Source organism: Thrips palmi, unplaced genomic scaffold (assembly GCF_012932325.1).
Source record: "Thrips palmi isolate BJ-2018 unplaced genomic scaffold, TpBJ-2018v1 HiC_scaffold_11, whole genome shotgun sequence".
Classification (NCBI taxonomy): domain Eukaryota; kingdom Metazoa; phylum Arthropoda; class Insecta; order Thysanoptera; family Thripidae; genus Thrips; species Thrips palmi.
The window spans coordinates 4,495,399-4,756,657 of record NW_023144622.1 but is presented as its reverse complement, the minus strand read 5'-3'; the positions used below and the strand labels follow the sequence as shown (position 1 = coordinate 4,756,657).

General features: G+C 57.8%; 10 protein-coding genes across 15 annotated transcripts; 5 read left to right on the top strand and 5 right to left on the bottom strand.

The window, feature by feature from the left end:
* The first annotated feature begins 4,277 nt into the window (after window positions 1-4,277).
* LOC117639478 (long-chain fatty acid transport protein 4-like) lies at window positions 4,278-18,875 on the top strand. Of its 2 annotated transcripts, none has more exons than XM_034375182.1 (13): window positions 4,278-4,394; window positions 10,910-11,196; window positions 14,603-14,753; window positions 15,071-15,308; window positions 15,401-15,635; window positions 15,710-15,911; window positions 16,020-16,212; window positions 16,291-16,434; window positions 16,530-16,664; window positions 16,750-16,816; window positions 16,900-16,990; window positions 17,078-17,231; window positions 17,325-18,875. In XM_034375182.1, the coding sequence occupies exons 1-13, from the start codon at window positions 4,302-4,304 to the stop codon at window positions 17,477-17,479; spliced, it is 2,145 nt and encodes a 714-aa protein (XP_034231073.1). In that variant the 5' UTR covers window positions 4,278-4,301; the 3' UTR covers window positions 17,480-18,875. The 2 variants fall into 2 exon arrangements, with proteins under 2 accessions (XP_034231073.1, XP_034231074.1); XM_034375183.1 differs by lacking the exon at window positions 4,278-4,394 and adding an exon at window positions 4,731-4,851.
* A 69-nt stretch (window positions 18,876-18,944) lies between these two features.
* Window positions 18,945-58,587, bottom strand: LOC117639693. The gene is made up of 8 exons (XM_034375568.1): window positions 58,299-58,587; window positions 31,534-31,771; window positions 23,796-24,087; window positions 23,314-23,472; window positions 22,865-23,023; window positions 21,717-21,971; window positions 21,169-21,627; window positions 18,945-18,992 (listed from the first exon to the last, which is right to left on the bottom strand). Exons 1-8 carry the CDS (start codon window positions 58,585-58,587, stop codon window positions 18,945-18,947), a joined length of 1,899 nt encoding a protein of 632 aa, XP_034231459.1.
* A 13,210-nt stretch (window positions 58,588-71,797) lies between these two features.
* On the bottom strand, window positions 71,798-76,120 carry LOC117639161 (protein DENND6A). Its single transcript, XM_034374551.1, has 8 exons — window positions 75,881-76,120; window positions 75,426-75,698; window positions 75,158-75,343; window positions 74,763-75,079; window positions 74,459-74,655; window positions 74,105-74,376; window positions 73,793-74,005; window positions 71,798-73,711 (listed from the first exon to the last, which is right to left on the bottom strand). Exons 1-8 carry the CDS (start codon window positions 76,043-76,045, stop codon window positions 73,514-73,516), a joined length of 1,821 nt encoding a protein of 606 aa, XP_034230442.1. The 5' UTR covers window positions 76,046-76,120; the 3' UTR covers window positions 71,798-73,513.
* A 12-nt stretch (window positions 76,121-76,132) lies between these two features.
* Window positions 76,133-81,734, top strand: LOC117639160 (run domain Beclin-1-interacting and cysteine-rich domain-containing protein). Of its 2 annotated transcripts, none has more exons than XM_034374549.1 (12): window positions 76,133-76,360; window positions 76,969-77,181; window positions 77,270-77,424; window positions 77,506-77,689; window positions 77,785-78,737; window positions 78,813-79,095; window positions 79,177-79,695; window positions 79,776-79,915; window positions 80,001-80,183; window positions 80,268-80,450; window positions 80,537-80,690; window positions 80,777-81,734. In XM_034374549.1, the coding sequence occupies exons 2-12, from the start codon at window positions 77,014-77,016 to the stop codon at window positions 80,999-81,001; spliced, it is 3,147 nt and encodes a 1,048-aa protein (XP_034230440.1). In that variant the 5' UTR covers window positions 76,133-76,360; window positions 76,969-77,013; the 3' UTR covers window positions 81,002-81,734. The 2 variants fall into 2 exon arrangements, with proteins under 2 accessions (XP_034230440.1, XP_034230439.1); XM_034374548.1 differs by having other exon boundaries at window positions 76,134-76,360; window positions 78,810-79,095.
* A 53-nt stretch (window positions 81,735-81,787) lies between these two features.
* LOC117639162 (zinc finger and BTB domain-containing protein 24-like) lies at window positions 81,788-88,560 on the bottom strand. 3 transcript variants are annotated; one of them, XM_034374553.1, is made up of 6 exons: window positions 88,448-88,560; window positions 87,933-88,052; window positions 85,597-85,737; window positions 85,165-85,518; window positions 84,895-85,074; window positions 81,788-84,814 (listed from the first exon to the last, which is right to left on the bottom strand). In XM_034374553.1, exons 2-6 carry the CDS (start codon window positions 87,939-87,941, stop codon window positions 84,347-84,349), a joined length of 1,152 nt encoding a protein of 383 aa, XP_034230444.1. In that variant the 5' UTR covers window positions 87,942-88,052; window positions 88,448-88,560; the 3' UTR covers window positions 81,788-84,346. The 3 variants fall into 3 exon arrangements, with proteins under 3 accessions (XP_034230444.1, XP_034230443.1, XP_034230445.1); XM_034374552.1 differs by lacking the exon at window positions 88,448-88,560 and having other exon boundaries at window positions 87,933-88,115; XM_034374554.1 differs by lacking the exons at window positions 87,933-88,052; window positions 88,448-88,560 and adding an exon at window positions 87,724-87,907.
* A 5,755-nt stretch (window positions 88,561-94,315) lies between these two features.
* On the top strand, window positions 94,316-102,013 carry LOC117639692. The gene is given in 3 exon segments (XM_034375567.1): window positions 94,316-94,432; window positions 98,151-98,675; window positions 98,678-102,013. Coding segments are annotated over 3 exon segments (3,138 nt in total). The 3' UTR covers window positions 101,174-102,013.
* Window positions 102,014-107,396: 5,383 nt separating this feature from the next.
* On the top strand, window positions 107,397-153,491 carry LOC117639256 (proteoglycan 4-like). Its single transcript, XM_034374744.1, has 7 exons — window positions 107,397-107,754; window positions 142,118-145,124; window positions 145,550-145,665; window positions 147,183-147,320; window positions 147,546-147,747; window positions 149,941-150,156; window positions 153,270-153,491. Exons 1-7 carry the CDS (start codon window positions 107,584-107,586, stop codon window positions 153,356-153,358), a joined length of 3,939 nt encoding a protein of 1,312 aa, XP_034230635.1. The 5' UTR covers window positions 107,397-107,583; the 3' UTR covers window positions 153,359-153,491.
* A 1,207-nt stretch (window positions 153,492-154,698) lies between these two features.
* Window positions 154,699-221,715, bottom strand: LOC117639690 (beta-1,3-galactosyltransferase 5-like). Its single transcript, XM_034375566.1, has 9 exons — window positions 221,527-221,715; window positions 182,021-182,068; window positions 170,578-170,618; window positions 164,405-164,482; window positions 158,762-158,933; window positions 158,582-158,674; window positions 158,271-158,410; window positions 157,902-158,120; window positions 154,699-157,821 (listed from the first exon to the last, which is right to left on the bottom strand). The coding sequence occupies exons 5-9, from the start codon at window positions 158,928-158,930 to the stop codon at window positions 157,084-157,086; spliced, it is 1,359 nt and encodes a 452-aa protein (XP_034231457.1). The 5' UTR covers window positions 158,931-158,933; window positions 164,405-164,482; window positions 170,578-170,618; window positions 182,021-182,068; window positions 221,527-221,715; the 3' UTR covers window positions 154,699-157,083.
* LOC117639257 (alpha-tocopherol transfer protein-like) lies at window positions 186,678-188,577 on the bottom strand. Its single transcript, XM_034374746.1, has 6 exons — window positions 188,362-188,577; window positions 188,080-188,236; window positions 187,316-187,568; window positions 187,095-187,205; window positions 186,915-187,023; window positions 186,678-186,781 (listed from the first exon to the last, which is right to left on the bottom strand). The coding sequence occupies exons 1-6, from the start codon at window positions 188,537-188,539 to the stop codon at window positions 186,723-186,725; spliced, it is 867 nt and encodes a 288-aa protein (XP_034230637.1). The 5' UTR covers window positions 188,540-188,577; the 3' UTR covers window positions 186,678-186,722.
* Window positions 221,716-236,039: 14,324 nt separating the features above from the next.
* LOC117639433 (UDP-sugar transporter UST74c) lies at window positions 236,040-239,587 on the top strand. 2 transcript variants are annotated; one of them, XM_034375076.1, is made up of 9 exons: window positions 236,040-236,138; window positions 237,286-237,466; window positions 237,805-237,925; window positions 238,012-238,079; window positions 238,164-238,235; window positions 238,311-238,379; window positions 238,466-238,661; window positions 238,743-238,972; window positions 239,059-239,587. In XM_034375076.1, exons 1-9 carry the CDS (start codon window positions 236,078-236,080, stop codon window positions 239,159-239,161), a joined length of 1,101 nt encoding a protein of 366 aa, XP_034230967.1. In that variant the 5' UTR covers window positions 236,040-236,077; the 3' UTR covers window positions 239,162-239,587. The 2 variants fall into 2 exon arrangements, with proteins under 2 accessions (XP_034230967.1, XP_034230969.1); XM_034375078.1 differs by having other exon boundaries at window positions 236,050-236,134; window positions 237,282-237,466.
* Window positions 239,588-261,259: the final 21,672 nt, after the last annotated feature.

Here is a 261,259-nt window from a genome sequence, read left to right as displayed (position 1 = left end):
TCCAGGCAGGGGAAACAGTTTTCCATTGCCTTCGGATCCAGGGGCTTAACCGTTCAGGAGAAAAGCGGGGGAAATTTCCCGACAAGACGGGAATTCTGGGAGTGAATACCGGAGGGAAGTCCAGAGGGAAGCCCGATAGGGGCGGGGCTGAGTTCTCATCGAAATGCGGGAAAATTTGAACCGACCAAAACGGGTGCATATCTTTTTTTTTTTTCGGAGTGTAGATGGATTAGTTTAGTGCCGCCTTCAACAACCTGCTCAGGCCCTGCGCCGGGCTTGGTCCTGGCTTGGTCTAGCGCTGGCTGGCGCGCTGGCGCGGCGCCTGGACTCTAATGGGTGCGGGGAGGACGGAGGATGACGGCGAGGTGCCTTTGCCTTTCACTCAGTGCAGTGCATTGACCGAGGTAGGGCACTACGGGCGCACTGGCAGACTGGCACACTGCAGGCCGGTGGAGGGGGCAGGCCGGCCAACCGCGAACCAGGGAAACCAGGGCAGGTTGGCAATGCCTCGTCTTAGCGCGGCCGGCACGGCCTCGCCGCGGCCTACGACGTCCTTCGGCATGTCGCCGGCTGAGTGCCGCTGGCCGTCGCCGAGGCAAACGACGCACGTGTTTGACTTGGCCCGCCGCAATTTCTCAATTTCTCCCAGTCATGTCCTCGTTCCTCGTTTGAGAGGCTGGTGCACCTTGCGGTGCGCGGTGTGGTGGGACGCCGCCGTGCGGCTAGGAGAAAAGGGAGCGCGACGCGATACGGCACGCGGCACGCGGCGGACAACAGTGCTTTCGTCGCTCTGTCTCTCTCCCACTCGCGGGGCGTCCCGTACGCGTGCGAGAGAGACGGAGCGACGGAGCGTCGCGGCGAGTGTCTCTTTTCATGCGATCGTAACAACATCCCGGCGATCAGCGGAACTGGCACTCGATCCCTTCCTTTAGCACCTTTCGCTCCGCCGAGCTGTTAGTGCCCGCCGGGCGCGGCCGCGCAGGCTGGGCAGGCCGGGGCACAGTGGGCCAGAAGACCGGTGGAGGTGGCCACAAGACGCGTTTTGCGCTCTAGCGTTGCTAAATGGGACTCGAACCGAACGTGTGACCCCACCGATGGATTCCTCGTTCGAAGAGCAATCCATTGATGGGGTCACACGTTCGATTCGAGTCTCATTAAGCGACTCTGGAGCTCAAAACGCGTTGAGAGTTTTGGCCGCCTCCACCGGTCTTCTGGCCCACTGTGCGGGGTCCCCGGGACTCCCTACACTCCCCGGGGAGGTCCTCCAGGTCTCGGGAGCGACGAGTCGACGAGCCCCGTGAAAGTTGTGGAGCGGAGGAGTAGAGACGGCGGGGCGCGCGGGGCGTGCGGGGCGGCTAGGCTGGTCCTCTGGTCCTTCCCTCGGCCCTGCAGGCCCTGCTCGGCCGCAGCCTGCAGCGCGCCACGCACCGCCACTGCAGGACCAAAACAACAACAAACCGGACGGACGGACGGGAGGTTTGTTCCGGACGGGACGCGGAAACGAAACCTGTTGGGAATCCATGAATGGTGAACTGGCGCGGCCCGTCGGGAGGGGGCCCTGCTGCAGGGCGGTTTACAGGTGCGTCACCAGGCCGCAGTGCTTCTCTCTCGCACCTCTTCGGCTCGCCTCGTGAGTGCGAGAGAGAGAGCAGTTTAGACTAATTGCGAAGGATGGTTTCGCCGCTCTGTCTCTGTCGCACTCGCACAGGACGCCGCACGGAGACAGAGCGACGAAACGGTCGTTCGGAATGGGGCTAGGCAGGCCAGGCAGGCTAGGTGTGGCTAGGAGGCCCTTGACGTAACGCCCGGACGTTATCGGCCGAATCAGGCAATCAGCGCGGCTGGACGCTGGACCGGGCGTCCATTCCCGGCGCTGGAATCCTGGAATCCTGGAAAGTCTCCCTGGTCCTGGCATCGCGGGGGAAGGGGGGCACCGCTCCCGCGCTCGTGTGTGACTGCGGGAGGGACGCGCGGGAGGGCCTTTCCAGTGTGCCTCCGCGCGCTAGGTGGACGGCGCTGTCGGCGCCAGGCTGCTGGGTCTCTAAGCGTCCGGTCCTAGCCTCGCCTAGAGAGCCTCTAGCCTCGCCGGCAGGGCCCTGCCCCTCGTGGGGCTCGCCGAGCGCTTTCTAGCCGCCTCGCCAGGCAAGCGTCAAGCCCCGCCGTGGTCCCGTCGCCTAGCTCGCCGGCGCTGCGCTATCCTCCATTCCGGCATCGCCTGCCCGGCCGCCCCGCCCCGCCCCGGCCGCCGATCCACTGGGATCGACTACCAGAGCCGCCACAAGGTCGCCGGCTATGTACGGCCGCTAGGGCACGCACGCGCACCGCGTAGCACCGCGTAGCACCGCGTACCCGCCACTCCAGCAGGCTCATTTGCTGTCTCTCTCGCTCGGACGCGCGCCTTGACCGCGGGAGTGACAGAGCGAGACAGACGAAAGCGGTGCCGAGAAGCAGGTCATGAGTGGCGTCCGCTCGTCCGCGTTTCCCCCGCCTTTCCGCGTCGCGCCGCGGTCGCGGTCAAACGGCCGCCATTGTCAATGCGACGCGACACGCTAAAAAGAGAGACGGATATTTTAACTTCGAGGTGCGGATATCGACTGCGACGTCAGGACGGGCCTTGCTCGCAGACGACGCTCTATCTCTCTGGCACTGCCCGCGAGGGGGCCTGGTCCTTCCCTGCGCCACGCCATGGCGGCAGCCGCGCGCTCCAGGGCCGCGCATTTGAGTCTCTCGCAGTCCTTGGCGGCCGCGCCGCGCAGCAGGGTGATGTCGCTCTGTCTCCCTCGCACTCACGGGGCGCGCCGCGGTGCCGCGGGGGTGCGAGAGAGACAGAGCACGGCTGACCACCGGCTCCTCGTTGCAAATGTGATTGTGGTCGGGACGACACGGAGACCAAGGCGCTGCCGACCGCGGCGACGGCCTTTCCATTTCGTTTCAAACGGGACGGAAACACGACGGTAAAAGTAAGAATTTCGAGTGTTTTTCTACTGCTGCTGCGTGGTGGGGATGCGGCTGGGCGCGCGTGCTGTACAGTGCGCAGTGTACAGTGCACGTTCCCACAGCCCTCCATCAGTGTGTCGGCCGTCGCGTCAGGCCGACGCCGCCGACAGACGGAGGCAGACGACGCGGCAGGACGGGACACGACGGTCACCTCAGAACGGTGCCAGGGCTGTGGGGTCCATTCTTCTGCGGGTGCCACGGACCGGCTCGCGGCGCCATCGCGTGTTGCGCGTCGGCCCCTCGGTTTTACGGCCTTTTACTATGCCACCACACTGCAAGGCCTTGCGCAGTTCGAACCCGGGGGGCGGAAGGCGTAAGTGGGGCGGCCTCGCACTCCACCAACCACCATCCGGAGACTTTTCTCTAATTAGCAGTGTAGCGACCGGAACACTAGACCAGCGGCCAGTCGGTTCGTTTTGCGTGTGGAGTGTGCACGCTCATTCCGGACAGTGTCTCTCTCGCACTCGCGGGGCGTTTGGTACGGGTGCGAGAGAGAGACGCACAGTGGGCCAGACGACAGGTGGAGGCGGACAAAACTCTAGACGCGTTTTGAGCTCCAGAGTCGCTAAACAGGCCTCGAACCGAACGTGTGACCCCATCAATGGATTCCTCGTTCGGAGAGCAATCCATTGGTGGGGTCACACGTTCGGTTCGAGTCCCATTCAGCGACTCTGGAGCTCGAAACGCGTCAAGAGTTTTGTCCGCCTCCACCGGTCGTCTGGCCCACTGTGAGACGGCGCGACGAAAACATGAGGTCTAATCACTCGTTGTGATTAATCATCGTCACCACGCGTGTACGGGGACTGCTGCAGGGGGATTCTGAACTGTGCCTCTCTCGCACTCGCGGGGCGCCTCGCGGCGGTGCGAGAGAGACAGAGCGACGGAAGCATTGTTCGGGATCGCTCTGCAGTAGGTTTTTCGGGTGGGGAAACCGGTTGGAGTACGTCATCGTGGCAATCACGCGGCAGGGAGTACACGCCGAACATCACGCGCGGTGCGCCGCGGCGGCGAGATGCACCCGAAATCGGAATCCCGACGGGTTCCCGTCCGCTGCCCGTCGCTGTACTGTCTTTGTTTGCTCGCAGGAAGCCTCCCCCGCGGTGCGCGGCGCGGCGCGGGCGTCCAGGGTGGGCGTCGCGGGCGTCGCGGGCGTCGCGGTGCGGCCCTAGCCGGCGGCGCGTGGCGGGGACGGGGACGGTGACTCTAGGCGGCGCCGTCCGGAGAGACGCCGCGGAGAGAGTCATTCTGTGAGTCGGTGCGACGTGCGGCGCCACGGCCTGGCGCCAGGACCCTCCAGGATCGCCATGCTCATCGAGAACGCGGCGCCCGCCGACGACAAGATGAAGGACGTCGCGCTGCCGCCGCCCCCGCCGGAGGTCAACGGCAACCGCGCCAAGGTGAGTCCCGGTGGCGCCCCTGGCGGCGGAGTGCGCCTGCACTGTCTGCGAGCCCTCGCGTCGTCGGCCGGTGCATGTGCACGGCCTGCACGGCCTCTGATTTGAATGTTTGGCGCGCTTCGGGCTTCGGGGACGGGTTACCCGGCGTGCCGGTCTTGGCGTCCTGGCGGTGGGGGACCGGCAAAACTCGTCCTGCCTGCTCGCGGCCGGGTCGGGCCGGGCCGGGCACCGCCGTTGCGTGAGGGAACCGAGGGAACACCCAAAGACCCAAAGCCGAAGCAGCCGAGCCGAGCACTGCGCGCGTCGCTTCGCCTCGCGTCGCCTCGCGTCGCCAACGCCGAGCCTTGACCCTTGCGCCCCAGTGCCCGGGGCCGCGACGCACTTCGAACCGATGCACGACGCAGCTAATTAAAAGCCAGTGAGAGTCGCCACCATGAGCGATCCGATCGACGACCAGGTGAGTGTGGCGTCGGCGCTGCCTGCGCGTCCAGGCCTGCGGCCCAGGCTGTTTCCATTGGTTTCCATTCCGATCGCTGCCTGCCTGGCAGCCCGCGCCGCGCCAGGCCGCCGAGGTGGCCGCGTCGATCGGCCGCTGCTTTGAGGTTAGGTCGGCCGCGCGATGACTGAGTCCGATCCACTGCGAAGCGGACTGCGGGGAGCGATCGCGCGTTCGGCCGGTGGCTGGGCTGGGCTGGGCTGGGAGGCGGCGGGCTGATTCCGTATGCAGTGCCGTCTCCCTCGCACTCGTACGGCGAGTGCGAAGGCACAGCCGCCGTTCGCACTCGGCCTGCAGCGCGTCGAGGGCTGCGTCCTGGACGCGGTGTTCGCCATGTTCGCCGTGGACCTGGACTCCACCACGCGGGCGTCGCTATCGTCCGGGAATCGGCGAAAGTACGCGAGCGAGGCTAGCGAGGCTCGCAGCCGCTGGCAGGCTGGGCGCAGCGGATACTTAGCTATTAGGGAGCGCGGTGCGCGGTGCGCGGTGCGTGTGCCAGGCGGGCAGCCGAGCTGGCAGCCCGGGCGCAGCGCGCAGCGCACTGTGCCACTTGGAGACCGCGGATCAAATTGATCCCTTTTGCCGGGAATCAGAGCGGGTCCTCGTTATGGGCCCCGCCTGGCCCTGCCTCGCGGCCCGGACGCCCGGACGATTGGAAGGGGGGGGGAAACCTAGTGCAGCCTAGTGCAGCCTTGCCAGCGAAAGGAAAGTCCGGACCGACGGGCATTTTTGACCTGTCACTGCACCTGGCCTGCCTGGCCAACGATTCCGATGAACCACTTCGTCGCTCTGTCTCTCTCGCACCCGGCGGAACCAGTCCGCGGGGCCAAGCTGGCCGCGGTCCCGCCGCGCGCCGCTGTGCGACGTGGCTGCCTACCCCGCCTCCCGCGGGCGCTCTGCCTGACACAACGTCGCTCTGTCTCTCTCGCACCCATGCGGGACGCTCCGTGCGTGTGTGACGAGGAAAGAGAGAATCTCGGTGTCTGCCTGCAATCGCCGCGGATTGTTATTGCAGGTATTAGCAGGCGTGCCGTGCGGGGCCGTTCTGAAATCCCCTTCGTAAACCCCAGAAAAACTCGTGTTCTTGCAGTGGGCTGGCGCTTTGAGATAGAGAGGTGTCCACATCGAAGATCGAAGATCGACCTCTCGCAATAGCGCGGCCGAAATTAGTCCCCACTTTCCGAGCGCCCCGCGCGCTGAGCCCGCGGAGACCCGACCGGGAGGCTTGGCGGTTTGTGCGCGCGCCCCTCGCGGGCCGACTCCGACGAGTCGCTCTGTCTCTGTCGCCCCAGGGGCTCGCCGCCGCGGTGCGAAGAGACGACCCTTTGCGTCCGCTCTGCGTGCCGACCTTGCAAGTGCGGAGGAAATGCACACCCACGTGCACTTCACGTGATGCACGTGACGCGGCCATTTTTCTCAAGTGTGGGTGTATTTGTGTGTGTGTATGTGTGTAAGTGTGTGAGTGTGTGTGTGGGGTGCAGTAATGAACGCGACAGCAGAATCAAGCAATCCTCTCACCTCCAGTGACACCGTCCCGTCTTCGCGTGATGCCTCTGGGCGAGCGCTTTGTGGTGTGTGTGTGTGTGTGTGTGTGTGTGTGTGTGTGTGCGTGAGAGAGAGAGAGAGAGAGAGAGAGAGAGAGAGAGAGAGAGAGAGAGAGAGAGAGAGAGAGAGAGAGAGCGGCAGAGGCGTGATGTGTTTGTTTGTGTGTGTGACAGAGACAGAGAGAGAGACGACCACAACAATACGGTGCTCTGTGACGCAAGACGAGCAACAACCAACGCGCGCATAGAAAGTTCACCGCGCGTCGGATTGACGCCTCGGGTCAGCACCTACCTCCGCCGTCCTCCGCACACACACACACACACACAGCGCGCGCGGTGCTGGTTGCGCCACCACCATCATGCACTGGGCGATGATGAACCGGGATGAACCCCGAGGGGGCTCTCCCGGTGTGAGGCTAGGCCCCGCCATAAAGGCGGCATGGGAGACGCGAACTAATCCCTGCCTGGTGGGGTCAGGCCGATCGGGCGGTGACGGAAGGGCCCTAAAAGCGGAAGTGGAGAGCTCGGTAGAAACAGGAAGCAGTCTCGTCGTCGCCAACGTGATCCCCGAAGCCTGCTCGCCACCGCCGTCGGCTCCCGATCGGGCGGGCCCGTCACTGCCTGGCTGGATGCTGGCTGGGTAATTGGGGAGAAAAATCAGAACCACTCCGCAACCGGGGTAATAGTAGGTGCGTGTATTTGTGGCGCGGTTCCACTCCAACCCACGAGTGGGCTGAGAGAGAGAGAGAGAGAGCGCGCGAGCTGTAGTCAGCGGGCGCCACCCCGAGGCGCCGTGCCGTCACCGTCAGCCAGCTGATTCCGAGCAGTCTCTCTCTGTCCTCTGCGCGACGCCCCGTGAGTGCGAGAGAGACAGCGACGCTCATCCTACAGTGCCGTGCCGTCCTGCACTGCGAGGCAGGCGCCGCGGTGACTCTACACGCGGCCCGGGGCGCCGGAACGCCGGAACGCAATTTCATTGTTGGCCGCTTGGGACCGGAAAGGCCGGAAAGCGACTTTCGTTCTTTGTCAGGCAATGAGGACTCTGCCATTGTTGTCATTGTGGCTGCCCCGCCAGCGCGTCAGCCGCGTCAGCCTCCCGTGCACTCGGCTGCACTTCGGCTACACTTCGGGCCGCGTCGTCGGCGTCGCCTCCGCCCTTTGACTCGCCACCGTTAAACCTCCCCGGTCCGCTCGTCCCTGCAGTGAAGCACTTGGAGCCCCTGCGCGTTGGGCCGCCCGGCTGCGCGCGAGTGCGGCGGGTCTGCCTACCCCGACGTCCGCAGGCGCTACAGCCCCTGCGCGGCGGGCCGGCCCGGCGGACACGGCTGTGCTGCGGGACGGCCTACCCTCGCCTCCGCAGGCGCTTTTTAAACCTGAATCAACGCTGTCTCTCTCGCACCCACAGGGGACGCCCCATGAGTGCGAGAGGGACGGAGCGACCCTGGTCGAATCAGCCTTGCTGCTGCGGGGGCGTGTTGCTGATGGAGGGCGTGGGGGCGCTCATCGAAATGGGGCACTTCCGCGACGTCCTGGGAGTCGTCCTTTGGCGGGCACAGCGGAGGACAGTGGCTCGTCGCTCTGTCTCTCCCGCACCCCGACGGGACGCCCCGTGAGTGCGACAGAGACAGAGCGCTGGTGGGCGCGACCGCGGCCCGCCAGAATCGACTCGTTTGACTCGGCCGCCGCGACCCGCAAAGTGGCACACTAATGACCTTTTATTTCCAGCCGCGTTTCGTGGACATTCTTTCTTCCGGACGAGCGCGGCCGCTTTGATAACGCGAACGCGTCTCGCTCGCGGCGAGGGGCTTCCGGACAGGTTGACGCGACTAGACCAGCTTCGCCACTTCGGCAGCCCGCGGCCCCAACGAAGGCGAGACGCATCCCGCACCGCGAGCAGAAAGCAGAACTCATTAGGGTGTGTGTCGGTGTGAGTGGCTGTGTGTGTTAGTGCCCGTGCGAGTCTGGGAGTTCGGGCTGCCGACGTCGACGTCACGGAGTCGCGGGCCGTGCATACAGGTCGTCCTTGGAGGCGGCGGGAGACGATGCACTTGGTCTTCCTTTGACGTCACGAGCGGCGGTGGTGGGGGGCCTGGAAGGCATGGAAAGATCCGGCCGTGGACCATCTTCGGCGGGGCCGTCCGTCCGTCGCGGGCGTGGAGACCTACCGGCTGAACTCCCAGCGCCGTGCAATCGGCACGAAAAAAAAATATTTAAAAAATGATAGGCAGCTTGCCTTGCCGCGCCCCAGCCGACCATATAGCCATAACCCACTTCTTCTCCTGGAGCACCCCGCGCGGAACTGAGACTCGCCGGAGCGTGGCCGGCTAGGAAAAGTACCTGGCCAACTAGCCGGACATAATTTTGAGCTCTCTTATATTTTTTCCCCCGATGGGCTGTCTTGCTGGAGCACCGCTCGAGACCCGAGGCCCGCCGCGCCCCGGGGGCCTCCTGAGTATCATGGGAGCGTTCTTGCGGTGCTCTGAGTGGAGTAGCGCTCGCTATAAATGGACCATTTTGTCGGCTAATGTGCCGCCTGTTGCTGTCGGGCACGCCAACAAGAGCAGAACAGTGGCCCTCCTCCAATGAAAAGACGACTTTGTTACACCGTTAAAAAAATAAAATCAACTTCGCGGGAGCAGCGCATTCGGTTTTGCATTGCAAATAAACTTCTTCGGGCCGAATAATCTGTCAGGAATGCGAATAATCGCGTGTCCGCTGGCGAATTAAAAGCGCTTCCGCAATTGCTTTGTATTGCGGAGATTGTTCTTTGCCCCATGCACCGACTTCCCAGACTTGCCTCGCCGTTTTTATTGATCAGGTTTCAAAGTTGGGTTCACGGCCGTGTGATAGTCCGATGTGCTAATGGCTTCAATCACCCCGAGAGCTGCGAGCCGGCGCTAAATCTGTACAATTTTTTTTTTTTTTTTGCTGGGTATCCGTGTGCAGAGTAATATGGCAGGCGAACGGGGAGTCGTATCTATGCATAAAACGCGGGAAAGCGGCCAGCCGGGCTGGGCGGCCTGGCTATGCATATGGACATTACAGCCCTGACATCGTAGTCGTAGAGCAGCCCGGAGCTGCACTCGGAAATCAGGTCGACGCCATTCCACAGAACGCCCGATTACGTGTATCACCCAGTGCACCAGGGCTCCGCGCGCTCCACCTCAACCTCGACCAACCCAAAAAGTATTAACGAAGGGGGAAATCAGTATGTGAGGCGATACTGCGCGTGTGGATCTGACAAACGGAAATCTTTTGACCGCCCGGCCTCTGAACCCAACACGCGTTTGACCGCCTGTCCAAAGTCTCCGCGCGTCGTTCATTCATCCATCACGGTGCTGCTGGGGTGCATGAACCTTCTCACACTCACTCACACACACACAAGCGCGCTCCCACACGCACCCACACGCTCACGGTTATTTATTTTGGTGTATTCTCGCCTCGTATTGACGCAGCCGGTTAGCTCGTCCATATTTTCGCTACTGCTCCGGCAAACGTCGCGTTTTCCTGTGCATCCACCGCGCCCTTGGGTGCACACTGCAATCGCAGCCACCGCCTCAATTTACCAGTGTGCTCAGCCAATTGCCGGCCAGTTTGGCTGATTATCCGAACGCCGCCGTCGTCGTCGCTCTGTCTCTCTCGCACGTGTATGAGGCGCCCCGTGAGTGCGAGAGAGACGGAGCGACGGCGTTGGCTCTGCTCCACGTGCTGCACGTCCTTCTGTGGGCCGGCTATGCAAATGCAGCGGCGTGCAATACATGCTGTAACGCGCCAGCCGCCTTGCAAATATCCAGCAGACCCCATCCATTCGGCGCATGAAATCATAGCTAGCTGTCAAGTACAGTACAGCGGTGCTGTGCGCGGCTGTGCAGTGCTAGGCTGGATCCACTTTCTCTTGCGTTCAAGTGGGGCGGACAGGCAGGCAGGCAGGCATTCCGAACTTACATCGAACTGAGACTGTCGGGAGCAAAGCGAGCAGAGGCACACCGCGGCAAATCCGTCGCGCTGGCCCCAAACCGCGGATTGCGGGCAGTTAGTCCGCGCCGCGGTCGGGTTGCCAGCGCCGTGCCGCCAGGCGCCAGAGGGCGAATTGCAAACAAAAATTGCAAAAAAGCATTTTTTTTTTAAATTTTACCACTTGTGGACAACGGGACCCTTTTGGAAGTGTACTCTCCAGGTCTAGGCGGCATGGTGTCGTTCCGGCCTCGCGATCACCGGCCCGTTCTATCCACATTTTCGCGTTAGTCTTGGCCGGCTTCTTTATGCCACGCGCGCGGCCCGGTTCGAAGTTGGCGCGCTACGCGGGACGGGGGGAGTGACCGCGCTCTCCGCGCTCCGCGGCGTGGTGCGACCGCGGCCGCCAGGGGGGCGCCACTGTCCGCGCGCGAGGCGCTCTCGTTGCGTCCGCGGCCGCTAGATGTCACCCGGCGCCATTGTCTAAAGGCCGTTGTTTTGGTTTGTGTTTCCCCCTCTAGAGCGATGACGTCGAAGGCGGTCTGCTTGGCCAGCCCCAGCCGCAGCCCCTGCAGTGCGCGGCCAGCGCCAACCCGAGTCGGAGGCCCTCCCTGGAGCTGTGTCGCCGCGTGGCGCTGTTCATCACCATGCTGGTGGTGGTCGCCGTCCTCGCGGCCGTGTTCGCCTACTTCCTGGGCTGGGCGTCGCTCGTGCAGGTGGTGGTGGTGGCCGCGGCCGTGTACCTGTGCACGGGGCGGCGCTACCGCTGGTTCTACGTCGCGGCCAAGACAGCGCCCCGAGACCTCAGGTGAGCACCTTGTTGTTGTCGTCCGCGGTCCCGGTGGCGTGACTGACTCTCCGCGACGGCGATGTGAGTCACGCTCGCGGTCGCCGAACCCAGGGCCGGGGTGCAGCGCGCTGGCGGGCTGGCGGGGCGACGGGGTGCAAGCGAGCGCGCTGTCAAAGAGTGAGGTTAGGGCGGCCGCGCGCGTCGTCTGCTGGCGTCTGCTGGCCAGGCCCTGCCCCTGGAGGCGTGCTGCCCAGCAGACGCCGCGCGCAGGGCCGATCAGCTGATCGTGGCGGCACTGGGACTCGCCGCTGCATCGGCTGCCCTGGCCATGCCGACGGGTTCAATTCACGAATTTGACCCGGGGAGTCCTTAGCCCTCGGCCCTGCACTGCGGGGAGTGAGGTTAAGCAGACGTCTGCTCGCAGTGTATCAGCGGTGTCATCGTCCACCCCGCTGCTCAGGTCTTGACAGTCCCTTATTCGGGTTCTAGGACTACTTCAGGACAAGTCGCCGTTACAATGGAGAGTTTGTTTCTGTTGGATCATATGAAAACTACTCTCTGGGCTTTGCCCCTCCCCCCACCCCCCAGTCCTTCCGCCTCGGTGCCTTAAGCACACATTAAGCGCAACCCTCAAAGTGCCATAAAGCCGCGACATTGCCAGCAGAATGAACCATGAACCATTCGTATTCCCACCCATCCACGCAAAAAAATTATTTCAGTGCAAAATTTAATAAAAACGACAAATATCAAGGGTTTTAAAAAATTATTTTTGCAAAGCAGCTTGTGGACAAAACTGTCCCAAAACGCGGTTATCTACGTAAAGTAACTTTGTCCAAACTTCAGACGCCCCCCCCCCCTTCCCCTCCCCTTTTTCGGGGGCTCCCTATCGTTTGGCGTGTACACTGTACACTCGAAAAACTTCCCTCTGCTGGTCCGCAGCGCGCTATTTACTTGGCGAGTTTGCCTTACTCGTTGACGCCCGACCGCAAAGCGTTGGCGAGAGGAGGGGGGGGGGGCACTGCGAGGCCACCAGGTTGGTTCAAAGGTGAAAAATGAAGCGCCGTTTGCTGTCGCTGAAATTGAACAGGGATGAAAGTGGCGGGGCTACGCGGGGGGTCGCCCACATGTTGCGCAATAGCACGCCGATTCGGCGCTCTGTCTCTCTCGCACTTGTTGGGCGTCCCGCCCCGGTTGTGAGAGAGAGCGACAAAACGCTGGTCAGCTGGGGAAGACCATATACCCACCGGAGCGGAGGTAGTGTTTAACTGTTACGTAGTTCGGGTGACGGGCTGGGCGAGGGTTGGACGCGACGTCTGTCTCTCTCGCGCCCCGCGGCCCCGCTGGGGAGGGACAGAGACGGGGGCCAGGTCGCCCGGCCTGACCGGGTAGGCGCCATCGGCGCATAGCACACTGCTAGCGCAGCCACGGGCACGCGCCAAGGCCAGGGCGGGGTGGGGCGGGCCGGGCTCGAGTTTCGAGTGGCGGGGTGCGAAAGCTGCGCGCGCCACGCTGCTGCTGGCGGAGGCCCTCCTGGACGAGATGGAGGCCGACACGTGTCAGCACTGTCACCAGGCGGCTTTGTCAAACGGCCCGGCCCGGGCGCCTCCAAGACCGCGACCACCGCGACGGCGAAGACGGGCGCGGCGGCGCAGTGCGCAGCGGGCCACGTCGCGCATTCCCGGTGCGTCAACAGCGAGAGCAACAGTGACGTGGCGGGGCGGGGCGGGGCGGGGCGGGGTGTGAACGGACTTTGAGCCAGAGGAGTACCGGAAGCCTACACGGTGACACAGAGTGCTTTCCTTTTCCTCTCCATACGGCGACGGCGAAAACCGTCGCGATTCGAAACGAGTGGGCGCCAGGCGGGCTGTGCTCTGTGGGGCTGCGGGGGCGCCCTGCGCGTGGCGCGCGTGGGGGGCTAGGGGGGCCCCCGCCAGATCGATGTCAAATGTGGCAACGGCGAGGGGCGGGGCAGGCGGGGCGGGGCGGGTAAGGCTCAGCGTGCATCCAGCATCCAGCGTCCGTCGTGCACTACGGCCCGTGCTGGCGCCGCGGTTCCCAAGGCCCCTCTCCTGCCCCCCCCCCCCCCCCGGCCTTCGCTAGCCTCCGCTAATTCGAGGCGCAGCGCTGCCCGAGTGCCCCCGAACCCTCTGCAGTGCAATTCTGCCCCCGAAAGCAATCAATGCTGGGCACGGCGCTGCGGCAGCTGCAGCACGCCGCTGATTGACTGACGAGCCCGTGGCCGTCTCCGTCTTTAGTCGCTTTGGGCGGCGTTTGCCTGCACTCTGGCTGTACCAGTGGCGTGCCGTAAAAAAAATGGGACTCTTTTCGCTCTTGACAAGCGCCTGCTGGGAAGGCAAATCGCGATGTGCTCCGCCTGAATGCAGGCGAAAAGCCTGGCGCTCCCCCTTTTGCGAAATTTCTGGACACGCCACTGGACTGCTGCACTTTGGCTTTCTATTTGCCGCCATGGCGCGCCACCCGGCCGATCCATCTCGCCCCGAAACCGCGACAGTGCCGCCGTTGTTCCACGTTGTGTACACTGGTGTACCACCACTTAGTGCGCACGTGGTTCGGCCGGTCCTCGGCGGCGGCCCAGAGCTCGTGCCTCCTAATGACCTCCAGCACGGCACGCGGTCCGGTCCGGTCCGGTCCCTCCTCTAGGACGTCCTCGTCGACGTCGTCGCATCGCCGGGTCTCGGGTTTGGATCCCGACGTAGGATGACATGGCCTCGCCCCGCCCACCTGCACCAGATCTCCGAGTTGCTCTTCGCCTGCCGCCGCGATCACCTGGCCGGTAACGACAGTGGCGAAAGGTCTGTTCGGAATCAGGCTGCTGGCACACGCGCGAAACGGGCAACGGCCAGGACGTGCGGTGACATGGCGGTGGCACTTGGGATGGCCATGCCGCCGTCCGCAGCCTCTGGCCGCGGCGCGGCGCGGCGTGGCGTGTGAGGAGGTTGGTAATTGTAAACGGCCAGTGGGAGGGGGAGGTGGGGGAAGTGGGGCACAAGGGTGACACGCCGCGTGCGGCGTGGCGGCGTGCACCGCGAGGCTGTCAGGGCCGCGAGGACGCGCCGCACGCGGTGGGTGGAGCCGCGCGTCCTTGGTCCTTCCCCACGGCGCGGAGGCTGGCGGAGGCTGGCGGAGGCCCACTGGCCTGCATTCTGCATTGGCGGTGCCGGCTGCGTCCGCGGCGCGTCGCGTGTGCGTGCCGTGGCCTCTGGCCGCCCTGCCTTCGCACGCAGCACGCCGTGCCATGCACATCGCGGACGTCACGTCCCTGTCCCTCGCAGTGTCGCGGACTGCGGACGGAAGCCGTTCGTTTACCGGGCTTGCCTATCCATTCATTGGCCGGCCCCGGTTCGAATCCCGGTCCGGAAGCTCCACCCAAAAACAAGCCTGATGAACTGTGTGCTTGTTGCAGGGCCTTCACGCGCTTCCTGCGCGTCCAGTGGATGATCCACGGCCTCGCCAAGCGCAATGCCTCCGTCCCGGACATGTTCCGCGACATGGCCGCCAAGTACCCGGACAAGGTGTGCCTCATGTGCGAGGAGTCGCAGATGACGTTCGCCGAGGTAAGCAGCAGCAGCAGGCGCACCGTGGGCCAGAAGACTGGTGGAGGCGGCGGCCAAGACGCGTTTTGAGCTCCAGAGTCGCTTACCAGGACGCGAATCGAACGTGTGACCCCACCAATCGATTCCTCGTGCGGAGAGCAATCCATTGGTGGGGTCACACGTTCGGTTCGAGTCCCATTTAGCGACTCTGGAGCTTAAAACGCGTCCGGTATTCCGACCGCCTCCACCGGCCCTCTAGCCCACTGTGAGGCAGCCAGCACAGCAGCGGGGGTTGTTCGGCCTCAGGGCACGGATTTTCATCCGCGACGTGCTTGCAGGTGGACGCCTACTCCAACAAGGTGGCCAACGTGTTCCTGGAGCACGGCTACCGCAAGGGCGACGTGGTGGCGCTGTTCATGGACAACCGGCCCGAGTTCGTGTGCCTGTGGCTGGGCCTGGCCAAGCTGGGCGTCGTGGTGCCCCTCATCAACTACAACCTGAGGCTCAACTCCCTGCTGCACTCGGTCACCGTGGCGGACTCGCAGGCCCTCATCTACTCCAGTGAGCTGTCGGACGGTAAGAGCGGGAAACAAGAGGCATCTCCCAAGCACTCGCACAGTTTGTCGGCAAAATATTGATTTAAAATTCTTTTTTATTTACTGTTGCAGCCATGAAAGACATTTCCAAACAACTGCCCTCTAAAGTAGCTCTCTACAGCTGGAGCAGCACACCAAACAATTTCTCTCATGGGTTGGCAGAAAAAAATCTGACTGCCCTTCTTCACAATGCTCCGAGCACTGAGCCCAGTGTGCCCGAGAAACCGTCATTCAATGACCGTTTGGTGTACATATACACATCTGGAACCACTGGCTTACCAAAGGCAGCTGTTATTACAAATGCTAAGTAAGTTCTTCAATCTTCCTGCTCATAGAAGGTAAATACTTGATTTTGAAGTGTACTAATTTATAATTTCTTAGGTTCATATTCATCACTGCTGCAATCAGGAGACTCTCGGGATTCCGAAACAGTGACAGGTTTTACTGCCCGCTACCTCTGTATCACACTGCAGGCGGTTGCATGAGTGTAGGTCAGGCCTTATTATTTGGATCGACTTTGGTTATTCGTAAGAAGTTCTCTGCATCTGCCTATTTTTCCGACTGCCTCAAATTTGAGTGTACGGTATGTGAAACCATTTGAAAACCTGTCCTGTTGTGTTAAAATATTCTCTTCTCTGTATTTTTGTCTGATCAAAATACAATTTGATTAAAAGATTGCTTTACCTCATAGGTGGCCCAATACATTGGCGAAATGTGCCGCTACATTCTTTCAACACCGGCAAAGCCTGAAGATACTCAACATAAGATACGACTTATGTTTGGAAATGGTCTTCGTCCTCAAATCTGGAAAGAATTTGTAGATCGTTTCAACATCCCTGCCGTAGCTGAATTTTATGGTGCAACTGAAGGCAATGCCAATATTGGTAAGATTATTCTGTAAAGCTTAAGATTTTGTTTTAACCTAAATTTGAAATTTCTTAATTATATGCTCTTATTTCCAGTTAACATTGACAATACAGTGGGTGCTATTGGATTTGTCTCTCGGATTATTCCAGCTGTTTATCCTATCTCAATTATAAAAGTAGATCCCTTTTCTGGGGAGCCTATTCGTGACAAAAATGGCTTGTGTATCCCCTGTGCACCAGGTAATTATTTATCGCACTTTTCTCGTGTATCTTTTTGCTCTTCATTTCTATGTTTCTTCATTTCTCATTGGTCTTTTATATTTTCAACTTTCCAGATGAACCTGGGGTTTTTATTGGAAAGATAACAAGCAATCCATCAAGAGCCTTCCTTGGATATGTGAACAAAAAAGATTCGGAAAAGAAAGTGGTGCATGATGTTTTCACCAAAGGAGACATGGCATTTTTATCAGGTAATGAAATTATTCATGACTATTTTGACTAAGATTTTCAATTAGTGGGGATGTGCTGTGTTTCATGGTAACCTTTGTCCTCCAGGCGATTTACTGGTTGCTGATGAATTTGGATATCTTTATTTCAAAGATAGAACTGGAGACACTTTCAGGTATTTTAAATAAACTCCATGCAGAATTTGAGTGTTTGAACCCTTTTATTTTGTGAGTGATTGACTTACTTTTAAAATTACAGATGGAAAGGTGAAAATGTATCTACCTCAGAAGTTGAAGCAGTCGTGAGCAATGCAGCTGGTTATCGTGATGCAGTGGTGTATGGAGTTGAGGTATATCCTCTTTTTTTTTTTTTTTGGAAACAATGCTCTTTGTTTAGACATTGGACAGTTTTCATAATCTGTATTTATAATCTGCAGGTCTTTGGAAATGAAGGGCGCGCTGGCATGGCAGCAATTCTTGACCAGGAAGATAATTTGGATCTCCAGGCGATTGCAGAGGGAGTTCGAAGAGCTCTACCAGCGTACGCAAGACCCCAGTTTATCCGTGCGTTGCGACAAGTTGAAATGACAGGTACAATGTTGCCGATGAATACATTCCAATGAACAAGAAACTTTTGATGCAAGGCTTTGCTCTCATTGTTAATTTTAATTTTTATTTTTTTAGGAACTTTCAAGTTGAAGAAAAAGGATCTTCAGGCAGAGGGCTTCAATCCCTCTTCAGTGAAGGACAAGATTTACTACTTCACTTCCAAAGGGGAATACCAACTCCTCACTGATGCTGCCTATCAAGAGATTGTTGCTGGAAAGATCCGGTTTTAAGAAACATTATTACTACGTATTATCATTATTATTATTGTTATTAATGAGTACAAAATTCAAAGAATTGAAGACTTGTTGAAGGGCGGTCGATCTTACCGTCTGTTTTTAAAGCTCACAAATGTGACCTTTTTACTCAAACGGAAAGATGCTTAACATTGCATTTTTTTATGTCTTAAAGATTTGTTGTTAAAGTTTTTTGTGTGACCAAAAACGTAACGAATGAAACAAGGTAACTCTTTCTTGTTCCTGCATATGACTTCAAACTAAGAAAGAGAAATTTAATGTTTTCTTTCTGTTGTCCTTTTGAATATGTGACATAGTGATAAATTCATTTTAGGTTAAGGTGTAGCTATATAAACATTGACTGTTGAAATACTTGCCAATTGCAAACATCGAAACTTTATTAGGTCCTAATGAACCACATTACTGTAAATAATGAGTCCTTCAGTTGAAGATCAAATACTTCTGGTATTGCAGCGGTGTTTTATGTAAGTTTTCTTTTATTGGCTTCTTGTTTGCTTATGCATTTGAATTGCCTCATGTTTTTCTTCCTGCATATAGTTCATGTTTTATTATTTTAAAACTACTTAATCATGATACAATACTGGAACTTTGATTTATTGTATGAGTTTTTGTTGCTCAAATCAAAATTTTGCTGAAGGTATTTCAAGTAGAGTAGCTTTTTAACTCTTAGTGAATGATTTGAGACTGTAAAGACACATTAGAAGTCCATGATTGCCCACGTCATTGTCATTTAGAAAACAATTTTTGTATTCCTATAGTTGTTATAGTGTTAGTGCTTATTTGCTTCCTCAGTTTCTGCCACCCTGTGGGGTGTGACCATCATGGTTTAAATTTTTAATTTTTGTGTAAAAGAAAATTAGTATTTTTTTTTGTTTTACCGTTAATTTACCATGCCACTTTCTTGGCATTTCTGGATTGCAAAGAACTGACTTATGAGCACAAATATGCCAATATGGGATGGAAGGGTTGCTGTTCTGCTGGCAGGGCACTTTTAAAATGTGGCTGCTTCCATAAACATTTATTTTTACCTTTCCTCTTTACAAATATTTTTTTCTGACTGATGATTTTACAAAATTACCAAATGCACATCTTGCAAATTGCGAAAGGGTATTGTTTTATGGTTTCACTGTTACAAGCTAACTGTGATAAAGATTTTGTAATTCTATTCATTGTATTTTAGAATCCAACTTAACTTAATCCTTCTATATTTTTTTATAAATTTCCCATTGCTATGGTAAATGCATGTACGTTTAGCATCTTAAATTTGGAAGATATGCTAATCTTGTGTATTACTGTACTCTCTTGTGTTTTGTTATCTGTTCACCTGAACAACGCATGGTTTTGATCAATCATTCATTTTCATATGACTGGGTTTTGAGAAATATGCTAACAAGTTATTGTAAATAGAGTTTAAAATAAAAATATATAATTTATACTAAGATTAATGAGTTGTAGTTCTTTCCCCAAGAGAATCGGTGATTTCTCTCACCTGAGTACACAGAAGTATGGAGAAGTATTCTATTGAGTGTGAAAATGACATTTCCCGTGACCTCAGTTGAACTCTGGTACGGTGAAGTAGCTGTGGATGATGGGTTGCCTACCTTTCCGGTGCCTGTTCAAATGGTTTCCGTTTAGGGACAAACTCAATCAAAAAGTTTTATCTTTTTCTGTTATATGGCCAGTGCCATTTATTGCAAGTCGGACATGAGAGCTCTTTACGTGACTTCAAACAGTACATGTTTATAATTTCCATGTTGACAAATTTTAACAAAATTGGTCAGTTCAATCAATGCCACTACAATAGTTTACCGGAATCTGAATGAAGTAAAGGAGTGCGAAGAAATCCTGCAGCCTTATCGCTATCGCTTCGATCGACATACACTCGGTGCAATGCACGACGGTCAGTCATATGAATCACTTGGGGAAGCCCCGGCATCGAGGGACCGAGGCGCGTGCCACGTTCACTTCACACACTCACACACTTACTGCACGTGCTTCCAATTTATCACACATACATATTACTTCGCGCCCACGAAACAATAACATTAAAAACAACGACACAACATTCATTAACAAAATCTACAGTACATTAAGAAAACAATAAATAAAGGATTTGTTTTTAATAAATTAAGGAATAAATAAATAAATAAACAATGGAAATGAAGAGGAGGGCTGTACAAAAGGGGGCGGCCCGGTGTCCGAGCGCGGGGATGGCCTTCTCTCAGCATTCCCACGGTCGAATACCGGGCGCTGCCGGTGTAGTGGCGCAGCACAGCGCAGCACAGTGCAGCACAGCGCAGCGCGCGGCGTAGCGTCCCCACCGTCGCGGAGTAGCGCCGCGCCGCCGCGCCGAGGCCCGCGTCAGCGCCGCCGCCTGCATTCACTTTCCTCGCGCTTAATTGCGCAAATCTCATTTATCATTGATGGGATCGGCGTGGAGGCGCCGCGCGGAGGCCGGAAGCGCGCCGCCAAATCGTGGGCAGCGGCGGCGGCACCACGGCGGCACCACGGCGTCGCAGCGTGGTGGAACTCGCGGCCGCGGGAAGGGTTGAGTTCGGTGACAATAAGGTTCGCGCTCCGTCCCATCCCGTCCGCCCCGCCGTCTCCGTGGTGCCCAGTGGGGCCCTGCCTCTCATTTGGCTTGCTAATGGTTGCGGAGCAGGCGGGGCAAGGGAGGGGCAAGGGAGGGGGCAGAAAGAGACATACAAGCACGGGACATGTTTCCTGGATGCCTGCATGCTGCCCGCGTGGCGCACGCTGGCGTTCCGCGCCGTGCCCATGAGGCCCCCGTTCCAGGCCGCACCGCGGCACTGCGGGGCACCGCGCTCCCTGCCGTCCCCACGGCCGCCGTGCCGCCGGCGTCAACTAGGACTCTAGTGTCAACCAGGCAGTGCCTAGCAGGGCCATAGCAGGGCCGGGGCGCACCGGGGCACCGATTGTATCGGAGCGACGCATCGCATCGGCGACATCCGGGAGGAGGCGGCGGGGGGAGCTTCAAGCACCTCGCCGACGGGCCGGAGGCAGTGGCGGTGGCGGCAGTCCCTCGCGTGGCCTGGAAGGGCTCACCATAGCGGGCTGCTGTCCCGGGTGACGCGAGGGGAGGGGGAGGGCCGATGCGCGGCCCAGTGCCACGCCACCGTAAATGGACGGAGCACGGTGGCAGTTTGAGATGAAAACACGTTGATATCGGCGCGCCGGCCCGCACCGCCCGATCGTGTCCGCTGCCGCCGGCCGCCTAGTTGTTCACCACGTTGGAGGCGGGAGGCTCAGGGCGCGTGGTAGAACCTCTGCCAGTGCTGTCCGGGCGGGTGCGAGTGGTAGGCGAGCACGGACCGGCAGCTCGACCTGCTGCTGGCGAGGGAGGACGTCCTGGAAGTCCGGCGCCCCACGCCGGTGTGGCCCACCGCCACCGTGCTCATGCCGCCCCCCATGCCCCCGCCGTGGTCCCGCGGCCGCCACAGGTACACCCAGCCCGCGGCCAGCAGAACCTGCAGCCCCAGGAACACGGCGGCGGACAGCAGCAGCGAGGACGCCGTCACACACGACCGGTGCACGCTGGGCCCGGCCCGCACCTGGGGGTGCGCGTCGTCGCCTCGCAGCGCGTTCTGCCGCCGGCCGCTGGGGCTGGTGCTGGCCGCGCTGGCCGCGCTGAGGCCGCCGCCAGCCAGGCTGCCGCGGGGCTGCGCCTCGAACTGGAACTTGTCGGCGATGCGGATGCTCTGCATGAGGATGACGTCGTCGTCCTTGCCCTTGGAGGACACCTCGCGCCGCCGCCGCCGGCCGTACGAGTCGACGCGCCGCACCATGCCGTAGTAGTCCTCCACGTCGCACACCACGGGCTCGCACTTGGGCAGGCACGGCGTGACGAGCGCCTTGAACTGCACCACGTCCGACGTGGGGAACTTGAAGGCGTCGAACGGCGCCTGCAGCACCTGCGAGCCGTCCACCGTGTCCACGGTCGAGATGGCCCCCATGATGGTGGGGTCCGTCGGGCAGCCCAGGCTGTCGATGAGCAGGATCTCGGACGAGTCCACGCCGTCCAGCGCGATCAGCTCGCGCACGAAGATCTGGTAGGGCGTGTGCTGGTCCAGGATGTAGAAGCGGAGGCTGAGCGCGTCGCCGACCTGCGCAGTGAGAATCGATGGGTGAGCGCGAACAACAAACGAACCGACGGCAAAAACTCGTAAATCAACACCGGTATTCGAACCCTGACCTGCGCCGTGTGGATGTCCTCGCCACGCCGGTCCGTGATGCGCATGGTGACGGTGGGCGAGACGACGTACGTGGTCTCCTGGGACTGCACCGCGCCCCCGCTGCCCGCCGCCCCCGCGTTGGCCCCCGCGCCGCCGCCGCCGGGCTCGCCGGCCACCTCGAGGCGCACGCCGTGGCCCACCGTGCTGTTCTCCAGGGAGTACGAGCAGCGCGCCGACAGCCCCACGTCCTGGCCCGTCACAATCTGGTCGTGGTGCTGCAACAGTCGAGTCAAACACGCTTTAGGCGACTCATTTCAATGAGAAGGGACACTAATTCCGTGACGGCGCACTCTCTGTCTTCGTCGCACCGCAGCGGGACGCCCGCCGAGTGCGACAGAGACAGAGTGACGAGAGCACCGCTCGGAATCAGCCCACTGTAAGTGCGGGGCGTGGCGGCGTAACCGAAACACCGCGCCCAGCGCTTAGCTCAGCCCGGAGCGCGGCCCTCAGGTATTCCAAGTCACTGTTCGGCGGAGGGCACGGGATCGCATTGCGTCGGTCATGAACAGGCCAGCCCGGCCCGTAACGGTGCGCGCCTTTACAAATTAGAATAGAATTAAAGTGAAAAATACTCGAGCGAGAGGGAGAGAGAGGGAGAGATGCAGCCAGTCCTAATCCCGGGCAGGCGGCGTGGTGGTGGTGACATCACGGCGACGGCGTTCTCAGGTCCTCGACGGCGAGGAGGGCGGGGCGAGTCCCAGACCAGCGCAGCGAGCGCAGCGCCTCTAATGACTTCATAAGCCTCCGTTATTGTTTGCGGCGAAAGAGAGAGGGGGAGAGGGAGGGAGACAGACAAGCGCCGTTTCGTTGGTCACTGTCCGGTATCCACCCTAATTGAAGCAACGACTGGTACACTGGTACGGACTGCGGAGCGCATAGATAGCGAGTCCCGCGAGCCCTGCGCTGTCATGCCGTCACTGTCCTCCAGGCATCCAGCATCAGGCGGCTCGGCTCGGTCGCCCCAAACGCCCGGATTACGGAAAGCCACCGCAATTTCGGCCCAGTTTCTTGTTTTGTTTTTGTTTGTCTTCCAGTGGCGCCGCCGCCGCCGCGCCGCCTGGTGTGAAAACGGGCGGGACGTGCGTTCGATTCCATTTCTCATACTCACTTGAATGATGATATCGGCCGAGAACTTGCCCGGCGCGTCCTGCTTCACGTCGCAGTTGAGATCGTGATAGCCCAGCTTGAGCTGGAAGTCGAGGCTGTTCACCACGTCCGACACGCACGAGTTGGGCCTGCTCTTGGCGTACACCTTGCCGTTGAACACCTGGCGACACGGAACAGCACGTAGGACAACCCAAATTTGCGGCTCCGAAAGTGAAGTGAAATGGCCACGCACGGTGGGCCAGAAGACCGGTGGAGGTGGCCAAAATTCTGGACGCGCTTTGAGCTCCAGTCACTAAATGGGCCTCGAACCGAACGTCTGACCCCACCAATGGATTGCTCTCCGAACGAGGAACCCATCGGTGGGGGTCACACGCTCGCTTCGAGCCCCATTTAGCGACTCTGGAGCTCAAAACGCGTCTGGAGTTTTGGCCGACACGGTCTGTCGCGCACCTTGTTGGTCTGCACGCGCGCCACCATGTCCGTGCCCCTGCAGTCGATGGTGACGTTGTAGCACGCCGTCAGCTGGTAGGTGATGGCCTTGTCCAGCTCCAGGTACGGCTCCTCGATGTGCTGCAGGCTGGGCGCCGCGTGGTGCGACAGCCGGCACACCTGAAACACGCAGAGCCGTCCATAAACCACGTAACACGCCCCGGAATGCGCGGAACCCAGACGCGCGGCATTCCCTCGGGAACTGGGCTATTTCTATTTATTCTATCCAGCGGGATTCCGGGATTCCCAAACGCCAGACGCGCCCGGCGAAGTCGCCAGTCAGTCACTCAGTCTCCCACAAGAAAAATTACGTTAAGCCCCGGTGCGTAATGGGCAGTATCCGGGCGGCGATTCCGGACACCGCTTTGTCGCGCCGTCTCCCTCGCACCCCCGCGGCCCTGCGAGACGCGCCGCGAGTGCGAGAGAGACGGAGCGCCGCCTACCTTGGGGCCGGTGTCTTCGTAGTCGAAACTGTGACAACGGAACTCGGTGCTCTGCAGGCACAGCTTCCTGCAGTCGGCCAGCGAGGCCACGTCCTGGTGCACCGAGTCCACCGTCTTGAGGATGCGGCCCGGCTGCTCCGTGAAGTCACACATCTTGATGGGGTCGCTCACGCAGTTGGACTCGAGGTAGTCGACGCGCTCCTCGGCTGTGAGGCTGCTCATGCCGGACACGGTGAAGCGGTCCATGTCGCTCATGGAGCAGTCGCCCGAGTCGTGGTGGAAGTTGGCGGACCTGCGCAGAGCGAAATCACACAAGGCGAATGAAATGAAATGCCCGGACACGTGCTGACAAGTTGCTCCCTACAAAGCGAGCGCGCTGAAAAAAAAAGTCGCACTAGAGCAATTCCACTAACGTCCTCGCCCCGCCGTCCAGCAGTGCCCTGCACGGCCCTGCACTGATTCCGTTTAATCGAACCACCTGCCAAGTTCTTCCGACGAAAGTCGTTCAGTTACTTTCTTTTTCCCTCTCCTTTTCCTTTTTGTTTTCTTTCTCCCTCTCTCTCTTTTTATTTATTTTTTTCGCGCGCCGCGGTCGCCGCGTGCTATACACAGGCGGCGCGCACGTCGGGGCATATAAGCGGTGCCGTTCCCGGTAGCCCTTTGAAGTCGCAGGCTGCATCCGAAATGGAGGCGGGCGCGTGCTGGGCCTGCAGACGCGCGGACGGACAGACAGACAGACAGACAGACAGACAGACAGACAGACAGACAGACCGACAGACAGGCAGACAGGCAGACAGACAGACAGACAGGCCGCGCGCTTTTGAAGGTGTGCTGGCCGCGACCGCGTGCGGTATGCACTGCCCCGCGCCTCGCAACAAATGGCTTTTAATTGAGTAAGGCGCCAGTGAGGAGAGGAGAGAGAGAGAGAGAGAGAGAGAGAGAGAGAGAGAGAGAGAGAAAGAAAAAAGAGAGAGGAAGAAAAAGTGGCGCGGAACAGAGCGGTGCCAAGTGCTGTCAATGGGGCGCTTCCTGTCAAGGCACTCGCAGTGGATGCTCCCCTCAAATGGCAATGGCGCGCTCCATTCCAATCATTCGAATCCTCTTTTTTTACAAGGCGGCGCCTCTCCGCCCCTCGCGTGTCGCTCTCCTTGCACTGTGCCCTGCACTGGAAACCAAAAGGTCTGCGTGACATTTGGCGAGGCGGAAACGGAGACGCTCCGCCGGACTCGAGCACGCCGACGACGACCTGGACGACGGCGACGACGGCCTCGCCGGGCGTAAATGAGTCCCGGGGGCGTGGCGGCAGGATCAAGCAGGATTAACGCGTAAAACGCGGGGCATTACGAGAGGAGCCGCACGGTGCTGTCGCTCTGTCTCTCTCGCACTCACGGCGCGTCCCGTAGGGGTGCGAGAGAGACAGAGCGACGAAGGACTTGTTCAGGATGAGACGGTTCCTATCCACCGCGACGCACTGTGAACAACAACAACAACAACCAGCTTGTTGTTTGGCTTCTTACGGCGGGCCGACTTTGTCATGGTCGAGAGCGGCGCTCCGCGGAGCAGCGAAAAATTGGAACGCCGCAGCGGACTGAGCATTTAACGCATTCAACGGTAACTTTACGAGAACGGACTTTACGCATGACGCGCGCGGGGCAGGGCAAGGCTCACGCAAAAATTAGATGCAAGTCACCGGGACCTTTATAGAGAGGCACGCGGGCTGAAGCGGCACGCCGCGAGGCTAGAGCTGGAGGCTGGCCCGCGCGCCCCCTCGGCCTTGCCTCGCCTTGGAATGGAGGAATGCCAATTCCAGTGCGCTGTAAAACCTCGCGGGGAATTTCGCCGCATTGTGTCACAACCCGGAACCACTGTAAAAAATAAAATAAAGAAGTAAAAAATTGGAGTGTACAGAAACTGCCACTCTCGGCCACTCAAAAAAAAAATTTGAACTGTCGGGAGTCGATCGCCGGACCTTACTGATGGAATCCGGTGCCTCTGTGCTCTCGGCCAACACAGCTGCTGGGAGCAAACATGGCCAACAGCGCCACAGCATGAACTCTCGAATTCTCCCCGCACGCGGTGTGTGAAAATGCCACGTCCTCGATACCGCCTTTTCAATTTACTAAACACGCCTGCTTTGACACTTTGACGTGCAATCTGAGGTACGGCCCTCTGCAGCAGCAGCCGCAGCTCTCTGCCGGGCCGCGTCCACTCCACTGGAAATGCCTGCACGCCCACCGTGAGGAGTCCGGGGAGGAGTCCGGAGGCACCGCGATGACATATTGCAGCCAATTTCACCGGGAAGCAGCGCGAAGCTGCACAAACCGCAAAGCTTAATTTTTTTTTAAAAAAAGAAAGGAACGTGTTGGTGGGCCGAAAATGCGGCGAGATTTACACAGCCTGCTCCTGCAGGAATCCGGCAGGCACCACCACACCGCAAACGCGGACACGCGGGCCGGGCACGCAAAAACGAGTACGAGTTCGAGTAATCGAAAAACGAAAAACCCTCGCCTCCGTTACACCGTCCGACTTGTGTTTGCAACTGCAGTCCGGAGGCTGGGACATCGCACGCTGATTGCGCGTAACGAGGAAACGGCAACCGAAAAAAGAAGAAGAGGCAGCGAGTTCGGGACGGCGGCGACCGTCTGCTTCGAGTTCTCGACTCTCCAGTCGATGACGTCGATGACGTCACGACGACAGCCCGACGGCGGGCGATATAGATGTCATTTTTACTCAGCGACTCCGCGCGTCAGCCGGCCCTTTTTTCGGCCGGCGGACAGGCAGCCGGCGGTAAGTGGTGTTATTTGTGGAGCCAGGAATGCGTCAAGTGGACGAAGAGAGGCAGGCAAGCCACTGTCCTAGCGCGGCGACGCGGCGTAGCGAGTAGCCTAGCGTCGACCACGGCCTCGACCACGGCCTCGGCCTCGACCACGGCCTCGGCCACGGCCTCGACCACGGCCTCGACCACGGCCTCGACCACGGCCTCGGCCACGGCCAGGGATCGCCCCGGCCCGGGTAACGGCCCTGGCTATCACAGGGCGGTCCGACTTGACGGCGACGACGACATCGAAACACTTGAGCGACTCCGTTGATTCCGCGAGCACCGACGACGCCAAGCCTACGGGGAGGGGAGGGGAGGGGCCAGCCGGCGATAGGGTGGTCGTCGGCCACCACGTCAAAAACATTTTTCATCACTGGGCTCTCCGCGCCCCGCCATTGTCCCAGGCCGCGCGGAGCCGCGCGGCAGCGCAGCCCACCGTCAAACCGCGCCGCGTTCTTACGAACTTCCGCGGCGAACGGACCAGCCAGCCGGCCCGCCAAACCACGTCGAATTCAAATTTCAGGCAAGACTTGGTTTCAAAATCCGATTTCCAAGTATTTTAACTCTACACTCAAAGCTGCGGTTATTGAGACTTTCGTACTTTTCTTCCGCAGCCCGGATCATTTTCCCGCCAAAAGCAGCCGCGGCCGGCGCGCCCCGCCGCTGCGTGGAGCTTATTAAAATCGTGGCACCGCCAGTGACCCCTTAGCGGGACTCCGGGTGGTCCGGCCGAGGGCCCGGCGCCTCCACTGCAAGTCCGGCCGCGCGGTATTTCGCTAACCAGCCAATCAGCGATCGGCACGGACGGAGCGGCGATTCTCGCTCCGTCGCTCTCGCGGGGCTCGCCGTCGGGGTGCGAGAGAGACAGAGGCGCGGTCGCGGGGATCGATCCGTAATCGAGTAATGTTCGAGCGGCGCCGTAACTCATCGAGTCGTCCGCCGGACCATCTCGGTCGCCATCCATTACACCGTAGCACCGCCGCGGAACGCCGCGGAACACCCCGGCCTTGTCATTGTTATTATTGTTGTTTATCTTTTTTTTTCGCGCCGCCCACCCCCACCGTGGCGATGAATGGTGGGAAGATGGAGATACCGCCCCGCCTCGTCAGATGCCGTGCCGCGCCGTGCCGTGCCGAGCCGTGCCGTGCCGCGCCGTTTGAGGGAGGGGTATATAAATTAGCGACCAGGGTGCTTCGCGGTCCGCGGACAGAGCACGCTAGATCCTCACCACCGGACAGACCGATGGACAGACGGAGATACACGCCGCCAGTCACAGGCAGGCCGGCGACAGGGCAGACGGACAGACAGACAGACAGACAGACAGACAGACGGGCGCCGAAGCGCCTGCCAAGCGGGAGATGGGCCGCGCTGCGCGACGCGGGTGTTCGGCGGGCCAGCCTACCCCGCACTTCGCAGGCGCTCCGACGGTGCCCGAAGGTTCCCGAAGTCCGAAGAGTGATTCACGCCGGAATGTCCTCTCCACTCGACGCCCGGACGGAACTAACTTACACTGCAGGGCCGGCGTGGCCCGGCGTGGCCTGGTTAGCAGGCTGCCAGCACTACTTGGCGAGGCGGCGCGGCGGCGTGGCGGCGAGGACGGCGTCGTGCTGGAAAGCGCGGAGGAAGGCCCTCTCCTCTCCGCCGGTCGAGGGGCGCATCGGACTAATCAACACATTCTCCTTCTCTTGGCCCGGGCCGAGGCAGACCGATTCCGAGAGTCGCGCTGTCTCTCTCGCACTCACGGGGCGCCCCGTATCGGAGCGAGAGAGACGGCTCTCGGTCTACTGGACCACCACGCCCCTGTCGTGTCGTGATTCGCGGATCAGTGACGACGCCGTCCACGCCGGCAGCGCCGAACAATCGCTCCGTCGCTCTCGCACCCCTGCGGCGCGCCCCGCGGGTGCGAGAGAGACGGAGCGACGTGCTGGCGGCGTGCGTGGCGGCACCGCGGCCCTTGAAACAAAGCCCGTATCAGGGTCAAGGAAATCACGCCACGCCGCGCGCCTTCCCGTTCAGTGTGTAGCACGTTCTCTCTCTCCATCTCTCTCGCACTCACGGGGCGTCAAGCCGGCGTGCGAGAGAGACGCGAGACCCGCAGCAAAAGTCGAGCAGGGCGGCCAAACGCGCGCCGGGCGAGAGAGATATGCAGAGGTGTCACATTTCTGAGGTGTTAGCCGTCCGAGGTATACCAGTGTACCAGTGCGAAGCTCGCGTGCTGCAGACTCGGACAGCTCCGTTTCGAATTATAGTTTTCCACGAAGGGATCGCACTCTGTTAAATTTTAGGCGATCAGAAGTGCTGCTTTTACGACAAAAATTGTGCACGTGATCGAATCTTCGAAAGCAGCCGTTTTTGCTGACTTTGGGCGGCCACTGCGTCCAATCTATTTGCGGTCAAAGGTCTCCCTCAACGCTCTAGTATTCTTAAGACCCTAGTCTTTCATGCCCCGCCTCGGGAAGGCTTTGACCGCAGCTAGTTTGGGAGCAGTGACCTCGCAAAAATGGTCAAAATGTAAATATATCTCCGAAAGTAACCGTTTTTGCTGACTTTGGGCGGCTACTGCGTCCAATCTATTTGTGGTCAAAGGTCTCCCTCAACGCCCTAGTATTCTTAAGACCCTAGTCTTTCATGCCCCGCCTCGGGAAGGCTTTGACCGCAGCTAGTTTGGGAGCAGTGACCTCGCAAAAATGGTCAAAAAGTAAATAAATCTCCGAAAGTAACCGTTTTTGCTGACTTTGGGCGGCCACTGCGTCCAATCTATTTGCGGTCAAAGGTCTCCCTCAACGCCCTAGTATTCTTAAGACCCTAGTCTTTCATGCGCCGCCTCGGGAAGGCTTTGACCGCAGCTAGTTTGGGAGCAGTGACCTCGCAAAAATGGTCAAAATGTAAATAAATCTCCGAAAGTAACCGTTTTTGCTGACTTTGGGCGGCCACTGCGTCCAATCTATTTGCGGTCAAAGGTCTCCCTCAACGCCCTAGTATTCTTAAGACCCTAGTCTTTCATGCCCCGCCTCGGGAAGGCTTTGACCGCAGCTAGTTTGGGAGCAGTGACCTCGCAAAAATGGTCAAAATGTAAATAAATCTCCGAAAGTAACCGTTTTTGCTGACTTTGGGCGGCCACTGCGTCCAATCTATTTGCGGTCAAAGGTCTCCCTCAACGCCCTAGTATTCTTAAGACCCTAGTCTTTCATGCCCCGCCTCGGGAAGGCTTTGACCGCAGCTAGTTTGGGAGCAGTGACCTCGCAAAAATGGTCAAAAAGTGATTGAAGTGATTTCACTGAACTATACGCACACTGATAATGTCGAGCCTGGACCACGACAAGGGATGTCTTGGGTTTCCCTGCGTGTCGGATGCAGGCTATGCAGGCCATGGAGGCCATGCAGGCCAACGCGGAACGCAGCGCGAACGCTCTACTCGCATCGCATGGGTAATTGAACGGAACAACCTCCGCGTGTGGAGCCCCCGCGTCTCAAGCCTCACGCCGCGCCTCGCGATGGCATGGCGCTCACACCGATTTCGCACTGTCTCTCTCTCACACCACGCGGCGCCCCGCGGGGCCGCAGCGTGCGAGCGAGACAGAGCGACGGAAGCGCTTGTTCTGCATCGGCAGTACCATGCGCTTCGAACCTCCGGCACGCGGTCCAGCACACTGTCCTTCTCGCAGCCACAAGACACGCCCCATGAGTGGGAGAGAGACAGACTCTCGGTGTGCCGTGCCTGGAGGACCCCCACGGAGCGGCGCGGCGTGGCGGCGACGCAGCCCAGCCCAGCGATCCGAGTCAGGTCCGCTCGGCGATTAAGCCTGGCGATAACTAGATGACGTTAATGCCCTGTCGCCACGCCCCGCCCCGCCCCGTTTGCCTAGGTCCATTCACACCGCCGTCGGCGCGGCGAGCAGGCAGCAAGCGGTCGGCACGAGGAGCAGCACCGCCGGCATCAAAAAGCCTCCTAAAAGGACGTTTCCAATTTAGTTGCGTTCGCACCTGCAGTCCTACAGTGCAGTGCGCGGAGCAGCGCGGAGCGGCGTGACGCCGATTCGGATCTGGCGGCGGTTCCAGCCGTTTTCATGCCTCGCCTACCGACGTGCCAAGTAAAGTGCGAAAGCACACACACGCACACACACACATGCCGGTACTAGGGCGGCGGAGTGTTGGTTGACGCGCGCCCCGACAACCCCACCTTGTCTCCCTATCTAGCCAGCGACTAGCGACTCTCTAGACTGTAGGGCCGAGCCAGGCCGAGGGAACCGGCAACAGGCGCGGTGCGGCCGCAGAGGAGGGCATGCTGGTGATAGAAAAGAAGGCAATGGACTCTCCAGAGAGACAAAGAACGGAACCTGCGACCAACAGACCGACCAGCTGCGACCGCGCGGCGGCGACGACCGACGCGACCGATGACCGTCGTCGCCTGTCAACGACAATTTAAAGAGATAATAGAAGGCTGGGCCAAAAGCCAAATCGAACCTGGCGTGGCGGAGAGGGGGGGGGGGCACGGCGCAGTCTGCCAGTGGCCAGGCAGCCAGGCGCGCTGAGTGCGGATTGCACTTTGCTGCCGGGTTGGATTAGCTGCTCGCCTATCGTGTCGAGAACATCAGCTCGTCAAGACGTCTTTTCCATTCGTTTTTATTGTGTTTTATTTTTTTCAGCGAGATAAACGGAGCGGATTGATGATATCAGGTGCAGCGGCAGCAACAACAACAACAGTTTTACGCCCCGACAACAACAACAACAAGCCGCGGAGACACTTTTGCTAGCAGCAGCGGGTGGCCGGGGAACTGACTCGACAAGGCGTTGGCGCCCATCGGCGCCTACCGGGCCATCCTCGCGTCCACGCCGGGGCACTTCTCGTCCATCTCGGCGGACGGGAGAAAAGAATTAATTTAGCCACCGCGGCGGGGGTCCACGCGACATTCCACTCACCTGCAGACGAAGTCCCGCTGGTCCAGGCACAGCTGCATGCAGTCCCTGCGCGAGGCGACGCGGTGGTGGCGGCGCACGGAGGTCCTGAGGACGTGCCCCCGCACCGTCTCGAAGGCCCAGTTCCTGGCCGGCGCCCCCGTCTTGGCCGCGCCGCCCGCCGCGCCGGCCTTGGCGCCGCGCAGACACGTCTTCTGCGCGAACAGGGTGAACACGGGGAACTGCGACTTGGCCAGGCCACCTGCAACACAAGCGTTTCTCCCTTTTAATCTGCTGCGTGGAATTTGGCGCGCTGCCCACCCAGACCGCCACACTGTGTGAGTCGGCCGCGCACGTGACCTGGATGCACGCGAATCGCGACGCGAATGCAGGCAGTGCGGGCGGCGACGGTGGGCGGCGGCGCGACTCATACACTGTCTCTCTCGCGCTCATGGAGCGTCGCGTGTAGGTGCGAGAGAGACAGAGCGACGATACCGACTCTCGGAATGAGTCTGCTGACCGCGGCTCGAGACACTGACCCGGCCAGCTCGGCGCGCCGACGCCGCGGCCTGCGACACCTGCTCTGGGACTTCCCCCGCGAATACCGACACCGAGGCGACTCCGCGGCGACACCAGGGACATGGACCCAGTGACCCGCTCGCGTTTCCGGGCGGTCCTGCCTGCAGCATTGTAGTGGCTCGGCGGGCTGCAGCTGGACCTACCTGCCCTCGGCCTGCAGGGCTGCATCATGGTCTGCCCGCTCGGAACGGGACGCCTCGAGGGGCGGGGCGGGCGGGGGGGGCGGGGCGGGGCGCGGTGTGGCGCTAGTTCGTAATAAATGGCCACAATTTGCAAGCGGGAAGAGCGTCACGGAACAGCGCACTGCGCCGCGCCGGTCCCGCCGACTCGACGCGACAGACTGAGTCTGCCCCGCCCCGCCCCCGCCCCGCGCAGCCCAGAGGGATTTTCGACAGCCTGCGTCCCGTCGCCCCGGCGCGGCGCAGCGAACGTGCACTTGCGGTATTTACCGTCTGGCAATGAGAGTTTGCTTGTTTCAGTCTCGGAATGAGTCATTTCGTCGTCCCCCTGCTTCCCGTCTCCGCGTCTTCGCCCAACGAGCGAGTAACCCGAACGTCCTTCCCGGGCCCCGTCCTCGGAACGTATTAGCCCGACCGATTTTCCGGTGACGTTTGCCTCATTGCTCCGAGGGAGAGAGAGAGAGAGAAAGTCACAACGAGTCACTGTTTGGGAGCCTCCTTTCGGGCCCCCCGTTGGGCCCCCCGCGGGACCCTCCGCAGGGCTCCGCAGGGCCCCCCGTAGGGCCACCTCTAGGGCTGCAGGGTCACAGACTGACATTCTTTTTCAGGACCTTGCGGCTGCACCTGTACTGGAGCACTGCAGCGCTGGCCACCCTGCGGGCGCGCGTGTAGCGCCGCGCGCGTTCCACGTTGTTCATGTTATTGTTGTTATTCTTGTTGTTGTTGTGCCCTGGATTCACTTAAGAAGCATCAATGTCATTTTGAGCAGCGAGTTTTTCTTTTTTTGTCCACCCCTTTCCGAAGGCTGTAATCCGGAACATGCACACGCGTGTTCGACATTGATGCATCACACCTGCAAGGGCAAAAAAAAAGGAAAAAGTAAATGCCTTGCAGCGAGATCAGACGGGGGGTCCAGGGGCCCCCCTCCAGTCGGATCTCATTATTCGGGCATCAAGCCCCGCTTCAAGGCCTGATGGCCTGATGGCCCCGCCGGTTGGTCGTTGCCTTTGCAGGTGTCGTCCGAACGGGAGCATTTCCGTGATACGGTTCGTCCGCCCCGCCCCGCGCCTGGCCCCGCCGTTTACACCAGACTTCCCGGCTTCCGGTTCGTCCGCGTTAAACTACCAAATCGGGCGGCCGTGGTGACAGCGCCACAGCGGGCTTCATTTCATGGTCATCACACTGCGCGCTGGGGCAGTTGGTCAGCAGGTCTGCCATGCCAGCGCGCTGAGGTTCACGTTGAGGTTGGCACCCTTTCAATACCGGCGCGTAATGGGAATTTTTGCCAAAATACCGAAGCGACTCTGGAGCTCGAAACGTCTCTAGAACTTTGGCCACCTCCACCGGTCTTCTGGCCCACTGTGCGGCGACTTCTTGACCTGCTGCACGCTTTCTACGAGCGTATGCGCCTCACATTCAAAGAGTTAACGTTAGATGGAATGTGCTCTCCGATGGACCATTCACAGCTTAAGGTCGTTACACGTCCATTCAGATTACAGCTGGGCGATATACGCACACACACAGTCACACACACAGACAGAGTAACGGGAGCAAACGTCATTCATCAATGGAGCAGAAAAGAACGAAACTCCCGCTTCCCGGAGACTCCCTCTTTTTCTTCTTACCTCTTACTCCCGTCTTTCCCTCCCTTTTTTTATTTCGTTACAAAATAACAGTTGTAAATTTATAGCGCACTTGCGCCCCTGAAAGTTACGAGTCATAAACTCGCGACTCATCGCATCATAAAGCCGGCGCGGTCCCCGTGCAACAGAGTTTTCCCCAAGAATTCGAGCGACAGACACAGAGAGCGGGGAGAGAGACAGATAATGACGATGATGATTGCCGCTCAATTTTTCGAGTCTGACTTTTTTTTTGCTTCGTTTTGCTTTGCGCGCGGCGCCACGCGTATCGGCGTTCTCGGGAATGTAGGTCAGTTTTCCGCCACGGCGATTGATTCATCGGCGTGTGTGTACGTACCGCACTTTGCAGTGGGCTGGCCGCAGATTCAGATTTGCATGGGGATTCGCTGGCGCGGCCCCGCCACGCCACGCCCCGCACACGCACTGCACTAGTCCGCCATTGTATGCAGAAATTATTGTTCAATATGTCGATGACTTGCGGGTCACGGCGTCGCTGCCAGGGTGGATGCAGGCCGGCAATACATTAATAAATTGCCAGTTATTGTCCCGGCGGGGCTCGTTACTTCATTACTTAACGACTCCCATAACGTCGCCTCGTTGCCGCCGCGGCACGCGGCCGAGTTCGATAGCTCGAAAGGCGAGTTCGATATATCGAAAGGCGAGTTTGATATCTCGAAAGGCTAACTTGACCATCTCGAAATTCAAGTTCGATATCTCGAAAGGTGAGTTTGATATCTGAAGGCTAACTTGATAAGCTCGAAAGGCAAGATCGATAGCTCGAAAGGCGAGTTCGATAGCTCGAAAGGCTCCCGCGCTACTTTCTGACCGCACCATTCAATTCTCGCATTCCCCGGGGCTGTGGACTTGACGCCAAAAAGATGGACACAAATGAGGACCTGGAGGGGGGGGGGGCGCTTTAGATGGGGTCGTTTGACTAGACGCCGTTCCGGCTGCCGGGCCTGCCGGCCCTGCTGGCACAAGCACACATACTTCGTGCACCGTGATTCTTTATCTCCGCGAGATTAAACGTTCGGCTGCTATATTTAGGCATGTGCATTTGATCATCAGGCGCAGCGAGCAGCAACAACTAACAGCATCCCCTAGGCGCCTGCACTGCCTGCAGCGCGCCGCCACTAGCTGTTACTCGATCGATATCTCGACGCCGCCTTCGATCTTCGATATGCGAGGCGTGGCGACGCGAACTACTAACTTTTACGCGCCTGACGGCGTTGACAGGGGCCCGGCCCGTGTTTACTCGCTGGTGCCTTGCAGTGCCTTGGCGGTGCCCGCGGCTAACAGCGGGCTTACAGTGTGCGAACACGCCTTCGGTCTTACGCCCTCCGCCGGGCCTCCGCCGGGCGAGCGCCAACCTTACGAGGCACTCCGTGATCCGGACGCGCGTGGCACGCGGCGGTCTGGACCTGCGGAGCGAAATGAATGCTCGCCACGGGATTCCTATCGGCAGTAAGGTACATCAGGGGGAAAAAATTATTTAACGAGTGAAAAAAAATTCTAAGTTCTAAACGTATTGCACAGTTTTTCTGGTTTTGAAATCGTCCAGACTGTTTAAAAAATAAACGGTTAAGGCCAAAAAAAACAAACTTTAAAATAAAATTTACACATTACTCCAAAAGGGACCTTTTTGGACTCTGCCAGCAAAACGGACTCTTTTCCAGGTCCACCCTAACGGTCCACATGTCCGGGGCCCGATTTCGCACCCGCGGTAGCTAGCTCGACCTGAGGGTGTGATCACTGCGGAATGCCGGCCGGGCGTTTGTTTTACGGCCTTTGGACTCGCAGTGGCGTGGTCTGCCGGACGACCAGAGAAGTGGCAGTGGTGCACCTTTTGTTGCACTGCTGGGATAGACTACCGCGTGTCATAACCGCCACCCTTAAAACCGGCAGGATTCCGCCGGAAAGCCTCAGGAAAGTACACGCTAGCCACCCCCTGGTCATCACACTCTAAGCCCCTCCCCCTCCCAGTGGGCCCCATGGATTACGGGGCCTCAGTCTGCAACGTGCCACGGCTCCTAATGGCGCCTAGGACGATGCCATTGTATTAATTAGCTGATCCGTTACGTGTTGTTTGAACGTGTTCGGCGTGCAGTCGACCGGCCGTGTGTGTGTGTGTGTGTGCCTGTGTCTGTTCCAGATGTAATACATCCCCACACGGCCCCTAATCGTCTTAATTCCGGCGTTGCTGTGCATAGGTTACTCTTGGGCGCGCGGCGAGGTGCTGGCTTCGGTCTGGGTCGTGATACCTTGCTTCGCCTGCTCCGCCTGCTTGGTGCTCGACCTCTTCTTCACAGAATTTGAAAAGCGAAGCGCACACCGACCAATGTTCACCGCGAAACACGGCAAAAAAAGAGGAGCATTCGGCAAAAAGGGAGAAAAGAAATACCAGTAATTAGGGAGATTGATCCCAAGGATATTTGATCACACCCTGATAACGATTCCTCGTTGTGAGACCTTAAGAGGGCTTCTTTGTTACGGCGCCGGTTTTGTTGGATGTTCCCTGGGGTCAAAAACCAGGAAAAAGCGTTCAAAAACGCTTTACAAAAAAATGCAACCGGGCGAGTTGAACCCCGCGCTCTATGTCGTCGCCATTAGACGCCCGTTCATAATCCGAGGCACTGGAAGGCTGGAACTCCGGGACGGCGTGCCGGGCCAGATCCACGACACCCGATACAGTGTGGCACCGCACCAGGCGGGCCTCCCTGAGTTCGACAAAGCCACCCAGTACCAAAGTAATTCAAACTAGAGTCCTAAAGTCCTCACTTTAAGCCTCCACGTCGCCTTTTCCTCACGTGTTACCCACTTACAGTGTCGTCGTCTTACTTCTCAGCGCGGTAAGCGTTACACTGTGGCGTGCCCGGCCAAGTGCGTGTCTCGGCGTGACTTGGCGTGACTCGGCGTGACGACCGCCGCGTGCCGTGGGACGATACTTGGCGCGCCTGATGCATACGTAAAGCCCTTCGGGTCTCTCTCCCTCTCTCTCTCTCTCTCTCCTCTCTCTCTCTCTCTCTCTCTCTCTCTCTCTCTCTCTCTCGACCCGCGGCGACGCTTCCAGCGTAGCCTCGTCGTCAGCCAGCTTGTCTTGTCCGCCTTCCCCAGAGCACGTGGGACTATGAGTTAATTATTGCATTGCGGGTTCAATCTGAATCTGTGTCCGCGAGGAGTGACGTACCCGCTAAGGTTCTTCTTCTTCTCCTGCTCCCCGAGGCGCCGTCGTCGCGTTGCGGTGCCGCGGTGCGGCGGTGCCCGAGTGGCGATGCGAGCCACGCGCCTTCCCCCCTCTCTGCGGCTTCTGGATCGCACCCTGCCCCGGCCACACCGCAGCTCAGCTCAGCTCGCCTGGCGCGCTAGTTCGCATTCAAAAGTGGTCAGTAACAATGACGTGCCAAAGCGCCGTGCGTTCGCCGAGGCAGGCGGCGTCGGCGTCGGCGTCGGCTTGGCCCTGGCAGTGCTGGCGCCACCGTCTCCGTCCCGCGTTGAGGTCCCTTCTGGCAAGTCCACTGTGGGGTGGCGTATGAGCCTTTCGCCTTTCCAAAACGGTTTGCAGAGTTCCCTAACTGTTTCGGTGGGCCCGGCCAGCCGGCGGCCGGCAGGGCAGCCATGGCATACTCAACGATGGAAAATTGGCAGTCGCCTAGCAATGGCCATGGGCTCGGCACGGCGCGGCACGGCTATGGGGAGACGGTCATTGTCCTTTCGGCCGGAAACCGAGCCACCGAGCCAACCACGCCAGCCAACCCAACGGCCGAACGGCCAAACGGGGTGAGGCGGTGTTACCTCGCGCGGGCGGCCCGGGGCTCTCGTCCAGGAGACGAAGTGACGCTTTTACTTCGAACCGAACGTGTGACCCCACCAATGGATTCCTCGTTCCGAGAGCAATCCATTGGTGGGGTCACACGTTCGGTTCGAGTCCCATTTAGCGACTTAGGAGCTCAAAACGCGTCCGCGATTTCGTCCCCCTCCACCGGTCTTCTGGCCCACTGTAAGGCGAGGCACGCCGCGTTTCCAATAAGTCTGGCCGCGACGTGCGTCCGTGCCGGCGTGTCGCGGCCGCCGGTTCTCATGTCGGAATCGCTGAAAGTGATACCATCACCGTCGCGCTGATGCTGCGGCGCGCTGCCGGCCGATGCTCCGTGTACAGTGTAGTGCTTTCTCTTTCCGGGGACGCGGTCGCCGAGAGTAAACGCCGGTCGAATTTCACGTTCCCGTCCGTCCGTCAGCCCGCCGGGCCGGGCCGCGCTGCAGTCCCATTGGCGGTAGCGATGTATGAGAGCAGCACGGCCCGCCACGGCGTACAGCATCAACCTTCACGTTTCGACTCTCGTTCGGCACGACAGGGATCGTGGCGCACGGAGCGCCGAGTCGTCCCGTCGCTCCGTCTCTGTCGCACTCGTGCGGCTCCCCGTGAGGGTGCGAGAGAGACGGAGCGACAAAGGGCTCCTCTGAATCGCTCGGCAGACAGCCCGTCCCGGTGGGCCTGTTTGGCCAGCAGGCCGATTCCGCACAGTGCCTCCGTCTCTCTCGCACACTGCCGCGACGCCCCGTGAGTGCGAGAGAGACGGAGCACGGCGTGCACGCTGCCGCAGTCAGTCAGTCAGTGGGGTCCAGGAGTAGCCTGATGGCCTGATGGTGCCTGATAGGCCCGTGTACAGTGTACGCGCTCAAGTGGGTCAGGTCCGTCAGGACTCCGTCAGGAGGGACTCGTTTTGTTCGTCGTCATCCCCATAACGCTGTGATGCGATACCCGGGCCCCCTCGTCTCGCCCGTCACCTGCACTCTCCCTCCCCCCCCCTCTCCCTCTCTCTCTCTCTCTCTCTCTCTCTCTCGCACCGCCCATCACGCTGTCACCTCTCTCGCGAGCCGCGCATGCTCGAGAAAAACCTTTCTTGTTTGACGCGCATCGTCGTTTTCACGCCCTCGTCGTCGTCGTCGTTTTTCGAGCCGAAAAAAAGCAACAACAACAACAACAACAACAAATGGGAGCAGAGCGCGGGCATGTCACCCCGTCACACATACTAAAGCCTCCTCGAGGCAGAGCAGAAGAAAACGAAAATGAGTTCGCCGGGCGCCTGCCGACAGCACGGTAGGCAACCCACGCTCCGCTGTGTGGCGGGACTGCCTACGCGCCAGGCGATTGCGAGGCCCGAACGGCACCAGTCCTGTTGCCTGTTGCGTCGCGCCTGTTGCCCGCCAATTTACAAATAGCACACAGACAGGGCGGGGCGGGGCGGGGCGGGCGTGGCGCCGCGGGCCTTTACACTTGAGCGAGCAAGGCGAGGCTCCCATCCCTGTCCGAGAAGAGACAAAAAAAGGAGGGAAAAAAGAAAGGTCTGAAAGAGAGGCGAGCGCGACCGCGGAATCCTCGGCCCGGCCGCCTTGGCCGCCTTGGCCGCCTTGGCCCCGACGGCGATCACCGCTAGCCAAAAGGCGCGGGGCTCCGCGGGGCTCCGCGGGGCGGGGAGGGGGTGCAAACTGCTGCCTATCTGCAGGGACTTACTCGGAACGCGGCGAAACGCAGAGGCGTCTGCTCGGTTCGCTCTCCCTCCGCACGCCGCGCCGCCACGCACTGACCCCGGCACCCCGGTGCAACCGACACACTCTGAATAATCGGCCAGGCGTAACGGTCACGGGTTCGAGTCCCGACACTTCTATTTTTCCGCGCTCCGGGCCCTGGGGCCTTCGGGGCTGGTGCTGGGCCGCCGCGACGCCGCCGCCTCTCGGTTGCTCACAACGGAACCTGACCCGGCCTAACCTACCGGCCGACGGCCCCGACGGTCCGCCGCCGACGCCGTGGTGCAGAGCAAGCAGAGCCGCAGCGCCGCAGACCCGCAGCCGGCCAGATATCGTGTGCACCTTGGCGCGGATAGGGAACCCGATCTGATCAAGATCCTCTCCAAGGTGTGCATGCGTGTGGCTGTGCCGGACGCTCCCCCCCCCCCCCCCGCCACGACGCCCCCGCGCCGCCCCGCCCGGCCCGTAGTAGCGGTGGTTGGACACATGGCGACTCCCGTCCGGCAGTCCCGCGGCACGGCGCGGCACTGCCACGACACTGGACTGGACCAGGCCGGGCGGGCCGGGCCGCCACCGCTATGCTCTCAATTAGGAACGATGATATTTCCGATTGGCCGCAGCAGGCCCGGGCCGCCGCCCCCGCCCCGCCCCGCCCCGCCACCCTGGCCGCCGACGCTGGCCGAGGCCAAGCCGGACAGCGGCACCGCTATGTGGCCAGCACTTCCGAGTCAATGGGCTTGGGGCGGGGCGGGGCGCGGCGGGGGCAGCCCGATCGACGAGCACGACGACGCCTTCCAAAAGTCATGAGTGGCACACATTACTGGAGGCGGCGCGGGGGCGGGGCGGGGCGGAGCGGGGCGGAGCGAGGGAGAAGAGGCAGCAATTATCATTCTATCCGGAAGGCAGGCCCCGTACCCACGCCCCCGGTACCCGACCGTGCCGCGTGCTTCGTGCTCCGCGCTGTGATCGTCGAGGATTTGCTATTCGACCACTGTGCGGCCCTGCAGCCCTGCAGCCCTGCAGGCCGCCAGCACAAATAGGTTAGGTGTTGCGGGCCGCCGCGCCGCGCCGCGCCACGCCGAAAGCGCCTTCGGGACTTGAATGCACGAGCGCCGCGCATGTCAGCTCACTCAGCTCGGAGCAGTAATGCCGCTGAGATTAGCGCCCTCCAGCAGGGCGAAGCCGACGCCCTGTCTCTCTCGCACCCCTGCGGCACGCCCCGCGAGTGCGAGAGAGACAGAGCGGCGATGCCCACACTGCTCGGAATCGGCCTGCGGGTGGCTTCCTCACGGTGGCGTGCCCTGGCAGTGCCCTGGTGCGACTCACGCCTCCCACAGCCTATAACCCATCACCTGGGGGGCCCGGCCGACGCCCTGCGCGGCGGTTCGGCCCCGATAGCTTAATTTTCCCCATCGCCCCAATCGAGCGCGGGGGTCACTCTGTTATTTATGGGCGCCTTTACACGCTGCTCCGGACTGTCGGTACCCTCGGTGCAGCGAGTACTTACACCGCCGTCGGAAAAAAAAGGTCGACTTTGAGATCCAAGTAGTGGCAGCGATAGGCATCGACAATAACTTCCGCCTGTCCGACCCGGCCGTCGCTCCGTCTCTCTCGCACCCATACGGGGCGCCCCACGAGTGCGAGAGAGACAGAGCGACTCCCGGGTGCCGTCGAAAACGGAGCACCGCTGCACTGGAAACTGAAGGACTCGCCCCGTCACGAGGCAGACACACATTAGGCTAATAGTTGACGCGTCAATTGGGGTGCTTGCATTCCGAGGACTGTCGACTCCATCTAGTGGAAGGACGCGGTGCTTCACGGGACCTCACACCAGCCGTCGCTCCGTCTCTCTCGCACCCTTACGGGACGCCCCGCGAGTGCGAGAGAGACACACCTGTTCCTTTCCATAGAGCACCTGTGGAGGATCTGGAGCAGCGACCTTTGTAGCGAGCGTTCTCCGAAGTTCGGTCGCGCTGTCTCTCTCTCACCTTCACGTTGGACGGTCCACTGTGCGAGAGAGATGGGGTTCGACACCAGCCTGCCGCGCACTTCGGGCGGTAGTCTTCGGCACCGTTCTCAGCCAGCCCGGCGCCATCCCGTGTCATGTCATACACGATTCACGACCCGACCGGCGCCGTGGTTTCGTTTCGTCTCAAAGTAAATAATGCACCCTCCGCGCTCTCCGCGGCCACGGCGGCCAAGTCTGAGGTCGCCGCCGTGGCCGCGGGACACAGTGGGCCACGGTGGCCTTTGCTGCCTTCGACTCGGTCAGGGTTAGGGGGCCAACCGTCGCGCCTCACTGGCCGGCCAGCAGACGGATTCCCAACGCTTGTTTCGGCGCTCTGTCTCTCTCGCACTCGCGGGTCGGCCCGTAGGGGCGCGTGGGAGAGACAGAGACGGAGCGATTGCTAGCCGAGCGAGTCCGTGCAGTCGGGTCGCGCCTTTTGGCGAAGGACCGCCCGCACGCCGGGCATCCTCCAGCAGGCCGAGCAGGCCCTCTCCATGACCGATATGGGCCGGCCTGGCTGGCCTGGCTGGTCCGTACCGGGAAGAGCAAAGGGCAGTCATCGGCCGAATTATGATTCCGTTTTCGGGGCCGCCGCCTCCCCCACCACCCCACTACATAAACCCACCGTGAGATTGGACGATATTTCTGCGTTATGGAAGGACATTTTCTTTCCAGGAACACAGTTTGTGCCTCCACACTGGAAGCCCCCCCCCCTTTCCCCCCTGGCCTAATGCACTGCGCAGGCCGGTAAGAAACCGGCGCGGCCTGCCTGCGCCTGCCAGTAGTTTGTGTCAGAATAGAATTAGTTATTTCGTGGAGGAAGCTGCTACTGTCGTTTGGGGCGTGCGAACTGCAATAACCGTGGTCTCAACGGGCGCGCGGCGCGCAGCGAGCGGCCGGGCCGCCAACCGCAATGTGTTGTTTTTTCGCGTCCTTGTCTGGTGCCGCCGGGAGCCGGGCCCCGCCAGCGAGAGTGAGCGAGAGGGGAAAACCGAAGTGTTGCCGAACGCGTTTCCGTGTCGGCCCGTCGGCCCGACGCCCCAATGCAACGCGGGGCGGACCGCAACGGAAATCCGATCCACGTTACGGCCAGGAAGGCCGAGACGAAGACGAACTAGACGGAGAAGAACAGGGCTGATTCCGAGAGTCGTCGCTCTGTCTCTCTCGCACTCATGGGGCGTCCCGTAGGTGCGAGAAAGACAGAGCGACGTAAACGACTCTCGGAATCAGTCTGCAGGACCCACGAAGAAGCAGAACGTCCCGGGCGGGGAAGAAAAAGAAACATCACACACAAAAATCAAGCGTCTGAGCTCTAAAAAAGAAGAAGGAGGAAATGGAAGCATTGAAAAATTGACATAGCACTAAACCAGATGATGTCTAATGACTCAATTTCCTGCGTAGTTAATGAAGCAGATCCATCGTAGGCTCTATTTTTTTTACAGAGCTGTATACTTTTTGGTATCAGAGGCGATATTTTTCCTCTCAATACTCGTGCCCTATGGACGGTTCCAGCCATTTTTGCGGCCGATGACTGGTGCGACACACGCGACTTTCCGACAGCCCCATCCATCCTGCACCGCGCCGCCACATCACTGCTAAAATTTATGGCCAATTGTCGAACCAACGACAGCATAGAGCAGGCAGAGAGCACATGCGGCACGTTTATTCCATTTTGTGAACCAGAAGACGCCTGCACTGCAAAAGGCAACAGTGAAAGCAGTACGTCCGTCAGCGAGCGAGACAGGTGCAGGAGCGCGATCCGCAAGGGGAGGAGAGAGAGAGAGAGAGAGAGGAGAGAGAGAGAGAGAGAGAGAGAGAGAGACGGACAGACGGACTGTCCAGGAAAGCTGCATAGTCACACAGAGCGAGCCGAAATGTCGACCACCGATCCCTTCCTGCGTCACTCCTTGGTCCGATTCGTGCCCCGCCGCTATCTCCCTCCCACACCGTGAGCGCCCCGCGCGCCCCGGCCCAAACCTTTCTCTTATTGGTGAGAATTCTCGACCTTTCAGTCGCGGTGCTCGCATGTGGCGTGGCGTGGCGTGCCGTGGCGTGCCGTGCCGCGTGCGGGTCGTATAAGGAAACGGGGAGAATCGCGGAGACAGGTGCTGAATCAAAGGCTCAAAGGCAAACGGCAGAATGGGACCGCGAGGCACCTAGAGCACTGTCTGTCTGTCCGTCTGTCCGCCCACCTGTCTGTCTGTCTGTCTGTCTGTCTGTCCGTCCGTCTGTGTGCGAGGGAGGGCAATGATGCTACTGACCCACCGCTCGTTGCCGACCAGCCACAATCGAAGAAGCCACTACCAGTGTGGCGGACCCATAGCAGCCGAGCCACTGATAAATCACTCCCTGAACGTCGGGAGCGGGACCCTCTCCCAGTAATAATGTTTGTATAAAATAAATTCGAATCAAACGAACAGGTTTTCATTTTTACGAAGGGATGTGATTTCCACGTCGAGTGAGCATTAGGGTCGTTTAGATTCATTAAACGACAGTCAGAAAAATGCAGTTGGTGGGTAAGCCTCGACCAAGCTTGGATGGAAGCCACGGGCCAGACACCGTGGCCAAACTTATTTTTTCCAGATGAATAGTTGTTTACCAAAAAAATTGGAACAAAGCGAAGCCGTAGATTGGGCGAAAAGAGGTTAAATTCCGGTTGTTTCGGCAGCGCTGCGCGGGCGGCAGTGGTGTGCGTGCCCCACGCCCCGCCACGCCGAGGCACGGCACGGCCAGCACGGCGTGCTGCTTCGCACCGTTTATGTCCTGCAGGAATCGTGATTCACTTTCCCAAAAATTGGAATTCAAATTAAACGGAGAAAGGGCGGCGGTGGATTGGCAGCCCGCAGCAGCCCACGTGGAAAGGAGAGGGGGGGGGGGGAGCAAATAAAAAGCACGGATGACAGTGGCGGCGCATCAAGCCGAAACACCGGCAAGGCAAGACTCCCACGCCTCGTTATTAAATTACTTCACTTCTTTCCTGTTTATTTTTTTTCCTCTCTCTGTCTCTGTGTTTTATTTTTTTGCACCGTAACAATGGACCCCACTTTGCCCAACTTTTCTGCAATTGAATCTGAAAGTGAGGGGGAGTTTCTGGGTGAAGTGTGGACAAGACTCGACCAACTTCTTAATTATTTCCGTGGTCTCAACATGTGAAATTTTGTGACAATCCGTTCAAGGGTATTTTTTCGGTTCGTTATTTTTTTTTTCATTTTTAATTTAGAAATCGATACTCTGATCACACACACTCTAGCTTTTTTTTCACTCTCCTACACTCCACCGTTCTTCCGTCGAAGTCCGTCCGTTCCGGTGATCCGCGTGCGGTCCGTAGCCCACAGCCTCGGGTACTTTTCGCCCGGGGTTCCGTCGGGTTCCTTCGGGTTCCGTCGGGTTTCCCTTCGGGTTCCCCTTCCTCGAGGTGCTGCAGGCTGTACTTGCGTGATGAGGACGGATCAGGGCGGGGCGGGACGGACAGTCCTTTAATTCCAGTGCCCCGCCCCGCCCCGCCCCGCCCCGCCCCTGACCGTTCCTCACATTAACGCACGTACCAATCAAACACCTTTTCTTTCGGTTAGGGGCCGCTCGGCCTTACACACGCCTTAGTCACGACTGACTTAGAGTCCGTCCCTTCGGAAACTAACTGTGTCTGTAAACAGTCCGATCGGTGCGCGGCAAGCCAGCAACGGGACTTGCACCAAACGCACTCGAATCCATTTTCAATTTTTCATTCATTTTTCCTAATTTTTTTTGTGGTATTGTTGTTGTCACGCGCATCACCCGCGCGGACGACGCGTTGGACGACATAAATTGAGCCGCCGCGTGTGGGCTTTGAACCCGGGGCGGTGCCGGCGACGGCCGAGGCGACGGCGCTCGCCGCGGGGCGCTGACACGGCGCTGGGGCACTGTAACGCGCCGCTCCACCACACCGTACGGCACGGCCATGGGCACTGCACTGCTACGGTACAGAGAGCGGCACGTCGTCGGCTGCTCGCGCTCCGCGGGGCGCTCCGCGGGGACCCCGCACCCAATCCGCGCCTATCTGCATAAAGACCTCCTTCTCCTTCTCTGTCGTCGGCCCGGTCGGGACGACGGGCGGAGGAGTGCGAGAGGGAGAGAGAGAGACTGCGCCGGGGCGCGCCTTCACTGCCGTCGCATGCTCGCGTATTGTACCACCACACTTTACTAAACGGCTTTGTGCTGCGGCTGCGGCGAGCAGCCTGCGGCCGTGTGTGTGAGTGTGTCTGTGTGCGCGGGCCAGTGTGTGTGTACGTACATCCTATCCCCGTACCGCGTGCATAGATCAACTTGCGCACTCGGTGAGAATGAGCCTCGATTTCCCCCTCCCCCCTTTTCCCTTCAGCCTCTTTGATTCTCGAGAGAGCGAACACGCAGAGCCCTTCGGCTAGCCTTCCCGTTTCCCCGGGCCCTTCCCCGGGCCGTAGTTTGCCCTTCAGCCGTCCGTGCACCCTTCTTGGCCTCCTTGGCCACCTTCGGACGGTCTTCGGCACTCTTCGGGCGCCTTTGGACTGCCCTCGGACACCCTTTGGACTGCCCTCGGACACTCTTGGACTTCCCTTGGACACCCTATGGACTGCCCTTGGACACCCTATGGACTGCCCTTGGACACCCTATGGACTGCCCTTGGACACCCTTCCGTCTAGTAAAGCCAGGCCCCGGCTCACTATGGAGGCGTCTCCCTCGGACACGACCAGCACACTGTAAGTAAGCACACTACAAGCAGTTAGCCGAGCCCAGACCGCGCCGTGGCGTTTAACTATCGCAAGGCCGAACGGCTTTTTACAGTGCTGCAACTCTGCACCGCCTTCCTCGGGCCACCCCGCCCCGCCCCGCCCCGCCCGCAGCGATGAAGCGGCGTTTCGGGATGACTGGGTCAGGTGCATGTGGCTAATGAAAAACGCACTGGGTCAAAGGTGGGAGGGAGGCACACTGTACACAGTACACCGAAAGCGCGCGTGATTGGGACTGGTAGAATGCCTCGCCGCGGGGGGTTCGGGTTCACCGACTTGCCGGCCGGAGGAGAGTAAAACTCGGGGCCGATTATAAAGCATCGCAGGAGTGGGTGTCGTACCGACGCGTCATTAAAATGGAAGTCGGGCCAATCAACGCTGCGCTGGCTATGGAAATCGGCCAAAGTCGTCGATTTTTTTCTCCCTTTTTTTTAACTCTGAAAAGATAAGTCTGAAGTGTATTCTTAAATATGTATAGCTTTTTAAAAGGGTTCTTTAAGCTTTTATAAGCTTTTTAAAAATCTTTTTAAAGCTTTTTTAATCTTTTGTTTAGCTCTTTTAGTTTATTACCGTTCTTGGCGTTAATTTATCTTTTCTGCCTTTTTCTCAGCTTTTTAAAAAGTTTCTCAGTTTTTTTTTACATTTTTTGCTTTTTTTTTTAAGACTAAGCACTTACAGCCTGCAAGCGCTAAGTTGGCTGGTGCCCCCTTCGTGGGTCGCGCGGCCGCGCCCTCATCAGGGACCCCTTTTGCTTTCCGCGGAGGATTTCCCTTGCGATGCCTCCGATAGCCCGGCCAGGCCACTGTAAGCCAGGCCACTGCAAGGCACGGCAGGGCAGGCGACTGCATAGCAGGCCGCGGAAGCGACGCGAGGACGCAAGGACAGCGGGAGAAAGCCGAAAGACACGCGGCGATCCGGAGGAATTGGGGCAAGTGAACCGCGGTAAAGCGAGCCCAACAAGTGCAGGCCGTGGCGCGGCACGGCACGGCACGGCAGCGCCGCGACTCCCACCTCGGCGGACAGGAGATGAACGAGCTGCTGCCGGGGAAATATTCAATCAAGCAGTCAGGGGCCTGGCTTACAGTGGCCTGGCTCGCTCTGGCTCGGCGCGGCCTGGCTCCGCTCGGCTACATGCAAAGCCAAGGATCTCGCCTCGTTACAGCGCCGTGTTTTGGCGCCAAAGCGGCGGCAGTGGCGCGCCGCACAGTGGGCCAGAAGACCGGTGGAGGCGGTCAAAATCCCGGACGCGTTTTGAGCTCCAGCGTCGCTAAATGGGACTCGCACCGAACGTGCGACCCCACCAATGGATTGCTCTCCGAACGAGGAATCCATTGGTGGGGTCACACGTTCGCTTCGAGTCCTGTTTAGCGACTCTGGAGCTCAAAACGCGTCTGGAGTTTTGGCCGCCTCCACTGGTCTTCTGGCCCACTGTGCGGCGCGCCGCCGCCAGATGTCGCCGCCTGGCGCCACAGATTCCGAGAGTCGCTCTGTCTCTCTCGCACTTACGGGGCGGCCCGCGCAGGTGCGAGAGAGACAGAGCGACGAAAACATCTCAGTCCGCAGCAAGCGACCAGCGGAATGCAAATGCGGATCGAGTGTTAACAGATTTTTTACGACCGCCGCGGGGAAAATGGGAATCTTCATGGACGTTTTTGTTTTTGGTGGTGGTGTTGTTTTTGATAGTGGTCGTAGACTCCCTGTCGGCACATAGCGAAAAGTGACAGTTTTGTGTCCGGCCAGTCGTAAAAACGTCCACAGGCAGCAGAGAAATGTTCACGGAGATTTAGAATGAAGAGAATAACAATAACAATAATTGAAAAATCTTATGGCAAAAGTTATGACAAATTTACAGGACAAAAAAACGCTTTAAAACACAAAAATTGTAAAAAAAAAAAAAAGTTTAGACGAAATTTTGCACTCATTATTTATTGAAATGCGTTGATTCCGGTGCGAAAAGACGGCCGGGCGAAACAACGCGATGCGCTGCTGCACTGCGAAAGCAAGTCGTAAAGGGAATGCGGGCGGCGACGCGGAGAGGCGACGCCCGATGAGCCGGAACGCCGCAAGCCTTGCTGCAAGCGGGCTGAATCGGACAACAGGATCTCCTTGTCGTGGCGCGCCGCTGCTCCTCTCGGTGGTCTCGTATAAATCGAATCGCGCTACCGGCGGGGGATCACATTGAGTGTCATGGCCGTATTGAAGACGATCCGCTGCAGGGCTGCAGGGCCCGCTCGCTCACTGTAAGTAGTTTAAGTGATTTGCAAAGCGGTAGCGCGGCCGTGGCGCGGCCGTGGCGTAGCCTTGTGGTGAGATGATTTCAACCACCGGTCGAGCCTGGCTGGCCGACTGGCGGACGACTGGCGGCACGGCTGAACCTCATTACCAGTGAGTGAGCAGAACCCCTGTCAGAGCGTCCGTCCGTCCGGTCAGCGCCTGTCAGCCCACTGCCCCAGTGCCGCAACCCCGCCGCGCAGACAGCAGACAGGCAGACAGGCAGCTCGGTGCAGCCCGTGCAACCTCTCACCCACGCATGCGCCGGGATGCGCCGCGATGCGCACGCAGCGGCCCGCTCGCTCTGTCTCTCTCGCACTCTTGATGCGGCCCGCGGCAGTGCGAGAGAGACAGAGCGAGGCCTGCCAATCTGCGCGGCCTTTGGAAAGCGGTGGCGGGTGTGATAGATGCACCGCTTGGCGAGCTTCGCCAGCGGTCGGCATTCCTTGCCCCGCGGACTGATTCCAGCAGTCGTCTGTCTCTCTCGCACCGTGAGGCCCGTGAGGGGCGACGCATGGGTGCGAGGGAGACAGAGCGACGAAAACGACTCTCGGAATCGGGGGGGGGGGGGGAACCTGGCCGACAGGCGCAGTGCAACGCAGAGGGTCACTCGCGAAAAAAAGGTTTAAAACGACGGAAGCCTAGTCGATTTTCATCAGGACTGCGAGCAGGGTGGCGCGGTGCCGTGCATACAGTGGAGTGGGAAGTGGGACCTCCAGGACCTCCAGGATCTCCAGGACCTCCAGGACCTCCAGGACCTCCAGGACTTCCAGGACGCCTCCTTGGCGACGCTGCCTCGCTTTTGCCGCTCCGTCGGGGACTTCTGTGTGAGCGTGCTGTACCGTGCAGGAGTCACGGTCTGCAGGAGGAACCCACTTCATCACTTTGGCGGTCCCGGCGGCCGGAAGGAGGAAGAAAGGAAAAGGAAAGAAGAAAGGAGAGAAGGAAGGAAAGAAGAGGATGGAGACAGAGCGCCTGACAGGGTAGGCAACCACGCGCACGGCTGCGCGGCGGGACGGCCTACCCTGCATTCTGCAGGCGCTCCAACAGGCATGTCGGACCGTGGTTCGAGTCCCGCCGCCGCCGCCCCCGTATCCTTTTTACAGCCGTTCAAAGAAGCCCTTTTTTCTGGCCGAGTAAGCGCGGTGAGGGCTTCGCTGCAGCTCACGCCGGCTAACGGCACGGATAGCATGCTGACCAACGCTGGGCTTGGCCAGGCTTGGCCCCGGCGCGGTTCCCTACAGTGGAGGCGCACTGCAGGCATGACTGCAGGCCAGAGTCCGGGGTGCCGGCGGTGCCGGCGGCGCCGGGCTGCGGGGCCCAGAGGTCCCGCCGGGTCAGGGCGGTCCAAAGGGCCCACGCCGGCCTCGCCGGCCTCGCCTGCAGCCGTCCTCACGGAGGGCAACTCAACTAGACAGCCTGCTGGCCTAAAAGAAGTTCCTGTTTCTGTGCCGTACCGCCGCGCCGCCTCGCCTCGCCGGCCTGCCCTCTGAGCCCTTTGGAGCATTCCGATCGACACTCGGTCCACTGGCAGCAGCGGTAGCAAACGAAAAAAAGAGTTGAAAATAATTTTAAAGCCAACAAAAGGAACGTGAGCTTGTGCAGGCGACGAACCACACTCTCAGTGGTGTGCGTTGGCCGCGCGTGCCACGGAATCACTGTTTCCGTGTCGGGCCGACTCGGCGGTGGCGTGTCCTGTCGAACGCCAGCCCTGATGACAGGGCAAGGACATGCTCCCTTTGGTCCTGTGTGGGGGAGGGGTGGGGGGAAGGGCAGTGGGCGTGAAGAACACGGCAACACGCCAGCCCTAACCTCATTCTCCGCAGAACCCTCAATTCGCCGCCGCAAGTTTCTGGAAGCCTTCGAGTCCTGTTGTAAAGCCTCTGTGAGTCCTCCGGCTGGCCGGCGCGATCGCTTACTGGCGCTGAACTATCTCCCCCGACTGACTCCCGTGTCTCTGTTAACTCCGGGCGGTAAGTCCCACTTGGAAGGGCTGGGCGGTGTCCCTTAAGGACGAGGAGGAGAAAAAAGATAAACCTCAAAGGGCCAGCCTGCCGAGGGACGGGCGCAGGGCCGCACGAAGTACGAAGTCCCCGGCGCGCGGCGTGCCGTGGCCGCCGTGGCCGCCGTGCCGGTCAGGGAGCGGTGGAACCGGCGGCGGCGGAGCCTTCCTGCAGCGGCAAAGAAATGTGCAAAATCGGCGCGGAAATAACTAGCTGCACGTCCAGACGCAAAGGGCCGCGGCGGAAAGAAACCGGGAAAAGATCGATGCCGCGAGGAGGCGAAGCAGTCCTTGTTGCAGAGCCTCGCGGAAGCCTTGTCGGGGCGAGGCGTCGACCGGCCCATTTGGTGACACGCGGGTAACAAGCAGCCTGGAGCCTGCCTGGAGTCTGCCTGGAGCCTGCCTGGAGCCTGCCTGGAGTCTGCCTGGAGAAACGGCCAGGCGGTCCAGCCGCCTCCTGTCGAACGTCAACGACAGCCTGGTCCATTTCCAGCGGCCATCCGGAGAAATCAGTTTCCACCGACGACGACGGCGGCGGCGACATCATTGAAAGTTTGTCATCGCTTCGCGACCGCGCTTCGTTTTTTTTTGTTTTGTTTTTTTTTTTGCTGGGCGGATTGAAGGCGAGGGTGGCGGCACGCCTGACCTTCGCGTCGTGACAGAGGCAAGGAACGGCCCGGCATTCGTCTTTACGGCTGCGGCCATGGCTGCGGCACTGCAAAAGCTCGCCGAGCGCGCCAGGCGTTCGAATGGGACCACCGGGGCGACCGCGTCTCAAGCCGCGCGGGAACAAAGACAACACCGCGACACATTTCCGCAGCGCCCTCTTCTTGTTGTTGTTTTTCTTGCCGATTGAACTGATCGGCGCGTAATGACCGCATTGATACACGCTGATTACCTCAATCGACTACCGCATGCGGCGCTGCGGCACTGCGAACTCTTGACCCGACGGAGACCATAATGCAGCGTGAGGCGCGGCGGTCGCTCTGTCCCGCTCGCGCCGTGAGTGCGACAGAGACAGAGCGACGAGAGTGACCGGACAAGTGCAGTGTGCCGGCAGCCTATGGGGCAGCGGGCCGCCTGACGACTCATTCAATCGGCATCGGAGGGAGTGAGGGGCGGTCGGCGACGTGGACCGCGGCACAGTGGGCCAGAAGACCGGTGGAGGCGGTCCAAACCCCGAACCCGAACGCGTTTTGAGCTCCAGAGTCGCTAAATGGGGCTCGAACCGAGCGTGTGACCCCACCAATGGATTGCTCTCCGAACGAGGGATCCATTGGTGGGGTCACACGCTCGGATCGAGTCCTGGTCAGCGACTCTGGAGCTCAAAACGCGTCTAGAGTTTTGGCCGCCTGCGCCGGTCTTCTGGCCCAATGTGGCCAGGTAGACGACGACGGCGACCATGACGGCGAGGGGCACCACGAGGCCGGGAACGAGGCCGAGCGCGCAGCGGGTCCCGTCGTCGTGAGCTTCAATTCCTCACTTCCTATTCGCGTCGCCCCGCCGGCCCGGCCAACACTTTCGGTGCGGCGACTCGCCGGAAAAGGAAGACTCCGCCGCGTCCGTCTGTCTGTCTGTCTGTCTGTCTGTTCGTCAGTGTGCCGCGTCGGTACATGCTGTCGTCCGCGTCGTGAGGAGAAAGGCCGGCGGGGCTTTTGTGTCCAAACTATGTCGTTTGGGCATCGGATTACCACAAAGGCGCCGGCGGCACGCGTTTCAAAAAAAATCGATTAGAGTCCCGCGCCGCGCCGACGGCGGCGTGCTGCCGGACCTGGACCCGCGCCGCGCCGCCGCGAGCGGTTGTCGGCTTGTCCGGCCGGCTCGGCTCCGCTGCCTTCGGCTCGGCAGGACTCGGCTCGGCTCGTCCACAGCTCGTTAGTGCCGACCGACCGGGCAGGCCGGGCAGGCCGGGCAGGCCGGGCCCGCTGCTTGTGTTGTGTCATGTTCCTCTCACGTCGCCGCGGCCAGCGGGCAGGCAGCGGCGCGAGCCTCGCCGGTCCGGCGCGGTCCGCGCTGAAAGCGAAATGGGACGTGCGCGACCCACAGCCACAGCGGCGGCAGTGTGCCGGCCGTGCCCCGTCGGGGGCCTAGGTCAACAAGGGCATCCATATTCCCCGGCGAGCACGCCCGAGATGACTGCCGCTGCTGCCTGTTTCGCTCACTGTGGCCGCCGCGGGGCGCCTCACAGTGGACCAGAAGACCGCGATGGAGGCGGCCAAAACTGTTAGACGCGTTTTGAGCTCCAGAGTCGCTAAGCAGGACTCGAACCGAACGTGTGACCCCACCAATGGATTCCTCGTGCGGAGAGCAATCCATTGGTGGGGTCACACTTTCGGTTCCAGTCCCATTCAGCTACTTTGAATCTCGTTTCGAAGCGAGCGCCTGCCAACACTGGGATAGGCCACCCGCTCCACAGCGGAGCGTTGCCGCTGCTTGCCTCGCAGGCGCTAACCGGTCGTTCTGTCTCTCTCGCACTCGCGCGGCGGCGCGTGGAGGAGCGAGAGAGACGGCGCTGGCCCACTGCGCCCACGACGTGTGGCTTCTGTTTGCGCGGGGCGTGGCGGCGTGGCGGCGGCGCGGCCGAGGCGCGGCCGTGGCCGCCGAGTGCGTGGACTTGATGGACGGCGCGCCTTAACGACGACAGGCCGCAGACGACGTAAGTAGTCGGGCTGGCGGCCCGCGGTAGCGGCGAGGCGAGGCTAGTGTGCGCCGTCGCGTCGTTTTGGCGCGGCCCGGGAGTCGCCCAGGACGAGGACGGCGATGGAGTTGTCTGAGCGCGACGACGGTAGCGGCAGCAGCGCGGCAGCACGCCGCCGAGCCCGGCCCGGCCCGGCGCTTCGCGGTAGTCAAGTCGATGCATCCGTGACGCTATCCCCATTGAATAAATGCATGCGGGCTTTTTATTTATTTTGCCCCGGGGGCAGCACTTGGCTCGGCGGCCCTCTGGTTGCGATGCATTGCGGACGATAAGTGCAGTGCCGTGGGGCGCCGTGTCCCCACGGGAGGGTCCTGCTGCTACAGTGCAGTGGTGGCTGCATTTCCATTATTAGGAAGCGTCCTCGGGCCACAGCCGCCCACATTTTTCACGTTTGTTTCCGCGTGGAACTCCTCGGTTAACGTTGTTCCAAATGATGAAAACTGCCACTATTTTTTTTAGTTACAAATTTTAAAAATTCTAAAAATTAAAAAAAACCCTGTTGCATGGATGGCGAAAGATCCAGACGAATTCTTCCCAGAGGTTTATGGTCAAATTTACAGCTACTTTTTAAAACGCGGATGCTGGGCACTACCCGCGCGCAGGTACCGTGTTTCTTCCCAATCGAACCGAACGCCACCGCCCCGCCCTGCCTCGCCCCGCCCCGCCCCGCCCAGCCCCGCCCCGCCCCGCCCCGCCCAGCCCCGCCCCGCCACGCCTCGCTTCGCCATTATTGCTACTATTATGTAAAAATATTTCGATGGAGCGCACCTTGCCTCGCCTCGCCTCGCCTCTGCCGCCGCCTTTGTCTGGGATGACGCTTTCCCGGAAAAGGGAGCTTTTTGCCGATCGGCACGCCGAGCACCAAGCGCAGCCAGCAGCACGAGGAGGCCGTGGGCGCGGCCGGCAGAGAGCCGCCGCTCTGTCTCCCTCGCACTCGCGGGGCGTGCCGTGTGGGTGCGAGGGAGACAGAGCGACGAAGACGACTCTGGACTCGGTCTGCCGGCACCGCAGACAGGCAGGCAGGCACCGCCAGACCACTGACTGAGAGACAATATCCCCGACAGGCCGGCGGGGCGCGGCCATGGCGCGGCGCAGGCCAGCGACAGGTGCACGCGGGCGGCCAGTGCGGCCAGCGCGGCGAGCCGGCTAGCGGCACAGCGGCCAACAACAGTTGAAGACGGAGACGAGGACGCCGAAGAAGACGCAACGACCGCCGAACGCCCAAAAGGCCCAAAGGCTGACCCAGAGAGCGAACCAAGAAAAGGCAACCGCGACAGTGTATTGACAGCGGGTGGGTGATCCCCAACGGCGCTTCTGTCTCTCTCGCACCCCTGCGGGGCGCGGCACGAGCGCGAGAGAGACAGAGCGACGGCCTGCGGGACGCAACTAGCGGGCAGGCGTGTGGGGCCGACCCGAGCAAGTTTCCATCTGGGCGACTAGTTCGTCACCTGGACCCAGACCTGGCAAGCGCCCATCCCGATGGGGCGGCCGATTGCGGGTCGCCAGGAGTCGCGGTTCGCGCTCCAGCGGACTGCTCTGTCTCTCTCGCACTCATGGGGCGACCCGTGTGGGTGCGAGAGAGACAGAGCGACGACTCTCGGATTCAGTGTCCAGGTCGGCCCTGGGGCAGAGTCGGCCTCGTCGCCAAGGTGACCGGCCAATCTGCCAATCGGCCCCGAAGCCCCGAAGGCCGCGGCAGGGAAAAGTGCGCATGACGGCACGGCGGATGCGGCCGGCCGGACAGTTTGCAACGCCGGGCAACGCCGGGAAAGGCAAGAGCGAGTACTGTGCGTTTGGCGATAGCCCGCGGCGGGGCGGGGCGGGGCGGGGCGGGGCGGGGCGGGAAGCAGGGCACTGCGTCTCGCCACGCGCGCGGCCCAAAGCAAAAGCAGAGTAATTGCCAGTATAAACTGCGAAACATCAACAGCTAATGATTTGCTTTCCCCGCGAGTGCCACAGCGTACAGCGCTGCAGCGAGTGGCTGGCGGCGCGGCCAGGTGGGGCGACGGGCGCCCCTCCGCTTCTTTCGCAGTGTTGAGCTAGGTCAGTGTGTTGTGCCGGACCGGGCCGGCCGCCCCGATAATGATCCATTCATGTTTATTTTCTTTCCGCCGCCGGCCGGGCAGGGCGAGGCTCTCCGGCTGGAGTCTCCGGCCGGAGAGAGACCGCGGGGGCCTCTCTACTGCAGTCAGTCCTTTCAATATGCGTTATGATGAGGATCGCCTCTCCAGATTAGAGCGCCGGAGCGCCTGCAGGCACTGCCCAGGCGCTGCCCAGGGACGGCGGTGCGCGGTGCCAGGAAATGTGGAGTGCATCTGATGGCGGCACAAGCAGGTCATGTGAGTCCTAGTGGGCCTCAGTGGCCCCACCCCGCCGCGGCCACCCGGTCCCTCGGACCAGCCGCCCGGCCTCAGCCTCGCCCCAGCGTGCAGGTCTCCGGCTGAGGCGTTGACACGGCCGAGCCGACAGCCTCCGTCTCTCCCGCACTCACGTGGGTGCGAGAGAGACAGGGCGACGAAAACGCCGTGGGGAGTCGCAGTCAGCGGGCCGAGAAAGGGGAGGAGCGCATTTTGCCCACTTACAGTGCAAAAGTGTGCCTTTTAGCCTATCTTTGAGGCGGCTATCTAGAGGCCAAGGGGGGCCAATTGTCCTTTGCCCCGCCCCCCACTGGTGCAAGGTGCTCCTCCGTGCCGTGCCGTGCCGTTGCCCGCCGCGCGAGCGCGGTTTCCTTGTCTCGAATTACCGCCGCCTGCCTGGCTGGCTGGCTGGCCTACTGAATGTGGTGCAGAAAACGCGGGGCAGCTCCTGCAGAGGGCCTTGCTGTAGTGCAGGCACGGCACGGCGTGCCCTTGCTCCTGCCGGACACAGCACACTGCTCTACCGCCGATGAGGAGTTTTTAAGATGAGAAAGAGAAAGGCATCATATTCAGTGTGGGACCGGCCCCATTGATTTCGAGAAACGCCCCCAGAAATAAATTTCAACAGTCAGAAAAAAAAATCTGCAGAAATTGAATTTTGGCAAAGCAATTTAAATTAGTTTCTTTGGGAGAACAGGCGACGATCCAGAAATCAGTTGAACAAAGTTAATATTTTTTCCCCCTCCTTCGTCTGTTTTTTTTTTTTTTTTCATTTTCTTTCAATGGTCGACCCCGGCGGCGAAACCACCCCTGCGAGGACGGCATAACTGGTTCCCCCAGAAACGACACGAGCCGGTCGGTCGGTCAGTCGGACGCCTCAGACGTCGGCGTCGGCCGGGTCGCTGGCAGGCAGCCGTCACAAGACCGCCCAAATTAGAAGCCCTTGGCGGCATGAGCGCTTGCACTCGTCTTGCACTCGGCGGGGCTCGGCTCGGCAAACAGGGATGTGAAAGTGAGCAATTTGGTGCAGGGCCATGCCAGGCCGGGCCGTGCCGGGCCGTGGCAGGCCACGCCAGCCAGGCGGTATGTAATCCGGAGGTGCCATCAGGTCAGGGGGAGCACCGAGACAGTAGGGCACCGCACTCCGACACACACACACAGACACACGCGGAGAGACACACAGACACACAAACACACCCTGAAAAAAATTTCTCGAAGTAAGAAAATTTTGTTTTGAGTAATTTGGCTTTTCTTCCGATTTTCGTATTTTAAGCAAAAGCAACGTTTTTTTTTTCACACATCACGGACTCACAACAGACACAGACACAGACACAGACAGACAGACAGACAGACAGACAGACAGACAGACAGACAGACAGACAGACAGACAGACACTCGGCCATGCCGTGCCGCGGCATGCCCCTTCAGCCCTTCGGGTCCTTCGGGTCCTTCCCCGACCGTGCTCACGCGAACCGCAGAGTCAGCCGCCCTTTTCGGGAGGGAAAGGGAAGGGCGCCGGAACGGATTTTGGGCTGCACGGCGTCCGCGTCGTTCGCGTCGTCCGCGTCGTTCGTTCACGGTGTTCGTGCACACACGCAGACTCTCGCTGTCCGGGGAGAACAAGGGACTCAGCTAACGAGTCCCTCCCCCCTCCCTCCCCTTTTCGGAATTCGGGGCGCCCCGTCTCGTAGTGCGCCGTCAGAGTAGGGACACACACGAGAAAAACTAACTTATACGGGTCCAATTAGGAAATTAACGCCGTCACTGGAAAAAAAATCAGGGGTGGATTGCGCTGCATTTGGTCCCATCAACGCCCATTTTGTTAAAGACGCAAATCACATAAATCCTTGAGGGTTTTTTTCGTAGTCGACTTTTTACTTCAATTACTCTTCCGGCTAAACGGGCACTCGAACCGCGCGCGCACGCACACAGCGGCACGCTCACACACACACACACACACACACGAGCTCGCACGGACGCGTCGCGGACGTGCTCGGCGGGGCGTATGAACGGGCCGACCAATGTGAATGTGTGTGCGGCGCGCGGACGTGAACGTGAAACGCCAATATGAATGTGAGTACGTGTCGGGCCACTACCGCTTGCCATCACTTCATACACTTCGCACACACTCCAGACACTCACACACAGACAGGCAGACAGACACTCGGGCGGCGCGCGTGACGAGATCATTTGTGTGATCATGTGTATGCAAGAGAAAGGGGAGGGGACCACGTCCATTCATGACGCTGTGTTCTCGGCGCGTCGGCGAGCGCGGCGCGCGCGTCCCCGTGTTTGGGTAACGTGTTTCTGTGTGTGCTCCCCGCGGGGAGTGTGTGTGTCTGGAGGGTCCGGCCCGTGTGTGCAGACACAACACTCAATAAAAGTGACTACTGATCCTTCCGCCCCCGCGAACGGTACACAGCGGTCGGCTGCGCCGGGACAAACGGAACAGTTTGTGGGCCCCGCAGCCCGCCCGACAAGAAGGACCTTGGGATAAAATCAATCGACACTGTAGTCCTCGCCGTTTTTACCTCCACGGCTCTAACTTTTGTTTCAATAAGTTTCAACTGCTCGTCGTCAACCAGAAAGATTTTGAACATTCAAGAGGTCTGGTTCACACACTAGTGAGTACACAAATCGCGCACTTTCAGGCAAGTCTGCCTGCGCACTGGGTTCGCGATTCCATCCCACCGTAAAGCGGTCCTCGCTGAACACAACCCTTGGAGCCCTGAGCCCTTCGCGACGACCCCGAAGAAGGCGGGCGAATGCAGGCCGTCCCCTCACCTGGGTGCGTCTCCGCGCTGGACGAGAAGAGCACGCACAAGCCCGTCTCGAAGTTGAGGCTCTGGCAGCCGGCCTGGTCCTGGCAGGCGGCGATGCAGTCGGACAGCTTGAGGGTGCCGGTGCGCGTGTCCAGCACGTCCTTGGGCGCGGAGTAGACGAAGCCCGTGATGAGCTCGAAGGTGACGTCGTCCTGGCGGCACGACCAGCCCTTGGCGGCCGCGGCGCGCCCGCCCCCGAGCCCGCCCCCGAGCAGGGGCAGCAGCAGCAGCGGCCACAGAACGCGCGCCATGGCAGCGCTCGCTCAGCACATCATGTCACGACACTGCGCGTCGGCGCGTCACGGCCGCGACCACGGCGCTGCGGCGGCGCGTCACGGTGGGCAGGTCGCCCTGGGCAGCGCGGCACGGCGACGGCTGCACGGCGGCGTAAGTTGTAGGCGACGCGGCACGGCGGCACGGCACTCGCGGCGCGGCGCGGCGACACGGTCCCGGGAGGCTTGCTGGGCTTGCCGGCGCGCGGCAAAGGAAGGAGTGACTGGGGCGGACTGCGCCGAGCCCAGGCCGGCCCGCTGCAGCCAAAGCCGCAGCCAGCGCCAGCAACGCCGAGCCGAGCCGAGCCGGTGGAGGGGGCAGGCCGCGGCGGAGGGGAAGGTGGGGGTGGGGTGGCTGCCGGCCTGCCTCGCCTGCCCTGCCGACTGCCACCGCGGGTTGGTCGGGGTTAGAGTGTCGGCACTAATGGTTTATGGACGATTTTCGTCGGCAGTTGGTACGCGTGGTTAGCATGCGTATTTAGCGAGGGCCCGGCACATAACCTATGCGGAACGCCGGGAACGCGCGCCACGGAACGGGCCGCTATTTCGTTTCGATCGTTTCGTTATGATAGACGCAATCATGCATTAGCGTTGCATTAGGAAGCAGCGGATGAATTTTGCACCGCGCGCCACAACGCGTATCGTCCCTGCAGCAACCTGGTATGTACTGCATGATGATTTGGAGTCTGGCCCGGTTAGGCTACTTGGTGTGTATTATTGTTGTTCTGTTGTTGATGTTCTGCTGTTTTTGCTGTTCTGTTGTTGTGTTGTTGTTTCTGTTGTTATTATGTTTTTGTTGTTCTTCTTCTGTTGTTGTTGCTGTCGTCTGCTGCTGCTGCTTCTGCTGCCTCAGGTTCGTAAAGAAAAGGAAAAGGCACTACTTATTCAATATCCGCGGCGGTGGAAATGCTAAGTACACTGTACACTACACATTGTACGCGCGGCACGCGGCGGCCTCCAATTGCGCGGCAATGCCCGGCATGCCCCACTGTGCAACACAATTCCACCAAAGAGAATGTTTTGCATTTCCCCCGCAAAAGGACAAAGTTCATAATGCGGCGGGACGACGACGACGACGACTGTGTTTTCGCTCACATTCGCCGTCGTACTCGGAAAAGCAAAAGCCTTTCAGCGGAAAGGATTCCAGGCTAATGTGCGCTCGCTCCAGTTCCCTATCCTTCGCGCTGCCATTGATAGTAAGAGGCGTCGCTCAGTCTCAGAGAGTGCCGCCGGTTAAACCACGAATAAAAATAAGTGTCACGCCGGAATCAAAACATCATATTGATCCAACCACCCAGTCACGCAGCAGCGACCACACACCGACACGCACACACCCGAGCGCGCCTCACACAGACGGGCACACCGACGCACACACACTCGGGCGGCCGTCAGTAGCGGCTATAAAGCGCTATAAGGCTCGGTGGGGCCGCCGGGCGTCCACACAGCACGGTAGATTTAGTCATGAGTAAGAGACCTCGCGCTGACCTACACCTGACCGTGCGGGGGGGGGGGGGGGGGGGAGGTTCGCGGAAGCCAGCGCCGCCCCGCTCCGCCCCCCTCGAGGAAAGTAAGAGAGAGTCCATGCAGTGTCCGCCACATCACATTCTCCTCGCACGCGGCTGCTGGCCGCCAGGCCGGCCAGACCCTCGGCCAGACCCTCGGCCACGCCAAGCCGGCCTCGACATTGACCGTGCACAGATTTGGCGACGACGCAGAAACGGCGGGAAAGTTGCCGAGCGATGACAACAAAAAGGCAGACAAAGTGGGCGAAATGGAGTGGTCAGTCACAGCGCTCTGTGTGTGTGTGTGTGTGTGTGGTGTGTGTGTGTGTGTGTGCGCTGCGCCTTGCAGTGCTGTGCACAGCCCTTGGCGTGCAAGCAGGGGAAAAGAATGGTCGCACTGCCACCGGTGCAGTTTGACCGTTTTGGCCACCGTGATGTAAGTATGTGTGCCTTCCGTGGCCTTCCGTGGCGGCGGCGCTGAGCCTCCATTTTCCGCCACGGTGATTTTGTTTTTATTTTTTTGGCATAACCGCGCGTCAGGCTCCGCTGCGCGCCCAGACGCGTGCGGCCCAGCCGCCTGGGACGCAAAAGACAAACACTCGACTCTACTCAACCTAACCTAACCTAAAACAAATTGTTGTAATCCTTAGTACTTTGTGAGTAAAAGACTTGCAAGTGTGCCCCCGAGTCGCTGCGGAGCTTTGGAAAGACCGTCGGCAGTACGTCTGTAGCGGCTTTGAAATTGCAAGTCTGTGCGTGCCGTGGACTTCCCTTTCCCCGGCCTGCCACGCCACGCCACGCCATCCTCCTCCATTTGAAAGATCGCCCGGCACAAGGCACTAGGCAGCGGGCATCAAAACAATGGCCCCACACAAACAGTGATTTAATACCGCCACTAAATCATCCCTTGGAGAAAACTCGGAAATGTGTGTTCACAGTGTGATGGATTTCGTACTTTTCCCCCCCTCCGCCCCTGGCACTACTGCTGGTACGAGAAGAAACTGGGCCAAAGAGCGCTGAGCAAAGCAAGAAAAGTTATGCTGCGTGGAACAGGCACGAAATCTATAATGGTCTCAAAGAATGGGCCGACCTGGAGCAGGCGACGCCAAGGCGAAGGCAGGGCGAAGCCTCAGTGACACATTTTGGTCACGACACTGGCAAAGGGGCCGGGCCGGTCGGGCATCGACACATTTTAGGGCGTCAAGCTGAAGGGCATGACGGTGGTAAACTATCGCCACGGCCGCGGCAAGGCGTCTCGCTGGAACCATACACCGCACGGCGGGCCCTCTGGTCTGGGGCCACCTGCAAAGGCTGCTCACAGCCTGCACGGCACCAGCCAAGCGCGCCAACCAAGCACGCCACAGGCCGGGCCGGGCCAGGCCAAGCGACCCACACGACCTCAGTCGCCAGACGTTTGGGCGGCCCTAGGAGGCTGTACACCAAGTACCTAGCCCTGGGTTTCTCTGCGTCTATTTAAATATTCTTGTCCTTAAAAAAAAACTGGGACTCTGGTAAAGTCCGCCCGGCCACTTAGCCATCCTAAAAGGGCGTCTGGCAAGTTGACGAAAAAAATTAATTAAAATAGATGCACCGAAGCGCTCGTGTCCGACATGACCCGCATGACTTGTGATGATTGCCCCTGCTACAAAGAGTAGCCGCGTCATACGCGGCATTTAAAAAAAAGCGAATGAATTCCGATGAGGTGCATCTAAAGGCCTCGCGCAAGAAAATAAAAAAAAATTAAAAAATTGCATGACCCGGGCGAAGCGAGCACGCACCGTCCCTCCCCTTCACTCTGCAGGCCTATCCGGCGCGCCATCTCCGCCTGGCTGCCTCCCCACACTCTCACTAACCCTTTCGTTCAGCCTGCGCGTCTCGCAGCCCTTCCAGGCCTTCCAGCCCGGAGTCCTGGAGGCTCCAGGGTCACGGCCAGGGTCAGCCGGGGGTCGCAGAGAATCCTCTCTCCGCCCGTTGACAGGACAAGGCGACAGACACACACGCACACGTCCGTGCATGTGTATTCACTCACACACACACACGCGCACACAGAGGCACGCATGTACAGCATTTCCATCGCCATCGTCATCTCGCTGCGCTCTGCGTGTGCGTGTGTGTGCGTGTGTCCGGCGTGGGGACTTTCTCGCGCCAAACGCCTCGTATATACCGCAAAGCAGTTTCGTCAAAATGCAGATTCGGTTTCGGGCGAAATGAAGCGATCGCGGAATCGTCCTGGCCGCGGCTCGGCTCGGCTCGCGCAGCATTCCTGGCCGTGCGGTTTCATCGGCTTCATTCCCGAAGCTCCCCAGCGCCCTGCTCCCATCGCTCTGTCTCTCTCGCACCCGTGGCGCGGCCCGCGGGGGTGCAAGAGAGACAGACAATCGCTCAGCTGTTTGGCCGTCGATTAACCGGGTCCCGGCCGAGGCTCGGCGGCTTTGCAAACACAAGCGAAAGCCGATTGGACGAGGGGATGCACGACGGCACGGCTCGGCACGGCACGGCGCTCCGTTCGGTCCTGAGATCTTCACATGATTTCAGAATGGAAAACGTGAGTAATCTCTCTGTATCACATTGCGACGCACAGAGCGGCGGGTAGAAGCGAGGGGCGGGGCGGAGGGAGGGGGAGGGGGGACACACCGCGCGGCGTCCCACACCGGTCTCGGATCGTATATGGGACGCAAGGAAAGTGTCCGCGACAGAATTCATAAGGGAGTGCTTCTTGTCGCACATCCGGAATAACGATTCCGATCCAGGCAGGCAGGCGGGCCCAGGCCCGCCCCCTTCTCCCAATCGTACTTAGTTTTTAGGGGCGGCACGATGGCAACGGCCACAGCCCCGGCGCAGCCTCGACACGCGTCCCGTTAAAGTGCTTTCAGGTGTCGGACCCATAACTCGAAGGGCCACACGTCCACGCGCGCGCCTGTGTGTGTGTGTACTTATACATGTACGTATATGGATGTGTGTGTGTCCTGCAGGAAAAGTGACTGCAGCCTGTAACAGGTGCGCCGTGCCGCCGAATGTTTCATCAGAAGGAACACTGACCGCACCGCACACATCATGCCGAAGACTCCTCAAGGGAGTCCAGGGAAGTGCCAGGGACCTACGAGGTATCTCTCAGGGACTGCGAAGGGACTGCCGGGAACTACAATGCCACTAAACGAGGGCGGACACCGCCCGGCACACTGGAGGTCAGGACGTACTGCGACACCTCGGCCAGTTCGTCTTCCAGCCTTCCAGCAGCCTTCCGCCAGCGCGGCCAACGGTACTGCCTACACACCTCGGACTCCAGTGTACGCGCCTCGCGCCTCGCTCCGCGCCGCCCTCGCGTCCGCAGACCGATTCCGAGAGCCGTCGCTGTCTCTCTCGCACCTGTAGGCGGCGCCGCATGAGTGCGAGAGAGACAGAGCGACGGAAACGACTCTCGGAATGGGTCTGCCGCCGCCACCTTGGCCTTGATGCGGTGACACATCGTGACACATTCCACCAATTCCTTCTCCTCGCCGCTCGCGCCCCCTGTCTCTCTCTCTCTCTCTCTCTCTCTCTCTCTCTCTCTCTCTCTCTCTCTCTCTCTCTCGCTCTCTCTCTCTCTCTCCCCTCGTCCCGCCCCGTCTCGCCGCTCCTGTCTGTCCTTGTGTCTCCTTGCTATCGGGAGGTCCTTAGCCACCGCAGGACCGCACGGGTGACTCGGAGACGACGAGAAATTTCCCGGAAAAGTCACATTTTTTTTAAAGCAAAAATAAAAATAAATTTTTTTTTTGTAAAAATACATAAAAATAATTGATGTTGACACACTGTGGGGTATGAAAATGTGTGTCATCGCCACGCTCACCTGCAGTGGGGGTGCGAGAGAGAGAGAGAGAGAGAGAGAGAGAGAGAGAGAGAGAGAGAGGAAGAGAGGGTGGACTCGTTGCGGTGGCGCGCGGTGCGAATCCCCGCCGCCCGTCGCGACGGGTCGGCACGCCGTTGGAAAAGGAGAAAATAACGAAATAGCAAAATAACGCGACGAATCCGGCGGCCGTTACCGAAAAACGCGTCGAGATGCAGCCATCACGGGCGTGTCGCCGCGGCGCGTCGCGTGATTGGCACGCCGTGACACGGCCGTGACACGCCGCGGACGTCACGTTGCGGTGGCGATCTCGGCCCGCGATCGTCGCGACGGCCCGACGACGTCCCGACCGCGACAGCGCAGACAGTGTCGCGGATTCCTCGCCGTGTCCGTCCGTCCGTCCGTCGGCTTGTCTCGCTGTCCGTCCGTCACCCTGGACGCACACCGTGTTCCAAATCATGTTTCGATGCCGGCGACTTCCACGCACGGGGCTGTGACCGTCCCACAGTGGGCCGGCCAGAAGACCGGTGGAGGCCGTCGAAATCCCGGACGCGTTTTGAGCTCCGGAGTCGCTAAATGGGCCTCGAACCGAACGTGTGACCCCACCAATGGATTGCTCTCCGAACGAGGAATCCATTGGTGGGGTCACACGTTCGATTCGAGTCCTGTTAAGCGACTCTGGGGCTCAAAACGCGTCCGGAGTTTTGGCCGCTGGCGCCGGTGGCGCACGGTGTGACGGTGTGACCCCGGTGTGACAACCGACTGACCCCTCGCGGTGTGGCCGCGGTGTGACGACGGGGAATGCGGCGCGGCAAGGACATGCCAGGGGCGTGGCGGGGCGGCCGCGAGGGGGGGGAGAGGGGGGCGGATATGACTTGATCCGGAGGACACGAGCAAGCAGGCTGCGGCGCTGCGGCCCTGGACACGCTGACTCCTTCCTTGAGGTGCGCGGGCACTGCGCCAACATGTGCCAGGCACTGCAGGCACTGCAGGCACTGCAGGTACCAGCCTGCAATGGGGCCACGCCGGGCCCTGGCCGGGCCTGCCACCAGGGCACCGCCGTGGCCGCCACCACGGCGCAGGCCGCGCAGGGCACCATGCACACAACCACCGGAAACGACCACGCGGTTCGGCGGTCCGTGTTCAAACCCGTAAAGTCGATTCGGGGTTCGCGATTCGCGATTCGGGTCGCGAGCCGGAAGGCGGCGCACTCAAACGAACGCGTTATACAAAGTTAACAGGCTCGTTCCGAACGGCGCTCTGTCTCTCTCGCACCCCTCCGGGCCGCCCCGCGAGTGCGAGAGAGACAGAGCGACGACGGCACCCTTCGCTCAGAGCGGGCGCCGGCGTGGAAAGCGCAGCAGGAGGCCCCCGAAAAAAAACGCGAGCCATTTGCTGTTTTCGTGCGAATTGATGCCGGGACCTAAACACGGCGCAGCCACCACACTGTAACTGTGAGTTGACGGATGCGTTGCCGGGCCGGCCTCGCCTTGCAGTGCCTTGGCCCGCCGGCCTGCCTTTGCCGCTCCCCAGGCAAATGATAAATGTTTTCAACAAAGCATGATGCACAGGAAGGAAGCTCTCTCTGGCCGGCCGGGCCCCCTCCCCCTTCCTCTCTCCCTCTCTCTCTTCTCCTGAAACAAGTAAACGGAGAGTGGAGTAGCGGAGTTGACCCCGTTCTGTCACTTGCCTACCGTGTAGCGTGTTGTGTTGCCGTCCGGTGGTGCTGGCGGTGTGGCGGTGCTGGCCTGGTGGCGGACGGGGCCCGGCCCGCCTGCCAGTGCCCTGCCGGCCCGCGGTCCGTGTGCGTAGGGCCGGCAGGGCCGGCAGGGCCGCGCCATTCGGTATCCGTCCTTTCCGGGGCCGGCCGCCGAGTAAGTCACCCGAACCGTGACGGTTCACAGTGGGCCAGAAGACCGGCAGAGGCGGTCAAAATCCCTGACGCGTTTTGGGCTACAGAGTCGCTAAATGGGACTCGAACCGAACGTGTGACCGCGCCAATGGATTGCTCTCCGAACGAGGAATCCATTGGTGGGGTCACACGCTCCGTTCGAGTCCCATTCAGCGACTCTGGAGCTCAAAACGCGTCGTGAGTTGTGGCCCACTGAGCGGTTCAAACTTACAACCTCGGGGCACCCACCTCACCACCTTTGCCTTACTACTGGACTTACAGCGCGGTAGTTCGGGGCCGCGCCTTACAACGGGGGCCTTGTACCTTGTACCCGGCAACGGCCAACGGGAGCCTTCAAGCTGACTACTCCTGTCGTCAAAACGGAAAACAATTACCCGAGGGGCTGTATGTTTTTTGCGGAGGAAGCAGTGTTCACTCTCAAAAAAATAAAGTCGATTGAATGTAGTAAATCTTTTTGACTGAGAAATATGTCTTTTTAGAGTGTTGCTTTACCAGGGAACCAGTGTGAATGACGATTTCTCCTGTCCGGTGGAATCAATCTCGAAACCCTTCTCGTGCAGGAATTTGAAAACCGGGATGTTCGGAAACTTGGAACCCTCCAGCCTCCACCGCCGTGCCGCGGGCAAAGTCCGTCCGACCCGCCTGGCAAACATGCACAGGCCGCCCGAAAGCGAGAGTTCTTCTATAGTACAGGTTTCGGCGGCGCCACGTTCGAGCGCTCAGATCGAAATCAACGGATTGCACACTCGATCTTACTCCAGTATTCGAGCCAGCTTCACGAACGGCCGGTCGGGACGAGGATGACGTGCAGAGGCAAACGGCCCCGGCATGTCAAGGAAACAACAACAGCAACAAAAACAACTATAACAATAAAAACAACAACAGAATGGGGGACGGACGAGGGGGCGTGCTCACACTCACACGCACCTTCACACACACACACACACACACACGGAAAGTAATGCAGTTGTCGACCGCAGTGCACTACACTGGACGGAGGGTGGAGTAGTCTCTGCCGCTCCACCACCGACAGGTGCGCCGCGATGGCTTTGCAGGCTTGCCAATAGCGAAAGGCTGCAGCCATGGGCTCGGGGCGCGCGGAGGTAGAAAAACGGGCGCGTCGTCGCCGTGCGTCGCCAGCGTCCGATCCGGCAATGGAGCACGACGTCGCGCGTGCCTTACTCCCATCACGAAGCCTCCCGGTCTCTCTCGCACCCGTGAGGGGCCGAAGGGTGCGAGAGAGACGGAGCGACGACAAGCGATCGCCGACTCAGTGAGCGGGCATGCACACGCGGAGGCAGGCAAACCCCTTGGCGAAATCCTTTTTCGTCGCAAAGTGTTCCGTGAGGAATGCGAAACTCAGCCTCGACTGGGAACGCGCTCTTTGGCGTGCGGGAAAATGCTCTCTTGGCTCGCGGGAAAATGCTCTCTGCTTGCGGAAAATGCTCTTGGCTTGAGGATGCGCTTCGCTTGGGGAAATGCTCTTGGCTGCTCTAGCTTCTCCCCCCCCCCTTTTCATACACCCTCACACAGACACACACACACACACACACAGAGCCAATAATTGACAACGACTGCGAGCGTAATGCCCAATGTGCATGCTGTGTTCCGGTCTGCGCGCCACGCCGCGCCACGCCGCGCGGTGCCGCCGCCCCGCCGTGTCACACTCAGGCACCGTACACATCTTACATGTGGAGCAAGTACCGCACTCCACTCAGTGGGTGCCATACCGTTTACCGCTACCGGCTCAGCAACAACAAGAGCAGCAACAACAACAGAGACCCCACCCCAGCGCCTCCCCGTGTAACTTCGTTGACACCACAAAGGGCTCGGCCAGAAAAAAAAAGAAAAGAGAGAAAAGAAAAATGAGGAAAATGGTTTAATTCCCTCCTTTTCGTGTCTGGTTCTGGCGGCCAGCCTCCCAAATGTGACCCCAGTGACCCCCGCTCCTAACAATGGACTTTCACCGGCGCGCGACAAGTACCCCGAGCGAAGGCTACTCGCCGAGTCGGTGCGTGCGCGAGTGTGCGCGCGAGCGAATGTTTAAATTCGTCTCCCCCTCTCCTCGTGACCAGGGCGCGGGAAATTTGAAAAGGTGGGAACCGCCGCCAGCAACAACAGCAACACGTCGTACTCCTATCCCAGATAGAGGAGCCATAGATCAAGCCGGCGCCGCTACATCGGTGGCGACATTGCAATCTTTTTTTACGATCTGAGCTGCCGAGGCGAGTAACGAAGCTAGCGAAGCTACACGCTACCATTTCAGCCCGTAGCCCTTTACGCCCTCGACTTTGTTACACTTTACGCCGTTTTAAACCGACCGGCGCTGTCCGCGGGGCGCTTGGCTGCCCGCTTGCCCGTGGCCGCGCGGCGACTCAGCCACGCGGCGACGGCCAGCCGGTATTTAGGTCTTCGCACCCGGTGCGGCTCACGGCGACAGACGCGGACAGACAGACAGACAGACAGACAGACAGCATTTCGGAGGCAGCGGCGACGCGGCTCACCACACAGAGCAGAACAGGTGGGGGACAGCCCTGCCGGCCCAGCTGCCCCGCCGCGGCCTGGACAAGGACAGCAAGGACTCGGAACTGTCCCCCTCGCACCCCCTGCTGGAGCGCCGCGAGTGCGAGAGAGACAGAGCGATGACAGCGCTGCTCGGCCTGCAGTGTGCCATGGCGGCCGTGGCAGGGCGCCGCGTAATGTCCCACTGTCCCAGTGGTCCACTGGCCAGGGCCGAGCCGCGGCCGGTACACCACGCCCCGCCCCGCCCCGCCCCGCCCCGCCACGCCGAGGATGGCTGAGTTGAGTAACGCGTGCATAATTGTACCTGATGGGACGTGGGAGGAGGAAGGCCCGGCTGCTTGCAGGAATTTCGACTTCTCAGGAAGGTTGTCCGTCGGCTGGGTGATCGTTTTCTACCGGCGTACTTTCAAAAAACGGTGGTGGAAGTTGCAGCGATTCGGGTCGCAGAAGGTGCTTCTAAAGTGCTCTAAAATTCGCGTGAGTTGCCAAGGCCCAAGGTGGTCCCTCCGAAACCAAGAGGCTTTCCTGTGTGGATCGAGCCGACTTGAGCGGGAGTCGAACCGGCGTCCTGGTGGGTGCTTCTGGGTGGGCGTTCGCACGCGACGCGCACGGCACGGCGGCGAGGTGCGCGGAGTGGACCTGGTGTGGACGCGGCGTGGCGGCGAGGCGCCTCGCTGTCATGTCCAGGCGATAAGCGTGCCTCCTTTCAAGCCCCCCAGTAGCCGGTCCACCGGTCCGCCCGGCCCGGCTCGGCTAGGTCTAGGTGGCCCGGCCGGTGGCGGTGGCCGTCCGCGGCCAAGGCTCTGCCTCCGGCGGCCGCGGCGCGGAGATCAGGGGCAAGCCAGGGGTGGATCAGGGTCGAGCGCGGTGCCAAATGGGGCAGCGTACGCCACGAGTCGCATGAGTCTCGCCACTCCACGCTGGAGTCCCCGGCGGCCCGCTGGAGGCAAGGCTTGAGGAATGGAAGGGGCATATGCGGCGGGGCAGCGCGGCGCAGGGCCGGGCCGGCAGGGCAGGGCGTGTACAACAGGTCCCGTTCCTGCACTGTGCAGGGCCGGCAGGGCCTGCCCAGATGCATCGGCCTCGCGCCTCGCCGCGCCCAGCCGCTCCCCTCCTTGACCTGCGCTTCATACGTTCGCCCCGTGATTGCGGCGCGCCCCGCCCCGCCCGCGCCATAATGTAATTGTGCTTATGCCATTGCTTGCGGGCGGCCGGGGCGGCGCGCGACGCGGGCGATCTAGCGAGGCGGGGCCATGCATCGCGGCAGTTCGCTAAATGGAGTAATTATCTGAAAGCACCTCTCAGGAAGATAAGCAGTTAATGCGCACACTTCCCCTCCCCTCTCTCTTCCGTCCGCGGCACCCGTTCCTGATTTCGCCGATGCCGACCGAGACGGGACGACAGGGTCTTTAATTTCGGCCAGCTGCTCCGTTCCGAACGGCGCTATCTCGTCGCGCCGTCTCTCTCGCTCTCCCTCTGACCGCCCCACGAGTGCGAGAAGGACGCAGCGATGGCTCGCAATCTGGACCGACCTCCCGCGAGTACACTGCTGTCGGACGTGAGGGTTGGGACGCGCTGCGGCTGGGCTGCACCCCGGTTTTTGAGGCAGTGGCCGAAGAAAAGCCGAGCAACCAACCACCCCCTGAAAAATAATGTTTCCTGCCGGCAAGCCGCGAGCAGCCACGCCTGTTTGAGAAATTGAATTCCCCGCGCAAACTTGAAGAAAGCACGCACCACACCGCGCCCAGTCGCAGTGTGGCTGCGAGGGCAGCTAATCTCCATAAAGTAGGGCTGTGACGGTGACTGGGCCGGGGGAGGGGGATCGAAGCAAAGCACGCAGATGCACCTGTTACCCAGCTCACGGCGATTTCATGGTCTTTGGCTGCGAGAGGCAACGGCCCCGGCGGCCCGGCGCGGTCACCCACATACCTAGAGGACGTCTTCGGAGAACCGGGGGGGGGGGGGGGGGGGCACAAAGACGCACAGACGTACCGCCGTCGACGTCTTCCTCAGATCACGCGCGGATAAAAATTCCAACTTCCCGCTTATGGCCGCAGATCGGCGACGGGATAACTAGACGGCGAAATCCCGTCCTAATAAATGGAAAACGGAGGGGACATTTCGCCTCCCACTTTTATGTCGACGTCCCTGTTTGCAGTCTCAAAGTGCCGTCGCGAGAACGTTTCAGCTCCGGGTGATGAGAGCGGGCTAGCGCCTGCGAGGTAGGCCACCCATCGGGCCCGCAACACACCGCTGTGGAGACGGTGGCCTACCTCGCCCCTGTCAGCGCAAGGAGCAGGGTAGGCCACCGTCTCCACAGCGGTGTGCCGCGGGCCCGATGGGTGGCCTACCTCGCAGGCGCTAGACACCTCTCCCGCCAAAACGAAGTGCCCGCAACAGGGTTCGTTTTCGGCCGCCGTTCCTCCGAGGGATCGTTGCGTCGCTCTGTCTCTGTCGCACTCATGGAGCGCCCCGTGGGAGTGCGAGAGAGACAGAGCGACGCAACGAGCTGGGGGGAACTGATGAGGCGGGCGCGGGGCGCTGCAGAGTTAAGTGCCAAAGTGCCCCATTCCATTCCATGCCATTCCCTTGTGTGCGAAGCTGTTTCGCCGTTCCTCGGTCCGGCTAGCCGGCTAGCTGAGCTGCCTGTACACTGTAGGCTCGGGTACTCACTTGTTCCAAACAATCGCACGGACCGGTGGCCAGTCGGTGGCGCGCCAGCGGTATAGGGCAGGGCCGGCAGGCCGATTCCGAGCAGGGCTTTCTTCGCATCCTTCTCTCTCGCACCCCCGCGCAACGCCCCACGAGTGCGAGAGAAACAACAGGCTAGTGCAGGGCAGAGTGCGGCCGGCAGACGCAGACAATCAGCCACAATCAGGTGGGGCCGCACCGCGGTCCTGCCGAAGCCCCCGGCCCGGCCGGCTGCCTCCAGGTCCAGCCCTGCCCTGCCCCGCAGCCCCTCGGAACGCAGCAACGCACAGCAACGCAGCTAACGCCTAGCGCGGCACAGAAAGGAGGGCGCGATGGTTTAGTGTAACAAGCAGACAAAGCCAGCGTCCAGTCCGCGGTCCAGTCCGCAGTCCGGCCCGCAGTCCGGCCCGCATCCGCAACGGGCTGCAGGCTGGAGAATCCGAGGCCCGCGCAGCCCCACAGCCCGCGCGGATCGAAGATCGAACTCGACTCAACTCGCCGAGCGGACCAATGACAGGAGAGAAAGACGCGCTCACACACACACACACACACACACACGCGCGCGCAACGCGCCGGCCGGATCATTGTTCCTGACTGCGATCTTATCAGATAATCCAATAACGACACGGGGCGCCGCAACAAGCGAGAGAAGCTAGTTGCGCTGCAGCCTGCAGCCCCCTTCTCTTCACATCGGCGTTTCCAGTGCAGTGTGCCGGGGTGAAGGAATAACCCAGGAGACTTGTTTCGTTTCGGTTTTTATTTGAACGTCCATCATCATCATCGTCGTTATCACCGTCATCAACAGTCGTGTTTATAATCCATTCTGCCGCTGTACTGCATACTTCTTAGAAAAATAAAATTTATAGATAAAGTACTCTACACACAAGGTTCACAATAACCCTCAACGCCACCACAAAGGCCACAAGGAAATGCAAAAGAAATGCACAACGGATTACATAATTATAATTATCAGGTGTAGTAGTGAAAGACCTTACTTGCTGAATAAACAATTATAAAGGCAGTTCAATCACATATCAAACAGACACTGCATTTTAAATGCACATTGCCCTTCAGGAAAATAAAAATTGCAACAGGTTGCACTTCCAAACTAGTCATAGAGTATTTGTAGAAGTGTCTCAAAGTTAAAAAGACAAAACATACAGTAACAAAAGAAAATAGAAAGGTACTTGATAGCGTAGTTATAGTTACCTATGTGTAAAATATGGTATATATTACATCATAGGAAAGAACAATAAGTATACAGAACAGGTATGAAAGGAATTAAAATCAGAACCGATCTGATGAGAATCAAATATAAATAAAAATACTTACCATCCCAACAATTCTGAAAAAATTGACACTACAACCAACACTGAATGTACAATGCATGCAGCATTTTTCACTTGCATGCCATTCGTAATGAAAATAGATGAGGCCTAATCAAGTCTTAGCTGTATGTACTAACCTTGCTAAATAGAACCCCCTCAAAATAAAATATAACTACAACAATAGGACCTAAGTCACATGCAACATAAAAGGCAAACAACATGTTTAAAAAAATCTTGATATATCTTTAAGCAAGTCAATGAGCAAAGTCTTCTGACATTGATGGTATTACAACCCAACCCAAAGTAGGTGCTATTGAGCTAGATAGTTACAATGGTGCAATTCAAGATCACATGTAGCACAGAGAGCAGACTTTTTCTGAACATCAGAGGAACAATCATTTGAAGAACTTTGAACTGAATCGACATTAACAATGACAAAAGTTGATATGGTAGGAAATAAAATAAAAGTCATAGAATAATTAAGCTTGATTCACATTGCATACTGATGTAACATGTTTTATCTGTAAAATCTCATAAACCAGTGATAAATTTGTGAGTTTTGATTTAACAACAAGTGGTTCAAGTAATTTATCACTAAGTTTTCTTGGCACATAAATCTAAGTGTTTTATGAACGCATATGTCTCCAGGACAGTAATTGCAATGGACAAAAAGTTCAAGCATTGTCACACACTTCATAAGAAAGAAAATAAAAATCAGGCCATAGGAACTTAATAGCTATAAACAGAGCATTAAAATACAGAAATATCAGCAGATCTTATAAAATATCAAAGGCATTGTTAACAAAAATACCCACTAAACAGGACCCGCCTGTAAAAATTGAGAATTTCTGTGCTATCTTAATTCTTATAAGAACTCCACACCTGGGTCTTTTATGCTGCGGCATCCAGAGTGTGCACATATATGATAATTAACATTGACTTTTCCAGCAAGTCATGTTATGTCATTTCATTTAAACTTTTTCCTGCGAGGTAAACATGCACATCCTCCAACCGGACTAGTGGCTGGGCTTAAACTGAAGGGAAGAGGCACAGGACTTTCATCCTCATCAGAAGTTAATTCCGCAGTCTTGCAGTCTGATAAGTCTCTATCAATGGAAGCCCTTTGTCAGCTTGCCTTCAAAACTATCCGTAGGTCCTCGGGCAGAGAGGTGACAAGATCGGATAATCTCATTTCCAACCTCTCTCGAGTTGATTCACCGAGAACAGGTTCAGAATCTGGAGGCGCCTGCAACCTTTGGCGTATACGAAGAACCATATCAACAATTTCCACTTCTTGTTTACCTCTGACCCATAACTTCAAATCCTGGAGAAGAATGAGTAATAGCAATTACTAATACAAATCTGACTAGATAATCCACAGTAATCAACCTTCTGATAAACTTACTGCATCTGAGAGGGCCTCCAGTTGCAACAGCTGTAACTTTTGAGTGACCTCTCGATAACGAGCATTGAACCAACCACTGAAATTAGGAGACCTAAAAAATCTTTTGTACAGGCCTACCCAGTCCCCTTTTATTCCAGTGGTAAGCTGGGGCCCAGCTGTGCTCAGTGCAGCAAAGAAATCATCCGGATTAAATGGCCTTATTGAGGGAGGAGCCTGTGAACAGTGTAGCTCAAAGTTAGCTAAAATAAGTACAAGAAACCCAAAATACCTGAGAAAAGAAAAAGGCAAAACAGAAGAATAACAGTGACATACCTTGTACGGAGAAATATTTTTGTGCAAAGGCATGAGACTTGCCATGTAACGTTCAAGGGGGATCATAAAACTTTGAGTCAATTCAAGAAGATGTCTACGCAACAAGGCACTCTGAACTTCATCTGGCCTTTTGTTCTCAGTGCCTTTCATTAGTTTCTTCAATATAGCTTTATCTTTTTGCAAAAATGGCTGGTACTGTGTGTATACTCCAGGTTTTGAATCCAGCATCTTCATATTGGTACCTTTCTTTAGTTTGTGTTTCTGAGCAGCAACTGAAATTTGAGTTTTACACATTTATTATTTTTAGCTACAATAATTTTAATTAATTCACTGAAAAATGAAGTTGACACTCACTGCTGTTTGCCTTGGGTGAATCACAGATCCTGATAATGTGAGGCCAGTGATGCAAAGTCTTTGCAAAAAATGGATTGGTTACTCCCAAAATCACTGGTGGGGGTGCATGAGCTCGAGTGGTGTATTCCTTGAACTCACTATCATGTATGGTAAAATATGGCCGAAAGTCGGCACAGTACATAAGAGGGGTTATAACACTGAAAACAAAATCAAAGAGGACTGCTGTAGTAAACACTCAACAAATTTAAACACTACAGATGCAATTGACAGCATTGTTAATCACAGTTTAAATTAGGATGTTTACCTGACAAGGGCTTGCACCATATCAGAGCATGTGGTGGGCAATGAGGCCATAACAACAAGGGGCTCTGCTGTCAGCACAAGTTCCCACAGCAAATGTATGTGAGATACGACCCCAGAAAAACAGTTGAACAAATTGACCTCGTGAGGGGTTGGAAGAACGGTGACTGACATTAATGATGCAGGCATCTCCACAGGCAAGGTGTTTGGCCCCGGAAATGGTGATAAGGAACTGATGGATCCTGGCATATCCTCTGAAGTTGGTGTCAAGGCATTCGGGGAGTGCCCATTGGTTTTGCTGTTGTTGCTTGGTATGTGCGTCTGTAATTTGAAAAAATTGTTTTAAATTAATGTTGATACAGACTTACAAAATTACACATGGTGGCTTCTTACACATACCTGAATAATCATACCCAGAAGTGGCAAGCTTACAGTCTCTCCTGGAACTGGGCAGGGCCAGCGATCAATCTCACTGCATGCTGCCTCAATACTTGCTTCTCCACAATTGAAGTATTCCGGAGATATCAGAACACTAACTTTGGTGAACAAGCTTACAAATGGTAATCGGGAAATAATGACAACACTCTGAAAACAAATCCAACCCGCTGATAAGCTCATGAGCTCAAAGATATGAAAGCGTTTTAAAGAACAGCTTATTAGATCTCACCTTTTGAAAGTAGCCTCGAGGGATGGTCTTATCTTTGACCTGCCTAAAGTAGACATATCCGTAGAAGTAACCCGACTGGATTTGGAGATAAGCAGGACACTTTTGATTATATGCACGATGCTCTGGTCTGAGAGGATGTCTTCCAGGCGCTTGTCTGATTCTCATATGGAACTGAGTGTCACCCATGCAGCCAGAATTTGAATCGGGGAAGGCAAGATAGCAAATATTTGTCTTCTCTTGTTCTGATAATTTCACATGCCCAGGGTATATTACCTACAAGAAAAGAGTCACAGAGCAATAGGTTAAACGACGTTGAGTAAGAGAAAGCTGAGCAAGCTGAAAACCGAATGAAAAAGGTAGTGAAACGTAACAATTAAAAATGTACACAAGAGACATGATTTCTAAAAGCCATTGAGAAAGTCCAGCTTCTGATTATATTGGTAACCTGACATTACCTCCATTGCCTGGCCAAGTTCTAGGTCGAATGTAACAATACATATGCAATGTATCCAGCTGGAAAAGCGATCCCAGGGCAAAAGGGCTGATGCATGGTTTTCGTCTCGAGAAAAGTTACAGCTAGGACCTCCAGGTTTGGTCGACATATTATTTAATTCTGCCATATTTCGAACATTTCATCAAACAGCGTCTGCAACTAACTGTGTTATTGTTTTCACGAGCAGCGACGTCCGGAACTTGGGGTTGAACAAGGCGGTGACTTGGAATGTTTTGATTATTTTGGGCTGGGTTGTTCGTGGAAGATGGGAGGAACCGATGGACGCAAAATTTATCTTTTCTTACTACGTAACATGTGATGATGGCAGTAAAAAGCAGCGTTCCTATCCCATCTATTTATTCCGAGCGCTGATGTTCCCCATGGAACTTTACTGCCCTTCCTATGACTAAATTTTGAAACTGACAGAAGGGCAGTTTTGAAGGTTAGTCGATTATTTCTTTAAGATTTCTGTGTCCCTTTTGCCGAAACTTGTTGTAAGTCCGTATTTTCGTTCCTGATATTACACTGCTGTACCATTTCATGTGCTGAGCAGCATGCGTTGCATAATGTTTAAAGACTTGGCGGTCGTCTGTCTTGTAGCCTTGGAATGCAATTATGTTCCACTTTTCCGTCCAGGCCAACTGCTCATGCAGTTTGGTGTAATTAATTGGAAATTTGTTTGTTCCTGATGAGCTTATTTGTTAACTTTGTTAAATTGGCTATGAAAGGGCCTCAGTGGAAAATTTGGTCGGGAGTGACATTTTTGCTGAGTTTGCACTTTTATTGTAGTCTTGGGCTTCCTTGTTAGTTAAACAAACATCTGAAATTTCAACCTAGCTCCTTATCTCCAGTTATGTACTGATAACTGACTTTGTCATTTCTGTTTACATTGTTTGAGTCATGGTGAAAGTATCTGTTTATGAGTTATCTGCTCATCTAAATCCCATGACACATCATCTCCATCCTGTGGAAAACTCAGACACTAACAAAAGTGAAAATAGTGGTCTCAGACTCGCCATCAATGTGCAAATATTTATCTTTGTGTCTCAGCGGAGAGAAGAGTGGACGGAAGGAGATCTCGCATGACTTGTTGCAATGGCAGGCAGAGATGAAGTGGAACTACTCCTCGTGTTGAAAGGCACTGTGGAGGGACTCCTCATATCCCAAGTGGCAAATGTTTGGTCTATATATGGAGGCCTTAATCGCCTTCATTGTGCCATGGAGCGCATTTTCAAGCATGGTTTCCAAGTTTTAAGTCCAGATGTAAGTTTGAATTTGTCAGAAAATATCTGCTAATCAGTCCCATGTCCACTCCATTATATTGACCAAACTTTTCCTTTCCTTGTTTTAGGGTGAACCAGACTTATGGGTATTTATAAATGGTTTGAGCTGGCTCCAACCAAACCTGGCTACATCACCAACATTGGTTTTAGAATCATACAAAGAATCGTCCCATGTTCCTCAGCACATCATAAAAGATAGGGCTCTCACATGGCTCTATAAAAGGTATTTAGAAGTCCCATTGGTAATGATGTACTGTATTGTCTATGTGATCTCTGCTACAAATTTAGTGTGACTCTGTTTCAGCCTGGAGACACATACCTTGTCACAAAAGCTGTCTTGGCTGCTCTCTGATAGAGAGCACCTTTTGTCATGTTATAAGAGCTCGGCTTTCCTTAGCCAAGAAAAATTTGGTGAGGCTGCTCTTATTTGTTTACGCGCAGTAGAGCATAACCAACCCTCTTTATTAACTGAAATCAATCCTTGTTTGGTTAGTGAGTTTAAAATATTGTAGTATTGTTGATTTTTCCCCCAAAATTATGCTCAGCTAGAATACATTCAATTTTCATTTTTATTTCTTTTCAGTACATGACCAAATGGAACCCCAAGATATCAAAAACTCATCGCAGATGCTCATCATATCCAGAGACATTGGAACGCCACTCTTTGTGGGCTAAAACAATCAATAAGCCCGCAATGGGGCTTATCAACAGTCGGTGTGAAGAAGGACAAGAAATCGACTGTTCACCTCCTTTTAAAAGTGAACTTAATGAAGAAGCAGAAGACTCCTTACAAACGGAAGATGCCACAAGTGAAGTTTCTGTTCCTCTCTCTCCACAAGCAGAAATAGTGAAAATTCAAGAACCAAAGCAGCAGGAACCTCTGAAAATAGGTTTGGACAAAATTAAAGCATGGAACAGTTTACCTAATCTCTTAGACATTGGTTCAAGTGGAGAGCCAAACGATGATGATGCGGCTGCTAGTGGGAAGGCATGGCTTCTAACTCGAAGTAACAGTTCCAGATCGAGCAAAAGTCATAGTGGGTCTCAGACTCTGCCCTCCACCCCTTATCGCTCAACTAAGAGTGTTTCCCATAGGTCGTCAACTGCGGAAAGTGGGTTGGTTAGCTCAAGTAATTCATCAGTTGTGTGTAAATTGTCACCTAGTGTTATCCAAGTTGATTACTCGGGGCTGCAACATTCCGACTCTCCAGATACTCCGAAACAAAATAGATCTCTCACTTTGAAGAAAGGACACCACTCGAAGCAGTCTATTTCTAAATCTATAGCTAAAAATATTAACAAAAAAGGAAGAGTCACCAAAGAGAAAGCAGCACCAGTGAGAGATGAGTCAGATACTGAGGGACCAAACCATGCACAAAATTTAGAGAAGGTTTCAGGAGCAGTACAAGACTCCTCAGACTCTGTGATGAAAGGAAGACCAAAGAGTAAAGAAACTGCAATCCCTTCAAAGATGAGTCGTTCTATGACATGTGATAGAATGATTCCTGAAAAGTCACCACCTTTATTGTCTCCAAGGTAAGAAAGATTCTGGTTTTACTGGTGTTGTCATGTACCGCTTGGATTCATGATTGTTGATTTGTTTTTCAGTAGTGATACGAGAAGACCAGAATCTGTTTCAAGTATTTGGGAAGGAAGTCGGACACCATCCCTAAACAATGCTGGTACACCTACAAGTTGGTCTCGGAAGACCTTCATGGAAGATGGCGGCAGTAGTGTGCAGCCAATGTCCACTGGGTACTTCCCCAGGCCTGTCGAGGGTCAAAGCCTGTTTTCATTTCTCTCATCTGGGCAATTTTCCAGGGCCAATGCTGAACTTGATAGAGAAAATGCCCACTTTAGTATTTCTGAAGCAATGATTGCAGCTATAGAGCAGGTAGAGTAACACATTTATTCTATACCAACATCTAATTTTGATGGAAACTTTGTATTTACATCTGGGTTTCTGGTCTTAAAGGTTAAGTGTAACAAGGAAATCCCGGCTGTACCAGTTCAAGAGGATGGAGCAGATGAATCTGATGAAGAAATAATTCATCTGACTCAACGACTGAGATTACGCCGCCACCAACGCCAAGTTGAACAGCGCCGCCTTCTCTGGGGAGTGACTCTTTTAAGTGATGGGAAAACGGATACCACTACAACTGACCAAAGCATCAGTCCGTTGTCAACGTCTCCAGGAACTCCATCCGATAGCATTTCAACTGATGGAGTTGAAGATATGGAGCTTGATGACACTCAAAATATTTCAAATCTTAAAGATTCAGGCCTTTCTGTTTCGATGGCATCACTGTATTCTGAGGCTGAACTCTCTAAAACGGCCACTAGTGCACCTTGTGATCCTGGGAATGCAACCCAAGATTCAAATTGGTCTGCTGAGAGTGTGGCACTTTCTCTTATTAGTCGATTTAATGAGAAGCAACTTCCCAGGGCCTCAGATTTGAAGTGGCTGGTTTCAGAGCAGGAGGTAGACCAGCAGGTATATTGCTAGAAGGTTGCTTTGACTACGGCATTTTCTTTTTTAATACTAAGCTCATCCTAGTGTTGTTTTATTTCTAGCTGCTTCCTCTACCGAAGAGTTGGCCTGTAAGTCCAGATGAAGTTGATGAAGATATGCGTCAAGCAACACCATTACGAGGCAACATGGAATGGGCTCCACCACGACCTCAGCTTATATTTACACTTCATCCAAATCCTGTGTAGGTCGATGCTTCTTATGAAAGAGTTGCTTCTGACAGTAATTTTGTAAAGAAAGTTTGTAGAAAGAACGTTCTTTGTTTCCAGGAGACGGACTCTTATGGCAAAGCAAAGCTACCGTTGTGCTGGATGTGGGATGAAAGTGGCTCCTTCCTATGCTAGTCGTTATCGATATTGTGAATATTTAGGGCGTTATTTTTGTACTGGTTGTCATTCAAACCAGACTGCACCAATTCCAGGAAGAGTCTTAGCTAAGTGGGACTTTGCTGGGTAAGAATTTTCAACTAGTTTTACTGTTTCAGTTTGGTCCACATTTGTCTAACATTCACTCAATTTTTCAAATGATTCTCTTAGGTATCCTGTGTCTAATTTCTCATATCGTTTACTCGAGTCAATGTATACAGACCCATTGTTTAATGTGGCTGTTCTGAATCCGGCACTCTACAGAAAAGCCAAATCTTTAGATCGATGTAAGAAGCTGAGGCAACAATTAAATTTTCTGAAGGACTTGATTTTTAATTGCAGATTTGCAAAAGAGTATGTACAGTCATATTTTCTTTATGCATTTTGCTTTTTGTGTCTTTAGTGTTAGTAATTACATTTTTACTACTCTCACACTTCAGGCTACAAGAGGTTCTTGAACGTGAACCAAGTTACATGTTCTCGGAAGTTGATGTTTACTCAATGATGGATTTTGAGCAAGTAAAGCAAGGTCGACTGGCTTCTCGACTTCAAACACTCTACACTCTTGGAAATAATCATACGTCGAAGTGTGAGGTAGGTTATTGATTTATTTCCTACAGTTATTTTTTCTGTAAAACTAGAACTTTTTCATTTTTACATCTGCATTGTTTTATTTGCAGCTGTGTCTTGCCCGAGGATTTGTTTGTGAACTGTGTACTTCAAAGGAGATCATATTTCCATGGCAGCTTACTCGTGTGACACGTTGTGCTGATTGTGGTGTATGCTATCACACTCAGTGCTTACCACCTGCATCATGTCCTCGCTGTAAACGAATATCTGCACGCAAGAAACATCTAGAAACTGAATTAGCTGATGATGAAATGGATGCTTTTTCTAATGAATGATTGCACATTGAGGTAACTGTAAGACCAATAATAGTCAATTCATATTTGTTTTAAGTGCTACTTTGATAATATTTCTTTTAAGTACATTTTTATTTTTAAACTTGTAGTACCTGAAATTTTAAGATGATCATATGCACATTACAAGGTTTGTTTTTAGGTTTATGAAGTTTGGCCAAGTTGGATTTATCTGTGTTTTTAAACAATTTCATATTGTTTTGTATTTTTTGTCAGCTCATGAGGGGGCTCCCATGATCTGTAATCGATTTTTTACTCACATTCTTGATATTTGTTATTGCCATTTGTTTCTCACTTGTTTCACAGTTTAACTTACATTGAATTAGGTGGCCATTGACCTTATCTTCAATGTAATTGCTGTTACAGCTTAAAGCTCCTCCTCCCAAATCGCTTGATTGTGCTTTGTCCTAAGATAAGATTCTTTACCCATTTTGTAACTCCTCCTCTTCTGTTTGTTAATTGTGGGATGACTGAAATCGGCAGGTTCATGTAGAGAGAAAGAAAACCGCTGGATTGAGGAGCAATTTTTTGGGGCCATAGTGTGTGAATTGTAAGTCAGTAACATTGTAGGGTTGTGCCACTTCCCATTGCAAGATTACTTTTGCTAAGTGTGTTGTATGAATTGGAGGATTTGATGGCACCATTGAAGACTGATAAATTGTTAGATTCTAGGAAATTTTGAGATATTTTATTAAATAAATGTATTTGATATCTGTTAGTCCATGAACTTCATTTCAGACCTGTCATTAAAAAATAGAAAAAGCCAACCAGTCTGAAACAAAACATGTTTATGAAGAAATTGATCAATTTATACACACAAAAATACATCAAATATCTTCCATTTTGTATTGCAAGTGGCATAAATCTTCACTAAAAACATGGTTGAGGTCCAAGATAAATATTTTTTCCATTTCAAGTCATTGTAGTCCGCTCTGAACTAGGCCATTTACTCAGAATATTATTGCTCATCACAAAATTGATAAATGTCATCACTCACATAAAGATAATTTTTCATCACCTTCAAAGAAACCTTAACAGTAAGTGTGTGGTGGACAATACACACAAAACTAAATCACAGTTGTTGTTGACAATAAAATTTGAAAATGACCGAGTGGAACACACAAACACCTCATAACCAATAAATACCACTGATGAAACAGAGAAAAAAATAAATTACATGGAAAGGATAAATTAGTGGACAAGTATTGCTTACTTACAAATTAAAAATGTCTAGTCCTAAACACATCAGTCAGTGCATCGAAAAAAGTGACGCTTAAAAGTAACACATCAAATTTACTTTTCACGGCAGACTCCTTCTGCAAACTATTGCAACTACATTTAACTACACTAATATCAGTACAATATTTTGTTCTACAGGCTACTAGTACAACATTTATTATGCCAGTGTTTTAACTATGTACAACAATAATGTGACTTTACAGCGTTCAATTGTTTCTTAGAAACAATATGTGCGTATTTACAGTACCAGAAATCAAGGTTGAAATTTAAGAAAATGTTGAGACAAAGAGAGTCCTCTAATTCATTTTTCTAACACATGTACTAATCTAGTCAATTCTGACAGCACTGGTAGAAGTGCAGTAGATTGAGATATTACTATTATTGCAAATACCATGTGTAATTTTCAGTATGAGAGGGCCCAATACGAACTAACGACAGACAAGTGTCATCATTAAATAGTTTGTTTGTACTCGTTTCAAATGACAGACTAGAACATGTAAGCATGAATATGAAGAACTGAATAAAAATTTCCAACAAATTTATGAAGGAATGATGAAGGTGAAAAAAAAGCATGATACATGAAAACTAACACAATGAAGCTAATACACATCTGCCTATTAAATTGGTGATTTACCCTTTATCCAATAAGATCATTTCTACCCTCTAGGAAAAAATTATTGTTCTTTTTTTTTAAATTTCAAGTACATAGGTTTTAATCCAGTTAATAAAACTGGATTATTTTGAGACTTCAAGGGATGAGATTTTGCAAGAAACTTTCACAGTTCTAATACAAAAAGTATAAAAGAAGTATTGCCATTGAAATAATTGTCTTTATCTAAAAATTGCTAAATACTCACCACGATTATAGGTCTGACCATGTCTGACATCTAACAAACATTTCCATAGGTAAATTTGGACCATAACACTCCAATCAGCACTAATCAAAAGCAACCTCCAACAACAACGAAACCTTTGGCAAAAACACAAAGAAATGAATATTGTTACATAGGTTGAAGTAAACTTAAAGTATGATTTCTCACCCATGGGTGGAAAAAACTGAAACATAAAATGAGCATCTTACAAACTGAGAAAACAACCATGGAATCAATGGGAGATGTGAATGAATACAATACAGAATGCATTAGGAAAACTTCTTTGGAACAAAAATACTGATCTTTGGGTGATGAAAATTCTTTGAAAAGCCAAGATAGACTAATCACAACTCAACTAATTTATCATATTAATCATGGTTAGAGAATACATTTATCTTTGGTGAGCTATAAGAGCTGATTTAACTACCAGGAACAAGAACATCTATTTCAAACAGATCATTGTAAAAAAAAAGGTCTGGTCAAAAAAAAAAAAAACAACAACAAAACTGCATTATTACAATGTAATGACAGTTGTTGAAGGTACAAAAAAAACAGTACCAAACTAGGAAACTGCTCTTAAATGGACAGCTAAGCATCTTGAGTAATAAAGAAGTCTACTGGTGTAAGACACAACACTTAACTAATAGTTACTGTGCTTGTTGCATAAAAGAGACATTAGTTACCTATTTAAGATGATAATTAGTGCCACCGCAGCATCTATTAAATAAATATGACAATCTATCAAAATTTCACAGACACATTGAGAGATGTTTTAAGCCACAATAAGATTGGCTATCCACAAAATATTATTGCAGGTTTCACAAAATTAAGTTAATTCGAGAACTATACACAAAAACAGAGACATTACACATCTAATATCACTATGAGGCAATTCCAAATGTACCTCCATGCTGCAAGATGTCATTTGTGCAAAGAACTGACACCGTAATGAGAAGTCCAGTGGAGATACAATTCAGTCTAACGTAACAGACATACTACAGTGACAAACACGTGAGATACTGCAAGAAATAAAAAAAAAAATGCAGCTTGCTACTTATCCATCAGGATTGTCAATCATAAAGCCCAAGGGCTAAATTTTGTTAAACATTTTGTTCTTAAATTTAAACAATCAGATACCAATACCTGCTTGAGCTTGTACAAAATTTGTCAAGGAATTGGATATCAAGTTACCGAGAGGAATATAACATTGAATGTGACCTCAGTTATTCTTTTTTGTTGCTTTTCCACAGCGTGATGTCGACATGTGCTTTTTCAGGTGAGTGCTGAATTTGTACGGAGTTTCACAAATTTTACATACATATTTCATTTCACCAGTGTGAAGGCGTAAAATATGTTGCTCTAGAGTATTTAAGGTCGAGAACCTCTTGGTACAAACTGGACACTTGATGAGTTTCTCGCCAGGGTTCCGAGACGAATGGGTCATGAGGTGCTGTAATAGGCCAGTAACACTGGAAAATTCCTCATTACATTTCAGACAATGTTGTTTTTTCTTTCCATCTACTTCAAGGTTGAGACCAGAAGTGAACATATCTGCTTTTGTCTTCCTTATTTCCTTAATATACTTCGATGCGGTTTCTCGAATTCCGGCAGAAATATTCTTTGTCAGTTTAACTTCATCATTCCTTTCTTCCGTTTGCATGGTGAGTAACTCTTCAAAGTAACTTTCCTATAAATAAAAAAAATGTGAGATACACAGGAGAAACCAAAAGAAAAGAAGGCAAAGCAGCAACAACGATGAGACATTACCGTTTGGCTGATTTGATGATTGTCTTGATTTTCATTTTCTTCATTCTTTCTTTTAAATTGTACTTTGAGAATTTCTTCTGGATCAATGATCTCAGCTTTACAAGATGAAAGTTCAATGATCATACTATTATTGTTACTATTTTGATCAATGGACACATTTGCTGTGAGTTCAGGCAGTTCCTATTGAAAAATAAAACAAGCATATTTGCATTTACATTGTCAATGACATAAATCATTCAAAACATGCAGGAAAAAGAAAAATTTACTTACTTTGTAAAAGCCTAACGAAAGTGTGGAACCTGAATCATAAGCCTCAGAATCGTTCTCTGTGTCAGTATGAGAATGGTCTGTAATTTCACTACTATTCATTCTCTCCCTCCAGCGTAGACTGTCAGTGCTACTGCATCGTGAAGCATCAGTGGTGTTGCCGAGTCGTTTAGTAAACCAAACTCCAGAATGAGAGATATCATTTTCATATTCACTTTCAAAGCTTGAATCACTATCAATAGAGGGATGAGACCTATGGTTCCAACGAGATCTTTGAATTATGGCATCTCTATTTATTTGCAGATTTGAAGTTGAAGTTATAACAGATGGACGAGTAGTGTGTGGATTTAACTCCTCCTGCACAAAACATGAAAACTTTCATGAATAATAGAATGAAGCAAGATATTACAGAAACAAAAAGAAACCAATACTCACACAGCCTAAACCATTATTATTATAGTTATTTTTTGATATGCTCAAGTCTAAAGGCGCAGATTCCAAAAATGTCTTTGGTACTTCCGAAAACTGAAGTTTCTTAGCATATCTTAAGTCTAAAACCCCTTGATGATCCATGTCCTGTAAATAAAAAAGGAAAAAAGATAATTAAAAAATTTGAAAAACTCTATACCTAAAACGAATTTTGTGTGTTGACACATTGAAAAGATGCCAAATTGAGGCACTTCAATTTCTGACAATAGATCAATAACGCTACACATAAGTCATTTAAAACAAATTGTTTTGGGGTGTTTTAAGTCTTTACCATACTTCTTCAACTTCAATTAAAGTCATTTACCCATCTTCTGCATGTGTACTTCCCCATAGACTCCAGTCCAATTTATTGGTATATGGGCCTTGCATTTGCTGTGTAATATTTCTTTAAGTTTGTTTGGGTTTAGAATGAGGTAAAGAGCAATTTGTATTTTCATAAAGTTGATTTTTTCTCCCATGCTATCTGCAAGCTGGGACAATATTAAAATTTTTACTATTCTGGTATGTGCTTCAAAAAGTGTTGTCACCAAATATATTTTTTAAATTAAATCCTGAAGGGACCTGATCTTATGGGAAAACTTTATTAAAGTATTGAGGCATTTTTCGCAGATATTTAATGGTAAGTTTATCAAGGAGAGGTCCACAGAGTGGGCCTGACCTTGAAAAGTGGAAACCAGTTGGGAAGAGTGGGAGAAGAGAAAGTCTCACAATGAGGTCATCTGTACTGCTCCTGACACCTGGCAGGTGATGTTTGTAAACAAAGAAGAGGAGAGTATTTCCTCAAGAATAGAATCAATTCTGGCCATTTCACTGTCAATGAAGCATTAGGTTATTAAGGAGAATCAAAGTGCTGTTCTAGAACAGGTGGTTGCTGGTTGTGAGGTAGGTGCAGTGTAGCCAAATGACAAGGTATTTCCACTCTTGATTCAATGAGGTTACCTCATACTTTAATGTATAACATAAACCAATGGAAACACTTCAAGTTATAACTATGTTATTGATAAATAAAGAGAAAAATCTAGGTGAATTCATAAAAATATATTCTACCCATTTTCATTGAAATTAAATTGAGAACACCAGCAAAATTGTTAAACATTTAAGCTGAACTTTGAAAACGGTTTTATTACTTGTGAACTGAAAAATTAATTGGTCTGTCTGTCTATGAATCAGAGCAGTAAAAACAATAAGATTGCAACTTATTAGCTGTCACTCTAAAAACACAAGCACACATCAAAAACTTAGATCTGTCAACGTTTTGAATATAAAAGAGAAGTTGCCAAAAATTTGCAAGAAATGGCAAATGGAGTACGTTCCAAAGCCCTTTGGTTTGTTTCGTTGTCCTGGCAAAAGATTAAACACGGTAAAGGGAACCTTTAACCTCAATCTTCGCAACATCCACTTTACTTTATTATGGTTGTATCCAATGAACCTGGCTGGATCAAATAGGTATTTGGTACAAAGGTGATAAGTCCGAGACAGTTCAGAATAATTTTAAATTAAGTCTTTGAGTGGAAATATAGAACAGAAAGAAATAGAACAAGATACTGCGAGCAACGAACGTAAAATTCATAAAGTCTTGTACTTCAGGTAAGCCGGGTAAGCCATAGGTAAAGGTTTGAATGAACAGTAATCATTACCATCGAAAGATTGCAAAAAAATGTATTCAGCTAACCATTGGGCAAATCTACAGGAATCATGGCTGAGATGCGCATGAAAATTTGGACCTGCAGCCGATACCAAGAACTAGACTCTGGAGTAAGCAGAATAAAGTCCTTCAAAGGCAACAACTTTAAGGATAAAATGGGACCAAGGTACTGGATCCAGCCAGCACGGCAATAGACACCATTTGAGAAAGGGCAACCTTTCTTCCAAGAGTAAACACACTGGGTAGGGTTGTTGGGAGTGAAAATTCTTCTTTGGGCACCATGGTATCAGGGAAACAGAGTGCAATTCCTAAGCAATACGGGGCGTTTCGTAAAGAATCAGTCAAGAAACGACAGCCGTCACAATCAAGTCATCAACGTACGTGAGGTACAAGTGGAATCAAGGGTGCAAGCCAAACACAGCCCTAACCTCTCATCCCAGTGCCTTTCAGGGATTGTACGAGTTCGCCGAATGGAGTCCTGGGCGTGACAGCGGGTCGCAAGCGAGACCATGTCCACAAGAATGTCCGTGAGACGCTTCAGGGACGAAATCTCGGCTCTGTTCTCCGAGAAGAGCTAACAGGGTGACGGGGCCCACCCACAACAAAGAAGCTGAAAGGACTCAGGACTCCGTCTCACCTCATTCATTCACGCATTCCCTCGCTGCAGCGACTCTGAGCGAGCCTTGGAATCCGCACGGCCGATCCCTCATGCCCTCGCGGATCCTCGCCAGAGCAGCGCGAACGCGCGAACCACAAACTGCAAATTCCAGTCCAAACTCAAGTCATGCCTGCTCCGACTTCAACCCCTGCCGAGCCCCACGCATACCCTGCAGTGAATGACAATGGAATGGTGGCGGGGGGTGGGGGTGGGGCGGGCATGGAGACGCCCCCCCTCCCCCCCCCCCCGCCATCGCCCACCCCTCGCCCCGACGATTCACCCACCCCTAGCAACGTGACAACACTGTCAGTGTCCAGGACGTCGGAGGTCCAGGACGGGGGCGGCGGCGGGGGAATTCACTGGACAGTTCTGGAGTCCCACGGGCGACTTTCAATGGGATTGGGTCGGATTAGCTGAGGCCCTGTCTCGTAATCGACCAAAGTAGTGGGCGTAGGATTAACTTGTGGCTCTGCGTTGCCCGACAAGGCGCTTACCGACTCGTCTTCGACTAGCGGAGCTTCCGAATCGCGGGGACCTCAGGTGCGATTCCGTAAAGTCTGTTTGGGCGCGTTCGACGCTAGGCAAGGCACTGCACTGGAAGGGCGTCCGTGCAGCCTGCGGCCCTGCGGCCCACGGGGCACTGGAAACAGTAGCGGCAGCAGCCACGCCGATAAGACACAGGGGCGGGCAGCGTCCACCACTTGTTTCGTCGCTCTGTCCCTCTCGCACTCATGGGCCGTTCCGCGAGGGTGCGAGAGAGACAGAGCGACGAAGCTGCGTTCGGAGTGAGCCACCAGTGCTGCAGCATGGCACAGCAGCCAGCCATGTGGTCCATTGCACTTCCGCGCCTCCCCGCTTCCAGAGCAAGATGCACTCCGACGCCCCGGCCGCTCGGACGCAGCCCGAATGCAGCGTGCAGCAGGGAGGGGGGGGGGGGGGGCACGATAAAACTACGCGTAGGAGTTGGCCATGTTCTGCATTAGTCAGGCCGGCCGCGTGCCGCGCGTCCCAGCCCAGGCTAAATTCGTTGAATTCCGTCGCTGTCTCTCTCTCTCACTCCCAGAGCGAGGGAGACAGGCCGGCGGCGCAGCACTGTCAATGAGTAATAATTTGGTTGGCCGTCGTGTCGCCGTCCGCGGCGTGCGACGTGATGGCAGCGGCGGCGGGTGGATTTCGGCTTCGGCGTCCGGGATCGATGTGACGTACCTGCTGGAACCGGGCAGAGTCATGGCCGAGTCCGCCGTGTCGTGCCACCCCACTGCGGGGCCCTCTGCGGGGCTGGGGCTCGGCGTGGACGTGGCCTTCAGGGCCTTGCCACACACCGCCGGAAGGGGCGAGTGGCAGCCAAGACCAAGGGGCGGACGACCAAACCCTCCACTCCCTCCAAGGCAGTGAAGGGACGCATTGCGGCCAAAAGGGAAGTCACGGAGGAAATATCCCGACCAAATCGGAAGGCAGGGTAGGTTGACGGCAGGGCAGGTTGACGGCGAGGCCAGGTTGACGGCCCAGGTCACTGCTCGCGGGGCTTGAGTGGCTGGAGTGGCTGGGCATCCGCCTGCATGGTAGGCAGCCCAACGGACGCGCGCGCCTCACTGGACGGGCGGCGGCAGGCGGCAAAGCCCTCGGCAAGGCCGGCCGCGATGAACAAACTTGAAAGCAGTTCCTCAGCTTCACCGCGAACGCCACCACACTCGCACCGATTGCTTTCTCCGGCGGCGAAACCATCAGCGACACCACCTGAAAACGCAATCACCTCGGCAGAGGGGCGGCCAGGGCGGCGGGGGCAGGCCAATGCCCTGTTTATGCAAATTAACGGGTGACCGCAGATTCCAACCGCCAGGCCGCTGCGCGCTGCGCCTCGCGGAGCGTCGCGCCTTGCACTCCGCCACCACGCCCACTTTCGGGGAGCAATTAACAATTCTTGGCCGGCCGATGCTCCCCGTGACCTCTCTCCCTCTCTCCGCAAACGACGAGGACGGTCCGTGGAGCGGTGAGCGCCTGGAACACGCTCCCCGCGCGCCCTGGCACAGTGCACAGGGCTCGGCCCCACGCACGACGTCCAACCGCTCGGGCAAGTTGTCCAGCAGGAGATGGGCATGACGTTGGAAGAAGGACACGGGGGTGTTGGTGCGGGCCGGCGGCGTGGGCAGCCGCCCCACTCCGCACGCGGGCTTGACGTACGCGAGGCGTTGGGCAATCAGCCTGCTTGCAGAGGACAGACGCGATCGCCAGTCCCTCGGATAGCATCGCCACGGCATCGCCATCTCCAGGACCCGTCCCGCCGGCCCGGCCGCCGATCCGATGCTGATCTACTCCGTTGTGCTTGTGGTGGCACTGTGGCGCCCCCTCCCCCCGGCCATGCTACGCAGAGTGGCGAGTCGCTCGAGTCGCCCGGCAGGTGACCTCCTCGGCTGGACGGGTCACTCCTCCTTTCACTCGCAGCTCGACGCGGACGGCGGCGCTCGCAGCCATGCCGCTGTGCAGCGCTGCACTGTGATGCAACCGGACGAACCGGCCGCGGCTCCTTTAGGGGTGCCACCCCCTGCTGGCCCGGCTGGCCCTGCTGGCCCTGCCGCCGGCATGCCGATGGCGCCCCGTCGGCGGCGACCTCCTACGACTTCCACCCGGCCGCGCCGTCTGATTCCGACTCTGTCTCTCTCGCACCGCAACGGGACGCCCCGTGAGTGCGAGAGAGACGGAGCGACGTAACGCGGCAGGCGATGGCAGATGGCCCGGCTAGCCCAACCTGGTGTATGTAAACCAGAACCGGGTTTTATTGAACGACCTGCCGCTTCCGCCTGCGGCACCTCGGCGAAGGGCACTTGGTGGCGACCCCGCGCGTCGTCGGGGTCCTCCCGATGCGCGCCGAGACAGTTTACGGCGCGGGGCGCGTGCGGTGCGTGTTGTGCGTGCCGCGGCACGCCGAGAAGGAAGAGCCCTCGGCCGGCCTGCACGACGGGTGTGGCAGCAAGGCGTCAGCGATGCAGTCCCGTCAGACACGCGTGTGCTCCGACTGCCTGTTGAACAGGCGCTGAGCGACCGACTGACCGACTGACTGGCTGACAGCATCCAAGCACAACATGGATGCTGCATCCACCCCCTGCTGTTACTGTTATTTTAGGAGGGGGGTTAGGCCCAGATGCGGCGTGCGACGGCCATCCGGACCGAAATGCTGTGCCGACCGGCGAAATCGCCGCCAGGCCGCCAGCTTTCGCGCGCTTCGGCGCGCTCGACGCTGCTGATGGGATGGGGACGCCCCGCGTGGCCTGGCCGCCGCCGTGGCCGCCGTCGAGAGGCAAGTCCCGTATTTCTGTCCACGCCGCCGTCACGGCCCCGCTGATGTACGCCGCGCCGCCAACCTTGAACGGGCCAGGCCCGGCTCAGAGTGGATGCACTGCCGCGGCGCACGCCACCGCCGTCGCCATCCTGGTCCTCCCTCGGCGGCGTCGGCCCGCTTCGGCCAGGCCGGCACGCAGCCTCCTCCGCTAATGCTCAGCACACTGCTACTTTCGCTGCCGGCCGCGCTGCCGGGCTGCCCAGGGCTGCAGGTGAGGCGGCGCCTCGCCGACGCGGTGACCAGCCAGCCCGGCCAGCCAGCGTTCACGTAATACGACCCGCGGCTCGCGACCCGCGCGACCCTCCGGAGCCGTGGCTCCGCGGTGAGGTGTGGCGCGGCGCTGCGCGGCCCGGCATGTGGCCCCGGGTCCTGCCCTGCCCCACTGACTGGACTGGACATCCGCATACTGACCGAGCCGCGGCCGAGCCCACCGCCTGGTGGTGGGCCTGTTGGCCCTGCTGGCGGCCCACCGCACATTTGAGGGCGCATTTTATTACGTCACCAAATTCGGTCTTTTCCGCGGACGGCTCCGCGAGGCTGCGTCTGCAGCCCGCACTATGAGACAAATGTTGACCTCCTTGCAGTTGACCTCCACTTTTTACGCGTGGCGTGGGTGGCTCACATGGCGCCAACTCCAGCGAGCCCACGAACTGCCTCCAGCAGGTGGATTCCAAAACAGCGCTGTCTCTCTCGCACTCGCGGGGCGCCGGAGGGGTGCGAGAGAGACGGAGCGACGAAGGCGCTGACCCGCAGGACGCATTACCGCTCGTTGTCTGCGGTCGCGAGGTCCGTGTCACCCCGAGCAAGCGTCGCCCCACAGGTGCGAGAGAGACGGACTCGTGGAACCCGCAATTAACGCATTACACGGCGCAGGGCAGAACGGCCGCGGGGCCGCGAGGGAGCGAGAGCGCAAGACAAAATAATCGTTGACCATCTCCCGGTTGATTCATTACCGCGGGACGAGCGGGCGACGCACGCCAGCGGACTCATTCCGAGAGTCGTCTTCGTCGCTCTGTCTCTCTCGCACTCACGGGGCGTCCCGTATAGGTGCGAGAGAGACAGAGCGACGAACACGACTCTCGGAATCAGTGTGCTGACGCAACGCGCGGCGCGGCAGACGAGTGCAAACACTTCGCGGCAGTAATTATTTACACTCGCCTTTTTACTTTGTGTCCTTCTCGACTTCTCGGTTATGATGCACGATGCATAAGTGTGCGGCAACACGCCGTTCCATGGCCGCCAGCGCCGCCAGGCGGATTTGACTTCGAAATATGGCAAGAGAAGCTCGGTCGGCGAATCAACAGTTAGTTCAGGCTGGGGAAGGCTTTTGGCAACTCAGGTTGAACCCGAGAGGCGGTTCTCGTCGCTGTCTCTGTCGCACTCGAGGGGCTTCCCCTGGAGGGCGAGGGAGACAGAGGACGGCGTCGCCGCGTCGCGCGCAGCGTGTCGAAAACCGATCCCGATTAGACTCCGTGGGATCGCCTGCACTGTAACGGACCAGCTGAGTCGTCCAAAACGTCCCTTCCCTTTCCTCGGACGCAGGCTGCCCGTCTCTCTCGCGCTGCCGCGCTGCCCCCGGCGGTGCGACGAGGACGGGGCTCTTCTTGTCCTCCTCGGCGCGGATCGCGTGACCAGCGGTCAAGCCAGCGGTGGACGCATGGCTAACCTGCACTTTGCCGGGCAACCCAAATAAAGACAGGCCGGCTTGCCACACCACTGCGAGGCGTAGCAACGCGTAGCTTGGCGTCGCGCCGCGCCGCGCCCGTCAGCGTCTTCAAGTCTTCGAGTTCGAGAGGCAGCTCTCGATTAGCCTCCGTGGCCTCTGCCGCCTACTGCCGCCTCGGTCCGCAGAGGATCGTTTCGTCGTTCTGTCTCTCTCGCGCGCCTACGGGACGCCCCATGAGTGCGACAGAGACAGAGCAACCGCCAGTCTCGGTTTTGCGAAATCGAAATACGCGCGCTTTTGATGCGATTTCGGGGGAAGCCGTTTGTGCGAACACCGCTCTGCAATCTGATTCCCATAACGTCGCTCTGTCTCTCTCGCACTCACGGGGCGTCCCTTGGGGTGCGAGAGAGACAGAGCGCGGCGTCCTGGCGGCCATGCACGTTATTGCCGCCCCGCGACGCGGCGTGCACGTTTGGCGTGCCGTACCGACGGTAGTTTGTTGGTCCCTAGCCAGCGCCCCGTCACAGCACCCAGCTGCAGCTTGTCTCAATAACGAACCACTCCGGTCTTTCACTTGGCACTGTGGGAACGGAACGCTGAGACAGTGTACCAGAGAACGGCACTTGCTGTACCCGCACCCAGTCAGCTGAGTTCCAAAAAGAAAAATGTTGGTTTTCGTAAAATTCGTGTGACTTTTTTCGGGAGGCAGAAAATTAAGTTGCAACCTTGTTGCAACGAGAAGTTGGACAAGAGACGGGGCCAGGGCCGCCACGCGTCCGATTACTGCTCCGCTGTTGATTTAAAAAGTGGGCTGGCCGCGCCAAAACGCCAAAATGCCACCCAGCGCAACAAAACAGTGGCGCGGCGAGGAGTGCGCGCCTGCGCGCCCTCGACACTGTGAAACTGTGAATAATATTGGGAACATGAATCACGCCCCGTTTCGCCAGCACAGCCAGCGCGATGACCGCGTTCGGCGTTTTACGCCCCGAAACCGCCGCAATGCTCCCGAAAAAAAAATAAAGAGAAGCAGTCCCGCGATGCAACGGCGCCCCATCGCGTCGGTGCAGTCATTCGCACGAAAATGAGAAGAATCGTTAAGGTGAAGAAGAGGCCCTTGATTCGTTCCACGTAACGCTCAATCCGTTTGGGCGGCAAGGGCGTGCGATTGGAGCGGCGGCAGGTTGTCTCACTCGCACCCCGCACGAAGCCCTCGAGAGCGAGAGGGACGGAGAGGGCTTTGATTCACGGCGGCGGCGGCGACCTTGCGACATCCCTTTCGCCGAAGGATCTGACCGGTACGGTTTTTGCTCGCCTTCCTCGCCCAGCTTGCCGCCCGCGCGACGACGTGACGACGGCGTGATGACCAACGCGCACATCGGCATCGCCATTAGTCACACAAAGGCCCCACGTGCCCAAAAGCGAAGCCAAAGCCTGCAGCCTGCAGTTGGCGACGGGCTGAGTTCTCGGGACTCCCCGGTCAGTCCGTTCGTTGGTTCGTTCCGTTCCGTGCAGCTCGTTCATTATTGCGTAACGAGAACGAGAACGAGGAGGCACCCAGCGCGCTGCGCGTTCGACTTTTGCTTTTCCAGTGCCGCACCGAGTGCCGTGGCCGACCGGGCCAGACATGTCTCGGCGGCTGGACCTCGTCGCCTGTCTCTGTCGCACTCACGGGGCGACCCGCAGCGGTGCGAGAGAGACAGAGCGACGAAAACGACTGGACTCCGGCCCAGGATCCCCGCGAGCCACAGGCACGACGCGGCAGTACGGCACGGGGTGGTTCCGTCTCCCTCGCACCCCTACGGCCCGACGGGGCGCCCCACGAGTGCGAGAGAGACAGAGCTCTGTTCGGAGTCGGCGCCCGCGGGTCGCGATCGCGTGAGACCCAACCGGCGCCTGCTCCCACGTGTCTCATCGGCGGAGCGGCGGGGCCCTGCTTGCAGTGAAGGGGGACACGACCAGGGGCATCTCGTTGTCCTACCCGTCCTACCAGCCTAGCGCCTCAAGGACCGTCGCGTCGCTCTGTCTCTCTCGCACCCCAGGGACGCCACATGAGCGTGACAGAGACGGTTACGACCCCTGCTTGGGAATCAGACGGCTGCCGTGGTTTCAGAATTAGTTTTCGCATGACTTGGCGTGATTTTTGCACTTCCAGTCGGCGGCGCTACTCCGCGCTCAAGTGCCTTTCAGCGCCCAACGAGGGGCGGTCCCCGCTGTCCCTGGCGCGTGGCGTATCGACGGCCCTTCATCGGCCCATAAAAACGACGCACCGCCCCTACAGTGGCGTCGCCGGCGTCGCCGTTTCTTCTGACGAGGACATAATGCTCACTGTGTCGCGAGCGATAAATTATTGAGATGGCGCCGCGGCACGGCGCGGCATGGCACGGCCCTCAGGGCGCCACGTCGCCGTGCCTCCTCGAACAATGCCCCGCTGTCCTGCTTGTCCGGCAGCGCGCTGTCTCTCTCGCACCCCTACGAAGCGCCCCGCGAGTGCGACAGAGACGGAGCCTGTCCGGCCAGACGGCGGCGGCGGTGTGTTTCATTCGATGGCCGACTTTTATGTCTGCCTCTCTTCTCGCGCGGCGGCACGCGTCCACGCAATGATTCGGCCCGCCGGCCTTTCGCGGCGTCCGAACGGCGGCGCTCTGTCTCTCTCGCACCCGCTGGGGCTGCCCATCCGCCCCGCGAGTGCGAGAGAGACAGACAACACGCGTCGTTCGGTTCGGCGGCCGCGGTGACGGCATGATAAGTGAATCGCGGCGGCGAGGCAGGCACGGCGACGGGCGACGTCACTGCCATATGAATGGCATGCAAAATAAAGCCCCGGAAGGACTGGAACCACTGGGACTGAGGACCGCGCGGACCGCGGTGGCGGACTGGGTGGACTAGGCGGACATCCAAATGAAATGACGCAACCAAAACGCGCCGTCGCCTGCTCGTCCTGCTGGGCCCTGTCGGTCTGTCGGCCACGGGAGCCTGGAGGGAGGACCGGTAACCGCGTGGTCAACATAAGGACCCGGGAAAAGGGGTTAACAGTGTGGGTTCCCACCGAAAAGCGACGGTAAGAGTAAAAGACAGAGAAAAAAATGAAACAGTTTTATTTTTCCAGTGAGGAACTATTTACAATTCTAAAGATTTTTGGGAAATGAAATTATTTTATTTTTTCAGTCAGAAAATGCAGTTTTTAATTTTGAGAGGAACGACCTAGTTGAAACAACTTGAATAATTTTTCTGGCGGCGCTTGCAACGCAGATCGCACCCACCACGGTGTGGCGGAAGAGGTCGCCGACGAAGGCGAAGGGCCCCCGAGCCCTTGAAAGACGACCTCCCTGGGGTGCAGCGGAGTGACCCACACAACGTAACGCCCTTCCTGCCCCCCTCACGTCCGTGGACCGTGTCCGCGGTCGGCGGGGCGGGGCGGGGCGGGGCGGGCGGGGCCGCGGTCGTCCATAAGGCCTTCCCGTAACGGAACCTGTCGCGATGTTGTGTCGGACCTGCAACACCATCAGTGACCGCACGGGCCCGGCCGGCCGGGCCGGCTGCGTCTTGGGCTGCTTGGCCTGCCTTCGGCCCCGCCGCCGGCCCGCGGCCCCTCGGCTTGCCAGTGGCGTGGCGTATCTAAGGCCGCGGTGACCGGCAGGACGAGACGGCACGCGGGCTGTCTCTCGTTAGTCTCTCGTCGCTCTGTCTCTCTCGCACTCATGGGGCGTCCCGTATAGGTGCGAGAGAGACAGGGCGACGTCTGCTGCCCACCAGGCCGCCAAGCCCAGCGCATCGCGGCAGGCGCGGCACGGCGCGGCCTGGCGTGTTGACCACGCGCGCGGGGTCCGAGGGTCCGACCGGGTCCGACGCGGTGCCATTGCACAACAGTGGCAGATCTCCAGCCTCCAGCTCCAGCGTTCCAGCGACGGCCCGGCGGTTCCTCTCCCATAAAGCACGCGGCTCGTTGCGCCTCGCACTTACGCCTCCGCTCCAGCACCGCTCCGGCCCACGTCCGCGATTCCGAGAAAATTACATAAAATTATTTCGCGAAGAAGAAAAATGCGTGACGTGTGGCAAAATACGTGTGCGACACCGACACCAGACTTGACACCAGAGCCTCCCGCAGGCTAATCTCCAAAGGGAGCACCCCTCCCGACCCCCTTCCACAGCTCCCCCTCCCCTCCCCTCCCCTCCCTCCCCGCCCCGCGACTCGCAAGCACAGTGCGTACTTTGTACGTCGGTGTCGTTTTCGCTGCCCCTCCCTGCGTGCGCGCGATTTCAAGCGGGTCGCGATTTGCGAGCGCGATGTGCATTCGATAGAGAGAGAGAGAGAGAGTGCAGCGGAGAAAAAAAGGAGCGAGTGACGATGAGCGCGTCGAAACCTGCATCAGAAGACGAGAGGTTGCGTGCGGTGCCGTCGCGCTCGCACACCGGCGGAGCGCTGTGTCGCGATTTCTCAAGCATTCGAAGTGGCCCGGAGTGAACGGAGCGAAGACAACAGACTGAGGTACTTCCTTGACGCACGCCAGCACTCGGAATGGTGCTGCAGTCAAAGACAAACGCCCGATTTGGATTCTTTCACACATCAAGACAGTGTTTCATCATGGACAACATAACCTCTCAGTGCCTGTGATGTTCTGTCGTTGTTTGTCCATTTTCGGGCTTTAAACGAACTTGCGACTGGTTCGTGCGGTTAGATATCAAAGCGAATTATTTTCGACGATTTTTAACTCGCGGCGAACGCGCAATTGTTAAGAATAGCGCGTGTTTTCACATATCATAACAAAGGTTATAGTACCTGCCAGTGCATTTGTTTGTCTAACATTTTCGTGAACGGCGGCACTGGCGACGACCATTTTAAAACGACCTTTGATTGTAAATCATTAAATAATTACTGTCTCGCTCACTGACCTTCCGCAGTCGCTTTCCAGGCGTTTGTTTACTTTTGGTTATTTCGTGTTCGTAAGTTGGCAGCGCGGCCCAGCTCGGCCCGCCATTTTCAGCCTCAGTTTGAATGCGGCGCCGTTCCGTCCCGACCAAGAAACCGCGTTTCTTTTCTGTTTTCATGCTAAATTACTGTCGAATGTTTCTTTATTGCACATTAAAATACGATCCATCACTAATTTTTAAAATATTAGATGCATTTAAATTTATGATGTGCTTTTTGATTTCCAGTGCATGTAGTAATTGCAATTTTCCTGTGGCAGGTCTATAGGATGGAGACGCGGGCGAGGCCGGCTGCCGCCATGGGGTTGCCGAAGGACGCGTCCAAGGACTCCAAGGACGCAGCCCCAGACGGGGCCAAGGACTTGAAGGCCGCCGTGACGCCATCCACGGACCGCGGCCGCGACCGTGGCGCCCTGGACGTTTGGCGAACGCCGCCGTGGAGCTGGTGAACAAGGCCTCCCTGGAGGTGGCCGTCGTGGTGCTCGGCGACGGCCCGGACGACACTGCGTCGCCGCCGCTGGTGGACTTGCAGGCCGAGGCCAGCACCCCGCCGACGCGCCCCGCCACCGCGGAGCCCTCCGAGGACGACCTGGCCGTGGACGTCCGTCCGCTCAGCGCCGAGGACGACGGCGTGCAGGTCCTCAGCGAGCACAACTACCGCACCGTGCCGCTCCAAGACGCCAAGGACGACCAGGAAGTGCTGCTGACCGACGTGGAGGAGGGGAGGGCTCGGACTCGGAGCCGACGACGCCGGGGGCGGAGCTCAACAAGTCGCGCGACATCTACAGCACCATGAACGTGCCGCTGACCGTGATCGAGCACGAGGTGGAGGACGAGGAGGTGGACGTCGAGTGGGACGAGGGCGACTCTGCGATGAACAACCAGGACTCCGTCGCTGCCCCGGCTGTCCCCACCGCCCCCGCCGCCCCCGCCGCTCCGGCCGCCCCCGCCACCCCTGCCGCCCCCGCGCGGCCGGCCCCAGGGCGGGAGTGCCTGATATGCGGCGCGGCCTGCCAGGACACGGCCGGCTACCGCCTGCACATGCTGAACCGCCACATGCGGCCGCAGCCCTACACCTGCATGCTGTGCTGGAAGACCTTCTCCACGGCGCGCGACCTGATCCGCCACACGGACAGTAACTGCAAGGAGACGTTCTACAAGTGCCAGCGCTGCGACCGCGTGTGGTCCTCGGACCGCCACCACGCGGCCTGCCCGTCGTGCGCGTCGGAGGAGGACGCCGGCGCGGCCGAGAGCACGCCCTACGAGTGCGGTGAGTGCGGCGAGGCGTTCAAGCTGCTGCGCCACCTCACGGTGCACGTCAAGACCCACCCCGCCTCGGCCAAGCCCTTCAAGTGCCAGACGTGCTCGCAGCGCTTCTCGACGTGCATCCGCCTCATGATCCACGCGCGCCAGCACTCGCCCTCCAAGAGGAGCAGCCCCCGGGCGCCGCCCACGCCGCGCAGCCCCCAGAACGGGCATGGGGCCCACAGCCAGAACGGCCACCACAACGGTCACCACCACGGCCCCCACGGCGCCCACAACGGCACCCAGAACGGCGTCCACAAGCCTGGCCCCCGATCACGCCGAGGTCGGCCCAGAGAAGAGCACCACGACGACGGGGTGTCGCAGTCGTCCCTGCGGCGAGCGTTCTCCGACCCGCAGCAGCTGTCAGGATTCGCGGGCAGCCCGTCCAAGGGCAGCCCACCCAAGTCCGCCATGCACCTCAACACCATGGGCCCAACCGCCCACCAATCCATCGCGCTGGGCCCCGTCACCATGACCCCTATGGGCCCCATGGTGCCGCTGCTCGGCTTCAACAACAGGCAGTTCAGCCACTCCACCACCTTCGAGGACTTCGCCGGCCACCCGGTGTTGCTTCCCCAGCACCACGCCCAGGGCCAGTTCCTAGTCACCATGCAGGAGCCGGTGCACGCCGCGGAGCCGAGCGACGTCCGGGAGGACGACGAGGACACCGACATCGCCGAAGACGAACCTGAGGAGGTTGACGAGGACAAGGACGAGGATGACCCCTTCGACGACTCCGCCCTGTACTACGAGGACGACGCGGAGGGCGCCTCCGACGACGGCGAGTTCGACTCAGACGCCCCCCACCAGGACGACGACGAGGACATGGAGGTCGAGGAGTCTGCCGGCCACGGCGTCGACGAGGACGAGGACGGCGATGTGGACATGGAGCGCGGCAGTCGGCGCGCGCCCCGTCCGGGACAGAAGTCGGACCCCCGGCAGTGGAAGCAGTTCCCCTGCCCGTCGTGCCCGAAGGTGTTCCGGTTCAGCCACCAGGTGAACGTGCACATGCGGACGCACACGGGGGAGCGGCCCTTCGCCTGCAGGCTGTGCGACCAGAACTTCCGCCAGGCCAACAGCCTCAAGCGCCACCTGCTCCTGAACCACGGCCTCAAGGGCAGCGCGGCGGGCTACGCGTTCCGCTCCATGCTGGCGCTCAAGCGCAAGCGCGTCAAGCGGGAGCGCTACAGCGCGCTCACGGCCTTCTTCGCCAAGCAGGGCAAGCTGAAGGGCTTCGACAAGGAGGCGGGGGCGTCCGACAGTGCCATGGTCGTCGCGCACCACCCCGCCGGCCACCGGCCCGCCGGGAACCTCCCCGTGAGGCACCGCCCCGCCGGACGCAAATCCCCCGGAAACCTCCCCGTCGGAAACGGAAAACTCCCCGCGGACCACCGGAAGCTGGACGCGCTGCCGGCGGTGCGGGCTTTAGAGAAGCTGCTGGGGGACATGCCCGACCCCATGCCCGACCCCATGGCCGACCTCAAGGCCGAGCTCGAGGCCGAACTCGAGGCCGACCCAGAGGCCGACCCAAAGGCCGACCCTAAGGCCGACCCAAAGGCCGACCCAAAGGCCGACCCTAAGGCCGACCCAAAGGCCGACCCAAAGGCCGACCCAAAGGCCGACCCAAAGGCCGACCCAAAGGCCGACCCAAAGGCCGACCCAAAGGCTGACCCAAAGGCCGAACCCGCGGCCGAACCCACGGCTGAACCTAAGGCTGAACCTAAGGCTGAACCTAAGGCTGAACCTAAGGCTGAACCTAAGGCCAAACCTAAGGCCAACCCTAAGGCCAACCCCAAGGGTGACCCTAAGGTCGACCCCAAGGCCGACCCTAAGGCCGACCCTAAGGTCCACCCCAAGGCCGACCCCAAGCCTGAACCTAAGACCGAGCTGAAGACCATCCTCAAGAGCAGGTTCGCCACCATAGCCTCGGTGGGCGTCAAGAGGACGGCGACGAGGCCTGGCGCCTCGACTTCGACGCCGAGCTGAGTTCGCCGAGCTAGAGTGCCCCGCTGGCGTGGGCGTGGACTGATTGTACGGCTGTGATTTGCTAGTAGTAACAGGGTTTCATTTGTTGTTGTAGAATTAGAATCACCATTTCCTGTAGCCTATGTGTGAACTTACCGTATGTTATGTTTCTGTTGGACAAGCGTTACCTAATTTCTCTTGTGACTTTGTAGATAGGGACGTGGTTGAGAATGATCTTTTATTTGTCTGATCTAGTTTATATTCTTTCTTATTTAACTTTACTGTCTTGCTAAGATTTTCTTGATCAGCTCATTTGAGACAATTAATGCGCAACAGTCATTTTATTTAGAGTATGATTGTCTAGAATGTTGACTTATCAGTATTTCCGGTGTTCTGAGAGACAGATACAATGATCTGCAAGATCTATGTTGTTTAAAATTTTACTTGTAATTGATGTGACAATATCCATGAGATCTGTGCTTGAATGTAGTTTGGGGAATGTATTGCATGTCATTTGTTTTAGGACTGACGTTTTCGGAGAGAAATAAGATGAAGTCTGAAATGCAAAGGTTCGTGATTTCTCAATTTGCTGTACATGTAATTGTTGTTTTTTTTTCTCATTCCTGCAAATCAATATCTTTGAAACGAAAGCTTCCAACAGATTTCTGGATCATTTCCTGTCTTCAGTTGTATCGAAAGTAAATTTTTTTTCCAATTTCATATATTTGCCAGTGGCCATTTTGACCTTTTTTTGTGCGAAGTTTGATTATGTGTATTGAATTAACACTCATAGTCCTAGACTATGTACATTTTGTAGTTCCAGTTCGAAATGAATATCCTCATTGCATCTGAATCTTATAAATTGCTTTTTCCTTTACCTCCTCTGACTCACCAAACACATTTAAGCTTAATTTATCATGTTGATTCCTTTTTTTGGGGGGGTTGTGGGGTGGGAGGAGAGTCATAAAAATGTGTGAACACAAAAACATAAATAAGTATCGAACAGAAAACCAAAAAATTATCAAAAAAAAATTATTCTACAACATTTCTTTCTTACCTCACCTCGCCTCACCGTCACTGGATTGGGGGAGAGTGCTCTGCGGCGGGCCGGGACACTCTAGGGGCGCCGCGTGCCTTGTCCGGCGGACCATTAGCCCGTGCGTGAGAGTACGAGAGCGAGAGAGACTGCGTGTGTTTGCGTTTGCACGGTGCACCATATGCACCCAGTATGTGAACGCCGCCGTTTCATTCTCCCTTCGCCTTTCATCAGTGGCTGAATCCGAACAAGTTGCCTGTCTCTCTCGCACCCCTACGACGCGCCCTGCGAGTGCGAGAGAGACACAGCGAGCTCTTTTCGGAATCTGGCTGGCACCGCACTGTGCGGCTATTCTCTCGTTTAATTGCCTACACTGTCGGCGGCCCGGGCCACCCACCCGCGAGTACGCGAGGGTCAAGGCGCAACGCTTAGCGCGCTTACCAGTGGTGCTGCTTTATAGCACTTTGTAGTGTAGCGGTCCTCGCGTTGCCCCATCCCTCCCATCCCATCCGCCCGGCCTGGCGCAGCCCAGCCTCGCCAGCGAACGGGGAAAAGTTAACTCGGGTTGACGATGTAATTGCTGGGAAGACGTGTGATGATGCTTCCTTGAGCTTGAGGCGGCGGCTCAGCTCGATTTTCAATGCAATTTAAATTTAATTTTGAAATTTGTGGGGCGAGGGGGGAGGGAATTCCCTGCCGCTTGCAGCGCAATGTCTGCAGTCTTGCGTAGTGTCGGGGTGCAATGGCTTGCCGAGTTTTTCTGAGCTTCTTCGTTTCTTTGTGACCGGCAGGGGACGACCGGACTGACTAGACGCGGAGACCAGCGACCCGCGCGCTGCCCCGCCCCGCCCCGCCCCGCCCCGCCTGCAGGCCGCGGTTTGTGCCTCGTGCATTGCAAACTCAGGGAAGGGAAACGTTTCTCACACACACTCCCATTATGCGTGGTCGCACGTACGTATTCGCCGCCAACATGGCCTGCTGCACCTTTCAGGCCTTTCAGCGAGCGCATGCATGCCAACAACCACTGCACCGTTTTCTGTTAGCATCGTGATTGTCGAAACACGGCCTTGACGCGCGAATATTTGCTCCCGCGAGAGCGTTTTGAAATTGATGCCGAGCGATTTTTCTCTCTGTCCAGTGTGGCGGCAACGGGGAGTCACTTTTCCCGTTTTGCGCCTTTCTCCGTTCTGATTTGCTTGCTTTGTAACATGTTATATACTGCGGCGGCCTTCCATACGGTGCCTCTTCACCTGCCCCCTCCCCGGGCCGGCCGCTGGTCCGGTGTCACCAGTTGACCGGAGGCGGGGCGGCCGGCAACAGGATCTTCCCCCCGCCCCCTCCCCTTCATGTCCTCCGAGCCCCGCGGAGCTCCTTATAGAATCCAGACGGAAGTGCATGATGCTGCATGCGGCTTAGGCGCACGTGTGTCACATAGTCACATAACGCCGTCCGATTTCAGTTTACTGCGAGGCAGAGTCCCGGGTTCGAATACCGGTGGCTCTTCTGTCTTTCCATTCAGCCGCCACTTCCGTAACCCGTTTTGCCGGGGCGGTCTGCGCTGTGACACTGTGCGAACGGCAGGCAGTGGCGGGTCCAGAAATGTCCAGGGGGGAGGGGTGATCGCAAAGAGCGACCACTGTTTGCTGACACTGGAGCCGAACTGTGTTCTGACTACACACTGGAGTGTGTTCTGGAGTGAGAACAGACCGAACCATTCAGGTGTTTGTGCTTTTGCCCCTCCTTCTCTTCCGAACGCCTTACCGCGGGCTGCGACCCAGGCCACCCGATGCACTGGTTATTGCAGCGTCAACTGTTTCTTTCTTCGGTGTGTGCGTGAGTGTGTGTGGGTGTGCGCGCGTGCCGCGTGTCCACCGTGCGGTACGCGCAACTACTTACTTCACTTCATGTCATGTCATCATTGAACTCGTCTCGTGCTCTATCCTCTCACGGGGTTCTGTTTCCCAGACTGCCCAGTGCGGGCTAGGCCTGCGCTAGCCCGGCGGGCGGGGCGGGCTGGTCGGGCGTAGGGCGGCCCCCGGGCTGGGCTCCGGCTGCCCCGTCAGGGCCCCGCGGTGCCGCAATAAGCTCTCGAGTTCGGCATGGATAGACAAGGATAGACAAGCTGCACCGACATGACGGCAGGCACGGCGGGCGGCCTTGGACCGTCCCTATGGGCGGTGCGTTTTGTTTCCCTCTCGAACGGCCCTCGACGAGTCGACTAGTCGACTGGCGAAGCGCGAAGCGAGCGAAGCGTCTCCTTTCAAACAGGAGAGCGCGCGATCGCTCCACTTCTGCTAACCTCGCGTCCCGCTACCGCCACACTGTACTGTACCGCCACGCGGAGCCCTCTTTGTCGGCTTGCGGGAGCACAGTGGGCCAGGAGACCGGCGCAGGCGGCCAACGCGTTTTGAGCTCCAGAGTCGCTAAGCAGGACTCGAACCGAGCGTGTGACCCCACCAATGGATTCCTCGTTTGGAGAGCAATCCATTGGTGGGGTCACACGCTCGGTTCGAGTCCCATTTAGCGACTCTGGAGCTCCATCCTGAATTTCGACCGCCTGCACCGGTCTTCTGGCCCACTGTAAGGGTCTCATCGCGGGGCATCGACACTGTGATTCGGCTGGCTGTGCGTCCCGCTCTTCCGCCTTTGTGTGCAACTCGATATGCAAAGCACGTGCACTGCCACGGACTACAGTGTGCTGCCTCCTCGCGCGTGTCGATTTCCCTCAAATCCTCCTTTCTAACCTAACCTAACCCCGCCATGTCGATATGCAACGCGTGTATTGCGAATGCGGGATCACAATAAGCTGGGCTTTCCCTTTCAAACGCACACACACACGCACGCACACGCATGCGCCCCGGGGTAGGCAGTGTCACATGAACCTGAGCACACTCACACACCGGCAGAGAGACACACACAGGACGTTGGGACATTGGGGTAATGCGGATCCACTCCAGAAAGTGGAGCCGAGGCCTGGGTGGCGGCTGGGCCGGGCGGGGCGATGGGGCAACACTTGCAGTGCAGGCTGCAGGTCGGATTGTATGCACGACACTCTCCTAACCCCAGCGGTGCCGGCAAGGCGAACAAGTGGGTGAACAAGGTGGATGCTGGGAGGGAGAGGGAGTTGAACCCCGGACTGGAGGATCGGCCGATCCAGCCCGCTCATGAGTCGCTGACAGCTCGCCCGCAGCGAGCCCGCGAGCCCCGCGCGCGGCACGCCGTGCATGTAGCAATGTAGGTGCCTTGGCGATGCCTTGGCGATGCCGCGGAACAGATGGAAGATACAGAAAGATGGCGGGATGCAGGAAGTGCGCCGTGGTCGTCCTTGGTCCGCCGTCAAGCCCTCGGTCTCGGTGGACACGGCGGCGGCAACATCACGACCGCTATCGAGAAAGCCCCGCGACGGCCGCGCCTTGGCCGCGCAGGCCCTGCGGCTGAGAGCGGAAAGCTGAAAGCAGGCGGACGTATACGAGCGCGCGAAATCCGGCATGCGGCCGCCAAACCACCCTCTGTCTCTCTCGCACCCCTGCGGCGCGCCCCGCGAGAGGGAGAGAGACGGAACGAGAGGAGCGCGACGCGGTCCGCCCGCCGCAGCGCTCGCCCGCAAAACCAGCGCGAAGCACTCAGGTCGGAATAATGAAAACATGTACCTACACTGTCCCTCTCCTTCCTGGGCGGTCGCGCCTCGCTTTGCAGTGCATCGGCCGGCACACAGTGTGGCATCACCGCCACACCCGCAAATGACCCGCGACTCTCCGGCGCGATAACGCGGGAAAAATGAATAAAAACAATTCCCGTTTAGACGAGTCCATTTCGCCACTTGGTTCGCCAGTCCTCTGTCTGCGGGCGTCCGTGTGCAACCTGCATGCCGATGAGCGGCCCGTCAACAGTGGTGCCGTCTCTCTCGCACTCACGGGGCGGTCCGCCTGGGTGCGAGAGAGACGGAGCGACTGGGAGGCAGCCTGCGGGCCTAGCTAGCCAGCCGCCACCGCGTTGCGCCGATCACCACATGCGATGCTGATTGGGCCAAGCGGTCCTGCAGCCTGGAGCCCTGCCGGCCCTGGCGGCCCTGGCCCGCGGGCCGCGAGGCAAGCCGCCAGCCCAGCGGGGACGGGGATGCGGCATGTCCAGCTGTGCAGCAGAGGTATTAGTTGCACGGCGTCGCGCTGCAGCCCCCCTCCCCCTTTGCACCTGCCGCGTGCATGCACACCACTGGCACACCACTGCACATGCACACACGGCCGCCAGTGTCGCAACATTCTGCAATCACAATTTGTAGTCCAAATCGGCTAAGCCGGCGCGCGCCCCGAGAGTTTAGCCGGTGGCTGGTTCGCGCCGTGCCGTGCCGTGGCGTGCCGTGCCTGCCGGGTATGTATCGGGCCCGACCTCCGCCATCGCGACCATCGCGCGGGTCCCGGGGGGCCGCGCCGCGCCGCAACGTATTCTATTCACCCGTCTGCTGTGCTGTGTGGCGGGCCAGCCGCACGCACGCGCTGCTCGTAATCAACGAGTGTGAAATCGTGCCCAGAGCGCCCAGAGCGCCGCGGAGGGCATTCCAGTGTTCGGCGATGTCCAGTGGCACCACACTCGCAACCTCCCCGGGCACTCGGGCAGAGCGACGAAACCGAGGTTCAGACCCAGCCAGCCAACCCCGTGGGTCGTCCATCAAGATGACCATAAGGGTGACGTCACTCCTCGACGTGTATGACGTCAGGGGGCCGGAAGGAAGGACGACGCGGGGCCTCGCACCGCGCCGACGACCGCGCCCGGCCGCGACGACGGCGGCCTAGTGGCGGCGGCGCCCCCCGCGCGTTAATTTATTTATCTATTCACATTCACATTGGGGAGGACTTATCCTCAATCACGCGGGCGGGCGGGCGCCGTTTACAACGCTGGAGCGGGGTGGGGCGGGGTGGGTGGGCGCCGGGGGCACGGTGATGGTGGTGGGGGTGAAAGTGCCGCCGTACGCGGGGAGCGGGAGTCGTGGCGGAGAAAGGTGGGGGACGGGGGAGGGGGGGCCCTCTGGCCGCCTGGCCGGCGGGGCGGCGGGGCGCACCGAGCCCTCCGCCGCGGCCCGTGGCCCCCGCGGCCCCCCACGCCCACCACTCGGCGGGAGAATGTGCACGGAATGAGATCTGCTTGCAGCGAAATAGAAAACAGTAACATCGCTCGGGACGTCCACAGTGAGTCTGCGCGCGGCGTCCCGTCGAGTCGAGTAGCGCGTCGCACAGCGCAGCCGCACGCAGCGGCCAACCGGAGCCTAGCGCGCCGAGAGCCGAGCCGAACCGAGTCGAGCCGAGCCGCCGCGTCCCGTTCTGGATTGAGTGTGGAGTGCAGTGCAGCAGTGCAGTGCTAGTGTTCGACGCCCTCCCTGGCGGTCACCCTGGCGGCCACCATGGCGGCGCCGAGGAGGCTGCTGCCGATGCTGCTCGCCCTCGCGCTGGCCGTCACCAACGTCGGCGCGGTGGAAGCCGAAGAGAAGGTCTCCGTGGAGGAGCCGACGCCCGCCTCGGACTTGGCGCACGAGGACGACGCCGAGCCGGCCGAGTACCGGGAATTCCAGCAGGTGAATCCCGCGACTGTGTTTCCGACTGCCACCGCTTCGGTCGAGGGTTCGAGTACTGGCGCCGGCAAGACGTCATTTGCGTTTTAGAAACCTGACATCACGTCTGCACAACACTCCGTCTCGTGTGCCTTGTGTGTGAGACGTTTATTTCAGCACGGGGAAGTCCACCTTTCGAAGCGAAAGTAGAGATGACACGAAATGTGGACGTCGCCTCTGCACAAGTCAAGGTTTGCGTGTCGCGGGTGTCGTGCCCCGCGTCTGCATTCTGAGTACACTGTCAACGCCGTTGTCGGCGCCGGCGTCGGCGTCGCTAGTCTAGTCCGCTGGTTCGAGGCACCGCGCCGGCGGGGGCGTGAAAGGATAACCCACTCGCCGGAGTGATTGATTGATTTTCAACATGGCAAGTGTCGCCGTAAAGAAGTCAACGTCCAGGACAACACTACTTTTCGTTCAAGTCTGTTTTCGCACGAAGCAGTCCATAAAAGTAAACTCAAATTGAAAGCAGTGTAGTGACCGCGCGCCGCCGCCGCCTGTTGCATGCCGCGGTGCTCCTCCCGAAACGCGCGGCCGACAGCTAGGTGCAATAATGCGAGCGTGCGTGTGTAAGTGTACGTGTGTGTATGCATGCGTGCTGTGAGTGTGCGTGTGTACGCGTGTGTGTGAGCCCCCAATAATACGTGTCGCGGTTGCGCAACCTATAAAGACTGCCTGTCGAGAGTGGCGCCGGTGATCTTCATTCTGGCGGAGTCCGTCCGCGTCGTTCAGCAGACGGATTCCCGGCAAGGGTCTCTCTCTCTCTCTCTCTCTCTCTCTCTCTCTCTCTCTCTCTCTCTCTCTCTCTCTCTCTCTCTCTCTCTCTCTCTCCTCTCTCTCTCTCTCTCTCTCTCTCTCTCCTCTCTCTCTCTCTATAAAAATTATTTGCTCCGAGATCCGTCCGAGCGGGGTTCCAGCCCGAAAGAGGTCCGTCGGGCTAGTCCGACGAAGCTCCAGAATGTTCCCAAATCGGCAACTTTACGGATGTGTCCGAAAACCGAAATGCGGGCTGGTTTCGGACTGTCCGAGTCTCGGTTCCGAAAAAAACCCGACGGCGGTAAGCCAGAGGCTAGCCGTATTCGAACCCTCGCTTCCCGCCTTCCTCTCTTTCTTTGCACACCAGTGCTGACGTCGGAGCCAACTGAGCTAACCCGACAGATGAGGACTGGGAGCTCCGGTGAGCCTCTTCACTGACTCTGCGCTGCGCTCTCCGCTCCGCTCCTTCCTCTGGGCGCTAGGAGGCGCGATTTTCAAGATAGAAGAGTGGGGATTTCTCAGGGGGACCTCGAATTTAAAATATTTTACGTCAAACACGTTTTCTTATGCATACCTGTATTTAAAGTTTCATGTTTCTACGGTTGTACGAAACAATTTAAATTAATTGACTGAATGCATTCTTGCAATTTTAACAACGTTCTGTGGTATTTGTTTCGGCACATACTCAGAAACGACAAAAAATTGCTGTATTTCCAATAATTTTTTTATTCTTTTCCTTACGAAAGGCGAATGTTTGAGATTGAACATTGCGGAATCACTTGGACATACCTCAACTGTAGCTGCGCTAGAGGAATATTTGTCTAAGTTCCAAAGCGAGGGGGAAACGGCACAGAATTCCGAAAACAGTCCGGAGGGGAGACCCTCGGACGTATTCCGGGTAAGTCCGCTGCCCCGGACTCCCGGCGGACCGACCCGGACTTTCCAGGGAGTCCCGGGCACATATCGGTCTGGCCCGTCCGAACAGCGGCCCTTTCGCGGACTAACCACGGAATCGTCCGAGGGCATTCGGACGCTTCTGGGGACAGCCCGAGGTGGCGGGGGCTCTTTCGGACGGCTGGCGGCAGGATTTCGGAACAATTCGTTTTTACACGGGCTCATGGGACGTCCCGCATGGGTGCGAGAGAGACAGACTGACGCCCCGCGGTCGGCCTTCCCTAAAGGCGTCCTTCGCGCCGTCATCCTGGACGCTACTCGCTCATGGGGGTGATGGGGTAATAGAGAGACGGTGCCGCACCGCGTGTAGCCCCCCCTCCCCCCCCCTCCGCTCCCTTCACATTAGGCATTCTCCGAGTGCACCCCCGAGTGATTGCATTGGCCAGTGATCCATGCACGCGACTCGCCTCGCAGACTCAACATGGATCGCTGTGCATTAATTTGCGCGTTTTTCCTCCGAGAGAAGCCAGCCATGCATAGTAACATGACGTCAACATTTATATACTGTGCTGGATTTCGAAAGCGGCAGCGATGAATTGCACGTCTTCGATTCGCGCAATCGAAATCGATGCCGTTTAGTTTGTGTTCCATTTCTGAGGGCAACTTTAAAAAGGAAGTACTATTTAACACGGTCCAAAAATTTTGGAGTTTTCAGCGGCAACACGGTATTTTAAACAACAGACTTTTCCCTGCCTTTTTGTTGTTTTTATTTTTGGTGGATTTTTGTGGGTGTTTTTAGAGCTAATTTTGCTTTGCGTGCAACTGTTGCCTTACTTCGGGCGCGCTGTGATCTTTGCCGCTGCGCGCTGCGCGTGGCGCGGACAGGCCCAATAACGTTTTGGAGGCGTCGTGAGCCGTGAGGGGCTCTCTGCCCGCCAAGGCCCCACAGCCCGCGGGGTGAAACTCGAGAGAGTCCCTGGAGATCGCGTCCAGATCGACGGCAAAACGAGCAAAAGCAGCAAAAGCTCGAGCTTCAAGAGCTCTTTGCCGCGCGGCGGCACCTCGTTCCTCGTGTTCAAACTTTACGGTGGGGCAACTTTTTTTTTATTGACCAAATCATTCCTTGTTTTATTATGCGCGCTACCCCCGGGGGTCTCGCTTTGCGATTCGCGACTAGCACCGGGAAATGTCAACATTTTTAGGGGCCTATCTCGCGAACGCAGCTCTGCCTGCACCAGTTGGTTCTGCGCGTTGAACACAGTGTAACGCGCCGTCGTTTCGAAACCTGCAACCCCCAGTGCAGGCAACAGGGAAAAGTCACCGTTGCGTCATGGTGCTGCCATTTTGACCACCGAGGTCAGAATTTCGCTGAAAACCGCATCGTCATTTTCGATGAGATTTTGACGTCCGTTGACCAGTGACCTTTCGGGTGCGGGCGCCTGGCACTCTCTCATGCATGCCGCTTGTCTAAGACCCTCGCCGATATCAGGCCTATCACAGCGCGACCCCCGCGGCGCGGCGCGGCCAAGACGGGTCCTTTGAATAACCACTTTGCCAGTGGGCTGATTCCGAATGCAGTGCGCTCCGTCTCTCTCGCACTCGCAGGGGCGCCGCGTGTGGGTGCGAGGGAGACAGACGTCCGGTCCAGCGCCTGGACTCGCATTAGCGGGGTCGGAATCACGTGACCCGCGGCCCGGCCGGCCCCGCAGCTTGTCTCCCTCGCCGACGTCTCGGCCGATGCACAGTGGGCCAGAAGACCGGTGGAGGCGGCCAGAACTCTAGACGCGTTTTGAGCTCCAGAGTCGCTAAATGGGACTCTGCAGCTCGAAACGCGTCTATAGTTTTGGCTGCCTCCACCGGTCTTCTGGCCCACTGTGCGATGGCCTAACAGTGCAACAGCCCGACGGTCGTCGACGTTGACGGAGTGGACGACGACGATCGGAAGGAAGCGGACGCCACGCCGCTCTCGCCGATTCGATCGGCGACAACCTGCACTGCCAGGAAACGATAGTAGTGTCCGACGAGTGGAAAATTTGGACGAGGTTGAAGGGATCGGGAGAAAGGATGCAGTTTAGGGACGACACAGGGAAGCAGGGTTCGCGGGAGTGGCACGTGGGTACCAGTGTGGTGGGGGGAGAGAGAAGGGGGTAGGGGAAGGCAGGCGCGCGACGCGGCCAGTAGAGCGATTCCAACCATCGCTCTGTCTCTCTCGCACCCTTGCGGGGCTCCCCGCGAGTGCGAGAGAGACAGCGTCAGGGCGGGAAGGGCTCCATTCGGAGCAATTATCGGCGCCGCTCTAAACGCCTCCACCGTTGGCCATCTTCACCGGCAGACAGACAGAGAGAGAGGGAGAGAGAGAGAGAGGCAGAGAGAGATCGGCTAACGAGATACGGTGGAAGCTGGAGCAAAGCGATCCGAGCAGCGATACCGTTCGCACCGGCAGCCCGGGCGTGGTGAGTCAACCAGGCCGTCCCGTGCCGCAGCGGTGGCGGGTGGCTGCAGCAGCGCGACCACGGCGTCGACAGCCACCTCCAGGACTCCTCCGAGTTTTCTCCCGACCAGACGAAAGGCACGCTTAATGAAATGTGGCACCGCGCCGCTGCGCTCCGCGGTTTCGTCGCTCCGTCTCTCTCGCACTCGCGGGGCGGCCCGGAGGGGTGCGAGAGAGACAGCGCACTGCGCAGTGTACTGCCGGACGGACGGACGGCCCGGGTGGACTCTGATGAGGAAGGCCGTTCGCTGAATGGCCCGGCTGTCGGCCTGCAGGCAGAGCAAGCAAGCGGGCAGGCCCTGCTGCCAAGATCAAGCGATTTTCGCCTCTGAATGCGTCTCGCCCCGCCCCGCCCCGCCCCGCCCCGCCCCGACGACGTGACGACGTCCCGTTCGGCAGCCAGGAAGTGGCTGCCGGCGGGGCGCCTCGTAAACAAACAAACGCATGTTTACTTTTATTTCTTTTCAAAATCGAAAACAGTTCTTTTTTTACCCGCGTTTGTTCGACGCTGTTCGTCCCGGAGCCCCTGCCAAGCTGCAGATAGGCCAGCCCGCCGAACAGACGAGCGCGGCGGGCGGCCTATCTGCAGCGTGGCAGGCGCTTCGTCGCGCTGTCTCCCTCGCGCCTCTGCGAGCCGGCCCGCGAGTGCGAGAGAGACAGCGTCCGTATCTCCTCGCGGTGCAGGGAAGCGATAACTTAGTCGGAGCGTATTAACTGCGCGCGTGCGGCGGACCCAGGCACCCAGGCCAGCCGACCCAGGCCGGCCAACCCAACGGACCAGACTTCCTGCGATTATGCCGGTCGCCTTTTTGTTTTTCTTGACCCCTCGCGGGCAGCACTGGGCCACTGGGCCACCGGGCCCGGCAGCACGTAGCCGGCCAGCACGAAGCACCGCCCGCCGCGCCGCCGTAGCTTCTTCAGAGGAAATTATACCTCTGCCGCGGGCAGTTTGATTTTTAAGAAAGCCACAATCTTCGCAATGGATTCTGTAAATTAAAAAGAAAAACACCCCACGGAACAATTAATTTTTTTCCGGTTTAATTTTTCACATGGGAGCTACACCCGTGACGATTCAGTTTGGGGACTGCGCGCGTGCGTCCGCGTGCGTTCGCGTGCGTCCGTGATGGCGGCTGGCCCATGCCGTTTGGCCGTACGCCCGGTTGCCTCCCCGCTCCACGCAAAAGAGCCGCGGGAGGGAAAAAAAATCGGGGAAAAGAAAGTTTCGAGTCTATTTCACCTTCTCTTCCGAATCTAACGCGGCGCAGCTCTGCAGCTGGCTGGCTCCGGGCCCCTCCGGGCCGGGGCCCTCCGGAGCGGCCGTCTTATCCCATTAACCCATTAACCACACCGGGTATAGTTTGATTGCTGTGGAGGAGTAGCGTGGAAGCGCGGTTGCCGACCCGGGCCGCGGGGCCGCCAGTAAACCACAAACTCTGTTTTTTACAGCTCTATTTCTAAACAGTAAAATCTCCCAGACAACCGCAAAATTTTTTACAGTAAAAAATCGCGCATTGATTGAATTTGTTTGCTAGAAACAACCGGAGGAAACAAGTATTTGGAGTCTAGATGCAAGTTATTTCACGAGGGGCCCTAGGGCTATAAGGGCGGGGTAAGGTCAGGGTGTGCCAGTGCAAGGGTTAAGGGCGGGGCGGGGCGGGGTGAGGTGGTGCGGGGCGGGGGCGGCTGCAGGACGGTCTGCACTTCGCTCTGGAAAGCGAGCTCACCATCGCTCCATCGGTCCGCTTCTCCGAACTCCATTTTTCTCCTTCCCACGTCGCGTGCCGTTTGCAATGGGACGGAGCGGGTCACTGCCAGGCCAGCGGTTCGAACCTCCATTTATTTTCCTCTTTCGCAAACGAGGACTCACACGAGAAGTGCGATTCGATACACAAGAAAGAGTCCATTTTTTTCGGTTTCATGACGCTCGCGCGTGCGCGTTCTGCTCCAAATTCTCGTCTTTAAAAAAGGGAGCGGTCTATAAAACGGAGCGGTTCCTCTCCGAAACCACATCGGGCCGTAGAAAACGGCGAAAAAGTGCCACCTTCCGTGCGGCGCACGCACACGCCGGACCGGCGGAGTCCGAGCGGACCGCCGCGGAGGTAAATCAACGACCACCGGGCGAACAGGTCCCGTTGCCGCGTTGCCATGCCTCGCCTTTCCTTCCGCGGGTCCACTCCACTGCAACACCACCACTGGCAGCATGCTGGCAGCCACCGCCCGGGGCGGCACACGCGGGCAGAGGTGTGAAAACAACGTCGGTTGCTTAAATCTGCCGAAAGGAAAAATGGACGCGATCCGAATCGGAAAGGGGAGGGGGGAGAGTTTCCCCGAAATCTCCTCGCACCGTGGAGCAGCAAAGTGGCCGAGGGCAGCAGCAGCTGCAGTGGAGGTGCCGGCGGCAGCGTGGGGCTTCCCTGAGGAAGGAGTGACCCCGCCCCGCCTCGCCTCGCCCCGCCCCGCCCCGCCCCGCGACTCATTTCACTTTCGTTCGGTCCTGGCCCCGCGTGGCTCCACCGCTTGCCCAACCCCATCACGGTGTTCGACCGTCGTCGCGCGTCTCCGTATTGGAACATCACGAGCACGCACTGCTGCACTGAAAGAGCGATTCTGTCTCTCTCGCGCCCCTACCGGGCACCTCATGTGAGTGCGAGAGAGACAGCGGACGGCAGCACTGCAAGCGTGCTCTGGTTTCGAACGGAAGCGTGTGGAAAGGGCGCCGCGCTGCGGGGAATGACAGTGATTGCACTCAACGCACTGCAAGGCGAGGCGTGGCGTGGCGCGGCACTTTTACCATTTTGAGGCGAGGCGGACTTGGAGTCATCGGGCCACACTACACTAGACCAAGACCTAGCTAGATCAGTGCCAGAGCCAGACTGGACCAATGCTGGATCACCTCCAGGCTCGCACTGGACCAAAGAGTGATATCTCTAGAGTCCAGACGGCCCGCCCTCACCTACAGTGTAGTGTAACACGCCCCGCCCCGCCCCGCCGTGACGCGAGCTCGGCGCGTTGCGAGGCAGACGCTCTGACCTCAGCGCCGCCGTCGGGACCGAGTCGCGACGCCGTCCGCGTTATCCAGTTTTCTCTTGTCTGACGCCCTTGCCGCCTTTTGCACATTTTGCTGGCAGGTCTAGGCCCGCCGCGCCGCGCCACCTCCGCCATGCAGTGCGCCAGGCAGGCTGACGTCGACGGCGTCCTCAACCGGAAACGGGGGCCATGCACTGTGAAGCGGGTACCGGCGGGGGAGCGCGCCGCGACCCGGCCGCCCGAACCGCCAGGCCCGCCGCCAGAACCGAGTGGAGAGGAGTAGACCCTCTCGCCGGGAACGGCGTGGTGGAGTACGAAAAAATTTCGACAAAATATCTAATTTTCAGGATGAGGATTGAGTCTTCATGACGATTATCACCATGAGACTTTGAAAGTGTGCTGCCCCTCCTCCACTTCGCGTCCGTAGTGATTCGATCAACGAGTATCGAATTTGGTTTGCCGGTCACTCTGGAGGAAGTGCCCCGCTGATCCGACTCAACCACTCCCCTCCCCTCCCCCTCCCCCTCCCCTCCCCCTCCACTCCAGTGAAGCGGAAGCGCGCTGCACACGTGTAGCTGGCGAGGCGCCAGGCCGAGAGGCTGGACGTGCCGTCTCTCTCGCACTCCCTGCGGGCCCAGCGGGACGGCCCGGCGCGCCCCGCGAGTGCGAGAGAGACAGAGAGAGAGACGCGGACCGCGGTGGTAACGCCCGGTAACAGTCTGACCCAATGCCCCGAGCCAAAAGGATCCCAAGGACGAGTGTGAGGAGCTGGACGAGTGGAGATTCGAGGATGACGAGTAGAGTGCGACACTGTGGCTCTCATCGTGTGTGTGTGTGTGTATGTGTATGTGTGTGTGTGTGTGTGTGTGCGACACAAGGAAAACGTTTAGTACGGTAGTAAAAGCACCCTTGGCTGCACGCTCGTGAAGACAGCCGCGCCGTGGCGTGCCGGGCACGGAAAGGCCGCTGCCCCTCATCAACTTTACTGCTGATTGGTCCGACAAATTGACGATTGAAACCCGAGTGCCCTGGAGAGGGGCGGCACAGCAGACAGAGACGGAGCTCTGTTTGATCGGGACAAATGAGTCTCGGCTCGTGCCGTGCCGCAGCCCCCCCCCCCTCCCCTCTCGGCCTGTCCTTTCGCTGCTGCGATTATTTCGAGGTGCCGAGCCGTGAATCGCTCCAACGAACGACCCAGCCGGCAGCGAGCAGCGGAAGACGGGTCTGGAGTCTGGAGCGGCCGGCACGGCAGTGTAGTACTCACTCGACTTGAATTTGCACAGACATCTGCAAACATGGTGCACTCTGAGTGTGCGTGCGTGCAAGCTGCAGAAAATGACGAAGGAACGGTGACGGGCGGGGCGTGGCGGGGCGGGGCGTGGCGCATCGTGAGAACTGCCGCGGCTTCTGGAGCGGCCGAGTATCTATGGATCTGGGTCTGTTTTAGTGCGGCCGTCCCGCCATTTGGAGCCGCTCGGCTGGAACGCCCCGCTGGAACGCCTCGCTGGAACGCCCCGCTGGAACGCCCCGCGGCGCAAATTGCAGTGGTAAACCGTCCGGACACCCGGAATTTTCCTTTTCGCGGTGGACTGGAGTGTGACTGGAGTCTGGCTGGAGTGTGACTGGAGTCTGGCTGGAGTGTGACTGGAGTCTGGCTGGAGTGTGACTGGAGTCTGGCTGGAGTGTGACTGGAGTCTGGCTGGAGCAGTGGTTCTCAACCTTAGGGTCGCGACCCCAAGCGGGGTCGCGAAATTTTTTTAAGGGGTCGCGGCGATGCTGGGGTCGTGTTTTAGGCCGATTTTAAGCAGCCACTGCGTCTGATCCGAGGCGGGCATTTTGCTCCCTCAACGGGCAATCGGTCTTTGGACCTTCCTTTAGCATGCCTTTGTTACGGAGTGCAATTATCAGTCTTGGTTTGGGAGCAGTATTGTCTCAAAGTTGGCCGAAACGCTCAGAAATGTCTATGAAAAATCGTGTTTTGGGCCGATTTTAAGCAGCCACTGCGTCTGATCCGAGGCGGGCATTTTGCTCCCTCAACGGGCAATTGGTCTTTGGACCTTCCTTTAGCATGCCTTTGTTACGGAGTGCGGTTGTCAGTCTTAGTTTGGGAGCAGTATTGTCTCAAAGTCGATCAAAACGGTCGCAAGTGTCTTTGAAAAATCGTTGTGACTATTTTGGTCAACTTTGAGACAATAGTGCTCCCAAACTAAGACTGATAATCGCACTCCGTAACAAAGGCATGCTAAAGGAAGGTCCAAAGACCAATTGCCCGTTGAGGGAGCAAAATGCCCGCCTCGGATCAGACGCAGTGGCTGCTTAAAATCGGCCCAAAACACGATTTTTAATAGACATTTCTGAGCGTTTTGGCCAACTTTGAGACAATACTGCTCTCAAACTAAGACTGATAATTGCACTCCGTAACAAAGGCATGCTAAAGGAAGGTCCAAAGACCAACTGCCCGTTGAGGGAGCAAAATGCCCGCCTCGGATCAGACGCAGTGGCTGCTTAAAATCGGCCCAAAACACGATTTTTCAAAGACACTGCTGACCGTTTCGGCCAACTTTGAGACAATACTGCTCCCAAACTAAGACTGATAATCGCACTCCGTAACAGAGGCATGCTAAAGGAAGGTCCAAAGACCAACTGCCCGTTGAGGGAGCAAAATGCCCGCCTCGGATCAGACGCTGTGGCTGCTTAAAATCAGCCCAAAACACGATTTTTCATAGACATTTCTGAGCGTTTTGGCCAACTTTGAGACAATACTGCTCCCAAACTAAGACTGATAATTGCACTCCGTAACAAAGGCATGCTAAAGGAAGGTCCAAAGACCAGTTGCCTGTTGAGGGAGCAAAATGCCCGCCTCGGATCAGACACCGTGGCATGTTAAAGGAGGGGTCCCGTGGGGTCGCGAAATTTTTCCTGGGGGTCGCGGAAATTTTCGGCTTCAAATTTGGGGTCGCGAGCCGAGAAAGTTTGAGAACCGCTGGGCTGGAGTGTGACTGGAGTCTGGCTGGAGTGTGACTGGAGTCTGGCTGGAGTGTTACTGGAGTCTAAAGCGGTCTGGCACCGCGCTGCCGCCATGCCGCCACGCGGATATGCCACATTCGTGTCGCCAAGATGAAGAGTGGCTGTGCACTGCACTGCAAAGGTCGAAGTGTCAGAGGGAAAGTGCTCCCGGGCCGCGGCCCGTTTGGTTTGGCCCCTAGCCTCGCTCCAGGCCGCGCCGCGTACGCCTCGCGTCTTTTCGGCTGTCTTCCGTTTACTCCTTTTTTCCGCCTTTAGCGAAAGGTCCGCGTGCGGTGGCGTAAGAGGCCCGCCACCCCGAGGGCCCCCCCGCCCGCTCTACCGGTACACTGGTACACACGCCGGACGGGTCGCGCGGGTTCGACTCCCGGCAGCGGCCGCTCGAAGCCACCGAATCGACATGATCTCGCCCGACAGCGTCGCCAATAATCCCCATGTTTGACCGGATTTTGCTGAAGTTTTTAAATCTGAGCAACGACATGCCACTGTCACAATTTTTCAATTGACAAGTACAAGATATACTGAAATTTTCTGACAGTCAGTCGTCTTGGCGAAACTTTTTTTACAGTGAGGCTTACATGGTGCTGATTGGTCTACACATTGTCGATCCCGCCAAACACTGTACTGCGAATAGCGCGGGCGGGGCGCGCGGTGGTCGTGCCTGACTGCGAATAGCAACACGCTAGCCTCGCTATTTGCAGTTCGGTCGTGAAGCAGCCATTACGGGCTGATGAATGCACGCGTTGATAATTCAATTTAATGATGAGGAGCTTCGGATTTAATGGGCGCCACTGGCAGAACGCCGCGGCGTGAGCCAGCGTACCGTCTCTCTCGCACTCGCGGGCGGGGTAGGGACCCCGTGGAATCAGACTCTCTCTCTCGCTCTCGCACCCGCCTTGCCCAACCGTTGCGGTGACTATCCACCATGCCGTCATGCAGAGCGATGTGATGTGGTTCACGTGGTTAAAATCCCTGCGTTTCTGCGTCACGATTTGAAACGCGACCCCGGCGCCATTTCTGTCTCTCTCGCACCCCCAGGGATCTGGGCCCGCCCGTGCGTCTGTCTCTCTCGCACCCACTGGGTCCTGTGCTTGGTCTGGGCCCTGGCAAACGAACGTGAGCGTCTTGAAGGAGGCGGCAGGGGCTGCTGGGTAACGAGACACCGGCGTCGTGGCGCCGAACTGCAGACTGATTCCGCGTCTCTCTCTCTCTCTCTCTCTCTCTCTCTCTCTCTCTCTCTCTCTCTCTCTCTCACCTGTACGGAACGCCCCGTGAGTGCGAGAGAGACAGAGCGACTGAGCCGTCCGTGCGTGCACGCTGCCCTCGAGGAGTGGTTATCAAACGGCGCCGTTACTCTATCTCATTTTCGTTTTCGTTTTTGTCTTCCCTCTTTGGCTGACTTCGTTACAGTGGCGCCGCGTGACCCAACCCGAACGGCCTGTCGCAACGGCCCGGGCACCGCACGTCGCTGAAATGCAAGACGAGCGCCCAGAAGGGCTGGCTGGCTGGACTGCGCCGGGCCGCCCCGGAGAACCGCATCGGTCTTTTGTCTCAGCGCGCCAAGTCGTAACGACCGGGGGACTCGACTTACTGATTTCCTGCGGCCGTATTTCGCAAACGGTGAAAGCCTTGCGGCTGTCCTTATCAGAAAGAACGGGAAAACTTTTATTTCTGAACGTCCCCCTCCCCATCGCGATTAGCACTTGTAGCAACTGTCGTTGCCTGAAGGCACAGACACTAGAAGTCCAATCCGGGCGGAATGCAGAGCAGGGAGTGGATGTCGCTCTGTCTCTCTCGCACCCGCTGCGGGCCGCCCCTTGAGTGCGAGAGAGACAGAGCGATGAGACAGGGGCTGGAGGGCGGCTCCGCACTGACAGCCGTTTAGTCTGCCTGCCTCCGCCCGCTCTCGCTCGGGTCGTTTCTAAAATCATTCCACTTCCGGCCGCGAAGGCGCGCGTCGCATAAACAGTGTAGGCGCAGCACGCGGCGATGCAAGCGAAGCAAAGCCTAGCGAAGTGCGTTCCGAGGGCATTCCGGGAGCGGGGCTCTCGACTGACAGGACTATGACTGCCTGCCGGGTGATTCAGAAGCGGCTTGTTTCGCTCCAGCACTGCCCCAATGAGTGCGACAGAGACAGAGCGACTTCCGAACCGCCCGTCCGTACCGCCGGTCACGCAGGGCGACGTCCCCGTCGGCGACCCTCCCCGAGCTACTCGTCCACTCGAGCCCCGAGGGGGCCACCTGCTAGTCGTGCCCGCCCAGTATAAACCCACATTGCCTCAGGCCCACCTGCGCCTTGTTCAACGAGGAGTTTCAAGTTTGTTTTAGTACAGTGTGAGGTTCACCTAGGATCGGTTTCGGTTCATGCACTTGAACATAAAAATATATTTGGGATCAAATTTAAATTTAGTTAAACGACAAAAAATTATTGATCATTAGGAAATATTTCTTTTAAAAAAATTTCTGTTCTTAACCCAAATTTACTTCAACAAAAAATATTTCGAAAAATTTTATTTGAGTGTCTATAATCCCATCCGCTTGAAACGGAAACGACTCGCTGTCCCTCTCCTTTTCGCAGAGTGCTCACTGAATGCTTAATTACCAGGCACCTGTCAAGTGATTGAGTCCGCTCCGTTTTTGCTTTTTTTTCCGGCTGCAGCTTTTTCCTGCATGAGATGCCGGCACTGCCGCGCCGCCGCCGCGCCGCCTAGGGAACTCCGGTCAGTGGCGCAGTGGGTTTCCGGTTTACCTCCGGCAGACTCTCATAGCCTGCCTGGCCTGCGAAGCCCCGCGAAGCCTGCGTGTAGATAGATAGAGAGATGTTCGCGCGCTGCACCGCCTTGCGCAACCTTTTTACTATCGGTCCGTAATACAAGCAAGGCAGTGCGAAACTTGTTATGTTTCTCCTTCTTTCTTCCCTGTGTGTCATTGTCTCTGTCTCGCTTCTCTGTCGCTGCCGGACGCTAATGACTCGCGAACGACAAAACATCAATCAGTCCTCTGATTCGGCCGCCGACTCCGAACGCGTCCTCGCTCTGTCTCTCTCGCACTCGCAGTGTGCTAGACGTGTTTACGGCGGTCGTCTGCCGCTAATTTATCGCTTCTGGAGTCCCTGGAGCTACCGGCAGCGTGGGGCACACTGGAAGTGGGCGCGTTTTGCGCGGTGATGATGGCAGGGGATGGTTCTGCTCGCCCACTGACCTACATTCGATTGGAAAAAAAAAAAAGGTAAAAAAAAAGAGTCTTGAACGTGCGTGTTTTGGTTGAAGGCATATTACTGACGTGGCCTACCGAACGAAAACAACAAAAAGTAAACCAGCGGAAAAAACTTTTTTTCTCGTTTTTTAATAGTATTTTTTTTGGTGCCGCGTGGAGAGCAGCGCACCCACCTAATTAGTGGGGCCTGGCCTCTCTTCGACAGCCGCCCCACACGATTCCTTTCTTTTCGCATAGAAAGGTAATAATTTACGCGGTGTGAATAATCAGGTGTATATTCATCGTCGCAGACCCGTGACGAACTCTCGGCCCGTGTGTGCGTGCACGTGAGTGCGAGTGAGTGCGTGCATGTACGTGTGCGTGCATGTGTGTGTGTGTGAGTGCGAGTGCGCGGCTGTGTGTGCGAGCGGCGCGGCGCCACTCTCACCGACTAACCTAGAGACGGAGGCGCGCCGCGCGGCGCTTCAAATTAATGGAAATGTTTCCATGTCCTCGGTGCCCAGAGCGCGGAACGACGAGGGCCGACGCCGCGGGTTCAAACACTAATGCCGTCTTTTTTTTTTTTTAGGTTGTTTCGTTTTTTTTTGAGGTTTTCCCTTGACCTCCACCCTCCAAAGCTAGAATAAGCCTCCTTTTTTAAAAAAAAAATCTTTTTGGGTAATGAGGGCGATGGGAACAGTGCACCGTTTACTAAATATCCCCGACGACCCACAAAAAAAAACTACTAAATTTTGTAACCTTTTTTTTATGAGTCTAGTTTTTTTTGTGCGTTTGGCAGCCATTCCGGTCGGGAGGCGCGGCGCGCACGTGGCCGGGGGCCCAGCCCAGCCCGGGCCAGCCCCAGCAGGGCCAGGCGCCGGGCCGCTTGATTCGGAGCGACTTGTCGCCGACACCGTAACACGCCGATACTCGTGAAAAATACTTCCGGTGGCGACGCCGTGGCGACTGGCGAAGCTGGCGAAGCTCGGCCGGGCGATGCCGCAGATAGCGTTACGTGGCGACGGACTGGACGCGGCCGCGAGGCGACGCGACGAACGCCCCGCCCCGCCCCGCCCCGCCCCGCCTCGCTAAGCGTCCTTTAATTATTCGGGAGCGGCCAGGCGTGGCACGGACGTGTCATTAGAGGCGAGAAAAAGAAGCAGCATGACGGCGTCGCCGGGACTCGAACCCGGGACTTCTTTTCCTGCGCTCGGCGCTCGCCCTGCTGCAACCACTGTGCCTCTAGAGGGGCGACGACGGCGGCTGAGTTCGAGTGTGGTGGCAAGCTTGGAGCCCCTGCCGAGCGGCGGGGTAGGCCGACCCGCCGTACGCAGCAGCGGCTGTGCGGCCTACCCCGCAGGCGTTCTGGGAGAGGGCCTGCGGTCTGGTCGGCTGTCGGGCTCGCCGGGGCCACCCAGGCGGCGCGCGCCGCTTCCCCGGGCGTGGCGGGCACGGCGTGGCGTGGCGGGCACGCAACTCGACGGCGCCCTCTGACCCCGGGCGACGGGACGGCGGGATGGCCGGACCGTTTCGTGGACGCAGCGAAGGCCTTGGCCCGCTTGTCCGGTACTCAATGAGAAGTCCGTTTCGTCGATTTGGCAGTGCCGTGGACGGGGCGCTCGGCTCGCAATGCGATGACCGGAGGGCGCAGCGGAGACGGTTTACGGCCACTACACTGCCAAGACGACCAGCACGGCAAATTCGCGTTCCTTGCGCATCCTCGCTGCCGACCACGCCACTGTTAAGACACTCTTAAGGGGCTCGGCCGGCACGGGGGCAATCCGTGGCACCTTCCGCTGGCCGCCAAGCAAGGCGGCGGTGGCAAGGCAGCGCCCCGACCGGACCGCGTCCAACTCGTTTCTTCTTTCACTGCCCGGCCGCGCCGTGCCGCTCCGCGTTGTCACGACCGTGTCATAAGGACGCGTGCTTCGTGCATCCTCTCGCCCGGAGCCCCGGCGGCCCGGCGGTCCTGCTTAATGGATTGCGCCACACTCCACCTCCACTCCACCGCCTCGCGTTGCCGGACTCTGCCCTTTGCTCGCGCCGTCTCTCGCTCGCCGCAACGACCGCCAAATTTGTTTACCCTCGCGCAGTAACGCGCCGCGTAAAACCCGTTCGCCGCGCACTTTGCCGCCCATTACACTGTAGGTGCACACGCCGCGGATGCGCTCCGCTTTTTGTCCGTGTACAACGTGGCCGGTGATGCGCTTTGGGAAACCGGACCGCCGCGTCGCGTTCGCACCGTTCGCGGCGGGCGGTGGGTCAGCGGCAGCGCGTCGTGTCGTGTGCACTGTAAGCGCTCCCTGCCCGCTCGAGTAGGTCAACGACTTGATGATTGGTGAGCGTTAAACGCGAGCCGGGACAGGTGCGACCGGAGCATCAGCATGCCCAGGGATGGCGCAACAATCATGGCGGCAGCCGCGCGTTAAATGGAGCTTTAATCGGAGAGGAAGCGCACTGCAGCAGCAGCAACAACAACATCATCAACAACAAGAATATCAACATCAACAACAGCTCGAACAACAGCAACAACATTTAAAAAGCGTGATACCGGAATACATCTGACCACCTCGTAAAAGATGCAATCTGGTCGAGCAAGATTCTGGCAATGCTTCTAGTATCCAGTGTTTTTAACTTTTGCTATAGTTTAGTATTTTTTTTTGTTTTTAAGTTGTTGTTTTTTTTCTTGAAATGATGGTTTTAATCTAGACGTTGCCTAATGCCCGCTCATGGACGGTAAGCGGCCTCACGCGCGCCCCGCCCCTCCGGAGCTCAACTCCATTTACTTCGGAAGCCTCGTTGGAGTCCGCTCAAATTACCCCCTCGCCTCGTCTCTCGTCCGATCATCTCGGATATGGACCGAGCGACTGGTCTGGCGCCTTTTTAAATCGGCTCCCCGAGTCGGATTCCGAGCCGTACGCGGATAGAGATGATGATGTGTGTGCGTGTGTGAGTGTGAGTGTGAGTGTGAGTGAGTGTGTGTGAGGCTAGCTGTTTGTATGACGCCTTACGCAAGAGCGGGCATCGAGTAAAAGTTGTCCTGACCGCTTACAAACGGGGATGTCTTGTCTGTGAACCACGCCGCGGCCCACCATGTGCCCACACTGCACTTCTCCGCCGCGGTAATCCCGCGGCCCCCCCGGGACTGGGCCGCGTCGGCCGCGACGGGCACTTCGGCGCGACAGCGGCGTAGGGGGTCGACGAGTAACCCTTCCAGCGCCTCGCAGCGGCAGGACGACCTGTTTCGAGTTTACAGGCGGTGTTGCTCGCAGAGGAGGGGGAGGTGGTTAGGTTTAAAGTTCGATGCGTACATTTTTAAAACGATAATAAATTTATAAGGTTTTGAGTTTTATTTTGGTTCTACACCAAAAAAAAAGGGTTTCTTGATTTTTAATTTTCTTGGTTCTGATAAGAACCGAGATTCGACCACTTTTTGACCAACTTGGTCGGAAAATCGTTGCGGTCAAAGCCAAAATCGTTGTGGTCAACCTCTTCCCGATGCAGGGCATGAAAGAGTAGGGTCTCAAGAATACTAGAACGTCGAGGGGGGCCTTTTACGGCGACTAGATTGGACACAATGGCCACCCAAAATCAGCAAAATCAGCAAATTTCCGAGATTCGACCACTTTTTGACCAACTTGGTCGGAAAATCGTTGCGGTCAAAGCCGAAATCGTTGTGGTCAACGTCTTCCCGAAACAGGGCATGAAAGAGTAGGGTCTTCGGAATATTAGGACGTCGAGGGAGGCCTTTTACGGCGACTAGATTGAACACAGTGGCCGCCCAAAGTCAGCAAAATCAGCAAATTTCCGAGATTCGACCACTTTTTGACCAACTTGGTCGGAAAATCGTTGCGGTCAAAGCCAAAATCGTTGTGGTCAACCTCTTCCCGATACAAGGCATGAAAGAGTAGGGTCTTAAGAATACTAGGGCGTCGAGGGAGGCCGTTGACAGCAACTAGATCGGACGCAGTGGCCGCCCAAAATCAGCGAAAACGGCTACTTTTTTCAGATCTACAGATCTTTCAGATTTTGCAGATTTTTCTGCCTGTCTGCCCTGGCCAGCCCGAGCCTGGAGAGAGCATCCCGTTTACCGGCCGCCTGTCCTAAGTCTCTCCTCCGCCGTCTCCGCCCTGAGAGAGAACGAGAGCCTCCGGACGCACCGAGCAATTCGCAGACACATTCACAGGCTGTAAAGGGTGCCGAAAATTAGTCCCGGTTGGGAGCCGAGCCGTCAGCGCGTCACTTGGCCTCGTCAGCGCGTCGGTCCGTCACCGCGACGTCGCGGCGCCCCGTCGCCACGGCGACGACGCTCCCGCCATTACCCGCCAAAACAATGTGCAGTCGATGGACGCCGGCAGCGACTACCGGCGACCGGCAAGTGGCTGTGGGAGCCGAGCCGCCGAGCCGCGCCGTGTGGTACAGGCCAGGGCGCCGTGGTGAAACTACAACGGCGGCCTGGGGCGTTTCGAACAATGTTTTCGTCGCTCTGTCTCTCTCGCGCTCATGGGGCGGCCCCTGCGGGGGCGCGAGAGAGACAGAGCGAAAGCACCGGCGCCGCTCGGGCCGTGTAGGAGGGCGGTTTACTGCGTGGCGAGTGTTAATCCACGACGACGTTCATCGGGTAAACGCCTTCCGCCTCCGAGCGTTGGGCAACGGCGCGGAATGGGAAACGCTGCCGGAATCTGGAAGACACGCAAGCAGCTTCTTTCCAAAAAATTTTTTGTAAGTTTTGTTAATTGTTTTGAGGAAAATGTTTAAATTTGTTGGACTGTATTAGGCGGGTTCGAGGTTCATAGGGCACCCTGATGCGAGGGACGGACTTTCCTCGCCTCGAGACTGCATTGCATACCTGCCCAGCAGACTGATTCCGAGAGTCGTCGCTCTGTCTCTCTCGCACTCTCGCGTCCCGTATGGGTGCGAGAGAGACAGAGCGAGGACGAATGAGTCTGCCCCGAGACAATGCGGGCAGGTGCCAGTCAGTGTGGCGGTCTGGCGGCGTCTCGCCCCCAGGTACTAAACGCGCACGTCTCTCGCTGCAGTCACTGCCGGCCCGTTATCGGCAGTCATCTTCGCGCCGCCTTCCCCCTGCTCATCGCCTTGTCGCTCTCTCCGAAATGTGATTTGGGAGATTAATATGTGTGGGTGGACGTGCTCGTGCTTGCTGTGACGGCCGCGAGATGGCGCTGGCCACGCCACGCCACGCCACGCCACGCCACGCCACGCCACGCCACGCCACGCCGTGCACACGCCGCCGCGAAAGCCGAGTCGTGACCGCAAGGAGCGGAAGACGAGAATTCGCCCCAACGACCGCGCAGAGCAGGGAGGAGGACTGGAGGACCGAGGACGGCGGAGTCGCTGCCTGACATGCCACCCAGCCTCCTCAAACTGACCGTCCTGCTCTTGTTGTTGTTTTTGTTTTCCCCGGTCCGCATTATTTCTGTGACGACTCAACCCGGTCATTTGGCGGAGGGTGCCCCGCTGGCTCGCGCGCGCGGACGGACAAGAGACGGCATCGTTGCGAGGCACTATAGTTGTTTTTCGTGGCGGTGACATCGCTGTGACCGTAATCGCCTTGCTCGGACCGGCGCGTTGCGCCAGATAGTTTTACCGAGGTCTTTTTCTTTTCTCTCTTACACTCGCCGTGCCATCACACATGCCGTGTCGCCACATCCGCCGCGACCGCACGACGGACTGAGTGCTCTGAGCGGGCAGCGCGCTCCGGAGACTTGAACGCTGGTGCCTTGCTGCGCACTGCGCTGCGCCGGATCCTTGTACTTGCGCCCAGAGGAGTCCAGGACAGGCCGCTGTAGCTGGTCCTTGCCGGCCAGGATCTTCTCGTTTGGACAGGTCCTACAGCTGGGTCACACGTTCGGTTCGAGTCCTGTGTAGTGACTCTGGAGCTCAAAACGCCTCCACAGTGGCCGCCACCGGTCTTCTGGCCCACTGTGGGCCGGTGCGGACGAGCGGCTATCGGCCGCCACCACGCCGCTGGTGCTCCGCATCGCTCTGCATGGTGTCGGCGACGTGTATATCGCGATTGCCCAATCCACCGCTTTCCTGCCTTTATCGCAGAGAAAGCCCGCGCTGGCCGGCCAACACCACGCCGCGCCACGCCGCGCCTCGGACCATGCATCAAAAGAATTGACGCGCCGCCACGCCGCGCACAGACTCGTATTATTTTCGTTGTTATATGGGCCGCCGGCGGGCGCTCTGTCTCCCTCGCACTCGTGGGGCGTGCCGCGAGGGTGCGAGAGAGACAGAGCGCGGCGTTTCGTAATGGGGCCGCCGCCAATTGTTTGCGCGCTGATGCGAGTGACGGACGGCGCGGCCGGACATCCACAAAGGGAGTTCTAAATCCGCCAACAGTCTTTCTGTGAGGACGCCGCCGTGCCGCCGCCGTGCCGACGCGGGCATAACACTGCCAGCACGTTTTGGGCTCCGCCAGGGCGTAAGCGATGTCGAAACAAACACATGGATTCCCTCAGAACATCGGACGGTTGGCAACCCCTATGTCGACAACCCCTGACGGTTGGCAACCCCTGACGGCCTGATGTTGATCCTGCTCGACGCCAAGCGCGCCTCGTCCTCGCTGGTGGCAGGTCCTCGGCCAGCACACTGATTCCGAGAGTCGTTTTCTTCCCTCTGTCTCTCTCGCACCCACGGGGCGTCCCGTATAGGTGCGAGAGAGACAGAGCGACGAAAACGCCCCTCGGAATCAGTCTGCAGGAAGCCCCGGGGAAAGCGCAGAGCCTTGGAGAGCGGACGGCAGCACGCTCAGCTCAGACTAGGCTGTGCTCTCGGGGTCAGTCGTAAACCTGTCAGCCTTCAGCCTTCAGCGTTCAGCCCATCGCGCACGCCGTCCCATCATTCGCCCTGTCTCCCTCGCACCCCTCCGACACGCCCCGTGAGTGCGAGAGAGACGGAAGCCGCCGTTCGGAATGCAATGGCAGGCCGTTCGGGCGCCGCGTCACTTTATCCAGATCGCATAAATAGTGGTGCGGCCCGTGTCCTGGGCGATGTCCGTCGGCGCAGTGCCGCCAGGCGGATGAACCGGGGGCTAGACAGTGGCCCGCTTCATGGAAGCCACCATCAAGGGGGCCTTCACGTCACGGCGGCACGGCGCGGCTGGCGCGGCACGGACAGCCCGCTCGACGGCTTCCTGCGCCGTCACCAGGGTGCTAAACGCGAGGCTAAACGCCTTACCTCCAAAGGGCCCGGCCCGGCCAACGGGGAGCCCGGCCCGCTAGCGCGCCAGCTTGAGTGTGTTCGCGGTGCTCGCAGTGTAGTGCTCCTCGGGGGCGTTGCTCGGTGCCTGCACTGCTCGGGGCACCGCCACTGGCCGCCACTGGCTTACGGACGGCCCCTGGGAATTTCTCCGCGCGGAGAGACAAGTGTTGGGCGTAGCCAGAAAGGCGCAAAATCTGTTTCGCGATGGGGGACATTCTTTCGCTGATCGCGCTCTGCCGGGGAAGTGCCACTGCTTTCTCTCTCTGTCTCTCTCTTTCTCTCTCGCGCCGCGTAGTGCCGCGCGGGCCACGCCTCACCGTCGGGGTCGTGCTGTCCACCACTTCCCTGTCCCGCCGTCTCTGTCCGACTCACTCTCAAAACAAAGACGGAGAAGAGTGACCTGCATCGTCGCCGCGTCTCTCTCGCACTCGAGGGACGCCCTGCGAGTGCGAGAGAGACGGGGAGTCTCTGTTTGGCTCGGCCAGCCCGATTTGAGTTTCCGGTGTGACCGGCGGAGCGCGCTGCCGCCGCGTCGGACGGCGGTCGTGCTTTATTAGATGATGGCTGGGCTGGTGCGAGTCGACGCTGTCTCTCTCGCACTCCCACGGGACGCCTCGCGAGAGACAGAGACAGCGCGAGGCACGTGTGACGACGAGGTGCGAGAGAGACAGAGCGACTACCAGTGCGTGTGGGATCGGCGTGAGGCTGGCTTTGCCCGAGCGGCGCGGCCGTCCGCACCGACTGCTTGTTAACATTCGTCTTGTTCGAGTTATCGAGAGGGCGGTGTCGTCCAGCCGCCGGCATGCTCTGTCTCTCTCGCTCCCCTGCGGCACGCCGGCGCGCCCCGCGAGCACGACAGAGACAGAGCGATGGACACACTGTTACGCGCGCTCATTTGCCAGCAGGAAGAGGGCCCTTGGGTCGACCAAGCGGGGGGCGGACAGCGACAGCACAGCATCTCGGCTGCAGACTGATTCCGAGAGCCGTCTTCGTCGCTCTGTCTCTCCCGCACCGGTACGGCACGCCCCGTGAGTGCGAGAGAGACAGAGCGACGACTCTCGGGATCGGTCTGCTGACCGGGGAGGCCGATGGCGAAGGCGAGGATATGACGAAAAGGACGACGAGTGCAGTGCGACACCAACTAGAGCGGGGTGGGCGGGGCGGGGCGCGCCGAAAAGTCTTTAGATCCACGATAGAACTGGGCATCCTGCGGCGCGCCTCGGACGGCCAGGGCGCTCCCGGACATCCCGGACGTGCCGGCAGTGTAGGCTGCGGACTCATTCCGTCGCTCCGTCTCTCTCGCTCGCCGCCGGCACGCCCCGCGAGTGCGAGAGAGACGGAGCGACGAAAGCTTTGCTCGGAACTGGCTGTGCTGGCGGTACCGCGCCGTTTATGTCATGGTATTACTCTCCCCGGGCGCGGCGTGGCGGCCGCGTCGCCTGGACTCCCCGCGTGAGGCTAGATGTCATCTCTACACGCCGGCTAGGCCGGCCGGGTCGGCCACGCTGTGACACGCCACTGGTGACTTCGTTCATTTAATGAGGAAATGTTTAACTTAGGTTTTCGTACCAGGGCGATCCTTTTCGGCTGTAAGTTTCGAGTGAAGTCGATCACCCTCGTCTTCGTGGACCGTTGGCGGCGGTCGGACCTCGTGAGCGGCGGGGTTGACGGCGTGGTGCAAGTGGCAGGCGCCGGGTAGGTAGGCAGCCAGGCGGTGTGACCCTGGTCCCAGTCTCCTCCCCTTGGACTTGGCACAGTGGCGCCCCCGGCGGCGTCGGCGCGCACTAGCCGGCGGCGCCTTGCAGAGCTTGCAGGCACACTTTGGAGAAAGTCGCGTCACATGGTCCATTCACACACTTGTTTTCGTTGCAGGTCTCTCTCTCTCGCTCGCTCCGCTCTGGCCGCTCTGCTCTCGGGTCGCGGCCGTCGCGCACCTCCCCCATTGTCTGCCGGCCGGTCGCTCCGTCTCTCTCGCACTCCCGCGCGTCGCGCCGCCGGTGCGAGAGAGACGGCGACGGTGTTCGGAATCGGCCTGCGCGCTGACCGCCGCGCTCCGCCGCCGCGCTGGCTGGAGGGGATTTCGTCTGAAAACAAACCCCCCTCCTCCTCCTCCTCGTTCGTGCGCCGGAGGTGCGAAAGACAAGGCGAAAAGTCGCTCGGGGCAGTTTGCTTTGCTAAGCGCCACGCACCGCCTATTTTGTACGACGGCGACGAGCAGTGCTCACGACCGAGCCGCGCCGGCCACAGTGGGCCAGAAGACCGGTGGAGGCGGCCAAAACTCCAGACGCGTTTTGAGCTCCAGAGTCGCTAAACAGGCCTCGAACCGAACGTGTGACCCCACCAATGGATTCCTCGTTCGGAGAGCAACCCATTGATGGGGTCACACGTTCGGTTCGAGTCCCATTTAGCGACTCTGGAGCTCGAAACGCGTCAGAGTTTTGGCCGCCTCCACCGGTCTTCTGGCCCACTGTGCGCCCTCGAGGTCGTGAGGCGGCGCTCAGTGACTGACAGCACGGCGCGGCAAAGGGCCTGGACTCGCGCCGCGAAGCGCCTCGCCGCCTAGCCTCGCGAGAGGCCTCTCGCCCCGCGGGTTTGAACTAACGATGACTCAGTGCGGAGAAAAGGCCTGGCGTTGCACTTATTCACACACGCGGTTGCGAGCGGCCAGTGCGGGGCAGCCGGGGAAAGGAGAAAGGGGAAGTTGGCCGGAAGTTGGGGGCAGAATTAAAATTGGAGTCGGAAGTTGGGGCCGGAATTTACTCACCCCGATACCTAGTGACCTCCCCCCACGGACGGTAGTACACAGTGGGCCAGAAGACCGGTGGAGGCGGCAAATTGTAACCGTTTTGAGCTCGAGTCCTAAATGGACTCGAACCGAACGTGTGACCCCACCAATGGATTGCTCTCCGAACGAGGAATCCATTGGTGGGGCCACACGCTCGGTTCGAGTTTCATTTAGCGACTCTGGAGCTCAAAACGCGTCTGTAGTTTTGGCCGCCTGCGCCGTCTTCAGGCTGATCAAGCCATCATCCTGAAGGGCGCCAACGACGCTCCCAGGCTTGTGCAACGCTCCGCTGCATGATTGTCCCGCTGCTGATAGGCTAGCGAGCCGCCAAGGGCTCTCCGAGGGGCTCCAGGCTTGCCAGGCTCGCCAGGCTTGCCGAGCGCGCCATAATAACATTCCCGGAAGGAATCAAAGCCCGATGGCCGGCCGGGCCGGCGCGGCGCTGGAAGCACTAGCTCGCCTCCAGCCGCAGAGGCAACCCGGCGATGTCCGCAAGCTGTTCCTTCCGAAACAGAACAGCGAAGAGCGCGCCTTTTCCTTTCATAACCGATGGTCCGATGGGATGAGCCTCGCAACCTCGACGGCCTGCTGCAAGAGGGGTTATGGCCCTCCGAATCCAGAGCGCCGAAGCGTTGTTTCCCCAAGGTCCGCCCGCCCGCCCGGCCGAGCGGTGGGGGGAAATAATAAAAATTGGAACGAAACGTCGATCCCGATTCTCACGTCGTTGCGTCACGGGGGACCTCCCCGATGCAACGGGTGACCGCACGGCGAGCCGCACGGCCTCACCAGGACCAACCAGGACGCCGATGATGCGAGATGCGCGGAGGATGCGGCGAGAAAGCGGAGTGCCCCGTGCTGCTGGTGCGCTTGGTTTTCCTGGCGTACCGCCCTTGCTCTGCATGCGATCCGTATTACGGTGTGGGGCCCGGCCGGCCGGCCGACCGGGGTAGGGGTTTCACGTTTCACCGCCACTGCTAATGCGAGGATGTTCGCACCTCGCGGGAGGCGGGGCAAGGCGCCCGCCGGAAACGGGACAGGATCAATGTGGCACACCACTCTGACGAAAAAAAAGTTCGAAAAAAAATCCACTAAATTATTGATGAGACTATACAGTGTGTGACGCGCGGCGGTTCAAGAACGGCAATGACAACAACTTTCACTTTCCCTGAAAAAGGGTGAACGGGCCTAGACGCCATGCGTCCCGGAGCAGGCGACCTTTTGCGGCGAGTATTCATAAACTTTTACGGCGATCGATCGCCGGCCGCGTACGCGCACTCATCAGCGACGCAGTCGCTGTTTACTTTTTTCCCGCGCTTTTTTATTTTTTCTATTTCCGCGTCGTTAATGACACGCTGGGCAAGGCGGGCACGCTGGCCCTTCCAAACGCGTCGCCGCGCGCCGCGCACACGCGTAGAGGTCTCCCTTTGTGCAGTCCTCGCGGCTCTTGCGTTGCGGCAACAGCGAGTATGAAAAATGGCGGGAAGCAAAAGCCCGCGCGGTGCGGCAATACTTATCACCGCATTGTGCGCGCCACTTGCAGTGTGTGGGCAATTTCTAATTACGCACGTGTCTCGGCCGCGCTTTTGGCGAATACATTAAGTTTGACGACTTTTCCTCTTCGCTGGCTTGCGCGCGTGTGTGTGAGAGAGAGCGCCCCGAGGTTCAGAGCTTTTTGCCTGTTTTGGAATGCAGACCACCGCGGCGGCGGCCGGCCGCCCAAGTTCAAGGCTTGCCTTCTCTCTCCGCCTCCATGCGCCTCGGCGTCGATCTCACTCGCGCGGTGCGCGGCGCGCGGTCGCACGCGGCGGCCTGTCGCCCCACTGTCGCCCGCTCTCTGTCTGCTGCCGGTGTTACACGGGACAAGGACGGATGTGGACTCATCTCGCCGCCCCGATCTCATCTCTCTGTCTGTCTCTCTGCTCCGGTCACACTCGCTGCCCTCATCAGCAGTTAGCTATACGGGGTTGCGGCACCGCCACGCCGCGCCAGAGAGACGGAATTGAGGCTCCGAGGGCCCGGCACGCGTCGACGCGCGCGCCAACAAGAAGGCCGCGGTTCTCCACGACAGCAGAGGACGACTGCGAGGCAGGCAGCCCGTCGACGGGCTGGCCCACTGTGCCACGCCGCGGGGCCGGGGGCTCGGCCCGGATCACCTGCTGCAGGCACACTGCTCGAGGTGAAACGGTCCTAACGACGGGCAAATTGATACGACACGTGATTACGCGCGCGCTCCAGAGTTCCAGCTGTTCCAGGCGGGCCTGGGGCAGGCCTCGGGCCGGAGTCCCTGCCCTTCCTGATGAGGAGCATGTTCCGATGCAGCGTCCGGTTTCACCGCGCCAACACGACAAACAACAACAACACGTGTGTCCGTTCGACTGATTTGCATGGCAAGGGTCCCCGGGCCAGTGGGCCAGCCGGCCTGGGTGGCGCGGATGGACTTTCGGACACGCCGGCGACGTGCGAGGATGACGTGTGTGTGTGCCTCTGGAAATTACAGCCGCCAGCTCGGGCGGGCCGGCCGCCCTGCTGGCTGCCTGCCGGGCTGTCCCGCTCATTTGCAAATAATGTGGGAGTCGTCGGTCTGCGATGTGTTTGCCGGGCTGCCGGGATGGCCCGCTTGGCCTGGCCCTCCGTTGCGTCACCGTCTGGCCGCCCCGCCGCCCCGCCGCCTCGCTGACCCACGTCGCCGTCGACAGCTTTGCGGGTCCCCGGTCCGGTGCGGTCGCCGGGTCTCCGCCACCAGCTCCCCGTGTGGCAGCAGCGATGGCGAGACTTTTAAGGAGCGTCTCTGCTTTTTCCTCAGGATTAGTGGTTTCATTTCGTATTTTGTTTTTTTCGCTTTTTTTGCGGTTGGGCCGCCTGTCATGGAGCGGGCGGGCCGGCCCGCAAGACACGCGTGTGTCGCGTGGTTGCCTACCCTGCCGTTCGCAGGCGCCGTGAGTGTGAGAGAGACAACACGAGGCGATCGCCTTGCGTCCGTCTCTCTCGCACTCGCAGCATCTCCAGCTTGTCGTGTTGCCGGCACACTCCAAGTGACACCGGCGGCGCACCGCCACCGACACCATGCACTGCTCCGTGTTCTGTTCGTCCGGACGGTGAAAGTCCCCTCCCCCTCCCCCTCCCCCGGGTCTTGCTTGTTCCGCGCGCAGTGCGGCCGAGAAAATGAATCGAAACAAAAAACGAGCCGCAGGGATACGTCGAGATACGTCCAGCACCCGGAATAGAGGATAGAGGGAGAAGGCCAGTGAGCGCGAGCCGAGCGCGCGCCGTGGGTGCTTTGAATCAGTCGGCCGGTACGCGCCGCGCTATCCGATCTCTATGTGTGGCCTGCCCGTCTGTCTGTCTGTCTGTCTGTCTGTCTGTCTGTCTGTCTGTCTGTCTGTCTGTCTGCCCGTCTGTCTGTCCGCCTGCCCTTCCACCACAACAGCGTCTCGTCCCTGCAATCACTGCTATCTCCAGGGCATTCACTACTGGCCGGCCAAACGCGCAAGAAACAAAATAAAAAAAAACTAAAGCACGCAATGCTTACCGAAAACGGCTCGTTTTTTCTGCCTCGGCGCCGGCGCGCTTTTATCCCATTGATGTGTGCCCCGGCTTTGTTGTACTTGGTACTTCACTTTGTAGTGTAAGTGTTGGCGGCGGTTTCGGCCTTGCATAAGGACGGCGGCGGCGCTGCTCTTTGGAGCGCTGCAAAGTTTTACGGCGCCGTCGTGCGACTGGCGTATCTTCTTCTTCTTCGTGGGACGGACGCGCAGTTTACTGACTTCCTCGCGCCGAAATGGGAGTGTGCCTCCGTGAGTGTGTGAGTGAGTGAGCAGTGTGTGTACAGCGTGCGCCGCGCTGTGTGTTTGCTCGTCGTCATTGCCCAAACACAACCGACTACACAACAAGGACACTATAAAAAAAAGGGGCGAGTGCATAAATTTGGTGCAGCAAGGCGAGTAAAGCGGAGTGTCCTGCATGCATAACGCTCTGTAATTGGCGCCAGGCACCGTGGCGCTTCGTTGCGGTGAGCCCCCCTCCCCCCGAGACAAAAGGTGAAAGGGAGGGGCTGCGGTGACAACCGTGACGCGGGGGGGGGGAGAAGCGTAAAATGCACACGCGTGCCGGCTGCAGCGCGCGCGTTCCAGCGACTAATCGTCCAATCGGATCACCCGCCACGCCACTGGAATGGCTGCTACACCGCGAAAACGCGAATCCCGCCAATCGTTCCTCCGAGTGCTCGCGTGCTTGTTTACCGCCGCCGAGCGGCAAACTGCCCGAGCTCACCGCTCTGTCTCTCTCGCACCCTTACGGGACGCCCGTGCGCGCGACAGAGACAGAGGGCGGAGCGGTCCTTCGCAGTGAGCACGACACGACGTCGCCGAGGTGCACGCACTGGCACTAGGAAGCGTCGGGGCGGATGGCGGATGTATCCGAGCGCCGCCCGCCCCCGCGCAGGCAGCCGGGCCGCCGTCGGCATCGCCCGCAGCCAGACTACTTACAGTGCATCCGATAGCAGATAGCACGCAGCCGGCGGGGCAGGCGGGGATGGCGGGGCGGGGACCCCGTTCGGAAGTGGCACCCCATTGTCTGGCCGACGGCCCTCTTCGCCTGCTCGCGAGCACCTGCCCCGTTCCCACGGACGCGTCATCGGCGTGCTCGCTCGGATGGACCCGGTGGCTGCGACTGGCTGCGACGCGTCCAAGGACGTCGGCGGCCTCGGCGGCGTCGCGGGTGGCGTTGTTGGCGGCGTCCGCGGAATCGGCTCCTTTGACGATTTGATCCGCTTTCCCGGCCCTTGAGGACCTGGAGGGCCCTTGGAGGCCCCACAGGGCTTGCCGCCGGCCGGCCGCTCCCACGGGCAATGCCAGGCAAGGCAATGCCAGGCAATGCCAGCGACAGGATATTATGAAGCTCAAGCCGAAACAATACCGTCCTCCTGCCGGGGCGGGGCGGGGCGGGGCGGGGCGGGCGCGGCGGCAGAGACCCCCAGCAGAGCCGGCGCCAGCGGCCGGTGCGCCAAGCAGGCAAAACGGACTTCTTCCGGACAGTCGGTGCCTTCGCCTTCGCACAGCACCCAGGTGTGGAGAGGGGGGAGGGGGAGGGGAGGCGGCGGCGTCTGCTCCGAGTGCACAGGCAGTGCAGGCAGTGCAGGCAGTGCAGGCAGCGGTGTCCGGTATTACACAATCCATGCAGGCCGGCGCCTCCCACCCCTCGCCCCCGGTCTTCCCTCTCCCGCGGGCCTCGGCGGTCAAGCGGTCACTGCGTCGGAAGCGCGAGCCCCACCACGCCCCGCCCCGCCCCGCCCCGCGGTTCGACGCGCGGTGTGGCACCCGCCGGTTCCGTTCCCATGGCATCGCAGCATCGCCGGCAGCAGCATTGAGAAGCAGGTCACCTCCGTCATGGCGGCGATGACGGAGTACGGAGCGCCGCATCGAAAGAATTGGCTTGCGAAAAAGAACGCGGAGGGAGGGGGCGGACTGGACACGTCTGGAGCGACCCCACAGGAAATAGTTAAAAAATGCAAAAAAGTTTTAATTTTTTTCAGTTTTTTTTTACGGTGCACCGGAATTAATGTGAAAAATTGTAACGTGACTTGGCCGTGCGGCAGTCTTGTAACGAGCGCAGGCCGACGCACATCACTTCCAGCGACGCGGTGCACTACTCGTGGTCAAGACCCATCCATTTTCATCAAAGACAAATTTGTAGTTCTCGGCCAATAACTCACCGGTGCCTCCTCGCTCTGTCTCTCTCGCGCGTGAGAGGTGCGAGAGAGACAGAGCGACGAAAACAACACTGCCCGGCCCGGCGTTACGTAAATCCTAAACGAAGCTCCTCGCGACTGATCTAACCCGGAGGAAGCGAATGATAAACTGGGCAGCCGGTCCTCGTCTGCGCGGACTCTGCCTCTCTGCCTCCGCGGCTTCGAGACTCGGAGAGGCAAGGGAAGAATGACTCCGGACTCGGAAACTGCCGGCCGGGCCGCCTCAGCCGCCACGCCGCCACGCTCCGCTGTTCCGTTTTGTCCGACTCATCAGAACGGGGCCGTTCTTGGGGCCATTCCGGCAGGCCGGGGCCGGGCCGGGCCGCCTGTTCGCACACGTATACGGATGGCGCCGACCCGCCGCCACACTGCCACGCCCCAATCCCGGAATTTGTTCCCAGGGCGCATCATTGTGTGGGAGCGAGCGAGACAACACACACGGCCCGGGCGTTACGCCGCTCATATTGCAAACTTTACTGCCGCCACCTCTTCCCCCCCCCCCTCTCTCTCTCTCTCTCTCTCTCTCCCTCTCTCTCTCTCTCTCTCTCTCTCCTCTCTCCCCTGCACCTGCTCGTTAGCGCGTCACGCTTTGCAGTGTAGTGTAATTGTCGATACCCCGCGGGGAGTAGCGCCGTGACGACCCTAAAAGTTGTAAAAGTGGTGCGACTTGCTACTCGCTACACTGCGAGTGACCATCATCGACTTAAACGGCCACCGTTACGTCCGCGGCTTCAATTACCACCTCCCGAATGACTTCGCGGCCGAGAAAGAGGAAGAAACGGGCGCGACTTGTCGAAAAACGCGGCGTCGCTCTGTCTCTCTCGCACCCTCACGGGACGCCCCGCGAGTGCGAGAGAGAGAGAGAGAGAGAGAGAGACAGCTGCTCGTCACGCCGTCCGCGTTTCGGTTTTTTACAGCCGCTGGACCGACGGCGGGACGACGGGAGGACGGCGATGAACCAATGAGGAGGAGCAGAGCAGTTAGTGGGTTGGTAAAGCACTGCCCAGTGGGCTGTTTCGGAAGAGTCGCTCTGTCTCTCTCGCTCCCGCGGCCCGGCCCGCAGGGGTGCGAGAGAGACGGCGCTAGCCGCATCACCGCAATTATCGTGGACGTGGATTGGACGCGCTGTGGAGCAACGCAGTGCCACTGCCCGGCACCGCGGTGGCGGCTTGGCGGCGTCGCCACTCGGAACACACCAACACACTCGCGGACGCGGACGAGACGAGTTTATTTACACGTTAGTGAGGCAACGGCCGCTGTCTCTCTCGCACTCGTGGGGCGTCCCGAAGGTCCCGAAGGAGTGCGAGAGAGACGGAGCGCGGTGCGAAGCGAAGACGCGCGCACTTTGCAACACGAGTGGCGCGTACTGGGATCGGGAGTACTGCCCTGCCAGTGCAGTGCAGTGCCGCCCTGCAGACTCATTCCGTCGCTCTGTCTCTCTCGCCCTCACGGGCGCGCCGTATAGGCGCGAGAGAGACGAGCGACTCTCGGAATCAGTCTGCCGGACTGGTGGCCAGCCTGTAACGAGGAGCGTGAGGTAGTGAGGCAGTGAGGCACGAGGTTGCGCGACGCGTCTGCCAGTTGGCACGCCTGGCTGGACAGTGCGGTCCAGTGTGGTGGTGGCCAGTGTGGTGGCCAGTGTAGCCGCGGAGCGATAGTGACCTCATACGCGGCGGCCGCGTCGGTCCAGAAGCCCTGGCAAGCCCGCCAACTGATGATGATTCCGCGTGATGCTGTCTCTCTCGCACTCACGGGGCGCCCCGCCAGCGCCGCGTGGATTGCGTGCTGCGCTCTGCGCACGTTTAGCGTGGCGTGTTCCTCAGAATGGAATCCATGTTTCGCTCTGAACGAGGAATCTGGTGGTGCCTTAAAGTGTCGAGTCGGAGGCCTTTGCTGCGAACGCGCTGACAGTGACTGTGAAGCCGACCGCGGCGCGTCGATGCCTCTGGATCTGGATTCGGATTCAGATTCAGATCTGAATATGGTGCTGGCCTCCACCGCCGCGGCGACAGGCGCGGTGCACCGCGGCCCGCACGGCCTGCATCACGAGCGCGACAAATGGCCCTTTCGCGGGCTGACATTTTATCGGGAGGAAAGCGTGGACGATGTCGGACTGCTGGACCAGCCGGTGGATTCCGAACGCCGCTGTCTGTCTCTCTCGCACTCGTAGGGACCACTGCATAAGTGCGAGAGAGACAGAGCGACGAAAGCGCCGTTGGCGGGCCCAGGCGACAGCAGTGGCGACCGCACGGTCCCGCTGCCGTGCCAAACCCCAAACACCTGTGACAGTGGCGTGGTAGCGTGGCCAATGGCGTTTGCCGTTTTCGTCTTTTTTCGCGCTTAGTGCCCGGGACTGGTTCGGCCAGGACGGCGACGCCGAGGCGACGCCCAGCGCGTCCCGGGTGGGCACCACGCCGTCAGGCTGGGGAGCATTTCCGGGTTTCAGGGAAGCCCAGCAAGAGCGTGGTCGGGGTTCACCCGTAAACCTGGTCGAAATGTGGGGATCTCTTCCTGCTCACGTGCAAGTACCCGAAAGGCGCACCACGCCGCTTAAGGCCGCCCCCTCTTTGACGGGGCGGCAAAATATGCGCGGACAGGTCCTCGGCTATTGGGTGGTCTACGACTCTGTGACGGCGTCGTCGCCGTGCTCTAGCCTGCCTCTCACAAACGGTGCTTCGCTTTCGTGGCCGTCTCTCTCGCACCGCGACGGGACGCTCCGTGAGTGCGAGAGTGACAGTACAGAGTCCTGCCTTCGCGTGCGGCGGCAGTCGCATTGTCCTGCGGGTCACTGTGCTTCGGCCTGCTCGGCCCGCTCGGCCTTCTCACTTGCTAACAAGCCGCAGGACACATGGCGGGTCGGTCCAGTGGCCTACTGACTGCGGCCCGTCGACCCGTCAGCCTGGCGGTGTAGGCGTCCCCTTCACTTTGGGGGCGGCCGCCACGCCGCCACGCCACGCATGCAATATAAGGGCACGGCCTGCTGCAGTGCGCAATAACGCACCGCACCGCCATGATGCAGGTCTTGATGCTGGGGGAGGCCGCGTGGAACGGCGAGGTGCCGATTCGGTCACAGTGAACCTGCTGCCGCCGCTGCCGCAGTTCGCCCTCTCTGGCGGAGTTCCTGGTCGCCGCCGGCGGCCGGCGCGGGCGCGGAACGAGACGACGGGGCGGGGGCGGCGGAGGAGGAGGTCAGTTTGCAGGGATTCGGCGTCATCGCTGTGCCCGGCGTGGCGGCCCGGCCCGGCGTCCCGGTCGCCCACCGCGTTGCGACACGATGAGCCTGCATCTTCCTGTCCTCATCATTCCGGCCTCCAGTGTCCGAGACTCGGCAGTGTCGCGGTGTCGTCAAAACCGCCAACGGCGTTAACGGGGTCATTTAATTTGAAGAGTCCGCCTCCGCCTTCGCGCGCGTGTGTCCTGTTTTTTTTCGGCTGCTTCGGTTCCGTCGTACGTCCGGAGGCCGGGCTCGCTCTGTCTCTCTCGCACCCCTACAGGACGCCCCGTGAGTGCGAGAGAGACAGAGCGACCGTTTCCGAGTCATGTGTCCGGAGAAACGGCCGTGTCCTTCACCTCGGCGTCACGCACCGCCGCGCCGACAGTGGCGGGGCTCCGCGAGTCCACGGTAGAGGTCCTGGACGTCCTGGAGGCCCTGGAGGCCCTGGAGGGCTTGGAGGGCTTGGATTAACAGTGAGATTGGGACCAGCAGAGCGACCACACTGCTGGCTGTTTCCGAACATTCGTCAGCCTGTCTCTCCCGCACTCTTTCGGAGCGCCTCACGAGTGCGAGAGAGACTGTTCTGAATTCGGTGGCTGCAGGCGGCTGCGCGAGAGAGAAGGACTAAAGCCTAATCGCGTTTGCCGCTGCGAGGCGCTCCAAAGGGGTGGCGCTTGAGGCATGTTTGTGACGGCTTTCACTTGGAGCAGCGGTCAAGGGACGGGAGTCTCGGTCGCTCTAGGGACTCGCCATGCGTCTTTTTCAGCATTTTAGGCTGTCGGCACCTGTCGTCCGACGAAGGCTGCTCAGGAGCGGTTTAGAGCAATTTAGAATTTTTTTTCTGTCAAGTCGCACGCCCTGCTAGTCGCGTGCTGACGGCGCAGCGCCCTGCGGCTGAGGAGATTGAATCCGGCCGGATGGCCACGTGTGGAGGAGAGAGAGAGAGAGAGGGAGAGAGTCAGAAGGAGAGAGAGATCTGTCCCTCGGCTGGTGGCAACAAAGCCCGGCCATTGAAAGGCATTCAGAGGTCCGCTGCCCGCGGCGGTTTATGGCGTTAAACGAGCGTGACATTCAGCAGCCCCAGTCACGCTCCAACACGCGCCGGCTAGCGCCAGCAGACTGATTCCGAGAGTCGTTCTGTCTCTCTCGCTCTCATGGGGCGTCCCGTATAGGAGCGAGAGGGACAGAGCGACGAAAACGACTCTCGGAATGAGTCGGCAGCTCGCCACGTAACGCCGTCACGCCCCTACGGCCTACGGCCTGCAGCCCTTCCGCCGGCGCTACTCCGCGCGGCGCCGACGCCTAACACGCGGGGTATCGACAAGGTCGCCACTTTTCTCTGGCCGGCCACTACACCGTAGGGCAGCGCGTTCACACCGCGAAACCGCCGCGCTCATCAACATCTCCATCAGGCTCGCCGGTGAGGCAATAGAAGCAAAAACCGGAGCATGTGTGTGCTCAGCGAGCGGTCGCGGGCCGGACTGCAAGAGCCGTGGTTCGACCCCCGCCGCCGCGGCCCCTTTTCCCCGAGCAGAGATCAGTGCGGGCGTCAATGAGGAAGACACGGGGCAATCAGGGCTGCGTTTGTGTGCGCCAGGCTCGTCGGGGCGTTGTTGGTTGTTGCGTCCCGGAGCATCTATCTGGAGCAATCGGCCGCTCGCTACACTGGCCTGCTCGCGGATCGCACTCACGAACCGGGAGAGACTTCGGGGGTCGGTGCCACACCACTGGAAAAGGGCGGTGGGGATTCTGTTGGTCGCAAATCGGCCTGGCTTCGCCTCGCCGTCTCGAAGCCCCAACGCGGCGCGTCCATTTCCTCTGGCGTTGACATGTTTTTCTTCGGGTTGCCTTTCGCGCTGCCGGCGAAGCGACCAGCGACCGCGAGGCAAAACGAACGATGGCCGTTAGCACGGTTTGCACGTTTTTCGCGCACCCGTTGTCTCACTAACGCCCTTGCCTCTTTGCCCGCAGTTCCGCTTCCCGGACGACCCTCGCTTCGACCCGCGCCTGCACCAGCTGTCGCCGCAGCAGCAGTCGCAGATCCTGGAGGACATCCGGCAGCACCACCGCTTCCACCAGCAGCACCAGCAGCAGCAACTGCAGCAGCAGCAGCAACAGCGGCCGCTGCGGCCGCGGCGCCCCGACGCGGCGTTCAACCAGCAGCCGCGGAGGCCCGAGTCCCACCAGGAGCAGTTCAACGTCATCAGCCGCCAGCCGCCCTTCCGGTTCCAGGGCGAGCCCGAGCAGCCCAACCCCTTCAAGATCACGCTCTCCGACAAGCCCATCGTCAACTTCCACCCCGTGCCGCAGCTGCCCACCGTGGCCGCCGTGGCGCCCGTGCAGCCCGTGCTGTTCGTGCAGCAGCCCCAGCTCGACGACGCCGCCCTGCTCGCCTTCCCCCAGCCGCACTTCGGACCGCCCGAGGCCGTCCACCACCAGGACGCCGTCCACCACCAGGACCACCAGCAGGAGCCCATTCGCCACCAGGAGCCCATTCGCCACCAGGAGCCGATCCGCCATCAGGAACCTATTCGCCATCAAGAGCCTATTCGCCATCAGGAACCTATTCGCCATCAAGAACCCATCCGTCATCAGGAGTCCATCCGCCATCACGAGCCGATCCGTCATCAGGAACCGATTCGACACCAGGAGTCGATCCGCCAGCCCCCGAAGCACGATAACAACCTGTACATCCAGCCGGCACCGACGCACGGCCAGGATGCCGACGCCCCAAGCCAGCACTTCGGGCACAGCTCGGCCGAGTACAAGGAGAACACGATCGCCACGTCCTCGCAGAACTACTTCGCGCAGAACTTCAACAAGCAGCCCAGCAACAAGATCCCCCTGGAGCCGCAGACCCCCCAGACGACGCCGGACTACTTCGAGCCCGCGGGCACGCCGTTCCCGCCGTCGCGGACGCAGCCGCCGCGCTCCGAGGTGATCCACGACATCCCCGTGGCCGTGACGCGGCCGCAGCTCGCCACCGAGGCCCCCGTCGTGCTGCCCACCCTGCCGTCCAAGCCCTCCGGTGGCGCCAAGCCGCTGTACTTCGGCGACCGCAAGCAGCCCAAGCTGTCCACGCCCGGGCCCACCCTGCCGAAGATCAAGTTCCCCAAGGAGCTGGAGGAGGAGTACTCGCTCGTGAGCGTCAAGCACCTGAACGAGGCCGTGTCCGAGGCCGAGCACGCCCGCAGCACAGAGCGCCCCCGCAACGCCAAGATCCGCCTGGAGAACCACCTGCTGCAGCAGTACAGCCCCACGCCGGGCGAGGTGGAGCAGACCACCACGAGTGACTACTCAGCCGTGCACCTCCAGGACGACCGGAAGCAGCTCCTGGACCAGATCACCAAGGCCCACCAGAGCGAGCAGGCGACGCGCACGCCGCGGCCGCGCAAGACCACCAAGCCGTCCAAGGAGATAATCGAGATCACGTACCAACAGAAGCCCAGCACGCCGCGGCCCGCCACCAAGGCGCCCAAGAAGACGGACGACGTGGTGCACCCGCCCGACCTGCAGGAGCAGTTGCTGAAGCAGCTCCAGGAGCAGTTCAGCCAGCGCAAGGACCTGGTGCAGCAGCTCAAGCTGGACCCCGAGGCCGGCGTCGTACCGTCCAACATCCTCACCTCCACGGACTTCCTGCCCAAGAACGCCACCGGCCCCATCATCACGTCGGGCGGCCAGAAGTACCAGGTCATCTCGCTGCCCGCCAAGGAGGCCCAGGCGCTGCTCGCCAAGCAGAAGGCCTCGGCGCCGAGGTCGTCGCCGACCCCCGCGGCCAGCACCACCACGGCCAAGCCGCCCAAGAAGGTGCTGGACGAGCTCACCAAGGGCGTCATCCCGCACGGCGCCGACTTCGAGATCATCCGCAAGACGGAGGACGGGCGGCTGGAGCCGGTGCGCGGCGTGCCGTCGTCGCTGCCCGACAAGAAGGTGACGTTCGTGCTGCTGGAGGAGCAGCACGACGGCTCCTACAAGGTGCAGGGCGTGCGCGGCAACGAGGCCAGCAAGGAGGCCAACGAGGACGGCGTCGACTCCATCCTCAAGAAGATCAAGGCGGGCGAGATCGAGCTGCCGCCGCCCTCCAGGGACAACAGCGTGGCCAAGCGCACCACGGCCGCGCCGCCGAGGAGCTCCTCGTCGGACTCGTACGCGTCGCCGTCGTCGCCGACCTTCGGGCCGACCACCACGCCGACCGCGCCGACCAGCTACGAGCCGTCGCCGCCGCCCTCCAACAACATCAAGGTGTACGTCAACAGCGGCTCCGGCGACCTGCACCAGCAGTCCAGCCCCAACAACATCTACAGCACGGTGGCGCCCGACGACTACCCCTACTCCTCGTCGACCACCAGGCCGTCGTACTCGTCCGCGCCGACGTCGCCCGCGCCGTCCACCGTCTACAACACGTACCCCACGCCCGCCAGCAACGACTCGTACATGACCAGCCAGACGTACCACAACACGGACGCGGTGCCCGCCACGCACAGCAGCCCCAGGCCCAACTCGTACTTCACGGAGCCCACCACCAACCCCGAGGCCAACTGGCAGCTGTCGGCGTCGTCGGCGCCCTCCTTCGCCAGCCCCACGCCGCTGCCCCCCAGCCCCGCGCCCACCACGCACACCAACAACAACAACAACTACTACTCGCAGTTCCTGCCCACGGTGTCCTCCGTGTCGGACAGCAACGCCATCCCGTCGTCGACGGCCGACCCGGCGCCCTACTCGGTGGAGCCCCAGATCAAGGACTTCTACAGCCCGCAGTCCGAGGCGCCGCACTTCGCCGAGCCCGCGCCGTACTTCCCCGACGACTCCAAGAACCACCGCGCCATGTACGCGCCGCCCGTCAACCACAAGTACGCCAACCTGACGGCGTCGTCGCGCGCCCCGGACACGCTCATCGACACCCTCAAGAGGAACGGCTTGCACGCAATGGCGCGCTTCCTGCGCCAGTCCGGCCTGGACAGCATCCTCAACGACACAGGTACACGCCTCCCGCGGTGCATTCCGTCTCTTTCTTTCTTTCGCGCGTTACGTAATACGTAGACGTGGCCGAGTACGGCGCGGCCGTTGTTTTGCGAGATGTCACGGCCGTATTCGGCGAGGCAAGGCGGAGATGACTGATTTGCCACTCTAATTGAAGTCAGCCTGGACTGCAGGCTGGCTCTGAACGGTGCTCTCGTCCCTCTCGCACTCGCGGGGCTCCACCGCGGCGTGAGAGAGACAGGGCGACTCTGTTCGGAATCAGCGTACTGGCTGTGACGGAGACGGCCGGCTTCAAGGCGCCGCCCTCACAGCTTCTCTGCAGTCTGATTCCACGGAGTCGCACCGTCTGTCTCTGTCGCACTCACGGGGCGTCCCCCAGGAGTGCGAGAGAGACCGTCCGCTGAGCGTCTCGCTTTGTTCCAGGCCCCTACACTGTGTTCGTGCCGACGGACCGCGCCTTCAAGACCCTCCTCGTCCAGCTGGGAGGCCCCGACCGCGCCGAGGAGAAGTTCCGAGAGAACCCCAGGCTTCTCAGCGGGGTTCGTAACAACACTAAAAATGCTCGCGCTGGCGAAAGTGCGACGCCCGTCATTTCGGGTCTTCGCAGTGTGGTGGGTTAAAAGTCGGGAGGATTCGATTGGCGCTCAAGGGCGCCGTCGTCGCGGTGCCCCGGGCGCTCTCCGCCGGCCGCCCCGTCGGGCACGCTGCTCGCTGTCCGCGATGGCATAACGTAATGATGGGAACTGCAGCACGCCCCGGCACGCCCCGGCACGCCCCGTGGTTGCTATGGTTACTGAGTCACCCGTTGCCGTGGTTACCGGGCTGGCCGCGGGCCGGCGTGGCGTGCGCCGTGACGCACTCGGCCGCCTGGCCGCGGGTCACGCGGGACGCACCGCGCCGCACGCCGACCTGGAAATCGGCGTGGCTGTTGCGAGCCGCGAGCCGAGGCGCCAGCGGCGGTCAAAATCCTTTATAGAGCTGTAATTTTGTTTTGACACCCTCGGCCGACAACGAACCCTCGTCTGCTTCGTCGCTCGTAGCGGCGCGTGGGCCGTTTGGGTGAACTATGCACTGCAAAAACTTTGAAAAAAAAAAAAACAGCGGTTTCAAGTGTTGAACAAGCCAAAATTATTTAATAAACAGCGGTGCATCTCACTTATCTTCCTCGTCGCCATCGTTGCCAACGGAAAGACACTAAATTATGCTCCAGACAAAACTCTGTAAAAAATAGAATTTATCTTTTCAGTTTGGCAAAACGCATTGCCTCCCGTGTGTGATTCATGCCCCGCTCACCGGCGATTGGTATCACTGCGTGGAGCGAGCGACGCGGGAAAAAACAAATGCCGACCGTTATCGCCAGATTGGCGCCTTTATTTTCTCACCCGCATGCGCGCCGGACTGCGAGCTGCTGAATGTCGCTCTGTCTCTCTCGCACTCGTAAGGCGTCCCGCAAGGGTGCGAGAGAGACAGAGCGACGAGGCACTGGCCGCGCAGGGCCACCAGGGCTGCCAGTGCTCGGGGCGAGAGCGGTCTCTCACGATCATCTCAAGGGGGACTCAGGGCTGCGCGCGATCGGTCCAATGCCAAGAGAAAGGGCGATAAGTTGATCTTACGCGTGTGACGGTACCAGACCAGGGCTGCCGGCTCGGGGCTCGGCCTGCGCTATTGTACTTTCATAACACGGCCAGGCCGTTTTAGGTGCCGCGCTGGCTTCACGGCTGCACTGCTGTGCGTTCACCGGCTGTGGTCTCGATGGTCTCAATGCAGCCAGCTGTCGTGGCGGGGACCGTCCGCGATCCGCGTAGCGAACCCGCGGAGTCACTGAGTCACTTGCCTCAGCCCTTATGGCCTAAAAGGACTCGAACCGAACGTGTGACCCCACCAATGGATTGCTCTCCGAACGAGGAATCCATTGGTGGGGTCACACGTTCGGTTTTGGTCCTGTGTAGCTGCTCCGGAGCTCAAAACGCGTCTGGAGTTTTGGCCGCCTCCACCTTGGCCGGGTCCAGGACTCGCAGGATGCTCCGTTTGGCGCTAATACTGATGCCTTTTGCAGCTGCTGTTGCACCACGTGATCCCCGGCGCCTTCAGGCTGGCGTCGCTGCAGGACGAGATGACGGGCGTGTCGCTGGCCGGCACGCAGCTCCGCGTCAACACGTACACCAGCCAGGACGACGAGTGGAACGACGTACAGGCACGTTCAAAAGCCGCCGCCTTGCGCCATCCCAAAGTGTAGTTTCGTGGTTGTGGGCTGCGAGGTGCAGGCTGCAGGCGTGAGGGGTGTTGCCGCTGTGCGGTGTGCCAGCTCGGCAGCGCCTCGCTATCTACCACCAAGGCGGCACCCCGCGCGGGGAGCGTCCTTGAGACGCTCGACGGTGACGGCGACCTTGTCCTCGCCGCTGACTCCCTCTTCCCGCAGGTGGTGACCATCAACGGCGCGCAGGTGCTGCAGGAGCTGAGCGACATGCCCATCCCGCAGGGCATCGCGCACTCCGTGGACAGGGTCATGTTCCCGCTGCCCGTCGGCGACCTGGTGCAGACCCTGGCCGCCGACAAGGACCGCCGCTTCGCCACGTTCCTGCGCGCCGTCCGGTCGTCCGGGCTCGCCGACATGCTCACGGGTGAGTGGGGTACCTTGCAGTGTCGCGGCGCTGCCGGCGGAGCTTTTGGCGTCCAAACAACACACTGCAAACAAATTTTCAAAACAGCTAAAAAAAAAAAAACCTTAAAAAAAGTTTTAAAAAAACCTAAAAAAAGGTCAAAAAAAGCTAAAGCAAAATTTAAAAAAAGCGAAGAAAATGTTTTTGCAATTTTTGGTTTGTTTTGGCGTGGCGATAACTTTCGTCTGACTGCGTTCGTTGTTCCGCCGTGCGAGTCGCGGTCGGCACCCCTTCGAAGCGCCTACATGTGACTCTACGAACACACAGCAGGCAAGGCTCTATGGCAACAAAAAAGTAGAGGAGGAAAAAAAATCTTACACACACGCACACACAAGGCGAAATGAGCGACGAAAAGTCCCAGCCATGTTGCCCCGGCGTTGGCGCGGCGCGGCGGGCGTTTTCTCGCTCTCACCTAACGTGTCCCACGAGCGGGCCGGCGTGCCGCGGTCAGGCAGTCGGGTCGGCACGGGTTTAACTCTTTCTCGTTACGGTAACGAGTGTTTAAGTGCTCAGGAGCCAAAGTTGATTATGAGGCGTGGGCGGCTACGTGCTGCTGGGCTCAGACTACCACTGTACTCGCCGATTTGTTGTGAAGACGGAACTTCTTTGTAGTACCGTTCTTTTTTCACAGCAGTTAAAGCCGATTTTTTGCAGTCAAGATGCTTTTTGTTTTATCGATACCATTGATAATTGTAAACTTTTTGGTACAAATTTTTTAAATTTTCTAAATTTTAAACCAAAAATTATCAATAGTTAGAAATGAATGTTGGAAAAAAATGTATTGGAAAGCAGACCGGACCTAGCACTTAAACAGCAGCAACAACGGCGAGGCACTTGATGGCGGCGGTGCACCGTAAAACGATAAACTGGGCTCATCGCGGAAGAGCGGACGCTGCGCGGACGCTGCAATCCCGTAATCCAGCGGCGATGTTATTTGCTTTTTGCTTTTCGGAGGATCGGCAATTACTCCCCTAAAAGGCCCCGCCGGTTTTATGGATCGGGGCGTGACCGGTGGCATTACCGCGGCCACTCGGCGTCGCGCCGCGCCGCGCCACGCCACGCCACGCCACGCCACGCCACGCCACGCCACCGCGGTGTGATCTAACTTGAAATTAGTCGCCGCTCATTTTGTGCGGACGAGTTCCGGACCGATTCTGCACCACTGTTACTACTCGACTACTTCCACGGCTGCGCGAATCCGCTTCGCCGGCCGGCCGGCTGCTTTTCTCTGCCGAAACTAGATTTCGTCGGGCAAGCGCGGCACGCGAGCACCGGGCTGGAACATAAATTCGGACGGTGATTATCTTGTTCGATTCGTTGCGTTCCGTTTGAAAGCAAAGCGATGTATTTCCTTGCTTTGGTTTCTAAAAAACTGTTTAAATTAATAAACCGTCCTGAACGATTTTGCAGTTTTTCTGGAATGGGAATCGTAGCGGAAACAATAATTACGTTTTTATTAGGGAGGTGGGAGCTCTGCCGTCGAGTGGCGCGCGGCGGTTCGGTTCGAAATATCTGCGATCGCGCGCTCTTGGGACTTTCTCTGGCCGCAACACCGACTAGAACAGTACGTGGCGTACTGTGTACTGGAGGACGTACCTCGGGACGGACGCCAAGTCGGCGCTACAAACCGCGCGAGCACCGATTCGTTCGACCCCCTCCCTTCTCTTACACCGACTCAGAGCGTGCTAGAGACCTACCGAGTACGTCCAGCCGGCATTGTTCACGTCGTAAATCTATTTTTGTTTTAAAAAAAGCGGAAAAAGATGTGACTTTTGCGCCGAGCTAGTCGGTTCATTTATTTGGCTCCGTGAACCCATACGGCTCGGCCACCGCACCCTCGGCAGGCGTTGCGCAACGTGCCCTTTGCCCCCGGGGCCGTGTCCTGGACGCCCCGGCCGCCCTGGCCGCAGTGGCCGTCGTCCGGCATAACGTGTTAGCAGTGCAAGAACTGGAGCGAGGATCCCAGCGCAGATCCGCGGCCCAGATTCGGCCCGACTTGTTTGACAGCGACTCTGCTTTCCAAATGCCCCGTGGTTAGTTCGTCGGTTCCCCCATTTTTCGTCTTGTTTTTGTTTTTTCCAGGCCTTCGCCTGGGCCTTCCCTGCCCCCGAGAAAGCGATCCGGGTCCGTCTGACCTGTCCGTTCTGTCCGCAGGCAGCAAGACCTACACCGTGTTCGCGCCGACGGAGCGCGCCTTCCAGGGCCTCAAGGACGCCGACCTGGCCAGGCTGACGACGGAGCGGGCCGGGGCGCGCGCCCTCGTGCTCAAGCACATCATGCCCACCACCTTCTACTCGGCGGGCATGAGGTACTTCCAGGTGCGGGAGAGCATGGCCAGAGGGAAGCAGATCACCATAGTCAACGAGGAGGGTGAGTGTCACTAATTTCTAGCTTTCTTGCTGCGGCGTTCCCGCGCTGTCTCTCTCGCACCCCCGTGGGACGCACCGTGAGTGCGAGAGAGACAGAGCGACGAAAGTCAAGTGCATATTAATTAACCGCGGGGCGCGCGTGAACGGCCGACACTTCCGCGGAGGGCTCTGCGGCTCGGCCAGTGAGAGGTCAGAGAGAGGAGAGAGAGGGGGAGAGAGAGGGAGAGAGAGAGAGAGAGAGAGAGAGAGAGAGAGAGGAGAGAGAGAGAGAGAGAGAGAGAGAGAGAGAGCGAGCGATGGCGGTTTACTTTTCCCCGCCATCCGCAATAAAGCGTGCTCGCAGAGGAGTGTGCCCGCGGGGGAAAAATATTACGAAGCACGAACGATGATGCGCGTGACTGTGCGCGTGCGGAAAAATGGCTTTCGTTTTATTTGCCGAAGCGCACAAATAATTGGCAGGGCTTGTTCCGTCATTTGCTTTACTGGGCACCCAAAATGATCCGTGACTTTGTACGCGTCGCTTCTATCTCTCTCTCTCTCTCTTTCTCTCCTAATGACCCCACAGAGCGATTCCTCTACACCTCGATTACGGAATTCACTTTTCCCGCTTCGCACACTCACACACCACACACACGCACGCACACACACTTACTCTGGTGATTGAGGCCGTTTTGTTGCACAAGCCACGGGCGCTGCTCGAGGGTCTCCAGGCAGCCCAGGCATTGCCGGGCCGGGCCGGCGTCGCAGAGAAAGGGAGACGCTGCCGCCGGGATTCGAACCCGCGATGCAAAAACACTGTGTTCCTCAAATCGGCCGATCGCTCATCCCGCTGGCCTCAAACTCGAAAATGGAAGATGGCAGCACTGGGCAGAGAAAGGTCGCCGCATCATTCGGAACAATGAGGGGAAGTCGTCTGGTTTTTTTTCTGGACAGGCCAAACACACGCACTCTCTGAGGTGTACTCGCTCCCGATGACTGTAATGATGCATAATAAACAAGGACGCGCGAGTCTAGTGGATTGCAAGGCGGCGAGGGCGGGGCGGGGCGGGGGGGGGGGGGGGCGTAACGCCAGGGGCTGCGCTAGACGGCTAGACACAAAAGGTCGGTGTGGTGAGAATTACACACATACACACGTGCTGGCTACGGTGTGTGCATTGACGTGTGTGTGTTGGTGTGTGTTCACGCGGTGCTGCGGTGGGCCACGTGGTCCGCCTCACCGCCCTCACCGCAGGCACGCCGAGCCGCGCACGCGGACCGGAGCCCCTGCCGTGAGTCGGGGTGGGCCGGCCCGCCAGACACGCGTGCCCGCCGGGCTGCCTATCCCGCTCTCGCAGGCGCTCCGGCAGCGATCTTCCGCGCGTGGCGGCACGGCACACTGTATGCAGCAGGCTGATTCCGGGGAGTCGCTCTGTCTCTCTCGCACTGACCAGGGGTTCCCGTCAGGGTGCGAGAGAGACAGAGCGAGGGGAGCCTGCCCATCGTCGCCTTGCGCGTGCCGGTCTTATCCCCGATTCAATCGGCAGTGGATTTGGATTTAATCCGCCGCACGGAGGGCAGGTGCCATTTCCATTCATCGGGCAGGCCGCCCCGCCCCGCCCCGCCCCGCCGGCGCCGAGGGTTTCCCCTCGTTAAGATACCGATCGGCGACCACGTTTGAGCTGCCGAGTGAATTGTTCCCCAGATCACGAGATGTGGATTAGGCAGCGCTGATCCACGCGGCCCGGGCCTGGCGGGTCCTGGACTCGCAGTGCACCGTCGCTCCGTCTCTCTCGCACCTGTACCGGACGCCCTGCGAGTGCGAGAGAGACGGAGCGACGAAGGCACTACTCGGAATCCGCTTGCACCGGCCCAGGTGAAACTTGGTTTAAAAGGCTGCGGAAGGCGCGCGGCTCAGCGCTCTGCCTGCTGCCCCGGCCGCGCGCAGTTTTCCATCTGTCTTTGTCAAAGTTAAAACCCTTCCGCGAGGCTAGAAGGGCACCGGTACGTTGCATGACGAACACAAACCGATGCGCTCACATACGCGCGCACACTCTCAGTCTCTCTCTCTCTCTCTCTCTCTCTCTCTCTCTCTCTCTCTCTCTCTCTCTCTCTCTCTCTCCTCACACACACACACACACACACACAAACGCGCGGGCGAGCCTCGCAACGAGCTTCAGAGGTGTAATCTCATCCCCTGCATCGCACGTACGCGCCGCTCGGCTCCTATCCAATATCCCGGGTCACCGTAAAGAAATGCAAGCAGAGAGAGAGAGAGGGGGGGAGGGGGGGGGAGGGGGAAGCGAGATTCTCCGCTAAACCGGTATCGATTCCGATAACCATTGAATAACAGACAAGGCATCCATACTGCATCGCGCTGCATCGTGTGTGTCGTGACAGGCCAGGCACGCTCGCGGTCCCCCGGCATGCAGCCGGCATGCAACCGAGATGCAACCGCGGTGCAACCGGCATGCAATCGCAGTGCAACCTGCAAACCTCTCGAGCGGAACGCTGGGCCAAACCGGGCGATCGCAAATCGCAGTGCGAAGGTGCATCCAAAGAATTCGCAAACGGGAACCATTGGGGAGGTGACGGAAGGAAGACCCTGGCGGTAGAAAGTAGTAGAGGGAGAGAGGAAGGAAGAGAGAGACATCTCGTGCGTGATACGTGTGCATATATGACACTTACTCCGCCCCCTCACATGAGTACAGCACGCCGCAACGAATTGCAAAAAGAGGAAAAGGGGGGGGGGCTGGTGTAGCGGAGGCGAGAAGAGCATCTCCTGAGACGCCCCCGCCTACCGGAACGGGGACCGTGCGAGACGGAGACGGGTCGGAGACGGGCCGGCAGCGCACGGATTCCGAGAGTCGTTTTCGTCGCTCCGTCTCTCTCGCACCTTGACGGGACGTCCCGTGAGTGCGAGAGAGACGGAGCGACGACTCTCGGAATCGGTCTGCAGGTGCTCATTCACATTCACGTTCGTATGACTTTCGTTTCGCGCGACGCCTTATAGAGGAGGAAAAATCCGGCGGAGCGTCGCGTCATGTAATGACGGGGCCACAGTCTCGCTAGTCACTACACTGCAAATTTATTTTTAGCAGATGATGTTAAATCAGCTCCTTGCTGTTTGTGTTGCAGGGAGAATAAAGGCCAACGCCGCGCTGATCGTCACGCACAACATCCCGGCCACCAACGGGGTGGTGCACGCCATCGACACGCTGCTGTAGAGCCTCGTCCCTCTTCCCCTCATCGCGGACGCCTCGCACTGCAGCAGCCGTCGTCGCCAAAAGCCTCTTTCGTTGATCCCACCAACTCCCCCCTCCCCTCTGGGGACCATTCGCGTTGTGCGTGTGCAACGCGCAGTGTCTTGCAGTGGGCCAGAGTTCCAAAGTTTTCGCCTAAAAAAAAAAATGTATTGGGAAAAAAAAAACGACGACCACTGCAGTTTCTGACGTCTGCGCGCGAGGGCGAATAAACAGATCACCTGGCGGTTGTACGATACAAATGAAGAGAATTTCGAATTGATTTTAAGGCATTGTAATAAAGATTTTTTTTTTGTAGGAAAAATATTTATTTTTGCGTATTTGTTTAAAAAAAAAATTAAGGACATATTTGCCGTTTTTGAAATTCTGCTCCAAAAGTTGTGTGATAGAAATGACAAAATCCTAACTGATGTCCTGACCGAAAAGGACATTGGCAGTGTACTTACGGTACTGATCACATTAATTCCAATTTCCTGTAGAGAGGAAGCCTTGACTGAGTGTGCAAAAGAACACGTACGTTTATTGTTCCGACAGTATGAATGGGTAGAGTACGCATGTGTCTGTGTAATTTTGGTATGAATGAATGAGTGAATGTGAATCTTACATTTCTGTCTTTTTAATAGTATGTACTGTATAAAGTGTCGAGGATGTTGAAGTGCTCGATTGCCATTTTTCTTTAATTTACGCTAAGTTAAGTAGTACTCAACAAAATGATAACTACAGAAGTTTCCATGCGAACTGTCAATGTCAGTAGAGTCAAACTGTCTGAAGGGCTGTTCCTTGCGAACATCAATAAAAAGATTGTGAAATTACTTTATGAAGCCACGTACTGAAGTATCACATACTCAAGTACCAAGTGAGTTACCACATTACCGATTGTATGAACAGACTGGCTGGACTGGACCCTGCTGATGGAACCAATTTTGATATTTGCCATGATGTAGTCACTCTGTTTATTCCATGGGTCAGAAAACAAACATATGATTGTACGTGTACATTTAGTTTTATTCTAAGAAGTTCCTCTCCAGCTCAGCTTTACAGGGTGACTGCTTTGACCTACTCACGACGCTGTGTTCGCACTGTATTTATATAAAAATAAATATGTAATTTTTTAGACTTTTTTCTTGGTTTATTTTCCTTTTATTTCCTCACGGTGTTGTTGGCTGAGGCCAGCTCAACCTGTCTTTTCCCAACTCAGATAGCAGCCATACTTTTTTGAGGGCCCTTCTTTTGTTGCATGCATAGGGGCTGTTCCTGTGCCTAGACATGTCTCTGGATGAAGGATTAATTGAAATGCAGTTTCATACTCAGTAAAGTAGTTGTTTATTATATACTCATTATACGAAAGAAATCAGCCATTGAGAGCATTCTTGGAAACTTGCATTGATTGGCACGTTTACTATTATAAAACTTTCTCCAGCATTTCCATTTATACATGTTTGATTTTTCTTATTTAGTGATGCTGCTCATTGTCACAAATGATTATGCAGCAAATTCAGAGGGGGCTTCATGATCGTCTGTATAATTTAAGTCATTCAGCATCACATTATGCCCTTATGTGCTACAGAAGTTGAATCCAAAAATAAATCAAAGCACTGTCACTTACATAGCTAACTTATTATTACTGGTCAATTTTCTTAACACATGTTCCTGCACTCACACACACCCTCTTCATGGAACAAATTTATTTGGAAAGTAAACACCTTGAAGTGTGTAGATTACAGAAAACAAAATAAATATTTACTTCTGCTCATTTCTTACAAAGATGATGTACGTTTCTTTAGAGGGAAAGATTTTAATATTTCTTTAAATACAAAAGAGAAACTACTGTACTCCAATTAAGCCAAGCTCACATCTCAACTTATCCAGTACTGAATAGAGTAGGTGTATTCCTTTCATCCACTGGAGTTGATGCACTTGCAATCTCAACCTAAAGAGTGAGGTTGCAGTTGAAAAAAGTAGTGGTCAAAAGAATTACACAACTTCAGTCATCAAAATCATGCTAGAGTAGTAGTATGGTACACATAAGTATATACATAAAGCAGAAGGAAAGTAAGGTATTTTTTAAACAAATCACTGTCATACAAAAATAGATACAGTCTTGTTACTGTTGTGTAGAAATCTCTTCCAAATCATCTAAAATTAAATCGACAGAAATAATCAACCCCTTTTTGCAGCCAAAATTGGACAATGATGGTCACATAACCATAATGCACCTGAAAATTAAATTTCTAGTAAAGCCTATGTTAATGTTATAACAGTTCTTTCACAACCTACTATAATACAGTTTCCCATGAATTTTTTCTTTGAAAGCTTAAGATCAATCATTTTTAACTTACAAGAAAATGATAAAGTTTCTTCCACAAAATTTAAAATGAGATTATTCTTGTAAACAGTTATCTATTCAAAGATAGTAGACATGCTGAATTGCACGTATACACACTCATTCATACACACACATACTCTGTCTCTGTCTCTCCCCCACAGAAGGAAGTGACCAAGACAAATAAGAAGAGGAATGAAACTGAACTAAAAAGACATACTGGCGTAAACACACTTTTGCACACACAATAAAAGACAAAACCCTGCTTAAAAGCAAAATTTACGAATGTCATTTACAATAATATCACAAGGACAAATTTGTGAGAGTAGATAGCTTGTGAAACTGCTGATTGTAGGCGGGAATGAAACGAAAAGTTTAGTGTGATGACTTTGTGCTTCTTAGGCTGTCTTATAAGTACATTTTACATACGCAGAGTCTATGATAAAGAAGCATATGTGTTCATTCATTTAAAATACAATAATAAAGCAGTCTCAATAAATAACAATTCACTTTCCTATATTACAAAGTATACGGCACTCTTTTGAATCATACTTGCTAATATTCTCTATATGGGACATGCAAACATCAGTTATTGACATGCTAGGAACAAACAACACATATTAGGATAGATGTAGTGGCATCCACCAAAATAGGATACATCGATGCCAGTATTAAAAACACCATTCTGTTTGTGCATAGCAAGACAATACACAATGTCAGTCCCATTTTTATCACATATTAATTCAGCTTGATTCAGAATAAATAAGCTGCACTCTTACAAACACATATTCACAACCAAAATTTGAATTTGTAAGAATAACAGAACAAAACATCATTGATAAAATTTGATCGATGGACTCATATCTCTGAGATAATCACAAGTGAAGGAAATTAAAGTTTCAAAATCAAGTTGAGGTGTATTGACACCTAAATCAAATAAGGACTACCAGACTACTTTACAAATAATTTCTAAACTGAAATAATTGCATACCTCCACTTACAAACTGAAGAATAAATATAAATGCTTTTTAATCAAACTTATGCAAAACCCTGAATGATGTACATATCCTTTTGCGTTAAAGCAAACTGTTCAAAGTAGGCTCTGCTGGATTTTAAAAACAAAAATTATTACAGTTTAAAATATTTGTAAAACGTAATAGATGGCCACATAAAAATTAACATTGACATTTATATTGCACAAAATGCTTTGGAGTAAACTTTATGAAATGAAACAATAAATTAAACAATGATCTTTAAGAGTTTGTTCTGTGTTGACTTTTTCCTTACATTAACTAATAAACAGTTAACAATCTGCACTACAAACATAACAGAACAATCATCACTTCCATAACTTTTTATTAATTTCCTATTTGCACTTAGTCCTTCCATCAAGTAGCTTTTTCCACAAGTCAAACTGTTCATGGTATTTAACCATATGAATACTAATACCTTTCTGAATGTTGCATGCGTTAAATGCAACACGTTTATTGAGGAATTCATTCACATGCACTCTCTTAACATTGACCGAATGAGCAACAATACCTGTGGTGTATACATCTTCTAGCTTCAGGTACATTTGGTTTAATGCTGTAGTGTACAGGTCATGCACTACATCTTGCGACATGAGATATGCTGGACCAGTGGTGAAATCAGGGAAAACAACACGTTTGTACTGTTGAGGAGACACATAGTACTTGGATTTCTTGTTTCGAATAGGTTTCCACTTCTTTGCAAGTCTCCCAAAAATGGTTCGTTTAACATCAGCATGCTTTGTGATGAAAGCCATTAACTTATTTACATTAATAAACATATCGTCATCAGTTTTTAAGATGAATTTCACTTCGGAGCAGTAGTTGTCTACCCACTCCAATGTAGATATAGTCTTGAGTGTAAGATTGTTATATGAATCCACAAATCGTCCACGGATCAAGTCATTGTACATGGCTGACTCTGCTGCCAGGCTCTTCTCCATTTCTGGATTGTTTGTGGTACCTAATATAAATGCTATTGCAACATCACTTCGTTGTTGGAAATGGCCCCACGTTTGACGCACGGCCATTCTAGCTTCACGGTGACTAGGCGCTGAGGTCACAGCAATAAAAACCTGCAGACAAAATAGGTTGCGTAAAAATAGAGTGAATGTTAATTATGAGTACAGAGAAAGAGGAAGACAGGCTGCCTTACCTGCAGGTTTCTGCCCAGGTCCGGGCAGATCTCCAGGTTGGCTACATCATGGCCCGCCTCGTAGATGGACCGGGTCACGACCCCCTTGATGGTGGCGTCCAGGGTGGCGTTGCCGTCCTTGGCCGGGGGCGGGATCCGCTGGATGCTGCCGCCGCCGCCGCCACTGGGGGCGGGCGTGCTCAGGGTGGCGTTGGCGGCCGGGGGCGGCCTGGCCACCGGCTTGGACCCGGCCCCGGCCCCGGGGGCGACGGGGGGCGGCGCGGGGGTGACATTGCTGCCGCTGCTGCTGCTCGCGGCCGCGGGGGCGGCGGGGCCGGGGCCGCTGGGCGACGCGGCGCGCTGCGTGGCGGCGATGCCCGTGGCGCCGACGGGCAGCGCGTTGAAGCCGCCCACGCCGCCAAGGCCGTTGGCGAGGCTCACCGAGCCCACGCCCACGATGACGGCCCCCACCTCCTCCGCGATGGTGGACGCGTTCACGCCGCCCACCAGCAGCGAGCCGCCGAGCGGATCTGCAACGCCAACAGGAAGGCCGGGGTGTTTATCAGCATCGGGAGCAAGAGCAAGGGGACCGACGACGCCGCCGCGGCGATACCCCGCGCCTCAGAGCCCCTCCACGCCCTCCAGGGAGTCTCTGCGGCGCGGGGTAGGGCCGGCCCGGACACTTGTAGAGCAGTACAGACCATCCTGCAGCGCCTGCAGTGTGGCCGACGCGTTCCTGCCCAGCCTGCCCGTGAAGAGGTCCACCGTGCCCACCGACGTCTGCGATGAAGGCACTGTGGGGAAAGCAAAACCACAACTTAGAACCAGCTCCATTTTTCGAGAAATCGCGGGAAATATTTTTTTATGCAGGCTCTACTCACGCTGGGGCTGAGACGGGGGTGGCGGGGGCGCCCGCTGCGCAGCGGCCTGCTGGGGCAGCTGGGGCCCCGACGGCCCGGACGCGGTGGCGTAGTACGACGAGTACACCACCAGCGACAGGCACACCAACGCCAGCACCAGCGACTGCAGGACGCGCACGCGAACCGCCATCAGCTGCAACAACAACAACAACAAGGTTCAAAACAGACGAAAACAACAACAACCACCACTTTGTCCTCTGCCACAGCTAATAAGAGGCGGCCATTTCCATTGGGGATCACCACCACCACCAGGCTGATTGCGAATAGTGTTTTCGTCACTGTGCCTCTAGGGTGCGACAGAGACGGACAGCAGACGACGCCTACCACACCACCCGGAGCGAGAGCGAGGACCCTGCCAGTGTGGGGTCCGGTCGCCAATGCCGCCGCTCCGCCCAGTCCAGTCCACCAGCCAGCCCAGACCGACGCCAACCGGAGAAATGGGGATTGATTGACGCTGCAGACTGATTCCGAGAGTCGTTTCCGCCGCCGTCTCTCTCGCGCTCATGGGGCGCCCCGTGTAGGTGCGAGAGGGACGGCGCGACGAAAACGACTGTCGGAATCAGTGTGCTGGCCGCGCTGCGACCGCCTCGACCAGCCTCGACGCGCCGTCTGGGTCTGGCTGGGCTGCGTTCCGTTTGTCCGTCCCACACGGTCGCCACCGCACCGCCGCACCAACGCGCCGCGCGGGATCCGGGCTCAAGGGGTGTTTACCGAACTGCTGCAGGAAAGGGGGAGGGGTGGGGGACGTCACGTCTTTCAGCCGGAACTTTATTTGTTTCGAGCGAACGGTGGTGGGGGGTGGGGCGCGGGGGGCTCGCTCGTGAGAGGCGTCCCAAGTCACTGCCGCCGTCCCCATCCCCTTGATAGAAAATTAGGGAAACGGCGCGGCCTTTTCTACGAAAAAAAATAAATTAAGTCTCCTTTTCTTTTTTGGAAACTTTTCCCCCTTGCAGCATGGTAATGGTGGCAGCGGCCGAGCAAAGGCAGCCTTTTCCTCGATTCCTTTTTGGCAGTGGCGAAAGGCAGGATGGGCAATCAGTGGGCTTTGGCTGGGCAGAGCGGCAAAGGCCCCTCTGTCATTCGATTAACCGGCGGCACGGCGGCAGGCAGGACGGCGGGGCCAAAGTGGTAAATTCATTAATCCCTACCGGCCGCGCCACGCGGAGAAAAAGGGGGGGATCAGATGGCGGCGTCAAGAGGGCGCAGCTGTTGGTGCTCGGGACGCTGCCGGAGGCCGAGAGACAGATGAGCAGATGGGGCGCGGCGGGGGCGGCCCGGCTATTAGAAGAGTCTCGCCTCCGAGTTTTCGCTTTTTTGTTTAAAAAGGCGGCATTATTTTTTTTCGGAAGTTTTGCCACTTGACAGGCGGACAGCGCATTCCTCATGTTTGGCGACGACGCAAAAATGCCAGCCCGAGTTGCAGCAACTCACTAGCAGGACTCCGGTGCTGCCGAGTCGCCAGACTTGCCCCCCTCCCCCCACCCCTTCCGCCTCCACCCCCAGGGACCCCAGGGGGAGGGGGGGCGCGTCCCGTGAATTCCAAGGGGTCGGGAATCAGAAGAGTTGAGTTATGCTAACGTGTGGCTTTGGGGGCGTCCGCTGCGTGGGGGTTGATGCAGTGGGAGAGAGAGAGAGAGAGAGAGAGAGAGACAGAGAGAGAGGGTTGAGGGCTCGATGACTAATGAGCTCGCCCCGGCGGCGAAGGCGCACCACCACGCCGGGGCACGGCGGGCACGGCGGGCAGCAGCAACAACTAGCACAACAACAAGTCCGTCTTGTCGGGGCCGCCGCGGAGCTTGTCCGCGCACTCGCCGCGCCCAGCGGCCCTCTCTCTCGCACACCAACGGGCGGCCGCGTGGGTGCGAGCGAGAGGGGCCCAGCGCGTAGATTGATAGGCGTGGGAGGGCGAGCTCAAAAGGCTGGAACAGAATGGCCGCCGACGGGCCGGGGCCGGCCGGCCCAGTGGCCCGGCCCCAGCCTTTGTCGGACGGCTTCGGTTCGTGAAATGCCACAGAACAGAAAGGGGTGGGTCGACCGCCTTGCACACTCACACACACACACAGTCAGTCTCTCTCTCTTTCGCACACACGACACGCGAGAGGGCGCGCGTGTGTACGGTTACACGCCACACAGGGCACGGCCGCCATACAACGCGGCCGGCCGACAGCGCCAAAAGTTGTGCCAATAAATAGCAGCGGTTCCAATTATTTACTGCAGAATTCGCCGTCCGGCCGCGGGGGTGGCGGTGGCATAGCCGACTCAGCCGGACTCACCCCAACGATGGCCGGAGCAAAAGGTGGACCTTTTTTTTGGAAAGGAAAAAGAGGGTTGCCCCGCCACTGGTGCACGCGGGCCGCGGCCGGAAAGCAAAACTCAGCGAGGCCCCCTCCCCCCTCCCCCCACGGTAATGCCATCCCCGTGTTCGGTGTTCTGCATACGGAGTGGCCGTGACGTGCCCCGCCCCGCCCCGCCGCGCACGTACACATGTGGCCTGGTGCTTCGTGCGGGCTCCAGGCGCTCCAGGCCCTCCTCCAGGCCGTCTCGTCTTATTGCCGGCCCGGGCGGGGCCGCGGGGCCGCGGGGCCGCGGGGCCTCCCTTCCGCTAAGATAACACCGGGAGCACAACACCAACAAAGCACGCCTCTCCTTCCCTCTCTTTCGCACGCCGCCAGCCACCGGTGCAGCGCACAGTGGGCCAGAAGACCGGCGGAGGCGGACAAAACCCTGGACGCGTCTTGAGGTCCAGAGTCGCCAAATGGGACTCGTACCGAACGTGTGACCCCACCAATGGATTGGTCTCCGAACGAGGAATCCATTGGTGGGGTCACACGGTCGGTTCGAGTCCCATTTAGCGACTCTGGAGCTCAAAGAGCGTCTGGAGTTTTGTCCGCCTCCGCTGGTCTTCTGGCCCACTGTGCGGCCGCGCGATACGAGCCGCTAAACGGCGCGGTGGAAAAACAGAAACGCCTTTACGGGGAGTGCTCGATTCGGGTCGCGGAGAGAAAATAGAGGCAGGGCAAATAAACGGAGGAGGGCAGCTGGGCGGCTTCGCTTCGCTGGACTGGCTGGAGTGGGGGTCGTCCTCTCGGCCGCCCGATCCAAAATCGAATGCCAAGTGACCTCCACAAGATCAACTTCCATCCGTCGTCGTGCTGAGGAGGGTTTTGGCCGTCCACCGCCCTCTTCGGCGGGCCCGCGTCCGTCAGCGAGGCCGTCCCAGTCTGCTATTGTTAAAAACTTTTGTTTTATCGAGTCATGTTTCAGTCTCACTGTTTCGCTGTCAAAGACCGAGACGTCCTTGCGAGGGCGCGAGCTGCTCGCCGTTCGGACATTCCATCGGTCCCAGGCAGACTCGGACAAAGCACGGCGCCATCGCCGCCCCATCGCTCCTGTCTCGGCCGGACGTCCCGTAGTGTCCGACCGACCTGCGGACCCTCGCCAGAGCGAGGACTGGGACCGGGAGTCTCCGTCGCTCTGTCTCTCTCGCACTCACGGGGCGTCCCGTTCAGGTGCGAGAGAGACAGAGCGACGAAAACGAAATCGCCGTGGCCCGCGGTGGCCTGCGAGACTTTCGCCGTGGCCCGCGGTGGCCTGCGAGACTTTCGCCGTGGCCCGCCAGCGAAACCAACAACGAAACCGGACGGAAAAAGGGAAAAAGTACCCCTGCGCCCTGCGTGCGGAGTGCGCTCCGGTTGCCCTTCCTCCGGGGTCAGTGTCGTGCACCAATTACTCCAGAAGGGAGCAGCCCCCCGGAAGCGGGCGCTACAGTGGCGAAAAAAGTACGCAACATGTCTGGTCCATTATCTACCAGGGACGGTCCGTACCTTTCCAGCAGCGACGGAGGCTCGTGAGAGCCTCACGGGGACCGCGCAGAGAACCAGTAGTCCGTACTTTTGGCGTACCCCATTTTCTGTACATTTTCCGTCCGGATGTTTTTTTTTTACAGTGAAGGCAGCACAGCGTTCCGCGACCCTGGTTATCCAGCTCCAGACGCGGTGCACGGCCGGACGGACATTCATGGAGCCTGGCTGCTGGGCGGATGGAGGGATGGGGGTGGGGGGTGGAGATGGAGCAGGTGGAACGTATGCTCTTTGAAGTCCACGAGGCGTGCGGGGGCAGAGCCGCCAGAGCTGCGGGCGCACTGTAGTAGTCGTAGTTGAGAGCTCCAAGTTTTTGCTGTTGTTTTTGTTGTTTTCGCCTTCTTGTGCGCGCCGTTCGGGCCGCGGGTGGGCGTGGCGGGGCGAGCGCCGGCGAGGTAGGCAACTCCCCGGTCGGCGCGGCACGGCCGCGCGGGGGGCTGCCTACCCACGACTTCACAGGCGCTTTTCAGAGCGCGAGGTCGCTCTCGCAGCGGGGCGCTTGGCGCCTGGCTCTTGGCGCTTCGAGAGAAAACTGCCGTTGGGCGAGGCGTGAGCGGTGTGGGCGCACGGCGGGACGCCCCACTGTGGGGGCCTCGGCCTCGCACTCCTTGTTCTCCTCGCGGGTGTGGCTCCACCGGTCCGCCGCGCCGCAGTCGAGTCCTCAACCTCAACGCTTTTTTGGGGGTAGCATTAAACTTGGAAGCGAATTATTCGCGTCTGGCGCTCCTCCTCCTCGTTGCTGCTGGCTGGCCCGATGGGCTGGCCGAATGGGCTGGCCCGATGGGCTGGCCCTTTCGATGCCCCAGTGCGTCATCACGGAGGCTGGCGGCCCGCTTGGCGGGGACGAGCGAGCGGGCCCGCGCGGGGGGGGGGGGGGGCGTAAACTATAATTAATTTTGGCCGCCGAGGACCTTGTTATTAATCATAGTTCCGCGGGGGCGGGGCGGGGCGGGCGCCACTCGGCCGTCATGCCCACGTAATGGCTGGACTTGACATTGTGTCGGTCGGAAGGCCGCAGCGACAACAACAACAAACAATTCGTGTCGGACAACAAAAACACACTCATTACAATTCTTCCAGACGGCGCGCGCGCGGGGGCGGCGCTGCTGCCACCACCCTTTCCATTTTTCCTCTTTTCTCTCTCTCTGTCTCTCTCTCTCTCTCTCTCTCTCTCTCTCCCTCTCTGGCGGCCACACAAAAGGCCGTAATATTGCTGAAAGGCGTGCAGACCGGCCGACACGGCCGCACCCAAACATACGCCGTGCATTCGGCTTTCAGGGAGTCGAGCCCTGCAGCGGCAGGCAACCCGTCCCGCACTTCAAACGGAGAGAGAGAGAGAGAGAGAGAGGCTTTGCGAGGGTGAGGCGGCTAAGACGTCGGGACCGAATTATCAACACGCCAGTGCCCCTCTTGATGAGATCGCGTGTCCCAGAGGCCCGAAATCGGCAAAATCAAAAAGGAAAACAAGGGGCGTCTCATCATGGCGCCGCGTCCCGGAAAAGGCGCGAACTAAGTTTCGCGGAAACTAGTTTCAAAGCGTCGCACGCAACCAACTGGTGAGGGCGAAATCACATTCACGCACACAGTCTCACTCTCTCTCTCTCACACACACACACACACACACTTTCTCGCACACCGCGTGGTCCTGAGCACCACCGGCGCCGCCCCAGTGCGTTAACGTCATCAACATCAACATCGTCAACAAAGACGCGGCGTCGACGAGGACGCTATCTTTGCTACTCACCCTTCCTCCTGGAGAGCCTCTCGTTGGTGTGGGGATGGAGGGAGCCTCCGTGGGACGGCCGCTAACACATGACAACCCCTGCAACAGGTGGCGAAAGGCAAAGCATTAGAAAGGTGCACTCCGCGCACACACACACACACACACTTGCACGGAATTGCGGTCGTGTTGCCGGTGACGACGAATAAGGGACGTTGGGGTCGCGTCGGGAAGGGAGGGGGGGGGGGGTGACGCGGGACGGGCGGCGCGTCAAACGCACGGCGGCGGGCTGGCGCGGCCTGGTGCTCGGGGCTGGTGACGGGGATAAATGGATTTCGGAGCAGCCAGGCAGAGCAGCCAGCCAGACTAGTTTAGCGCCGCGCGCCGCCGTCTTCCAGTGCCTTGACGCCGGGAAGGGCCGAGGGGGGGGGGGGGGCACAGCGCCGAGTCCACCCTCCAGACCGAATTTGCATGTGTGTGTGTGTTTCGCGCACTCACACACACGCGCGCGCTCTGCACGGGCAGAAAATTGGGCCCCGGGTAGTCTGGCCCGTCTGGGCCGGGCTGGAGGAACAAGCACTCCGTGTGCATGCAGGCGGCAGGGCGGCCGGCCGGGCGAGGACGAGACACAAGGAGACAAAAAGATTGGCAAAAAGAGAAGTACCGGCATGGTCAGCGCGAGGGGGGAGAGAGAGAGAGACCGGCGCGGTTCACCCACACTGTGGCAATCTGCCTGTATCTCTGGTCCACCATCGCATCGCCGTGGGTGGGTCGCCCCCCTACGGCGCGCCCCGCCGGGCCCCCCGCGACGGCCCTGCCACACCAACTGTCTCTCCTTACCCAGGTAGTACGGCTCCTGTGTCATCTCGCCGGTGCGTCTCTCTCGCACCCGCCCCGCCTTGCCCCGCGAGCGCGCGAGAGAGACAGAGATCACAGCGGCCCTCAAAGGGCCGCGCGTACAGTGTGTGTACACAGCGAGGGCAGCCCGCCGTTCGCATTCAGCCGATCGCGACCCATTCAGGCATTCGTCTCTCTCTGTCGCGCGAAGCGGGTCGGCTCCACTGTTTGCAAAGTTGAAAACTCAGTGCGGGCAACTGCCCCGCAGCGCCGCGCCGCCACTGCGAGTTTCACACAAAGACATCCGCAGCGGTCGTCAACGTGCTCGCCTACACTGTACACCGTGCACGCCGTACATTGTACATTCCGCATTCTGTTTTCACAACCCTGTTTACCGCCCGCGAGCGCGCGCGCAAAAGAGACCAAAATAAACGTCTCTCTCTCTGTTTCACTCGCGGAAAAATTGACACGTGAGCGTCACAGGAAACAAGTTAATTAGGTCAGTTTGCTGAGAGCAGCGCCCGGTCCACTGCGATGCGCGGTACGCTCTGTCTCACTCGCACTCACGGGGCGTCCCGTAGGGGTGCGAGAGAGACAGCGCGACGAAGCGCCCCTCCATTCTCCATGACCGCATTGAACCTACCGCTGCAGCAGCACCAGTGCGAAACGCTAATGAAAGCCGCGACGGCGGTAGTGCGAGCGAGAGGGGGTAGTTTGGAACTGGCGGGTCGCAGTTCAACAGAGAGAGACGCAGAGCGTCGCGGCGCCGCGGCCAAGATGGGGCACCGTTAATAGTGCAGGCACCTTCTTATTAATGCAGCGACAAGGACGCACAGCGCCACTCGCACACGGGGTGAGTGTGTGTGAGTGAGGGCGAGTGTGTGTGCGCGCGCGTGTGTGTGCAACCTATCCGATTCCCGGTCAGTGCGGTGGCGGAGTCGGGTTTCGGCCCGGCCTGCGGTTACCTGCCAGTCCTGCCACTACACTACCTGCCAACAGCGGCCCCAGTGTTCCACAGTGCTGCCGCAAGGGCGTCCTCCGCCGTTGGTGGTACACTGCGCGCTCGCCCCGCGAAACCAAAACACGGCACGGAGTGCAGCGCCTCCGCCAGGAACGACAACGCGACCATCAAACCCCGACACACTGCGAAGCGAAAAACGGGACGGAATCGAATAAAAACGAATCGCGCGCGCAAGCAGCCATGAAACTCTCGCGGCGGCTGCGACTGACACTGCCACCCCGTAATCCCAATGACGGAGAAAGGGGGGGGGGGCAGCGCGAGGCGAGGCTAAGCTCTTCCCAGACTTCGCGCCGCCCCGCGTCTGCCGTGCCGTGATATGAAACAACATCGCGGCGAGGCGGCGCGGCGCGTCGGCCCGGAAGCAGCCGAAGCAGCCGGCAAACCATCATCGCCTTGCCAGCGAGTCTGCGAGAGCGAGCGAGACGGAGGCTGACAGGAGGCGCGCGGAGTGCGAGAGAGAGAAAAGGACACACACACATCAGCCCCGTCGTTTTCCGCTGAAACGCGCAGGGCGCGCGAGCAACTAACTGCTCAGAGACGACGTGTGCTTTCCGTCGAACTTGGGCCAGGGCGGGGCGGGGCGGGGGTGGGGCGGGGCGGGGCGGGGTGGGCTGGGGTGGGGCGGGGCGGGGCTGGTGGCGAAGGGGAGGGAGGATCTTTCTCGAGTCCACGCCGTCTTGCCGTCTCGCTGCTCCGCTGCTTCGCTCTCCGCGGCCTCAGCCTCTGCCCGCCAAATGCTCCAATCAGCGCCATTCTTCTGTCCGACAGGGGCGGGGCGGGGCGGGGCGGGGCGGCGAGGCGGAGCAAGCTCCACAGAAACAAGTTAGCCCCAACTGCGGCCGTTCCACACACTCGGCCCTCCTCGAGGACAGCCTCTCTCTCTCTCCCACCATTTCGCCACGACCCATGGCGACGTCACAGCACACTGACTCCGAGAGTCGTTTTCGTCGCGAAGTCTCTCTCGCTCGAATGCGGGACGCCCCACGAGCGCAAGAGAGACAGAGCGACGAAGACGACGGTCACCGCCGCGGCCCGGCCCCGCACACCGCAAGCTAAGCCCTCGCTTTCAGGCCACAGCGTAAGAAGGAACAAACCACGGCGTATTACTTGGCAAACAAAATCCTAAAAAACATAAACAAAGTTTTTTGAGGACGCCGGCAAATCAGCGCAGAGAATGCAGCGAGGCGGCACTCCGGCACTCACTCACGCCTCTGCAACTTGCACACAGCACTGGAATGCAATTAGTTGGGGGACTGGCCGCATCCTGGGAGGGGGCGCCGCCGCGCTGCTGTCTCGTCCCATTACCGCCCTCGAGATGGGTCCTGAGGTGAGGTGCTTGGCAGTGGCGTGGCGTGGCGGGGCGGGGCGTGGCGGGGCGGGCGGCCTCCCCACAGGGACTCGGAAAGGCAAAGGGCACTGGAGGCACTCAGCAACACCGAGTCCTTTCCCTCCCCGGCGCCCCGGCGGGGCCCGAACCCCTGCGGGGCCCCCTGTGGGGCCCAGGCACGGGGGCAGGCGTATGGGCCTAATCGCAAGGAAATGTCCCTCAACGCGTTAAATTAAGCGGTAATTGCTCGTTTGCACGGCAGAGTGCGCTGCGCTCGGAGCGCCTCAGAGCCTCGCAGAGCATGACGGGTAAAAGCCCAGCCAGGTGCGGCCTGCGGGCCTGCGGGCCTGCGCAGCCTGCACACGTGAGGCTGCTACACTACAATGCGGCAATGCGGGCGAAAGAGGGACGGAGAGACCCGTCGGGGGACAGCTGGGGTGGACGCAGCGCGTTCACACCGCTGACAAGCACGCCACTTTCGGCGACTGTCCGCCGAAACGTTTTCCGCGACATTTTCATGACGGGGAAAGTTGTCGGAAACATGTGTACTGCACTGCCAACTTTGCACCAAGTAACTACCTACACTGTATTTAGCCCGGAAGTGTTCTGTGGGAGGGAGAGGGGGAGAGAGGCGTGATGGTGCTTGGCACGCGCGCGACGGGGACGCCCCCGCACGCTCCAGATTTCCTGCACCATTTCTATACGGGGGAAATTGCCACTGAAAAGCACAAGTCGCGCAGGCAGCCATGCGAGGGGAGGGGGGAGGTCCGGACAGACGGACAGACCAAAGTTTAGAACGCGACAACGGGACGGCCTCCATGGCCCCACACCACGGCCTGGCAGAACATTACACACTCGGTGCGAGAGTCGGGTCTGCGGTCGGGGCCCTCAACCTTCAGGGCCTTCAGAGCCGCCTGCAGGGCTGTCCGACAAGATTAGGGGGACATACTCCACTTATCGCGAACCGACACTGCGGGGCGCGGTGGGGCGCGGCGGGGCCCTCCCCGGGGCCCACACTGGAGCCCCCGGCCGCGCCTGCAGCGCCAACCACCCCGAGTGCGAAAGGCCTTCGTCAAGATATTATCAAGTCAAATGTGTGCCGGCGGAAATAATTACACGGGAATCCCAGCCCCCCCCCCCCCTTTTGGCGCCCCCTTCACCTCTGACGCCCACCCGCCCCATATCGCGTACACGGGATAACTTCGCCCTCAGTAGTTATATCCAATCTACATACACAGCGCACGCGCGCGCCCTACGCCACTACACTGTTATAAATTTCCATTTGCGGGGTAACTTTCCCTCCGCGCGCCAGATATCCTTGCCGGGGCACTATATCCTCGCGCAGACTATGCAAGCGCCGGCAGCCAGCAGCTCGCAGAAAAATAAAATTACCGCCCGCATAATTTAGTTTCCGTTTTCCAGTGGCGTTAGCCAGCCAGCCAGCCAGGCAGGCAGGAGGAGGAGCAGAGAGCAGGGGGTTGAAAGGGAGCGGCGTGCCACGGCGAGCCACGGCGTGCCAGCAGGGAGGCTGAGGCAGCTCAGCCCCGGCCGCTCTAGTCGAGCTAGTCAAGCTCGAAAGGCACCTATCTGCGCCGCGCTAATCACAAGACCAGCATCCCGGCTCCCCTGAGGGCTGACTACGAGCCGAGCGTCGCTCTGTCTCTCTCGCACCCACACGGGACGGCCCGCGAGTGCGAGAGAGACAGAGGGCCTGCGGCTGGGAAGCAGTCCGTAGGGGCCCCCCGATCGACCTCGTCCGTCAATGGGCGTCTGGACGGGCATCCACTGCCGAGGAACGACCAGGCCGCCCGTTTCGTCACTGTAAAACTCTCGTTAGACTTTTTAACAGTGCCCTCCGGGACGAAACAAGTCCGGTGAGATATCCCGCACTCTATACGCAAATACACTCGTTGTCCTGTAACGACTCCACCCGCGAGTTGGCGATCGGCTCCCCGGAAACGATCCACGGTTCCGACTCGGCTTCCCCCCGGACTGATTCCGTCTCTCTCGCACTCACGGGGCGCCCCGTGAGTGCGAGAGAGACAGACCGACTTGCCGAAGTCCTGCGCGCTTCCTTCGCAATGCGGGCTGCCTGCGCGAAACCACGGGCCAGGGATTTGCTGCCAGCGCGGCGCGGGGATAGGCCCACTTCAACCCTCCGTCTCGCTCGCACCTTCGCAGCTCCGCGTGGAGGTGAGACGGAGCGACCGGGAGACTCTTCGAGTCGCCGGCAGCGCGGAATTCAATTCGAGTTAATGGCGCCATTTTTCACGTGTCGGCTACCAAATGAGCGCGCAATTTTTCACAGGCAGACCAATACCGTCGCCCGGCCCGGCGTCCGGGATTGACGCAGTGGAACGAGACGCGTTGATAAATACGAGCCGAGGCGATCGAAGCTGCCGGGAAGAATGACCCGTCATTTCCATGTTTGTTTGTGACGGCAGAAATCTGCAAAAACCAAAGGCCTAGCCCCGTGGCTCGGCACCGCAGGCTTTCTGAGAGCTGCAGTTTCTCTCGCACCCCCGCGGCCCGAGACCGGGAGTGAGAGAGAGACGGAGCTACGCGTTCAGAATCTCCACCTTGATATAGATTTGTCGAAAGCGTGTTTCGACGCCATCCATCTTGGCAGTGGCGTGGCCTCGCCGGCCTCGCCTCCAAAAATCCACGACTTGGGCACTTCGCCTCCTGGGCCTTCCACACGTGCGGACAAGAGGAGTTATTGCGAAAAAAAAATTAATATTTAAAAACATTTTTTAATACATTTTTTTTTATTAAGTGCCCTAGCACTGCACCGGTCGTCGGACCGGGGCGAGGGCCTCGCACCACGGCTTTGCAAATCAAATCGCCCAGTAGTAAAGCCACAACGATATTCCAAAGAAACACACCCCGCCGAGGGACACTCTCTCTCTCTCTCTCTCTCTCTCTCTCTCTCTCTCTCTCTCTCTCTCTCTCTCTCTCTCTCTCTCTCTCTGCGGCAGGGACCGCGGCCAAGACTTTGGCGCCGGGACTCACCAAGTTGACGATTGCATTGGGCACGCAGCGTGGTGGCGATCCTGGAAGAAAGAAAACGAGGTTACTCCACTGGAATACGAAGCCAAGACAGCGCGGATAAATATGAAACAAGACGCCCAGCCCAGAAAAGAAAACACGAAAAAGAAAAAAATCCCTCTTGTATTTACTCCCGCTTGTCCTAAAAGCACAAAGTCGGCGAATTATCCCTGTCCGTCATCGTCGGCCGGTTATTTTAAAAAGGGAGCGCGCGAAACACGGCCGAGGGAAGTCCTTTATGTTGACACAAGAGAAAAGAAAGCCCTCTAATTCGTCGGCGAGTCCGGCGGGCGGCAACGGGAAAATCTTTTCCCCGGAGCTCATTCCGCGAGAAAAGCCGCGATGAAAAGCACGGGAAATGCCAATTACAGTTCGGCCACTGCTAAATTAATTCGGGCGCGAGGTGTAAGGCACCCCCCTACCCCCTCCCCTTTCCACCTGCAGCGGTGCCGCCAATCAAAGCGCCAATCAGCGCCGGGCGGACTCATTAAAAACCAAACTTCATAAACCGATCGACGGGGGGGAAACGAACAAGACCGCCTCTTCGCGGTGACCGCAGCACCATCACTGTGAAAAAACTTGTTAACACTTTGTAACAACAATCGTAGACGAAATTTTTCGCACCTTAAAAACGACGAAGGTTTCGTAACGAAAATGCAAAACACAGCGCCTTCACTCCTATCTAAATGCATGGGGAAAATTAACTTCCAGCGTAGTTGTACGCTTGAAGCAGGTCTCCAGACGTAGTTGCAAGATTGAATGAGGCGTACGACAACTCCGCTTTATTTTTACCAGTGAATCACCCAACTCGCGGTCCAAGTTTTAAACGCGCGCCCCGCGGACGGCGAGGCGAGGCAGGCCTAGCAGTCGAGGCCAAGGTGTCCGCCGCCCAATTTAGGGCCGTATTTGCCGCCGAAGTAGGTGGCGAGGAGTTACGGCAGTTAAGGGACGCGCAATTATGATAAACGCGTCGCAGAAGTTGGCGCGGCGGGGAGGGGGGAGGGAGGGGGAGAGAGAGAGAGAGAGAGAGAGAGAGAGAGAGAGAGAGAGAGAGAGAGAGAGAGAGAGAGAGAGAGAGAGAGAGAGAGAGAGAGAGAGAGCGACGCGCCTGCAACAACCCCCTCCCCCTCCCCGCCGCCTAGCCGCCTATTATCGGCCACACCTGCGACCTCAACGACACCGAAGCCCACAATCCGGAGCAGCAGCTGTCTCTCTCCGCTAGACGGGCGTCGCCGTCTTCTCTCTCAGAGCGACGGGACGACTTGGTGGTGAGACAGGCTCGGACAGACGCAGCGGCGCCGCTGGCTGGTCTGCGCGAGCTCTGCTCCTCCACCATTCAGACCGCCATCATCTTGCTGCTGTGAAAAGGTAGCCCCTAAACCTCTCCCCACCCCAACCCCCGGGATCATAATCCGAGTCCACCACAAACACGGGCGGGCCGCGTTGTTGTAGTGTAGGCCCGGCGCGTCTTGCGTCCCTCGGCCTGTCCGTGCCTCGGCCGTGCTTCAGCCGTGCTTGTTTAGCCGCGCTTTAGCCGCGCTTTGGCCGGGCTTGCGGCTCAATCCGCCGCAATCCACATCGACCCGGAGCCTTCCATGTGGAAACTTGCAGTGCACTCCACACAGCCGGGCGGGGACGGAGGGGAGGAAGCGGTAGGGGTGGGTTTAGGTTAGCGCAGTACGGAAGCAAAAGGACGAAAAAAAAGTTACGTAAAAATACCATATTTCGACAAATAAAGTTAGTTTTGAAGACAATATTAGAATTAAAACAGACGGTAAGTCAGAAAAAAATGTTTGGTAGTGAGCCACAGGCTTACAAAAATTTTTCTTCTCATTCGTTGCGCCAACTATCCCCCCGGACAACACGGGGTCACATTTTTCCCCCGCTAGCCATATTACCTGGCGCCTGATGACACGGAATTGGTCCGATTCATCACTTAAGACTACGGGCCGGCTGGGGCAATCTCACTCCGGGGTGGCAGCCCCAAATGAAATGCCAGCCCCGCCGAGCCCGCGCCCCGAGGGGGGAGGGGGAGGGGGATGGGGTTGGCTCGGTGCGGCCCTACATTACAATGCCTTTCGGATTGAAGACGGGACACTTGGGGACACCTGTTCCAGGTAAAGGTGCGGCCTGGGAGAGGGTGCCTTGCAGGGGCAATAATTTCCCAGGGTGAGGGATGGCCTCCCCGTCCCCGAGAGGGAGAGAGAGAGAGAGAGAGAGAGAGTCTGATAACGGCCGCGTCTCTCCAGCAGCGCACAGCGTTGCCCAGTTCCAGCGGATGATACTGCATTTTTACGGCGCTAAGGTACCATCTGTACCATCTGTCATCTGTTAAAAACGGGAAAAGCCTGACAGGGCAACGAGGGAAATTTCCCGCAATTCGCATGGATTTCGACACTCGAATCCTCGCCTGTGTTGCACAACATAACGGAGTTAGCGGAATGCGCGGCAGCCTCAACCCCTCATCATTTCGCACGCGCACACGCACACACACACAGTGCAGCGTTCTCTCTCGCCCTCATTAAGGGTGGGACCTGGCAGCCGCAAGCGTGCGCTGGCGTGCGTAAGCGTGTTCAGAACATAGGCCAGCGAGCCCCACCCGCGGCAGGCAGTGGCACGCAGCGCCCCCGCAGCCCCGGGCCCCGCCAGGCCCCGCCAGGCCTCTCCGTGAGCCGAATTCCAAGCCACTCCGTTGGCGCTCGGCTCCAGTCCGCTCCAGTCGCCGCCAGAGGGCTGCTTTCCGTCTTTTCGTGCACTAGCCGGGCCCCGGAGTGGGTCCCCCCTCTCCCTCGCACCCCCTGGACATACGCGACCCTTTTTTCTCGCTCCCTCTCGGTAAGGGAAAGAGGGAACGAAAGCAGACAAAGGCCGAACCAACTCTTGCTCTTCACCTGCGACGGACAGAGAAACGCTTTCGACCACATCCCTCGGCAGGCTTGCGGTGTAGGAGAACTCCGGCAAAGTACACAGCCGCGCAGAGCAACAGCGAAGCGGCCGAGCCTGTCGATACCCCGGCCAGGATAACAGCCGCAGGACCGGGATTAGCTTGCCGGGTCAGCTTGCCGGCCTGGCGATACTCCACGCGCGGAGTCCTGTTTAGCCACTCTGGAGCTCAAAACACGACCAGAGTTTTCTGCCTTACAGTGCCACGGCCTACAGGCAGGCTAGAGAGTGCCTCGCGCATGGAGTAGCGCCGACGTGGTGACGTAGTGCGCGCCCGTGAGGGCCTAGTGGGCCTGCACGGGGAGGCCTGCTCACTTATAAGCATATCAAAGCCCTCCCTTTTTCACTCCGCGGGAGTTCGACGAGCGGGGCTATAAAAAGGCCTTCGTTGGGCCCACACACGACGAGAAAAGAATCCCCCAAAGGGCGGAGGGGTGGCGCTGGTGAGAAGAAAAAGCAAAAAGGAGAGAGAAAAACACACAGAGGGGGCGGTTCGACTAGGGGGTTCTAGCCGGGACGAACGCGGAGCCGGTGGAGTTTCAAGGGTTTTGCATGCAAAAACGAGAACCACGTGCCGATGACAAATGCATCGGGCTTTCAGGTAAGCTCCCCGCCGATTCCACCGACCAGAAAAAAATCTGGGAAATCCAGGCTTCCTGTAATCCTACCCCACGCTCGATCTCCATTGACGCAGTATATCCACGCTAAGGGGCTCCATGCAGGGCTCGCCCTGGTAAATGACCCACTGGCAAATGACCCCACATGAATCCCTGCCCCTTTGGCTGTGCCCCAGGCGGCCCCGTGGGGGGGGGGGCTGACAAATTCACTCACCTGTCTTGGCAGCACGGCGCCCCCGCAGAGACACCTCTCTCCTCTCTCTCTCTCTCTCTCTCTCTCTCTCTCTCTCTCTCTCTCTCTCTCTCTCTCTCTCTCTCTCTCACCGTCGCACACGGGCCCGCATTCCTGAGGGCACTTTGGGGGGCAGGTTAGTGGTCGCGGTCGCAAAGCCGCTGAGAAATTTATCGGTTTGCCGGGGAGCCCCCCCCCCCCCCCCGTCCGGCAGTCCCAGCCCTCCTTCATCGAAGTGTGCGGAGCAGAGACTCGTTTCCAGGGTTTAACCGTCTGCGAAGTGAAACACCGCCGGGGGGGGGGGGGGGGGGGGGGGCGTGACCACTAACGCAGCGCGCCTCCCTTTAAGAATGCAAATACAACACCGCACTTCTGGGGGAGGCGCCAGCCCGGCCGGACGTTTAAAAATGCATTTCACACGCGGCAGGGAAAAAAAAGAAGGGAATAAATGGAGAATGAGTTCCACTGATGAAGTGCGGGGCGGCTGGCATAACCACGTGCCGTCATCGCCGCAACAGATTCCCGCCATTTTCCTCCTCAAAGCGCTACATCACGAGCAAAGCCGAAAAAAGAGAGGCAAGACAAACAACGTCAAAATAAATAAATAAATAACGACAGCGAGCCGAGCGAGGCATCCTAAGCGCGCGCGGCGGGGTGGAGCGCCTGCGAACCGAGGATAGGCCGTCCCGCCGAGCTCGGACGCGCCGCGCGGGGCGCATGCGGCCTACCTGCCGGGCGCTCCACAGTGGGCCAGAAGACCGGTGGACTCTCCACGCGTTTCGAGCTCCAGAGTCGCTAAATGGGTCTCAAACCGAACGTGTGACCCCACCAATGGATTGCTCTCCGAACGAGGAATCCATTGGTGGGGTCACACGCTGGATTCGAGGCCTGTTTGGCGACTCTGGAGCTCCAAAACGCGTCATGAGTTTCGTCCGCCTCCACCGGTCTTCTGGCCCACTGTGCGGAGGCCCCCAAGGTCCCCGAAGGCCCTCGAGGCCCCGAAGCGGCCACTCCGAGGCAGGGCGGGGCCCTCGGTGGGCCCCGGGCCGGCCTGGCGCACGTGCTCGTCTCTAGATTTATGGCCCGCGTCACGACATAGTCACACAGAGCGCGCCGCTGGGAGTAAAATAATATACTGCACACTGGCGCAGTGTGTCCTTCCTCCTGGAAGACAAGAACGCCCCCGCCCGAAACGGCGCCTTGGGGTGGCGGGCCGGCCGTCGCCGGACGCACGTGTGTGTGTGTGTGTGAGGCACACAACAGTGAGAATGCGAAAAATTCGCGTAGGCCGAGCGCGAGACGTTGCGGGCACACGCACGTGCACGCACACACAGACACAAAGACACACACACACACGTCGGGAGCAACACACGGACGCGCGCACGCACACATAAAAGGAAGCAACATTCCTAGCACCACTTCCACGACTTTTACTGCCCGGACCGTAATTGCTCAGCACCGCGCGAGAGGCCCCAAATGGAGCGGAGCCGCCTAGCCGCCCGGGCGCTTGTCCCCCCCCCCCTCTCCACCAAGCAGGGGTGTGCAAACAGAGTGAACCGCACGGGTACCAGCTCGCGGACGGCGGCGACGACGCCCCACGGCTTTGCCGTTTGCCCAGCGGCAGCGCCTCAGAGACTACACGCACGCGTCGCCCGGGGAACCACTCGGGCCGCGCGGAGCGGCGCAGAGCAGCGCAGAGCCAGAGTGATTCTGTTGCCAACAGTGGCGACGAGCGCAGCTTTGTCGCGCGAAGCGAAGCGACTGAGTGCGCTTCTGGGTAAACCAGCGAGAGAGAGGTCCTTGACCTGCCTTTGACACATGGAGGCTCTGAGTTGCGTGTTTCGAGTGGCACACAGTGGGCCGAAAGACCGGTGGAGGCGGCCAAAATCCCGGACGTGTTTTGAGCTCCAGAGTCGCTTAACAGGGCTCGAACCGAACGTGTAGCCCCACCAATGGATTCCTCGTTCGGAGAGCAATCCATTGGTGGGGTCACACGTTAGGTTCGAGTCCCGCTTAGCGCCTCAGGAACTCAGGAAACGCGTCCGGGATTTTGGTCGGTCTTCTGGCACACTGTATGCTGCCGGTGCACGGTGCGCTGATCCGCTCCGCTGCCGCGTCGCGGATCAGACTGGCGCACACAGCGTCAACATCGGCTGAACCTTCCGAACCGAACGCTCCTGCTTCTGTTTCGCTGCGGCCCGCGAGTCTGAGCCCTTGTTTCGCGTCCCGGACCGCGAGGAGAGGGTCCGCAAACAGAAACCGTTCACGTTCCGTTGGTCTGACGGCGACACTGGCGCGCCGGCTCCACCCGCGGCGTGTATCGGGGCCGCCGAAATGACACGGACGCTGTTTCATGCTATCATTGGAACGGCGGGCCTTTGTTTGGGGGGCATTTGGATGGAATGCGCATTATCCGGGGCCGGGGCCCGGCCGCTGGGGCCCCCGCAGCCCCACGATGGCCACTCCGCGCTGCAGCCCCCGACCCTTTTCACGACCCATCCCTGTGAAAATAAAGCACTTCTCGGCTGGAAACTGCAAAAATTATAGCAAAAATTTCAATTTAAAAAAAAAAAGTGTTTTGAAAAATGTCCGAATTGTTCGCGTCCAATCACAGCCCCTTCTGGCCCTGGCGGGTGATTGGCACTCGAGGCGCCCATCTGCACCGACCGGAGACAAAAAGGGGAGAGAGAAAGAGAGGGCGAAAAAAGGATCGCCGGCGACGGTTAATTTGATGAAAAGACGAGGAGGAGGCATACCGCCGCCGCCACCCTGGCCGGGCCTCGGCCGGGCCTCGGCCGGGCCCTGGCACCCTGGCGCCATGGATATTGATGAAACTGAAAACCATTCTCCCCGGCCGTGACCGCCATCCATCGACAGGCTCCTCCAGCGACTCCCCGTCGGGCCGCCGAGGCGGATGAAAAATTGCACGTCACCTGCAGGCAGGCCGGGGAGACGACTCCCGCTGACAGCCGGCGTCGAAATAAAACACGAAAACTTGACAAAATGTTGATAGAGCCAATATTGCTGAATCTCTGTCCTCCTCCTCTTGCTGCTACTTCTTCTATCTCTTCTTCTTCTTCTTCTTCTTCTTCTTCTTCTTCTTCTTCTTCTTCTTCTTCTTCTTCTTCTTCTTCTTCTTCTTCTTCTTCTTCTTCTTCTTCTTCTTCTTCTAGTGTAGCCGCGGCCGGGGTTCATGGGGTTGAAAGCACACTGGTGATCAGGTGCGAGCAGGCTGTACCACTTCGTTTAATCATGAGCCGGGCGAGGGTGGAGTAGCGGAACAGGAGTGAGAGAGAGAGAGAGAGAGAGAGAGAGAGAGAGAGAGAGAGAGAGAGAGAGAGAGAGGCGGGCCGGCACCGCGTGCTGACCGAGCTAGCTGGCGCTCAGCGCTGCCGGCGCCACTACCCTGGGCATAACAGTGCGGCGGCCGTCCCGGGCGGCCGTCCCTGAGGGCCGTGCCGTGCACACCGCAGCCAGCCCCGGCCCCGCGCGGTGTGGTTCCTAGTTCCAGCTCCATGCAAATTACACGCCGAAAGCCAGTTAATACAGTGCCGCGCGTCGAGGCTGCACTGCCGCCGACTTCAACGACCGGTCAACGACACTGCACTCTTCCTTCTCTTTCACCGTGTCAAATAATGGCCAAGCTTCTTTAATTTTTTTTTTGGGAAGCGGCGCCCGGCCTTGGAGCGACCCTCCCATCGGCTGGTAGAATGGGCGGCATAATTGCTGCAGGTGCACTGTAACTGGGGCACACGCATGGCGGAGCGTTCCGGCCGCTGCGTCGCCAAAGAGCGAGCGAGAGAGAGACGCTCTTGTTGTTGTTGTTGCGGGCACACAGGAAGCGGAACCGGCCGGATCTGGTCCGGCACTGCGAACTGACCACGCCCACGCGACGCATTACGGGTCGCGTTGCACAACGGTGCCAACATTCAAACCGAGAAAATGGAAACAGATCGAGGCGGGGAAATGACACGGCGGATCCTGCGCTGAATATGGGTCAGGAGCGAAACCGGACGCAGATTGAATATTAGCAGGGGCGGTTCGCGGAGCTCTCCGATAAACCGATAGGAAGCCGTTATGCGGCCATCAGGTCGGGGAGCACAGCACCGGTGCAAAAAAAGAGAGGTGCCGAAGTCAAAGCTTTGCGGATTGTTTCTGCGCGTCGGGGGAAAAATTCACGCCCCACTCCGGGTGACAATTAACAGCGACCGAAAAAAAGCAAAAGCCCGATTTCCTGGTGCATTGTGCTTCTGTGCATTGGACTCGCGGCTCGTCAGGGCCGGCCTTCATTAAGAACCAACAAGAATACGCGCCAAAACGTGTTCTCCTTTTCTCCTTTCCCTCGCACAATCAACGGGAAGAGCACTGGCAAAAAGGACCAACGTCATTCTTTTCCTCCAGTGTGGAAAAAGTCGGAAAGAAAATATTGAAGCAGCAGTAGTCCTTCACGCTCCACTGCGCTCGTCTGCTGCATGCGATCACGTTTCGTCCGTTTTACAACTTTTCCCCTAACTTTGTGAAGAAAAGGAAAACAAGAGTCCTGAAGGAGCGGCAGCCGGCCCGAGGGCGACTCGTTTTATAATATCCTTTGACCCGTTAAGGGATTTCCTTCATTCAGGCTCGGGGGGCTCCGGGCGCATTCGAGCATGTGTGGCCGTGAGTAAGACTGAAAGAGGCCGGGGCGGCCGGGCCTTTCGGCTTTCACACCGAAGTGAACCAAGCGAAGCGCGTTCCAAAAGGAAATGGGCTTATTGGGGCGGGTCACTTGTTGCTCCGCGAAGGCCGAGCCGAAGGCCGAAACGGGGTCGCCTTGGGGAGGAAAGATAACAATAAAAATAAAAGTCATTGTCGCCCTCTGCTTTTCATCGCGAGACGCAATATCGGTTTTTAGCAGTGCGGAAAATTGGTATTTCCTCGAGTGAACTTCTTTCTGGGTAACTTTCAGTAGAAAAAGAAGATACAGCCGAGATGTTTTCGCGACGCGGCGCCTTGAGATGAGCGCTGGGAGATGGACGAGCAGGGCAACAGCGTTGCAAAAGTTTGCTTGTTACACAACCAACCTTATTACGCTTTTTCGTTAGAGGTCCGTGTCTCCTGAGAGTCGAGGGCGATTGCAAACCGTCCTAAGTTCGCGGGCGAGGCAGCGCGCCACTGTAAGTAACCCCGTCTTCTTTTCTCTTATCCAGCCTCTAGCCTACGGCCGAGCTCGGCCCTGGGGGAGGGACTCACACCACCATTTGTACGTCCTGGTTCCTGGTGGACACTGGGCCGGCAGGATTGCCTGGAGGGGGGGCGGTCCGGGAAGGCCTCTCCGCAAGAAAACGAAAAATAACAGACACAAATTTCGCCGTGTACCGTCTTAACCTTTCTGCTGCGATAGGGGAATTTCATTTCACGAAGATTATTCATACTTCCCTTACTTTTCTTCAGCTCCGCCACATTAAGCTTCGCAACGGTGCAGTTCGCGCCCATATCGCAGCCAAGCGAGAGCGGGAAGAACCACCCCATCCCCCGAGCATAAACACCGACAGCCGACCGGTAGCGCGAGGGGAGAGAGAGAGAGAGAATAAAATCGACGCTACCGCAAAGTTGGCGGATAGAAGGAACTGGCGGCGACGCTTACCGTTCTGCCGGCCTGGCGGCCTGGCGCGCGTGCGCTGAAAAGTTGAACTGCACGGCGAAACGCAATAAGCCGGCTTGTCATTTCCACGCCGTTCCCTCGGCACGGCACTGCTAGGCGCCAATCCAAGCGGAGGCCGCGGAGCCGCGGAGGGAGGAAAAGGATGTTCTTTTCTTAACACCCCACCGCGCCGCCAACACCCCTGCCACGCCAAAGTGCTCCAACCAACTTTAGTTTACACCGTGTGGGGCCTCTCAGCCAGCCCCAGGGCGCGAAAACTTAACCTTCCTTTTTCTTTTTTTGTTTCACTAGAGATAAAAAGGTGATGCATAGGAGAACTTCATCTCAAAATTTAACGTTAAATGCGGGTCGCCCTGCGCGCACCTTTTTTTATCTCTACCCGTTTACGAGACACGAGCACCCAAAGTCTCAATAAATGTTAAGCTGCTCTGCCCCTGCCACCCCGTCGCCGCGCCGCCCCGGCACCACCACGTTCTCGATCGTATCAGCTTCGACCAAGTTGCAGCACCTCTAAACAACTCACACCTGTACCGAGCAACAACAAGGGAAAAACAACAACAACAAACTACGCGCCAAGTGCGACGAGGAGCAGATGAGGGGAGCGAGAGAGGAAGGAGGGGGAGGAAGGGGGCGGTGATAAGAAGACCACACCACCGCGCCACCCCACTTAGCTGATTGCGAACCGGACTCCGGACATAAGGCGAGTAACTGCCTAGGAGAGCAGCCGCACTTGCCGGGCCGCCACTGCCAAGGCACTGCCGGCAGGGACAACTTGGAGAACAGAGCCAGAACAGACTCGACGAGGTTAACAAGTCAGCGCCTCCATCTTTCTTGTCCTTCTCCCTCCGCTCCACCAAGTTTCGGCCAGACGCCGCGACGGCAACACAGACCCGAAGAGCAGAGAATCATTCAGGCACCCGAAACTTAGTGAAAGCTGAGAATTCTATTGGTGGTGCAAGCTTTCCCGAGACGAAGCCTCACTGCAGCCCGGCACAGAGTACAGGCGCCCCATTCGATCGACAAGGATCACCTGCTACCCGGACAGGGTGTCCCTGTCGTCGGCCCGGAGCCTCCGGCCAAAGGCAGGACAAGGACAATCTGCTGCACAATGGGTGGCTGGCGGAGGGAGAGGCAAACGACCCTGTTGGAGGAATTTCCCCGAGAGGAAAACATGGCGCTTCGAGAGGCAGATCCGCCAACCTTGGAGGGCAGGCCCAGTCCGTCTCCATTACCTGCGACTACCACTAAACTGGCAGCCCGGCAGCCCCACTCAGGGCGACACCTGTTGTCGGTCTGTTGCGGAACAGTTTGACGTGAAGGGGCCCGCCAAGTTTGGATTCCAGCGAAGGGCGGCTACGCCCAGCAAACTCGACAATGGCACGATCATGTTTGCCACGCTGCCGGGCTGGCTGCCGGGGAAGGAGATAGGGGCCCGGATGGAAATACGACAGCGGGTGTGATATTCGTCGCAGAACTACCCCCCGCGGGCGTCGTCCTCCTCCTCGTCGTCGTCGTCGCCCTAGGCCGTTACCCCCAGCCGGCCGCCCCGGCAGCATCACTGTCATCACCACGGCCATTTGCATGGACCTTGGGAGGGTGTGCAAGGAGGCCACCAGCTTGTCACGTTTACATTCGAGCGCGACAACCTCGTGGAGCAACTCACACAGGCAAACACCCACACCCACCCGCACCTCTACCTCTGCCTTTCCAAAGGCAAAGACCAAGCGGTACGGCCATGCTGTCAAACTAAACTCCCTCGTCAGACCCACAGTGCTGCGCTGCTCCCCCTTCCACTTCCCCCGCTCTACCCTCGTCGTTAGGGCACGCGTTCAATGCAAGCCGTCGTGAGCTCAAGCTGAGCCGGCTCTAGCCCCGCCAACTGCAGGGGCGTGACGGCACAGCATCCCGCTGTAGGACGGCGCCGAGAAAGAATAACAAAAAGAAATAAGACGAGAAGTAAAGAATTCAACTTACCTATGGCATCACATGACGGTGACTACGGCTGGCTGCGCGCCACCCAGCCTGAAAGCAGAGAGAACAAGTTATGGCAAAAGCTGACAACCACCAAGAACAGAACAGGAAGTTCGCTCGATTTGCTATATTAATAAAATAAAAAAAAAGAGTTGCCATAGGCTCGAAGGCACTCTGCCCCTCCTCCATCTTTTCCCCAAGATCCTCTCCAGCCCCCTCGGATGGCGAAATAAAATACAGGAAGTGACTTTGTCAAAAAGCGGCGCAGCGGACACGGCCTTATTCCTTTCATCTTGTTTCAGCAAAAAAAAAAAAAAAAAAAAAAAAGGCTGGGCTTCACTTTCATTAGGCCGGCTCGACGGGACACCACAAACGAGTCCACCTCGACGCCTCCGGGCTTATCTGCACACCTTGAGGGGCTGCATAAATACCCCGGCAAAAGGGGGCCCACTGGTTAAAAAAATAATTCAGAAATAACAGCCGTCTCTGACTTCGTTTCACTCGTCAGTGAACAGCGAAACGACGGGCTAATTAATTAAAGTCAAATCTTGACACGTCGAGCACGCAAACGGAGGGAACACGACCCAGAATTTTGTCCGTCCCTTGTTTATCCGAAGCGGTGCCAGGTTTCCATTTTTCCCTGGCAGCCGTGAGGTAGCGGCTCCAGACAGCAACTTTTTCGTCCTTTTCGTGTTCCGCGAGACACTTGGTGGCGTGCCAGCAGCGCGGCTCGCGGCCCTCGTGGCATCGCGCACTCAGCTCGTGGCTTTAGCAAACTCGGCCATGTTAACGAGAAAACTTGGCCATTTCACAGAACGCCTCCGGCAATGCTTGCGACGCGGATCGGCGGGAGCTTTTGTCGCTGCTTTTGTCATAACGCATTTGCATGGACACTTCATTTCGTAACAGATCCTAATTAGAATTGCTAAGTCCGCAATTATTGGACGAAGACACTGCTGGTGGCGCCGCCGCCGCCGCGCAGCCTCTTACAATTCCACGTCGGTTTTTTCTTCCCTCTCGGGCGTCACCAGCCGGCGGCCCTCGAGTTATCACCGGGAAAGATCTGCGTGGAAAGAGAGCCTCCGCACGCGCTGCGAGGAGTGAGTATTGGCCTCGTCAAGAAGGTGGAAGGAAGGAAAGTCTCTCCCAACTTGGACCAAACAAGACGAATCCGAGTTGACAACAACACTAGGTCGCCCCTTTCATCAGAACTGCACCGGAGGGCAACTTTGATTGAAAGTATACAAGAAATTCAAATTGAAAATACACACTGAACTGCTGCGGAGCTCCAAGGAATCCCAAACGCAGTCTGGCTTCTCTTTCAACTTCTTGCGGTAACGTGTGGTCTCACTGAGTCCACGCTGAGGCAGGGTTCCAAAGTTAGTTGCTCTTGACTTTTGCCGGCGGTGCGAAATAATGTTTTAAAACAAGCCTGAGAGATAATGGAAAATGAGATCACTCATCTGGTTGCAGGTGGTGAGGGGCACACGTCGCGCCCGGCCGGTCTTTCGGCGCGCGCTCGCGCACAGCGGAGGCATCAACCGCATTCAATTTTAATAAATCATGAAGCGTATCGCAGGCGCGCTGTCAGGGCGGGAAGGAGAGGCTGTTCCATTAGAACCGATGGGAGAGCGGCCGCCATTTCTTCCAGCAATATGAAGTGCTCCATCAACACTCTGTCAACGTGTCAGCGAGACGCCGTGACGCCGTGGCCTCGGCCCGAGCCACGCCGTAGCCGTGCAGGGCGGCGGATTTAATGGAATGAGCCTGGAGGGTGTCAACGGGAGGAAGGCCTTGGAGGGCGCGGGGGGAGGGTATCACAGCAAGGGTCTCACGGGCAGGAAGTGTCCGAGGGCGTAGGGCACAGCGGGATTCAATTGGTTCAGGGGGTTGGCCCTGCCGGCAGTACGAGGGGTGCTCACATTGATTCTTCTCTGGCATGTCGGGAGAGTCAACATCATCATTCAAAGCGCCCGATAAGCATTCCAGAGTAGGCAACACGCTCCCGGTGATCGATTCATGAGGGGTCGCCTGCAACGGCCGGGCGGGCGTGTTAGACGTTCGACCCATTGCTTTTCCACCCAACGCGTGACTCCAAGGCATCGCGCTGGAAAATTTGGCCCCGGGCCGGTAAATCAGACCGTGACAACCCCTCCCCGAGTCGCTGGAAAAAGAGATATAACCGCCTCCATCCCCCGCGGCCCCGCGCCGCCGCCATCTCCTCCGGCCGTTCCGAGTGGAGCCGAGCGCGGTCCCTCGGAGGCAGTAACTTTCATTATCAGCAGTCAGGGATATTGCTTCCGAATCCCGGCCACCGTAAGGCCGAAAGGCCCCAACTTGGGGCCAAACACCTGCAGGCCAGGCAGGGCCAGGCACGGCCAGCCAGCGCCACAGATAAGATTGGCTGCCCAGGCAGAGGGCGCCAGAGTTTCGCTTGTCGCGGAGGAGCGCGAAACACCGAGGCTAATTTCACAATAAAATGCACAGAAAAAACTCGCAAAAAATCCTGAGCAGCAAAACAAACAAGTCGTAAATTTGAGGGAAAAGTAGCGCTGCATGCTAAGAGTGGGAGAGGGGAACGAGGAGGGCAAACACCGACGGCAATGAAAAGTGTCACCATGAAGAACGACCAGCTTTGCGTGTAAATACTGCAAATGCTGCCCCTTTTTTGCCCCTTTCATTCCATCTCTAAAGACCCCAATCTGCTCCAGGGGCACGCCAAGGAGTGGGACAACGTCAACGCGTCCCGCAGTGAGGCCAGTGTGAGAGAGACAGACATCAGTCGGGTGTGAGGGGGGTGAGGTAGGAATTCGCCGGGGTGTGTGATTTTCGCGTTCCGGGGCCTCCAAACCACTCTCGGCAGACTTGGTCCCAAACAGTGCTTGCCTCTCTCTTGCACCCCCACTGCGCGCCCCATGAGGGCGAGAGAGACGGAGAGAGTGGCGGCAGCAAGGCGCGCTCCACAAACATGCCTTCCATTACCAGGACCATCACGCCAGCCCGACATAGCGCCAATCCCAATATGAATCGCAACCAGCCATTCAGTGCACTAGCAACAATAACGCAATAACGCGTGTCGAATCTCAGTGTGTTGTGTGTGTGTCATCGCGCGGCGTCGACAGCGCGATTCATATTCAGCAGGCAGCCATTGCAAAGGGCAGCACGCGCATGCCAGCCCACATCTGGTTTGATTGTGTTCCCTCTTTCCGTGTGTGTGGTTGTGTTTGTGCTGGGGGGTTGGGGTGTTGGCACGACCTCGCGTGAGTGAGTAGCTGTGTGTGTGTGTGTGTGTGTGTGTGTGTGTGTGTGTGCGGGTTCCAACGCAATTGAGCCCTGATACCTGCCGCCCTCCGCGAGGCGACAACAACAGACAACAAAAACTTTAATTACCTCACGCAATTGGCGCGCGTACGCAGGATGGGGTGGGCGTGGCGGGGTGGGGCGGGCGGGGTCAGCGCTTGCTTCCCATTAAAACTTTGCCCCCCCTCCCCGTTTTTTGTGTTTCCGTCCTTCGGCATCCCTCCGTGCCGACATGCGCGCCGCCAAAGTTGGCCGATAAAGGGCCGATTCGAGGGCGGCTGTTATTCCTGCTGCTAAGCACGTGCCGGACCAGCGACGCCCCGCCCCGCCCCACCTCGGCACGCCCCGCCCCGCCCCGCCACGTCCCGCCCAGACGCATTTCGCGGTTTATCGAGGTGCGCGGGTGTAAACCGGAGGCCCTGCTTGGAACGTGCGAGGGCGCCGAGAGGCGGAGGAGAAGAAGAAGAAGAAGAAGAAGAAGAAGAAGAAGAAGAAGAAGAAGAAGAAGAAGAGAAAGAAGAAGAAGAAGAAGAAGAAGGGCGACGACGGAGTAGGTGGTCCCTTCCGGCTTGGGCGCAGCAACGAGTCTAATAAAGGCGAAAAGGTCAAAGGGACCGAAGGAAGACGCGCGGGCGCACTCACTCCTCCGCCACGTCCGAGAGGAGAGGGCTCAGGAGAGAAACAAACACACACACACACACACACACACACACACACACACACACACCTTGCTTGGCATGCAGCGGGCGGCCAATCTCGGCCGTAGAATAGTCCACGTCAGCTTGCTGCAGGCCGAGCGAGGCCCAAGGAAGGCCCGGGGCAGGGCAGGGCGTAGCGAGGTCCTGCAGGGCGAGCGGGGAACAGCCCAAGCCCGGCCGGGCCAGGCTCGAAAGGAAGCAGCGCGCGAGGACCAACTCGATTATCGAGGCATCGAGCCCGCCAGCCCAACGCCAGCCCGCCCCCGGGATTAAATCCGTGTCTAAAACTTGGACGGCGCAACAAAGCAACAAAAGGCGAGGGGAGAGGGGAGGAGGGGGCACGGAGCAACAGGGAAAGTAATTTACTCTTGATGTGTTCCCGGGCAAGGTTCACCTTTGTGGCCGCGGCGCCGGGATACGGTTCCTGGTGCGTCTGTACACGTGTATGCGCACGTGTGTGTGTGTGTGTGTGTGTGTGTGTGTGTGTGTGTGTGTGCATGTGAACCGTGCGTGTGAATGTGTATGGATGCCACATGCAAATGTAAATCTCTTTGGGTCGCTTCAGTTCCACCTAGCGCTTTGCGAGCCGAAATGATAACCCTTGCGCTGCAATTTTACTTTTTAAATTCATTTTATTAATTTTTTTTGTTTTTCCTTTTTTAGTGTTATTTGTACTGGACGTGGTGGGTGCCGACGGCCGCGGAGACCTAAGGCAGCCGCTGTTTGAAGACGTCTCTGAAGGCCGCCAGTCGCCGCACCGTGGCCTCTGAGGAACAAGAGCACAGGTTGGCCGAATGTAGTCAGTTAGATCGCCCGATCAAAGAGTCACGCTGCGATTGGTCCGCCGTGACCGTGTGGCGGCGTGCGCAGCCAATCAGGGCGCGGCTTTGACGCCGTACCGTGCAGCTCGGCGATGCTGGGCTGGGTGCCGCCCAGGTCGCTGGGTAGACAGTCTCGGGGGATCTCCGCGTGGAGCGCCGAGTAGTCCTTGCCGGGGTGCACGCGAAGCTGCGGAGCAGTGCCGGTTAGTCCTTCGTCTTGAGGCTGTTTCAAGGTCATCTGACGTCATCCGGACCCACCTTGTCCCTGTCTTCCTTCTTGCCGATGTGGCTCATCATCTTCAAGCCCTTGTCGACGAAGGACGAACAGTGCACCAGATGCATGGTGCTCTGCTTCAGGGGGAGTGCTTCCTGACAACAGCGCCGCGTAGCCAAGTCACACGTGCCACTCGACAAAACGTTGGCAGTGTACTATATCTCAAGTGAGCATGGCGGTCGGTTGGAAGCCCGGGCGAGCATACCTGTGTGTAATTGCTAAACTTTTGCGGAAGGGACCAGCCGAACTTCATGAAGTGGGAGAAGCTGGCCTGGCCCATGTCGTGCACCACCACCAGGCCGTCCAGGGTGGGCTCCGTCAGGAAGATGGTCTCCATCACCATGAGCAGCGCCTTGCACACGTCCGCGAACACGTAGTTGGAGGTGCTGGACGTCTGCAGCGAGTTCACCAGGACGCGGCAGTTCTGCGGCGTCTTTCGGGGCACGAGTGCCACCAGACTGACCAAAAGAAGATATGCTCATTGAAAACAGACTGGAATTTCAGCAGTGTGGCAGGTCAACACTCTTGGCCGCTGAGTAATCGCACAGCGAAAATGTCTGCACTCGGCCGCGTCGCCTGGCCGCGCCGTTGATTAGGCCTTCAGATAGTGGGGTCGAAAGCAGAGGCATCCACTCCACCGTAAAGCCACGGAACGGAGAGCCAGAGGCGGGAGCACCGAGTGCTGCCTGAACCGGGGCGTCCCACAGTGGGCCAGAAGACCAGTGGAGGCGGTCCAAATTCCGGACGCGTTTTGAGCGCCGGATTCGGTAAGCAGGGCTTGAACCGAACGTGTGACCCCACCAATGGATTCCTCGTTCGGAGAGCAATCCATTGGTGGGTCACACGTTTGGTTCGAGGCCCATTTAGCGACGCTGAAGCTCAAAACGCGTCTAGAGTTTTGACCCCCTCCACCGGCCATCCGGCCCACTGTGCGTCCCTAACCACCATCCAGGCCATCCAGGCACTTACATCACATCCAAGATGGACCTCATGTTGGAGAGCTCCGTGTCCCAGCCGGAAAACAGCTCCGGGGTGTTCTTCCGGCACGCGTGGAACTCCGTGACGCACTTCTTGGCCCTGTCCAAGTCATAGTCGCAGCTGTGCGCGAATTTCACGAGTTCGTCCTCTGCGTGGCGAGACCGACAAAAAGGTGAGAAAGACAGTCGAGGCGGAGGCGTGGCGCGGAAAAGGCGTCGTCGCCTCGCACGCACGCGCGGCACGCGAAGCACGCCAAGCACGCCAAGCACGCACCCTCCACTGTCGGCAGCTGCTGCCGCCGGCACCACGCCGCCAGGTCGCGCACCACGGCCAGCTTGGAGGCGGCGACCACGGCGACCGCGGCCGGCCCGGGGATGGCCTCCACGCCGGGCAGGCCCCAGGAATCGCGCGCCGCATCACCGCCGCCATCGGCGGGCTCGGCTCTGGGCATGGCGATGGACCGATACGACGACCACGCCACTGCCAAGGCACTGCCAAGACACTGCCAACTGGGGGCCGCCGCGCCGCGGTCGCCTAGACCAGCGAGCCACGCTATCAGCAATCATCGAGGAGAGGAGGGGGGGGGGGGAGACGCGCTGCTGCAAAGTCCGCGGTGTAGGGTTCCGCATCGAGGGTCCCCGTCGTCCCGGCCTCGCCGCCACGGCCCTCCAGGGAGCGGGACGGCACCGCACCCGGCAAAGTACCGGCCCGGACTTATTCGGAACCAATTTCACTTCGTCCAACAATTAAGTGCTTCCATTTAGCACTCCCGATGGCCAACTTTGACACTTTGCTTTTTATCGCGGGTCGTGCCCGTCCCGGTGGCGGGGGGACGATTCCTTGCCGTCCATTTCTCCGCAATCGAGCGCGAGACGAGCCCACTGTGACCCGCCAGGACCGGGCAGTGCACCAAGGGGTGTTCGCAGCAGTGTGGGAGTGGGGCCCGCAAATATTAGCAGTGCGTCGCCGCGGGCTCCCAAGTCGGCCAGCCAGTTATTGCAGCGCGGCTCGGGCAAAACTATGTTAGTCACGTGTGAGTTTTACTGCGCCAAAGTACGAGAGAAGGCAGCCCCGCCGCGCTCCACTCGGGTGGAGCCGTCGGCCACGAAGAGGGCCTTCGTGAAAATAAAGTTGTTGGGTTTTTTAAGCTGCAGAAATAGGTTTGGACTTGTGAAATTTAGTGTCAGCAGAGGAAACTTCATGAACAATATCTTCACAAGCCGGTGCGATCCATCCGACTAGATTCCGGCATTTCGCGAGGCCAAGGGACTCGGCTTTCCTCCTTACTCGACGAGTCCCTGCACGGGCGAGCCTACCGCCTCGTAGCCCTTGCAAGTCACAGACGCCCTTGGCCGTGAGTCGTGAGGTTAGGCTCGAGCCAGGGCCACCCAGGGCCTCGCCAACTAACAGCATTAGTGGTCGGCGGGGGTGGGGGAGGGGGCAGGGGGCCCCGCCGCATCGCTGTGGTCCGAGCCGAGCGGGTCCGGGCCCCCGACAGCACCGCTGGCACCGCACGCCCGCGACGCCTCTCCATAGAAACGCCCAAACCCAAAGTGCTGCGGCCGGCTTAGCCCGGTCTGCGCCGCTGCGCCTTCGGGCCTCGGGGTAGGCCACCCTTCGGACGCGGTGAGCCGAGCCGAGCCGAGCCGAGCCGAGCCGAGCCGAGCCGAGCCCGGCCGCAGGCTGACTGTGCCCCCTCCACCGCAAGAGCCCCCGGCGGGTAGGCAACACCCCACTGCCAACGCGCGGCCGCTCGACGGGACTGCCTACCTCACAGGCGCTCGGCATCACCATTACCATTAAGGGCTAGACCACACATGAGAGAGACAGAGCGACGACTCTCGGAATCAGCGCGCAGTCCACTCGGCAAACTCCACGCAACACGGAATTGTGTCGCTTTTGCGCAGCGCGCCGCTAATGGGACAGTCGAAGCAATCTTTTCCATCCGGCGACGCGAGAGAGAGAGAGAGAGAGAGAGAGAGAGAGAGAGAGAGAGAGAGAGAGAGAGAGAGGAGAGAGAGACGGTCGATCCCGCGGCGAGCTAATGAGCGTGACAGAGAGGGGAAAGGTGATTAATGGACGACAATTATCAGGTACTTCGCGATCCAATACGGGGGATGTCGCGCAGGGGGAGGGCCGATAAAAAAACAACAACAAAAAAGAGAGAGAGAAAAAAGCGCATGAAAAACGGGAGGGAAGATAAACGATGGCAAACGGATTGCGATGGTGGGAAACGGGAGCAACACAACAACGGGGTGGAATCTATCGGGGAGCGCGAGACGACGCGGCGACTCTACCGGCGGACAGAACCGAAAAACCCGAAAGACGGTGAAAAGAACAGCATCCCCCTCTTCCGTTCCACGTGCCCGCCCGTGCAGCGCAACACAAAGCAACAACAAAAACAAGAATTGGCGAATGGGACACTACCGCTATACAAAACAACAAAAACACATTATTCGCACCAAGTCTCCGCGGCGCATCAGGACACCGTTGCACGCCGCCACATAGGGACAAAGTACGTGTGTGTGTGTGTGTGTGTGTGTGTGTGACTACTTTACGGGCGGCGTTTTATTAGGTACAAAACAGGACAAAGGGCCGTACGTCCGAAGCGAGGGTCGAGCCAGAGGTCGCGCCACGGCACTGGAAGCACACTAGGATGACGACGACGATGACGACGTCCAAGACGACGGAAAAATGACCGCGGCAGTGAGCGACCTCTCAAAATCCCGCGGCGCGGCGGCATAGACTGATTCCGAGAATCGTCGCTCTGTCTCTCTCGCACTCTCGGGGCGTTTCGGATGGGTGCGAGAGAGACAGAGTGACGAAAACGACTCTTGGAATCCGTCTGCAAGGTAAAGGCAGCAAAACAGAGTGGGAGGGGAGGGGGGAATTCGCGCGGGAAACTACGGTCGCATGGCAATCTCGAGCCGACCATCGTCGCGTGAGAAGCGAGTAAGTAAATGCCACTCTGGCGAGTTGGCCCGAGACTGGGCCCGCGCGGCCTGCCCGCACGGTGGGCCAGAAGAAACGGTGGAGGCGGCCGAAATTCTAGACGCGTTTTGAGCTCCAGGGTCGCTAAGTCGGACTCGAACCGAACGTGTGACCCCACCAATGGATTCCTCGTTCGGAGAGCAATCCATCGGTGGGGTCACACGTTCGACTCTGGAGCTCAAAACGCGTCGAGAGGTTTGGCCGCCCCCACTGTGCACCCGCACGGCGTCGAGGGCCGCTAAGCAGCGTTCCCGAGCAAAGGCTTTTCCGCCGTGGCGAGCGCACACTGTGCGGACGCGGGAATCCCCCCCCCCTCCTCCCTCCTGGCCATCGTCGTGTTCATACCGATCCAGACAGATGCTCGGAATATGCTCACCGCCCCCCTACCCCTTCCCTTCAGCCCCGCAGGGCACTTTCATCATCACGAGGGGGATATGGCAAGTTTGGGATCGCCTATCCAAGTGTTGTTAGGGTCACAGCAGTGCGCGGCGGGGCGGCGGGGCCTCACACCCCCACACCGTAAGACCGCAGGGACCGACCGGGGGGCCAGGGGGTGGGGGAGGGGAGGGGGAAAGAAAGCCAATTTGTCTTGTTGCCACGCCCAGCCCGTCGCGGTGGTGCCGGCGAGAGCCCTGGTGGTGCCGCCCTGGTGGTGCCGCCCTGTCGATACCCGCAACTTGTCCTTCGCATGCAGAAGGGCAAGGGCGTCATAGCGGCGACCCACTGTAGGGCCCGGTCCCAATGAAGGGGGGTTCGTTCCGTTCGGCCCGCCAGGGCTGTCCTGCCACTACACTGGGCGAAGGCGAGGACACACTCTCAAGACCCGTCAGAGCCTTTTCTTCGTAATAGAGCGAGACAAAAGGCACCTGTCTGTGTAAGTGAGAGAGAGAGAGCGAGAGAGAGAGAAGAGAGCGAAAAAGGAGACGGGGAGAAAAGGGGTGCGGCTTGCGCGCATGGTTTGAGACGCGTCCAGTGGCCAATAACGGAATTCCACAACCCCACTCGGGGCCCTACTCGGCCCGGAGGGTCGCACTAGACCCGGCCGAGAGCGGCCTGGAGAGCGGCCTGGAGAGCGGGGCGGCGGCAGGGAGCACCCTCAGCTCCCTGGACCGTCCCTGGAGACTGCGGGGCACCACAGTGCGTGCCGTCGGCGTGCCGCGTTACACGCCCAGCAAAACGGCCTCTCTCTCTCTCTCTTTCTCTCTCTCTCTCTCTCTCTCTCTCTCTCTCTCTCTCTCTCTCTCTCTCTCTCTCTCTCGCACCTACGCGGATAGCCTCGCAAAATCGCTCTGCTGGAGAAATGCAATGGAACCTTGCCAGGTCAGCCTCCAGAAAGAAAGCTCCGGCCCACTGGAACACAGTGTCAAAACAAAATTGGCTTCCTTCTTTCTTTGTCTTTTTTTGGCTGAGTGCGGGTCATATTTTGCAAGCGTTATTGGGTGCGGCAGTGTGGGGTGGGGGTGGGGCACAGGATATTACGTTTTTTAAATGAAACCACTCGGACAGGGCGGTTCCGAGGCCGGCCCTCCCTCTCGGCCGTTTCGCCTGAAATGATACGAAAACGGCCCCTCGGAACAACGGCCCCGTAATCTGCGCCTGTTTATGTTTACAACTGCCCCGCCGCGCCACCCCCGCCAAGGTCCGAGCGGCTACTGCAGGGGGCGGGGCGGGGCGTGGCGTGGCGGGGCGGGGCGGGGCGGGGCGGGGCGGGGCGGGCCGAGCGCTCTCCAGGGCCTCGTCTTCCCGGAGCCTCGGGCTCGTGTTCGGCCGGGGTCCGTCCCGTCCGGACACAGGCGATCCGTCAAGACGGTGTCGAGTAAGCCGCCGAGGTGGCGGGGGTAAAGACAAATAAAGCAAGGCCACTAAAAATGACGGATATAAAAAAAAACCTACAACAAAACAACGACAAAAATGCGACGGTGTCACGCGCACCTACAGTACCCCCACTGCAGCGCCGCGTCCCGCGACACAAAGTAGAATGCAAAACGCGTCCTCAATAAAAAGAGACAGGCAGGGGCGGGGGGTGCGCGTCGATACATTGCCGGGCAGTAGTGTGGTGATAGCCCCGTCCCTTCGCGTCCCTTGTCCTGGGGTCCCTTGTCCTGGGGTCCCATCCCTTCCGCACGCACCAAGGCATCTGGCCGGTCTTTCCGATTGTTTCGTGTCATCCCCTGGCTAGTGGGTGCCCCCCCCACCCTTTCATCCGCAATCGAATTGCAGGGACCGGTTCGCAGTACATCCCTGGCATCCCAAAGGACCCTCCCCCTCCCCCTTTTTCCAGTGGTGGCGCCATCAAAAACAAAGCGCGCCGCTTCAGCTCATTGGATTACCATTACCACCACACCGCGCGCGGAAACCGCCACGCAACGGCCGACACTTCGTTTCCGAAAAAAAAATAAACTAAAAACGCGAGCAGCGAGTGGCGAAATAACACTTTGTCGGCAGTTGCCGGCGGGGGCGCTAGTGGCAGTGGCGTGGCGCGCGGTGCACCGCCTTCATAATGCAGCAGCACCCCCACTGGCCTTTAGCCGCACACGGTGTGCTCGCATCTGCGGTCCGGCCCCGCCAGCTTCCAGTCCCTTCCGGAGTCGATGTCTCGCCGCGCTGGTCGAACAGGACGCAGCCCCCCCCCCCCTCTCTGTACTGTTTTGCCGGCACTTTAAGGCGGTTATCGAACACTGGCCGAGGCGGTGGCTGGACACACAATGCAGGGCTTGCCGTGTTTCCAGCGGGCGCTCTGTCTCTCTCGCACTCACGGGGCGTGTCGTAAGGGTGCGAGAGAGACAGAGCGACGAGGCCTGTGCAGGTGGAAGGAAAGTCGCGACGCAAGCCACACATTGTCACGACGGAAAGGTCAGGCAGGCAAGCGTCCCTCTGTCTCTCTCGCACCTACACGGGACGCCCCACGAGTGCGAGAGAGACAGAGCGACGTACACGACTCTCAGTCTGCACTAGCAGCAGCAGCAGCGCGGAAAAACGGAGCCATCTCGCCGCGCTCTTTCGCCTCACACTTCATCGTTAATTTCTCATGCGCATTTCGCTCATTTCGCATGCGCGCATGTCAGTGCCGCGTCAGTGTGTGTGTGTGTGTGTGTGCGTGTGTGTGAGTGCCGTGTGTGTGTGTGTATGCGTGAGCGTGTGTGTGCGCGCGTCGCCGCAGCAGTTCCTTCCCAGGGCGGTATGTCACCTCAGGCACGCTTGCGCACAAAAGAAGAGAGTAAACTTGGATTTGCGGCGGCGGCCGTGGCAGGGCGGGCTGCTGCCGAAAGTCCCTTCGTCGCTCTGTCTCTCTCGCACTCGCGGGGCGTGCCGCAGGGGTGCGAGAGAGACAGAGCGGAGCGACAGGGTGGAGGCGACCCGCAGGCAGGACTCGCCTGGCCGGGCGAGCAGTTCATGAATCTCCTGGTCGACTAAAATGAGATGTTTTACGGCCCCAGCTGCGGCGACTTGCTAGCGCTCCCTGCCACGCGGGGAGGCAGGGCGGAGGCGCACAGTGGGCCAGACGACCGGTGGAGGCGACCAGAACTCTACACTCGTTTTGAGCTCCAGAGTCGCTAAGCAGGACTCGAACCGAAAGTGTGACCACCAATGGATTTCTCTCCGAACAAGGAATCCATTGGTGGGGTCACACGTTCAGTTCGTGCCTCATTTAGCGACTCTGGAGCTCAAAACGCGTCAAGAGTTTCGTCCTCTTCAACCGGTCTTCTGGCCCACTGTGAGGCGTGCGGAAAAAACACGCGGAAAAGAGAGTGTGCCGGGCCAGTGACGCAGCCCTACGTGTCTAACAATAAAGCCTGTTGCGACGTACGTAATCCCGCGTGCCCCTTGCAGGCCCTCAAGGGCAAGGGCCCGCCCCCCCCCGCCCCGCCCCGCCCTGCGCGACAGAGACAGCGCGACCGCCAGTATTTTTAGACCCCGGACGACCGGCAGACCGGCAGACAGAGACAGCGACAGCGGGGGGAGGAAATGAACCCGTCAATACAAGGGCGGGGGGAAGTCGCTAGGGCGAGAGGTACCGCCAAAAGGAAGAAGAAGGAGTAGAATTTTAGAGAGATAACAGCGGCATAATAGTGAGAATCAGCTAGCCGCCGCGGGGTCGGTCGTCTGGGCCTGGAAAAAAAGGTGGCAGACGGGGGCCGTATTGTTCCCAGTGCGGGGACCCGGGCTGCCCTGGGCTGACAAGCGACAGCGCAAACCACTCCACTCCACCTCCTCCCTCCTGCCACCGCATTCTTCACGCCCCACCCCGCCCCGCCATGTGTTGCTGCTGCACTTTGGCGACTACTCCGGCAGCACAGAGGCTGCATCCATCAGGGCAACGCCTACGCCATCACCGCGCCGCGTCATCACCGTGCCGCCGAGCTCGCGCCGACAGCCCGCCGACGACGGCAGGCCGACGAACAGGTCGCCGACGACAGGCCGCCGACGAACAGACCGCCACCCCAGCAAACAACTCCGTGTTTCGCATAACACTAAAAAGATACTGAACATTAAAAAGTCAAGTGTGCAAACAATTAAGTTTCTGTGCCCCCGTCGATATGACCGCACTGCGGCGGACATTGTAGCGGTGCGGGCCAGCGGACACGCCCACCAATGTTCTGTCTCTCTCGCACTCGTAGGGCGTCCCGCGTGGGTGCGAGAGAGAGAGAGAATCCAGTCCAACGCCCCGTATGCCTGATGACGTTTAATTGGCGCAGGGTAATGGGGGTCGCGTGACGCGCCGGCCGAGCCCCTCGGGGTGGGGTGGGGTGGGGCGGGGCGGGGCGTACCACCACCAGGACGTCCCCGGCAGCACACCAACACCGTGTCAACCCCACGGACAGCCAGGCGGGCTGCACACGCCACTGCAAACGGCACAGCATGCGGGTTGCCTACCCGTCAGCCTGACAGCGCCCCCCCTCCGCCCGCCTGTCTGTCTGTCTGTCCGTCGTGGCGCCGTGGGGATGCACACAAACAGAGCAGCCACACCTGACACGAGCCGGAACGGACGGACGGACGGGCGGGGTGACGCTGCGTCTACTACACACAGGCAGGTCGCGGTGTGTCGGTACACTGGTACACTGCAGACACTCGACCACTTTATTCAAGTTGTTGTTCTCAAATTCATTATTTTTTGCAGTGGCTGGGCCGTGTGGCCAAGCGTGACATCACACTGCGACTAATCCAGCGGCTGGACCCTGGACCGCGCCATTCCGTTCCGGTGGGCGGACGCGGACGCCGCGCCAGTCCCGTTGTCGTCGTCGGGGGGCGTCCTTTAATTGCGGCAACATCACACAGTGGGCCGGAAGACCGGCGCAGGCGGCCAAAATTCCGGACGCGTTCTGAGCTCCAGAGTCGCTAAACAGGCCTCGAACCGACCGTGTGACCCCACCAATGGATCGCTCTCCGCACGAGGAATCCATTGGTGGGGTCACACGCTCGGTTCGAGTCCTCTTTAGCGACTCGGCAGCTCAAAACGTGTCCCGAATTTCGGTCTTCTGGCCCACTGTGCACCAGCGCCGGCGTCCGCTTGACCCGGGTGGGCGAAAAGTTGGCCACGACGTGACCGCATGCGGTGCACACCGCGACCAAGCGCGGCGACGACCACACGCCCAAATTTCCGGTTGCGGCGATGCTGACTCGGTAAACAATTCGCGAGGGACCGATGGCGCTGTTGACGGCGAGGACGTCAGCCCGGCCCTTTCCGAGCGGCGTCGCTCCGTCTCTCTCGCACGCGCCGCCCGCCCCGTGAGTGCGAGAGAGACAGAGCGACGAGAGCGGAGTTCGGAATCGCCCTGCGCAGCCCGGCGGCGCGTCATTCACGGGGAAACCTCGATTATCGACGTCGCTCCGTCCGTTCCCAGCGTCGTCCTGCCTCACTCACACCCACACGGCACGCTCCGCGAGTGCGAGAGAGACAGCGCGACGGAAACGACTCTCGGAACGACGCTAGCTGCCCTCGCCTCGCCAGCTGCACAGAGTGGTGCAAACAGCGTTCGCACTCGCTTCTCGTTACGCGCGCGGCCCGTTTTCCATTTCTTTCGTCTTTTCTTTCCTTATTTTCTTTTTCTTATTGATTGGCGCGGCGTGGTCGTCACGCGCCGCCAAGGGCGCCAAGCCACCTGCGCACACGGACACACAGACACAGACACACACATAGACACACACGAGTACGCCGGAAGACTGCGTGCGTCATTTCGGGGAAAGTGGAACCCGATACAGGCACAATAAACGCGCACACATACTGCACCACTGCAACAACAACAAAAAAAAGGTTAGGGGTTGAAAAGTCGGGTGAAACGCGGAGTTTGATTTTTCGGGAATCCCGTGCGAGACGCGACACGCCCCGCGGGCATTCCAAATTCCTGGAGAGTTTCCAGCGGCTGGAATGCCTGCAGGCGCCTGGCAGGTGTGTCACACACTGTGTGTCACACACTGTGTGGCAGGTGTGTCCGCCGCCTGGATCGACGCGCAAGCCCCACAAGCCCCGCAAGCCGCAGACCACGACGACGGGGACGCCCCCGCCCCGCCCCGCCCCGCCCCGCCCCGACTGGACCGGCATTCGGGCATGCTGCTGGCTGCCGGCTCCCGAGTTCGGCGTTCGGCCGCCGAGTCGCTTTGATTTGATCGGCGAGGGTCGGTCAGCTGAATCTAGTGACGCAGCAGGTCGCTGGTGCCTGGTCACCACCTGCCGAGCCCCGCCCCGCCCCGCCCCGCCCCGCCCCGCCGCGGCGACCGCCTCCGCGGAATACCGATTGCGAGCCAGCCAGCCGGGCGACTCGGACACAGTAGGACTCCCCCGAGAGTTAAGGGTACCCAAGGACAAAGGGGATGGCCCAGGCCGGCCTGCGGGTGCGAGAGAGACAGTCGCACTAAGCCCTCGTCGGCTCCACTGTAATAACAACGGCCCACTCCAGACGGTCCTCGTCATGTGCACCGACCCGGCGACCTTCTCACCATCAATTTCGGGGTGGAGGCAAGTTTGGGAGGGGGGGGGGAGACCGCGGGGGGCTGAGGATTCGAAGGGCACACTGGCAAGAAAGGGTAAAGGGCCTGGCTTCCCTTTTCCTGACAGTCGCTCAAGAAACCTGTAGGGCCAGCTGAGGTATGCACAAACAAAAAATCACGTCGTTTGGTAGTGCTTTCTAATCCTTTCTTTTCAGCAAGTGGAAAACGTTCGCGACGCGCTCCAGAGATGCAGATAACGCAAGGTGAGGGAGCGTGGGGTTGGATCACCAAGGCGACGGCGACGGCACCCTTGTTGACGCGTTTTTACCGTGTACATCCCCTGCCGTCGGCCGTTGTGATTCGTTCCGTTTCCACCGCCATATCCGGCCATCCAGCCGCCACTTGCCGCCCCGTTTCCGAGCGCGATGACGCGTCTAGTCCGGGCCGGGCGGGGCCATAGGCTGGGCCATAGGCTGGGCCGCCAAAGCCCCACAGACAGCGGAGCGTGGCCGAGCGTAGCGGAGCCAAAATAGCGAAAACCAGAGTGCCTCGGTAGAGGAAATTGAAATCCGTTGCCGGCGACATGGGGGCGGGCGGGGCGCCGCCGGGGTGGGCGGGCGGACGGACAGACAGAGACACCCGGACGGAGGGACTGGGCGACGGAAAAAGGGACAGCCAGAAGGACGACCTCCGCGCCCTTCCCGCCCCCTCGGCCCGCCCGGCCCCAGCGGTGCGCGGTGGCAAAAGCGGCGTCTGATGAGTTCCATCCTCGGAAATGGCCCTTGCCTCTGCGCGGCCACGCGGCCACGCGGCCAGGGGGTCCTTAGACGCTCCCTTTCGTGCGACGTGACCTGGGGCCCTTAGAGGGCCGAGGGGGCGGGGCCGGGCGGGGCGGGGCGGCCCTTAGGGGAGGCGAGGGACAGCGGGCGACACGCGCCGGCCAGCCATCGTGCGAGACAAAAGTGCGAAAAAAAAAACTGATCATGTCAAAATCACATGCAGTTTATGCACCGGCTCCTGCAGGGACACGCATCACTAGAAAACGAATGGCCACCTCGTTGTGGCGATTTTTCACTCAAAACAACAACCCCTTTCTCGGCAAATCAAGTCCGCGTCTTTTCCATCTCTTTCATTTTGAAGTTGTTGTTGTTTTTTTTGGCGCGACGCGCTTCCGGCCAGTGATCGACTGACTCGTTCCGCCGATTTGCGAATTGGCCGCGGCGTGGCGTGGCGGGGCCTGGCGGGGCGTGGCGTGACGGCGCGTGTCCTTAGAGGCGGCCTTCGACGCGGCGCCCTGTATTTGCCTTTCCTCGCCGAGCCGACTGGACGGCGGTCAAGAAAAGGGGGGGGGGGGGGGGGTAGCTCGATGGGGGTAGTAAAGGGGGCGGGGGCTAATTCTCTTCTGATGAAGACGTAGTACGCGGGGGCGTCCGGCAGAGGCTCGGAGAGAAATTGTTTTTTCGCGTGGCGAGGCCGTCCGCCCGCCCCGCCCCGCCCCGCCCCGCCCCGCCCCGCCCCCCCCCGCGAAAGGGCGCGCCACCCCTTCCCTTCCCAGCAGGCCAGCGGCGGCGGCGGCTCGACTCCGCACAGTGCACCTCCGTCCCCCTCGCACCGCAACGCGACGCGCCGCGAGTGCGAGAGAGACGGAGAGGCACTGGTTCGGCGGCCATCCGGGCCACCCCTCCGAAGCAAGGCAAAGCAGCCTTGCTTGCCATTCGGGCTGCACCGTGTTTCTTCCCGGGAAAATATTGCTCGCGCATTAAGGTGGCGCGCCGGACCGTGGAGGGAGAGAAAGAGAGAGAGAGGGAGGGAGGGGGAGGGAGGGGGGAGGGCCGTAATTAGGGTGAGGGGGATGGTTAATGAGTCCGGTGGCGGTGAGGTGGCCGAAACAAATCGGCCTAGCATCACGGTATTCAAGGCGCCGCTCGCCACCCCGGGGCACCCCGTCGCTCTGTCTCTCTCGAACCTATAGGGGACGCGCGACCAATGGCGGGCCGGGGCTAATACCGGCCGTCATGTAAGATTAGCGACACGAGCGACCAAAAAACAAAAACACGGAAAAAATAAAAACGCATAAAAACCGGAGGGGGAGGCAAGGCAGTAGCATCTAATCCAAATCTCCTGTCGGATTGCCCCGGCCGGGGCGGCTGACGCTGAAGCCCCTCTTCGAGTCCCTCTTCGAGTCCCTCGAGTCGGTCCGAGTTGGTCCCAGCCGTCCGTCCTCTCGCTCCACTGCCGCTTACCTGCAACAAAGAACGGAAAGTAAATTAGGACCGTTTCAGCGAAACATGCATAATACATTCATCCGGGTCGCTCCCCGGTTCCGGTTCAGTCCGCTGGTATTACTCTCGGGGCGGGCGACACAGACGACATTCCCATTTGATCCCATCCCCGTGCGCGTCCAGGCCGGCCGGGGCGGGCAGGCTGGCCGAGCGACGCTATTATCAATTCCAATATCTCATTCAAGCCGAAGGCTCCTGTTGTTGGCACCGACATATACTCGGTCCCCGTGCGACCGCCCGCCCCTCCGCGCACACACACTGTGGACACGTTTCCACATCGGCGGATATAACCACCCCTTCTGTGTGGCAATGAGAGAGGGGGGGGAGGGGGGCAAGCGGAGAGATCGTCCATCACGGACCCCCATGACGCGGCACGGTTCTTATCGGCCCGTCGTGCAAATAACGTTTCATGACGATTTGCACCACACAATGCACATGCTGTGCTCGGGGGCGGAGCGAGGCGGGGCGGGGCAAGTTTGGGGGAAGGGGGTAAAAATTTTACAAATTTAAAAAGAATGTGATAACCGGGCAAAAATAATAGGATATAAAACCATGCGCTGAACTAGAAATGATTTTTTTCCCACTTCGAAGTACATTTGGATTATTACGTATTCGGGTCAAAAAAAAAAAAATATAACACACAAAGTTTTTTTTTGTAAAAAGAAGTATAAACTAAAAACAAAAGTTTGAGAAAAATGTGGGCGCGCTGACAGTGTGCCAAACGAGCCAACAAAAGGCCTGTTCCGGCGCCCGCGGCCAATTCCTCGTCTCGTCTTCATCCTCGCCGCAGGCGGAGCGTCGTTACAAGGTCCGTCCCGTCGCGTCCAGGCCTCTCTCTCTCTCTCTCTCTCTCTCTCTCTCTCTCTCTCTCTCTCTCTCTCTCTCTCTCTCTCTCTCTCTCTCTCTCTCTCTCTCGACGACTCTCGGAATCAGTCTGCAGGCCCCGGGCTGGCCACCTCTGCCATAAAGACAACCGCCAAGACAAGTCCCCCAAATGAACCCCTTCCCCCCACCCCCCACAATAATGCGCTCGCAGCGCGGCCAGCGCGGCCATAGCGCGGTGCGGAAGGTACAAACCCACCGCACCGTGGCTTGCTTCCGCTGCCCACACTGTAGAAACAAGTCCGGCAGTGCCGACACCATCCACGGTCCCAATTCTAAACTCCACTGTGAAATTCACCCCGCAGGGCGCGCGAAACAACTTGGAAGTCCATCGGAATTCCGGACTCGGACGCGTTCCGGAGTGGTCCAGACAGCCTGGGAGTTAGGCAACCCTCCGGCAGGACTGCACGCGGCACTGCCTACCCGGCCGGGGGCTTCGGGGGAGGGTGGGCCGTCCCGTGGCGCAGCCCTGTCGGCAGGTTGCCTACCCTGGAGCTCCCAGGCGGCCGTCCAGGCTCCAGGCACGGCGGGGTGCAGTGCCGTGTGCAGTCGATCCATCAAGGCTCTCTCTCTCTCTCTCTCTCTCTCTCTCTCTCTCTCTCTCTCTCTCTCTCTCTCTCTCTCTCTCTCTCTCTCTCTCTCTCGCACACACTCACACACACACACTGCGCTCCGATTCAATTTCGTCCCGATCCAGGCCGCCGGCCTCACTGGAGAAGCATGGTGCTGGACGGGCACTGGAGCCCGCTGGAGTGAGTCGAGCCCGGCGAACGCAGCGACGTGGCGCCGAGACACCGCAGCGCATCATGCCTGTCTGTCGCTTGCGTCACTAGGAAGTAGCGGTAGTGGAGGCGGGGCGGGGCGGGGCGGGGCGGGGCGGGGCGGGACGCTTCATCTGGACCGCAGCACCGCTTCTGCCCGCTTTGACGAGCGAGCGCCACGCCCGACAGCAGAAGTTAGTTGAGCACCTCTCAAAGATATCTTCCCGCCCTCTCTCTCTCTCTCTCTCTCTCTCTCTCTCTCTCTCTCTCTCTCTCTCTCTCTCTCTCTCTCTCGCTTCCGCTCCCTTTCGCCAGTCAAGCGGTGCAGAGGGGCCTGATAGCGCGGGTTTGACACTTTGACAGAATTTACCCCACCGGGGGGCGGCATCGCCGCCACGCGAGCAGGGACCCCAGTGGTTTTCGAAGAGTGTCGCCCTCGTCGCTCCGTCTCTCTCGCACCCCCACGCGGGGGCGCGACGCCCCACGAGAGCGAGAGAGACGGAGCGAACCGCCTCCTTGCAAGGAGGTTTAGGGTTTCTCGCCGCGATGCCCGTGATTAATGACGGGTCGCTGTTTGCGGCTGGAGCGGCTGGAGGCTGGGCGGCGTGACCGGAGAGGCTTCCCTCTGGAAAGTCATGCGATCCTGGAAAAGCGGCCCCAAAAAGGGCAACGCAACGCCAGCCAACGCCACACGGGGGGCTGGAAAGAAGCCCGCCAAATTAACCACCAATCCGACACAACGGGCCCTCTCTCTCAGGCCCTCTCAGCGGGCGCAGGTTCGGCCCGCTGGCCTCGCAGTGCTTGGCAGTGAATGCGACCGTGGCCCCCCCCCCTCCAGCCTCCAGCTCCAGCCCGCCAGCTTCTCCAGCGCCGGTTTAAATGTACCGTGAAAGGCCGTGAGGACGGCGTGGCGGCAAAAGAGTGTTTAGCGCGTGTTAAAACCTAAAACCGGCACCGGACGGTCGCCGCACGTCGCTCCCCAGAGGCCCCGGCTCGCCGTCCCAGCGCGCCCCAGCGTGCCGCGGGGTCTTTTTTTTTCTTACCCCCTGCCCCCTTTTCCGCCCTGGAGCTGCTGAGCCCCGCATGTTCCAGTCTAATTAAAGGCGGCCCGTCGACATATTGCGTCCCGGAATAGACGGCCCACGCCTACGGGTGTCCGAACATGCCGTTCGCATAGGCGTGCGTGTGTGTGTGTGTGTGTGTGTGTGTGTGTTTGTGTGTGTTTGTGTGTGTGTGTGAGTGTCGTACACCGTTGAGGGCGCGTCTGATAAAATACAACGGGAACACTGGGGGGAAAATGCAAATGCCGGCAAATGCCGTTGAGAACAGCGCGCTGCGTTTCCGCGACAAAAGAAGGAAAATCCCTCGGGGGGGTTAATACATGGACGCACACACACACACACACACACACAGAGTGCTGCCGGTTCTATTCATTCCGACGTCAAGGGCCCTCCGCGTCCGGTCATACGGACGGACCGAGTTGAGCCGGTCGACCAAACGCCGCCGCGCTCGCGCACTCGGACAAATGGCAAATGCTGGCTCTCGCAACGCACACACACACACACACGCGCGCGCGCGCACACACACAGACACACACACAGCAGATGCCGGGACAAAAGACGCACGCATTGACTTTGCGGGTTGATTGTCATCGAAGCAGACTAGCGGAAAAGTGGTAAAACGGGAGAGGAAAAAAATAATGGGGAAAAGCACTATTTGAATGAAAATCTTTGCGAATTTCCAGAGATCTTGTTGGGAAAAAAAACTGAACTCTGATCTTTGAAAAATTCCAAGAGTGGATTTGCAAATTTATTTTTTGGCAGTGGGGGTAGCGTGAGTGTGGCCGGCTTTGCTTTTGGGTTCTATTTATCCACAATTTTCCGCAGCGCGCCATCATCGCGAGGCACGGATTAGGGGAAGGGGGGAGGGGGGAGGGGCTAGACCACCGAGGGGCCGAGGGTGGCGGTGTGGGCCCCCGGGGGCCCAGTGGTCGAAACAAAGCACTTCCGTGGCGTGCAGAGTGGAACCCGTGCACCCCTTCCCCTCCCCCCCTCTCCTCCCGAGCCGCGTGCAGTTTCGACTCCAGTGTTCGACCTCCCGGGGAACCGCGGGGAACCCCCACGGGCATGCCGTGGTGGTCGACACCGCCGGGCGAAGCCCAACGAGTCGAGCTCGGCTCGCATTACTGCCACCAATGACAACTTCTTTTTATTCTCTCTCTCCCCCCCTCTCTCGCCGCAGATGGGTGAATTTATTGAACGCAGGAAACAATACGCCACGTCCAATGGCCGGGGCGACTTTTTCGCCGAAACGAGCGATTCATTATTACGTCGGGAGGAGCAGCCGCGCCACTGGCAAAAAAAAAGAGAGAGAAAAAAGAGAGTGGAGTGGGGCGGCGAAAAATAAAAACGAAATTGTCGGATCACTCGTCAGCGGCAATAAATCGATAATTCCCATTTTCCATAAAGCTGCGCGGTGCGGTGCGGCTCGGCACGGCCCGGTCGCCACGGTGGTCGCGCCGCCCTCCTAAATCGAGTTTTGATTGCACACATCGCGCGGATTGGCAACGCTTTTTCGTTTTTTCGTTCCCCCCGAAGTCGTTTCCCCGAACCGCCAACCCCTCCCCGAACTTTTGCGGACTCTCATCGGGCAACACTGTCCCGATAATAATTACGCGGTGATGCGTGGGCCGCGGGCGGGAAATCTGAATTCGGCCGGGCGAGACGGAAAGAAGACTTCCTGCCTTCTTGAAACACAACGGCGTCGAACGCCTTTGTTCTTATTCTTCCACTCCTCATTCATCTATTTCCTTCCTTCCTTCCTTTTCCACTCCAGTGACCTGCGGCTGGCCCGCGGTGCTGGCACACCGAAAAACCTTAAAAAAAAAAAAAAAAAAAAAAGCCACACACGCGCAAAAAAAAGTTTAATTGAAACAAGAAAATGAAATAATTTGAAGCGTCGCCGGACCGCGCCCCGAGGCCCGTTCTAACTTTTTTCCAGAACTACAAGTTCTGATTAGTTCCAAAACAAACGGCAACTGGAAATAACCGGACCCGGCCCCCGTTATTGGCAGCTGCAGCGCCTACACAACAAAACCGCGGCCTGGAAAATAAAACCAGCGCGCGTAATCAGTGCTAATCGCACTTCGGCATCCCCCCCGAAAACTCGCGCCAAGAAAGCCCGGGTCGAACAGCGGGGAAAGGGCAAGTGAATGAGGAAAAGAAATTATGAAATAATGCCCCTTTCGGAGCGAGTATGGCGGTAGTAGACAGTGACCGGAAAAGAGACGGGGGGGGATACAGCGAGGAGAGAGAGAGAGAGAGAGAGAGAGAGAGGAGAGAGAGAGAGAGAGAGAGAGAGAGAGAGAGAGAGAGAGCACGCTGCGATTTTTTTTGTTTCGAAAGCGCGGCGCGTCTGTGCGCCTTTCCAATTAATTAGCACTGTAGTGCCATCGCATCGGTCAGCATCGCGGCGCCGGAAGTGGTTGGGGGGGGGGGGGGGGGGGGCGAAGGGTTGCACGCAAAGCGCCAGCGAATGGACAGGGACTATCGAGCAAAAGTCACAAACAAGGGCACCACCAGCAGGGCAACGCCATGGGGCACGGCCTAGCCGCGAAGCGCCAAACACTCTCCTTTCATTTATTTTCCGACTTTCGGGCCGCGCGGCGCGTTTTCAGGATTTTCCGTTTTCAGGCGCCGCCACGGAGGAGGAGGAAGAGGAGGAGTGCCCTGTGCGCTAATGGAAGGGAAGACATCGCCCCACGCGCGCGAAAACCCGGACAAAAAGCCTTCGACGAAAAAAAGTATAAAAAGGGTTTGATTTAAGCAAAACAGCTGCTGGACTGGGCGCAGACAAGTCGCGAGGACAGGGTCATGGTGGTATGGGAATCATGTTCATGACGAGGCACTTCTTCGGAGCACGTTTGGAGCAATAACCCTTTTTCTAAGTACCTTAGAAACAGCTCGTTTTTTTGCTGAGTTTTTTCCCCAGCTAGATTAGCGACAATTGGCACCGAATTTCCCACATCCTCTGGCCCTGGCGAGGGCCACTGCAAGGACGGCCCCAAGGCCACGGCGGCGACGGCCGGGCACCGCCAAGAACCGCCAGGAACCGCCGGCGACACGGCAGTCTTCATTTCGACGATGACGAGCCATTCTCCGCGGACCACTGCCTCCGCCGCCATCCGCCGCCACGACGGTCACGGACACGTGGCTCTGCCAGTGGCGTGGCATCCAGTGGCGTGGCAGCAGCCAGTGGCGTAGCCGCATCGAGGTGCATTAGCTCAGCTCGCGCGGCTCCGCGCTCCGCCAGTCGGTCTAGTGCGGCACTTGCAGGCTTCCAGACGACTAGTACTGCCATTGTTACACAAAGGCCATCGCCAGTTCGCCGCGCCGCCGCCAGAGCGCGCATTGCTGCCGCCACTGCCGCTGCAGCAGGACGAGACAAAAGCCATCATCCTCGTTACGCAAGCCAAACTGTTGCTGCCATTACTGTCTTGGGCCTCGCCGTGACGACAGCAGTAAGTGCGCCGCAAGCCTGCGCATGTGTGTGTGTGTGTGTGTGTGTGTGTGTGTGCGTGTGTTGTCAAGTCAGCTCAAAACGGGCGGCGCCAGTTATTCCCCGAAAACCGGCGCCGGCTGCTCGCCCAACGCGTTGCTGCAAATCGACCAATATCGGGCCGCTGCGGACGCCGCGCCGCCACGCCGCGCTCGCTGGACGCCAACGGGACCGAGGCCGGCGGGGCGGGGCGGGGCGGGGCGGGGCGGGGCGGGGCGGGGCTGGACAGCCTGGAACGATAATCCGATTACTAGGAAGCACCGCGAGGCTAAACGGCGCGCGGTGCACCGTAGGAAAAAGGGCTGCCTGCCAGCCGGCCTGTCCACAGTGGGCCGAGACCGGTGGGGCCGGCCAAAACTCCAGACGTGTTTTGAGCTGAGTCGCTAAATGGGGCCGGAACCGAACGTGTGACCCCACCAATAGATAGCTCTCCGAACGAGGAATCCATTGGTGGGGTCACACGATCGGTTCGAGTCCCGTTTAGCGACTCTGGAGCTCAAAACGCGTCTGGAGTTTTGGCCGTCTCCGCCGGTCCCTCGGGCCGCCTGGGAGGTAGGCACGCCCGTGGCGTGGCCGTGCGTGGCGGCACGGCCAAAGCCTGCCTCCCAGGCGGCCCGCCGTTGCCGTCCGCACGGCTGGCGACAACTTGGGGGACGACGGTGGCGACGCAACAGCGCGGCGATCGTCCACCGTCCGCATCGTGCCACGCACGCTGACGAAAACGGAAAACACCGTTCCCGAAATTCCCGAAATCTGGAGGAAAAATGCCTCTGATCATCGGTCAATTCCACGACGATTTTGATGTGCGTATCCAGCAGGTACACAACAAATAAAACTGTGAAAATTTCACCTCAAACGCGCCTTTTAGGACTGTCCAATTTATTTCGAGCCGTGGAACTCTGCGGACGAAAAGAGGAAAAGTGGCGTTTCGGGGAAGCGGGCCTGCGGGGTGGGGCCCCAGGCCGCCATTTTCATTCCGTCCCCAGATTGATCAGCTTGCTGATCAGAGCGAAGCCAAGCGACGCCGGCCGAGCGCCACCGCATCAAAGGCAGGCAGGGCGGGCACGGCGGGCACGGCAGCCAACCTGCCACAAAGACGGGCATTATGTCGGCAAAACCAGCGGGAAACACGATCGCCAGTTCCATCCATCCTTCCCTCCCTTCTCTCCCCTTTTTTTTGCCCTTTTCCCCTGCTTCCGTCCGCCCAAGGACGTGTTCCGGGTGATCCGGGTGATCCGAGAAAGGCGCCGCGTCGCTATCCGTCTCTCTCGCGCGCGTGCGGCGTGCCGTGCGGGTGCGAGAGAGACAGAGCCGCCGCCGAGACGGCCCGCGGCCCAACAATGCGCCTCACACTCCAAGGCCGACGCACCTGCCGTCTTCACACGCCGCGGAAAAAGGTAAAATATGAGCAAGGCCAATGTTCCCAGCGTGTCACGTGAGGAGCGGCGAGGGAGGGGAGGGGGAGGGGAGGGGGAGGGGGAGGGGTGGGGGGGGAGCGATAGGCACGCGGAATGTCTCTGGACAAGCTTCCAGTTCCACTTTGTTTTTGTTTTTTTTTAATATTGGAAATTCACTAAGAAATTGCCTTTAATCCGCTGTCATCCTCAGAAAATTCCAAAAAACATCCGATGTTTCCACGAGGTGCCCCGTGGGAAACTCCAGAGACGCACTCTGCGGGTTTTTCCGACCCATTTCTAGCAGTGCAGGAATGAGCGGTCGGAGGTGCGCGAGGAATCATTTCTTCACAAATGCCGCACCATTCCCCGCCGCCAGTGTGCCCTCCAGAATGCAGCGCGCCGCCGCCGTCGCCACCGCGAGCCGCGCCGGAGAAAAAGAAGAAGGCAGACAGAGAGAAAAACCCCTCGCCTTCCTCTACGACTAGTCCGTCGGTCGGTCCTTCACTCCGTCGTCATGGGCGTGGCGACACGGCAGCGGGGCTCATGAGAGTCGCGCTCATGACGGACAAATTTACGGGCAAACAGAGCCAGCCGAGCGCTAAAACACCCCGCTTGCCCACGCGCGCACGCACACACACTAGACAGCCGCCCCTGGTTGAGTCAACTACATCCACTAACTGGCCTGCCAGCTCGCCGGGCCGTCGGGGCCCAAAGGCAGGCAGCCCAAGGCAGCCAAAGACGTGGCCATCGACCACAGCGCAGTCACACACACACACACACACACACACACACATGTGACGCACACCACGCACACACACACACGCGCACACACACACACACGGCCCCTTTCTCATACTCGCCCATACACGAGGCCATACACCACCACCATCTCGCCAGCTGCCGGGGAGGTTATCTTCCATGTGCCGACTATCGCACCCTCACCGAGCCGGTCGCTGTATCCAGGGCAACCAAGGGCTTGTGTGTGTGAGTGTGTGTGTGTGGTAAAGGGGGGGGGGACTTAGTCACACTTAGTCACAGTCGCGTTTCGCGCGTCGCGGCTGACACAGTGTAGACAGTGCCGACGGCCGGTGGTTCTAGTGCAGGCGCACGCGTGCGTGCACACACACACACACACGGCAGCTTTCGGCAGGCATCGAGATTAGATAGACCACGTGCTGGGCGCGCAACGCGCGAATCGTTCCCCCTCCCCTGCCTCCCTCGCGTACCGCCGTCGCGTCGCCCCGCCCCGCCCCGCGCCGCCGGAAAATGGACTTTTGATTTACGCGCAACCGAAACTAGCGCAGCAGGCCGTACGTATCGACAGGCAGCCGGCCCGCCAGCCCGCCGCCAGACAGTTCCGGACAGTGAGAGAGAGAGCCGGAGAGGGAGAGAGAGTCAGCTTACCGGTGCGAATATTTAAGACGCGGCGTCCGCTAGCTTTTCCGCGCGCCGACGAACGACGGCAGGGCAAACAGACCTCGCCGTCAGCACCGTCCACGCCGTCACCAAGCCCACACAGTGTGCCCACCTGGAACACAGAGAGAGACAGGACGAGTCAGAGACAAAGCGCTGGGAGAGTCTTGTTGGCCGGCGGCACGCCTATATTGGGCTGGGGCAAAATCAAAGGTTTGCCGCGGGCAAGCTGCGGGCAATCCGCAGCTACACTCTCAGACCTTCACTGATTATTTTTTCTATATTGTAGAAAATTTACTCTACGGCTTACTGATTTTAGAGCGTTACTATGATATAGTAAATATTTTCAATAACATATCAAATAAATTTTACATGAGATACAGATAAATTAGCGGTAACAAATTTGGTAATTATAGACAATCTTTTACTTACTTACAGAAAATTTACAATGTCAGTAGAAATATGATGACAAATTTGTTTATAATCAAAGAATTTATTTTCTGCAAACGTAGAAGATAAAGTTTGTGCTCATAAACAAGGTAGGTGTACGCCAGACCGTGTCTTGTCGTAACAGGCTTCGCGATGCTGCGCCAGTTATGACAATCCACGCCTGGCGTTACACCTACCTTGGCCTGCGGCGCTTGCCTGCCTTCGGCAGGCTGGGTTTTCTTTTCCGGCATCCGCATCCCAAATTTTGCGTGATTGAAGGTCAAAACAGCATTTGATTTCGTGCCTAGGGCTGCATTGGCCTGACTTTTTAACTTGTCGAGGCTGGGGGGGCCCCCCCCCCAGACCCCCTTTCCTCACGACAGAAGTGATCTGCCTGCAGAAAACTCGATTTTTCGCCGTTTTTAGGTTTTTTCGGCTATAAAAAACCCAACCAGTTGAGCTAGGATTGTGAAATTTCGCGTGTGCTGAGCCAAGGACATCCCCAAAAAATGTGCAAAATCTCACCGAGATCGGCCGAGCCGTTCAGGAGGAGTAGCGCGGACACACACACACACACGCACGCACGCACCCCGCACGCAGACAGGAAAAATTTTTCAACCCCACCTGAGTAACAGGCTTCGCTATCGCTCAGCCAACAATTTGTCAATGACTACTTCGTGATCTTCAGTAAATATTTTCAGTGAAATTTTTCTCCGTTCAAACAAAGCTGATTGGAAGGTAATGCGCTTAGTCAAAATGATCCTACAAAAAATTCTTAGCTTCGACAAGTCAAGAAAAGGGCTCAATGTAAGCGGCTTTTAAGAGATGGTTGAATTGTGACTTTTAGCGGAAACATCCAAAAAGTTATTCTAACTCATTAAAATCTTTTCTGTTAGTTCTTGTATATATTTTCTGTATGTAGAGAACATTTTGCCTACATTTATAGATCATTTTTACTAGAATGGAACAGTAATTTTTTTCTGCTTGATCATAACTGTAGTTGCAGAAAATATTATCAACAGACCACTTTTCTGTAAGGTTGCTGATTATCTTTTCTGTACTTACAATCAAAAGGACTACAATTGTAGAAAAAATAATTAAACTGTAGGTTTACTGAAAAAAATGTCCGTGGAGTGTCGGAGAGTGTATCAACACCAAACGTCGTATGATTGCCTGTGTGAGAGCATGCGCAGCTGTGTGTGTCTGTCTGCCCGCTGTGTGTGTCTGTGTGCGTGTGTTTACGCGCGGCTAAAGCTCGTTATTGCCCATTCCTTCCGGTCGCAAAAGGTGGTGGCGTCGGGAAGGTGCCGTCCGAAGCATGCCGGAGTTGTTATTGCAAAGGGGGTGCGGCGGCGGTGGTGGAAAGTAGAGTGTACCGCGCCGCCCCCGCCGCCCCCGCGCCGCCCCCACCGCGGCGACCACGACGACGAGCCGCAGCGGCGGCGGCGGCGTCCTCCCCCATTTTATAAAGTCGAGGCACGAGTTGGCCGCACCCCCGTTTTCTATAGTCGACCCGGAGTAACTAACTACACGCGACGCGGTGCCGCGGTGCGCACCCTCTCCGTGCAGACCACCGCACAGCGCCTCGCAAAAAGGGAGAAACAAATACACGAAGAAGCTACCACGTTTAAAAAAATAAGTCCCTCGCCAGCAGGAAAATCGACTCAATTCTCGTTTCCTCTATTTATATTTAATCTGTTCTCGAGCGACAAACACACAGGTTAAACACATTGCTCTCTCTTCCACACACACAACACACACACACAGGCCACTGGTGGACGCAGGTGGGAGATCAAAGCCCAGCCCGATTACCATAACATAAGCCAGCCGAATCAACGCTCTGTCGAAATAAATTCTCTCGCTTCGGTTCGGGCTAAGCGCATTTCCTGGGCAGGCCTATAATATTGCCAGATACACTGCCCTTTTCCACCAACACGCGGGCCTTCTATCAAAACACACACACACACACACAGACACTCTAACTCACTCACACACACTCGACAGAGCACTGCCTCGCTTCAAGTAGTCACCCCATTGGGTTTCTAGAACACACACACACACACCTCACAACACATGCACACATACAACCCCACTATATCGGGTCTATCTTCACAGGCCGCTGCGGCAACAGCCTCTGTGCTGCCCGGTTCACTTATAGGCCGGCACCGCACTGATAGGAAAAGAAGGGGTGGGGGGACTGAAAGCTCGCAAAAGGCTCGAACATCGTTCGAGAGGGGCCCAACACTCACACACGGCGAGCGCACCGAAAAGAAGAAAAAAAAGGTTCACATTAGCAACGTGTTTATATGGCAAATAAAACACGCATCGTCCGGGACCAGTTCCAGGACATCCAGGACCGCGTCCAGGACCCGTTCCCGCGGTCGAAGACCTCGCCGGTCTATCTATAGACACAAAGGAGTGCAGCGGGCTCCGCAGGATGTCACCGCCAGAGGCTCGCTTGGCTCCAGGCTTGGCTCCAGGCTTGGCTCCAGGCTTGGCTCCAGGCTTGCTCCAGGCTTGGCTCCAGGCTTGGCTCCAGGCTTGCTCCAGGCTTGCAGAGCCCCAAGCCGCGGATGGACGAATCGCCACGTGACTTCCCGTAACGAAGCGGCCTTGGAGGTCCTTGACGCGGCGTTCGATTCGATCCGACGCCGCGATTCGAGTTTGGAGGCACGGGCCACGGCCGGTCTGCGGATTTCACAGTCGAGCGCTCTCTGCGTCTCGGTTCCGGCCGGCCGCACCGCGCGCCGCTCAAACTGCCGACCGGTCGCGTTCGAGTTTATTAACCAATTTGTTGGGCGGCCTATGCCTGCCCTATGCGACCTCCAGATGATTCGGGTCTATTCACAGCCAGGCGGGCCGTCCAATCATCGCAGTGTGCCCCCACAGCCAGGCCGCACTTCGGAGAGCTGGTTCGCGGGTTCGAACACCGCAGGTCGTCCTTTTTATTTTCTTGCCCGTCTCGCGGCGATGACCCGCCACCGTCGGCGCGCTGCATTCAACGCATTCCTGGCGCGTCTTTCTTTCTGAATACCTCCGCGGAGCTACACTGTAGACTCCACCACACTGCCAGCCGCGGCCAGCCCACTGCAACAAGCTCCACTCCGCGAGGCTCCGCGGCGCTGCGGCACCGGAAACGGACGAAACTAATCAGTACCCCCCCCCCTCTCTCTCTCTCTCTCTCTCTCGGCCGCGCCCCCACTCCCCGCGGCTCCAGGCCGCAGGCGAAGGCAGGCAAAAAGGAAGGGCCAGGCAGTTTGCGCCGACTCACGCATGGCACACTGGAGGCAGCCTAGGACTCCCCGGGAAGTCGCGGCAACTACAAGTGGCGAGGCTCGAGGCGGCCCGGCTGCGGCGCCGCCGCGATCAAAAACAAGGCGACAGGCGGGCATGAGGGAAATCAAAAGATTGCCGAGGGAAGGGGGTGGGCGGGGCGGGGCGGGGCGGGGCGGGGCGCGCAGCTGCGCCACGGCGGCGGCGTGCTGGAGGGAGGGTGGCACGTACTGCATCGGTAAATCTTGCGCAGAGCGGCGCAGCGTAGCACAGCGCAGCACAGCGCAGGGACGATCTGAAATCAGCTCACGACGCCTCATTGCTCTCAGCCAGTCTTACACAGACACAGACAAAAACACACACAGACAGGCGCACAAACACACACACACACACAGGCGCACGCGCGCGAGCGACATGGCACGTCGCGCCTCTCTAGTACGGGTCGGTGCAAATCCATTTCGCTCACTCCGACGTACATGCGCATATACAAATACAAATGCATACACAGACACACACCGACACACAGACACAACGGGCGCCACGGGCGTGACACTAAGCTTCCGCTTACCCCCGCGGAACTCTGCGCCACAAATTCCGTTTTAATTGGAGTCGGACCTGCAGTAATGGGCAGACGTCCCTCAGCAAGCCGCCCCGCCTCGCCCCGCCCCGCCCCGCCCCGCCCCGCCCTCTCTGCATTAGCACCCGCGTCTCGCCCCGCAGCGGGGTCCGGGGGGTCCGCCTCGCCAAGCCTCTCTCTTTGTCAGCCACAGGGGCGATGAACATCCTGCGGCGGACACGTCACGGACACGTCACGGACACGTCACGGACACGACGAAACGCGGGTCGCAGGCACGGATATCTCACAGCCTTTGTCGCAGACATCTCCAGCGTGTCAAAGCCTTGTTGCACACAAACTTAACACAATTATCTCAGGATCGTGTCACAGACGTGTCACAGACGTGTCACAGACGTGTCGCAGCCTTGTCGCAATCAGGCGCCCTCTACTACTTGGAAGTCGCTGGCGCGTCACGGACGTGACCCCGAAGCGAGCGACCCTTCTTCTGGAATAACATTCGTGATTGGAGGTCCGGCTGCCTTTGCCTCGGAGCCACGGCGCCCCACCCTGGGGCCTCGGGCTGCGCAGCGGGCTGAGCCCCATTCAGGGCGCCCTTTGCAAGTCAGCTTCGGTGCCGATGCCGGGCGGGCCGGGCCTTGGGTGTCGGGGAGCGCCACAGCCAGTCCGATTGCGAATACTTGCCTCAAGACACTGTCCGCTCGTCCTTCCGCCCTTCGGACTGCCCTTCGGACTGCCCTTCGGACGGCCCTCGGGGTGGTACAAAAAGGGGGCCTGGGCATTGTGAGAGGAGCCCGACCCGCCCCGCCCCGCCTGGACCAGCCGGACTAGCCGGGCCAGCCCGCCAAGATTGGAGCAATGTCGCCGCCGAAGAAGGACAAGTTGCGCTAAAGCAGCAGACTGCTTCCGAGCGTCGTCGCTCCGTCTCTCTCGCACTCGCGGGGCGTCCCGTGTAGGTGTGAGAGAGACGGAGCGACCGAAAGGACTAGGACCGCCCCACTCGGCTAGAGGCTCGGCCAGAGCCAGCCCGGGGACCTGTTTGGGTGGACTCGACTCGGGGCACGTCCCAAACTCTGCACCGAAAATGACAGAGTCGTGACAGAAGTACGCAAATTTTGCTTATTTCACCCCATCAGCCACCTTCCTGCAATCCTGAGTTTGATTTTTTCAGTCGAGTGCGATTTGAGCGGAGAACTGACTTGTAAACGTGACTCGGAGTTTTGTCCGCTTACTGTGCACACAGACAGACGGACACACAGACAGACAGACAGACACGGCGCTATTCCATTGCCTAATGAGCCCCTCTCGCACTCCATCGCACTCTCCGGCCAACTTCGTCTGCTTCGTCAACCTCACCTTCTTCTTCTACTTCGTCCTCCTCGCCGCGTTTCGCGTTTTCACGGTGTAGGAACGCCACCGCTTGTTGGAGCGCGCGAGGCCCCGAAAGAGTCGTCCGCGTTTTTCTCAGTTTTTCTCCTCACAACCCATTTATGCAGCAGCCGACGAGGAGCGGCGGCAGACTTGAGTCTGTCTCTCTCGCACCCGTACGGAGCGCCCCGTGAGTGCGAGAGAGACAGAGAGAGAGACGAGATGCAAAGGGGAATCAGAGAGCCGCGCTGTCGGTGCAGTTCGAGGGAAACGCTTTCAATTTGGGAATCAGAACTCGGACGGCACACTGCGGTACCAGCGTGCGCCAGCGAGCTGCAACTCCCGACTCAGCCCGGCCAAGCCGCGTTTCGAAACTCCCAGTCAACTAACTGCAAAGTTGGACTCAAAACTGCTAGAAAAAATAATTTCAAAAAAAAAAAAAATAATTAAAAAGCTCTTTTGTTTCCTGTGAGACGACACGCAAGAGAAAAGGCGGCGGCGCGGAGTCCCTCATGCGAAGCAGATTGTCCGGCCAGCAGTGTGCCAGGCTCGCTCTATCTCTGTCCAATCGGGGGGACAAAGCCACCGTCTTTTTAACAACTTTTACTCGGCGAGGATTTACATGGCTCTGGCGGCGCGGCCCCGCTCTCCAAGAGCCCCGTGCTGGTGTGCCCCGCGCCTGGTCGGGGTGGCGGTGGACTCCATCCAGGGGACCCCCAACTTTTTCCTCCCCGGCAATTGAAAATTATGCATGCATAACTGAAATGTTTCAAATAAGGCCTACATACATATTTCATGAGCATTGTTAGCGTATAAGGGCAAAATATCAGAAGAAGCGGGAGCAGCTCCGACGACAGCGGAGGCCTCGTCAAAAAAGAACAGGAGCCACTCTCTTGAAAATAACGGGGCGAACACAGTGCAGCAATAAGACGATTAAACCGAATAAAAATACGGTGTAAACAAAATGCCACGAAAAGAAAACCAGTTTCCACCACTTTGTGACGCGGTGAAGACAGGTCGCTTCTGCGGCCACGCCTCAGCGTCTGTGTGTGTGTGTGTGTCTGTGTGTGAGTGTGTGTGTCTGTGTGTGTGTGCGCTTGTGGTCGTTGCGGTGACACTATCCGCTCAGCACCACCAGCTCGAGAGCCAAAGCAATCGCTAGGGGGATCCAACTATTTTCGTAGTGACTGTTTCAGCCTACTGTGTGTGTGGTGCGTGCTTGTGTACACGTCTGTGCTTCTGTGTGCGCGAGTCTCTGTGAGTGTGTGTGTGTCGTGTGTGTCTTTCTGCGGGCATGCGGCGTTTATTCGTGCCAGCGTTTCCATAGGACTATCTCTGTATATGTAACTTTGTGACCGCGCGTGTGTACGTGTGTGTACGCACGCACCGTGTGTGTGTGTGTGAGTGCTCGCGACCCTGCCCTCAGCAGAGCCTGCCTCTTTCAAACAGCTGACTGCCCCGGTCGACCTCGCCCCCCGCCCCCCGCGCACCGCGGCACCGCGGCACGGCGCGACGCCGGCCAGCAGCGTAGCCAGCGCAGCCAAGACGCCACCTTACACTGTTGCCAGCTTCATGCGAATCAGGCTTCGCAGGTGAGGCGAGGCGAGCCGCCGGCCCGTCTTGGGGCCCAGGGGGCCCAGGGGGCCCAACGCGCCGACTTGAGGTGGCTGTGTCGTACACTGCGAACACCGGACGATTCTGGGCGCACGCAGACCCCAGAGTGATTGACACCTGCGTTCGTTTTCATGTCGCAGATCCACAGAGGACGATCTGAAAAAGATGAGATGACGAGAAATCCGGCAGCCACGGCGTGGCAACTTGGTGGCAAGCACTCTCGCCGCCGGCTGACTATACAGTACCCCTAGACGCTGGGGATCGGAAATCCAAAATCGGGCGACTCGGACACTCAAAGGCGACAAAATCTCACCGAGGCCCCACAGAACGACAAGCCCCACGACTGCACTTTCTATACGAATCGACCAAAAAACAATCGCAGAGTCAGCCGAGCAGGTCCGAAAGTGCTCCCCGCCCTCTGCCGGCCGGCTGGCTGGCCGGCTGGCTGGAGCGAGAACCCAGAACCACGCTGGAGGAATGAGGCCGGGCGTCTCAAGCGAGCGCCCCACGGCCCCGCGCGGGGCCCCGCGGCCCGCGGTAGTGGGCCCCACTCGGGGCACCGGCCGGGCCCCGGCGGCCAGTGGGCAGCTCTGTCGCACTCACGCGGCGGCCTGCCAGGCCCGTGTGGGTGCGAGGGAGACAGCCTGCGTCCAGCCCTGCAGCCAGTGCGGCCGCACCGAGCCGCCTTCACGGCCTGCATGCAGTGCACCACAATCTGGAGCAGTCCGTCAAACATTTCTCGCCACAACCCCGTTGCGAGTCGAGCACACTGGAAATTCGACGGGGCACCGTACTAGTGTGTGCCTCGGCCGGTATAATCACGGGATGCCAGTCAGTCACGACTTTCGTCACAACAATGCAGCAACCTTGATTGCGCTCATTGCAGTGCAACGCATCTCTGCGTGCAATCGATGCAACCGGCGGGGCGGGGCCGCCGCGCTCCCTGGGCGGTCCCCCTCGGAGAGAGAGAGAGAGAGAGAGAGAGAGAGAGAGAGAGAGAGAGAGAGAGAGAGAGAGAGAGAGAGAGAGAGAGAGAGAGAGAGAGAGAGAGAGAAGGAACGGGTTGTGTTCTCGTATCGGTCATGTACAGCTGGACTCCATTTCTCCTGGTTGCCAATTCCCCCGCCCCCTGGCCCTTCTGGCCTTCTGGGCCATTTGAATGTGGAAAACCCCATCGTGCCCCCATAAAGCCCCTTGAGGCTGAAGCGGCCCCGCCCGAGGCCCTCCCGAGGCCCGCCCCAGCGTTCGCACGCAAGGTCGCAGCGCGGGGAAGGAAAATGTACATTACGGCACACAAACTACACGTTAGAGCTTCAGAAAACATTTTATTACAGGTTAAGATGGGCATTGACTAATATCAAAACTGATATAAATATTTTTTCTTTTACGCAGGTTTAATTTTCTTTTCGTTGTTTCTTGACCTTCTTGGAATGATGGGTAATTTTTGAGTGCTTAACAAGTGAGTTTAGGATCGATACCTTTGGTTCGGACACCGAATTCACCAGAAATTGGCACCCGTGGAGAGTGACCCAGTTGTCGTCTTCGTCTCGCCACGACTCACAGGCAACAGGCTCGCAGTCCGTCGCAGTCACTCGGCGCTCCGTCGCGTCGCGTCGAGCACGCTGTCCGAAACGTAAACGGGGATAAATGTCCCTCCCCCTTCCCAGCGGAGCAGGCGCCTGCCCTGCGCGCGCAAAAATTGCCAGTGGTGTGAGTTTTGTCAAACTTTCGGCCCGCGGCAGACTTTCAGACAAGTTCGCGCGCACTGCGGGTTGCCTGATGGGAAGAAAGGATTCTGGTTTTAATCCTCGGGAAACAAGCGACGTCCTCTATGAACAGCCTTCGAGAGGTTTATGGACGCCCCCCCCCTCCTCCGCCTTCTGGTTGGCGGCTGGAGTCTTTGTTGCCTATCTTTACGGCGCGCCGGCCCTAAAAGCAAAGTCCTTGACCGTGATGCAGTGTCGCGAAAAACGGACACTATTGTGAGGGTGCGGGTTTGGGGAGGTGAACCGAAGAGAGAGTAGGAGGTATGGCTGGTAAACTCAAGGTTTATTCAGGTACAGACAACACAGACTGGTACAATTGCAAGTACGGAGCGTCGGTCGGAGCGACGCGACGCGGGACGAGTGCGCAGAGAGGACAACCTGTCGCTGCTACCGCTGGACTCAGAGTGACCGGACCGCTCGGAGTCGCGGAGGTCTCGGGGTCGCGGGCCGAGGGCCCGGCGGAGGACTTCGGGCCCGCTTCGGGTTCAGCTTCGGGGTCAGCCCGGCGGACCGCTTCGGCTCCCGATCGGTCTCGATCGCACACGATCGGGTCGCGCGATCGCCCGCGGCGCGCTACAGTGGAGGCGCGGCGCGCTGCTGGCGCGGGGTATCGCTGCCGCGCGTCTGGGCTGGCGGCTGGATCTACGCGCGGGGTATCGCCGCGGTGGATAATTGGAGCTCCTGACTTAGTGCACAGAAAGGGTGGTGGAAGGCTCAAAAGCCGTATCACCACACTATCAATAAGAGAGACTGCCTCAAGGCTAATGCCGAGAGAGAAAAGTCCCCCACGCTTCTCTCGTCGTTCCTTGACGGAAAGCCAACTTTATTCCCTTTTATAGCGAAAGGCGGGGCAGGGTTGGGGAGGGGGGACGGTCGGCTGCGAGGCCGTCGTAATGTTTTACTGGTCTTGTGCATATTTACGACAGGTGCTGGAGACGAATGGCCAGGCTCGCCGATACAAGCTTACACAGGGAACTGCGGAAGACGCACACCAAAACTGCAATTTGCTTATTTATTTTTTTCATGCGAGCAAAAGCTTTGTTTCGACGTTTCCTAAGTTTTGACGTTTCTGAGTTATTCTCTAGGGTCGTTATCGCAGTAACTATGGATTTGAGTCGAAGGGCATTGTTTCGGCTCCCATTTTGATATTTGCATATGAAAATGAGTGAGAACAACAGTTTACAGTCACGCAAAGTACCCCCATTTTCGCCGAGGCACGGTCTTTCCACTCAAGTTTTCCCGCGCACTCGTAAAAGAAGGATGTTTTTCACTCCTTGCGGGTTTTCAAAGAAAGATTTTTCTTTTTCCGTTGAGTCAATGCTTCGGAATGGACGTGTGTGGGACACTCTGCTAATCTCACTGCGTGATAACAGACTGGCCACCGCCGTGAGGAGCTTTGTAAAAAAAGAAATCAAGTAACTGTCGTGACGCAGAATGAGTCACTCATCACCGAAAAGCGAAAGGGGAGGACGCATCTCACCCTTAAAATTTCAAAAACTTCAAAGACGCAAAAAAAGTAGTTCCAAAATGGCGCGCGAACGTTGAAAGCTTATCAATCCTCGCAGCACTCTCTCACACTCACTCGCGCGGCATACCTAACCCGCCAAGGAATGCCTCATGAAGCCTACCGACCCCACGTAGGCTTACCTATCGAACACAAAACTTTCCCTGGTCAGGCTTCGTGCCCCGCGTCACGCCCCGCCATGCATCCCAGGGCCTCTCACTCCACTCTCTCACTCACTCGCTCACTCACTCACTCACTCACTCACTCACTCACTCACTCACTCACTCACTCACAGAAAAAGACAGACGAACAGACAGACAGTTCAGTTTCGAAGACGCGTTTTTATTGGGATTGGGATTCGAAACTGACAATCGTAGGGGCAATGTTAGACGATGTCCATTTGTAACATGAGATGAATTTGTAACAGACACAGACAGACAGACAGACAGACAGACAGACAGACAGACAGCCCGCACACATGTCACCTGTGCGCGTTTGACGGAATGCAAGCCGCACCGGTTCGACACGCGCGTACCGTTCCTCATGCATATTCACAGGCGACCCGAGCTTGGCGCGCCGCGGACGGTCCCTTATGAAAAACTACGGCCGCGTGACGCGCCAGAGAGAGGAGAGAGAGAGAGAGAGAGAGAGAGAGAGAGAGAGAGAGAGAGAGAGAGAGAGAGACGGGAAATCGCCCGTCATTTCGCCATTGCTGCGATTCGCAGCGCCAGCAGACGACACAGGGGCCGGCCGGGTCAAATTGCGCTTCCGTCGTTTCAATGTCGTGCAGTGTCAACACGTGCGTGGACGTTTGAGGTGAGTGTGTGTGTGTGTGTGTGTGTGTGTGTGTGTGTGTGTGTGTGTGTGTGAGCGCACACACACACACATGAAGTCCACGTGCATTAGGCAAGCATCGTGGACGTCATCCGCGTCAAACGTGTCCAGCCAGGACGCTCCAGCAAGTCTCGGCTCCGGCGGCGGAATCCGGTCTGGAGCGCGGCGACCCTGGAGCCCCTCCACGCCCCGCCACGCCCCTCCACGCCCCTCCAGCTGTCCGGCCGGCCGCCTGTCTGTCCGCCTGTCTGTCCGTCCGTCCGTCCGCCGGCAACTCCGTTGGTCGTCGACTTGGCAATTGCGCCGTACGAAGTCACGTGGCGTTCCAAAGCGCCTTTCCACCGCATTGTTCCAATCCTTTCAATCCCGATGCTTGAACGGCCGTCCCCGGCCTCCTCCCGCAAGGCGGTCGCAAGGCAGTCGCGAGGCAGCGCGCGCGACCTTCCAGAAGTGGTTCGGGGCGACGTAACAACCTCCAACCCTTACGTCACACACCGAGGCAGGCCCGCGCTGCCGCGGCGCGCACCGGCCGCCCCATGGGCCGCCCCTAACCTCGGCGTCACGTGGAGGAGGCCGTGGAGGCCGCGGCCGCGGAGACGAGCCGCCGAAAAATGGCCACATCCGGCGGCCAGGCTGCGCGGCCGGCTGGTCGGCCAATCACGGACAATCAGTCGCTGCTCTGAACGCGGCCGGCAGGCGGTGTGGCGGTGCCGCGGTGCGGGGCGGAGGGTTGTTGCGGACGGAAATACACCGATGGACGGTCGCATCGGCAGGGAAGGCCAGCCAGCCGGCCGAAACCCCGGCCGGCCTGGCCAGCCAGCCGATGACAGGCTGAGACTTGTTACACGGCGCCAACAACAACAAACCTTGGTCAGTGCGGCGACGCCGGTTGTTGTTGTTGGTTATCCAGAACAGGCGACACACACACGCACACACACACGCTGAGTCACTGACGCGTCATGGCGGCACGCGACGCCGGGCGGACACGCGTGGCGCGTAGCGAGAACGAAATCGGCGCGGCGGGCGGAGCGCGACGCGGGGCTCCGCTCCAGAGGTCTGCGCGCTACTGCCTCAATGGAGGCGAGTGCTGCCTGCTCTGGTGCCGCGGGCCGCCGCGCAGCCGCAGCCAGCCAGCCGGCCCCGTCGCGCCGCCCCGACGGGGCTGGCAGGCAGGCAGGCGGCGCGGCCGCCGCGAGGGAGGGAGGCGCTGCCGGCAGGCCGCCCGGCCGAGCTGGCAGCACGCGGACGGGACTGGCATGTCCCCGCCCCACCCCTCGCCCGTCTCTTCCTCCCCCTCCGGCGCCCGCCCCGCCCCGCCCCGCCCCGCCCCGCCCCGCCTCCCACAGCCACGCGGTGCCGCCGCGCCGCGCCACGCCGCACCTCGAAAAGAGGTTGGCGGCCAGAGCCAGAGGGAGATAGCCCAGTTAGATTAGATTTTGACCCTAAAAAAATTAGCAAAAACGCGCCGCTTTGGGGATCGATAGTACCACCCATAAGCATCAAATCCTGAAAATTCCCAAGAATTCCCATCATGCATTCTCCCGGGAACGGCGTTCAAAGTCCGCCATTTTGGATTTTGGGGCCCAAGTGGTTATCAGCCTATACCGGCCAAACGGTTCGTCCGACAGAGTCGCCCGACGGCTCAAATTAATCGTCATGCATAGAGCTACAATCTGCATTAGTCGGATTTTGTTTTATATCAGTACACACTGGAAAAATTTTACACTTAAGTGGAATTTTTGATTTTCTGGAAAGTCATATCCATCTTTGAGTCCACTTTCCTCTTTTCTTGTCAAGATATCGGTACAAAGTGCTTCTCTATGCGTTGTTGGCCTATTTTTTCCGAACAGATTGGTATCTAATTGATTCCTGTGGGACCAATATTGGCCGAGATAGAGCGCCGAGACTTGAGCGCCGTGACCCGGCGGGAGGCATATTTTGTACCCCGGCGCCAACCTTCAAGTCGCACTAACTCGCTCATTAATGATCGCACAGGGTTCGCTCTTACACGAAAAGAAGCACAAAAGTCTGCCCTACAACATGGATGTATTGCATTTGAACTCGTACTCATCGCGTTTCATATAAAAGCGGAAAAATCCGGAAATTTTGGTGTTTTGTCAGGGTTTGTCTTGGTTTTCGACCGATTTGGGGCAGAGTAACGATCTAGATAGAAACCTTACGTTATCCCAGCTGTCAAGCACTCTTTTCTGAAGCGCTCGACGCTTCTCACGTCATTTTCCGTCAAACTATACCCGTTAAACAGCTAGCATTCAAAATCGGCGCGTGCAGCAAGCGGGTTGCCTACCTGCCCCTTAGGGGACTGCCATGCACCAAGCCAATCAAGCACGAAAAAGTGCTGTAAATTCGGACAGGGACGTGCTAATGGGCTGAACTTTTGGGATCGGGTAAGGTTTATGACGTAGATACTTGCCTCAAAATTCCCAAAGCACCCCGGGACCAGGCTGGCCGTTACGCCTGTCCAATGTTCAAATCGTTGTTAAAATGTAGGGCTTATGCATACCCACCGTAACTTTTAACCAATAGGGCCTGGTTCAATGGGGTTTCTTTTGCAGAACGCACCCTAAGACGCCCTACAATAGTTATTAAAACATGTTTTGTGATCCGAGCTCAAGTATGGACTCTACAGAGGGTCAAAGGCAGCAAAGAAAGGCCAAAGTGGCACATGATGCAGTTTTTTGCTGCCTTTGACCCTCTGTAGAGTCCATACTTGAGCTCGGATCACAAAACATGTTTTAATAACTATTGTAGGGCGTCTTAGGGTGCGTTCTGCAAAAGAAACCCCATTGAACCAGGCCCTATTGGTTAAAAGTTACGGTGGGTATGCATAAGCCCTACATTTTAACAACGATTTGAACATTGGACAGGCGTAACGGCCAGCCTGGTCCCGGGGTGCTTTGGGAATTTTGAGGCAAGTATCTACGTCATAAACCTTACCCGATCCCAAAAGTTCAGCCCATTAGCACGTCCCTGTCCGAATTTACAGCACTTTTTCGTGCTTGATTGGCTTGGTGCATGGCAGTCCCCTAAGGGGCAGGTAGGCAACCCGCTTGCTGCACGCGCCGATTTTGAATGCTAGCTGTTTAACGGGTATAGTTTGACGGAAAATGACGTGAGAAGCGTCGAGCGCTTCAGAAAAGAGTGCTTGACAGCTGGGATAACGTAAAGTTTCTATCTAGATCGTTACTCTGCCCCAAATCGGTCGAAAACCAAGACAAACCCTGACAAAACACCAAAATTTCCGGATTTTTCCGCTTTTATATGAAACGCGATGAGTACGAGTTCAAATGCAATACATCCATGTTGTAGGGCAGACTTTTGTGCTTCTTTTCGTGTAAGAGCGAACCCTGTGCGATCATTAATGAGCGAGATAGTGCGACTTGAAGGTTGGCGCCGGGGTACAAAATATGCCTCCCGCCGGGTCACGGCGCTCAAGTCTCGGCGCTCTATCTCGGCCAATATTGGTCCCACAGGGATCAATTAGATACCAATCTGTTCGGAAAAAATAGGCCAACAACGCATAGAGAAGCACTTTGTACCGATATCTTGACAAGAAAAGAGGAAAGTGGACTCAAAGATGGATATGACTTTCCAGAAAATCAAAAATTCCACTTAAGTGTAAAATTTTTCCAGTGTGTACTGATATAAAACAAAATCCGACTAATGCAGATTGTAGCTCTATGCATGACGATTAATTTGAGCCGTCGGGCGACTCTGTCGGACGAACCGTTTGGCCGGTATAGGCTGATAACCACTTGGGCCCCAAAATCCAAAATGGCGGACTTTGAACGCCGTTCCCGGGAGAATGCATGATGGGAATTCTTGGGAATTTTCAGGATTTGATGCTTATGGGTGGTACTATCGATCCCCAAAGCGGCGCGTTTTTGCTAATTTTTTTAGGGTCCCCCATGCACTTTGAACTAATGTAACTGGGCTAAGAAGGATGCCGCTACGCCCGGTCCACTGGGCCCGCGAGAGCGAGAGAGCGAGACAGAGAGAGGCGCGAGATGCAAGTCGTGGGGGCCCTCCCTAAGCGGCCGGCCTTCCCTGGCCAGAGCACCGCGATGCACTTGCAGTGTGTGTGGCGCGCTGCGGCACTGCACTGTGAGACCGTTTGCAGTGTGCCGCGCAAGTTCGCCAAGTGTCCGTGTTCTCCGCGTGTGTGTCTGGGCGCACGCGGCGCGCTGCGCGTAGGGCTGTGCGTAGCGCTAGAGCTGCCTGGAGGTCAATAGCACCGCGCTGGCGCGCTGGCGGGCTGGGACAGCGCCACGCTGCCATGCACGCTGCACGCGGGCCACACACACACACGCGCACACGCCACGCACCGGCTGCGCACGGGTCACACAAAGCGTCCACCGTGATGAGAGCCGCGGCTTTTATTCGAATAGAGTGCTGTTATGCCCCGCGCGCTTTTGTGCGTCTCTCTCCCTCTCTCTCTCTCTCTCTGTCTCTCTGTCTGTGTGAGTGTGTGTGTGTGACTTGGAGACCCGTTACACACCATCTGGTGGATCGACTGCTACCGCTGCTGGCACGGTCGCGACACACTCTGCGTCCACGACGACCTACGCCCCCCTTCCCCCTCCTCCACGATCCGAGTCGTCTTGTTACAGAGTGGAATTCTCAGGGAAAAGGGCGTGCAAGAAACCACGTTTCAGACTCCTGTTCCAATTTTTGTGGTCTATAAATTTCGATTTTCGAAAAAAATATAAAACTTGAGTTTTTGACAATCTGTAAATTTTGATGAACAAAAAAAAATTTGAGTTTTTGAAAAAAAAAGTAACCCTGAAGGTATTGTTAAGAACTGAAACATGTTAGATTCCTTCCCCAGGCTCGGAATAAAATTATTTTGGTTTAAACCGCAGAATTCTGCGCTCATCGGCTGGACTCGTGACATTGCAAAATTATTCCACTGGTTTCCGGCTTTTTGACATCCAAATGTCCTGATAGAGATCTGACTCCGTCATCGCTTTGGCACGGCTCCAGACCGTCGACTCGGAAACGTTTCAGCGTTTCGAAAGCGAAAAGGAAAATGCATCATTTCGGATCAACCTCACTCAGACACTTCTACTCGCAATGATAAGGGACACACAGGCACTGTGGGCTGATACTGGCTGGGACTGATTACGATAAAGCATTACCAGCGCCGGGACGTCACGTCGGAGAGAGAGAGAGAGAGAGAGAGAGAGAGAGAGAGAGAGAGAGAGAGAGAGAGAGAGAGAGAGAGAGCGAGCGAGGGAGAGAACGTCGTGCCTACCTCACCCCACCGTTCGAAGAGCATCCATTGGTGGGGTCACACGTTCGGTTCGAGTCCCGCTTAAGCGACTCTGGAGCTCAAAACGCGTCCAGAGTTTCGGCCGCCTCCACCGGTCTTCTGGCCCACTGCGCGTTCCACGGGGCGTCGGGGGGCGTTGCATGACCGCTCATCGCGCGAGCATCGCCCGGCTCGTCCTTGCAGCGACACTAGGCTAAACGCCTGTGTGTGTGTGTGTGTGTGTGTGTCTGTCTGTGTGTGTGTGTGTGTGTGTGTGTGTGTGTGTGTCTATGTGTGTCTGTGTGTGTCTGTGTGGGCGCCCAAAGGGTGCTAGCGTGCTGCGTGTCCGTTGCGTGACCACCTTGGTGGCGCCCAGCGCGGCCACGCGGCATGACGGCCGCACCACGGCAGTGACGGCGCAGTGCCGATCGATATGCTACCCATAGCCCCTCGTATAGCAGCGTAGTAGCGCCACCGGGGCGGCAAAAGGATTCAGGAGAAGGAGAAGAAGGAGGAGTAAACGGGCTGGAAAAACGGGCGGGGAAGCCTGCAGGCATGGCGGAGGCATGGTGGAGGTGCCCCCGTGGTGCTCCCCCGGTGCCCCTCGGGGGGCTGGCGGGCCGGGCGGGGCGTGGCGCTGCGGCGCTACTGCACTCCTCGATGTTTATGCCCCATGTCGTTACTCGTGATTTCGGCGGCAACCGGGATTGAACCTCCGCCGCCGCACTCTGCAGGAGAGCACCGCGCGCTTGTTGGCGGCGCGGAGCAGTGCACTGTTCGGGGTCGCGCGCTGTTCGTCCCGCTGCACTGTGATTGGCGGAGTTTTTGCTCGCGCCACCGTAAAAGCAATGAATGGGGCCTAATTGTGGAGCAAGTCGCGGCGTCGCGTCGTCGTTGTCATCTGAGGCAAACAGGCGTCGGCCGAAGGCTTTCGTCGCGCTGTCTCTCTCGCACTCGTGGGTGCGTCCCGAAGGGGTGCGAGGGAGACAGACTGACTGCTGCAAGGCGGTGCAAGGGCGCCGGGAGAGAGGCGCCACCGCACAGTGGGCCAGAAGGCCGGTGGAGGCGGACAAAACTCTAGGCGCGTTTTGAGCTCCAGAGTCGCTAAATAGGCCTCGAACCGAACGTGTGACCCCACCAATGGATTGCTCTCCGAACGAGGAATCTATTAGTGGGGTCACACGTTTGGTTCGTGGCCTGTTTAGCGACTCTGGAGCTCAAAACGCGTCTCGAGTTTTGTATCCGCCTCCACCGGTCCTCTGGCCCACTGTGCACCGCCACGCGGGGGCAGCCGATGTAGAGCCGTCGGCACTAGGCTAGGCCGCTAGGCCAGGCAGTCGAGTCGCACAGTCCCGGCCGTTAGAAGCCCCCCGGGCCGCGGGCCCGCAGCGCAGACCGAGGGGGAGGGAGAGAGAGAGACACCGCCGGAGCGTGAAAGTTGTTTAAACGCGACACTCTGCTTGGAGCGAAAAGTTCGCTCGCGCGAGGCCGCCGCCGGCAGCCGCAGGCAGGGCAAGATCGTATCCCCCTTCACCGCCGCCGTCATCCCCGGCCCCGAGTCGTGCCGCCAGGGTGCACTCGACCTAGGCAAGGGCCTCCTCCACCACGGCGGGGACGGCGGCTCGGCGATGACGGCCTGGCGAGGGCTGCCCTGCCGCTTGCTGCTGCCTTCTCGCTGGACGATGGAACCCCGCGAAGGCGACCACCACGACGACGACGGCGGACGGCATCCTCTTCGGTTACCTCCACGGCGTCGTCGGCGTCAACGACTTTCACGATCGGAGCCTCCACTTGAAGCTCCAGCGGCAACAGGGGCGTCGACACCGGGGGGGGCAGCGGGGCAATGCCCCCCCCAAGTTTTGTCCAGGGGGGGGGCAGGGGGGGGCAACATTTCGGGCCAAAGGAGGCAATATTTCGGGCCAAAAAGTATTTACTTCGCTCTTTGCTGAACCTTTTCGAATCGCTCGGCGGCCGCGACACCCACCGAGTACATAGCAGCAGGCACAGACTTGTTTCCAACGGTACGAACGAAGTCAAGCCAAGCAAACCTTGTAAATTAAATGCAAGATATTTAGTCACCTGTTTATCCCTTTTTTCGTTCTTTTACCCATACATTACCTTGTTTTACGCGAATAACAAAAACGCCTGAAGGTAGGCAACCCGAACGGCAGAGGGCCGCTTGCCCCCCCCTGAAATTCGGACGCGTCGACGCCCCTGAGCGGCAAAGAAAGGCCGCAAGGATGGCTGTCTGTCTAATTACGGTGTCGCTGCGCCGCGGAGCGTGTCACGATGCGTCCCTCAATGTCACCTAGCCGCCCCGCCCCGCCAGGCCCCGCCACGCCCCGCCAGGCCCCGCCCCGCCACGCCCCGCCACGCCCCGCCCCGCCCCGCCACGCCGCCCCCACCGAGCCAGGCTGCACCAAACCGCGTGCAAGTCGGACTGCGTCACTGAGTCGTGACGCAATCGGAGCGTTTAGAGAGGACCCGCGGAACGGGGAGAAGGAGAAGGAGAAGGAGAAGGAGGCGCCACACTGTGCGACACTGTGCGCCTACACTGCGAAGGGCTCACAGTGCGGCAGCACCGCCAGCTACGCCCCCTAGACGCGACGCCCCACGAGTGCGAGAGAGACAGAGCGCGACTCTCGGCATCAGTGTGCCGGCGATGGCCCTCGGCCGTTATCGGCCCTACCAGTGTGCCGGCGTGTCGGCGTGTCCGGGGCTGATAAAAGAACAGCGTCGCACCGCATGAGAACGCGACGAATTTGCAACCAATCAATACCGGTCGTCGATACGGTGAACCCGAGCACGTGGGATTCCCTAGGGTCGCTTCGTCGCGATGTCTCTCTCGCACTTATGGGGCGTCCCGTACAGGTGCGAGAGAGACAGAGCGCAACGGACACCCGAATCCCGCCCTGGCGCGTGGCGAGTGCACTGTGCACGGACCAGGCCGGGCCGGCAGGCCTAGGCGAGGCGAGGGGGAGGGGCATGAAATATGCACCTGCTCATCACATTATGTCAACCATGGGCTTCAGCGCCTCACCTGGCGAGGCTCGGGGCGGCGGGGGCCTCGGCGTGGGCGGGGCTCGGTGGGTCACTGGTTCAAGTGGAGCAGTCAAACAAGGCCGAGCGCATACACGTCGACGTACACGTGCAGCGCCACCGGCGCGGTTTCGTGGTTTCGGTCCGTTTTTGGCCGCGCCTGCTGAATTTTTAACCGCGCTGCGTGTTATTTCACCGACCGGCACGGCCGCAGGCGTGCAAATCGGTCCCCGCGGTCGATCTGCGGCACGCTTGCGGCTAGGGCTGTCAAAACGCGCGGATTGGGCCGTCGGAATCGCGCGCGTAGCGCTGCCAAAGCGCGAAAGCGGGGAAGGCCCGCGTCGCGGCATCGACCAAATTGGATAATTACTGGGGCGAAACAAACGCGTGGCGTGGCTTTTCCAGCGCTGTGTCAGAGCAAGGCCCTCGGCACGGCCCGCCCGTCCAACGCGCCCCACGCGGTGGCCTATTTCGGGAGGCCCGCCCCGGCCAGGGGGGGGGGGGGGACATCAGATTTGGAAGCGACAAGCCCGCGTGACAGCCAGGGCTATGCACGCCACAACATGGAGGCACTCGCGGGAAAGTCGGCACAATTCGCGTGTCGGGAAAACGGGGGGCAATTTTTCCGCTCGCGACCACAGGAGGAGGAGCCGCGTTTGGACGAACGGCAAGGAGTATCGCCGCGCGGCGCGTCTGCGCGGGGAGTAGCGACGGCAAGGCCGGCCACGCGAGGAAGGTCGTTCGTCGACCACCAGCGTGTGACGCCCCGGCGGTGTTGGCACCACTGCCCTGCTGGGTTGGCCAAAGATTTGAATTGTTGAGAATCGATCGCCGGGCCCTACTGCTGCAAACCTAACGCTCCCAACTTCTCGTTGCCAACACAGCTAGAGTGACCAGTGGAAAATCAAATCAGCTTCAAACAGTGTACACGCGGTGTGTGTCTCGGTGTTGACTGGAAAAATGTCCTCCTTCGACGTCGTCGTCTCCGCATGTCGGGGATTGCAAAACTCGCTGAGATCATGCCCGAGCCAACAGCGCGCGCGGCTGACAGCCAGCGGCTTGAAAAATGCCCCCGCATTACCTCATTTTCGAGGGCCAGCAACCTGGGACTCGGGACCCAGCGTGGGGCCTGGTGGCCGCCTGGTGCCCGCCTGGTGCCCGTGGTGCGACGCCCGGGGCCTGGCCTCCCGTTTCGGAGGATGGCCTTAGGCTCCAGGGGCCGGCAGTCCGGCAAGCAGGAAGCGCCAGGGAAGTCCAAAGTCCCCGAGGGGCCAGGCCTCGGGCCAGGCCGGCCCTGAAGCATGAAGGCACTCAAGACCGTCCAGGGGTTCATCGGCTCGGCCAGGCTCGGCTCAGTGGCGCGTTGGCTGGCGCGCTCTAGCGGTAAACCAGTGGTTTACCAGTGGTTTGTGTCAACGTTGATCAAAACTGTCACAAATGTCTTTGAACAATCGTGTTTAGGGCTGACTTTGAGCAGCCACTGCGTCTGATCCGAGGCGGGCCTTCGTACTTTCTCAACGGGCAATTGGTCTTCGGACCTTCCTTTAGCATGCCTTTGTTACGGAGTGCGATTATCTGCCTTAGTTTGGGAGCAGTATTGCCGCAAAGTTGATCAAAACGGTCACAAATGTCTTTGAAATATCGTGTTTTGGGCTGTTTTATCAACTTTGCGGCAATACTGCTCCCAAACAAAGGCAGATAGTCGCACTCCGTAACAAAGGCATGCTAAAGGAAGGTCCAAAGACTAATTGCCCGTTCAGGGAGGACGATATACCGCCTCGGATCAAACGCAGTGTCTGCTTAAAGTCAGCCCAAAACACGATTTTTCAAAGACATTTGTGACCGTTTTGATCAACTTTGCGGCAATACTGCTCCCAAACTAAGGCAGATAATCGCACTCCGTAACAAAGGCATGCTAAAGGAAGGTCCAAAGACTAATTGCCCGTTCAGGGAGGACGATATACCGCCTCGGATCAGACGCAGTGTCTGCTTAAAGTCAGCCCAAAACACGATTTTCCAAAGACATTTGTGACCGTTTTGATCTACTTTGAGACTGCTCCCAAACTAAGGCGGATTATCGCACTTTGTATCAAAGGCATGCTAAAGGAGGGGTCGCGTGGGGTCGCGAAATTTTTCCTGGGGGTCGCGGAAATTTTTGGCGACAAATTTGGGGTTCTTTCATTTTGAATTTTGAAGAAGTTCTTTCTGACTCAGCAGCGAGAAGGAAGCCTCTTCCAGGCCTTTCTCCAGGCGGACTCCAGGACGCACTCCAGCGGGCGGCGCGATTGGCGATAAGGTTCATGGTTATTCCTGGAGCCTGGGCGGCCTGGCCGCCACGCCGGGCGCCATGCTCGCGCGGGACCGCCGTGGCCGTGGCGGCCGTGGCCAGGTCAGGGTCCCTGACGTCACGCCGGCAAACACCTCGCTGGGTGACATCACTGTATACGTCATCACACACGTGCTGCTCACACATCAGGAAAACCAAGAGCATCTCGTTCCTTTTTTTCACGCGCACCTTCTGCACCACCTCCAGCAGCGTGTCAGTGAACAATAGGGCTATTCGCGGAGATGACTCGGTTTCGGTCACGCGAAGCTCTAGGAAGCCCAGCAGCAGCACCGTGATCAGCACCCCTCGGCCGAGAGCGCCGTGCTGGATAGGCAACCCAAACGGTCCCGTGCCGTCACGTTGCCTACCTCACAGGCGTTCAGCCAGGTGTCGTCGTCGGTGTTTTTATTTTCGCGCGACGAGGTTGGCGCCCCTGTCGAAGGGCGTTGCGGGCGGGTGGCCGCGGGCGGTGGCGCCGCGGGCGCCGACGTTTCAGAGTTATTTATACAAGACAGAGCAACGGCTAACGAGTTGGACGGGGAAAAGTTTGAAATCTAATTACCGTCATTTTGCGTTCGGCACGGATCGGCACGAAGCCTCCGCTGTCGGGACAGGCGGCGGCTGCGGTCTGCATGCCTAGCCAGCCAGCTGATTCCGAGGGTCGTCGCTCTGTCTCTCTCGCACTCCAGGGGCGTCCCGTACAGGTGCGAGGCAGACAGAGCGACGACTCTCGGAATCAGTCTACGGTAGCAGGGCGGAGCAGCAGGGTCAACGGCTCGGCCCTAGCGGGGCACGGCGCGCAGTGGGCCAGAAGACCGGCGGAGGCGGACAAAACTCTAGACGCGTTTTGAGCTCCAGAGTCGCTAAATGGGACTCGAACCGAACGTGTGACCCCACCAATGGATTGCTCTTCGAACCAGGAATCCATTGGCGGGGTCACACGTTCGGTTCGAGTCCCATTTAGCGACTCTGGAGCTCAAAACGCGTCTGGAATATTGGCCACCTCCATCGGCCTTCTGGCCCACTGTGCGGCGGCACGGCGGCGCAGCATCAGGCCCGTCTTTGTAGTGAGTGCGAGGGAGACGGACGCACGCACACACACGCACGCACTCACACGCACGGCGCTTTGGAACGCAATAACCGAGCGCACTCGCGGCGGGGCCGGCAGGCGAGTGTGTTCCGTCATTAGCACCTGGGATTAGTTCGCCGGCGAGCCGCCAGGGGCCGCCACCGAGCGCGCCCGTCGCGGCACTGCGCAGCTTGCACGTCGAGACCACCGAGACGCCGGAGACTGCGCGCGGGTCGCGTTCGGAAAACTGCGGTCTGTTTCGAACGCGCTCGTGGTGGCGTCCACCGGGGGCTCACTGTCGCGGACGCCGTGCTCGACGGACTGTCAAGACACGCAGAAGTTACTTCACGGAGCAACACCTGGGCCGCTACCTTTAGTTGTTGTTGTTATGTTTTTACACTGTGTAGTGCCCGCGGCGGTCCGAGCTGCATCCCAGCCTGCTGGCCTTAATGGCGGGGCCCAGGAAGTGTGGCCGAACTTGCAGCGTGGGCCCCCCGGGCTTAGATCGCCCTCCTGCTTGACCCCGTCGAGGTCACGACGGTCATGACCGCGGCCGCCTCGAAGGAACGGCGCTCCGAAGAGGAAGCGGCGAGCGGCCGGAGGTGACGGCGACGGCCGATGACGCTAGCGGAGCTTCTTCTACCGCCAAAATGGCTTCGCGGGAAGTACGAAGTACGTGCCTGCCACGCACAGTGGGCCAGGCGCCGGCGCCGGCGGCCGTAACTCGAGCTCCAGAGGCGCTAAGCCGGACTCGAACCGACTGTGTGACCCCACCACTGCATTGCTCTCCGAACGAGGAATCCATTGGTGGGGTCACATGTTTGGTTCGAGTCCTGCTTAGCAACTCTTTCAGAGTTTTGGCCGCCTGCGCCGGTCTTCTGGCTCACTGTGCTCCGCCCCTGCATTCCCTGCGATGGGCTAAACCGGGATGACCACAGCCTTGCGCTCTTTTTCAAAATCGCCGGCGGCGGCGGCGCGGCTGCTATGCAGGTGTGGCTGCGGTTTCTACAGTGCAGCATCGTCTCTTTGAGGTTAGTGGCGCAGGACGCGTCGCGAGAGGCCCCGCAGGACCCAGGACGGCGGCCGTCGTGGCGGCGGCCAAGTCCGTCCAGTGTCTTGCCTCACTCGCCGCCCTCCACGCCGCCGTCCTGGCCGTCGCCTTGCTTCGCCTTGGGCAAGGCCTTCGGACTGCCCCCGCACTGTCACGGCCGTGCGCGCTGCGCGGCGCGTGCCACACGCACCGCAACGCCCCGTGTCGCCACGTCAGCCCGTCAGCGTCTGCCTGTCACCGAGACGCACTGCCTGACTTGAAGGATCGTCCGGCCGGCCGCAACGCGCCGCCACGCCGCTCTCTGTGCCAAGCGCCAACAATTCCCGGAATGGTGTGTGTTCCGGGATGGCGCCACGCCGGCCACAATTGGAGGGCTAGTCGTGACCTCAGGCAGACGGACGGACAGGCAAACAGACAGACAGCTTTGCGTCTGGAGGGTGGCGGCGGCGCTGCTTAGCTCAGTCGCTTGAATTTTTTTTTCGAGTCAAAATAACGGTTAGACGGCGCGGGGCGGTGCGATCCCTGGGGCCCTAGTCGGCCAGGCCCTGGTGTTCGACTCCGGTCCGGCACTAGTCCGGCCGGCACAGCGCAGCCAGCGCAGTGCATGCACTTGCATGTGGCCGGTCTTGGCTGCAATGGCCATTAGTCCAAAGCTAATGCTGGGCTGCACTACGCCCCGCCACCACGCCCCGCCACGCCGCCAGCGCCACGCCCTCCGCGATGGCCAAGCTGGCGTCGTTGCACTCCACTACGATTTTTTTCGAGCGTCGCGACCAGCCGCGTCAAGATTGGAACATATTTGGACTGCTGCACTGTGGGTCTCGAACCGAGCGTGTGACCCCACCAATGGACTGCTCTCCGAACGGGGAATCCATTGGTGGGGTCACACGTCCGGTTCGAGTCCTGCTTAGCGACTCTGCAGCTCAAAACGCGTCTAGACTTTAGGCCGCCTCCACCGGTCTTCTGGCCCACTGTGCGCTGGCCGCGACGGCCGTTCGGCACTGGAAGGGCTTTTGGCAGCAAGGGGGCCTCTCTAGCCATAAAGGGCCTTAGCGAAGGGCCCATCAGGAGGCCGACTCGTCCGAGCTGACCGGTGTGGCGGGGCGGGGCGGGGCGGGGCGGGCGCATGCACATTACTCCGGGCGGGGCTCCACCGCGCCCCGCCCCGCCCCGCCCCGCCGGCGTGCCGGACGTTGCCCTCTCATCACACTCCGCACTTTCAAGGGCGTTGCAGGTTGCGGCGCGGGGCGGGGCCCTGCACGGAGGCACACTGCGCCTGCAGCGCCGCTCCACGGAGACGCCCTAGGCCGTCGGCCCGGCGGGTTGCCTAGGCCGCTGCACTCTAGAACCCCAAGGCCGGCGGGTTGCCTACACCGTCGGCGACGCGCGCAGACACCTGCATACTTGTCCAGCATGCCACTCACCTCGCCGAGCCATAAACCTCCACACCTCTGACTGCTGTTTGAAACTGCGATTTGCGGCAGGTAGCCGCGTCGCCGCGTCGCGGTGCTCGGCGTCGCTGCAGCCTCCGCGGCATGCTCTTTGCTTCAGCTCGCCGAGGGGGAAGGGGGGCGTCATTTACTGGGAATCTCGCTGCCAGTCGATAGCAACCGCCACACTGCCGCGCAGCCACGCTGCCACGCCCCGCCGGCGCGGAATTCTGTTGCCGTCGCGACGAGACCAAGGTAATAATAATAATTGTATTTATTGCTCGTCCTCTGGCAGCCTGCAGCTCCTGGAGCTCCTGGAGCCACTGGAGCCACCTTGAGGCTTCAGCGCTGGAGCCGATGGGGCCTCCAGGGCGTGCAGAGCGCAGCGTCATGTCAGCAGTGTGAACGAACATGGCGTGGCGTGGCGGGGCGGGACGCGCCGGAGCTGGGACGGTTCAACGGCCGTCGCCGAACGGCCGCGGACTGCGGACTGGACTGGCGCCTCCAGACTGGAGTCCTGATCCCTGGGCCAGCCAGCCCCGCCAGAGTCCAGCCCGTGGCCCCGGTGCCCTTGGCCCTGCTCGTTTGACGCCCTGCAGCCCGCTAGCCGCTCGCCCTTCGCTCACTGCCTTTGGCCGCCTTTGGCGCATTCCAGGACCGCCTTCCTGGGTGTGTCTGTTTGTCTGTGTGGCGCTGCACCTGTCTGTCTGCCCGTCCGTCCACTGCAAGTGAAGCGCAGTGCCTGCCCCTTGGCCTGCCCCGACGACACGACGGCGACGTCTTGAGCCGTCCACTCATTCCGAACAGGCATGCATCGCTCTGTCTCTCTCCCACCCGTGCGGGACGCCCCACGAGTGCGAGAGAGACGGCACTGCCGGTTGGCACCCGCATGTCGCACCTGGTTGCGCTGGTTGTACGGGCTCAGCACTGTAGATCGATAGCCCAAACGGGAAACAAAAAACACCCTGGTTCGAAAAAAGGTGGACCACGAGCGTCCTGCCGCGCTGGTATGGTTCAGCGAGGCGTCGGCAGCAGCGCGAATGCAGAAAAGCATTCTCGCTATGTTTGGTTACTGTAAACGGTAATCGTGCCCGACGTCGCCTCTGCGCGTCACCGTATCGTGACGCCGTGGTGACTGGCGTCGTGACGGCGACGGCCGCCCGGCGCTCCTCGTCGGCTCGGCGGAGCAGGCGAAGCAAGCCGCCTCACTCGAGGACCGAGGACTCGGCGACGATGGCGGCACCCTCGGCACCCCATCAAAGGAGCCCCAGAGCTCGAGGCTTGGCCAAGGTGAGCAAAAATTGCATTATTCGAGCGTCATCGTTTCCACGCCTGCCAGTGCTCCGTCGCTCTGTCTCTCTTACACCGCCTCGCGAGTGCGAGAGAGACAGCCCTGCCGACCTGCACCGTGGCGACGAGAAGACCGCCGTCCTCCTGGACCGTCGACGTCACAGTCCACCTCGCTCCGCACGAAGTCACGGCCGCGCCGCAGCAACAGTTTGCCACCGCTTCAGGTTCAAACTTACAGTGGGGCTGACGGCTGACGCAACGGCGGCCACGTCGCCAGCCATCCTCGAGGATGATGCACTTCCACTGCTGGATGCTGATCAAGTTAAGCCTACGTGACCCAGAGGCCGCGGTCGGTAATCGCCCGGTCCGACGGGACGGGACGGACAGGATCCCACAGGCTGCCTCGCTCTGTCTCTCTCGCACCCCCACGGACCCCCCCGTGGAGAGCGAGAGAGACAGAGCTGTTCTATTTCCGTCGCCGCGACACTGGAAAGAGGGAAGGCCCGATGAATCGACGACCACGGCACGACAACAACGCGCTTCAATTTGATACTCCATTTGGGATCTGATTTTGTGCAGTTTGCGGGTGTTTTGAGCAGCAGGACGTCCTTGATGCTGACTGCCGTCCTGCGGTTATCCACTATACTTGGCCTGGAGAAGACACTGGTTTTCTCCAGCGATCACTTTGTCTCAGCTATGTATTTTTTTCGGCTTGTTCGCAAGAGTGTGGTTGCATCGGGTCGCATGCATCACAGGAACTCGAAACGCCCCACATGACCGCGGGATCGACAGGCGGACGGGACGTCTAGGCGGACGTGGAGGGTCCCCAGGCGGACGGGACGGGACGGACCAGCAAACAGCTTGTCAGTTCCGCGTCTCGCCGCGGGGAGCAGCACCGGTCGCGGAGCCCCGCTAGCCTCGCGTTGCGTTGCGCGGCAGCCCAGCGCCGTCTGCTTTTGTTTTCGTACGTCAGTTTAGTCAGTACTTGGGCCGATCTACGCGAACCACACTCTACGTGCTTCCTGCTCGACTACAATGTCAAATAAAACTAGTCGTTTTATCTGTCGCTGCTGTGTGATAAGAAACGCGTGAATCTGGGACGCTGGGAAGTAAGCGTGTGTCGCGTTTGTGGGGTGTGCGTTCTTAGGCGCGGGCGACTCGAGTCCAAGTCGACATGGGGGTGGTCGGGAACGGAATCGGTCTCGGGGACGACGGCGCCAGTGACAGAGACAGACAATCGCTCATGTTCAAGAGAGTGGGCTCGGCGGTGTTCTACGGTGCGGCGTCCTTCATGATCACTGTCGTGAATAAAACAGTGCTCACCACTTACAAGTAAGTTTTGACGGCCGAGGCCTGCGGGGGTTGCAATGCTTAGGTTAAGGGTGACATTGTAAACATTTGGGTAATTTTCTGTGCCAGTAGTCAATCTCTTTGCTGCTCTCGCAAGCAACATTTTCCTGACGATTTATGTTGACATTATGCCTGGAATTATAATGTTGGAGCTTGTGAGAAATCATAGTTAAATTTTCAAGTGCTGGAATTTATCAACTTTAAGTGTTTTCACATTAAATGTGAACTGTCACAATTACCGCAACTTCTTACTGTCTTTTTATTAAAGTGCCTGTTTCTTCGGAGTGAATAACTACTGTCTTGTCTTTGTCCCTTTGCAGCTTTCCATCTTTTCAATGCTTAGCGTTAGGTCAGATGTTCGCTACAATCATAGTTCTCTACACAGCTAAGAAATTAGGAATGATATCTTTCCCTGACTTAGAATCAAGCACATTAAGGAAGGTGAGTAGCCACTTTTACTTATTTCCACACGCAGTGTCCATTTTATTTATTTTTCAGGTTGACTTATACACTTTGCATTGTTACAGATATGGCCCCTTCCTCTCATTTACATAGGAAATGTCACTTTTGGACTCGGAGGAACCAAAGAATTGAGGTATGAGTTGCTCAAACTGTTCCTTTACAATTTGCTCCCCGAAGCTTTTTGGAATGTTATTGATTTGTTTTCTTTTGTGATCAGTTTGCCCATGTTCACTGCCTTACGAAGATTTTCAATCTTAATGACTATGGTGGCAGAATTTTACATTCTTGGGTGAGTTTTTTTTAACTAGAATGCTGCTTTGTTTAAACTTCATGAATAAACACAAAAATCTGTCTGATGTTTCAGAGTGAAGCCAAGTGTGGCAGTTCAGTTCTCAGTATACACCATGATTATTGGTGCTCTTGTAGCTGCAAGGTAAAATAAGCAAGATATTGTTCATATATTATTATATTGTTTGTAACATACCTGAATAATGTAATTTGTTTCGTTTCCGTTTTCAGCAATGACCTTGCTTTTACTGCAGAAGGTTATATATTCGTTCTGATGAATGACTTTTTCACTGCTACCCAAGGTGTTTACATGAAGAAAAAGTTAGATTCCAAAGAACTAGGAAAGTATGGCCTTACTTACTACAATTCTCTCTTTATGGTCATACCCTCATTTTTGTTTGCATTCAGTCTTGGAGAGATTGACAAAGTAAGTGAAGTTTTTTTAAGATTTTGTACTTTTTTGAAAGTCTTTTGGCTATACCCTTTATGTTTTGTGTTGTGATTTCAGGCCCTTGAGTTTCCTGATTGGGGAAATTTCATGTTCCTCTCACAATTCATACTTTCCTGCATCATGGGCTTCATTCTTTCATACAGTGTAATTTTATGCACCCACTATAACTCAGCTCTGACAACAACTATTATTGGTTGTTTAAAAAATATTAGCGTTACATACTTGGGAATGGTCATTGGTGGTGACTATATTTTCAGTTGGGTCAATTTCATTGGAATTAATTTTAGGTAAGGCATCAGGGTTTTAATGTTACATTTGCTACCAACTGCTAACAACTGTGTTTCTAATTTCTTTTGTTAATTTTTTTTTTCAGCGTCATTGGAAGTTTGGTCTATACATGGGTCACATTCCGGCGAAAAGAGCCACCTGTTAGCCACCAGTCAAAGCCACTTATGTCATCAGTGTCAAATGTATAGTACATGCTTCAATGCATGTTGTCATGCATATCTTAAACAATTTTTCTATACTTCATTCATGTGAGAAGAAAGTGCTACCCTTGCTTCCATTATGTTCATTGCTCAAGCTTTCCTTTGTGTGTGCGTGAGAGACACAGAGAGAGTACAAAAGCGTTTGTGTATGTTCTCTTCTTTGTTTTCTTTTCTTTTATGTCATAATGGCACATTCTTCCCTTGTCTTTTGTTTTCCTTTAATCTTAAAGATATATGTATATGTAATTTATTACATAAAAAACAACCAAAGTGATGCCATTATAGATGTAAACTAATTTCATCACACATAAGTAAGTTGTAAATTTACCTGAAGACAGAAACGTACATCATATTGTTGTGGCCCATTGTGTGTTCAAGATACAGACCTTAACAAAGAGTGAGAAAGAAACTTAATTGATTGATATTTATTCTGGTGTATACATATTGGCTTCCCACTTGTTTGTAATCTATTTTGCTTGGAATCATCTAGAGCAATAGCATATTTTGTCTATTCAGCTCTTGCTTAGTTTTGTTGATGCTCAAATTCTTAGTTTTTCTTCATTAAGTAAATGGTGCTAATAGTCATGAAAAGTACTTTATTGAGCTAATATGATGTACCTGCTGTGCTCAAGTCATTGTTGGATAGGAGTTTTAAGTGTAAGTGTCATTGAATGCCAAACTACTGCAGAATGTGAGTGATAAGTGGGAATCAATTTTTTATCTAAGTTATTACCCATTTTGTTTTGTTTGTTCTGATGTTTGTTGTATTGTATCATGTTTATTGCATTACTCTGACGATTGTTTTATATTTCTGTTTTGTGCCGCATAGGATATAATCAAGTCTGCTGTTACGGCATTACTTGTGAAATAATTTCTACTTTGTGATATCAGTAGAAAGGTTTGTAAATGACTTAGTCTCTTCTAGTAAGACCAAGCATGATATAAAAATATATTTGAGAGTACACAAGAATTATTCATAGATGAACTAGAAATTTAGAGTAACTCCATTCTGTTCCTACATTAATAATTTTTTAAAACATTACACTCTACCATTGTGTATTGTGTAGCGTAGTTATTTTTGTTATGATGCCAGAAAATATTTTTACTATATTTCTTTACATATGAAAGTTACAGGGTTCAAGTTTGCCTTCTGCAGGAGGATCATTTTACATGAAGTTGATCATGGGTCCTTGGTCTCCTTCTGGGAATGTACTACATACAGCATGGTACATAAAAGAAGTATTTTAATGCATTTTTGTGTTTTAGTCATGATTAGTGATTTGAATTTGTGTTGTTCTTAAAGTTTTATGTATGTGAACCAACTGGTGAGTCCTATTCACTCTCGAAGATTCTTTGGTAATCGTTTCAGTATGAATGGCGACTGCCATGCGGTTGTTTTAGAAATGTGTGACTTAGAAGACTAGAATTGTAAAATAAGTGAAATGTTAATGAATTTGATCGCCGATTGATTGAATGTACAAATGTGTATTTTACTTAAAAATTTGTTGTAGTTTGCCTGTCTGATGGGGCGTATTCAGTTGTATTCACTTTTGAGTGTAGCCATACTGTGATACGGGCTCTTGCCTTGATTTGAGATAAGATTTTAGCTGATTTATATTTTACCTTGCTTTTCCTTAAACCTTTAACTGTTTTGATTTTACTTAAGCTTTATAGTGTTATAAAATATTGCTCCTGTGAGAATATCACGCTACACATTGTATGATGCCATGGCAACCTCTTGAGTCGACAGCATTTAGACTTCAGAGATGTTGCAGAAGAAAAAAGTCATTGTTTAGTAATATTTTTAAATTAAAAAAGAACAGCTAAAACTTTATTTTTATTTTCTGAGCTTGTCAAAAATCTTGCGTTTTGCCATGTCTGTCAAATCACAAGCAAAATATCTGAGCCTTTCCAATATTGCAGAAAATACTCATTGACGAGGTCCTGTGGGTTATGTGCTTTGTCTACTTGGGCCTCCATTGAGCAGACACGTTACAAATCGCGCACATCACGTCACCTGCACGAGCACCTGTTCACACACAAGCCTTTCTGACGTAGCGTCACCACACTGGCATCAAATCAGCGCCTGGTGGGTAGGCAACTCTTCTGGCGCCTTCATGCACGATGGGCTGCGTGCCTACTAGGCGACCTGCACTGTAGAAGCATGAGGAGGGACGCGCCCGGCAGTGTAGGCCACCCAACCAACGCGGCCGGCCGCTCTCCAGCACACAGCGCCCAGGGGCGGCGGCGAGGCCAGGAACTACTCCTCGCTGGCCGGCGGACGGCACTGGAGCATGGACTGGAGCACCCACCGTGGACTGGAGCAACAAATTTCGATTCGTTTGACGGGCTGCAGCTCCAGCTTCAGCCGCCCACCCGAGTCGAGTCGAGTCCTGAGCGACAAAGTACACCGTGCTACCGACCGCGCCGCTACCGGCCCGGCCCACCGCGCTGGCTGCACAGGCCGACGGCACGCCCATGCGAGTGAGTGAGATGGTGTCCGCGGCGGCGCGTGTGTGTGAGTGAGTGCGACTGTGTGTGTGCCGGGCGTGTCTTCTGCAGTCTATGCCCAGAAGCAGTCGGCCTACGCGTGTCGGCCCACGCTGCAGGCTGTCTCTCTCGCACTCGCGCGGCGTTCCAGAGGGGTGCGAGAGAGACAGAGGGACGGTGTCCGCGGGATGCTTTTAATCATTCGAATTAGTCGGGGCCCACCCAGGCGGAAGCGGCAGGCTAGTGTGCCACCGTCGCTGCGGTCGCTACCCCGCGCGCCAGAGACTGCCAGAGGCAAGCGGGAGTATCGGCAGGGGCGGTCATTCCCTTCCAACTGACTCCGACAGTCGTTTTTGTCGCCCTGTCTCTCTCGCACTCATGGGGCGTCCCTTGTGGGGACAGAGCGACGGAAACGACTTTTGGAAAGTCCTCTGTGCGTGCGTTCTCGCTGTGTAGGGACAAAAGTACATCGCCCAGAAAAATAGTGCTGCAAAACTGGAAAACAAGATCGGCACGCCCAGGACAGAGTAAAATCCCATCTGGTCGGACACGCTCTTTGCTGTTCCCGCTGGGACGGTCGGTCCGTAAAGCCGCACGGCTGCAACAGTCACCGACGCCGGTCGTATATCTGGGAGGCAGGCAAGCCTTTCTTAACTAGAGCGGCGTGGCGCCGATATCGGCTTTATCGGTTCTGCGCGGCCCGACAGATTCCGAACACCGGTTTGGCGTCGCGCCGTCCCTCTCGCGCTCGCGGGGCGTCCCGAAGGGGCGCGAGGGAGACGGAGGCGGCTTTTCGGACGCTGGTCTGGCTCGGCTAGCCGGCTCGCTGCAGCAGCAGGGGGTCGACACCTTGTTAGAGCAAGCCAACCCTAACCTCACCTAACCTCACTTTGTCAGCCAGTACGCTGGGCTGGCGCGCGGAGCGTCATGGCATTCCCCGAAACAGCACAAAAACAGTCCCTCTCAATTTCAAAAATAAGGGCTCAGGGCTCAACTAGCCATATGACTCATCCTCAGCGAGACAATTAAGGCCCAGCACTTCAACGCACTGATAGGTGTGAAAAACGACACGCCCGTTCGCCAACAGCGCGTTTGAGTGGGAGAGCGTGTGTGTGAGAGAAAGTGAGCGTGTGTTGGTGCTGTCTGTGTGTGGGGCATACCGACACACTCAACTAATTCGAAATCAATCAGCCCGTTAAATTGATTATGGTCTTCACGTCAAGAGTGACAGGCGGCGCATCAAACGGACGGCTGGCTGGCCTGACCCGCTCCTCCGCGGGAGAGGCAGACGCGAGCACACAACGGCAATGGCCGCCTGATTCCAAACAGGGCTTTTTTTTCGTTTTGGTGCCCCAGTGTGCTCTCTCTGTCTCTCTCTCTCTCTCTCTCTCTCTCTCTCTCTCTCTGATGGATAGTGGTCAGATCGAATGGCAGCTAATGAGTCGCCGGTCACATTTCATTTGGCCGTTTCGGCCGCCGCGTTCACGGCCGGCAGACGGATCCGGAACTGCGTCTGTCTCTCTCGCACCGCCGCGGAGCGGCCCGTGAGTGCGAGAGAGGCAGCGCCACTGTTCGGAATGAGTCTGCTGACGAGCGCTTGTTGGGCTGCTGACGAGCGCTGACGAGCTGTGAAGGGGGCGGAGCCAAGCGCGGAGGGATGCAGCGAGCCGCGCGACCTCGAGGAACCTCAACGCGCGACAAGACGAAAGGCTCGAATCGGCATGTGTGTGTGCGGAGAGAGAGAGAGAGAGAGAGAGAGAGAGAGAGAGAGAGAGAGGGAGGGAAGACCCAGGCGGAGACGGAACTCCAATCGGACGCGGCGTCGAGAAGCAGAAGCCAAACGTACTCGAGGTAATCGTTCGGCCGTTCCCACCAGCTGGGGGGCGGCCACGGCGCTGCCACGCCACTGCCACGGCGCTGCCACGCCGGCCTCCTCCTCGGAGGGGGTCCTCTCGGAGGAGCCGGGCAGCTCTCTGGCGCCAAAGGGCCCGCGCAGCGCCGGCCAGCAGCAGCAGCCCCAATTGGAACTCGTTTACAAGACAGAACCCATGTCGGCCTGCAGTGCGCTTTACACACACGCGGGGGGAGCGCTTCTCTTTTTGTTTCGAAAAGGCACTCTGTTTCTTTTGTGAGAATGTGCGGCACGTTTTGCGAGGTCATTTCAAGTGGAGTGTCTATCGAGTTTGCTTTTATCGACCACTTGCGAGTCTCAATCGAAAAAAAAAGACTGTATCAAGACTGTCCTCGGGAAACTGCCCAACTACGGATTGTCCAGCACCCACAATTCTCTACAACACTATTAAGCGATCGGGCTCGTCACAGTGGGAGTCCGTTCGAGGCTGTGTGCGGTCCAGGCCGGTCTCTGGTCCCGGCGGCTGCTGAGTCAATTTGGTGGTGGCGCTTCATGGCCGCCGTGCACGCCAAGGACTCAAAGGCAGGATCGCCACATCACTGTGATCTCGAACTGCGTCCACTTGCGTTGTGCGGCCCGTGAAAAGAGGCAACTTTCTGCGACTTTCTGCAGAGAGGGTTTAGGAAAACACTCAGTTGGGAGTGTGAGTCGATGCCAAGCCTGCGGTGGTCTGCTTTGAGTGCCAAATGAGAATGCAATTATAAAAGTTTCGTTCATCGCGCGTGCGTGCGCGCTTGAGTGTGTGTGAGAGAGAGAAAAATGAAACCAGGCGGTGCGGGGCGACGGCAGGAGGGGGTGAAGCGGAGGCGAAGTGTTCGAATCCAGGAGAGAAAATTAAATAAAGGGCAACAAATCAAATCCGGTGACATGAAAGATGCCGCCAACCTGTTTCAAATTATCATAAAAGTAAGGTTCCCAAACAAACAAGGATTTCGACCGGTCATCCGGCGGACGCGCGGCCTCGACCGTGGGCTGCACGCGGGCTAATTTACCGCGGGGGATCGTCCCGGCGCTCTAATTTTTATCGTTTTCCATCATCGGTTCCACTCTCCTAGGTCCAGGCAACTTGCTGCTTCTGTCACGAGCGTCGTTTAAAAACGGCCAAGGTCTTTGGGTCCTGAATTGTAGCAAAGCGTCTAGCTAATTTTGTGAAATTTAAAAAAAAACAGGGAAAAAAAAACGAAAAAAAAAACAACAGAAAAAATGGGTTAAAAAAGAGAAAAAAAGAGAAAAAAAACTGTGACAAAAAAGAGAAAAAAGTGAGAAAAGAATGGTGGAAATTGAGAAAAAAATTAGAAAAATACAATAAAAATCAATGCAGATACAAAAACGAGCCGCATATACCGCGCCGATAAATTGTTTTTTTGTTTTGTTTCCGGCGAACTGATTGCTCGCGTCGCGGCGAATCCGTCGCCCCGGTCTGGTTCTGCCTGCTGAGGCTGCTCACGCACGGGGCGGCGGGGCGGCGAGGACGAGCGGACGCCCCTTGAATCACTGGACTCGCGGACCGCGGCGGCGAGGCCCGACTCGACGCCCCGCCGCGCCGCTTATTGGCCCCGCCGTGGTGCCGCCCTGGCACCGCCCTTTGTCGCGAACCGGCCCGCGGCCTCTAATTTAATTACGAGATTTATGGTGCAGGCCCGGATAAATGATTCACGGACTGCATCGCGTGGCCGTGGCGGTGGCGGCGTGGTGGCGAGGACAGTGCGGGAGCCTCCACCGCCTCTCTCTCTCTCTCTCTCTCTCTCTCTCTCTCTCTCTCTTCTCTCTCTCTCTCTCTCTCTCTCTCTCTCACGTTGTGGACGGCCCCCGTCCGGCGTCACGACGATGATTAATTAGAAGGAAATCTGTTTGCGGCGAGAAGGGGCACGGCGTGCACCTGCCGCACGCCTTGCCCTGCCTCGCCCTGGCACCGGTGTGGACGGACGGGACGCCCTCGGGGGGAAAGTTGGAGGGAATCGGGAATCGAGAATCGAAATCGAATCATTATTATTTTTGTTCGTACGGAGTGCGAGTGCGGCGTCGTCGTCGGACCGGAATCGAACCACACGCTCGTGTGCGTGTGCGTGTGTGTGTGAGTAAGTATGAGACGTCGAGGGAGGCCTTTACGGCGTTAGTCCTCTGGCCCACAGTGCGTCGACGGAGTCTTCTTTCAACACTACTTACTTTTGGCAACAGCAGTGGCAGTGGCCCTTCAGGAAGACCCTCCCCCTCCCCCTCCCCCTCCCGCGGCCACGCCCCAACGCGACACCGCGGCCGTCGTCACGCCCTCCACTCCAGCTCCCGGCCGAGGCTCCAGCAGCCTCCCTTCTCCAGGCGCCTCGCCGCCACACTGCCGCCTCGGTGTTGCCTGCCGCCTCCGCGAGATGGCGCCAGCCACGCATAGCAGCGCCAGCAAAGGAGGAAGCAGGCCCCGGCAAGGTGTTGCCGTGTAAACTCACTCAATGAGCTGCTGCTTTTTCGTTTTGCCGCTTTCCTTTCTACTTCTTTTTTTCCGCCCTCTTTTTATTATTTTTGTTACTTTTCGTGCTCCTGTCTGTTGTCTGTTGATGCTGCTGCTGCTGCTTCTTCCACGGCTGATTGAAGCCACAACAAGGTTGATTGGATACAACAACAACAACAACAACAACAACAAAAATCAGCGAAAAGGGAGACACTGTGTTTACGACGCGATGCGGGGCGAACGCCCCATCAGCCGCGCAGCGCGAAGCGACGCAAAGCGAAACCAAATCGGCGGGGAATTCGAAAAGTAATGGCGGCCAGAGAGTGGCTGCCACCAACGGCGTCCAGCCGTCATAATGAGGAAGATGGCCAACAACAACAACAACAAATTTTGCAGTGGAGAGAGAAAGGCAAACAACACTTTGTTAAGGAGCCGTGCAGTAAATGTCCCCGCGGCCGAACGTAAGGGCCCCGGCCAACCATTACCCGTCAGTCCGCCGCACCATGTAAATGAGTCTCGGGAGGGGGTGTGGTGTGGAGGTTTCGCGACGCCGCCTCTCTCTCTCTCTCTCTCTCTCTCTCTCCTCTCTCTCTCTCTCTCTCTCTCTCTCTCGCACTCACACGCACTCTCGCAACCTCAAGACGGGGCTGCTGGGCTGGGCGCCACGGCGGCGGCCGTCTCGTGTGCACGCGTATGAGAAATTGCCATTCCAGGTGATTAGTTTGTGTCTAATTACTGAACAAGCCGCTCATTGCACCGGCTAATCGTCGCCTCGTCGGTAGGCTCTCTCTATCCCTCTCTCTCGTCCACCGGGGAGCGCCTGCCGACGGCGTGGTAGGCAACACGCACACACCGCTGCGTCCCGGCTGCCTACCTTCTCGGCGTTCCAAGGCTCTCTAAAGATCTTAAGGTCCTCTAGGTCCTACCAGCCCAATAAAAGGGATTCCGAACTCGTCGCTCTGTCTCTCTCTCACACTGTCACCCCGCGGTATATCTCCGCCCCCGCCAGTGAGGCAAGCTGAGGGCGCCGGGCCCTGGCTGGGTTTGATTTAGCGACGCATAACTTCATTATCCACAGCTGTGTGGCAGAAAGCGCACCCCGATCGTTCCGAACTTCGAACGCAGCCGGGCGTGCCGGGCGGCAACGCACAAGGGAACGCACCCCGGACACGACCCCGGCCGGATAAATATGTTCCGCTCCTAATTGATTGTTTTAATTGGCTAGTCCCTGAGTGGCGCGCGGTGCCGCGATGGCCGCGCGGGTATATTTCTTACCAATAATTCGATAGATTTATAGAAGGCCGGGCCTTAAACAAGCTGTTTCCCGCCACAGTGGGCGCGTTCCATAAATTCGTGGAATATTGTTTCCAATTAGTGGAGTGACAGGTTGGCAGTACCGGCGGGACCGGCGGCGGGGCGGGGCGGGCGCCGAGCCACGGCACGGGTTGCTCGGGGTGCCCGGGGCGTTCATCTAACCCGGTCCGGATTCGAACTCACGACCCTTCGGCCGACTGCATCTCATCGATGCTGAGATGGAGCACCGACATCCAGCACCCGCGGGTTCAAATCTCTCTCGGGCCTGCATTTTTTTTCACGTCAGCAGATGTTATGTTGTAGTCCTGAATTGAAAGCGTTAAAATTTCCCTAAATTGAAACCGGGAACATAAATTTTCTTTCGATTTTTGCCGAGGGTATTCAATATTGGTTACAGCATCCGGGCGGCACAGGCTTCGCGACTTCCCACTACGCGTTGCAAACAGGTCGATATCCATGATCCACCTCCGCCGCTCCCGTGGGACGCCAACCAGTACTCGCAGTGCACCGGGCGTGCCCCCCGCGGTGCGCCGCGCGCGGGGGTGGCCGTCGCGGAGGCGGTCCGACACCGCCCCACCCCGCCCCACCCCCCCACCCCGCCGGCTCCACTCTTTACTGCCTCCTAGCCGAGTGAGGTTCAACTGGTGCGCGTTTACTGCCCGCGTAAACCGACTCTGCAACCTTTTATCGAGAAACGACGACAAAGGGCAGCCCCGGCGAGGCACGGCGCGGCGCGGCGCGAAATGGCAACAACAGGGTCTTCTTTCGTGTCGGCCTAACGAGTGGTCTGTCACTCGACGTGAGAAATGGCAGAAAACAACGAGAAATGGCAGAGAAACGGGAACCCCTGTCGCTACCCCTGAGTCTCTGCAGCGTGGGGTAGTGCCAGCCCGTTTCGGGCGGGCGCTTTGGATTAGAACTATTTAGGCGGCGTCTCCTCGCGTCCGAACGCGCTCTGTACTCCGTGCTGTGCCGCGCCGTGCCGTGGCGTTGGATGGATTCGCCGACCGATCTGAGTAGGGCTCTAATGAAGCCATAAATCAGCCACATCCTTAGCCTTTTTCTCTCTGTCTCTTAGACCCCGCCCCGCCCCGCCCCGCCCCGCCCCGCCCCGCCCCGCCCCGGTGAGACTCCAGTGTGCCGGAGGCGAAGTGGCGTGCGCGCCGAGCGCGAGGCCTACCGGCCGGAGCCTGCCCGGCCTGCCCGGCCTGCCCTACCGGAGCGCGCTCCAGTCCAAGGCCTTCCCCAGCGCGGCACAGCGCGGCGGCGCCGTTCTCTGTTCCTCCCACTCATTCAATGAGCTGTCTGTCTGCCTGACTGTTCGTCTGTTCGCCCGTCTGCCTCCGTCTGTCTATTCAGCCTGCCTGCCTGCCTGCCTGTCTGTCTGTCTGTCTGTCTGTCTGTCTGTCTGTCTGTCTGTCTGTCTGTCTGTCTGTCTGTCTGTCTGTCTGTCAAAGTGGCGAAAAACGCTGTGCGTGGGCGTGTGATGCGCCAACGAGCCTCCTCTCGCGGCCTCCCCCCTCCCCTCTCGGTTTGTCAAAGGCTAATTATTTCTAGTTCTCATTAGGGTCATAATTTACGCCTAATGTCCGAGGTGCCGCGCAATTAGTTTTGCCGTCCAGAGGCCGAGTGAGAGAGACAGAGAGAGACAGAGATAGGGACTGGGGTGTGAGAGGGAAGACCGAGGTTTCAATCTCATGTTCTTCTCACTGGACGACCTTTTGCTTCGCGTGGTCATTTGTTGAAAAAAGTAGAGTCTTTCAAAATAAAGCCAAAACTGAATGGAACCCACGCCGATTTAAAAATTGACAGGGAACATTTTTGATGACCACCCTATGCTTCTCTGCCTGGTCGTCTGCACGTCGTTAAGCCCGGCTATAATTTTTGGGGTTAATCCCCGCTTCGTCCGCAGTTTCGACACCCGAAAAAAATTTGAATGCATATGGCGGGCGGAACCGGCCGGTGCAGTGCCGCGTTGGGGGTGGTCCGTGTTCTCATTACCCGCCGAATCCGCGAGGCGTGACTCTGCCGGCCGTTTCCGAAAAGCGCTCTCTGTCTCTCTCGCTCCCACGCGGCGGTCCGCGGCGGTGCGAGAGAGACGGAGAAAGCGCCGCAGTCGGTCCGCGGATGGTTTACGGGCCGCCGTTTGCACGCTGATGAGTTTAGGGGCTGCTGGTCCGTCGCCACTTCGAAAAGCGCGCCAACACTCGTGATGAGTTCATCGCGAGGCGCGGCTCGCCACGGCCAGGCGGTCTTGTTTACGGCGGCGGTGAGGAAGAGTGGTGATTAGGCGGGATTAATACATCCGCCCCCGAATGCAACGCCACCCCGCGCTGGGGGCCAAAACTCTAGACGTGTTTTGAGCTCCAGAGTCGCTAAAAAGGGCTCGAACCGAACGTGTGACCCCACCAATGGATTGGTCTCCGAACGAGGAATCCATTGGTGGGGTCACACGCTCGGTTTGAGCCCTTTTAAGCGACTCTGGAGCTCAAAAACGCGTATGGAATTTTTTCCGCCTCCACCGGTCTTGGGCATTGCATGGTGGTGGACTCCCCCTGACTGCAGGCCGGGTGAGGTGCCAATGACGGGGTGGCGGAGTCCCTGCTCTGTACTTGACACCCTGGCTGCAAAGTAGGGTGTTGAGGGCGGCGATGACTATCTTGAGGGGTGCGAGAGAGACAGAGCCCCGCCTGCCGCCCCGGTCAGGGCCGCCGCGCTCTATCGCTCCCATCGCGCCAGTCACATGACAGTAATGTCTCTCTTTCCGTCCTGTTTCGCGGCATGCCTGCCACAGACTGCAGACCTCGCCCCAGTACTACGAGTGTGCTGCCGAACCAAGGGGCCGCTTCGTCTCTCTCGCACCCCCACCTCGAGCAGTGAGTGCGAGAGAGACGGAGCGGCCGTCTCGGAGAGGGCCCGCGGTGCGCCGCGCCGTGCACGCCACCTAATGGCGCTAAATGGCGCGACGGGACAATTTGTGCACGCGGCGACAATGCGTCCGCATATTACGTAACACTGGAATAAAGACGTTCGGAAAAGACGAAAAAAAAAAAAAGGTCGACGAAACGTGCGGCGTATTCCAGCGCGCAGCCCGTGGCCGCTCTTGTTGTTGTTGTTGTTGTTGTTGTTGGATGCCGGTGTGGCGGAGTGAATTGGAGGCGCGTTCCTTCGCAGATAATTTCTTACGCATTGGCCCCGTTCCCCCTTCTGGTTGACAGACAGCCATCTGGAAAATGTGACCGGCGCGCCGCGCTGTGCCCCGTGTGCGCCGCGAGCGTGTGTGTGAGTGTGTGTGTGTGCCCGTAATGCTGTATAAGAAAAGATGAAGCAACTATCTCGGACAGCCTCCCCCCCCCCCCCCCGCGGGACGAGACTCGTGTATTCCACACAGTCGTCATCAGCGGCGAGCCGAGCGCCGCCGGCGCCGTCGCGACACTTTCGCCGAGTCGCTCGCGGGTTTTGCTTTTCTACCCGGGTTTTCGATTTCCCCAACCGCTTTTCAAACTCGAACCGAACGTGTGACCCCACCGATGGATTCCTCGTTCCGAGAGCAATCCATTGGTGGGGTCACACGTTCGGTTCGGGTCCTGTTTAGCGACTCTGGAGCTCAAAACGCGTTTAGAGTTTTGGCCGACTCCAGCGGAGAGCGCCTGCAGGCAGCAGGGCGGGCCGCCCCGCAACGCACCCGTGTGCTGCGGCACGGCCTACCCGGTCCTCGGCAGGCGCTCGGCTCCGAGGCGATGCAGGCCGCCTCCGCGGTGGTCCGCCCGGACCGGGCCACTCGGGGCCACCCGAACGCCCAAAGGTCGTTCGGAGACTCGAGGCCCGGCCCACCGCCTTCAATTTCTCTGACGGGCCGAGAGCGCCACAATTCAATTTGCGGCGATGATACGAATCCAAATCGCCCCGCTCCGGCTCTAATCATCTCCTGATGAATGCTGTTAAATTTATATCATTTAATTACACACTCACACACACACACGCTCACACGGGCGCACTCACACGCACGCACGAAGCACTCAGCCGCGAGGCGCTCGCTCACTTTAAAATAATTCGATTAAAATGAAAAGTGCGCGCGCTGGCCGCACGCGGGGCGCCCTTCCTCCCCCCCCCCTTTCCACAACCCACAACTACTCCGAAAAAAAAAAAAACCACAATAACTTTCCGCGCGTTATTCTCACATGTATTTGAAATGCATGCATATAAACTGTGTTGCTATTGTTGTTATTATGACGACTATTTTTATGATGATTCTAGCGCTGCCTTCTTAATTAAATCTCGCGCCGATCCTCACGGATCCTCATTGGGCGCCGACGGGGGCAGTGAGCTGCCAAACAAACGAAGGAGGAGCCGACAGAAAAAAAAAGAGCGGGAAAAATGGCGAGCATAAATTTTTGTCGTGGTTCTCGGCGGCGGCGGCGGTTTCTGCGATTAGGCGCGGCCATTATGCGGAAAACAAATTAACGTTCGTTCGTCATGCGATGCGAATAAAGTGAGAATAATTGGGCTGGTGATGTAGTGTGGGGACGCGGACGGACGGCGCGGACCTCCCGGCCGCCATCTTGGTGCCGCGGAGCGGGGATGCACAGTGGGCCAGAAGACCGGTGGAGGCGGACGAAACTCCTGACGCGTTTTGAGCTCCAGAGTCGCTAAATGCGACTCGAACCGAGCGTGTGACCCCACCAATGGATTGCTCTCCGAACGAGGAATCCATTGGTGGGGTACGTTCGGTTCTAGCCGCCTCCACCGGGCTTCTGGATGAGGAGTGAGAAACGACTCCCAGCTGCAGGGTGCTGTAGGTCAGTGTTGCCACACTGTAGGCGAAAACTCCCACGAGGGTCGCCACCTCAGCCTGCTGACTGGGCAACTCCTGCCGGCCCCCTTCGACACTTGTGCTAACGTGCTGATGATTTCTGCCTTCTCATTTGACAAACACGGCCTGGCCTGTTGGTGGTTCCGGCTGTCATGCAGCGTAGCATATCGAGAGCTACTATTTGGTGCATGTCTTTCTTGCGTCAAGTGGACCGACTGATTTCAAACGGGGCTCCGCCGTCGGTCTGTCTCTCTCGCACCCGGTGGAGAGACGGAGAGTGCGAGAGAGAGGCAGAATGAATCAGCCTGCGGCACGAGATTCGGGCGTGATCACGAGCATCTCGTCTGCGTACGTGGCGCCCGCGGAGTACACGACCGTCGTTCCCAGAACTGGGTGACCCGGCAGCGCGGCTATCTCCAAAACACTTTAGCTTTCTTTGATTAATCGACCAACCTAGACCAGCGGTTCCCAACCTTTTTCGGCTCGCGACCCAAAAATGGCTTCCAAAAGTTTTCGCGACCCCACAGCCGAAATGTCGCGACCCAACGCGACCCATGACCCTCAACCCCCCCCCCAAAAAAAAAAAAAAAAATAAAAAAAAATTAAATGTTTTAATTCTTTCTTGTTTAGCTTTGTGTCTTATATGTGTTGTAAATGAAAGAAGGTTAGTTTCTCATTGCTTTATTGGACTATCAGTGGCTGCCCTGGGCCTGCATACTCCGCACCAGCTTGTCGATGCGCTAGGGGCCGCTGGCGACCCAGGTATACGCTTCGCGACCCAAGGCGACCCCCGCCACCACGCCGCGACCCAAAAAAAAATTTCCGCGACCCAAAATTGGGTCGCGACCCCAAGGTTGGGAACCGCTGACCTAGACGCTGTGTGTGTGTGAGTGTGTACCTCTCGAGAGCGCCGACTTGGACACAACAGGGGCGCTATCTATACAGGCATCAATAGCTCTCCCGCTGATGAAGCTATCCGTCCCTGAACCACATGGAGGCCTTATCTGAAATTGACTTTGTCCTCCAAGGCCGCTTCTTCGGAAGTACATAGCGACCGGGTGTACCGAACCATACGGGGGTACCGAACCGAACAGAAAGGGCACCACTACTTCGTACTCACTGGGTCGCACCTGACCGGTTCGTTGATAACATCGCGACCGCGCGACGCGTGTCGCATGTTACACCACTCTTAGGCCTGCAATTGTGTGTGTATGTTTGTTTGTGTGTGAAGTGTGTCGTATCGGCCGGCACAGGTGTATGCAATCTAAGTACCTACTTCAGATATTTTTTTCCAATTTCGATTTTGTCAAAAGTAAACACTTCCAGTCACGTACACAGACAGAGAGGGAGAGAGAGAGAGAGAGAGTGAGTGAGAGAGAGAGAGAGAGAGAGAGAGAGAGAGAGAGAGAGAGAGAGAGAGAGAGAGAGAGAGAGGCGAGGACGCCGATTGGAGCAGACACTAGCCGGTCGCGGCGAGCAGCGCCAATGGAACCGAAGCCTCCATAATGGATTGAATGAGTGTGTCGCGCCTGACAAGCTGTTAATAAGCAAAGCCACTCCACGCCGCGATAAAAAAAATTGCATTCGTTGACACGAGTTGCTACACCGGAAATTAATCGAGTCCCCGCGCGTTGAGTTCTAGTGAAGGCGACACAGCGACTTTGCGAAGCTCGGTCGAAAGGGAGACCACTTTTTACCTGTGTAAGCCACCCAGGGCTTTCGTCGCTAGAGAGAGAGAGAGAGAGAGAGAGAGAGAGAGAGAGAGAGAGAGAGAGAGAGAGAGAGAGAGAGAGAGAGACGAGGCGAGCTGTTGGGAATCGTCGGACTACTGCCGGCCGGCCCTGCCGCCCTGCCCACGCGCATATTAATAATAATTAAAAAGTCAGACTCACTTCCGAGGCGGGCTGAGACGCAGGACGTCACTCTACTAAGTATAGTCGGTGGCTGGGCCGGGATCCGAGGACCACCTGCAAAGCGTACGCGGCGGCAGGGCAGGGCACGGCACGGCAGGCACGGCAGGGCACGCCTCTCGGTAATAAGAGGTTCAATTATCGCGCAGGCAGATGACGAATCCATTACAAGGCTACTGTGCGAGGTGGAAAAGGCCCATGGCGGGGAGGCCCGGGCCGGCCGAAGGCAGCCAAAGGCAGGCGGCGAAGGCTGCGGTATCGGGAAACGCTCTCGGCCGGGCCGCGTCGGCCGCCGCGCCGCCGCGTTGCCGGACCGACCGGGGAGAGGATTGACGAGCGACTCGAGGGATAAATTCGGGATGGTGGCGGCGAGGCGGGATTTTAAATTCAAACGAGGCAGGCTTCGACGTCTCAATCCCACCCCGACCCCCTGGAGGCGGAGGCGACCTGCAGGGAACCTAGAGGCGCAGCGACTTGAGTAGTTTGGCGCGAAAAACGGCGGGCACTGTCAGAAAAGTGGTGAGGAAGAAATGGCCGTACCCCAGAAGCATTTCTTTTCAAGAGAATCTCTTCTGAGGAGCGACCTCGCACACCTCCGATACCACGCTCAGCTTTTCCACACAGCAGGGTCTTCTTTCTTCGGCTTTTCCGCACAGCAGGGTCTTCTTTCTTCAGCTTTTCCACACAGCAGGGTCTTCTTTCTTCAGCTTTTCCGCACAGCAGGGTATTCTTTCCTCAGCTTTTCCTCACAGCAGGGTCTTCTTTCTTCAGCTTTTCCTCACAGCAGGGTCTTCTTTCTTCGGCATGTCCGGCCCCTGGACCGACTTCGGCCGTCAGTCTTTGGCACTCAGCGAAGTGAAAAGGATGATCAATTAACGAGGCGCCTAGCGTCCGCGACGTCGCTCTGTCTCTCTCGCACTCGCGGGGCGTCCCGTGGGGGTGCGAGAGAGACAGAGCGTCGTTGCGATCCTGGTGACGAAGAGGTATGGAAATGAAGTGTCTCGCCCATTAGGCCGATAACGTCAAGTGGCTGGCTCCGCTCTTCGCCGCTGAAGCCACGGCTTCGCGGCTCCGATTTACAATCAAAGTCTTTTTCCGCCGATTCCAGACAGAGCTTTTGTCTCTCTTGCACTTGAGTGTCATCCCGTAGGAGTGCGAGAGAGACTGCTGGAGACGAGTCCGTCAGCGACGCCGCGTCAATTCAGTTAAAATCCGACCATCAAGCACCGCGAAATGACTCAACTTGCAACATAAACCCGATAGCAATAACGATGATGGCTGGATAGAGAGGCCATTCTTGCTAGCCTTGCCGTTGCTAGCAGAGCCTGCTGGGATGGCGGAAAACCTCGGGTGGTCGAGCACACCCAAAGCAGGATACTTTTTGGTTTCGGCTGCAGGGGAAGTCCTGGGAACGAATCAATCGAAACCCTCGCCGTCGCTCTGGATGAAACGACATCAGTACACTTGATCTGAAAGTACTCGCTCACTGGAAAGAAGCCATTTTGCTGAGTGCTGCGAAGAAACTGGAGGAAACTGGAAGACACTGGAGGAAACTGGAGGAAACTGAAGAAACAGCAGAAAACTGGAGTAAAACTGGAAGAAAACTGGAGGAAACGCCGCCTGGCAGGAAGGCGGCTCCGCGCAGCCCGGCCCGGCCCGCCGCGGCCTGCCTGGATGAGTGAATCCTGCTCCTAGCTGAAGGCCGTCGTCACAGACTCTTACTTTTCGAGACCGCAAAGGTCAGACGGAATGTAATGAGCGTCTCGCTGCTCCTCGCTGGAGGCCTCGCTCCCGGAGCGGCTCACGGCGCGGCTCGGCGCGGCTCACGAGGAAGGAACGACGAATCTATGGCAAGGCTAAGGCTGCGTCGTGCACCGCCTCGCCCCGCACCGCGCCGCACTGCGCCCAAAAATGAGCGGGGAATTAATACACCGCAAAAAAGGAGTGATTATTTTCGTCGGCGGGTGGAGAAACAAAAACAAGGGAAAAGTCCGTGCAGCCCCCAAGGGCACGCGCGTGTCACCGATTCGTCGCTCTGTCCCTCTCGCACCCCAGCGGGGCGCCCCACGGGTGCGACAGAGACGGCGACGAAATAACGAGGAAAACCGCAGTGACATGCACCACCGTGTGTTTACAGCGGTGTGAGCAGTTGGTTGGCAATCCGCGAGGCCGCGGCTCAACTTCGAGTGCGGGTAATCGGAATCCCCGCGAGATTGGCAAGGGACAAATCGAGGGATAAACTTTGATTTAGGTTGCACAAAAAAAAGAGGACAAAATATTTTAAAACGGCACAAAAATTTAAAAACAGCACAAAAATTTAAAAACAGCACAAAAATTTAAAAAGAGCACAAAAATTTAAAAAGAGCACAAAAATTTAAAAACAGCACAAAAATTTAAAAACAGCACGAAAATTTAAAAACAACACAAAAATTTAAAAACAGCACAAAAATTTAAAACGGCACAAAAATCAACTTTTCAACAAAACATTAATTTTTTTTTAATTTCTGAAAATGTTGTTCCGCTTACTGAGAGCCCGGCGCCGGCGAGATTTCTGCAGACGCCTCGCCACTCCGCGCCGCGACGCCGCCGCAGCCGCCGCGCGATAAGTAGTAAGTGAGGTTATAATCAAATTTCGAATTACGGCGCGGGAGGAGCGAGCCGCGCCTACACTGTCATTAAGCTTTGGCGGCAGCAGAGTGCGCGCGGCGCCGTGCCCGTCGTTGTCACGCCGACGCCAAGGTAATTGAACCGAAATGTCAATTGTTGGTTGTGTGCCGGAAGCGCTGCCTTTTGGCGCCACTGCGGCTCCCTTCGGGTCCTCTCGGGTCCTCTCGGGTCCCTTCGGGTCCTCTGGAGTCCTCTGGAGGTCCTCTGCGCGTCCGGGTTCCGGCGAAGGTACAACTCGCGAGCGGGTAACGACAGCGCCTCAAAATCCGCCGCCGGCCGCGAGCCATTACCATTACCCCGTGAACGTGCCAGGTAATTGCCAATCTTTTAAATTAGGAAAATGATTTTTTTCCCGCCGCGGTCCCGACGGCAGCAGCTTCACGGTAGCGTCGCGGTGGACCGGGAGGCTTCGTTGGGGGAAAATGAACGGGTGGGTAATGAACGCTGAAATTAGGACGAACTGACGTCCTCGATGGGGCGGGGCAGCCCAGGGACGCCGGGGACGCAGCCACCTCACTGTAACGGCCGCGCAGTGCTTAATGAGACACGAATTACCTTAATGTACTCGACACTGCCCGGAGCCATATCGTCGACCGGGCTCGCGCTCACACACTCACCCACACACACTACTCGCACGCACTCACTCACACACACAAACACACACACACACTCACACAGAGGGCACCATTAGTCGGCGGGGCGACCACCGACACAGCTGTCAATCGCAAGCCACACCCTTTTGTTTTCCCGCGTGGAGTGGTCGACGCAAGTGAAGCAGAACCTGGCAAACACCGAGACCCCCTGCCCTGCTCACTCTGAAGGCACAAGTGGCCGAGCCGCGCCCCCACTGTAAACGCTACCGTGCGGCGCTGCCAACGGCGCGGAAAAAAAATCATTTCGGGCTCGAATAAGTTTGAGGAAGTCCCGCCGGAAGTTGTCAGCAATGTAGTCACCAACCCAAGCAACACAAACTGCCTGAAAAATAAAATGTGAACTTGGGATTCGAACCCAGGTGCTTGGCTGCCGTCGCGCACCTCATGGACAATGTAGCTACTTTGGCCAATCTTGCACGCTCCGAGCCACTCACCCACGCGACCCCGCTGCGAGCGTGAGCGAGTCGAGGGGACATAAAAGGGAGCCCGGTACACTGCCAAGCCCAGGCGCACTGGTATGCATCTGCGGAACTCCGAGGCGTGGGTTCGACTCCGCGAGGTATCTCGGCCTTTCTCGGCCATGGGCGCTCAGTTTAAGCTTGTGGTAGTCCCTTACTAACCGTCTATTTAACATGTCCGTTAAACGGGTTGTTGTCATGCATTATTTCATTGAATAAACGGACGCTGCAAGCGGCGAGAGTCGTTTTCCCGCGGTTAATTCAATTTGTTCCTCAAGGGGCCTCAGCCGGTTGCTGATAAGCGCACTGGGCCTGGCCGGCGCTCGCCGCGGCTAAAGAGGCCCTGCACTGCAAGGCTGACAGTGCGGCGTCGTCGCTCTGTCTCTCTCGCACTCACGGGGCGCCGCTCGGAACGAGATGACTGCCTATCGCATTCGCACACTCTAGCTGTAAAAGCACCATCACTCGTGGCGCCATTAGCTAGCCTCGCGTAGGGCCGCGTCCCCCTGCCCGTCCTCGCTAGTGCCCTCGCCGCTCTGTCTCTCTCGCACCCCGGCGGAGCGGCCCGCGAGTGCGAGAGAGACGGAGAGACTGTCCGGGATGAGCCTGCCGGGTCGCGGGTCGCGCTCAGGTTATGGAGGTTATGGCGACGGCGGAGCGACGCGCGCAGGAATTCTGCGATAGCTCTGTCTGCCGGAGTCGATTCATCGCCCTGTCTCTGTCGCACTCATTGGCCACTCCGTAAGGGTGCGAGAGAGACAGAGCGACCGCTCTCCCGAATGACACGGCAGTGGACCGTGCGGTGCACTGTGATGCGCCATGCGTTTTGCTGTGTCTCTCTCGCACCTGAGGCACGTCTCCTGCAGTGTGAGAAGGACAGAGCGAGCCCGTGAGAAAAGAGGCGCATCTTAACGCGCTAAGTGGATTGCAGTGTAGGTGCGTAGAGGCGGCGTCGGTTTCTGGGCGGCCACGCACAGTGGGCCAGAAGACCGCTGGAGGTGGCCGAAACTGTAGAAGCGTTTTGATCTCCAGAGTCGCTAAATGGGACTCGAACCGAACGTGTGACCCCACCAATGGATTGCTCTCCGAACGAGGAATCCATTGGTGGGGTCACACGTTCGGTTCGAACCCCATTTAGCCACTCTGGCGCGTCAAGAGTTTTGGCCCCCTCCACCGGTCTTCTGGCCCACTGTGCCACAGCGGCGGCCACGGGGCCCCTTCTCGTTAGAGGCTTATTACAAAGTCATCATTTCAGGTCGATAATTAATACGGCAGCTCTGGGAACAGGTCCGAACGGCGGACGATCAACATGTGTCGGGGCAGACTCGGCCCACCGGCCAGTTAACAACGTTTTGACCCCTTCCCGGTTATCTGAGATTGTGATCCCCCAGTGCGGGTGCGCCCCTCTCCCGAAAAACCCCCCACCCCACTTCATCCCGGCCCCTTTGGCCCATTCTCCCACCGAAAGGTGCTGTGGGTTTGTAGGTAAGGAGGTCAGTGTAAAAGCAAACACAGGTGTCGTAAAATTTAAGGTTTTATTTTTTTCGGAATCATAAATTAATATATCCACCATCTGCATCCAGGTCAGACGTTGTAGATAAATATAATATAGGTGTCTTACTTTCTTCTGTGTGCTCGTGACAAATGTAGATGCCACAAATAAATTTTAGTGGTAATTGTAGCTCCGTCAGGTACAGGTCAAAACAATGAGATTTCTTGGTCGACTAATAAATAATTATAAAATACTGCTCTTCACACTTGACACTACACACAAGTTGAGAAAATCACATTAAACAAGAGGACGGAACTAGTATTGATAAATATAGTTTTACAGCTTAATATCATACTTCTTGTATACTTTTTTTATATATTTGACATTCAACAACTTAAGCTTAGGACTGTGACACGAATTTTGCCAAAGTTTAAGTATCACAAAAACAAGTACACTTAAAACATGAGGTACTAGACAGACATGTGTACCAAAAATAAGGGTACTCAAATAAAAAAATCCTACTTCAATATATATTTCTATGTCTAAATAACCGCTCGAATTGAAATAGAAATCAAACAAACATAATTCAGAAAAAAAATTCTAACAAAAAACATTTATTGCACGTTCAACATTTCATGCGTGACGCATGGAACTCCAAATCTTCATTGGAGTCGGATTACAAACAGTGCAGCACTTCGCTCAGAACCATGAAAACATGACAATAACCAGAAAGCACGTCAAACTTTTCTGCGATTTAAAGCTCTAGGTCACTAACCACATAACCCATACGTTGCCTCCACTGCGTCGAACTCTCTGGCAGAATCCGGCCGATCTCCGAAGAACGCTGCCGCGCTAAAAACTCGCACGGTCACAAAGTTTTCGCGTTCAAAATCCGAGTCGAACGTCTGGGAGTCTGAGCACCGGACTGGGACTGGTCCCCGCGCGCCCCGGTAGAATATCACAAGAGGCCGCGCGGGGCCTCGGCGTCGGCCACCACGGCCACGCACTAGCTGACGAGGTCGCCGTTCTTCCGCAGCATTTCCAGCCGGATCTCGTGCTCGCGCGCCTTGAGCCGCAGCGCCGCGATGGAGGAGGAGCGCCGGTCGATGTCGGGGGCGGCGACGGCGGCGACGGCGGGCGGCGACCCGGGGGCGGGGGGCGGCGCGGCGGGGGCCACGGCCTCGGGGGGCGTCATGGCCGCCAGCAGCGCGGCGGCGTGCTGGAAGTCCTCGCCCTTGTGCGGCGCGCGCTGCTGCTGCTGGTGGTGGTGGTGCTGCTGCTGCGCGGCCGAGATGTTGGCGAGCAGGCTCTGGAACGAGGCGGGCGAGTACCCCAGCGGGAGGTGCGCCCCCATGGCCGCCCCCAGCGGCGGCAGGAGGTGGGGCGGCGCGCGCGGCGGCAGCAGCGGGTACCCCAGCGGCGGGTAGCGCAGCGGCTCGAAGGGCTTCCTCATCGGGAACCCCATCTGCGAGAAGGGGTTCGGCATGGGGGCGGGCGCCATCACGGACGGCGGCGGCGGCGCGCCCACCCCCGTGCTCTGCATGTAGGGGTTGTAGGGGTGCGCCTGCGGGCCCACCTTCTCCTGCTTGCGCCACTTGGCGCGCCGGTTCTGGAACCACACCTGCAACAGAGGAAAGCAAGTTCAAACACCAACTCACAAAATTTTTTTTGTCTTTTTTTTAGGCGGAGGACAGACGCTCCCCGCCCACCGTGACAGCGCGAACCTGGCCGCACCTGTCGCGACGGTGTGGCGACGAGACAGCGATCCGTCGCCACCAAGGTCCCCGTCAGCCCGCCCATCCAGCCCGCCCGTCCAGCCCGCCGGCACACCGCATCGAAAGCGCCCTTCCGCTCAATTCATACGTGTCGGAGCCACCTGCCTTATCTGGAGTGTGAAAGACTTTGCCGGGGCAGCCAAGTGACACGATTACAAA

Bases quoted from the DNA above. Each gene is read 5' to 3' on its own strand.
- LOC117639478 (XM_034375182.1), top strand. From the start codon at position 4,302: ATGCTCATCGAGAACGCGGCGCCCGCCGACGACAAGATGAAGGACGTC. The intron at 16,665-16,749 runs GTAATGAAATTA...TTTGTCCTCCAG, and splicing joins AGACATGGCATTTTTATCAG to GCGATTTACTGGTTGCTGAT. The intron at 16,991-17,077 runs GTATATCCTCTT...TATAATCTGCAG, and splicing joins CAGTGGTGTATGGAGTTGAG to GTCTTTGGAAATGAAGGGCG.
- LOC117639693 (XM_034375568.1), bottom strand. From the start codon at position 58,587: ATGGCGCGCGTTCTGTGGCCGCTGCTGCTGCTGCCCCTGCTCGGGGGC. The intron at 31,772-58,298 runs GTGAGGGGACGG...CTTGTGTTGCAG, and splicing joins CAGCGCGGAGACGCACCCAG to GTGGCCTGGCCAAGTCGCAG. The intron at 23,473-23,795 runs GTAGGCGGCGCT...TGCGTGTTTCAG, and splicing joins ACGAAGACACCGGCCCCAAG to GTGTGCCGGCTGTCGCACCA.
- LOC117639161 (XM_034374551.1), bottom strand. From the start codon at position 76,045: ATGGCAGAATTAAATAATATGTCGACCAAACCTGGAGGTCCTAGCTGT. The intron at 75,080-75,157 runs GTATGTGTAAGA...TTCAAATTACAG, and splicing joins TTCTGGGTATGATTATTCAG to ACGCACATACCAAGCAACAA. The intron at 73,712-73,792 runs GTAAGTTTATCA...ATTCTTCTCCAG, and splicing joins TGGAGGCCCTCTCAGATGCA to GATTTGAAGTTATGGGTCAG.
- LOC117639160 (XM_034374548.1), top strand. From the start codon at position 77,014: ATGGCAGGCAGAGATGAAGTGGAACTACTCCTCGTGTTGAAAGGCACT. The intron at 78,738-78,809 runs GTAAGAAAGATT...TTTGTTTTTCAG, and splicing joins CCACCTTTATTGTCTCCAAG to TAGTGATACGAGAAGACCAG. The intron at 79,696-79,775 runs GTATATTGCTAG...TTTTATTTCTAG, and splicing joins AGCAGGAGGTAGACCAGCAG to CTGCTTCCTCTACCGAAGAG.
- LOC117639162 (XM_034374553.1), bottom strand. The intron at 85,519-85,596 runs GTGAGTATTGGT...TGTTTTGTGCAG, and splicing joins ATAATAATGGTTTAGGCTGT to GAGGAGTTAAATCCACACAC. The intron at 85,075-85,164 runs GTAAGTAAATTT...ATTTTTCAATAG, and splicing joins TTTCGTTAGGCTTTTACAAA to GAACTGCCTGAACTCACAGC.
- LOC117639256 (XM_034374744.1), top strand. From the start codon at position 107,584: ATGGCGGCGCCGAGGAGGCTGCTGCCGATGCTGCTCGCCCTCGCGCTG. The intron at 147,321-147,545 runs GCACGTTCAAAA...CTCTTCCCGCAG, and splicing joins ACGAGTGGAACGACGTACAG to GTGGTGACCATCAACGGCGC. The intron at 147,748-149,940 runs GTGAGTGGGGTA...TTCTGTCCGCAG, and splicing joins GCTCGCCGACATGCTCACGG to GCAGCAAGACCTACACCGTG.
- LOC117639690 (XM_034375566.1), bottom strand. From the start codon at position 158,930: ATGGCGGTTCGCGTGCGCGTCCTGCAGTCGCTGGTGCTGGCGTTGGTG. The intron at 158,121-158,270 runs GTCGGCGCCACG...GCCGGGTCCAAG, and splicing joins GCGGCTTCAACGCGCTGCCC to CCGGTGGCCAGGCCGCCCCC. The intron at 157,822-157,901 runs GTAAGGCAGCCT...TTTTGTCTGCAG, and splicing joins ACCTGGGCAGAAACCTGCAG to GTTTTTATTGCTGTGACCTC.
- LOC117639257 (XM_034374746.1), bottom strand. From the start codon at position 188,539: ATGCCCAGAGCCGAGCCCGCCGATGGCGGCGGTGATGCGGCGCGCGAT. The intron at 187,569-188,079 runs GTAAGTGCCTGG...TCTTTTGGTCAG, and splicing joins AGGTCCATCTTGGATGTGAT to TCTGGTGGCACTCGTGCCCC. The intron at 187,024-187,094 runs GTGGGTCCGGAT...ACTGCTCCGCAG, and splicing joins AGAAGGAAGACAGGGACAAG to CTTCGCGTGCACCCCGGCAA.
- LOC117639433 (XM_034375076.1), top strand. From the start codon at position 236,078: ATGGCGGCACCCTCGGCACCCCATCAAAGGAGCCCCAGAGCTCGAGGC. The intron at 237,467-237,804 runs GTAAGTTTTGAC...GTCCCTTTGCAG, and splicing joins ACAGTGCTCACCACTTACAA to CTTTCCATCTTTTCAATGCT. The intron at 238,080-238,163 runs GTATGAGTTGCT...TTTTGTGATCAG, and splicing joins GGAGGAACCAAAGAATTGAG to TTTGCCCATGTTCACTGCCT.